Source organism: Copadichromis virginalis, linkage group LG1 (genome assembly GCF_057382275.1).
Source record: "Copadichromis virginalis isolate Kocher_CV1m ecotype Utaka linkage group LG1, C_Virginalis_male_GT1.1, whole genome shotgun sequence".
Classification (NCBI taxonomy): domain Eukaryota; kingdom Metazoa; phylum Chordata; class Actinopteri; order Cichliformes; family Cichlidae; genus Copadichromis; species Copadichromis virginalis.
This window is the reverse complement of record NC_140618.1, coordinates 41,019,617-41,295,594: the sequence shown is the minus strand read 5'-3', so window position 1 is coordinate 41,295,594 and position 275,978 is coordinate 41,019,617. Positions and strand designations below refer to the sequence as shown.

Here is a 275,978-nt window from a genome sequence, read left to right as displayed (position 1 = left end):
TGGTCACAGCTGTTGTGCAGGTGTGTGTGTGTGTGTGTGTCATTTGTAAAATGGAAGTGGTTATAATGAGTTGGTCACTCACACACAGCTGGTCTCAGTGGATATTACATAAGGATTGTGGGCAGCAAATTAAAGATGTGGCATCATTTTCTTAGGCTCTTTGATAACTCATAGAAGGTTGCAGGCAAACATGGCTTACTGTTTGAAATCCGTTTGTAGCCTAACCATAGCATTTAGCTTCAACCGTGAACATCAAGAGTCTTCCTGCTGTTTGTTGCAAAACATTAAACATTTGCTAGTGTCTTAGTATGTGTGTGCACTTATAAAATTCACATTTGTAAACTTTGTAATCACAGTTGTTTCCCTGTAATCTTACACAGTCCTAATATTACTTGTGACATTCTATGTTTCTCAGGAAACTGAATGATCTGTTGAGTCTTTTTTGAAAGAGAAAGTCCAGAATATATAACACTTAGGTCACTAATGGTTTGATGTAACAAAAAAAACCCAACTCATTGACTAAGAAAATGTTTGGTCAGGAGCATCCCTAATGATAACCGTTTAAGCACAGTTAAATCATCCAGCCGTCCAGCGGAGAAGATCGAGTGCAAGCCAACAGGACAGTCTGCTTCTCACACCACACAGGAAACACACACATCTATTTTGGCCCAAACAGTCCTACTTGCCAGATTTGACCTGGAACATGAAAGTCAAATGGTCAGAGTACGACTATCAGGGAGCAATCCAAGTACTAGGAGCTCCTGGAGGTTTGCTGCACAAAGAAAAGAGAACTGTCAGAAATTTTGATTGCACCTGGTACATATCGAAAATTCTCATTGTCGTCTCATATGCAGCAGTCTCACACCATGTGTGCACCTTGGCCTTTAAGCAACACAAAAGGGAAACATCCCAAATAAGAAAACCTACCTCTGTGGAAGAGAGAGCAGCGGGTATCAGAGCTGTGTTAACTGTTGATTGGCTGGTAAGACAGCTGATTCACATGAAAACAAGTCTTGCAAGCTGCCAGGCAGCATAGAGTGGGTTTGCTTGCCGTCTGAAGACACTGAATAGGTTGTTCAAAGTGAACATACATTTACTGGTTTGGGGGTTGTGCTTAATTATCTGTAATTCCTCACTAAGAACAAAGCCTTATGTTTGTATTTCAGTCAGACATTCCTGTGAACTGCAAGAAGCTTGTGGTCTTCAGGGGGACTGACTGCTGCTATTTATCGCAGGAATCGATCACTGTGAAAGCCAGACAGTTTGGGGAATACCAAAATGAGAGCAAGGTACAAAAATCAACTTCAGCCTGACTAGTAATCCTCTGACTCGTGTTCCTGCCTGTAGAATGATAGAAATCAGCCTACAAAGCAGGTGTCTGCTGAACCCTTTGATAATTTTAACTTTCAAAGACAAAACCACAACGAGGAAATGGAATGCTGTGAAAATGACCGACGCATGCAAATGATCACTCCTGGTTTTGGATGTTGCATCAGTTGTATTTGAATAATTTATTTTTTGTTGCCTGCAAGTGGACAAAAAAAATGAAGCTATATGACACTAAGATCAGATTTAAACAAAACAAACTAACACTTTGAAGTAAATGCTGAATCTTTTCAGGATTGTGTTTGGGGAATATTTGCATAGCAACTTGTAATGATGATTTGGTGCACTGCTGTAATTTGTCAGTTGGATATTCGTGTTTTCCGATCATAGCTAATGTTGGACTTTTGAGTAAAAAGTCCTCAATCATCTCCAGTGTATTTCCTTTAGTTTCTCTTCTAAAAGGAAATGAAGATCCTCTTAGGACCCGATTCTTCTTTTGATACTGACATTTTTACACATTTGTCCAATCTAAATGTTGAAAGATTTACACCGTTTCTGAAAATGGTTTGTACAGTAATCCTCTGTAATGGTATACTTCAGTACTCGGTACATATTAGGCCTTTCATAAGGCTGGCTAGTTTTTATTGATTTTATTATGCAAATGAAAGACAGCTAGTAGAATCGTATATTGATCATGGTGTGTAAAACAATGAAATAAGCCTTAAATATGCTGTGAAATGGATACATCATACATGTAGTGGTTGCAAGAAGCAGCACAATGGATGTTTCATTGGTTATAGTGGAATAAAGGACATGTGGAATTGTGTTTCTGATCTTTTCTTTGTCTCACCACCATGTTAGGGTGATGAAATACCAATATTGTAGTAATACAACCATATTTCTGAGTACTTTGGAAACTGTGAACAACGTGACAGAATGTCGTTTTCAGAAGTATTTTGATCCATGCCATGACTTCCATTCCACAATCTGCAGTGAACATAACAGCCATTCAGTAGTGGTTTTCTCTTTTCTACAGAAATTTGTCAAAAGTGTCATTGATAAAATCTCCTAATATTTTGCTTTCCTATTGATAAACTGTATTCATACATTTTAGCTGTATCCCTAGTTGAACTTTTCCTCATCTACAAGAGAGACCTTCTCCCAGTTATTGGGTAATTCTTTTTGTTTGTTTGGTATTTTATTTTTTTCCTGGCATCGCAAAACAATTTCAGCCTTAAATTCCAATATGTCTAATTAACTTTATGCTTTAAATGAGCTATTAATTTTATATTGTTCTAACTTTTTCAGGTTGTAGTCTGTGCCTGTATGTGACAGTACATAAATCAGTAAAACAAAATCTTGTATTGACTTTTGAGTTCATCAGTTTCCGTCTACAGCATGTCTCTCTGTTTTTTGACTCACTCTTCTACTTTCACTTTTCTGAAGGCTTTTAATATATTTAATTTGTGCAACTCTACCTGTGCTTGATAATAGTGTGGTAGAGGGACTGGTCCCTTTGGATCTTTTGGGATAGGCGCTGCCTGGCCTTCCATTAGCCATTCTGGGTATGACTCATCTATTAGTACCTGATTCACAGGTGCTGCCAGATACTCATGCAGTGCAGTTAGCTTCTATAGTCAGTAGATGTGAATCATGTCTGGGCCTCGTGCTGTCCAGGTTTTCATGCTTGAGACCCTTTCTTGGATGTCTGCCACTGTGATGGTTACTGGATCCTATTCAGGGAGGTTGCTGTGGTTTCCTCTTAGATCCACTAGCCACTGAGCATTCTTGTCATGGGTTGTGTCCATGTCCCATACGCTTATCCAATATTGCTTCATCTCCAGCCTTGGTTGGGCTGTTCTCATGTTGTTCCGCTGCCACTGAGAGTACACCTTGGATGGTTAAGTGGAATAGCAGCTGGCCAAAGCTGTGAGTCTTTGCCTGGCAGTTTCCGAGGCCTCAGATATGGACAGCTAAGACATACTGATGGCATTGGTTACAAAAGAATGTAAACTCCCATCCTTTCTGTCTGGCAGCTGTTGCCATTAGAATTATTAACTGAATGGACTGTTGTGCCAAACACATTTTTCTTTTCCCAAATTGGCTCTAATGAAGGGGGGAGAAAATATAACAAGGAAGAGCTCCTAGTCAAACCAGATGACCAAGGAAGGGTGTTAACGACCACACCAGAACATCCAGCTGCATTCCAAGAAGGGGCAGCAGGGAGAGGTAGAGAGAGGAAACCCCTCCCTCCACGATGATGTCCCATGGGAGCCAAGGCTGTGTTAAACATACAACAGTTTAACAATATTTAGACAAGCCTGTGAAATACCAGGAGAATATACAGGGTGGACCATTTATATGGATACACTGTAATAACATGGGAATGGTTGGTGATATTAAAGTCCTGTTTGTGGCACATTAGTATATGTGAGGGGCAAACTCCTCAAGCTGGGTGGTGACCATGGTGGCCATTTAGAAGTCGGCCATCTTGGATAAAACTTTTGTTTTTTCAATAGGAAGAGGGCCATGTGACACATCAAACTTATTGGTAATGTCACAAGAAAAACAATGGTGTGCTTGGTTTCAGAATCAGAATCAGAATGGGTTTTATTGCCAAATGTTGAGCAGGTTTACAACATTAGGAAATTGCTGCGGTGCTTCAGTGCAAACATACTGTCATAAATTGCGCTTAAATAGACATGAAAAAATAAAAGTAAGAATAAGAATTAAAAGTGCTACGTAGAAAGATATATACATGAGTGCAGGTGGTGATCAGTGCCAAACATAGAATGATGCAGTGACACAGCGTAGGGTCATGTGTTAGTGGTGGGAACAGTCATACGGTTATTGTTCATGTGTCCAACAGCAGAGGGGAAGAAACTGTTCTTATGGCGAGAGGTTCTGGTGCGAATGGACCGGAGCCTCCTGCCTGAGGGGAGCAGGTCAAACAGACTGTGTCCAGGGTGAGAAGGGTCAGCTAAGATCCGAGCTGCACGCCGCAATGTCCTGGAGGTGTACAGGTCCTGCAGAGATGGGAGTCTACAGCCAATCACCTTCTCAGCAGAGCGCACAACACGCTGCAGTCTCTGTTTGTCCCTGATAGTGGCTCCAGCGTACCACACGGTGATGGAGGAGGTGAGGATGGACTCGATGATTGCGGTGTAGAACTGCATCATCGTCCGTGTTGGCAGGTTGAATTTCTTCAGCTGCCTCAGGAAGTACATCCTCTGCTGGGCTTTCTTGATGACGGAGGTGATGGTGGGCTCCCACTTCAGGTCCTGGGTGATGGTGGTACCCAGGAAGCGGAATGAGTCCACAGAGGTGATGGGGGTGTCAGTCAGGATGATGGGGGGGAGTGGGGCTGTGTGCTTCCTGAAGTCCACATTAATCTCCACTGTCTTCTGGGCATTCAGCACCAGGTTGTTGTGGCTGCACCAGGACACCAGACGTTCAACCTCCCTCCTGTAGGCAGACTCGTCCCCGTCCGAGATGAGCCCAATAACGGTGGTGTCATCTGCAAACTTGATTAGCTTGACAGACTGGTGGGTGGAGGTGCAGCAGTTGGTGTACAGGGAGAAGAGCAGAGGAGAAAGAACACAGCCCTGAGGGGAGCCGGTGCTGATGGTCCGGGAGTCCGAGACATTCTTTCCCAGCCTCACGTGCTGCTTCCTGTCCGTCAGGAAGTCAGTGATCCACCGGCAGATGGGATCAGGCACATTCATCTGGGAAAGCTTGCCTCGGAGATGGTCTGGAAGGATGGTGTTGAAGGCAGAGCTGAAGTCCACAAACGTAACTTTATTCTCTTTTACCCCCTCACATATACTAATGTGCAACAAACAGGACTTTAACATATCACCAGCCATTTCCATGTTATTATGGTGTATCAATATAAATGGCCCACCCTGTAGAATAGAATAGAATAATCCTTTAATTGTCCCACAAAGGGAAATTTGGCAGCAGCCAGAAAGACATAGAAAGACACACAGACATATAGTCTGGTCAGGTAGGACAAAACTTGAACTCCAAACCGTAATACACAACATGTTTGGAGGTTCAAACTTTGTTGTCTTAGGTTGTTACGCAGTGCCTTTTGAGTTGGAAATATCAAGTTGTGGGCCTGTTCTTGATACATTCTTGATAAAAATTTGCTGCTATCAACCAAAATAATGGTGGTGGACAAACGAGGGTAGACATTCAGGAAGACCATGATTCCAAACACAAGCCAAGAAAACTCAGAAAAGAAAATAAAGCTACTAGAATCGCCCAGCCAATCACCTGAACCGAATCTAATTGAAAATCTGTGGTAAGAAGCAAAGCTGATAGACATTTGAGTTCATAGAAGGGGCCCACAAAACCTTCAGAATTTGAACTGTTTTTATGGAAGAATGTGCCACACCTGAGTAATGCATGATACCAGGTTCTCCATGTAGGAGGTGTCTTGAAGCTGTCATCACCAACAAAGTCTGTTGTAATTAATATGCAAACTGTCATGACCACTGATCAACAACCATTGATCATAGACCACTGATCAATGGCCATAAATACCATTAACAGAGAGTTGGAGAATGGCTCCAATCACAGCATTGGAAGATGGAGAAAGATGTACTCTGAGGCCCCCTCTTCGATTCAGAGATGGTCTTTCCCTATTTACGTAAATGGCCTCCTTGACTCCGCACTCAAGCCAGCGTTCCTCCCTATGGATGTTACATCCTCATCATTGAAAGAGTGTCCACTGGCCTGTAGGTGTGAATAGACTGCAGAGTCCAGGCCTGACGAGGGAGCTCTTCTGTGTTGTGCCATCCACTTCACCAGATGTTGTTTGGTTTCCCCGATGTATAAATCCTGGCAATCCTCCTGGCATTTAACAGTGTACACTTCTGTTTGTGTTGGGGGACCCGATCCTTGGGGTGGACCGGTTTTTGTTGCAGCATATTTTGGGGTTTAATAGCCACAGAGACCCGGTGTTTAGAAAAAAATGCGTCTCAACTGTTCCGAAACGCCTGACAGATATGGGCTCGCTAAGGGTTTTCGCTTAGGCAGCGGTTGTCCTTCTCTCCTGGATCGGCTGGAGCCTTCTTTTGGCGCCTTCCCAGCTTTGACAAAAGTCCTGCTGGGATAACCACATTTACTCAGGGCCTTCTTGAACTGGTGTTTTTCTGCTTCCCTGGCCGCTGTGTCTGTGGGGATGGTGTTCGCTCAATGTTGTAGTGTCCTGATAAAGCTCAGTTTGTGCTCCAGTGGATGATGAGAGTCAAACCTCAAATACTGATCCGTATGCGTAGGTTTACGGTACACATCAGCTTTTAGATGTCCCCCATTACTGATGGAAATCTCACAGTTTAAGAAGTCTGACCTTCCACTTTTCATATCCTCCCTGGTGAATTTGATGTGTTGGTCCACCGAGTTAATGTGATCTGTGAATTGTGGTACGTCCTGAGATTTGATTTTCATCCAGGTGTCATCCACATACCTGAACCAATGACTTGGTGGTCTTCAAGAGGTGGATGACAGAGTCACATAACAGGGCCAAAATGGGTGAAACTGGGGAACCCATGGAGTACCCATGTTTCTGTCTGTAGAACTGACCCTTGTATTTGAAATAGGTGGAACTAAGACAGTTCCAAAAGCAAACACACTTGGTCGATGCTGAGAGTGGTCCTGTTACTGAGGTTGGGGTCATCCTGTAATCTCTTGCGAACTACCTCCAACGCTTCAGTGACTGGAACACAAGTGAAGAGAAGTGTAACATCATACAAGACCATCTAACTGTTTTAGACAATTTATCACTCTCTTCCTGTAACCACTTCCTGGGCTTGTTTCAGAGGCTCATAAGTAGGGATGGGTATCGTTTAGGTTTTATCTGATACCGGTGCCAAATCGGTACTTTTGAAACGGTGCCGGTGCTCAAACGGTGCTCAAACCGGTGCTTAAAGAATGGAGAACACAAAATTGGTCCAAAAACCTCTCATGTTCAGCTGGTTTTTTGTAAAAAGATAACAATGTTAGCCTTTTCTGCAGCTATGGGGCATATATGGTATCACTCTTGGCTGGAAGCAGTGCTTAAACAATGGCAAAAACACAAACTTTGTCCTAAACCTCTCATGTTTAACTGTTTCCCTCTTTTTCTTTGGTCATTTTAGCCTTTTTGGCCAGGGTGAAGGGAGTATCTGCCATCAAACAAGAAGACAGCCGCATGTAGCTATGATGATGTTTGCTAGTTCACCTTACATGCATTAATGTAATAACGTGGTTAGCCTACTCAATGTAAATTACACACGAACAACATTAAGCTACTCATGCAGAGAAGAACGGCTGCTGCTGCCATCAAATACGGCGCATTTCTCGGCTTTTAAAAAAAACCCGCTATGCGTCGCCAGGTGTTTCATCGGATTCGAGGTGTTACCTCCTTTGACAGTATCACAGTATCAGCTTAAAGCACTTGTTGCAGGCTGCTGAGTTTGCATATTTTGCTGTGAAGTACAGCCAGACTTTTGACCGCTTCGCCTTGGGCATTTTTAATCTGTAGCTCTGCATAAAAGAACGTACATACCTGGCCCCGCCTACTATCCTCGGAAACGTAAAATGATCGGCTAGAAGTGTATCACAGCTCAGGAAAAAAAAGCACCGAAATAAAGCACCGAAATGTGCGCTGCTTTTCGGTCTGGTTACTACCGTTTATGTCAGAACCGGTGCCATCATGGCACCGGACACCGGTACCCATCCCTACTCATAAGTGTTTTTGTCACTGAGCAGTCACAAAACAGTGTGACCAGCAAACCACCCCCACATGTAGAGACCATTCATTTACCTTTTCTGCATTGCAAAAAGACACGATAGGTGGAACCACAAAGATCTCAAATTTGGACTCATCAGACTAAAGCACAGATTTCCACTGTTCTAATGTCCATTCCTTGTGTTTCTTGGCTCAAACAAATCTCCTCTGCTTGTTGCTTTTCCTTATTCGTGGTTTCTTAGCAGCTATTTGTGCATAAAAACCTGATTAACGCTATATATATATATATATATATATATATATATATATATATATATATATATATCCGTGGCAGATATCCAAGAAAGGGTCTCCAGTATGAAGAGTCGGACAGCAAGCACCAGGCCCTGACATGGTTCACGCCTACCGGCTGAAGAAGCTGACTGCACTCCACGAGCGCCTGGCAGCACAAATGAACCAGCTAACCGAAGGCCGGACAGTCCTGATCCTCAAGGACCCCCAGAAGGGACCGGTCCCCTCCAACTACCGACCAATAACCTGCCTCAGCACCACGTGGAAGCTCCTGTCAGGTATCATAGCGGCTAAGATGAACAGGCACATGGGTCAATACATGAGCGGGGCACAGAAAGGGATGGGCAAGAATACCAGAGGCGCAAAACACCAGCTACTGGCAGCAGTCAGCCGAGACTGCAGGACCAGACTGACCAACCTGTGCACTGCCTGGGTTGATTACAAGAAGGCCTATGACTCAATGCCCCACAGCTGGATACTGGAATGCCTAGAACTATATAAGATCAACAGGACCCTGAAAGCCTTCATCAGGAACTCAATGGGGATGTGGCAAACAACACTGGAGGCCATCCTCAAGCCCATAGCACAAGTCACCATCAAGTGCGGGATCTACCAAGGAGATGCTCTGTCCCCACTGCTGTTCTGCATAGGCCTGAACCCCCTCAGTGAGATCATTAACAAGACTGGCTACGGATACCGACTACGGAACGGAGCAGTTGTCAGCCACCTCCTGTACATGGATGACATCAAGTTGTATGCCAAGAGTGAACGAGACATCGATTCACTGATCCACACCACCAGGATATACAGCAATGACATTGGAATGTCGTTCAGGCTGGAGAAGTGTAGTCAGATGATAACAAAGAGAGGGAAGGTAGTCAGAACTGAGGGGGTCGAACTACCAGAAGGCAACATTGCAGACATAGCGGACAGTTACAAGTACCTGGGGATCCCGCAGGCAAATGGGAACCATGAAGAGGCCGCTAGAAAAGCTGCAACCACCAAGTACCTGCAGAGGGTCAGGCAAGTCCTGAGGAGTCAGCTGAACGGTAAGAACAAGATCCGGGGCATCAACACGCACGCCCTGCCCGTGATCAGGTACCCTGCTGGGGTAATAGGCTGGCCAAAGGAGGAGATAGAAGCCACTGACATCAAGACAAGAAAGCTCCTTACCATGCATGGAGGGTTTCACCCCAAGTCCAGCACCCTGAGGCTGTACGCTAAGCGGAAGGAAGGGGGCCGGGGACTGGTGAGTGTCAGCACCACAGTCCAGGATGAGACAACGAACATCCAAGAATACATTGGGAAGATGGCCCCAACTGACCGAGTGCTCAGTGAATACCTCAGGCAGCAGAAACCCAAGAAAGAGGAGGGAGACGAGGAACCATCATGGAAGGACAGGCCCCTGCACGGTATGTACCACCGGCAGATAGAGGAGGTGGCTGATATCCAGAAATCCTACCAGTGGCTGGACAAAGCTGGACTGAAAGACAGCACAGAGGCACTAATCATGGCAGCACAAGAACAAGCTCTGAGCACAAGATCCATAGAGGCTGGGGTCTATCACACCAGGCAAGACCCCAGGTGCAGTCTGTGTAAAGATGCCCCAGAGACAATCCAGCACATAACAGCAGGGTGCAAGATGCTAGCAGGCAAGGCATACATGGAACGCCATAACCAAGTGGCCGGCATAGTGTACAGGAACATCTGTGCCGAGTATAACCTGGAAGTCCCGAGGTCAAAATGGGAGATGCCCCCAAGGGTGGTGGAGAATGACCGAGCTAAGATCCTGTGGGACTTCCAGATACAGACGGACAAAATGGTGGTGGCTAACCAACCGGACATAGTGGTGGTAGACAAACAGAAGAAGACGGCCGTAGTGATTGATGTAGCGGTTCCGAATGACAGCAATATCAGGAAGAAGGAACACGAGAAGCTGGAGAAATACCAAGGGCTCAGAGAAGAGCTCGAGAGGATGTGGAGGGTGAAGGTAACGGTGGTCCCCGTGGTAATTGGAGCACTAGGTGCGGTGACTCCCAAGCTAGGCGAGTGGCTCCAGCAGATCCCGGGAATAACATCGGAGATCTCTGTCCAGAAGAGCGCAGTCCTGGGAACAGCTAAGATACTGCGCAGGACCCTCAAGCTCCCAGGCCTCTGGTAGAGGACCCGAGCTTGAAGGATTGACCGCCCACAGGGGTGAGTGGGGAATTTTTTCTATCCATCTATCCATCCATACATACATACATACATACATACATACATACATACATACATACATACATGTGCAACGGATCAAAAGACTCACGGTTCAGATCGGATAAATCTTTGGATCAGCAAAAAAAGAAAAAAGACAAGAAAAATTTAACTTGCCATTTAAGTATTTTTTTCCCATTGAAAAACATTCAACTCAGACTCATTCCACACAATTATATAAAAACAAATTAAGGTGCAATATAGGGCAGTACACGGCTTTGTATCTACCACTCCGCTGTGATATAACGAGCGGTCACGTAGCTTTTCGTTGTCCTGGAGGTCCTCCCATCTGTAGTTAGGGCAACAGAAGATTCCTGGGATAGTTCAGCCATAACTTTAGACCTTTCCTGCTCATACATGCTTGGAGCGATCTTGTCACCGAAGTGGACGTGCAACGGGATGTCATAGCGTGGTTCAAGCACGTCCATCTTATGTTTAAACCCCTTGTTTTGCACAACAGAATATGGCCTCATGTCTGCAGTTATAAACATCTCAATAACTTTTGTAATAGCTTTAGCCCGGTCGGATTGGGCAGCAAAGGGCTGCTTAAATGCCGCTGCTCCTCCACTTGGACCGCTAGCGCTGGCCATGACTATCGCTGGCCATGACTATCGCTGGCCATGACTATCGCTGGCCATGACTATCGCTTGACAGACTCACCATGTGCACCATACACACACTTTTTTCTTTCTCTTTTTCGAATCTTTGGATCACGTGTGTGCCGAACTGTGGTGTGGGATCGGTTCATCGCGGATTAACAGTGATCCATTGCACCACTATGATATAGTTTGCCTTAGTTCTTGGAAATTGCAGCAGCATACCAGAGGATGCAGGAGGGGCTGAGACTTGAGTGAGTAAGGAGTAAAACTGCACTATCATTGACTTCAGCAGGTTCTCCTTTTACAGGTGGAGGTACATACTCTGCTGTGCTATCTTGATGAGGGAGCTGATATTTTGCTCCTACCTTGGGTCCCGGAAAGTGACTGTTTCCAGAAAGTGGAAGGATTTTGTTGCCTCCACTGGCCAGGCATGGAGGAAAGTGGGATCTAGAGGAGCTGGTTTCACCCTGAAGTCCACTGTTTTGGCAGCATTTTTTTTTTTTACTTTTTATTTATCTTCAAACTGTTTTATACAAGCATGTACAGTCGTCCATCCTTGCCCCGTTTCACTTTAAACAGCTTTATTAGCTTTTTTACCCCTTACGATCATCCATTATAATCATTAGTCTTGGTAGTTAAATCGTATGTGGTCATACCTTTTAATTGTCATTCCGGTGTTCTGGAAACTACCAATGAACACAATAACAAAACATCTGGCCAAACTACACTTCCCCAAAATAAACCATAACCATATGATGTAAAAATAATATTGAAATAACTACACACATAAACAGTGAAACAAAAAACAATTACTATATAAAGAATGACTGAGATGGGTGCTGGTTCAGGGATGAGCGGTCCTTTACTGCATGTCTTCCCTTTTCTCTCCCTCCGCTTTCCTGTCACTCTTTACTGCTCTGTCCAATAAAGCTGAAAAAGGCCAAAATCAAAATACAGGGAGTGCAGAATTATTAGGCAAATGAGTATTTTGTCCACATCATCCTCTTCATGCATGTTGTCTTACTCCAAGCTGTATAAGCTCGAAAGCCTACTACCAATTAAGCATATTAGGTGATGTGCATCTCTGTAATGAGAAGGGGTGTGGTCTAATGACATCAACACCCTATATCAGGTGTGCATAATTATTAGGCAACGTCCTTTCCTTTGGCAAAATGGGTCAAAAGAAGGACTTGACAGGCTCAGAAAAGTCAAAAATAGTGAGATATCTTGCAGAGGGATGCAGCCGTCTCAAAATTGCAAAGCTTCTGAAGCGTGATCATCGAACAATCAAGCGTTTCATTCAAAATAGTCAACAGGGTCGCAAGAGGCGTGTGGAAAAACCAAGGCGCAAAATAACTGCCCATGAACTGAGAAAAGTCAAGCGTGCAGCTGCCAAGATGCCACTTGCCACCAGTTTGGCCATATTTCAGAGCTGCAACATCACTGGAGTGCCCAAAAGCACAAGGTGTGCAATACTCAGAGACATGGCCAAGGTAAGAAAGGCTGAAAGACGACCACCACTGAACAAGACACACAAGCTGAAACGTCAAGACTGGGCCAAGAAACATCTCAAGACTGGTTTTTCTAAGGTTTTATGGACTGATGAAATGAGAGTGAGTCTTGATGGGCCAGATGGATGGGCCTGTGGCTGGATTGGTAAAGGGCAGAGAGCTCCAGTCCCACTCAGACGCCAGCAAGGTGGAGGTGGAGTACTGGTTTGGGCTGGTATCATCAAAGATGAGCTTGTGGGGCCTTTTCGGGTTGAGGATGGAGTCAAGCTCAACTCCCAGTCCTACTGCCAGTTTCTGGAACACACCTTCTTCAAGCAGTGGTACAGGAAGAAGTCTGCATCCTTCAAGAAAACATGATTTTCATGCAGGACAATGCTCCATCACACGCGTCCAAGTACTCCACAGCGTGGCTGGCAAGAAAGGCTATAAAAGAAGAAAAACTAATGACATGGCCTCGTTGTTCACCTGATCTGAACCCCATTGAGAACCTGTGGTCCATCATCAAATGTGAGATTTACAAGGAGGGAAAACAGTACACCTCTCTGAACAGTGTCTGGGAGGCTGTGGTTGCTGCTGCACGCAATGTTGATGGTGAACAGATCAAAACACTGACAGAATCCATGGATGGCAGGCTTTTGAGTGTCCTTGCAAAGAAAGGTGGCTATATTGGTCGCTGATTTGTTTTTGTTTTGTTTTTGAATGTCAGAAATGTATATTTGTGAATGTGGAGATGTTATATTGGTTTCACTGGTAAAACCAAATAATTGAAATGGGTATATATTTGTTTTTTGTTAAGTTGCCTAATAATTCTGCACAGTAATAGTCACCTGCACACACAGATATCCCCCTAAAATAGCTAAAACTAAAAACAAACTAAAAACTACTTCCAAAAACATTCAGCTTTGATATTAATGAGTTTTTTGGGTTCATTGAGAACATGGTTGTTGTTCAATAATAAAATTATTCCTCAAAAATACAACTTGCCTAATAATTCTGCACTCCCTGTATAAAAAAAATGACTAAGATAAACACAGGGGAAATAGTAATAAATCTTTTTTTTTTAAAGAATACATAGAGGTGCCATAAATCTTACTATTGGTTCCCATGTTGTTTTTTCCATAATGTAGACCTTTTTAATTCTATCTCATCATTGTGTGATACTGAGAGAATGTGATGCAGATGTAATACATTTCTTCACAATCAGAAGCAGAACTCTCAGTACATATTTACAGTCTTTGTCCACTACATCCCTGGGGACTATTCCCAAAATGTATACGCATGGGTCCAAGTATAAATCAAACCCTAGAATACTTTTTATATCTATTTGCACAGATTTCCAAAACTCAAAAATTCCAGGCCAATCCCAAAATATGTGAATAAAGTCACCTAACTCTCTACAATTCCTCCAACAACACTGAGATGTCTTACCAAATTTTGGTGTGATGAATGGAGTGTTAAAACTCCGTGAATAGCTGCACACAGAGCCAAAGTTTTAGCACCACGCTCACAGCTTTGAGGTATGTGAGGTATTTGTGTAGATATGTGTGGATGAGTGAGTGTATGACCTGTGTGTGTGTAAATGTCTTTGTCAAGAAACATACTTTATAATGAGGGTGAGAAGCCACAACAACGCCCTCCCCCAGGAGCCAGAGGCAGAAAGACAGAGCTGTGCAGTCCACAACCACCCAAGAGTACTGAAGACCTGAGGCTATTCACCTCGATGAAGACTGACTGCCTGCCCCAGCAGATGAAGGAAAGAGGCCAGACTGAACTCTTTCAGCCAAAGGGCAAGAGCCCCAACGAAATGGAGGACCGGGCAGCCTACCCCGCCGGCTAGGCAAGCCAAGCCAACTTTACTGATAAAGCGCTTTAAAACAACAAGTGCTCATCAAAGTGATTAACATTAAAAGAATAAAACAAAAAAAAATCTAATAAATAAATAAAAACAACAACAACAACAATAATGATAATAATAATAATACAGCTGGTGATTGGAAGGTTGGAAGCATTTATACTCATCGGACTATAAATGCATGTAAATGTTAGATCTTAAGCATAGAAGAAAGTTCTATGAATAGGTGAATAAGGCATGTTGTACAAAGTGCTTTGAAACTGTGGGAGAGAAGAAAGGTGCTGTACACTACTGTTCAAATGTTTTAACACGCCTTCTCATCCAGTCTTTTTTCTTTATTTTTACTCATTTCTACATTGTAGATACATACTGAAGACATCAAATATATGATGCAAAATATATGGAATTATGTAACAAAGAAAAAACTGCGCTGCAAACCCGTGGCCTTCTTTTCACAGTGGCTGTGGTTTCATGGTCAGTGTTAGGCTACATCAAGTGTAGCAGAGATGAGTCTGAAGTTAAGCTAATTACGTTAATCAAATTCCAACTCAATATCAACTTTAAAGTGTACTGTCGGTGAAGAGGATGGAAGTCATCCCGGACAATGAATGAAGAAAGAGGAGAAAAAAAAATGAAAAAGAGAAAAAAAATAAAATAAATAAATGACCTCCTCAACATATCTTGAAGTTCTCCAGAGGCCTGGTAATGAATTAATTATTTGATTCAGGTGTGTTGACCCAGGGTGAGATCTAAAACCTTGCAGGACACCGGCCCTCAAGGCCTGGAGTTCGACACCCCTGTTTTAGGGCATGGGGAGGTCAGAATACATAAGACCTGCAATGACAATACCTCAGAGACTCACAGACATGGAAAGTATACACTTGTTTAGACTGCTGCTCCATCAGCCTGGACCCATGCCACATCCTTAGACTAGCATAGTAGCCTTGATTTTGAAAAATGAACAAATGATACTGTTGGCAGCATATTAACCAGACAGAAGCAACTAGACAAAAAGAAGCTAGTTCATGAATATCTGATCAGTGCCTTATCATATCTTTTGACAACATAATTACTGTCCGAGTCACAGTATGTATGACCCTACTGAATGAATGACAGTGTGTGTAGTAATGTGTTTTTGGAGGAAGTTGATCTGTGGAACAACAAACCCCTCCCGGAGTGTGTGGGAGCTGAGTGGAGCACAGTGTGAGTACATAGCAGCAGCTACTCTCAGAGTTTGTCTGCCTCTACACTGACTGCTGCTGCTCTAGGCTGCTTTCTGAGCCTTGCTAGAGGTTGCATACTGTTTCAAATTGCTCACTGCTTCCTCCTGTCAGTAATGGCGTGCAGTGGTGAAAACAGGCAATTCTAAAGCAGCTGCAATGGATGTGCATGATTATGAGCCTATACTTCAGAACTGAGTCGTGATTAATCTTTTGAATTATCCTCAAACCACATTTATGACTGACAAATACAGAATATCAAAATAATACTTAATATATTATAGCGGCATCCAATGTTCTCTCTGAGCTGCGCGCGTGCGCAATTGCGCACTGCTGGCACGTCTCTGCGCACATAAAATCTGCGTTATGCACAAAAAAAATCTAACCTGAATTGAAATTAAAATTAATAAAAAACCAGAGTTATGATCAAAATTAGGGCTGGGCAAAACGATTATTTTCCTAATCGATGAATCTAGCGATTAATTTTTCGATGCATCGATTAATCTAACGAGTCATTTTTCAATCCGATTCGATTTCGATTCGATTAATGATTTTTTCCCCCATTATTTGACTTGTATATCAATTTCACATTTACTAATTTATGTATATAAATGAAAAACACAAATTTATTCATTTGAAGACCTTTTAATAAAAAAAAAAAATGCAAAATAAAGTTGTAGAGGTCGTACAATCAATACAATAGAGATAGCATTTAACAAGAAATGAAATGTGCAAACATATATAAAATTAAGGAAAAGTTAACAAAACATTTCAAATAAATAGCAACAATGGTGTCTTTAAACAAACAAAATGTAACATTCACTTTGCTTTCTGCCAAAAAGTGCTCTTCATTCACAAAACAAAATCCACAATAACATTGTACTACAATCTTCTGTTTTTAAACAAAAAATTAAATGTTTTGCAAAACAAATATAACAAAGGAAATCATAGCAAAAAATTAATAATATACAAACAGCAGCAATGGCGTCTTTGAACAAATAATGAAATGACAAGTTACCCCTAAGTAGGACTCTGTGACCAGACTTGTCCAAGCATCAGTGGTAAGGGAGATTTTGGATGTTTTGGAGGCTTTTTTTTTAGTTCATTCCTTAGTTTCTCCACTGAAGTTTCATACTTTCTCTCCATCATGCTTGTAAAATGACGCTTAGACGGCAGAGTGTAACCTGGTTGGAAAGTGGTCAGCATTTCTTTGAATCCCTCACCCACAGCAAGTGGTCTCTTGTCTTTTAAAATCATAGCTAAGACGCTCTCAGTAAGTACAGCCACCTCCTGGGGGGTGCATGGTGTACTTCTTCTCTGACAGTAGTCCTCCAGACTTTTCTGTTTATTCCTGAAATCATAAATCACACACAGCACACAGATGAATTCGAATAATTACTAAATAATTATATGGAAAGCATAATATCAAAATAATTTGATAAGGATCTGGTTGAGATAGATAGATAGATAGATACACACATACTGTTATGCCATGTGCTTTCATAGCATAACAGTAAGAGGTTAATGATAATCCCCAATGTTGAACATATGATATGCAGTAATCATGATGGCTGGAAAAGATAACGTTTAAACAGCCATAGCTGATGGCACCTTTACTGGTGCACTGCTTTCTAGTCATTAGATGGCATAACTTTGATCTATAAGATCAAGCTGGAGAAGCATTATGTATAAAAACAGCGTTCAAATAGGATGAAACACATTAAATTTGACAAATCAAGAGTTCGTTGTCATTTTGCTTTTGCAAGCACTTTAACAATGTTGTAATAGTGTCCACGACGGCTACGTTTAGCAGGTGGTGCATTATCCTTGTTAACATTTCTCCTGCGGCCAATTCGCTGTCTCACATTTTTGTCTTTCGCCGATTCTGATAATCAGCCTGCGTGCATTCCGACTCATTTTGCCAGCATGGGCCACAAACAAAACAACAACAACAACAACTAAACAGCAGCTGCTGTATGTTACTGCTCAGCAGCTTAAATTAGTTTTGTATTTACGGAGGTTGGGTGTTTATCTCTGTGTCTATGAGTGAGTGTACGTCTACGTGGGGGGGGGGGGGTCTGGATGAATTAACGGGTAAAAACTAGCGTTAGTAAAAAAGTTGAAAACTTACGGTGGTTTGTCCTTTGCAGAAGCTGCTCCTGGATGCAGTCGTTTGAGGTGCTGGTGCATAGCCGTCGTGCTTTTATGATAGGCCATTTCCACCTCACAAAGCCGGCAGACGACTGAATCACTTCCTTTTCTGTTAAAATATCCCCATACTGTAGAGCTGCGTGTTCGGGTGGAGTGATTTAAGTTGACTGCAACTGCCTCACTCATGATTTCGCTACTCGCTGCCGCCATGTCTTTTTTTGAAAGTGACGACGCATCGACGCAGATTTTTTTACGTTGACGTATTTTTTGCGTCAACGTAATCGATTACGTCGACGCGTTGTCCCAGCCCTAATCAAAATATCTGTAATGTTTGGTTTTCTTCCTGAATACTGTCGTTGTTTATATTTACTGCGGGAAGAAACGGTAAAAACTGGGTTTTATAAGGAAAACGCTCGAAAGCCTGTGAGCAAAAACAAAACCAAAACCCCCCCACCCTTTCCTATTGGTGGAAAAATGTACCATGTCGACCAATCAAAAAATGATATGGGAACATGGCATTTAGTTGTTTAGGAAGGAGGAAGTTTTAGGAGTGACGGCGGTGTTTTGCTATCAGACTGCGAGCTTACTTGTGGTTCCTAGGTTACTAGTACTAGAATGGGAGGCGGAGCCTTTAGTTTTCAGGTCCATTTTCTGTAGAAGCAGCTCTAACCTTGGATTCAGGAGACAGACACTCTCTGTACTTTTAAGATTAGGCTTAAACTTTCCTTATTCATTAGGCATATTGTTAGGGATGGGATGTTGAACCTGACTCCTTCCTTGGATATACTACAATACGCCTAGGCTGCTGGGGGCTTCCCATCATTCACTGAGCATTTCTCCTTCATTCACCTCTTTTAACTCTGTGTTTGTTTATACACCAGTTTGCATTTAACTATTAGGTATTATTAATCTCTGGCTCTCTTATAGTGTGTATTTTATACTGTCAATCTCTGCTCTCAGCTGTTGTGGAAGATGTACCGACTTAAATGCACTGACTGAGTCAATGACAAATTAAATAGCTGATGCTATCTAATGGCTGACCACTGCATCCACTGGGATTGTTCTTTCCATTCCTCCACCTTTTTAAACACTTGGGTTCCAGGGGGGCTGGAGCTTCTCCCAGTTGTCAGGTGCATTCTATACAGGGTAGACTCTGTACAGGTTGCCAGTCCATCACAGGGCACAGATAACAACAGATGGTCACTAATTAGCCCAACATGCATGCCTTTGTCTGTGGGAGGAAATGGGAGAGAACCCACACAATCACAGAAAGAAAAATGCAAAGTCCACACAGAAAGGTCCCTGCCCTGACCTGATTTCACAGCCTTAGGCCCAGGGAAGAAATGACAGTGCAACATCATCAAAACACTGTGGGACCACTGTTTCCTCTAAGCTGTGCGCATGCTGACGTGGTCTCTGAACACAGAAAATCTGCACTGCGTTAGCAAGCAAAACGGTGTGGCCGATGTGGAGTGAAGACACGCTAATGACAACGTGTACAACCATTAGAGATGTGAGAAGGACAGACGGAAAAAATAAGGTGAAATTTAAGTTCTCAATCAGCTTTGTGCTTTTTCTAGTGTAATTTATTAGGAATGTTCATCTATAATGGTTAATTAAATGCTGTTACTATGAGTAGTAGAAATGCTAATGAAAACAGTGTAATTATATATTTTACAGCGTCACAGTATCACATGCTTGTGCTACAGTACATATGTAATTGTGCAAAATGTGAAAGTTTTAATGAGAACAAAATGTTATCTCTAATAGGGGCACATGTCTCAAGTCTTCCAGAACAGGAGACCAGAAGGAGGACCTTCACACCCAATGTGTCCTGGTTCTGGGTCGGTGACCCCGTGTTTTTGATTTTTCTACTCTTATTTTTGATATTATGAATTATGAAAGTTTGTGTTTTGGTTTCCCAGTGTTTATTCTGTGCTCCCTCTGTTTTCCGTCGTCTACGCCTGTGTATCCCCTGTAATGTAGTCAGGTCTCTGTGTTAAGCCTGTGTCTCTTAGTCTGCCTTTGTGTTTGCTTCCTGTTTTATTTTGATAGTCCGCGTCTGATCTCAGTGTGTTCAGGTTATGCCTCCTTGTCTCGTCAGTTCTGATTTCCCCCAGCTGTGCTCTCCTTTCGTCTCATGCTGTGTGGATCTCACTGTGAGTTTAGTTTCAGTTTCCAGTCCGCTGATTCACCCAGTGCAAGAATTATGTTTCTAGTCCACCTAGTTTTTGTGTTACACGACGTTTTGTAACTCCAAAAAACGGCGTTTTTCGCCTCTTACCGGGATCTAATTCTGACTGCTCATCACCCTGTTTCCCAGTGCCGCAGTTGGTAATGAAACGGGTCTGAAGCCCAAAGGTCGTGGGTTCAATTCCACCTTGTCTACATGTTTTTTTCACTACAAATTAATACACTATCACAGACAAATAATTCATTACAATTCTGCAAAGTATGGACCTCAGATTCTTGTTAACAGTCCATGGCAGAAATACATACAAGTACACAGGCTGCTGAAACAGACAGAAGCACTACCTCTGTTTGGTTCAGCATTTTCTCCTCTTATCAGCACAAATCTCAGCCTCTTCTGCTGTTTTCATTAGAATTTTAAGCTTTTCCAGAAATTCTTCTGATTCACCTCTTTTCTGCAAAATTTGCAGCCTTTTCTCCTCTTATTAGCACAATTCTCAGCAGCTTCTGCTCATTTCAGCACAATTGTCAGTGTCTCCACCTCTTCTTTCTGAGAATGAGTTTAGCTCAGTGAGTAATTAGCAGCACTTAGACCAGTATGGCCAGATTCGAATCCTACTCAGGGCAGCATTTTTTCGACTTTCAATTTTTTCAGCTTTTTTCAACAGACATCTTCAGCGTTAAGGCATCCCACTGCATTTTCGCAGGAAATGCAAATTTTTCTAGTTTAGTTTGCTTTTGTATGACTTTCCCCTGCCAGCAAATAAAGCTGAGTTCTTTGTGTTTAAACCTCGTGTCTGAGTGCCTGCTACACAGCGATTCATGACACAATGTGAAAGAAGCAGAGGGGGGTTCAGCTGGGACAAAGTGTGCAACCACTGGAGAAGTGAGAAGGACACAGGAAAAATGAGATGAAATTTAAGTTCTCAATTAGAATTCTGCTCATCTACACTGTAAAAAAGAAAAAGTTGAGAAAACGTAAAATTTCAAGGCAACATGATGCAAGAGATTTGAGTTTTCTCAACTTTTGCAACTGTTGTTGACTTAACTAAGATTCACAAGTTCTGCCAACTTGGTTCTTCTTGTTCACCTAATTAGGATAATCCTGGAAGTCTAACGAAGAAATTCTGGTTTCAATGCCATGTTTTTCTGCCTTCACCAAACAAGGATATTCTTGTTGAGTAATCATACAATTCTTACTTCAGTGAGTTGAAAATGTACCTATATAAACAAAGGAAAATGTATGCTGTGATTATACTTGAAAGAACACTCAATAAATAGATATAGAATAAAACAAAGCACAATTCAATGTTATCTAAAAGCTTATTTATTTTGTTCAACAGTGCTTTCAGTACATTTCAGAATGTCATGGGCAGTAGGGTGAATTTCTGTTAAAAAAGAAAGAAAGAAAGAAACAAAAACGTGTTGCCAGTTTCTTTTGGGTGCTTTGAGCAGAGACGTTAAAATTCCAGAGTCCAGAACTAAAAAAGCAAAGTGTCCAGCAACTTAATAATTCACGCACACACCCTGACCGTCTTGTAAAAGCTGAACATAACTATTGCACCTTAAATAGGGTAGTGCCACAAACAAGTGCCTATGTACCCAGACACTGACATTTTACATGGGCTTACTATGATGAACTATGGAAGTTAAAAGTGATTAGAAATGTTACCATCAATGAAGAGGAAACTAACAGGTAAAACACCAGTTCTATGCTTCATATGGAAAACACTATAACAAATCTTTTAAAATACTACAAGACAAATTTTCACCATATATTCTCAACAATACAGATTCATCTGACTAAAATTTACATTTCAAATAATGATTTATCCACTTCACCTTCATAAAGTCCGACCAGGTCAAAATAAGATGGCCTCAATTGCTTTAAAGGTGTAACTCATATGCTTTGGATAATCAATGTTGAGGGCATACAGAAGGCCAAAGAGGTATGCCAAGGCAGTAGAGAGATCTGGAATGTTATGTAGCACGATGTCCCCTTCCAACACAACTGCATGTTCTCGCACAGACGTATCGGCATCGTCATCTTGTAGGATGGTGAGGATGGCAACTGATACACCGTTCAACACTGGTTCCAAAATGTCAGTGTCCTGAAGATAAGTAAAATATGAATTATTGAAAGCTAAGAAAAACTAAAGACCAAACAAATTTCTAAAGATTTTAACTGTAACCTCTATACCATGCTGGTCATTTGACTCATAGAAGTTTTAAGAAGAAAAAGCTTATTTTCCTTAATGCCACCTTGTGAGTTTTGTACAAGAAATATTTTCTGCTATGGAACACCCACTAACAATGCCCAGCTGCTGCTCAGCAGAAAAAAAAGGAGTGAGAGTTATGACAACTGCAATCCCCACTATAAAATTATCTGGACTGCACTGAGGACGTGTACATTTCCATTTTGGATTAACTCATCCTTTAAAAACATCTCATAGCAATTAGTTTTACTTGCATTACTTTTTTGTACTTACTAAGCATTTCAGGAAAACCTCTGTTGCATCCTCTCTGAGGAAAATGGGCTGGCCTCTCAGTGCCGGTGGGACACAATGTCAGATGCCTAAAAAGTATTCAGTGGAAAACAAGAATTTCAATTAGTGTAGTAACATGGTGTACTATACACAATGCAAAATCAGAACTCTCATAGTAATGAAAATAAAGCACAGGTCAGACCCAGCAACACACAAAACTTACAAAAAAAAACCAACAACAACATCATGTTAACAATTTTACTTTCTATTTACAAATTAAATAGAAATACTGCCAAATAAGAACAAAGCAATGACTGATGACATTATTTTTTACTGACATGTCCACTGATGTGTTTTGTTTGAAGCCAACATTTTTTTCAGTTTCTGTTAAGAGAAAAGTATACTCTCTTCTAAAAATGTCAGCTAAAGAAGCACTTTACTCACCTGTTCGTCAAGTTTATCCAGGAGGTCTTCCATCTCCTCACAAAGAGCTCCCTTCTTACGGTGTGTTCACACCGAACGCGATGGACGCGAACAAAACGCCCCAAACGCCCCTAATTTGACGCGTGCACATTCGCGTCTCAACGCGTGTCCAAGAAAAATCCATCGCACGTCAAAATATGATATTTTGACGCGCGTGAACCGGAAATGTGGGAGGAATGTGGGAGGGAGTTGTGCCAGACCGGTATCTTTGCAAGATGGCAGCTGTCGAGCTAGCGCTTGAAGAGAGAGTCTCCCTTCTCTATGTACTGTGGAGAGCAGAGCAGCGGCGTAAAAGACGTCCTCGCCGTACCTGGGTCCATCAGGTCCTCCAGAGGCGTGAGCAGTTTGGTGAGTTTCACCATTTGCTCCAGGAGCTGCGCCTGGATGACAGTCGATTCCAGCGTTATCACCGTCGGCCAGTTTGAGGACCTGCTTTTCCTAGTCGGTCCCAGCATCGCCCACCTAGACACCAACTACAGGCGCTCAATCCCACCTGCAGAGCGCCTGTCCATCTGCCTGAGGTTAGTAAAAGTGTTTAATACGGTAGTCCTTTATTGATATCTGTGCTAATATGCTAATCCATCCATTTATACACTGCTAACATGGATGTGCTATGCTAACAGTGAATGCTGTCGGTGTTTACTGAAAGCAAACTGTGGTACAGAGACGACTCTTTATAATATTTCTAGTGATACTCAGAAGCTCTCATCAAGTCCCGATTTAATTCGATTTATGCTGTTATCAGTGTTTGAATGATAGCATGGCTGTGGTGTCACATCAATGTATGCGCTCGGTGTTTGCTGATATCAAACTGTAACATTAGGACCACTGAGTTAACCTTTGTAGTGATACTCACTCCTTTTTATTTAGACCTGGTTTAATTCTGGGATAGTTGAATATTTGTATATAATCCCTGCAGCTGTCAGACTCTATAGCAGGGGTCACCAGCCTTTATTAAAACAGAGTTAGATAAAACTGTGAACAGTTTGGTTCATCTCTAGTTACATGGTTCTATCTTGATAAGCTGTCTTATCACAGATTAATTTTTCAAAAATATGAATGATTTAAGCAAGGAAAGGGCTACATGTCAACACACAACTCTTTATTTCTATTAATGTTTTACTTCATTCCTACCTGATTGACATGTTTAGGAATTATGAGTGATTGGCTCACTGTAGTTGTGAAAGTTGCTACCAATCAAATTATGATATGTTAAAGTTAAAACAAAACACAACTGTTTTAGATATGATCTAATATACATTTTGTAATTATCCTTATAATTACAAAATGTTTTATGTAAGATTCATGTTTTGTGATTTAAATCTGACATCACCAAAGTATTTTGGAATTTGAATAATGTATTTTGTAACTGCAGTACACATAATACTGATTTTGAACAATTTTGTCCAGGTTCCTTGTCACCGGGGACTCCTTCACAACCAAGCGTTCAGTTTCAGAGTCGGTGTGTCCACGGTGAGCCAGATCACCCCCCAGGCAGCGACGGCCATCTGGGACTGTCTAGTGGACGACTTCATGGCTGTGCCTTCACCTGGAGACTGGCGGTCCATCACAGAGGGATTCCAGGAGCGCTGGAACTTCCCTCTGTGCTGTGCAGCTCTGGATGGGAAGCACGTCCAGACAAAGGCACCCCATATATCATATAGGAGACACACACATTGATATACACTAAATATTCATTTCATTTCTTTTTTGTGGTGCCCAAATTTATGCACCTGCTTGATTTTGTTTAAACAATTATTGCACACTTTCTGTAAATCCAGTAAACTTCTTTTCACTTCTCAAATATCACTGGAAAAGTGTGCAAACATCCACGATCACCAACGGATTTCGAAGGGCTGGACTGCTGCATGATGGAGAGGAGGACACCGCCACGGCCCTTCTGAGGGTGTTCGACTCCGACACTGACAACGAGGATTTCTTTGGTTTTGAAAGTGACAACAAAGGAAAGAAGCGGAGAGTGGATGACGAAGCCACCCTGAGCCTGTTTGTATCCGACACTGGAGGAGAGGACTTTGGTGGTTTCAGTGCGCAGGAAGAAGAGAAAGATGGTGAATGACTGACTTTTCTTCTTGTTAAAGCCGTGTCACTGCACCTGAGCCTAAAAGGTAGTCTGAATTTATTTTTCTGGTGTGCTGTAGGTTACTGTTATGTACTACATTTGTTACTCATTTATGAAGCACAGCACATGTGCAAATATGTACCCATAACTTGATTTTCAAAATATTAATAAAAGTGATGTCTCCAAACAGCCATCTCTTTCCTGACAATTCGCTTTGTGCATATTCTCTTACATATGATAAGTCAATATTGAAACACCTGCGGCTTTTGGTCAGGTGCGGCTAATGTATGTACAAAACAGGATTTTCCCCTGATTTTAGCTTGTGCGGCTAATATTCAGGTGCGCTTTGTAGTCCGGGAAATACGGTATTATGCCGCGTTTTGTCTTCATCTGCCCGCCACTTTCGTGCGCCTTTTTCCCCTCGCGGTGCAGGTGTGTATTTCCGAATGAGGGTCATAGTTATGGGTGTTTTTGTGCTGTTTTTTCTATTGAATGTGATGGTTATCAAAACCAAACATGATAAATTTGGCAAGCGCAGGAGACACGACACGGAGCAGATTTGTCAATCAGGCTGCAGAATGCAATGCTGTACGGTGCAAAAAAAAGAAAAGAAAAAGAAAATCAGCGGAAAAGCGAAGCAGTGACAGCGGGACCACTGTGTGCTGCTTATTAATAAAGAAAATATATTCCTATATGACAACATGGATAAAAGCAGAACGGTATTTGTACGTCAGTGGGAAAATAGCGGTGGCTTGCTAGCTTTTGTGCGGCTTCCCCAGGTCAGTAAAAACTTTCAAAAGAGAAATGAATGAACAGTGTTGGGGAGTAACGGAATACATGTACCGCCGTTACGTATTTAGAATACAAAATACGAGTAACTGTATTCCGTTACAGTTACCGTTTAAAAAGGTGGTATTCAGAATACAGTTACTTTGTTGAAATAAATGGATTACACTGCGGTACTTTCCTGTTTCATTTTGTCGCGGGTCAGGACTGTTTGGGTTTGTTTGACAGCTACGTTCTGTTGTTCCAGGCGGCAGCGTTACGGTTGCCATGGTTACAGGGTGACGCTCTCTCTCTCTGCGACTGTGTGTTTCCTGGGTGAGAGAGCGCCTTTTCGTTGTTGTTGTTGTGCTAAGCTAACAGGCAGAATGCTACAAGCATAGCTCTAAAGAATGTTGCATCATGGGCAGTGTAGTCCGTGCTGCAGGGAGAATGCACTGCCATACACGTTATGTGTCTGTGAGCGCGAGGAGGGAGAAAAAGGCGAGTGGAAGCATGTAAATATAATAATAACCACTGCAGCCAAGAAGAGAGCCTGACGAGCCCAGTTGTAAGTAAGCTATTAAGACTCGACTGTACACCGTGTTCGTGTTTTCCTCCGAAAACAATAAGTTCCGTTGGAGCAGCCTTTCAACGCCTCTCTCTGTCTCTCGCAAGAAAAGTTGACCCAGACAACAAAGTAAAGCTATTTTTCAGCTACGAGCCGACAGGGACCCCGCCGTATTAGCCAGAGGTCCCTTTACTACAGTTCGGAGTCGCGGACCTTCAGTAATAGTAATAAATCACACAGCAATAGTACATTCACGTTGTTGTAAAAAGCATGATAATATATTAAGTAATCCAAAGTATTCAGAATACGTTACTGTCATTGAGTAACGTAACGGAATACGTTACAGAATACATTTTGGGGCATGTATTCTGTATTCTGTAATGGAATACATTTTAAAAGTAACCTTCCCAACACTGTGAATGAACTTACCAGGTTGCCCGATCTCTTCACATATCTTCCTCCAAGCTCGGTCCTTTATATTCCTGTCTCGGTACAGAAAGCAGCTGGTGTCGTACAGCTCCGGGTTGTTTGCTACCGCATTGATTAGCCTTCCCCTCCATTGAAGTATGAAAGGCTTTGGCTGGACCTGCCCCTTTGACCTAGGTCACAGCCACGTCACCAGGCTCCTGATTGGTTGTCGCGGCACGATTTGACGCTGGAGTTCAGATTTTTCCAACTTGAGCGGTAGATGCGAAACGCGCGTATGCACAAAATGCAACACAAAAACTGACGCGCGTGGTTTTATTCGCGCGTCAAATGCACCAGACGCGCTACACTGACGCGCGTTTCACGCGTTTTGGCGACGCAAATCTGCTTCCGAATTTTCGCGGGACCCGCAATCGCGCGTCATCGCGCCTTTCCATTGACTTTACATGTAAACCTGACGCTCTATTCGCATCCATCGCGTTCGGTGTGAACACACCGTTAGACCGGTACAGTTTCAGCAGGCCAGGCACAAATTTGTCAAGGGATGCATTGAAGGTCCCCAGGAGGTCTTTGCTTGTGATCCGATGAAATTTTTCAGATATCTAAACAAGACATTCACCAAAATATTGTCATTTATTCAGCACAGAAAATTCCTGGGTAGCGGTCTTGGACAGTCTGCACCATGCTATATGCCTGACTGTGTTATCAACAGCAAAACCTACTTCAAAAATCTCTCATGAATATGTATTTTGCACAGGAATAGAAATACCCTCCACAAAACCCAGTATCAATATGCAAATACATATTATGTTCTAAGTTGCACCAAAATCTGTGACCTGCCTTAGTATTCTTTCCCTAACCATCTCAGTCTATAGAAGTCCTATTTCTACCACTAAAAGAAAAACAAAACAACAACAAAAAAACCCCAAAACATGCCAAGTCAAACTTATGAGATTGCCTTTCTGTTTCACAATTTCGATTTAGCATGGGGACTCTTTTCTTGAAAGAAATTTCTTTACACATTTTCTGTGTAAAGAAAAGTTCAGGGTAAGGATTTCAATGTAACACTGACAAGGGTCTTGACTGCAATAGTAGCACAATATAATAAAGTTGGCCAATGCATTACCCCAGCAAATACTGCACTACTTCAATATAGTCAATCTAGTATAAATCATGCCCAATTTGAATAATAATTAAATTAGAAATAGATTAGGACAGTCTTACCTCCTCAGAGTAAAACAGCGCAGGTCATCTCTCCTGGACACACACACACACTGGACACCATGGGCTGACACTCCACGACCTCTCTCCACCTGAGAGAAAATGTTTGCAATAATGAAACATTTCAATATAACGTAGAAAAAAAAAAGAGAAAAAAGACGAGTTACGGATCGGACTCCCTGATCCTTACTGCGCATGTGCAAAGTCGGACAGTACAGATCGCGTCTGCCTGTGGAATTGTACATAAAATCAATACTCCACCAACAAAAAGGCTCTCAAAACAATACAATACTTTCCACAGCTTTGAAGGATGGTCAGGTGTATCCTTCGTGGCCCACCCTATGCCAGAATTCATAGTGCGGCCCAGCTGATTCTAGTCTCCAACAATGGTGGAAGCCACTTAGTTTTAATATTACTCTTATTACCCTTTCTGGGTCACAAAGTAAACTTTTAAGATATTTTCAGGCGAGAATGTAGCTGTGTAAATTTCAAATATCTGCTCAGTTTATTAAGACAACACATATTTGCAAACATGCTTCTACGTTTTCGGAGACGTCTGTTACCACCGGCTTCGGTAGCTAGCTGGCATATCATTTTCAACCCCCCCGCGCGGTCCTTTGCTAGCTTAAACATGATATATAAGTCACTTAGATAACTTAAATATGTTATTGTTTGGCTTTTTTTCAGTGTTTTACTCATTCCACCCTCCTGGGTCCTGAGGAGGATGCAGCCTAGGCGCTTGTAGAAAATCCTAATAATAGATCTCGTTAGCTTACCTGCTAGGGCAAATAGTCAGCTTGTCCTGTCCAAAAATGGTCAAAAAATACACTCCAACTTCAGACCAGGTAAAATCCGTAATAGTCGAAAAATTTTAATTTCCATCCAACTTTGGACACGTTTCTTCACATTTTCTTAGCAGGTTTTCAGTCCAGGAAACATTGACAAACCACTATCTATCACACAGCTCAGGTCTGCTCAGGCTCGTTTGGTCTAGTTCAAACTTAGCAAAGACCACGTGTGCCAGTCATCTACGGGGTTTCCCACTGGTTCCCAACTTGACTCAAAAAAATCTACTCAAGAGTTGATAATCTTTGTTATGCTCTCTAGAAAATCTTAGTTAGGACAACAATGGAAGAAATTTGTTGGGCAGACAAGCTTTTTTAGGTTGTAAATGGAAAGTTTTATTTCTAAGTCAGAAAACTTTAATCAAATCAACAATTACTAGTTATCGTTTTTACAGTGTAATGTCATTTATTTACAATTTTTATTGTCCTACTGTGGTCTGGGAGAGTTACAGGACTCTCTCCCAGACCACAGTAGGACAATCTCACCCAGTGCATAGCAGCATAGCTTCACAAACTGACTCATAATACAAGTATCACCTACGACAACTGAGGAAGTTCAGGGTCTCTCCAAAGATCCTCAGGATCTTCTATACAGGCGCTGTGGAGAGCATCCTCACACAGAACATGACATCGTGGTTCGGGAACAGCTGTGTGAAGGACCAAAAAGCTCTCCAGAGAGTGATCCGTACAGCAGAACGCTGCTGCAGGATTGCTCTCCCCCCGCTTCAGGACACCTACACCAGGAGATGCCGGACTAGAGCAGCGCAGATACTGAAGGACCCGTCCCATCCTGGCAACAAACTGTTCCAACTTCTGCAATCTGGTAGAAGGTTCCGCATCTTCCGGGCAAGGACAGAGAGACTCAAGAGGAGCTTCTATCCCCAAGCCATCCATGCTCTAAACACACACACCCGCCCTCTCACATCATCTATAATTGATTGAGACAGGACTCTCCCAGACACTAAACCAAGGCACAATGTACATTTCAATTCCTTTAATTTTAAATATGTTTATATTGTCTATCCTGTAAAATAGTCAGATATCTATTCATATTAATGTACAGAATTCACCTGCTTGCTGCTACTACTGCACATTCACCCAGTGTATATACTATATGTATGTATATAGATATATATAATGTTCTTCCTCTACACCCCCCCCAATTTTTGCACATGTCGAGGAGCGTGTCAGGCTACATTTCACTGTGTGTTATACTTGTATAACTATGCATGTGACAAATAAAGAACCTTGAACCTTGAAGTCAGAGCTTTTTAATAAAAATCCTAATCATGTTTTCAATATTGGAGTTTATAGTCTGCTTGGTTTGGTTAGCAGTTTATGTTTGCCATTGCTAAAAATAAATATTTATACATCCAAATACGTTAACATACTACACAGGCCACAAACAAGACTTTTGTCATTTTCATTGTAATTGGGCTGAACCCTTTAAAAGCATTCTAACAGAAATGTAAATGCTGTAATTTGACTCTTTTAATAAACCATGTAACTTGAATGGATGGTTTGCTGGCGTGACCACAGTGCACACATCTGATGTTGCTCACAGTGGTCCAAGGGACCGCTCAGGGACTTAGTGTGTTTGCACAGTTTGAACCATATACTTTTTGGACTCCCTAATAATAACTGTTGGAGGGAATTGCCACATATTGCAGAGTAGTTGCTCCCTTGCACAAGAACCTCTGAATGGTATACATGTGTACAGTGTTTGGTCTGGAAGTAAGCATGTGTACATTTCTGCATGGATCTTTGACCCGGTGTTTTGTGTTTTGATCCGGTACGTTTAGTTAATGCTTTTAACTAAACGTACAATTTCTTTTGTAATGATCTGATTGAAGTTATTGTTTACTTTTTGTCATCTCTCCAGAGCATTTTGAGTTCTTGGTTTCTGCTTTTACCTTGTCCTTAGCTGAGATTGTTTCCTTTGTATAGTGTTTTGAATTTTGCTTTTTTTTTTTTTAAATAAATTTTTAGATCTCCTTGGTTTTACGCTCAGATCAGTCCGTAGAGTTTTGGCTGTATTTTCAACTGTTTTTTGTATCTCCTTTCTTTGCTAAGCTACTGCCTGTGTTATTTTGATAGTCTTGTCTACTGATTCACTTTACCTGTGACTTTCCCCCCGAGTGTGTTCAGTCTTTCTAATTACCCTTTTTTTAAGTCCTCAGTTTTCCTGTCTTTTATAGCTTCCCAGACTGGGTTTTTCCTGAATAGACTGGTGGTTTTGTCAGTAAAATTTAACAGATTGCCCATTTCAGAGAAAGAAAGTCCAAATGATGCACTGGATAGTTTAGCTGAGAGTGTCAGAAGGTCCTGCTGGCAAATGCCACTGGTCTGGCAATCTTTCCATCAGGGGGAAACTGTAATTCAATTCTAGACAAGGATATAAGCAGGGAAGATAAGGGAGAGGAGAAAAAGTGCGTCCGCCTCCTCCGAGAGCCAAAGAAAAAAAAAAAGTGAACCTGTTCTCATCTGTGAAAACCACAGGATGCCAGTGGTAGACCTACCAATTCTGGTATTCTGTGGTAAATGCCAGTTGGGCTCCATGGTGCTGAACAGTGAGCACAGGGCCCACTAGAGGATGTTAGGCCCTCAGACCACCCTTGGGAAGTCTGTTTCTGATTGTTTGGTCAGAGATATTTACACCACGACCCTGCTGGAGGTCGTTTTGTATGCTCATCTTGTTCCTCCTTGCTACCAGCGGCGACACTGACCCTAGCAAAATGCAAAATGCAAAGACGACAACAACAAAAAATGGTGGAAAAAAACAGCAACAACAACATCAGAAAAGATGTCAGTGGCCTCCACCAGTAAACTTTCCACTCACAAACTAATGCATGCATCAGGTGCAATCAGCATGCAGTTTGAGGGAGTCAGTCATCAAGCCAATGACCCTTCGATTAGTGTGCAACCTGCTCTACCTTCAGAACACAGCCCACTAGCTAACCTTGTGACCTTCCACCTCTGAGTATTTCCAAGAAAAGAGTTGAAGAAATTCTTCACTGATGTTCTGTGTGCCGTGTTCATGATAATAGGACTGATGGAAAGATCAGCAAGTCCAGACCTGTTTGCAATAGCTTCTTTCACTTAATAAATAAAACTTGCCTTAAATTATGTGAAATGCCACAATAGAACTTTTTAAAAGGCGAATTCTAAAGTGAAAAAAAAAGAGATCTTATTATGAAAATGAAGTCAGCAACAAACCCACCTTCTTGTGCCAGTTAATCCTTCTGGTCCTGTTGGTTGCGGGGTAGGGTCTCTGTGCCTCAGCTTGTTCCAGTGCATCATACAGATCCACAGATAGACTAGGATATGGGAAGTCTGGTCAGGTCATCGCCTTGGGCTCTTTGTTGTTTTCTTTTGACTGTTCCTCAGCAGTTTTACCAATGTGGATGGGTGAATTCAGTCCTTATATCATATTATTATATTATTGTTGTATTATGACTTTTATTTTGATACTATGTGAAGTTATTTCAGTCAGCTGCTTTATTTTCTCTCTTTTTCTTTTTACATTTAAAGATCTTTACACAGCTTATTTTTGATGTATTTTCCCAGTAACTTGGAGGAAGTGTTCTGAAGTTTGCAGATAGACCTAATCATGCAAGTCCTCTCTGTGGTGTGAAGCACAGTTATGAACATTTTATTACTTTTTACTGCGGTCTTAAAATCACCTAAACGGACACACAGTATCTCCTGATGATGATTTCTGGCAGTACAGAGAAGGCTTTCAAACAAATTGACATCTTACAACAAATAAATGTACGAGTTCGTGGCCTGTGCGTTTTATTATATATGTTTTCATTTATTTATAGACTTTTTCCTAATACCCTTTTTTCCACATCAGTTTAAAAATCCTGGCAACATCCATGCACAGCGCTTCCAAACAGACAAAAATGTAAACATGGTTCCAAATTTCTTTCTCTTTCTCTCTCTGTCACCCACCCACACGCACAGTGGGCGTGTCGTTCTTCCAGCTGGAGTAAATAGAGGCGGCTCTGCAGCATGCGCTCGGACAGGGACACCGGCTGACACATGAGCGCTCCCTCCATCACTGCTCTGCTCCACCCTGCGCCTTTGCGGACTCTGGGACGAGACACGGATTGTATGAGGTAGGTAGGTGTCTACGGATTCTTTAACCTCTCTCTCTGGGCGTGGGCGAGCTGTACATGGTGAGGTTGTGGTGAGGGGTTATGTATTTGTTGGTCACGGCGATCCACAGGTGTGCAGGGAAAAACATGCGTGTGAATGTGTTTTAAGTGCGCTTATCGCGTGTTACCGAGGAGATCGCAGTTCACCAGGTGGACTCAGCAGCGGGTCCGGGCAGGTTTGCTGAACGCACGTTGCCCGTCCTGCCACGACTTGCGGGCAAAGGTAAGCACTCCCGAACACTTGGTGCTGATTGGACCGCGCAGCATTCGGCACACGCCTGATAACTTGCCCACCAAACAGCCCGCGCCAGCTGCGTGCAGCTGTAAGCCGCAGGCTGAAACTGTGAGAGTACAAATGCTGGCCGTGATGTGGTGAGCACCTTTCTGAACGCAGCCGGGCTTAGAGAGGTCCTCTGTGGCGGCTGCGCCTTCAGATGCTGCCAGGAGCATCTCTTCATTTGTGGGCAGCATCTATAAAATATAACCTGAGCTCAAGAGTGTGACAGTACGTCTGTCTGAGAATGTTACAAGCTCAGCCACAAATAGAGCAAAAAAAAAACCTTTGAGCACGTTTTACTCCCGCGCTGCTGTTCACCACCAGAGGAAGCAAGCGGAGTCTGCTCTGCACTCTGCTCCAACAGGTAGTGACCATCATCCTACATAATCTCCGGGCGGTAGCTGAGTAGTAGTTTAAAGTTTAAACTTCTCAAACACAGCTCCCCAAAGCTTCTGTCTATGCATGCACTCAACAACTGTTTGTAACATTCTCTGTCAGACCACATTAACGGGTGAGACAAAAGAATGTGAAACAAATTGATGGAACGGTTGGATGCAATATTCCGCTACCACCTGCAGGTGGTGGTCATGCACATTTGCTAGCCATCATTGAGAAAACAAAACAAACAAAAAAAGGGAGAAAAAAATTAGAGGAAAAATTTACTGCCATCTCCCAAACTGATGTGTAACACTAAGATTTTCTGCTGCTGGATTAGCAGGAGAAACGTGCAAAAGCCTTTCATGCGTGGAACTCCACAGCCAGCGCTAGCTGTAGTATAACTATAGTGAGCATAGCCAAACAGTTCCGAGTATTAAATTGGGTTTTTGTTTAACATAGAGTGTATTGCATTAAGAAGTTAAATGACTCGGGTAAGTGTTTGATGTCTTGGATATACACAAACACAAATTTAAGACAAATGGGTCATCTAAGCCAGGCGGTGCATCATTTCAGAGTAAGCTCAGATCTCAAAACCTAATGCAAATATCAATATGTAACTGTGTTTTTTATTTGTTCCTAGTTAGCTCACTTTTGTTTAGAGCCTGTAACAAAATGAGATTAAACTAATTTCAGTTTAAAACCATGTTAATGACACCGTACTATTGCACTGTCTTCATGTCAGCATTTTGACATACAAATAATTATTACTTGAGCATGTGTCTGTACTGCCTTCTTTAAATCTTGATAAGTGTTTCTGCTACAAAATGTGCAAGTCATTTGGAACATGTGCTTGGCCTGATGATGCTGCAGAGCTGTCTGTGGCTCACTGCTGTCTTATCGTGGTGCTGTTCAACTTGTCATCACCACGGCATCCTCTCTGGACAACAATTAATTCGATATACATATACAAAACCACAGTTTACATTCATATGTACAATATGTAGCATTCTTGTCAAAATCATTTGGTTCTGAGTGGCCTGCTCTTACAAAAATGGTTATGCAACTAACTGAGACTGACTAAAGTGCTAGCAAAAAGAGACTCAGGCTGGGGTGGTTGTCAGAATATCAGCAGAGAATATGAAGGCGTGTAGAAAATCTTGAACATAAATGAGCTGAGTGGGAGAGATGAGTGCTGGGCTGTGCAGCTGGAGTTAGGAGCACGGGTTACACGAGTGAAGGTGTAAGCCTGTGGAATTTCCTTTCATCTATAGCTGACTTGCAAATGTACAAGCTGTTGCAAGATCTGGTGTTTGTCTGTGTGTGTCTGTGCTGTCAGAGAGCTTCTTCTTATTCTAGACTTGCATCACTTCTGAATCGGCAGCTGCTCTGATGTGTCTGATCCTCAGGGACTGGTCTGGGATCAGCTGCTGCGGCTTGGTCTATCAAAGACTAATATTTCATTGCAGTGACTTTCTGTTGGGAATGAGGAAGAAGTAATTTGGTCTAATCCACTGTTTTGTTTATTCCCACCACCAACTCATTTCTAACAGACACTGTGGTTTTGTACTATCTGACCAGCTTCTTTACTTTTGTTGTAATTACTGTGTTAAACTAGAGGCGTTTGTCACTTACATCAACATGTAATTTAAGCCTCAAAGAACTGATACAGTTGTTCTTTGCTCAAGAAATGCTGCTGCTTCTAGTCAAGCGGACACAGTGTGTGATGTGTTGAACGTAGGAGTATGGTCTGATAGCTGAAGTGTTGCATTGTTTGTACACTGTCATAGGTTAAAAAAGAAACGTTTTCTAAAGGTTGGCTAATGTTGGGGTGGTAAAGGGTGGTATTTACCCCAAACCACAGGTGAAAACATCTATAGGGTGAATCAAAAAGAATCATCTGTTTTCTTAAAGTAATGTACACGTGAAACCTGTGATAAATTTTAAAATACAAAACTTGAAATGTTTACAAGTGCTCAGTGTGTTAGCCTCTGGACACAATTTGTTCCATGTCTCCATCAGTGCTGTTGTTATGCTACCCGCTGCCAACCACTTGAAACTTGCAAATCCCCTCTAACAGTACGTTTCGATCATTACCACTGAATGGCAGTAAAGAGCACATTGAAATCAAATCATTCCTTTTCATACACCCTGTATTTTTTGTGGTTCTTTTTCAGTATCACATAGCCACTGCCAATCAGATACTTGGTGGACTGAAACCTCACACTACTTTTATTGCCATCGATTTTGACAAGACCCCCCACATTGGGTAAAATGTAGCAGTAACTGACCATTTTTTACAGATTGCTGTAGACACTCATTGGACCTCTTTCCTGACCTCCTCTGTACATACTGACAAAGAATTTGAAAATTGAACCAAAAACGTTAAGATTGGATTTATCACTACATCAAACTTTTTGCCCTTTCCGCTGGCACCATTTCTGTTTCAGTCAGGTGTTGTTTCAGGGCTTTGCTGCGTCTTTTTTCCTGCCCTGTTTCTTAAGAAGATGAATTTTGGATGCTGCTCATTTGCTGTAGATACTAGAGCAGGGCGATATGGCCAAAAATATTTATCACGATATATATTTGAAAATTTGCGATAACGATATAACTGACGATATAATTGATGCGAGACAAAATACAACTCCACAACATTACTAGCGCAAAAAGACAACCTTCCATTTATATTCACTTAAACAAGAAGCTGGTTTTTATGTACATTAAAGCTTCATAAAAATGTAACAGTGCAAATGCAAATTCCTTGCTGAAAGTTTAACCAAACGGCATTTCCAGTAGAAATGGGCTGACATGTCCTGAGCATAACCATGTATAATATCCACTGAAGTTAAAAAGAGGTGCTTTGCAACATTAAACTGCAGTGTGCAGTACGCATTTTTCGGACCATAAGGTGCACGGGATTATAAGGCACATTAAGCGAAACAAAGCAGTCAGATAAATCAAACTTTATTAAACTCATTCTTCTTGCTTCCTCCACTTCTGTACCATTGATTCCTTAATGTTGAATTCTCTGGCAGCTGCTCTATTCCCATGTTGTTGCAGTATATTAATGACTAACCTCGTATTGTGGATGGATTATCTCAGTTGTGAAGTTTGGTCCGTTTACAGCATCCTGCCATGCGATTGCATTTGTCTCTAACCATGAAGAACCTTCACGTTAACTTTTATAAGTGGAAAAGTGTTAGTGTTCGTCCTCCAGCTTCACTGTTTATGTTATGCTAACATAGCTGTGTCGCTAGCGATCACGTAGCACATCATTATATACCAGCTAGCCCAACTTCAGTAACCCTACAAACGTCACTGCTGTTTAGTTTCCTGTCTTCATTTATGTTGGAAGTGATAGCAGAGCTGTACGTTTGATTTTTTTCAGAAATCTCTCAGTCAGAACATGCTATATCATGCTTAGGTAACTAGCGAAACTAGCGAGCTAACTTCCGCTAGCTTCCTGCTAACTTCTAACTCCGTTAAATGTAATAACTTTTGTTTTCATGGATGCCTGGAAGTTAAACTTTATAGTTACACCTCGTAAAGCAGCAATGCTGATCGTTTTATTAAAGATGAAAGAATTTAGACAGTTTTTAACTCTAAGTGATGCTGCAGTGTTGTTTGACCTGAAGCATACGGAGTTTAGGACCCAGATTATTCCCAGATTTAAGAGCATCTTAGTCCGACAAATACGACAATAACAACGGCCGCTTGCATGTTCTGCAAAAAAATGTGCTTTGTTGTGTATCTGACGGACAAACACCAAACCAGTTCCACATCACTGAAGTTGCACCATTTTTACAAACCAATTCTGGTTCATCTGTTTCACTCAACAATCGGCCATGTGCGTATGAAAACAAAGGCACTGCGCATGCGCGTTTTACTCCCATTCTATCGCGATATTTCATTTTCCTATCGTTGCCTAACATTATACTGGTATTACCGTGAACGGTATAATATGGCCCAGCCCTAGTAGATACATGCCAACAGTTTGTAGGTAGTAGCTCTTTGGGAATCACCTTCTTGGTGCAGCAGTAAGATTCAAGATTCATAGATTCAAATGAAGAAATGTAAACAAATTATGTTTTTTGTGACAGGCTGCTCGTGACAAAGTGCTTAAAAATACAATTTAAAATTGGTTCTTTGCTAAGTTGTTATGTGTGGACACGACACTGTTTCATTCTTTAGGATGTTAGGAGCCTTTTGTATTCTTCAGTGGTCAGTAATAAGTAGCAAACGAACAACAAAAGACATTCCTCTGAAAATGTTTAGATACAAGGACTGGACTAAATATGAGTGAAGTGGCAGATTATGTTTAGAAAGACCTTCAGAAAGCCTACAGACCTGTTAAAAGTACAAGACATCAGGCTGAAATGAGGGTAGCTTGAGTTCTTTTCCTAAACTAGCATTCGTTTCTCAGTGTTACCTGTATACAGCACACTGCTACAGTGGACACACTCAAATTTCAGATTTGGCTTTGTCAGCTCACAGTTCACCCACCAAAAATATTCTTTCCTACTTTCATTCGCTTCTGCTTTTCTGAGAAAAACAATCTTGTCTTTGAAAAAGTTTGCTTTTCTCTCTTAGTCCATGGCTATTTCACTTGTATTTTTATTTTAATTCCTATTTATTCTATTTATCCCCTTCGTATATTTTATTTATATTTGTCTCTGTATTTATATATGTGTGTGTATGTGTGTGTGTGTATATATATATATATATATATATATATATATATGATATTCTGTAACTGTAACTTCTGTCGGTGCTGTGCTTTTTTGGAAATCGAATTTCCCAGAGGAACCCACCCGAGGGATTAATAAAGTTCTATCTTATCTTATTTCTGACTAAACTCTTGCTTGTGTTCAGAGGGAATTGCAAGCTTGGTGGTATAACTTTATGTTCATTTGATTTATTCATGTATTTCACTTATAATGTATATAATGTAAAATAGAATCTAAAAGCAATACAGCATGTTTTCACCTTGTTCGTGACGATACTTGTAGAAATGCCCTTTAAAAAATGTTCATAGAGCTGTACTTGAACTAGTCTTAAGATCTCAGAATCGCATTTCTCATAGCAAGTGAGTAAGAAAACACACACACACACACACACACACACACACACACACACACACACACACACACACACACACACACACACACACACACACAAATATGTCTGCAATCTCTGGCTTCTCTTGTATTATGTCTACTGTAAGCATTCCATTTCCAAAGTGAGGAACACAACTGTTGGCAGGGGAAAAAAAACATTTACTTTCCACACACACAGTCAACGACGTATAGTCAGTGGGAAGAACTGGCAAAGCGCTACTGCCGTGCATGACTGGGCCGGCAGCCAAAGGCCACAGTTTACTTGAGGAAACCATCAGCTTTTTAGCCTCAACTGAAAGAGGAAAATTTCTCTCCCTTCCAGTCAGGCCTGTCAGCTGTACTTCTCTTTGCTTTCTCCTCTGGTATATTTTTAAGAAGAACGTCGTATTCATAAATGAAGTGACAAAGACAAAAGCTTTTGATCCTTTTTGTCTTTTTTTTTATACCCTTGATGCTTCCATCAGTTTCTTAATTTGATGTGAAATTGTTTAGATTGGCTCCTTTCTTGTCTGGACTTTGTAGTCTGCAACAGAAGCTGGATCACCCTGACTTAAAGCACCTCCACCCAGTCCATGTTCTTAATGACATGCAATGAGAAGCTTGCATGAACAACTGGGTATAAATTGATTCCAGGCATTGCCCTGGCATTGTAACAGACAGCTATTTTGGCTTTGTGTGCAAGCCTGTTATTTTTGTGGATGATGTGATCCAGACAGACAGAATACAGAGAGAGATCCACCTCAACCTGCGTGTGCACGTGCCTCTGCTGCCTAAAATGCACATTCAGCAGCTTAAAAGCTGGTGCTGAAATTAGACACACACACACACACACACACACACACACACACACGTATGCCACACCCTTTTTGTTTGGATCTCAGGAGCCCAATTTAGATCAAAGTACTGAGAAAAGGGTGTAGTGTAGCATACACCCAATGGAATTTTTGTTTATCCACTTTTTGAGTTGCAATATTCAATTTACCTTTGTAGACTAAGAAAGGACTTCCAGAAGTTTCCAGAATATATTGGACACATACATACAGCAGGTTGATAAATGGCTGACGAGCAGATTATTTTGAACAACAAAGACTGTCTTGCTACAAACTAGCACCTGCTCACCAGATGTGCACAGAAATATTATTCTAGCCATTAATTTATTAATGGCCCATTCAAGCTCTTTGTTATCCTTGGTGCTTTGCTATATTGTGGAAATTCAATTTTGCTTTGTAATGAACACCAATTTATTCTGTTGCTCTCATGTAGTTATTGTAATATTTCATTTACAGTCTAAATTCACTGAAGTGAACGAGCTGCAACAGAACAAGGTGAAACATGCAGCAAGTGAGAGAGAAAGAAATGTACTGCCTGCTAGATCAATAATTTATGCTCCCTCACACTGAAGCTTTAAAGATGGTCATTAAAGCTTCAATGATAAAACCTTCAGATCCATCATGTATAAAAAAGAAAGGCCTCGCTCCACCCTGGGTGGTGGTTTGTTTGCCTTCCTCAGACTTTTGCCTTAGGTCTCTGTGCAGATTCTTCACTATATCTGTGCATCTTCCTGATGGCTGCTCGCTCACTCACTAACTCTCACCTTCCTTCTTCCCATTGCTCTCAGAGTTTTGCGTGGAACTGCCCGTGTTGTGATGATTACGGTCTTTTCTTCTTCTGATTTTTCACTGTGGTTGACGTCCTACCATCCTTGTCACGATTCCCCTTAGAGTGTATATAAAAATAAAATGCCTCACTAGACATAAAACTTAGTGGAAAATCGTGATTATGAGTATTCTGCAGAAAAATGTTCTTCATCTGTGGCAAATGGATTAATATAACTGCTGCATGAGATGAGAGTCATTTTAAAAACTTTATATTTCATTCGATGTTCAGCATCATGTTAATAAATCATGTTTGCAGTGGCTTTCCTGTGAGGACCACATGTCTCTAAAAAAGCTGCTTATATGCTCAGAAGTCTGGTATGCACGTTTATATTAAAATATATTAACAAGAAAATCAGCTAAATTAAAAGGCTTGAGGAAAGTGTGATATGGTTCTGTCAGTTTCTTCGGAGGCGTTCAGAATATGAATGAAATTTGAAAGTGGCGTGTTGGTAAAACGGCTGGTTAAAAGTGCTGCATTCAGACATTCTTTTACATGCTAACTTAAACGTACCGCTGAGCCTGAACTTGGTCAACTTTCCTATTTTACGGATGTGGTCAGAAGTGCCGTCCCCTTTCAGAGAGTTCCTTGTTAATGTACCAAAGGAGTTATTAACATGTGTAGAGAAGCAAGATGAAACTTATCTGTTATGATGCTAAATCACTGACGTTTTTGTACTTGCTAATTACTTGATGTGTATGAAGCACAGACCATAACTTTGAACAAGCTGCTGGCCGCTCGGCTCGCCCAGCTTCAGTCATTGTTAATTGGAGGCAGACACACTCGTATAACAGAGAGAGCTACAGTCCTCAATAGGGCTGAACGATTATGGAAAATAATCTAATTGCGATTTTTTGCCCCAATATTGCGATTGCGATGCGATATGCGATTATTTTTTAAGGTCTTTGTCTTCTGTATTATTAAACAAAGACAAGCAATACATCATATAGTATGGCCAATACTATATTACATAAATTTTAAACTGTTCTTTCCTGGAAGACAGACCTCTGTTATGATGACATGAGGTGATGCATGAATTGATGACTGACATTTTTATTTAACTTCTTCAATCACAACAGTATATTTGAACATACACAATAGTTTATTTTTAGCTTACAAACATCTGAGCATAAAGTGCTGACAAGGAACCCTGGTGTAAACATTAAAATGAAAGTCAGTACAATGTGCAGATTGCAGAAATATACATAAAAAAAAATCAGTGGCTTTACCACACTCAGTTTTTCGACATCTGTGAACTACTAGACAGTCATTCAATTAAAAAATAATATTAAATAAATAAAACTAATAAATAAAAAATACACACATCTTACTGATCTCTGCAGTCAGTAACATTACACATAAAGTGCAAACATAATAGCAATTGTATAAACACACACACAAACACGCCTTTAAAGTTTAAAGGCGTGAAATTGGACGGTCTAGTTCTGATTAGCGTCACCGCTGTCTCGGTGGAGTTTAATAAACTCGGCCGTCTGCTTCTTGCTATCTAAAATATAACCAGACACTGGTGTAAATTCTCGACTGTCTCATACTTCTGTTTAATAAGTTTTCTGTTTGACGTTTAGTCAGCTGTGTGAAAACCAAGGAGGAACCCACCCGGGGGATTAATAAAGTTTTATTTTATCTAATCTAATAACTTTAATCTCAGCCAAACCGATTTACTCACGAACAAACAAAACACTGAAAAAAGCCCAACAATAACATTTTTAGGTTGTCTAAGTGACTTATATATTACGTTTAACCCGAGCAGCGAAACTCCGCGGTGATCTGAAAATGATGTGCCGGGAGTTGTGCCGTTCTCGGCCACATCAGTAACCCTCGAGCTCCCGGCTAGCTGTCGAGCTGGTGGGTAGCAGACGCCTCTGAAAACGTTGAAGCACTTTTGCAAATATGGGATATCTTGATAAACCGAGCAGATATTTGATGTTTACACAGCTACTTTCTCACCTGAAAATATGTTAAAAGTTTATTTTGTGACCCAGAAAGATTAGTATGAGTAATTTTAAAACTTAGTAGCGGCCGCCATTGTTGGAAACTGGAGTTTGGCTGGGCCGCGCTATGAATTCTGGGATATGGTAGTAATTTGGACAGCCTTATAATCGCAGTATAATCGCAGCCTTTGCGGTTAGAAAATTGCACTTGATCATGTCGCGATATTATCGCAAATGCGATATATCGTTCAGCCCTAGTCCTCAATGAGCACAAAATAAGCTGAGCTTTCAGTGAAAATAGACAATTGTAGCCACAAAATAGCTATAATGTAAAGGATGAATTCAAATGGGCAAGGAGCTTTATGACAGTTGCTGTCTGAGATTAAAGGAAAGAGAGATCGCTTTACTTTTGTAGGTTTTGATTTATTCCTATTTTTAGATTCCTCCCAACGGCTCACCACTGCCAGATTCACGGATGCATTATGGTCTCTTACATCTTCTGATGTACTTACTCTATCTAAAACAGCTTTGACGTCGACCTGAGAGACTCCTGCATTTTCATATTAGAGGATGCCTCCCTGCACCTGATGATGTGATTGTTTATCAGAAAAGAATATCACCTTCACATCATCACCACCACATAAACACTAATCCTGTTTGTCTTTTCCAGCTGGTCCAGGCTTTAGTTAATTAACTTTAATCTCCTCATATTCACCAGCAGCACCAACAGATTTAACTTCCTATGCTTTGTATTGCAAGAATTGATTTAAAATCTTTGTCTGTTCTCATTTGTTGGTAGATTGTCATGTTAAAGGGACAGTAGGAATGTTTGCAGTATATTTGTGGAAGACTTTGTTGCAACCAATCCGTTATTAAAACTTTAGCCAATAAACAAAAACAGGTTTATTCAGCTCTCCGTCTTTGCCATGACCCAAAGCTGGCTAATCTACACGCGCATGTGTGCATAGCAGTGGACTAGTATGATTGAGGCAGTTGATTTTCACTCAACAATCTTTGTGATATAAAAACAAATGTAATGATTAGTTATTATTAATCTCTGCCTTTTGCCCAGTGGCAGCTGGGATGGGCTCCTGCAAACCTGATTTGGATGGAGAGATGGTTGGATCCATCTGTACCACATATAAGCATGTAATAGCTCATTAGCTACCCTATGTCTTAGACATCCTTAACATCTTATGGACAGTGACAGTGTTGTCTTTTCATAGCTATTAGTAATTTATATTCCCTTATTGACCAAGCAAGGTCTCCGATCTCAAATAAACTTGTGGTAGAGTGAGGACAATATTTACAGCCATTTGTTTGGACATTTGTTTGTGGTTGCTAGTGGAGCTGGCTAACTTGTGTTTATTGATGATGTGACTGCTGACAGAAGTAATAGGATGTAAAGTTTCTGCTCACATTCAGAAGAAATGTGCAGTTGGGGGCCACAAAGACCCCCACACAAGAAGAAACTGAATGTATGGGTAGTAAAAGCCTGAGAGTATTTAATGGGAGAAAATGCAGCATTTATAATGTAATGAATTCCAGACTTCAGGTAGTCATTGGCTTCAAAAGATTTTTATCCAAGTATTATTAACAAAATTCTTTACAATTTAAATTATGCTAGTTTGTCCATTTAATGTTCAATTCAATTCAATTCAATTTTATTTATATAGCGCCAAATCACAACAAAAGTCGCCTCAAGGCGCTTCATAGATACAGAGAAAAACCCAACAATCATATGACCCCCTATGAGCAAGCACTTTGGCGACAGTGGGAAGGAAAAACTCCCTTTTAACAGGAAGAAACCTCCGGCAGAACCAGGCTCAGGGAGGGGCGGCCATCTGCTGCGACCGGTTGGGGTGAGAGAAGGAAGACAGGATAAAAGACATGCTGTGGAAGAGAGACAGAGGTTAATAACAGATATGATTCAATGCAGAGAGGTCTGTTAATACATAGTGAGTGAGAAAGGTGACTGGAAAGGAAAAACTCAATGCATCATGGGAATCCCCCGGCAGCCTAAGTCTATTGCAGCATAACTAAGGGAGGATTCAGGATCACCTGGTCCAGCCCTAACTATATGCTTTAGAAAAAAGGAAAGTTTTAAGCCTAATCTTGAAAGTAGAGATAGTGTCTGTCTCCCGAATCCAAACTGGAAGCTGGTTCCACAGAAGAGGGGCCTGAAAACTGAAGGCTCTCCCTCCCATTCTACTTTTAAATACTCTAGGAACAACAAGTAGGCCTGCAGAGCGAGAGCGAAGTGCTCTAATAGGGTGATATGGTACTACAAGGTCATTAAGATAAGATGGGGCCTGATTATTTAAGACCTTGTATGTGAGGAGCAGGATTTTGAATTCAATTCTGGATTTAACAGGAAGCCAATGAAGGGAAGCCAAAACAGGAGAAATATGCTCTCTCTTTCTAGTCCCTGTCAGGACTCTTGCTGCTTGCTCTTGCTTAATGTTGAGGCTCTATTTGTAAAACTTGCTGTATTGCAAAACAGGTAATTCAGTACTTAAACTTCCTAAACTAAAGCTGAAAGTTTGGTGGTGCATAGAGGCTAAATTACAAAATTACACATGAAATGATAATTTGAGGAATGATACAGAGTTTAGAAATTAAATGTTAAATGAACGATCCAGATTGAAAGTTTTCCAAATGTTGTCACTTGTTATTATATTTGATTGGCAGTGTAGATCTGAATTACTCAACTCAAGTCCTAATATGGGTCAGATGTCAGGTGAGTTGTGCTTTGACCCATATGGAACCTGACTCATGATCTTTGAGCTGTGCCCCGCCCACAACATATTCTAGTGCTGCAACTGTGTTACAGCAATGTTAATTACATTTTTTTGTACTAATGGGATTTTACCAAATTTTATCAAGAAATATATGGGACTATTAAAGGTAATTTGTTCTCTACATTTTTGTGTTTTAAACACTGAAATGTCGATTCTGCAGTTTCAGGAAAAAGGAGATGTTTAGAAACACATTGTATCTCAAAAACTGGGTAAATAGATGCTCAGCGAGGCATATTAGAGATATTTCTGAGGGTACTGAGAGAACCTATTTTCTTTACTGTTGTGTGAATTGTCGGTTCAAACATCCTCTTAGTCACAGCAGTAGTATTTTGTATTCATAAGACCCACCAGACGTTGGAAGACGAACTGAAAATGTTCCTCTATCTACAGGTCGTCCACACAGTATAGATGTACATGAAAAAAACTACTCAAAAATAAATTATGAGCATTTATTAAATAATAATGCTCCATAAATAAAAGAAAACTGTTGTTTTTGTGCATAACAAAGAGCTCACCACTGTGCAGTCAGAATGTAAACTAAAAGACGCTGAGCGTAATAACAAAGATTTCACAGCTGCTCTGTTCCCAACTTGTACTGCGTGACTGACAGCCTGGAGTTTGAAATCCACTTCGTAACCACGTCTCTTAACAGGTGCCATTTATGGTCCTTATACACACACAATACGGTAATATTACGTTGAAGCACAGTACGTATCACTCCGCCAGGCTCAGCCGTAATGCTCCGACAATCCATCAAGCGGTGCAGCTCCGTAGCTGACCAAAGTCGTACTAAAACATTTTTGACAGATTGCTGAGCGCCGTGTTCCACATAAAATCGGTTCACGGCCATCAAGCACAACCAGAATTCATACAAAAGGCGCGCTGTCAACTTTTGAGAGAATGAAAGGATTTTAGGCTGTGCAGCCCCTCTGGGCTGCATGGCGTTAGCGGGGTTAGCTCGTTAGCTTGTTAACATGTTGACGCCGTCCAGCCCCACGCACGGGGCGATGCGCAGTAACTCGTTAACGCAGATTTGCCGTGTCCACCTTGTCGCTGCCTGCAGGTGAAGCCATGGGGGAGGAGGGGGAGTTGTGTTCAGTGAAGGAGAGGCGAGGTCGAGTAACGTTGCGTAAAGACAAAAGTGGACGAAAGAGAGGCAAATTTGCGGCTCCACAAGTATAATTATAACGTAACATAGTCTATATCGATATAAACGATATTGTCACATCTTATATCTCGTATAAAAATATATTGATATTTTTAAAAAACTCGATATATCGCCCAGCTCTAATATATATACAATCTAAAGTGAGGCATAAAAAATTACCTTTACTGTTCTTTATTTAGTCTTCTTGGAAGCACTTCTGACATTATAGGAGGCAAATTTTTGTGCTGTTTTAAAAGAACTTATGATGGTGTAGATGTTATTTAATATTAATTATAATTCAATGTCCAACCTAACAATCCTTAGGTCAGTGGCTTTAATGGCCCATTTATATTTTTATTGGCGTGTGAAATAAGTAGTGCTGTCAGCGTTAACGCATAAACTCGTTGAAACGGGCTAACAAGTTAACGCAGATGAATTGGAAAAATAAAAATAAAAAATTGATTCCACCACACAAGACTAATAATTAAATAAAACCAGATTAGCTATTTGTTAATATTTGCTACACTTTCTGCTACATTAAGCAAGATTTGTGTTCTATACACTTATAACCTTTAGGTTTATATGAGCGTATGTGAGGAGCGGGTGAAATCACTCAAATCCAAAGATTTTAATCACATCTGTTTTGATTGCAAGAATGTTAGATTTTGGAAATCTTGCTACTGGGTAAATTGATAAGTAATTGGGTGATTGGGAAAACCATTTGGGGATCCCAAAGCAAAAAATAACTCTACAGCTCCTTTTGACTCAAGAGCAAATGTGTGTGTTTCTTCACACTTCACACCATCACATGATTTTTCTCTCTTGTTCAGCCTGGTTGCGCTCAGATCTTACATGTTTTTGATGCAACACAGCTCCAGCTGACTGCCTTAACTATCTCACAGACTTCAGTCTATTACTCTCTGTTAGAAAATAGCCAGGTTACAACTTCATTCTTATTGTAAAACTTGCCTTGCTATTTGTCATGGATGTTTTTGGACTTACTATGTCCTTCTGGGCTAATTTGGATTTAATCTCTTATAATAAGAATACTCCCTAAATAACATATTCAGTGTCATATTTACTTAGCCTTTCGCAGTAATTTGTCAAACTACTTGAGGTAGTTGAACCATGGTTCTGTTGCACTCTTGTCTCTCTGTCTCTCACAGATAATTTCTTTCTCTGCTGTCACCTAAGAGTGCAGGGGATTACCAAACCAGACAGTCGATATTTGTAGGCGTGCACAGCTGCACCTCTGTGTGTGTGTATATGTGTGTGTGTGTGTGTGTGTGTGTGCGTGCGTGCGTGTGTGTGTGTGTGTACAATTGCATAACAGTAACCACACAAGTGTCCAGACACTAAATCTCAGGGTGGCTGGAGCTCAGGAGGTAGAGCAGGTTATCCACTGATTGGAAGGTTGGTGGTGAGCCCTGGCTGCTCCAGCATGCCAAAGTATCCTTGGGCAAGATAATGATCCCCAAATTGCTCTCTAATGCAGCCCATTAAATGTGTATAAATGTTATATAGAAGGCACTTTTCACAGTTCGATCTGTGACAGTTATAATGGGCTCTGATGTCGTTCTTTTTGTTGTAATCTGATGCAGTTTATCTGGTTAAATGGTGGAGGAAGATGTTTTAGTTTGTCCATAGGGGGATGGGGGATTGTCTCTGCTTGCCTTTATGTAAAAGTCACCATACAGCACTGAGTTCTAGTAAATGTGTGATGATTATTAAGCCCTTAAAACTGTACACAAATGATGATGAATTGTGGTTTCCCACTCTGACCTGTTTTACACAAACATGCTGACGATGGCTGTTTGAACAGAGGCTGATCTTCACACTGACTGGAATAACTGAACCTGCGATTTGTTCTTTGCCTGGGGAGAAATGCTTCACTTTGAGGACTGCCTGTTATGTGCTCACACATTTATCTTCTGCCTATTGTTTGCTGTACGCTGTCTGTTGTTTGCTCTGTAAATTGTGGCAGGATGCCAGAATACGTCCCAGAAGATGCTGAGTTGTTGCTGCTAGCACCTAAAACCAAGAATCTGTCAGCTGCTTTGCTATAAAAGGAAACTGGTCTGCTATTACTGTGTCATGTGTGGATCTGACCTAGTTGTTGTTATTTTTGTGATTTTTTTGCATCCATTTAAGTTTTATAACATGCACTGAAACAACCAAATGTTGGATTGGGGAATGTGCTCTGTATTTCATTCAGTCTTAAGCAGCGATTATACTTTCCACATCTGCAAGTCTGCTTGGGTCCCAGTGATGTAAATGGTGTCATCAGAAGTAGGGCTGAACGATATATCGCATTTGCGATAATATCGCGACATGATCAAGTGCAATTTTCTAACCGCAAAGGCTGCGATTATACTCTGGACATGTCCAAATTCATGGGCTGCATCCTCCTGAGGCCGCGTTTGTAGACCGATTACGTCACAGCGACGCGCCGAAGGCTGTCCAAATTACTACCATATCCCAGAATTCATAGCGCGGCCCAGCCAAACTCCAGTTTCCAACAATGGCGGCCACTACTAAGTTTTAAAATTACTCATACTAATCTTTCTGGGTCACAAAATAAACTTTTAACATATTTTCAGGCGAGAAAGTAGTTGTGTAAACATCGAATATCTGCTCGGTTTATCAAGATATCCCATATTTGCAAAAGTGCTTCGACGTTTTCAGAGGCGTCTGCTACCCACCAGCTCGACAGCTAGCCGGGAGCTCGAGGGTTACTGATGCGGCCGAGAACGGCACAACTCCCGGCACATCATTTTCAGATCACCGCGGAGTTTCGCTGCTCGGGTTAAATGTAATATATAAGTCACTTAGACAACCTAAAAATGTTATTGTTGGGCTTTTTTCAGTGTTTTGTTTGTTCGTGAGTAAATCGGTTTGGCTGAGATTAAAGTTATTAGATTAGATAAAATAAAACTTTATTAATCCCCCGGGTGGGTTCCTCCTTGGTTTTCACACAGCTGACTAAACGTCAAACAGAAAACTTATTAAACAGAAGTATGAGACAGTCGAGAATTTACACCAGTGTCTGGTTATATTTTAGATAGCAAGAAGCAGACGGCCGAGTTTATTAAACTCCACCGAGACAGCGGCGACGCTAATCTGAACTAGACCGTCCAATTTCACGCCTTTAAATTTTAATGGCGTGTTTGTGTGTGTGTTTATACAATTGCTATTATGTTTGCACTTTATGTGTAATGTTACTGACTGCAGAGATCAGTAAGATGTGTGTATTTTTTATTTATTAGTTTTATTTATTTAATATTATTTTTTAATTGAATGACTGTCTAGTAGTTCACAGATGTCGAAAAACTGAGTGTGGTAAAGCCACTGATTTTTTTTATGTATATTTCTGCAATCTGCACATTGTACTGACTTTCATTTTAATGTTTACACCAGGGTTCCTTGTCAGCACTTTATGCTCAGATGTTTGTAAGCTAAAAATAAACTATTGTGTATGTTCAAATATACTGTTGTGATTGAAGAAGTTAAATAAAAATGTCAGTCATCAGTTCATGCATCACCTCATGTCATCATAACAGAGGTCTGTCTTCCAGGAAAGAACAGTTTAAAATTAATGTAATATAGTATTGGCCATACTATATGATGTATTGCTTGTCTTTGTTTAATAATACAGAAGACAAAGACCTTAAAAAATAATCGCATATCGCATCGCAATCGCAATATTGGGGCAAAAAATCGCAATTAGATTATTTTCCATAATCGTTCAGCCCTAATCAGAAGGTTAGTGCAAGGTTCCAAGTGGATATCCGGATGCCTGCCTGTTTTTTGTGACTGCACAGACTCGTTTTAAAGAATTTATAATGCACCAACTACACTTGCTCCTCATGCAGCAGATGTCAATATAACAGGATTGACTACCTGGCTGTTTGGTCTCCTGGTGTGCGTGTCTGTGTTCACAACAGAGTTTAATGTAGGCTTTACTGATAGTCACATAATTAAAAACACCAAGAGGTCAGTATTAATCACATCAATCATCTTGTAACTTGTCAAGGGAGTGGATACATTAGGCACCAAAGTGGGATTGCATGAAGTCATAGGTCTTCTCGGATGTTTTTGATAGGCTGTGGTTGGTACAACCAAAAGAGTTCAAAGGAAGGAGAACAAAATGGGATCAAAGACCTGGCTCCTTCAGAAGAGCTACCATCGCACAGAATCCACACACAGTGCATCATAGTTTTTTTAATATAGTGGCACTTAGCCTCTCATTAAATAAAGCTGTTACATCCTGTGAGGATGTGGGAGTGTGTGGACGTGGTGTTGTCCTCTCCTCCTCCTTCTTTCTTGCCCCTCCCCTTGTTTCTCTCTGCCCCTGCATTCTCCTTTAGGACACACCATCTGCCCTCGTTTATCACCAATTACCCTCCAGAGGTGATATAAGCTGGAGGAGAGCAGTGTGGGTGTGGGAGAGGCTTCTGGTGGATTTCCACTGTGCTGGTCAGGGTGTGCTTCTGGTCTAGGTGTGGAAAAGGCCTGCTGTGTGTGTGTGACCAGCCCCACCGTGCGTGGCTTGTTGTGAGTAACTCAACTGAGCAGTGGTTTTGCTTAAGTGACGGCGGCCTCCATTACTTGGTTTGGCCTTCCTGGTTATTGCTAATAGCAGCGTTGCTGTCTTTTTCTGTTGAATCCTTATAGTTGTTTTCTTAGCTGAAGCGGTCACCATCTCTTTGGGTTGGCCTGTCTAATTTATCATTAAAGCAGCGTTGCTGTCTCTTTCTGTTGTTACTGCTTATATGATTATTGGGTTAATTAATTATAATAAAGATTTATTTTGTGTTAAACACCTCTGCCTGGCGTCCCTTTCATTTCGACCCGGATCCAACTGTTACTGTCCCCCACCCTCTTCGCCTAGCTTTCATGTGGGGACGTAACAAAGCAGATTGTTGTGCTTTCATGGATCTGTGTAAACTGTATGGGTGCAGCACAGGTAAATTGTGTTTAGTAACTGACTAATAAGAATTTCACTCACCAAAAGAAACTTCTTGGATGGTCAGTGCCACACACAAACCATAGTATTAGATAATCCATTACAAACGCTAAAGGCTCTAATAGTGCACAAACAGTAAATAGGTCACTTTTAATGACTTATAGTAGTAGATGAGGCTTAGCAAATGCTTTTTGGCTACAGATGCCTGTGTTAGGGCACCTGCCAGTTAATGCTGCCATGCACCTAACTTAATTATCCATGTATCATCTGAAACATTGGATTCGCAATATGTGTTCTTTTTATAATTTACGCAGACGGCTGCAGGTCTTTTCAAGAGTGCAGTTTTCTGATGATAGTGCACTGGTGTGTTTCCTTCAGAGTTCAGTCTGATCATGGTGGCGCCTTGTCTTCATTTACCAAATGGGGTGGTGATGCCTTTCTCAACCTTAATTTGGCTAAAACGAAATAATTACTTAGTGACTGATTTATGGTAAGCCAAAAGTCATTATGACACAATGAAAAATTCCTAGGCTTAGTATGGGGGTTGCTGTAGCTCAGGAGGTCATCTACTGATCAGAAGGTTGGTGGATTCAATCCCCATCGGAGCATGAATGTGTATGAAAGCACTTAAAGCATAGAAGAAAGTGCTTGTGTGAATGTGGCATGTTGTCTAAAGTGCTTTGAGTGCTCTGGCAGAGTAGAAAAGCGCTGTGTAAGAATCAGTCCATTTAATTTATGGGAACAGTTTTTGAGTCAGTCAGTGGTTAAACAAGGACAACGAAGAATTTACTTGTTGCACAAGTGAAACTATTTAAGTGTTTCTAAAAAAAAAATACATTTTAAACATTTGTTTATTCAAAGCGTTTACACATTTTCTTTCATATGCTGGTTTAGTGCATTGTCTGAAGGATAGAAACAGTCCTAACAGCAGGTTAAAAGACCTTTTTATTACTTGTCAACCTGAACATGTTCTCTCAAGTGAATTTATTTCATTGCCTTCGGGTCATGTTACCATGCACCCTTTAGAAAAACAAAACACTACTAAATCCTTTCACACCATCTATTAAGGTGTTAAATGTCAGTAGTAGCACTTTGTTCTTATTTTCATTTTGGACTGTCAAACTAAATTGCCTATTGTGGCATAAATAGTTATTTTAATCTAATAAGTGCTCCGTATTAGTAAAGTCCACCCACCTACACCTCTGTGGGATCGAACTAGTACATGTCCAGTTTTAGATTTGCTCTAATCCTTTCAGTTCTATCACAAATTAATACCAAGTCGTATCATAATAAAGATCATTTAAAAACTGCCAAGTTCTAATGGTTTTCATTATCAACAGACCAGTTTGTCAAATTTCAAGGAGATCCTGCCATCCCATTACATGTAAATTATACATGTGTATCAGGTGTACGCATTAACTTGCACCATAACTGGAACCCCATTTGAACGCCACACTGCAACCTTCTACATAACCTGACGTGCAAAAGAAATGTAACTGCATGTCCGGTCGACACATAGCACAACTCCCAAAGTCTAAAGCAAGCTTCAGTGATGTCTCTTTGTTATGTTTGTGTTTGAGTGTTCGGTCTACAAAAGTAAAGAAAATCCGTCCAACTGTGAAAAGAGCAGCGGATTCAGAGCAGGTTGAGGTGATATACCTGTGTGGCTCCTCTCCTGTCCGACTGCAACACTTCATAGTCAAAATCCCCTATGACCACAAAGCAACTTGGCCAGTAACTTTGAACTAGAAGAAGGGACTAATACTAGCAGTTTGTCTAATCTTACTTTTGTACAGGGGCTGCTGATGGTCCTGGGGCATCTTCTCCCGTGATAACCTCCCCAACGTGTGTAACTTTGGCCCAGAACGTATTGAATTTCATCCTTAGCTGGGCTCGTACCTGTGACCAGGATTCACTGTACAGGTTATAGACACTGGTCCAAATGTAATTTGTTTGTCTGTGTTTCTAGTGTGTGAGACATGACCAACATGCCACGTGAAAGAGACACTGACAGACCCTAATCGGTCAGTGTCTCTTTCAAGATACAGACTTGGGAGATGACCTGAAATTGCACCTGTGCCACACCCTATGCAGAAATGGTGTGCACTGGCACTGCTTTGGGATATTGCGTCCATCCACCAGCACTAATGCAAAACGATAGCCCCGTGCCAATGCATTCAAAAGGCACCTCCATTGATCAGCACGATGGGTCGACCATGTCGAGCAGCCTCCCCTGACACTGAGACATGTTTTAGCAGCAAAAGAGAAACCTTTATTCAGAAAGAGTAGTAGTTCAAATAGCAGCAGAAAAAGTCCATAAGTACAAAATACCCAAGGAATGGCAATCAGGAACACCATATGACACCACATCAAACACCACTGAACTCAGGGTTTAAATACATAGAGAGTAATCAGGTAGATGGGACACCTTGGTGATTATTACAGCTGAAAATAATCAAGACAACGAGACAGGCTAATTTAAACTACAGACTACAGAAGTACCTACATATACACAGGTATATGTGGCAACTTAACACAGAAATACTGGTAGCTGGTTAAAGTACCAAACCTAAATAGATTTCCAAAAAGGCAACAAAACCAAAGGCTAAGCACCACCAAAGAATAAACTGGGAATATCATACACCAACTAGGAAACTCTTCCCCAGTGTACTTCTCATGCTGTCTACCTGCCCTCACCCACAGCCTGTTGCAGATTTTCCTTCCCACTGTTACCAAATGCTTGCTCAGTTGTAGTTGGGGGTTTTCCGAGTATTATTGTAGGGTCTTTACCTTACAATATAAAGCAGCTTGAGTTGGGACTACATAAATAAAATTTAGAAGAAACTCAAAACCCTGGAAGGTATTTAAAAGCACCAGTCTAAACTAAAAATAAGCTAGACTTAAATAACTAGGAACACTATTTTAACTCAGCCCAAAATCCACATAAGAACACTGGCCTTAAACCTCAGAGACGAAACCCAGGGGTCATGACACCGAGGGTTTTGTCTCTGGCTGCAGCAATATGTCACAAATGAAGAAACAGCCTTCCTGGGAAAAAAAGCTGGTGTTTTGCTCTGAGACACACTTGGTGGTGTCTGTCAGAGCAGAGTAGGTCTCAAAGTAAGAGTGATGGTAGTAACATCATGTCTTCTTTGTACTGTAATTTAATATAACACAGAATGTTGTGCTCCATTATTTAGTGCTGACAAGCCCTTTGAGAAATGCACACAAAGACGCAGGAACACATACTTTACTGCCAAATTGTTCAACCTTTTTTAATATATATTTTTTTAGCATGCCCCAGCTTGTTCGGATCTAAATTGGGCTCTGAATATTGTTGTTGTGATCATGTTGAAACTCATGTGAGTGCTGCGTGTGTGTGACTGCTTACCAGTACGAGTGTTGACAGGTCAGTGAATTGAGGATTAGGTATGTGAAATGATAACAATGCAGTGGAAGGTATTCAGAACATGAATGTATTCCAGAGCACTGGTGCATGGGGAGACGGTGCATATTAACAAAGCCCGGGATCTGCAGGAACATAATTACCAGTTTGTAAGGGGAAATGGTTATTAAGGAACGTCATATGGAGAACAGCAGGTGTATGCTGCAGAAGCTTATAGAGCTGCGTGATACAGATATTTGTGCTTTCTGCTTTAAAATGTCTGCAGTGATGAGCTGATGTGTTAGCACACAGGCACAGTGCAGTTGGCTCATGAAAGGTAAGAAAGGGAATAAACTGGCTCACCACTCCTACCACATCAAATCAGTGTAATTTAGCTGGATAGCTCTAGGTGGGCATGGAAGTAAGAACAAACACACTGCAGGGCAGCCTTCTGGCTTTCACACTTCATGTTTAATATATATTTAATATAAGTGTTTGATATTTTGAGTCATGCTGATTATCTGTGTCATCAGCATGACTCCGACACTTCATTGACATTCAACTCTTCTGGTCAATAATAAAATAACACAACAATTTGTTTGGTTGGACGTTTTTTTTTGTTGTTGTTTTTTTTGCTTTATCTGCTGTTTTTTAGTAACTTATAAATCTTTCTGATAATTGTGTTTTCAAAAAAGGGTAACAGAACAAAAACACTTTTTTGGGGTGTTTCCAGCATAAAAATGTTTTTTTGACATCACACACTGAACTGCAGAACTACAGATTCAAACAACTTGGTGAGGTCTCCTAAACAAGTGCAGATTCCAAGCTCATCAGTTGAAACAACTGTATGTAAATACAAGTTATTTGGATGTGTCACCACTCTGTTGAGGTCTGGAAGATAATCCAAAATGTATCCCTTAGATGAGGAAATTGGTTAGGATGTTCAGGATGTTATTCAACCAAAATTACAAGACAATGCTTAAAAGCGACGCTCATGCCAGGAAAGAAGCAGATTGGAATGAACTGTCCTAATTCTGCCGAGAACAGTTTCTGACATGCAGCCAGAATTATGCTGGGAGCTTGTTGAAGGGTACCAAAAACCTCTGGTCAATGTGCCAACATTCACATTCACCAGATGTTTAGCCAAATATTACTGGAAGTGTAAATAAGTTTCTTTGAATAGTTTTGACCCTGTGTAGATCAGAGATAATCCCCAAAAAATCAAAATAAATTCAGTTATTCCAAAAAAGGAACAGTTCAGAGACATCAGTAAAATCCAAAATTAGCATGATGTTCATGCATGTAAAGTTATGTTATTGTTTTCAAATCTTTGTTTCGTCCTAAGAAGGTATAAAGGTGTGTGGTAAACACCAATGACTGTGTACCAAATACTATGGCAATTTCCCTACAGTTCAAAATATTAACCATTACCAAAAGAAAATTGGGTCCTTCTGGTTGTCAGCTATGCTAAAAAACAAATGTATAGGGATATCTCTGTGACGGAGACATTTTCAGTTTAACATCTGCATCACACCCCAGACATTACAGTCTAGTATGGAGCAGCTGATTTACTAAAGCAGCAAAACATGCTGCACCGCGTTTAAAGAAGACCACATTTGTGAGTCATAAGTGCAAACCTTTATCATTCAGTATATTGTGTTTAGCTTTGTTAAATGTCGCAGAGAAGACCATCAAATGTGAACATTCTGACCCTCTAACCACAATCACATAATCCAGATGGTAAACATCAAATGTCAGTCACTCTTTGTCATTATTAGAGCAAATTTCTAACAGTTATTTTGAAAGAAAATAAAGTTGCACAAATACATAGCAGTACCATTGTGCTTAACACAGTTATTTAAACAACTATCTAAAACTATTGTCAAGTCATTGCATCGCTATACTATATTGACATAAACATCCAGTCACTTGGCTTAAAGAATCTGTTCTGCAGAAATGGCAAGCTGTACCAAAAGCCTGTATTTAACATTCTAATACCATTTTAGAGGCTGGCATTATGTGGCCAACTGTGACGGCACAGTGTTTTTAATATGGCGTGATTCATTTGTCTTATTGGCTTCTTCTCCATAGCAATTGTGACTGAGGCTTATGGTTGGCGTAGTATTAAAAAACCTTAAGAATAGTGTTTAAAAAACAATTATCTGGATATATGTAAAGCTCATGAGAAGCTTTACATATATCCAGACAGATTATCTTCATGAGAAGATAATCTATGACTTCTATAAATGATCCATGTTCAGTGAGTTCATTTGGGAACACTTAAAATGTTAACATATAATTCTGAAATTCTGTTTAATCTGGAGGACTTTTTTATTGCTCTACCCCATGAAGTTTGTGTGTAGAGAGGACAACATAAAAAGAGTGTGATATATTGAAACAACAAACACATAGTCAGTCCTGAACAAAGTAGATTTTACTCAATTGCTATACTAAACAGATTTCAGGCACTTCCACACTTGACGTTTCAAACTTAGCCTTGTTTTTTGTTTTCAGTTAAGGTTTGAGCTCATGACCAAATCAGACTTGTTTTTAATAGGACTGCAATGCCAAAAAGAAAATACATTATTGGTGAGAATTAATGCACAGCCTTAAATATCTGCAGCATTAAAATGCTGCAGATATTTCGATTCTTGGGGTGTCCTTGAATTCATCCCTCTGTAGGTTGATATTTTTTAATTTTCATCAAACAATGTGGCATCCTTTCATTCCTAATACATTACCCAGTACATATCAGTATAGATATCCAGCATGATTTTTTTCCCCCTATTGATTTGATGTGTTTTTAAAGTGTTCCTTTAATTTTTTAGCCAGTGAATACATTTCAAGAACATACAAAAAATATCACAGGTACGCACATTCACTTACTCGTATATATGTGCATCGTTGTTTACTATTATAGTCTACATAGAACCCACACTGGTTGCTGTTGCTCACCCTTCGGTCTGTTGGGGTATGTGTGTCCAAAGAGAAGTGTCACTGATCCACATAAGATACTGGAAAGAAAAACCTGATTTTAACATGTTCCTTCACCGATCAAAACCTACTTTCATATGAATCATGTGTGCTTGAGTGCTAGGGCTACACCACACAGAAACAAACACACATTTGAAGACCTAAATTTAGAATAACTTATTATCTAATTCATTGCTGTTTCGATTGATATTTATAAAATTTCACCCTGATAGTTTCACACACAATTAAGATTCCTCTTGCTTCTATTGATAACGGGAAAGATAACCATCTTGTTATAGAAAGTGAAAAGAAAGACATGGAGAAAATCCTAATGACTCTTTTCAGGGCAACACTGTCTGAATAACTAACAATATTACAGCGCCAGTTGCTTTTTCAAAAGCCTAAAATGAATAATACTGGGTGCTGGGAGGAGGTTGGATCTATTGGCCAGGTGGCTAATAGTTTGGGCAAGTATGTGCTTGTTACAGTGTGAAGGAACCTGCAAGATGTCTGCTTTTCAAACATTTTCAAAAATTTCTGCCCTTAAAATCCTTGGTTTCTAACAAACCAGGGCAATGATGGCTACTAGAACAGTAACTGTCAGTTTTCTGGGAGAAATTTAATTGTGCTGATCTCTTTCAGAATAATGAGCACCACAAATAAAAATAAATGATTTTTTTACAGTGTTAGGATGGTTACGTTATCCTAGTCTACAAAGAAATTCCGAAAATTTAATATCCCTCTGTAAATCGCTACCTTATCATGGTGGAGGGGTTTGTGAGTCCCAGGGATCCCAGGGGCTATGTTGTCACGGGGCTTTTGCCCCCTGGTAGGATCACCCAGTGCAAATTGGTCATGGGTGAGGGACCAGAGAAAGAGCGATTCAAAAGACCCCTGTGAGTAGAACATCAAGGGAAGAGTTCACCCTTCCCAGGATAGGGTTACTGGGGCCCTGCCCTGGAGCCAGGCTCAAGGAGGGTGCCCAAGGGTGACCGTCTGGAAGCCGGGCCTTAGTCCATGGATCCTGGCCAGGCCCACCTAAAAAAGCGACATGGGCCCATCCTCCTTTGGGCCCACCACCCACATGAGGTGCTGTAGGGGTTGGATCCAATGTGTGTTGGCCCTGGTGACTACTAAAACTAGTGATTGGGACATGGAATAACACCTCTCTGGTGGGGAAGGAGCCTGAGTTAGTGCATGAGGTTGAGAGGTACCAGTAAGATATAGTCAGGCTCACCCCAACACATGGCTTGGGCTCTGGAACCAGTTTCCTGGAGAGGAGCTGGACTGTCTCAGTCTGGAGTTGCCTTTGGTGAGAGGCAGTGGGTTGGTTGGGGTGGGAATCTGAACCCAAGTGGTGTTTTGTTTTTTGACTTCTGTGCAAACCACAGTTTGTCCATAACAAACATCATGTTTGAACATAAGGGTGTCTATAACTGCACGTGGCACCAGGACACCCTAGGCTGCAGGTTGATGCAGGTTGATGATGAATTTTATAATCATACCCCCAGAATTACAGCCAAATGTTCTGGACACTTGGGTGAAGAGAGGGGCTGATCACCACCTGGTGATGAATTGGATCAAATAGTGGGGGAGGATGCTGGACAGACCTGGTGCACCTAAACATATGGTGAGGGTGCACTGAGAATGCCTGGCAGAGGCCCCGGTCCGCAAGATTTCAACTCACACCTCTGGCAGAGATTCAGCAGCATTCTGAGGGAGACTGGGGAGAGTGAGTCCGAATGGGCCATGTTTAGCACCTCCATTGGCGAAGTCGCTGCACTGAGCTGTAGATACAGCGGTGGTGGTTGGTGCCTGTCGTTGTGTGTGTCATTGGTATCTCCGAACCAGATGGTGGACACAAGAGGTGAAGGGAGCCACCGGGCTGAAGAAGAAGTCCTATTGGGCTTGGTTAGCCTTGGGACTTTGGAGGCAGCTGATACGTACCAACTGACCAAGCGGAACATGACTAAGGCAGTGGCTAAAACAAAAACACAGGTGTGGGAGGAGTTCAGAGAGGCCATAGAAAAAGATTCTGGCAAACCATCAGGCGACTCAGGAGGGGAAAGCAGTGCTCTGCCTGAACTGTGTATAGTGCGGGTAGAGCACTACTTCTGCACTGTGGCTGCTGGGCGGCCTAGTCCGGGGCTCTCCTCAGCTCGTTTCTAGGTGGGTGACATGATTGCCCCTGAGGTGGTCCTCCTTGGGCTCTCATGTTCTGGGGGGCCTCTGGATGGCTAGGACCTGGATCTCCTCCATGCCTACTTTATGTTCTGGGTGGCAGGGCTATAGCTCCCCACACCCACTATTATACATTTACATGGAGACCTTATGAACACAAACACAGGTTTGCACACAGGTGTAAATACAGATGTTCACAGAGATGTCTGGACAGGTACTACCAGACACACTCTAGCTTGGTTGGCTGCTGCCAGTGTTCTAGCACTAGGGATGGGTACTGATAAGATTTTCACGATTCCGATTCCATTTTCGATTCTGTTTAACGATTCGATTCTTTATTGATTCTCTTATCGATTCTTTTTAAAAAAGGAGAACACTAAGGTCGATTAGCTTAGAACTTTGTTTTATATCTTCTCTTTGAACAAGATAGAAATTTAGGAGTAACATGGCCTTACAAACCCAGCAGTGAGATCTTAAGAGATCCAGCCTGCGGCTCTTCAATGGGGTGTCACAGGGTCCCCGGGGAAAAATTGTAAATGTAAAATAATAAAATAAATATTCTTCTGTAGCAATAACAAAGTGTAACATAAATTATTCTGTAGCAATTACACAAGAATATCCAGAAATGTCCCTGCCTACAATTAAACATATTCACTTACTGAAAATCATCTGCTGTGGCAAACGGATGCAAACCTTTGACCACAAACTGAGTCACTGCTCGGTGACATTCGTCTATCCTGCCTGAAAGGAGACGCTACCGGCAGACTGCAGCGAGAACTGCCAGCATCTGAGCCAGACTCTGTCTCATCATGGTTATCTAAATGCACAGTAATGGCAGGTTTGTAATAAGGTAGATAGCGCTAACATAATATGCACTGTTGTTGATTATTTACCTGCCGCATTAACGGGAGAGGACGTGCAAACGTTACCGCTGCTGCTGGGTTGAGATTCACGAGTCCGGAGCGGAATTAAAAACACGACATTCCTTTAAGGTCATCGTGTGTTTTGTGAGCAAATGCTTTTGCATATTCGTAGTGTTTCCTCCCTTAAATGAAATATCTACTTTGCAAGTATTGCAAGTTGCCCTGTTGTCATCCGTTCTCGTAAAGTATAACCAAACTTTTGAGCGTTTGAGCCACTTAGGCGCCGTGTTTCCTGCCGGGTAAATGACGCTCCGCAACGTGATGACGTCATTCGGGGCGACTGGAATCGACAGTGGGAACCGGTTCTCAACAAGAACCAGGTTTCGATACCCATCCCTATCTAGCACTGTAGTTATCACTTTTTTGGATACATTTTCGTCATACCAATCATCTCCCCATGTCTGTCTGCTCTCCCTGTTTCCTGTCTCGTTATTTTCTGGTCATCCTGTTTGTTCTGTCAAGCTCATAGGTCTTAGTCCTGGTCTCAGTGTTCGTTACTTCCTGTGCTCATTTTGAGAGTCCTTCGTCTCATGTGCCATGTTAAGCTTTGCTCTGTCAGTTCTGTTCAAGATTTTTCTTACTTTAGCTTTTTAAGTGCATCTTGTCAGCTGATTGGAGTATTTAATGTGATGTCTCTGAGGGTGGTATGTAGTTTACAGCAAGAAATGAATTTTCACTCCAAGTCATGACTTGGCTGTCTTGAACTTATTTTCTGAGGACCCCTGTTGGTGTGTACTTTGAACTTTCATATACAGAAGGGTGAATGAGTCTTTAGAGAGAGAGGGAGAGAGCATTTATCTCAGTGTGGCGTTGTGAGGCTGATATTTTTCACTTAAAAATCAACAAAACACAACAACAACCTAATTGATCACAGTTGTTCGAAAACATTATATGTATTTCCGACTGTGACCTTCACCAAAACAAAAAAGGTGATCTAGACCACGGCGGCAGTGATCACTAAGATTCTTGGCTACAAGATGAACAGCCACAAGGGGCAATACCCTCCATGGAGAAGGAGAATAGAGGCCAAGACCCAGGTAGCACTCAGGGAAGTTAGCCAACTATCAGTTTTTTTTTACCATATATCCTCATGAGTCTATACTGGTGTTTTTAAAAGTTATCTTTGACTTTATGACTTCCTGTGTCGTTTCTGGGATGCTTAGGACTCATATTGCACTGCTGGAAATAGTTTATTTTGATGCATATGCTGTTTTGTTGCAAATTTGCATTATAATATTTATTTTCGTTTTTCCTGCAGTGTATAAAAATTGGTGTATTTCAAAAATAAAACTATGAAGACACTAAAAATAAATTTCCTGTGGTAGGAAACTATTTTGTGCAACTTTTTTGTATTTAAATTTAAATTTAAATACAAATTAAAATTTCTCTAACTAGAAATATATGGCTATCCGGCTTCCTCCCACCGTCCAAAGACATGCAGCTTGTGGGGATAGGTTAATTGGATAATCCAAATTGCCACTATTTGTGAATGTGCGAGTGAATGTGAGTGCGAATGGTTGTCTGTCTCTGTGTGTTGGCCCTGCGACAGACTGGCGACCTGTCCAGGGTGTACCCCGCCTCTCGCACTATGACAGCTGGGATAGGCTCCAGCGCCCCCCGCGACCCTGAAAAGGAGAAGCGGAAGCGAATGGATGGATGGATAGAAATATATGTTAAAAAAGCAAAAATGATTTTCAATTTTTTTGTAGTTTATTGCACTTTTTTGCAATTTATGTGGTTACTATGCACTTAATGCATACATATTATTAAAATCTGGGCTATAATGGTTGTATTGATGTATAGCAACTTGAAATGCTCCCAAAAATGGCGCTACAGCATGTAAAAATATAATATAAGCTCTGGCGGACTTGGTTCTATGGTAGGTCTTAAAGGGTTAAGATTCTCACAGTTGTATCTATTTTATGTGGCTGTTCTTTGAGTGATCATGAGTAACTCGCTAGCAGGCATCCCACAAAGGAAGACGTGGGATTTAAATGGTCCCGACTAGCCATTCATTCTGCTAAACACATGGCCAGGTGCTGCAGGCTCTTTCTTTCTTTACAGTGGATGAATTGCTTAATGCAGATTTATAGAAGAAAATGGAAGGAAAGGGACAATGATTAATATTTCAAAAGAGAGGTGAAGAATCTCTCATGTTTGTTTCTGTGCCCCTTTCATTTTCCTGTGATTGTTTCATTGTCTGCAATATAAAGGAACACTTTAGAAAGACGAACCCATCAATGGAGTCTTTTTTCTCGGTCTCACTAAAGTTCTCCAGCTTCCTTTGCTGTCTCACTTCTCAAGATTCAGAGAAAATGCTAAGTCAGTAAAGTGCAGATATTGAGTTAGTTCTGGCAGCTTTAGCATGCACAGGAAACTCTCTCCAATCCTTGCCTTTGCCCTCTGGCATCCGTGTTCACTGGCATTAGTATTTCACTGCTTCTGCACTTGCAATGATATGCATGCACAGAGTACTGATTCCAAGTATTCTTGCCATGATGTTTATTCCTCCTCTCTGTCTGTAATAAATTAATGTATCTGGGAAATGTTGAAATAACTCAGTCAGTGACTCAGTCAGTCTCACTGACTGAGTCTTTTCACATGTAGGTGGTGCTATAATACTGCAAAGCAGGTCACCTCATTATGCCACCTTTGTTAACCTTTTCGCACCAATCAAAGCCAGTTTAAATATGCAACAGTGCCTCTTCTTTCTGTCTCAGTACCATTCACACAGAAAGATGAGGACTCAAAGCACAATCCTGCACGAGGGCTGCTGTTAAGCAACCACCATAGTGGTACGTTGGTGACCTGAACAGCTTTGTTGACCTAGTGGGTGAATGTGTGTGTGAATGGGTGGATGACTGGATGTGTAAAGTGCTTTGGGGTCCTTAGGGACTAATAAAGCGCTATACAAATACAGGCCATTTACCATTTACATCTAAATGTTTGTATTGTCACAAAGGGGCAGGTTTGCAAATATGTGTAACAGCTAGTATTGTGGGCTACTCTCATTTATGATTGTGCTGTTGCTGGTCCTTTTCCCTGTTGTGGAGCCAACAAACGTCATAACAAGAACTTCTTTGTAGTAAAGTGATGCAGAATGTCGAAAACAGTGTTGTTTTTGCTTCTCATTCATATTCTTTCGAACTGACTTTGCTGTGGGTTATTTTCGTTGTCCAGCCAAAGCACTATGTAAGTAGCAGTCCATTTTAGCCAACTAGAATCTTATCAGAGTAGAGCATTATTGCGACTGGGATGTTCTGTTGGCTTTTTCAAGGAATGCATGCAAGTGCATCTCCATAGTCTCTGCATTGATTAAACTCTCACAATACCTCACTATGCTTAAGCAACAGGGCACCAGCACTGAATGTTATATATCATAAAAATTTAAGAGTGGAACTGTATAAAATGTAGATACTCAGTCTCATGTATAATAATCAAGCCTGATAAAAAAAAATGCTGTTTTAGGTCAGCGTGCTTTGAAAACACAGGAACTGTGACCATGTTTTTAAGGCTGCTTAAATCAATATGGAACCCAAATTCCAACTGAAGAACACATAAAAGACTTTACAGATCGGAATTACTATTTCTTTTTTAAAGAAAGAAAAAACCCCACTCAGCTCTGAGTAGTCTAACACTGCTCCGAAGGTAGTGCACTTTTCTGTGTGGTAATTACCTTTGATCGTCAGAGAGTGCAATGTAGCACATGGAACAATGAACATGTTGACCTTCAAACAGTTTTAAGATAGCAGACTATTACATTTGAAGTGTCTTTTTGGAACATTTTAACAGCCATCCATTTCTGGGTGTCCCTGTAAGAGATTGGATGAGTGTGTTTAAAAAATGTGAAAAGAAAATGCAGGTACAAAAGGTGAGCTGCATATTTCAAGTCTTCCATTTTCAGATAAGGTTCATGTTGTAATATAATGTTTAGCAAATATAAAAATAAGAATTTGCAATAACTGAATGTAGCATAGAATAGAATATAATTTGTTTAATCCCTTGGGGAGGTCCCCTCAGGGAAATTATGAGTCCAGCCAATACCGCATCACATCAAATACAGATAAGAAAAAATGCCAAGCAGGTACAAATAATTAATTAAAAAATATCAGTAGCAGTGAAGATTTAAAAGGTAATAATTAAAGGAAGTCCAGCAATTAAATAATGTGTGAAGCTGATTAAAGAGGCTGATTGAAGCAGATATGTAAACTCTGAAAATGTGATGATTTCCAGTTTTCTTTTTGGAATATTGGAGTTCTGGTAGAATGGCATATATAAGACCTTAGTGACTCCACAACAAAGACTTTGCAGCTGATCAAACACACAAACCCACACATGTGCAATAAGACTAAGTGCAATACTTTTTTTCTGACAAAGGTGTATATAGCATTTGTATTCTATTTTTATCTTATTGTATATAGTATTTTATTTTATTCTATTCTGTTCTGTACAGTTGTGTACAGCATCTTGAGGGGCGATCGTGGCTCAAGAGGGCCCGGTGATGCCAGTGTCCGGCAGCCTCGCCTCTGTCAGTGCGCCCCAGGGCAGCTGTGCCATCACCAGTGTGTGAATGGGTGGATGACAGGATGTGTAAAGCGCTTTGGGGTCCTTAGGGACTAGTAAGGCGCTATACAAATACAGGCCATTTATCATTGTTCTTATTCTATTCCAGTCTTCTCAAATTTTTGCTATATAACTTTGCACTGTCCACTTTCTGCTGTAACAAAACAAATTTCCCACGTGTGGGACTAATAAAGGTTATCTTATCTCATCTCATCTTGGATCGCTCTCTGGTGACACAGTTGTTGGTCAAAACACACACTGTAGTATTTTGCTTGATTTTTCAGTCACTGAGGTTGCAGTTTTGTTAAAGTATTCTTTCCTTTCTGTGTACCTTCTTATCAGGGCATATTCCACACATAGTGACAGACCCAACATTTTGAGGTTATTGTCTTTTTGTGAATTCTGAAGTCTCCTGTGTCTAAAATGTTTTAGTTTTCTATTAGTTTTAAGTTATTCGTTGCTTTGCGTTCATGTTTAGTTATTTTTATTTCCATGTTGTCTAGGCAAGGTGTCTCGTCTTTCCTTCCAGTTTACACGTCTTCTCCCTGGGCTATGTTTCATGTCTTCCCTGTCTGTCATGTGTATCCATATATGTTTCTTCACCCATCGTTGCCTCTTTCTCATGACCCTGTGGTTAAGTTTCCTCTCTCCCTCTGTAGCTCCCTCTCTTGGTCTCTTGTGTCAAGCTTGGGTTCTCAATTTTCAATTCAAGTCCACACGTTCTGCCAGTGCAGACACATAGTCCAGTCAAGATATGCGTGAACTAGTTTTCAGCACCACTCTGAGACAGGATGTTTCTAATTTTAGTGATTTTATAATACAAATAGAAGAAATAGAAGAAACAGTTTTTAATATGTGCACTGAACCCTGTGGAACTCCATAATTAACCTCAGTGTGTGAAGAGGACTCTCCATTTACATGCACAAACTGGAGTCTATTAGATAGATATGATACAAACCACTGCAGCACAGTACCTGTAATACCTACAGCATGTTCTAATCGCTCTAATAGGATATTATGGTCGACAGTATCGAACGCTGCACTGAGGTCTAGCAGGACAAGCACAGAGATGAGTCCACTGTCAGAGGCCATAAGAAGATCATTTGTAACCTTCACTAAAGCTGTTTCTGTGCTGTGATGAGCTCTGAAACCTGACTGAAACTCTTCAAATAAACCTCTGCAGATGATCTGTTAGATGTTTGACAACTACTCTTTCAAGGATGTTTGATATAAAGGAAGGTTGGAGATTGGCCTATAATTAGCTAAGACTGCTGGGTGAAGTGATGTCTTTTCAAGTAATGGTTTAACTCCTGCCAGCTTGAAGGCCTGTGGTACATAGCCAATACATAGAGATAGGTTAATCATATTTAGAACTAAAGCAATAATTACTGGTAGGACTTCTTAGAGCAGTCTATTAGGAATGGGGTCTAAAATACATGTTGATGGTTGGAAGGATATAATTCCTGAAGTTAACTCAAAAGTCTAAATAACTATCAATAATCAGTGAGTCCTGCTGCAGCGGCTAAAACAGCAGGCATATGTGGAGTGGTTAAAGGTTATAACAGACTACAAGGGGAAGGGCTACAGCATGGAGGGGGAGACGGCTTCTCTACCTGAGGAGCTGAACACTTTCTAAGCCTTCTTTGAGAGGCCAAAGCAGCAAGCCAGTGCTTCTGTCAGAGGAGCACAGCTGTCCTTTTCAGATCCCTCAGGCAGACGCCTGTAAGTACTTCTAAAATGTAAACATAGAGAAAGCTCCTGGATTAGACAGGTTGTGCTCTCAGAAATATGCGCTCACGAACTGGCAGATGTTGTCACAGACATTTTCAGCCTCTCCCTGCTTTTGTCTGTTGTCCCCTCATCCTTCAAGAGGACCACCATCATCCCCAAAACAATGACACATAATGTGAATTTCCTCAATGACTGTTGCCCACAGGCACTCACCTCCATTGTTATGAAGTGCTTTGAGAGTATAGTCAAAGCTCACATCACATCTTCACTGCCTGCTACACTTGATCCTTTTCAGTTTGCCTACAGGCCTGCAGATAGCAATATCACTCTGCACACCGCCATCTCCCACCTGGACCATAACAACACATATATGCGGATGCTGTTTGCTGACTGCAGCTCCATTTTTAACACTATGATTCTATCTAGGCTTATCATGAAGTTTTGGGATCTGCCCATGTCTTCATCAGCTGCATAGATGTAGATGAGTTTGCTTACCGAGCAGAGGTGAGAGCCCTGATATCATGGTGTCGGGACAAGAATCTGCTGCTCAACATCAGCAAGACTGAGGAGCTTACTATAGACAAAAAAACAGTATGAATTTAGTCTTATTTAGCTTTATTTCCTTAATTACAGTTTGTCTTGCACTGATTTGCAGGAACCCAAAACTGTGCACATTCTCTGCCTCAGCTTCACTGACATAAATGAGGGTGTATGTTATTGACAGACAATTAACTTCTTTTTACTGTTAGAGAGAGTCGGTGCTTTAGGTTCCTGGGAATTAACATCAATGAGGATCTGAGTTGGTCACATGTATTATTATTATGATTATTTGTTTATTTAAAAAAGGAAAAAACTTTGACATCAAAACCTCTTTTCCAAGAGTATCCTGGTCGAGAAGGACAGCAGTTACAATCATAAGTTGCATAAGTTAATAGAACATACACATACAATTTAGTTCAATGTTATTTATACAGCACCAAATCACAACAGTTGCTTCAAGGTGCTTTATATTGTAAGGTAGATCCTACAGTAATACATACAGAGAGAAACCCAACAATCATAAGACCCCCTATGAGCAGCACTTTGGCAACAGTGGGAAGGAAAAACTCCCTTTTAACAGGAAGAAACCTCCGGCAGAACCAGGCTCAGGGAGGGGCGGGGCCATCTGCTGTGATTGGTTGGGGTGAGAGAAGGAAGACAGGATAAAGACATGCTGTGGAAGAGAGACAGAGGTTAATAACACGTATTATTTAGTCCAGAGAAGTCTATTAACACATAGTGAGTGAGAAAGGTGACTGAAAAGGAAAAACTCAATGCATCATGGGAATCCACCAGCATCCTACACTGAAAAAAATATGTTGTTGGATTTACTTAATTCAATGGTGGACATTTGTTGCACACAGATGTTTTGCTTTGGCAGCAACTTAAACAATTGAGTTAAATTAACACAATTTATTCATGTTCAATAAACTTGTGCAATTTGTGTTGATAAAATGTGACTTAAACATGTTTTGATGAAATAATTTGAGCTCTTGGAATATTTTAATCCTTCACAATTTTCTCACGTTATCCCAACACGATTCAATAACTTTTACCCAATACTACTTGGTCACTTAAATACTACATGTTATCTTCAAATTACATTTTGCTATTATATTCTAGTATCAAATACACAATTTTCAAATGGAGGCCTTATAACAGATTGTATTGTTCTCTTCCAAGATGGTTGCTGGCATCCACCAGTAACCTTTCAAAACAAAATGTCTAATTTCACTGCATTGACAGTAGGTAAAGAATTAAACTGACATTACTCCTCTACTGAATCTATATAAATCAACAGTTAAATAATGTCAGTTCTTCCGTGTTCTCTGGAATCAATCACAGCAAAGAAATTGGACTGTTTCTTTTGAAAAATGTTGGGAAAGAACAATACAAAACATTCTATTTAAGGCCTCTAACGTCAAGATTCAGTTAAACAACAATTATGACTAAACAATTTGAGGTAATGTTAGTTTCCATTAACATTAAATTAGGTTACTGAATTGGCAAACACCTTCCTATTAACACTACCCATTTTACCCCAATAACTAAAGAAATTAGCACTTGCAGGTCAAAACCTTTATTCAAGAGACGCAAAAATAACATTGATACAGTGACTGTCAAAAATTACAGCACTGATCATACTGTGACATCTTGGTTCAAAACAGCACACTTAGAAATATTCAACGTTCTTTACTTCAACTGAATGAAACTGAAAATACCATTTCACACGACCCATATGGGATATTTAGACTGCATAACTGTTCACGCTACATCTCGTCACTAGTAAAAGAAAGAAAAAATACAAAGAGAAATTTAAAAATGCTGCCAAACAGACAAACAGAACTTGTACAGAGCAAAAGGAAAAACAAACAACAACAAAAAACGGCTCGTCCTCATGGCAGTTGCAGAGTATATAAAAATGAACCCTGCGATCCGTTCCTGGAATTGAGCTTCAAAAATGCAGCAGAACAAGTGTGAGATTTAAATGTCCTCTCACCTAGAGCTGGTCACCTCACATGCATAACAGTGAGCTTCGTTGCAGGAGCAGTTTTGTCTTAGTTGTGAGCTTTTCTTGAGAGCTGAGTTGCATCCAACTCCATTACCACCCATTGAATCACCTCAAAAGTGTAGCAGAGTTGTGATGGGTAACTCATGTTGAAGGAATAAAAAAGGTCCAAACAGCATGGCTACTGCAAAGGTCACGTTATCCAGATCTTGAAGAACAACATCAGAAAAGTCATTGCCTGCCGCATCCTCTGGAGACAGATGTTCATTGTGGTTTTCTCAATCTGTGCAGTGGCCTCAGTCAAGTCCTGGTTAAACACAAAACATTTCTTTAAGATTCCTTTTTAAACTCATCTCTTTTGAATCTACCAGTTCTAATGTTAGAGTAATTTAAACCAATGCAAGCAACATAGTAAATAGCTATAGCCAAAGAGTGGCCTGCCATGCTGCCATTCATGGTCTAACAGAGTTTCTAAGAGAGGGTGAAAAACATAATAATTTCAAATGCTTTACATTAGTTTTTGTTAGAAAGACACCGGCCCATCAGAAATCCAGGTTATGTCACTCAGAAGATGTTAGAATTTAGACTTTCAGCCCCACAATTTGGTTAGCTGTTGGTCAGTTGGTCATTTTTTCAAACAAAAGTTAATATAAATATTGGTGGGATTTTCCTTTGTTCATTAGAATGACAAATTTAAAGTTTTTTCACACTGATGTGACCCCTAATACAGGGGTGGGGGTGGGGCCTCAAGGGCCGGCGGCCGAGTTCACTACCAGGCCTCATGTGAACTTCAAATTATTAAAGAGGACTACTGGTCCTAACCAGTCCAATGAGGATCAAGTGGATAACTAAATGCATTTTTAAATGTTGCAAAGCCACAATCTACTCATAAAACACTCACCATGAACTCCTGCACCAAGATGTTGCAATTGTCTTTCACACAGATGCGGAGCACTTTGATGAGGGACTCCGAGCATTAATGTCATCCTTGACTATTATAACAAAGAAAACAGAGATTTGTGAACTTTTCAGTAGCACAGAAGAAAATGATCCCAGACAAAAACTCTTGACTTTTTAAACCAGTCAACATGCAACACCAGCATCTACAAAGCAATATCAAAAGTTCCTGTTTGACATCAACTTTATGGATATATAGTTTCCAGAACATTTATTTTTAAAAAAAGATAATTTTTTCTCAGTGGGCCAGTAAATGCATGACGAAAATTATGGCATCCTTTTAGTGGAATCATTACTCACAGGTAATAGTTGACTGTTTCAATGGATGTAGCATAAAAATCTTTTACTGACCTAATGCAATACATATACACTTTGTAGTTAAAGAATTTTAAAGTTCTTACTGTCATTATGGCAGCTACATCCTTTAGCTTTGTGCCCTGTTCCCCCGATCACTTTGCAAACACTTTCAGCAGACTGTCAGAGAAAAACTCAGCTCCGTCAGAAACCTTGACTGTAAAGGCATGGTTGGGATGCACTGGAATGCTGCATTTTATCTGAAATGACATAAAATTATTTTGAAATAACAGCAGGCACTGTGCTTGGTTAATCAGTAATGTTTTGTTGAATAAAAACTGTGTTTCCAGATCTTATGGGATTAAAAAAAATCCAAAGATGTTTGTTTCTGATTTGCAACCCAACAACCCACAAGTTACAACCTCATTTCAGTTCAAGTGTGCATTAATGCGAGTCCAGTAATCACCTTTCTGGCAATACATACAGGTATAAGTTAAACCTATGGCAGATTTTGGATCTCTCAGTTGTATTAATAGGGTGAGTATGCATGCACCTAATAATTATAAAAAACCTATTATAATTAAGTTACAGAAACGAAAATAGAATATACTTTCTTACCATAACACCTTGAACCCACAATCCATCAGCTGACTCCTGGTGAAATGCAGAATAGAGGTCATCTCTCAATGTGCAGCAAAAAAAACAAAAACAAAAGGACAGCAGGTGAGGGCAGGAGGGGTAGGGATGTAAGCTAGCATAATGCCGCTGATGATATTAGCTAAAGCTGTTCAATGTCCAAAATCTCACTAACACCACGGTGCAGTAAATACACAATGTAACTGAAGAGTCAGTTGACAAATCTATTCACACAGAAAACCAAATTATGTTATGAGTGCCTCGTAATTAGGTTTAATGTGATATTACGGCTCTTGTGCCAAAGACAAATTCAAATGAAAAAGCGCCAATTCTTTGACAACAGATAAAACAGCAAATAAGCTAACGGCTCTTTTTTAGCATGTTACATGGCGACACTCTAGACGTTTAACTACATTTGGCTGAATTATGGTAAAAATGAATTCAAAAAATCAAGACATACCAAAAACGTAGAGTTGGCTGCTCGACTTGACTGAGATGGATGCCTTTTTTAAACCACGATCCAAAGCCCGCGAGATGAAATCACGCGTGGTTTCACGAGATTTAACGTTGCTATCTTATTGACTTACGTCACCTGAACATGATATGAACAATTTAATACACCCTTTCTGCATATCATGTAGTTTTTACACTATATAGTTACATTTAACTTTAAAACATGAGGCAATTGTGTTAAATGCATGCAAGATGCTTACATAAATCCAAGAGATGGTCAGTCCCTTTTTTTCAGTGTACAGATACTGCAGCATAACTAAAGGAGGATTCCTTAGTTATTTCTTAGTTAATCCATAAAAAGAAAAGAGAAAAAAAAAAGATTATATGCTTAAGTATCAATAAAAAATGGATACCTTGGTAAAAGTACTTGTCTAATGCCAGAAATAAAGGAATAATATTCAGACATTTCAGACATTCAAACAGGTGCAGCCTGAATTAGCCGTATTTAAGTCATTTGACATTGCCTTAAAATCTTTTTTTTTTCTTTTTTTTTTTGCCTGTCCCGTTTGGCTCTTTTGCCATCAGAATTATTGTCTAAAGGCAAAGAAAGAAGAAGAAAGAAGAAACATACTTTTCATTTTCCGTGCTGTTAAATAAAGGACCAGGTACTGTAGTTTTTCCCCAGCACTGCGCTGCTTGTTTTTAAGTGAAAGTATAACCTGTAATGTAATGTTCATTACCATGAAAACATCTCTCTTTCATCTTGGCTTTTAGTGCTTACTGGACACATTTCCATGCAGCTGTTCTATTTTTATTTCCACAAAATGATTGCCAGTTTGTCAGCACACAACAATAATAATAATATGGATAATTGTGAGAGGCCAATGTCTCTAAATATCTTGAAAGAACTTAATCAGTTTCAATTAGAATCAGTTGTTACAGTTGCTCCAAGAGAGTAACAACAGTAACAGACTGAACTAAATTAAATAACACAATATATTACAAAGTTATAAAATATAAGAAATAACTCCAATATATACAAAAAGCTCAACTGTAAATATCCCAGAATATTAAGGGGGTGGCACTTGTTCTAGGAGGAATGATTTTCTGTGTCGTTCTGTGGTACATTTGGATAATCTGAGTCTTTCACTGAATGTGGTCCTGTGACTGGGTGGAGGTATTGTCCAGAAATGTCATAGGTTTCCTCGTCCTCCTTAAGTCCTTAATCCATTTTTTGGTCTTGACACGTTGAGCTGATGATCCTGCTCTCACCACGTGACAAAGGAGTCAACCACAGCCTGGTACTCTGTGTCATCACCCTGATGCATCCAACCATGACAGTCATCAGAAAACGTCTGAATATCGCAGGTCTCTGTCCAGTGGCTGAAGTCTGTGGTGTAGAGGGTGAAGAGGCAAGGGGACAAGACCGTCCCTTGTGGTGGCCATGTGTTCCTGATCACGCAAGCATGACAAAAACGCACATATTGTGGTCTTTCTGTCAGGTAATAAACAATTCAGGACACGAGAGGCATCCACTTGAATTGTTGTCAGCTTATTACCCAGGAGGGGTGGCCTGATAGTGTTTAATACACTGGAAAAGTCAACAAACATGACCCTCACAGTGTTCACCAGATGGGCGTAGACAGGATTGAGGATGATCATGATGTCCTCAGCTCCGAGATGGGGCTGGTAAGCAAACTGAAAGGGATCCTGATGTGGCCTGACAATAGGTCGTAGCTGGTCAAGGATGAGTCTTTGCACGGTCTTCATGATGTGGGAGGTCAGTGTCACAGGTCTTTAATCCTGGTGGCCACTGGAACGTGGCGTTTTTGGTACAAGGACGAGGTACGACGTCTTCCATGTAAGGCTGTAGGGGGGTGAGCATTCACTGCAGTGTCGATTTTGTTGAAGAACAAATTCAACTCGTTAGCTCTATCCTCATTGTCCTCAGCTCCTCTATTGTTGGATGGCCTGAATCCAGTGATGGTCTTGCTGCCACTCCACACGTCTATCATGCTGCTGGGCTGGAGTTTCCACTCAATCTTTCTCCTTTAATTGTCCTTAGCCTTAAATAATGCCTGAATCATTTTCACCTCCTCTCTGTTGCCTGCTCCTCATCATTCATTGAGGAGCACTTTGGTGTCCTTAGTCACCCGCATGATAATAATTTAATGTGTTCAATAGTGATATACTGTCTTCCTATACCACTCCAAATAGGTTTGTAACTACCAGAGCACCTAGATTAGAGCTTGTTCTCCAGATTGACTCTGTGTGATCCAGCAGTGCTTTGTTCTCCTTAACGGCCAACTGAAGTTGATCAGATTATGGCCCAGCTTCGCCCTGCATTTAAGGCTAGTGAACTTTATTTAATTTAAACACATTAATAGGACATGAAGGCTAAATGAGATTAAATTCTTCTTCTTCTAAGTATCATTCCCTAAATGGACATTTACATTGATTCTTAGACGGTATTGTGCAAGAAAAGCTGCTAAGTACAGACCAAAAAAGGTAAAAGAACAAGAAATATAGTCATGTCCAGAAAATGATCCTGTTGTTTAAATCACTGTGTTCCTATGTGCTGTCAAGGTTGTCCTTGTGGATTTAGATGTCCCTCTACTGTCAGTTGCACTGATATGTATCTGTAGCTTTGGTATCAGCTTACCTGTAAGGTAAGGTTAGATATAAGCATCAGATGTGATATACATTATGGATGTATGATGCAGTGGGGCAGCCAGCATTAACAGGTAAACATGTCAGGTGGGAGAGATGTAGTCAGATTAATAGGAGAACGTTCCATGTTCTGTCAGCTCAGCTTGATGTTGCAAACATTTTATTTCCCACCGTGCAATGGACTTGCTAATAAAGTCTGGTTTGGCTTTCCGTGTGTGTGTGTGTGTGCGTGTCTGTATGTCTTCCTCTCATCTGACTTTCTGCTGGACCATTTGGCAAGGATCCCATTGAGATGAGATGATCTTATTAAAAACCATCGGTGATGTGTCCAGGGAGGATATCAAAGAAGCTCCGTGCCGTGTCAGGAGTCATTTATCAGGAAATTGAGATTTGCGAGTGGTTTAGTCAAGCCTCTTATCAAGCATGGTTGAAGGAATGTTGCTGATGCGCATGCAGAATGTGAAATGAGTGAAACGGACAAGGAGTGAGTTTGTTAAATACTTTGGTTTAGTTCTGCAACACCTCCACAAAGATCAATAGCCATTTCCTTGCTTCTTTCCACACTCCTTTCGCACCTCTCCAGTGTTTCCCTGCTTCCACACAGCCAATATCACATTGAAGCACATCTTAGTGCTTCTTTCTCTGGCAGTTTCTTTCTCTGGTGGATGTTGAGAAGGCACTGATTAATATGAAGGAGTTCCTTTGCGCCTGGGTTAGACAGTTTTATATCTGTTGCACGCATGTTAGCGTGACTTCTGTATTCAACTCAGCATTTCAGTCAGGCTTTGTTTAATAACCCTGGGGGTTTCATCTGGCCTGATGTCTATAGGTTGAAAGCATTGAGAAGCCCTAACAAACTGACTGCTGGTCTTATGCCGATGGGTAAAAAAGAAATATCAAAAATATACAATAAGTATAAGAACTCCGGTCACTCCATGGTATAGCATGAAGAACAAAGGAAATATACTTTGTCTGAGAGAGAGAAACAAGACTCAAGAATTCATCTCAACAAAACATTCAAGCTTGACTCGCTTGACTGCAACTATCATGGTAAAAGAGCAGAGCAGACAGAAAGTACATACTGATCAAGTGCTGTCTATGTAAAATGAAATGAAATCTGCAGACATCAGTGGTTTTGGTGATGTAGTTGTGGTTGGGCATATAGTTCCAGTATTCAAAACCTCCCTAAAACCTCAAGTCAACACTGAGAACAGTGTCAAACATAAAACATATATTTTATGTGGTACACGGAGCTCAAAAATCTGTCAAAAAATACTCAAAATACTCAATTTTACTCAACAATGGCCTGATATCCACTTACGAGGATATTATACTGCTACTGTTCTATCGAAATTTTAAACGAATATCCTCATATGTGGCTCTCATTTTTCTTAGAAAAAAAAAGGGTAATTCTTTGTTTTTGCATTCATCTGGTCCCAATATGCCCAGATATCAAAGAGAAATTAAAAATGCATGCTGTGGAAGAGTTCAGGTCTTAGGAGGTTAATAAAATGATCAGCGTTGCTGCTTTACCAGGTGTAACAAACCAAGTTTAACATCCAGGCATCCATGAAAATAGAGTTTATTAAATTTAACAGTTAGAAGTTAGCAGGAAGTTAGCTCGCTAGTTTCCACCTAAACATGATATAGCATGTTCTGACTGAGAGATTTCTGAAAGAATTCAAACGTACAGCTCTGCTATCACTTCCAGCATAAATGAAGACAGAAAACTAAACAGCAGTGACGTTTGTAGGGTTACTGAAGTTGGGCTAGCTGCTATATAATGATGTGCTACGTGATCGCTAGCTACACAGGTATGTTAGCATAATATAAACACAGTGAAGCTGGAGGATGAACGCTAACTTTTTTCCACTCGATGAAAGTTAATGTGAGGGTTCCTGATGGTTAGGGACAAATGCCCATGGCAGGATGCTGTAAACGGACCAAACTTCAGTCAGGAGAACAACTGAGATAATCCATCCACAATACCAGGTTAGTCATTAATATACTGCAACAACATGGAACTAGAGCAGCTGTGAGAGAATTCAACATTAATGAATCAATGGTACGGAAGCGGAGGGAGCAAGAAGAACGAGTTGAGTAAAATTTGACTTATCTGACTGTTTTGTTTCGCTTAATGCGCCTTATAATCCGGTGTGCCTTATGTATGAAAACACACCTGTTCATCGACAGTGTGTTTATAATCCGGTGCGCCTTATGGTCTGAAACATACGGTAAAAATATAATTATAAATGTGAAAACAGTGAAAGAATAAATGATCAAAGGAACAGTTTCTCCAGCATCTCCCAGGGTTACTGGTGCTCCACACTGGAACCAGGCCTCAGGACGGAGCTTGTGGCTGGGCCTTCACTCACAAGCCCTGGACAGATGCAGCCCAAACCCTGAGCTACACCCACCCACAGTCTTACATAAATCAGGTTAGGATACCCATTTAGGTAATTGATGGGATAGACTTGTAGCTTTCTGTCAGCTTAAAAGAAAGCTTTGTTATCGTCATATTAACCAGTGTCATATTACGCTGTGTGTGTGCCAGAGTTGAAGGACTGAGATACAGGACTGAACTCAAAATACAGTAGGATTTAAAAATAAGAACTTGAACTAGGAAGGTAAAGAATTTGCTAAACAGAGGAAATGTAAGACGGGGATGTGACCAAGAACAATGGGCGAAACAGACGATATATACACAAGAGGGAATGAGGGTAGAAAGGACATAATCAAACTTGTGACACAGGAGAAGCAAAACTAAACATGATGCTCACGAGATCAGGAAGTTACACATCCATTCTGAGACTCAGACAAGGACACGTGAAATTGACTCTGGGGACTGGGGATAAACAGACATGGAGATGTGACAGACTGGAGACAAAAGGGGAAACAGAATAACATGGAGCAAGACTACACATGGATTATCACGACAAGAGTGGAAACACATACAGCAACTGAGAAAGAACACAGAGAATGACAGACACCTGGAGACAGAGATCTAACAACCAAGGAACTGAACTAAAAACATGGTTAACAAACTCAGAAATAAATAATACTATACTCAGGGATGAAGCCCTACAGAACTAGAATTCCATATCACTTCATAAACAAACAAAACTAAAAAGACTGGGTCGTCAACCAAGGAACCACGATAAGCAGAAATTACACTCTGAAAGAGACAACACTGTAGGCACCTATCCCAAGAAAAGCAGCTACCACGACAGTGTCTAACGAGGGCACTATGCTCAGGAACAAGACTCAACAATATCCAGGTTTCCCTGAGGTGCAGAGCCCTGCAGTGTGTATGGTTTGAGTTATAGTCCGGTTTGCTTTGCTGATTTTTAATGTCAGATCTGCTTTTGGTTTGCATCGATTTACGTCGGGGTAAAGCAGCACTGATATAAGTGTTTGCACTGATGAGCATATGTTCTGCAAATAAAAATTGAGTTATATCATAGACATCGTGACACAATCTTTGTTTCTAAATAAAACATATGTTAGCTGTAAGTCAATCTTGATAGATATGTTTGGTAGTTTTTACTGTCAGTGCTTTGTGTAAAGATGGACTATTCGATTTGTCCAACTTAGTTGAAGGGTGTTTAATTTCATTCCAATAAAGCATAGTGAATTGAAGCAAATAGACCCAGAGAGGATTTGGGGGACATTTATATTATAGCAGGATGAATGCGAATGTGCAGTGAAGGCAAATTCTGGTGGTTTCCAGGTCATTGAAATGGGAATTTGTCATTCCAGCAGAGAGAAATCATTGTGACAGAGGGCAGGGCAGGATGCTCAGCAGTTTGGATAATGACATGTGCTGAGTGAACATGCTGAATTATAGCAACATCTGCCATAGATTCTGTCCTTTCAGCACTGAACTTGTGTGACTATTTTCTGGTGTAATCTTTTCATTTTGATTCAAAGAGAATCCAAATGTATTTGTTATGACTTCCTGGAGCTGATACAGCTCTGCTTTATGATAGTTTTATGATTTGGTACTTGTGGTGATTTAGGATGTGCTTGGGGTAAACAAGGGACCACTGTACCACTATACTACCATATAAATTACTGGAGATGGAAATAATCTTCTTTTGACTATAGTGTTGCCGAATATGGCCAATGTTAAAACTTTTTTTATGTGTGAATGTGTCACTGCTTGAGGCTATTGATTGGCTGCTGTAGTCTGCTCTTTGGGAACTCTGTCGTGGTGAACAAAGTCGTGGACCACTTGTATATCTGTATGACTGCCTGTCTTGGTGCACCACGTCTTCTTTTGAAACCATGAGTAGGAACTCCATCAGTGGTCTCGCACTTCCCCTCTCATGAAGTGAGAGACTTTCTCCTTAATGGCAAAAAGTGATTAAAACAAATCTCTTATATATGTATTTATCGCATCAGCAATGAGCTGCTGGCCACGTGCTATGCCAGCCAGGACTGATAACTGCACCTGCCAGTCTGCTCGCATTGAAGCCATTTCTCAGTCAGTCAAAAGTCATATTAGACTGCTGTCAGCATTAAGTAATGTTTTCAGTTTAGAATGAAACACAATGCTCTGGCCGGAGGTGGCACAGAAACTAAACCTAATCTAATTAGGACAGCCAGAGTAACTGGAAGTAGGGAGGCAGAGCTAAACATAGTGGAGGTTTCAGAAACAAGAAGAAATATTAAGAGCTAAAACTGATTTTCGAGCACTCATGATTTGTGGCTCGACCGTGGCTCAGGGGGTTGGGAAGCGTATCTGTAACCGGAAGGTCGCCGATTCGATCCCCGGGCTCTCTGTCCTGGTCGTTGTGTCCTTGGGCAAGACACTTTACCCTACTTGCCTACTGGTGTTGGCCAGAGGGGCCGATGGCGCGATATGGCAGCCTTGCTTCTGTCAGTCTGCCCCAGGGCAGCTGTGGCTACAACTGTAGCTGCCTCCACCAGTGTGTGAATGTGAGAGTGAATGAATAGTAGCATTGTAAAGCGCTTTGGGTGCCTTGGAAAGCGCTATATAAATCCAATCCATTATTATTATCATGAATGTTTTCAAAGGAAATTAAATCTTTGTTTCTCATGTTGCTGTTTCTGACTTTTCAAAATAAAACAGGGAAATGATGGATAATGCAATAAGACATGCAGATGTAAACACAAAAAGCACGAGGAAGCCCAAGGGTCTCATGGGAAGAAAAGCGAATGCCTGGCAGTATACACCAGTCACTGTACCAGGCTGAAAATACAGGCTCCAAAGTATACAGACAGAAATGATTAGAATTATGCCCTGTGCAACAGAATCAGTTAGCCTCTCACTGCCAAACAAAGTGATTGCTTATCTTATTTCCAGTAAAGAATAAATATTAATATAAAACTACTTGTGAGCACCAGCGGTCTGTCAGCTTTGTATCTGCACTCCACGTAGTAAGGAATTGCCTGAACAAGTAAGTAAGATATCAAGTCTTTGTTGAAAAGTGTGTGAATGTGAGAGTGAATGAATAGTGGAATTGTAAAGCGCTTTGAGGGTCTCGAAAAGCGCTATATAAATGCAATCCATTATTATTATTATTATTATTAAATAATGCTCAGTACTGGTAAGTCACAGCTGGCAGTGTGACACCCATAATTGGAGAAAGATTGCATTTCTCGCAATTTGAAGTCAGAATTTGAACTTTCTAATTTACAGAATTTCTTTTACAGTTGTTTTAAAATCCATGATTTTAGTCTTGAACAGTTTGTTTCGTCTACGGGCTTTTTAAAAAAATTGTGTGCAGGTTACCAAGGATAAGATGTTGAAACTTTTCAGAGGTCTGAAGGACAGGAAAAGGTCTGGTCCTAATGTTATTGGAGGGCAAATCCTTACTAACTGTGCTTATGAGTTAGCAGATTTAATATTTTCTTTTTCGTCACGTGGGTGCTGGTCATGTTGTCACAACAGGGTTCCTTGCATTTGGAGAAAGTGCATTATTGTGCAGTTAACAAACAAAACCCAAAGTCACTCAATGACCACAGCCCTTTGTAATCACTGAGAAGTAATGGCAAATGCCTAAAGATTAAATAAGGGTATTTAGGGTTATGTTGATCTTGGTCTAGGTATGCCAGGATCCCCGTGTGGGGCATCATGTCATGGGCCTTCTTGTAATCAGTCCAGGCAGTGCAGGTTGGTCAGCCTGGTCTTGCAGTCTCGGCTGACTGCTCGGTCTACCAGTAGCTGGTGTTTTGCGCCTCTGGTATTCTTGCCAATTCCTTTCTGTGCTCCTCTCATGTATTGAGAGGAACAGCCAACCCAATCTGAAAAGATGAGCCGAGTTGTCAACTGTGGAAACATCATATGTTGCTAGTTTGCTTTACGATAACAAACATAACCCAAGGATTCCCGTTTGAAACCATCACCAGACTCCCTAATCCTCCTCAATCCGTTTTCCCTCCCATGTCCTCTAATTACTGTAAAAACATTTCTGATTTCTTCACTGGAAAGATAAACAGCATCAGGTCACAGTTCAAGTCTGTACTTCTTCAAGTCTCTCACCCATTTCTGTTGTCCAAGTTCAAACTAAATTCCTCAAAGCTTTTTGACAGTCTCATACATGCACACTTAATCCTGCCCAGTGGACATTATCCCTCCTAAATTCATTAAAGTCATCTCCCCCCGGCTCCTCTCTATTATAAATCACTCCCTTTCATTCAAGATTACCGTAAAGCAGCCAGTGTCTGTCCTCTGCTGAACCCACTGCTCCACCCTTCCCCTGCAGCTGACCACACCCTGCTACACAATGCTTACGCTAACAAGAATGTGTAAGTTCAAGTACTGATTGCACATTATTCTATAGCACTGAATATGTATTAATTAATACTATTTCACATAACGTCATGCAACATTGGCTCATGGGTAAATGTATACAAAAATCATCATATTTATCATATTACTTGTGTTGTGAAGACTAACATTGTAGGCATGGGTATTCCTTATATGGGGAAATAACAAGTTCTTCATTAAATTTTAATGTCTAGACCTTTTAGTATTTAGTGATGATTGGTTTGTGGTGACAGGAAATTACTGTCAGTCAGTGTAAGGTCCTGAAGTTAAGGATTCCTGTGCGTGTTTGTTTGCACTGAACACTTAATGTGCGACTTATTTTCCTGCAAACGAATCCAGTCTGAACTCACTCACACACACACGCATCCATACCTGCTCCACCCCCTCACGCCTGTTAGAATGTGTGTTGAGGCAGGTCTGCTATCAAAACTGGCTGACTGCTGAGTGAATCATATTACCCATTGTCACTGCAGACCTCAGGATGTTGCTAATGATATACATATTTTTAGCACCGAGTTAGGCTCTCCATGTGCCCTAAGCAAAATATGATCCATTCGTCCCCACAAATATGTTAATGTCTGCAGTTTACAGTAACCAGATTTATGGTTTCTCATATGAAACAATAGGTGGAAAAAGCTGACATTTCCTTTTAGATTTTCACTACAGGAAATGCATTTTTACACTATATTACCAAAAGTATTCAATCACCCATCCAGGTCAATGAATTCAGCTGCACCAATTACTTCCACGGTCACTGGTGTATAAAGTCATGCACCTAGGCATGCAGACTGCTTCTACACAGATTAGTGAAAGAATGGATGACTCCCAGAAGCTCAGTGAATTCCAGCATGGTACCATGATAGGATGGCACCTGTGCAACAAGTCTAGTCATTAACTTTCTTTCCTACTGAATATTTCACATTGAACTATTTTTCAACCTTTAGTGGTTTTGTAACAAAGTGGAAGTGATTAGTAAGAGCAGCAATTTAGCCAAAAAGTGGTAGGCCACATTTAATAATGAAATGATGGAACACTGAACTACTGTTTTGCTGGGTATCGATGATTCCATAGTTCCTTCATCCTATTCGTGTAACCCCGCCTGCTGGGGTTACTTGCGTAGTAGCAGTCCAACAGCGCCCTATTTTCATCTCTTCCCACATGTGCCTTCTTGTTCCAGTAGCCCACATATACACCATATAAACACAGTATAACTTCTTCACTGTGTGTCAATCAGGTACATACATTCTTGAATTTGCATTGCGACAAAATGCGTGACAGCATCATTCGCCCAGGCTTGCTATTCTTAGTTAAGATTGTTGTTTTGATTTACCTAATCCTTATTCTGTAGTAACGCAAACACTTACTATCCCAGGTTTGTTTATGTTTTCCACTTTTACAGATTACCTAATATAACATCTCGGTTTAAATTAACTTGGACAAGTTTGTTAAGTTAACATTTTATTTATTTCAACTGTTAGTTTGTCCAGTTTGCTTTGTTAGAGCTCACCTTACTTACCTGTGTTCCAGGAGCAAAGGGAGGAAGTGCTGCCTCACTTCCTGTATTTATAGCTTCCTAGTGCTGATGTCACAGGAAGGGACCGGGTGACGAGGGGGGATGATGATCTCAAGCAAACAAAATCAGTTTTAGGGGTTTGTTTGCTTGAGAGTTATATGTACTGTTGTAAAATGCAATGGCTATACCTTTGAATTGTGTTTTATTGCTGGTACAGCATAGCATCATAAGTGTTTGATTATGATTGTAATGTTTAGTAACACCCATTGAATGGAATATTCCACAGGAGAACATTGTGGTTGGGTAGCTTTGGGTAGAGTATTGAAGCAGAAGAACTCAGGTGTTTGAGAGAGGAGGACCAGGTTTGTGTAGCTGAGTGCATGTGACAGTCATTTTGGTTGGCTTAAGTTCAGTTGTGTTTATTTGTACCAAGTTAACTTTGGAGTTATTAAGCTTTTCTTATTTTTATAAATAATTTTGGTCACAATGATGATAAATAAATCACCTGCTACACTGGACAGCATCTGTCTCCTGCCGTTCTTTGGCCAATTTGTCATGCATGGAAATAAAAACCACAGATTGTTTATAAGGAATCATAAGAATTGCAGAGTGACAGAGCGTCTCCCTGTAACCATGGTTACTCATTCTTGTGAACAAATGTATGCTCACAATTTGAGAAGAGAAAAGGAGAGCAGCTGTTGTTTAAGCTTGACATCACTCTGAGCAGGATGCATGATTTTATGGTTACAATGTGATAGATTTGTGGGTATTTCTCGTTGTCCCCCTGATGGTAATAACTTGTGATGCTATAAGGAAAAATAAAAAGACACTAAAAAAGGTTTACATATATTTTTCATGGAATTTTGAAAACGTTCTCAGCATTCAGGCCTCTTCAGGTTTAATAGTTATCTGCCACTGATCCCTGTTGTGATGCATCTTTTTGCCCTTATTTTGACTCTCCCTTGATGAGCACATGATTAACAACGTTTTGTTAATATTCTGAAGTTATATAACTAGCCGTCTGTCTTCCTTGGAGAGAGGTTGCATGGAAAATATTTGTTTGCTTAAAAACTCTCCAGCATCAGGGCACATTTTCTATTCTTTTGATACACTGTTTAATGACATGCTCTTTTCCCTTGTGGCTTTCCTCCTTTATGTTCATGTCTTTCACGCAAAAGGCTGTAAGTGATGAATGTGTGAATCACTTTCTGTCAGCCAGCACAAAGCAGTGCAACAATAAGGCTTTTGCAAAGGCTGACTGCTGTTTGGAGAGGAATACAACAGCAGGAGCCAGCCCTGGAGAAACAATACCACTGGATTTAAAACCACCTTCATTTTCATCACCTCCATATTGCTGCCTTTCGTTTCCTGCTTTCTTTTCTTTTTGTTCTACAAGTGGTATCGCGATGTGAATCCATTTCCACTTGAGCCTTTATTCTTTTAAAACAAGTTTTGCTCAGCTAGAACATGGATGTCAACTGAATAGGAGGTCAAGTGTAATTACTAACCTTGCTAAAAGCTGAGCAGCGCAATAGCAAATAGCTTTTCCACTTAGCTGTATGTCACAATTCTTGACAATATGCTTTATCCCTTTCACACATAGTGGTCACTACAGTGGACAGCTATTCAAAAGCTGTTTTCTTGTATTCGTGTCAGTGTTGATGGTGTACTTGTACATAAACCACTCCATTGGGCACTGATGTGTCACTCCATACCCTGCCACCCACTTGTCAGCCAGTGGACATGTATAAGTGGACATGTAAAACACTTTTTGAAAAGTACATGTTTAAAAACTGAAGTTCAAAAATCTTTTTTTCATGTCTAAAGATGAATAAAAATACTTGAGAAAAAAAATCCAGATTGAGGTTGTCATAATGCATGCATGAAAGGGTTAATAATGTCACTAAAGCTGAGAACAGGAGAAACAATTATTTATTTTTTATTTATTTTTATTATTAAATATTAGCATTTACTGCCATGGTCTTTTTCCATTCCTGTGCTAAAAACACAAAACAAACCCTCTTCCCCTGCAGTCCCTTGTCAACTGTCCATGAACACATAATAGGGGTGAGTAGGGATGAAGGGTGTGTTGCAGGTACAAGGGAAATGGGGTATAACATTATTTCCTTATTCTTGAGCAGTGGTCCCTCTAAGCTGCACACCTGCGCAATCACGCACTGGCACGGTCTCCGCGCACAGAAAATCTGCTTTGTGCACAAAAAAAATCTAACCTGAATTGAAATTAAAATAAATATGTTAACAATTCATTCTGTTCTGCAGTGTGAGTCAGTAAGTGATCAGTGACTGGCTGCTCCAGACAATGATGCGATTCACATTCGTATATACGCAGCTAATCAACGTCGTTGACAGGCCATGACAGCGTCCTTATGTGCCGACACCGGTGTTTTAGCGAGCAAACGGCGTGGCTGATGTGGAGTGAAGCCACGTTAATGACAACGTGTACAACCACTGGAGATGTGAGCCATCACAGATGGCACAATTCACGGGAAACGTTTGGCACTCTCCGCCTATGAGCAAAAACAAAAACAAAAAAACCCCAGCCTTTCCTATTGGTGGAAAAATGTACCATGTCGACCAATCAAAAAATGGTATGGCAACATGGCATTTAGTTGTTTAGGAAGGGGGAAGTTTTAGGAGTGACGGCGTGTTTTGAGATGTGAGAGATTTAGTTAGTGTGTTGTCTTGTGTAGTTAGTGTGTAGTGTAGTCAGTAGTGTTGTTGTGTGTCAGAACAATGAGGCGCCTGCTGAGTGTTACAGGTGTTACAGGAGTGACACATCTGCTGTTGTCAGGGCTGCAGGTATCAGGCTGTTGTTCTCCTTCATCTCATAGTGCAGAGAAATTATGTTTTGGAGTGGCACAAATAATTTGTGTGGCATCAGATTTGATGCAGAACAGCTGATTGTTCTGTAAATAGTGTTAAATTTTTATTTAAAAAAACACATTGGCTGCATTTTTAGGTAAACAGCTGCAAAAAACTCAGTTACCTTTTTTGAAGAAGTAACTATATAATTAATTGCCAACATTGGTCTTTATATACTGTATTTTGCTGACAGAGAGTTAAAGACTCTCTCCCAGACTACAGATTCATACTCATAATACAACTCGGTGTTTTATTTATGGTACGGGACTGCTCAGGGAGTTTGTGTGTTTGTTCAGACACATGAAAAATTAGAGGGAACATTGTTCCTGAGCAAGTAACTTTAAGGTCTCAGGTGGAAGCAGCAGCAGTTACATGAAAAATTAACTCTCTACAGTATTGTTAATAAGTCTTTCTGTCAGATTTAGTGTATTTTTCAGACCATAAGGTGCACCGGATTATAAGGCGCATTAAGCAAAACTAAACAATCAGATAAGTCAAACTTTACTCAACTCATTCTTCTTGCTTTCTTCACTTCCGCACCATTGATTCATTAATGTTGAATTCGGCTCGGTTGCTCCATCCTCGTATTGTGGATGGATTATCTCAGTTGTTCTCCTGACTGAAGTTTGGTCCATTTACAGCATCCTGCCATGCATTTGTCTCTAACCATCAGGAACCCTCACATTAACTTTCATCAAGTGGAAAAAAGTTAGCGTTCATCCTCCAGCTTCACTGTGTTTATGTTATGCTAACATAGCTGTGTCGCTAGCCACCACGTAGCACATCATTATATAGCAGCTAGCCCAACTTCAGTAACCCTACAAACGTCACTGCTGTTTAGTTTTCTGTCTTCATTTATGTTGGAAGTGATAGCAGAGCTGTACGTTTGAATTCTTTCATAAATCTCTCAGTCAGAACATGCTATATCGTGCTTAGATGGAAACTAGCGAGCTAACTTCCTGTTAACTTCTAACTCCATTAAATTTAATAAATCCTGTTTTCATGGATGCCTGGATGTTAAACTTAATTGTTATACCTGGTAAAGCAGCAACGCTGATCATTTTATTAAAGATGAAAGAATTTAGACAGTTTTTAACTCTCAGTGATGCCGCAGTGTTTGTTTGACTTTGGGACCTGAAGCTGACGGAGTTTTCGACCCAGATTACTCCGAGTCCGCAAGGCTCCTGACTACAGTAACCGTAATGCTCCGACAATCCATCAAGCGGTGGGGCTTCGTAGCTAAATTTAGTGGTAACAAAACAAATTTTTGAGCGCCGTGTGCCACATAAAATTGGTTCGAGGTCACTAAGCACAACCAGAATTCATACCGGATTATGAGGCACACTGTCGATTTTAAGTGCACCTTATAATGCAGAAAATACGGTAATTATTAATTAAATGAAAGTGTCAGAACACTGTTCTAAGTTGTTCTTTGTAGACCCTTTGGTATAAATGACAATAGTGTACAGTGTGTTGTGTACAATATTGTTTGCTAAAAGATGCATACAAATAGAACATACATTACTTAAAAGCTGACAAAAATGCTGTACCTTTGCATCCAAATGGCCATCTGTTATATCAGATGTGCTAGAGTTGCAGCTGAGAAGTTCACTTTTGTCAGTGGTTACTGACCGCTTACTATCATAAGGTTTTCATTTTGATAAAGTGGAGGTAGAAATTTAAAGTTTTCAGAGTTTTTCATATCTCTTGGGCTAGGTAATACAAAGGCAGCTCTATTGTATTTGAAAGCCTCTTATCCATACAGACCACAGCTGTTCATTTTGGCCTTAGCATTGGGCTGGATTTTAATTGGTTCTATTTGATATTTTTGTGAGAATACCGTTAGGTTTAAATGACTGATAATAACTTCTGTAAGATTCCACACCTCATAATTTGAATCAAGTAGCATGTCCTGTACTTAGAAGAGTAGCTTGTAAGGCTCAAGTTAAAGCATGGACTGTATGTAGAAGATTGATTTACATACCTCTTTCTATTTCACCCACCCATCAGGTTCTGTTCTCCACATTTTCAATCCTCACTAACCATTTGGCAGTTACCGTATTGGTTCTTTAAAACCAGAAGTTACAAAATTTGAATGAGATGGGGATTTGCTAAGTAACCCCAATCTAAGTGATCATGGCCCTAACTTTAAGCCTTACTGGTATCCAGAGGGGTGAGTTATGAGAAAAATCAGCTCCCATGGGAAGTTGAAACTGTTTTTGACCTAGGCTGTAAACATGCATATTAACATGAGAGTCTATGGGATTTACTTGTTTTTTTTGTCTTATCATGGTACTGCAGCTTTTTCAGACCCCCCGTTTGATTCTAGAGTACTACTAACAGAAACACATGCACTGAACCTGTTTTCACTGCCAAGTCAGGAGCCTTTTAGTCCTTAGAGAAGACAGCATGTGAACTCACTCATGAGGCACTCACACTCAATGCATCAACGAGAACACAAACTAAAGGGTAATCTGAACAGCTCTGCAAGCTCATTTATATGAACTTCTACACCGTCTTAAGTGTGCATCAGTCCAGCTCCTCGAGGAGTATTTAGATTGCACAGTCACAATAATAAATGCAGTTTAAAAACTGCTGCACATACAGGGTCTCACTTATGCACTAAATCATTATTTTAAACAACTGGTTTTGATTTACTTCTGTAAATCCCCTTATCCACCAAGCAACTTTACTATAATGCATCGCATTGGATTTGACAACTTGCACAATTTATGATGGTATAACACATCTGTTCTTACTTATGATGTTATTATTATTGTTGTTCTTGTGTGGTATTGCACTGCTGATGATAATGTTTCCCAAATATACTATACCCTCAGCTGCAAATGGAAGAATCTTTTGTGCATTCAGATTCAGGTAGTGCTGTCTTTTTAGTGGAATAAAAAAACATTCTGATGTGATTTTTCCATGCTTATCTTTTCAACAAGTGAAAACTTAGATTTGAGTTACGTATGACTTACATTTACAACAAAAGATTTTGAGACGATTCGGTTAATATGGAGACAAGACTTTCATTTCTAAAAATAAAACTGTGCAGTGATGTCACTAGGAAACGAAACAGTCCCGTAGGTTAGACAAACTGACAGCAAATGTATTTCCCAAAGAAAACATTGCATCTGTTCTGGCACGAAGCGGAACCGCTGCTCACAGATCAACACCTCTCTTCTTAACCTAGCTTCAGCAAGTCTTTCCCATAGCATAACAGTAGGGCTCCTCAGTTGTATCCCTTTGTAGCTGATGCAGTTCTGCACATTACCCTTATACTTGAAAATCAGTACCGGTACCTTACCTCTAAAGAGAAAGCCAGCCACCCTTCGGAAAAAGCTCATTTCTGCCACTTGTATCCACAGCAAGATTAGAGGCCAGATTAAATAAACAGTGATTTCCACATGGAAATTTTGTTGTTCAACTATGACATCCACAAACCTCATATTTGCTTAAATGGGCTCCTCGCAAGAAAGAAAAACAATCTTTTATTTTCCTTTTGTTGCAACCGCCTCATCATTAATTATTTGCTGCCAGACAAGATAAACATATTACACTAATACGCAGGGGAGGAAACCTGGGAGAAATGTTTGCTGTGAGCGCACACATGAATACAGCCAAGACGAATGGCAGAGCATTTTCACAATCTTTCATTCATACTGGACACTGATAAAGTATATTTGAAAAAAGGGGAAGGAAATAAGTAGCATTAACAAAATGAAGTCTAGCAAACAGACTGAGTCCATAGTTCATTAAGTTAGCATTGTTGTGAACAGTGATTCAGAGCTCATCGTCGGCCAGTGTACCATAGCTGACTGCACTGAGAAAGTCACACTAACTGTGTCCCCCATAGACAAACAGCAAGCTAATTATAAGATAAAATAAATGATGATTAATTATTATAGCACTCTTTTATGCTCACAGCATCTTGCTGCATTTCCCACATGGCAGCATGAACTAATTAAATCTAATCAAAGCATCAGGATACTGTGTTTTGTCATTAAGTGACTTTTTTTCAAAAACAGAACACACTTTCCATTAATTAATCTGCAGTGAACATTGCACAGATATTAAATAAGTAACTGAAAATGCAAAATGTTGCAGCATATTTTTAGGATGCGGTTGTATCCCTGTGCAGCAGCTGTGGTCAGTAACAACCTCAGTCACTGCTTCCAGCTTGGCTTCTTTATGGATGGGGAGACTGTGGATGCTGGTACCACTTTTAGGACACCTGGGAACGCCACCGTAAATCTGATGGCAAAATGGCAGATCCTCCCACAGTTCACTTGTGCTGTCTGTGTCTGTCCAAACATTTCCTAAGAAAACGAACAGTATTTTTTATTCACAGTGTAGAACCTTTTCTACCAAAGTGTTTGTAAAAATGAGCAAGTGAATGCGCACAGAGCGTCTAGTGTTGAGTTGGGCAACAATGGAAATGCACTGATCAAAGAGAGCTGGATTTAAAGTATAGCATAGTGTGAGACAGTGGCTGCTGCAGTCAGTTATGAAAACTGAAGGAAAAATAGCAGCAACAGTGAATGTGATTTATTTCTACTTTACAAAACTATCCAGTATATCGTTAACAGAGCTATATGAAGTTACATAAGCCTGTAAGACATAGTAAAAAAAAAATCAAATGTTCTGAAATGCTAAATAAAGTGTATGACAAAGCTATCCTGAAATGTGGATAGCATGTGATGTTCCATTACAGGTTTGTTCATTCAATCTTTGTCTATTTGTACATGTCTGACTGATCCCTTTGCATTTCAATGTGATATTGTAGGTGCTTTTGGTGGCCTCCCTCTGTGAACTTGGCACTTGGTACTCTGAAACCACCTCTGAAGCCCACTGGGAGGTCTGCCGCAGCCTTTGAAAGCCTCAGGTGCAAAGTTGGTCAGCGGCAGGCTGAGAGAGATGAAGACGTGCGTCGTGTTCCTGGCAGCTCTGCTGCTCCCGACCATCCACGCAGGTAAGAAAAGCCAATTTACTCTGTGTCTGAGTGTGTGTGTATGTACTTACCCACAGTGGGAAGTGCACGTTTCATGAAACTTATGGTAAATTTGCATAGGCATGTGTTTTTGACTTGAAATGACATTTTTTCTGTGGCACTGACAGGTAATATGAACATTTTGTGTAACGTGGTAATATAAGTGAGCTACACAATAGCATTTCTAAAACATACATTTCATCAGACACCGTCCCTCTTTGGCATACTAATGGATGTAAATACATGCTTAAAGAAAAAATAACAGATGTGCAGAACATAGATAAAATAACAAGTGCTGGCTGTAGTGAAATCAATCAGCAGGAAGCACTGTGATCTATGATGTTCACCTGCAAGAATACTATTATCAACTTGTGGATTTACAGCTAAAGAGGTTTGATGGATGCTAATGTTTTTCATCAGATTGATGTCCCAGACTGGGAGAGAAGGAACGGGGGAGGCAGTGAGAGGAGAGCTGTTGTTTGGCTTGACTGAACTGAGCAGCAAAATTGGATGATTTAGGGACGCTGAATTAAATAACCAAAGATTTCCACCAACCCCTTCCTCACACATAGTAAAATACAGTGCATGCACATGTATGACATATGCATGCGCATACACTCTGCGTACATGCCTGTGGACAGAAAGAAAAGACATTCAATCTCTCTCTCTCACACACATACACACACTCGTTTTCATATCTTAGTGAGGACATCTAATTGACATAATGCTTTCCCCAGCCGCTTACCCTACCCATCAGAACAGAATGCCTAACCCTGACCCTTTGCCTGAACCCTAAACCTGACATTAAAACAACATTTTGAGCCTCAAAAATGTCTTCAAACTCAATGAGACGGGCGTTTTGTCCCCATAAGGGACAGTTGGTCTCCACAAGTATCACAAAGACGTCTAAACACACACACACACACACACACACACACACACACACACTACAGGCTTGTGTTTACCTGGATTTTGTACGAGAAAGTAGAATTCTTTATCTCAAAGGCATTGGGCCAAGCAAGGTCACATCCAATCCTGACCCAACATTGTGTGTGTGTGTGTGTGTGTGTGTGTGTGTGTGTGTGTGTGTGTGTGTGTGTGTGTGCCTAAAGCATTACAAAAATTCTTCCACTTTAAACTTAACACACGTATCTGCATCTTTCTTCATGGCTCTTTTTTCATGCAGCTTTAGTCAGACTGCAAACGGAGAAAATCTTTCTCATCACAACCATAAGAGCTCTCCAATCTGATGCAGATCTACTTTTTATTAGAGGCTTAGTAATGGTGCTGCATATCAATGAGCGGCTCGAACTCTGAGGAATTTGGTGACATCATGATACGTGAGCATAACTGGAAGTAATCTGAATTTTTTTTAGTTTAGTTTAGTTGTTCTTTCTTCTATGAATTAGTGGGCAGGCAAAGAATGACTGATGAAGAATGATTTTAGTCTTATGTCCTGGTTCACCATTTAATGCAGCTGGATTCAACTGCCAATATTGCTGTTTGCAGTCGGTTTTATAACCAGTATGACCTGAAAAATATATGGGAGATGGACTTTAATGATTCAGAATGTGAATGACAATGAGATATCATGTAGTAGAGGACGCTGATGCCAAAGTGGCCTTCTCCCATATAGTACACAACAGGATGTACTTCAGAAGAATTCGCATTACTGGACAGTAGGGCTGTTCGATTTTGCATAAAATGAGAATCACGATTTTTTGGCTTAGAATTGAGATCACGATTCTCTCACGATTTTCTTTTCCAGTATAAATATTTATTGCACTTATTAACTGCACATCAACTTCGTAACAGTTGAGACTGAACATAAAAACAATAAATAAACATAAAAACAACAAATGTCTCACATTTTGTCGTTGTACTGCTTGAGATTCCGTCTCCACCGTTGCTCGACGCTGCGTGTACAGAGCAGGTAGTGCAACAATAGAAAAATAGTTGCGGGACGGCACTGTGCAGCGTTTGTCTAGGGTGTTGATCGTTTTCCTAAATCCCTCGTTTTGCACAGTGTTGATGGAGCCATATCTGTGGTCAGGTGATAAGTGATAGCCTCCGTAATGTCTTTGTGCCTGCGGGAGGTCGACGGGTATAGGGAAGCGCTGTATAAGGTTCCCGTTATTGATGTTTGGGTGGTTGACCGGGACGGATTTTCTCCTGTCACTTTCTCGTCATCGCTGACGTGCTCTCCGTTGTTTTTTCCTGCTAATTTTAGCATCACACGGCACAGCTTCTGTATCACGTGGTATAAGGCTCCGCCCTCGTCATTTGTTGAGCAGGAAGAGTGAGCGCTTGTTTTCATGCAGAGTACGTCCCGGATCAAAATGCGCTACAATCGTCGTCTTTTTTTATTTTATTTTTTTAATCGTTGTCATTTGGAAATGAGATCGCACATAAGTATGAATCGAGATCGCGATTTTCTAACGATTAATCGTGCAGCCCTACTGGACATACTCAGTGTCTGAGCGTCTTTAGAAGAGGGAGCTGCTTGGAAACAATGTGTAGGAGGCCACACGGGCCTAACTTGATCATTGTTACTCTAACATCAATCCCGTGTGGCTGTGTAATAAAACATGAGTAATTTTAATGTCTATATTTCCAGCAATGTTGCTGGGTTTGCAGCCTGTTACAAAAGATTATTTTCATGGCTATGAATAATTTACTCCATAATAACTCCACAGCAGGTAAGGTTTTTCAACTTACCTGGATTTTTTAATGCTTATAGTTAGAGGCCACTTTAAAAGACAGGCTTGTTGAGAAATTGGAAGCTGTACCATATCGTCTTTATTTTTCAGATTTAAAGTGTAACAAATACAATAATAATAACTGCATTCATATTTAAAAATATAAATTAAAAAGTTTTTTTTTTGCAGGCCAATAAAAATGTGCAAGGGCTGTAAGACTGAGGCACTGACCTGGGGCTGTCTCTTAATCCACTTACAGTGGTGTCCTGTTTAATTGCATTTTTAAGAACTTGTCCTAGCTTGGCTCTTTTGGTATAGAACCTTTTCATTCTTTTTTGACTTCCAATGGGTGTTATCACATGGACAGACAAATTTAATTAAGAAAAGCATTGTGAAATATGACAGACACATATTTCTTATGAACAAGAATTTATTTTTGAACACTGAAACAGTGATGGGCAGAAAACCTGATCATTTTAAGTAACTTAAAAAACATGAATGAAAAGGATCAGCTGTTTAAAGTCCTTCTCTTACCATGTGTTGTAAAGCCATATGTGTGCCATGCCTCACTGAAGGTAAAAACACCTAAAAGATACACTTGTGCATTTACAGTTGAAGCTCCACCTGCAGCCCCATCTTTCACTTGGTGAATTTTAGGAGCTGAGACATCCTTCATTTAAGCACCAACATAGAGTAGTGAGTCATAGACAGGAGGATGAAGATTGTGGTAATGTAGTGTAGTTTTTAATACTTTTTTCATGAAATAATCTGCTTTTAGTGACCAACAGTGAAAAAGCGGTTAAAAAGATCACCAACATTCAGTATATAACAGTGTACAATATTTGTCCCTAAACATGGATGTAAAAATGATGCTGAACCAACTGTTCTGAAATCTTTTCATGAGTGAAATGTACACATGTTGATCTCATTGACTGATGAGCTGATCAAAGTTAACGGTGTTTTTTTCTGTGTCATTCAGTATGCCCAGATAAGGAGCCAGGACTGCAACCATGGATGCCAGGACACAGTGAAGACCACCGTGTGACGATCAGTAATAACAGCACGGTCCTTCTCACAACTTCAGCTACTGTCCACTCTATTGAGATTCTCAGCGGAGGTAAACTGGACAAATCTATCATCTCTTTATCTTTCTCTAAACTGAAGTGATATTTCAGGAGACCGGTGAAGAAAAGCTTCAGCATAGGAAGAAAACTAGCAAGAGAAAGGAAGAAGAAAGAGACCATGATTCTTACATGCTTCAGAGATAACAAAAGGTGTCCCATAGTTGCAGTGGTTTGGGATTGTGGTTTGAATTTAGCTGAACCCAACACAGACCCACCAGAGAAAAGTAACATTTGGACTGTGTAATATGAGCAGTAGGTGAGGTGTTTTGGTGAGGAGTAGGGGGGCATAGCTTATCTGTGTTTGAAATGGTCCAGGAAAAGTCTTTCAGTCTAACTAAGGCTGCAGCTACACTGGGATTTACAGTCACTGAACTCGTAGCCCTTACCAGAACCCCCCAAACCTGCAGCTTCAGTCTCAGAGGAGCTCAACAAATTTTGCCACTCTACCAGTTGGTCCAAGCACATTCTCAACCCCCTACTATACACCCTGTACATCGATGACTGCTCACCAGCCCACCTCAACTAACGTCATTGTCAAGTATGCTGATGACAACACCATGGTAGGGCTCATCTCTGATGGAGGTGAGACAGTGTACTGGGCAGAGATGGAAAACATGTCTGGCTGTTGCTCCGAAAATAGCCTGAAGCTGAATATCCTTCAAACAAAAGAACTTATAATGGACTTCAGGAGGCACGGACTGGTCCCCTCCCCTCTCATTATAAATGGGGAACTGGTGGAATCTGTCTCCACCTTCAGATTTCTGGACACCTGATCTCATCTCTGCTGATCTCGTTCACAACACCATTGCCCTGGTAAAGAACAGCAGGATCAACAGCAGCTGCACTTTCTCCATGTCCTGAGGAAGAGTAACTTGAACCAGAAGCTGCTGCTGGCCTTCTACTGCTCCTCAGTGGAAAGCATGCTCTCCTACTGCCTGGGTTTTTGATACGCAGGGGCATCAGCGTAACTTTGTGGGTAAATTCCCAGATGATTAAACATGCGACTATTTTGCTGGTAATACCTGAAATGAGTAAAGAAAATCAACAGCCTATTTATGCAAGATAATTCATAGTTTTATTGGGGGGTTATATTGGTTCGGGGGGTCATAACCCCCCTAACCCCCCTGGAACTTACGCCCCTGTGCAGGGGTCACAAATGAGAAGCCTTACAGGGGCTTGTCCTTCCATGATGCTTCCTCTTCTTGCTCCTTCTCTTGCTTGCGTTTCTGCTACCTGAGATATTCACTAAGCACACTATTAATCTTCCTGATTTACTCATAGATCTTTGTTCTTTTATCTTCGCTAGCAGTTCTGACATCCACTAGTCCTTGGCCACCTTTCTTCTGTTTAGCGTACAGACTCAGGGTGCTGGCTTTGGGGTGAAACCCTCCATGCATAGTAAGGAGCTTCTTTGTCTTGATGTCAGTGGCTTGTTTCTCTTCTTTTGGCCAGCTGATTGTTCCAGCAGGTTATCTGATTACTGGCAGAGTGTAGTTGCTGATTGTCCCTGACTCTGCAGGTATTTGATGGTTGCAGTTTCTTAGCAGCTTCTTCATTTTTCCCAGTTCCCTGTGGGATTGCTTGATGGTCTGAATTTAATTAAAAAGTGAAAAGTATATAGAGTATATTGTGCAAAAGAAATCATTTTAATTAATGACAGAAATGTGGTAAACAAAGGGCTACGGTCATTCTGAGAGAAGTAATACATGCAGGATGTATCACTGAATGCTTATTTACTACTGAGCTGAAATCATTGAACTACAGACAAAGTAAAAGAGATAGCTGTCAAGCTACATCCATGTATGTGTTTGTGTGGAAAGCCTGAATTCAGGGCCATAAATGGTAGGAAGACAGAAGGAGTTTGTGGGCACAGGGGCATGAAAGACCTGCCAGGAGGCTTCATCACTCACCCACCCTCCTCTCTTCCCCACAGGAAAGCTGGTGATTGCTGACACCAACCGGCCTATACTGCTTCGGACAAAACACATTCTGATTGGGAACAAGGGGGAGCTGCACATTGGAAGCCCAGACTGTCCTTATAAAGGCAACCTCACCATCTTGCTATTTGGAAGGTGAGGGTTTATAAAACGTAGCAGAATAAAAACACTATTTGTTAAAAATGAGTTATTAGGTATTTACTGTTAAGAAAAAAAGTAAGTGTAAGATTTTTACCACGTTTACTAATTGGTGGATACACCGTGTTTAAAAAGCAGTGATTATACTTGTTTGGAAGAAGGTAGCAGTGTGAATCACAAGACTAAAAGTAAACTGAGTGGTAAAGAAAGGATTGTGGTTTGGTTAAAATGGAGCGACTTGGTCCTGAGACCCATCCGAGAATTCTTGTGACGCACACATCAGGGGACTGACTGAGGCTCGTGTGACGCCACGTGACTGTGACGGGAAGGTAGAATGAGGCAGCAGAAGAATAAGACCAGTAATGAAACTTTTAACAGAGAACGACCTCAACATACGGTAGTAATAAACAAATATGTTCGATATCCCAATGTGTTGTCTTTTGTTATCAGTGATGATAGCGTATTAAATAGTGAATTTGTTGTTGCACACAAACTAATGACAAACATGATCATATTAGACTACTTGTGATTAGTAAGAAAAATATTTATTATCATTTTGCTGTTAGTAAAAGATCTATTTACTCATTTACTTAATACCTGTTATGGTTATTAAAAAGTATTAATTGATGCCATCTTTGTTGTCTTCATCAGGTTTCATGAATTTGACTGCATAGTTTTCACCTAATCAGACACAAACTCTAACGGAATTTTTTCTAAAAATTAATTTAGATTAATAAAACAGACTAATTTTTAGGTAACGTAATCACGAGTCACAGCCTGTTGTACAGGACTTGTGCTCTCTTGTTATTTGATTCTTCTGTCTCTCCTTAAGACCAACTATCTAACAAAACTGACACACATAAAAGATTTTTGGGTTTTTTAATTCTTGGAAGAGAAAGAAAACAAACTCTTAATAATTATTCTGCAATAATTTGTTTGTATAAACCGACATCAAGGCTAACTAAAGTGCACTCTGTGTCTCAAAGCCACTTGAAAACTGGCATACTGTCCAAACATTTATCATTCTCCATTCTTGTCCATAGACTGGATGACAGCGATGAGGAGCACAGCTACTTTGGGAGGAAGTACATTGGCGTGGGGAGTGGGGGGACACTGGAGATTCACGGAGAAAGGAAGCTGTCCTGGACATTCCTCAACAAGACCCTCCATCCCAGAGAGAGCAGTCAAAACAACTATCTGTTCCAAAGAAGCTGGGGGAATCGAGGCATCATAATCCACGTAATCGACCCCAAGACAGGGGAGGTGCTGCATGATGACAGGTGAAGTTCCTCTTGAACATAAGGGCTGCATCAGAGCTGCAGTAAAATCTGGAGACTTAATTAGAGAAGTAATGATCTGGTAACTGTCAGATCATAAGCTTCTAATGAAGGGTTGTAATGAAGTAGACAAATGTGCTCTTAATAAATCTAACGGTGTTTTACAGACGGATATTACATTTAGAAATCAATGACATGCTTAATATCCTTTCATTAATAATAAAATCTATTCAGCCATCAGGTCAATAGGTCCAGTAAAGTGACATAAATATATTATTGAGCAATATTAGTGTCAGCCCTCTTTCGAAGAGAGATTGTTACCAGTGAATGTCAGTTGTTACTAAAGGGTCATTTATCATGACTCTTTAGTAACATTTATTTCAAAAGTGTCATTTACAACGGACATTTTATGCTAAAACATAACATCAAAAAATTCTCATTTCATGAGTGAAGTCTTACCAACTGCCATTCCTGTCACAGAAATGCACTTTGGCAGTCAGAAAGGCTGAAACAGAGTTTCTTTTTCTATACAGTGACAATGATTTTCATGTTTGGTGGTGACATTGATGAATAAAGACCACAGTTACTGTCCTTGAATTCAATTTGATTCAGTTTTATTTATATAGGTCCAAATCACAACCACAGTCAACCTACAGAGAACAATGAAACAAGTCAAGCACTTGGTGACAGTGGGAAAGAAAAACTGCCTTTTAACAGGATATAACCTCCAGCAGAGTAAGGCTCATGGAGGGGATGTGTGAGTGGTCGAGGGTGAAGTGGGGAAGGCAGGAAAAAGACATGTTGTGAAAGAAAGCCAGAGATGAATCAGAATCAGAATCAGAATCAGAATACTTTATTGATCCCTGGGGGAAATTATTTTTTGTTACAGTGCTCCATTTTAAACCAACATTAAGACAAGACAGACAATACGCTAACTAAGAATAGTACAATATATACATATATATACATACATACATACATACATACATACATACATACATACATAAGTCACTTATAAATAAATATTTGGAAAAGAAACATGTGTAGTTGTAGCAGCAAACAGTGTGTTAAGTGGATGCGTTGTACAGGGAGATGGCCACAGGCAGGAAAGATTTCCTGTGTCGTTCAGTGGTGCTTTTCGGTAATCTCAGTCTCTCACTGAACGAGCTCCTGTGACTGACCAACATGTCATGGAGTGGGTGGGAGGTGCTATCCAACATTGTCTTTATCTTGGACAGCATCCGCCTCTCCGACACCACCTTGAGGGAGTCCAGCTCCATCCCCACAACATTGCTGGCCTTACGGATCAGTTTATTAAGTCTGTTGGCATCTGCGACCCTCAGCCTGCTCCCCCAGCATGCAACAGCATAGAGGATCGCACTGGCCACAACAGACTCATAGAAAATCCTCAGCATTTTCTGGCAGATGTTGAAGGACCTCAGTCGCCTCAAAAAATAGAGACGACTCTGGCCCTTCCTGTAAAGTGCTGTGGTGTTTTTAGCCCAGTCCAGTTTATTGTCAATGTGTACTCCAAGGTATTTATAGTCCTCCACAATGTCAGCACTGACCCCCTGGATTGAAACAGGGGTCAAGTGTTTCCTGGTCTTCCTGAAGTCCACGATCAGTTCCTTGGTCTTTGCCACGTTGAGCTGCAGATGATTCTGCTCACACCACGTGACAAAGGAGTCGACCACAGCCCGGTACTCTGTCTCATCATCCCTGCTGATGCATCCAACCACCGCAGAGTCATCAGAAAACTTCTGAAGATGGAGGTCTCTGTGCAGTGGCTGAAGTCTGTGGTGTAGAGGGTGAAGAGGAAGGGGGAGAGGACAGTCCCCTGTGGTGCCCCTGTGTTGCTGATCACTTTGTCAGACACATACTGTGGGAGACGTACATATTGTGGTCTTCCTGTCAGGTAATCAACAATCCAGGACACCAGAGAAGCATCCACCTGCATCGCTGCTAACTTATCACCCAGGAGGGTCGGCCTGATGGTGTTGAAAGCACTGGAAAAGTCAAAAAACATGACCCTCACAGTGCTCGCCGGCTGGTCCAGATGGGTGTAGACAGAATAAAGAAGAAACCGGGTCCAGGGTTTAAGGTCACTAATCCATCCCTAACCATGGGCTTCATCAAAAACTCTTAAAAGTAGAGAGGATGTCTGTCTTCTGAAACTGGGAGCTGGTTCCACAAACGAGGTGCCAGAAAGCTAAAGTCTCCTAAAGCTAAAACCTGCAGGACGGCGATTTTACTGCAAAATGAGAGCGGCGCTCGGCAGACTTACCTGTACATAGGGGTAGAAATGGTTGCAGCAGCTACTTAAAATCAGTTGTCAAAAGTGAAATGCAGTCGTAACTCTCCTAATTTTATTCTAGTTACAAGGAGAATGCCAATTCAATTTTTACTCAAGCGTGACTGAAACATTATTGGTTAGGTTTTTAAACTTTGTTTTAAACCATTTAATTACAAGTAAAAATGCGTCAGAGATTCATTCAAGCTGTGAACCGCTCTGAAGCAAAAAATGCAAAGTGGCAAGTGTGCAAAATAGCTCGTGTTCGCCATGTCATCTCATGATGGCAGACTGTTTGCAAAATAGCACAGCTTTCAAAAGTCCCCTGAACAGAAGGCGTAAGAATTTGGTGCTTTTCCTCTTTTATCTGTCTCTCTTTTAATCTCTGCATCATTCTCACAGGTTTGACACGTACCGCAGCAAAAACGAGAGTTATCGCCTTGCAAAATATGTCGATGGCATCAAGCCTGGGCTCATACTGGCGATGATGGTCAATGACGAGGGCTCCAACAACTTGGAGGACTCCGCTAAGAAGAGTATATCCAGGCTTGGCAGCAAACACATCGGGAGTCTCGGCTTTCGGTAGGCTATTGAAACACAATTTTAAAATGAAGTCCATCAACCTCTGTAACCGAACCTGTCATTTTGCCAGGTGTGTCACAGGAAGTTGATTCATTTAAATACACTCCCCCAATTCTACCAAAGCATATTCTAAATGATACTAATTCTCTTGTCCCTGACGAGTGTGTGTAAACTTCTGAGCTCAAACCGTGTCAGGAAAGAAAATGTGTTTTTGAGCTCTCAGCACAGTATTGTCCAGAGCATTCATTTCATGGACTGCTTTGATTTAATGAGAAAATGTTAGAACCTCAGGTGAAGCACCTTGAATAGTTGTCCTTTTCTCTAATCAATGCCTGAAGCTTTTGGGGATCTCTTGGTGATTAATGATTTTCTACAAACTATGTCAAGGGTAATATTTGTTAGGCAAACTAACACTGGCCACTTTTCTTTTGCTTGCACAGTGATAAAATAGCAATCTAAAATATAACTTTAAAAAGGTGAGAAGTATTGGAAACAAAGAAAGGACATTTGTTTTCTAAGAGACAACTGCAGTCTGCTGCAGCAACTCCTGATTGGAAGACTTCATCATCATCATCATCGTTTATTTGTATAGCACTTTAAGAACACACCAGGCAGACCAAAGTGCTGAACAACACAGATCAAAACAACAACCAAATTAAAAATACCATAAAATCATTACAAACAATAAAATAAATAAGAAGGTGTCAGTTTCCTACAGAGTTAAAAGCCAGGGAATAAAAATAGGTTTTCAATCTGGACTTAAAGACCTGCACTGATGACGCTTGTCTAATTTGGAGGGGAAGGTTATTCCAGAGCATCGGAGCCGCAATTGAAAAGGCACGGTCTCCTCTGCATTTCAGCCGCGACTTAGCGACCGACAGCAGCAGCTGCTCAGCTGAACGGAGCGAGCGAGGAGGAACATGTGACTTCAGCAAGTCAGTTAAGTACACAGGAGCCAGACCATTTAAAGATTTAAAAACCAATAAAAGGACCTTAAAACGAACCCTAAAATCAATGGGAAGCCAATGCAAGGAAGCCAGAACCGGAGTGATGTGATCGAATTTCCTACTACCGGTTAAAAATCGCGCTGCCGCGTTTTGCACTAACTGCAGGCGTGACAAGGTGCCCGACCCGACCCCTATTAAAAGGGAATTACAATAGTCCAGACGTGAGGTGATAAAAGCATGAATAAGAGTTTCCAAATTGGGTTTGGAAAGGAAAGGCTTAACCTTCGACAGGCGTCTAAGGTGATAAAAAGCTGATTTTACCACCCCACTTACATGACCTTCAAAAGTAAGCGCAGAATCAAGTTTAACACCAAGATTAGTGACTGAACTTTTCAGATGAGAGGTCAAATCACCAAAATCAACATCTGGAGAATCAGTAGAACGATGCGGGCCATATAAAATTGCTTCCGTTTTGCGACCATTAAAATTCAAAAAATTATTTGCCATCCATAATTTAATATCGCTAAGACAGTCAAGCAGTGATTGACATGGGGAGGTATCCAAATGACTAAAAGGTAAGTAAAGCTGACAGTCATCGGCATACAAATGAAATGACACTCCGTGTTTACGAAAAATCGCACCAAGGGGGAGTAAATACAGCGAGAAAAGTAATGGCCCAAGGATAGATCCCTGGGGCACACCCCAAAGCAGAGGGGCCACAGAGGAAGCGGCCAACCCCAGCTTGACACAAAAACTCCTTTCGGAAAGATATGATTTTATCCATGACAATGCCAGATCAGAAATTCCCACACAGTGATGTAAGCGGGAGATCAGCAGGTCGTGGTCCACTGTGTCAAATGCAGCTGTCATATCCAATAAGACAAGCACAGCATATTTACCACGATCAGTAGCAACAAGAATGTCATTCATAACTTTAACAAGAGCTGTCTCCGTACTGTGAAAGGGCTTAAAACCAGATTGGAAAATTTCAGACAATTGCGAGTCGCTCAAATAATCCAACAGTTGGGTATGTACAATCCTCTCCAAGATCTTGCTTAAAAAGGGAAGTTTGGAGATAGGTCTAAAATTTGACATAGTAGAACTATCAAGGCCAGGTTTCTTAAGTAAGGGGTGTATGACTGCATGTTTAAACCCACTAGGAACTTGACCGGTTAACAGGCTAGTATTGATAATTTTCAGGATATAAGGTCCAAGGATGGGAAATACTTTTTGGAGAAAGCGGGGAGTAACAACATCATTTGGGGAGCCACAGGGCTTAGCATGTAGCACCAACTCCTCTAAGTCACGCAGAGAAATCGGTGCAAAAGCAGGGAATAAGCTTGAGCAAGGAGAATGCATGGCCGGATCAACAATAGGTGGAATCAGAGGCCTCAGGCTAGCAATTTGTACTTTTATATCTGGTTATAAAGTCTTCTTGATCATTTAGAGAATAATGTGCCATGGGAGAGCAGACAGTGTTCGTCTTTGTTTCCTACTGAGTTTCCTACCGGTCAAAAGTTTTAGAACACCCCATTTTTTCCAGTTTTTTATTGAAAATTATGCAGTTTAATGTCTCATTGCACTCTTAAATGAAAGCACAGTACAAATAAGCAATTGGAGTTAAAAAAGAAATCATCGAATGTATGCTAAACTTTTGACTCATCAATGTAGACACCTTTGGCAGCTATAACAGCTGAACACACCTGTGGCGTTCTTTCTAAAATAGAAATCAAATATTCTTCAGAACGTTCTTCCCATGTCTGTTGCAGAACTTCCCATAAATGTGGACCTTGTAGCTGCTTTGCTTTCACTCTTCTGTCCACTTCATTGCAAACCAGCTCGATGGGGTTTAAGTCTGGAGACTGTGCTGCCACTCCATGTTTTCAAGCTCACCACCTTGTTCTTTCTTCCTGAGGTAGTTCTGGCATAGCTTGGACTTGTGTTTTGGGTCGTTTTGCTGTAGGCGCACACCAGAGGGTCCTGCACGGTGCTGCAGAATGCTGTCGTAGCTGTTTTGGTTCAGGGTGCCTCTCACTCTGTACAAGTCACCGACCCTGGATCTTGCAAAACAGCCCCGGATGATGGTCTGTCTCTCTTGCATTGTTAATTGCCTTTTTCTCACCATTGTTTTAGCAACACGCTACTTTCTGCAGTACAATACTGTTCAACAGATGCTCACGAGGGTATGATACCACGGTGTGCTCCAAGCCAACACTGCTTTTATGCAGACAGAGGGGCTGTAAGTAATCCAGAAAAGTTGGAACACCTGTAGGAATTAGTAGTACAACAGCTTTCAGAGCTTCATCAACCTCCATTGCTGCAGAGCAGCTTTAAATAGTTAACCCAGGTTTTGTTCCCTGAAAAAGGCCTTTTTTTATAATTCTCAAATGTACATTATATTCAGTTTGGGTTAACCTTAACTTCTTTTTTTCAAAGCTCTGGCAGTTCACCAGTTACCTTTGTACCATTTCAAACTATTCATTGGACTTGAATGACATGAATTGCAATTAAAAAAACTGGAAGAATTGGGGTGTTCTTAAAGCTTCTACTGGTAGTGTATTTTTCCAGATTTACATTAAACTAAACGGCTTTCACATTCACTGTTTCAGGCAGACCATTTTTAGCTGTGTTTCAAGTCTACCTGCTGACAATAGCCAAATATTACGATTTAGATTTGTTCATTATGGTTTATAAGGTTTAATATAAGGTTTAAGTAGCACACAGACAAGTTCAGTTCAGTTTACCACCATTTGAGAAAACGTGCTTTGATTCAAATGTTATGCACTTATCTAAGATCGGTGGCTGTGCCTCAGGTGGTGGAAGGTGAAAGGTTGTTGATTTTAAAAAACTGTACAGTCTGCAATAAACAAAAAACAACACATTTAGAATAAAAGTACCACGAGCGCCTTGTAAGGACCATGCACTATGAGATACTGTAGGAATTTATACACTCATAAAAAATGGAGAAAGTAAAAATGAAGTTGGTTAAAAACAGTAAAAGTAAGACTTGCAGTGTTCAAGAGAGAAGTGCAAATGGCAGTAATAAATCATATGTAGACTATAAACATCAGACATGTTTGGGATCTTCTGCCTGAAAGGTGTGTTCACCTGTGAAAGAATGAAGAGTTGTTATATAGCTTTAACGAGAACGGTAAGAGTGAAGCGGTCTTTATGGTTGGATTAGTCTGAGGAGAAGGACCTGTGCTTATTCAGTAGTGTGGAGTGGAGTGGGTGTGTTGTCCGTGATAGAAAAGGCGTTTGTTCAGTGACCCCTGACCCTCACTGACAAATGCCTGTAAATTCTGACCACTGATGCTTCCAGCCTTGTGGATTAGTTTTTTGATCCTGCGGCATCTCTGGCACTGATGCTGCCCCCCAGCAGACAACAGCAGAGTAAACAGCACTTACTTGGTAGAAGATCTCCAACATGATGCTGGACACATTAAAGGATCTGAGTGTCCTCAGAAAGGCGTGTCTGCTCATCTCCTTCCTGTACACAGCATCACTGTTGTCATTCAGGTAAAGTGGGCTTGACATACCTACTACAAAGACTAAATGTGCATACGTGTGCTGATTAAAAGACACACATTTACATATTATGGAAGCTGTGGAAGCTAAGAGCACTGTGTGAAGTTATGCTGCACTCACTGTGTCAGTGTGTATCATGCATGGGAAATGGAAACTGAATCATGAATCACGACCAAACGACTGCTGAGGTCTCCGATTTTCTAACATTAGTGTTCATACTTGTAAACTGAGACCTTTTTCAAACAACACTACTGTGCTCTTCTGTTTTTGAGAAAAAGAAAAGAAAGGTGACTTTGCATGGTAAAATACAGGCCTGTGCGATTGTGCTTTGCACCGTGTTTGTTAGTTGTAATGTCAGCTGCCTTGTTGTGGGCTGAGAGGAGATGTTGGTTAATGTTGGCAGTGCAGGCCCTGTGGTTAGCCCCTGAGCCGCGCAGCATTATGAAAATGAATGCTGCAGATGAGAGCCGGGAAACACTGAGAGGGTTTTATAAATGACTTGAGGACAGAGACACAAGTTAACATTCCTTTGCCAATTTGCACTTTCTTCCACAGTTGTAGATGCTGTGGAGGACGATCGGAGCAGTGTTGAGGCGACAGAGGGATTCCTGCCTAACGACTCTTGTCGCCAGCTCTCCTTACACTATTGCCAAACAGGCAGACACTGGTGTCATCAGGAGAGAGAGGCTGTGTAATTTGTGGTGCACCCAGAGACATTTTAATAAGCTGGAATTTATGAGACTCTGCAATACATTTTCAGTTATGTCATTTGCATATCTTTACTGCAGCTGTCACAGCAGTACTTGTGGCAGCATGCAGAAATACAGCAACACAATGCTTATTTGCTCCATAAAAATCAATTTAAGTAAATCAGCATGTACAGATGAGCTTTAAGGTGTAGATACCAACCCAATCGTTTTCTTAAAAATGTCCACTTTTAATTTATCCAAAGTAATTTGATATTTTTAAAATAGACTCATTTTATATGTATAAAAACTGCACCAAACAAATGGTTCAACCATACTAACAAATGTCTGTGAAGGTTCTCAGTCAAAGCTCTTTAGACATACTAACAAAGGAACAATAATTACCCAAATGCCCTGCAGAGTTTGTAAGTTTGCTCACTTCCACAGAATGAAACAGGAATTTTCTATTGTAGTTTCATTGAGACAGAATATCAGCAAGAAATCCAGAAAAATGCAAATCAATTCATAACTTTTGTATGTCAGTGGGAAAAATAAATATTTGATCCCCTACAACCCAGCCAAACCTTAGGCTCTCACAGGTTGGCTGCCTATCACAGATTACAGTTAATCAATTACAGATACTCCTGATCTCAACTGTACCACCATCCACAAAATCAGTTTCTTCTATTTCAACCTCTACATCACTATGGGCAAGACCAAAGAGCTGTCAAAGGATGTCAGGGGTGAGACTGTAGATCTGCACAAAGCTGGAATGTGCTAAAAGACCAGCAGCAAAAAGCTTGGTGAGAAGTGCAACGAGCAACTGCTAGTTTGATTATTTGGAAAGTGAAGAAATACAAAAATAAACATCAATTGGCCTCAGCTTGTATGGGGTGAGGTAGGAAGTCATTGTGTTTTTGTTTGTTGGGATTGCCCACAGCAGTTCATCACCATATGATAACTGTTTTTATTATATAAATCATTCTGTTCAAGTCAAGTAGAAGGATCCTGGGAGAAAAAGTACATGATTTCAAATGGTTAAATAAATAAACAGTGTTTACCCAGAATGAGTGACAATGCTATCTTTGCTGCATTAGAGTCCAAACATCTCACTCTCCATGCTAAGACACCCCAGTTTTTGTGGGCTGTTCTTGGTCTGCAGTGGTCAGTATCTATCAAAATTGGTCCTTAATGGAGCAGTGGTGAACCAGCAACAGCGTCATAGATGGAGTGAGGCCAAGAGTGAGGGTCAGTGTAGTCATATCCAACAGATGAGCTATTACAGCTCAAATTGCTGAAAAAGTTCATGCTGGTTCTTGGTGAAAGGTGTCAGAATGCACAGTTTGTTTGATATGGCATTACATAGCTGCAGACGAGACAGAGTGCCCATGCTCACCTCTGTCCACCACTGAAAACACCAACAATTTGCAAGCGAGCATCAGAAGTGGACCGGGTGCATGAGTATCACTTACCTAGGGAACACCCAGCGTCAGGATGCACTATGGATAGAAGGCAAACCAGCGAAGGCAGTGTGGTGCTTTGGACAATCTCCTACTGGGAAACTTTGGGTCCTGCCCCACCTCCCAACTTATAGGACCTCAAGAGTATAAACCATCTAAAAAAGTGTCACCTTCTTATTCATCAATGATTGAAGAAAATAAAGACAACCCTAGATTTCTCTTCAGCATTGTAGCCCCACAAACTGTCGGAGCTCTGTTTACCCAACCATTCTTTTAACGCTCACTAGTAATGACTTCATGATTTTCTTCCCAAATACAATTTTAACTGTTAGAGAAAAAATTGCTCATAACTATCTAACAGATGGAACATTACGTACAGCTGCTTTCAATATTATTGATATTTATTTAGTCTTTTTTCCAATTGATCTTTCTGAGTTAACTTCAATAATTACTTCCTCCAAACCATCAACGTGTCTTTTAGACCCCATTCCTACAAAGCTGCTCAAAGAAGTCCTGCCATTAATTAATTCTTCGATCTTAAATATGATCAACTATCTCTAATAATCGGCTATGTACCACAGGCCTTCAAGCTAGCTGTAGTTAAACCTTTACTCAAAAAGCATCTCTAGACCCAGCAGTCTTAGCTAATTATAGGCCAATCTCCAACCTTCCTTTATATCAAACATCCTTGAAAGAGTAGTTGTCAAACAGCTAACAGATCATCTGCAGAGGTTTATTTGAAGAGTTTCAGTCAGGTTTCAGAGCTCATCACAGCACAGAAACAGCTTTAGTGAAGGTTACAAATGATCTTCTTATGGCCTCTGACAGTGGACTCATCTCTGTGCTTGTCCTGCTAGACCTCAGTGCAGCGTTCGATACTGTCGACCATAATATCCTATTAGAGCGATTAGAACATGCTGTAGGTATTACAGGTACTGCACTGCAGTGGTTTGTATCATATCTATCTAATAGACTCCAGTTTGTGCATGTAAATGGAGAGTCCTCTTCACACACTGAGGTTAATTATGGAGTTCCACAGGGTTCAGTGCTAGGACCAATTCTGTTTACATTATACATGCTTCCCTTAGGCAGCATCATTAGAAGACATAGCATACATTTACACTGCTATGCAGATGATACCCACTTTTATCGATCCATGAAGTCATTAAAACACTAATTAGTTAAACTGCAGGAATGTCTTAAAGACATAAAGCCCTGGATAACCTCTAATTTTCTGCTTCTAAATTCAGATAAAACTGGTTATTGTAGGTTATTATACTCGACTATGAAAATCTTAAAAACATGGTATCTAACCAGATACTTACTCTGGATAGAAAAACCTTGGCCTGCAATGACACCATGAGGGATCTTGGAGTCAGTTTTGACCGGGACATGTCCTTCAATGTGCATATTGAACAAATTCTAAAATCTCTAAAATCCTGTCTCAACATCATATCTTGTGGATTTATTCCAGGCTGGACGACTGTGATTCATTATTATCAGGATGTCCAAAAAACTCCTTCAGCTAATCCAAAATGCTGCAGCAAGAGTCCTGACAGGGACTAGAAAGAGAGAGCAGATTGCTCCTGTTTTGGCTTCCCTTCATTGGCTTCCTGTTAAATCCAGAAACAAATTCAAAATCCTGCTCCTCACATACAAGGTCTTAAATAATAAGGCCCCATCTTATCTTAATGACCTTGTAGTACCATATCACCCCAATAGAGCACTTCGCTCTCGTACTGCAGGCCTACTTGTTGTTTCTAGAGTATTTTAAAATAGGAGGCAGAGCCTCCAGCTTTCAGGCCCCCTTCTGTTAAACCAGCTCTTAACCTTTTTTCACTCACCAACTGTTTATACACCACTCTACATTTAATTATGAGTTATAATTATTTTCTAGCTCTCTTCTACAGCCTGTCTTTTGTCTTGTTTCCATCCCCTCACCCCCAACCAATCACAGCAGATGGCCCCGCCCCTCCCTGAGCCTGGTTCTGCTGGAAGTTTCTTCCTGTTAAAAAGGAGTTTTTCTTTCTCACTGTCACCAAAGTGCTTGCTCATAGGGGGTCATCTGACTGTTGGGGTTTTCTCTGTATGTATTATTGTGGGGTCTTTACCTTACAGTATAAAACTCCTCAAGGCGACTGTTGTTGTGATTTGGTGCTATATAAATACAATTGTATTTAATTCTTCTCAGAAAGAGGTCACTGTGCTTAAGGGAAGCAGACTGGACCATGATTGGGTTCTTTATTAATGTCCTGTAGTTACAAGAGAGGGATCAACATGTTTTAGTTTCAGAAGTCATTCCCTTGCTGTCACTACTTCTGAGAGAACCTCATCCTGTGAATGCAAACGCAGTTGCATTCACAGTTGAGTTGAGCTGTCAGCACAATGACAGCATTATTTTATTGGTCTTGTTGAATCTTGAAACAAGATTTGAAAACTTTGGGTTCTGCAACATGGCACACGCTGAACCTGTGAAAAGAACAATCATTATTGGCAGTTCTTAGTCCAGACAGTTTTGCTTCTGGCTCAGCTTCATTTCTTATTCATTTCATCTCTCGCTTCTGTTCTTTCTGTGCCTTCTGTACATTTTTTCATTCCACTCTCTGCCCTCGTTCTACTGCTTTCATCTGTCTGATTTGCTACCATTTTCTGGCTTCTTTCTTCATATGCTTTTTTTTTGTTATCTACAGGCATCCCTGGACCTTTATAGTGACAAAAGGTGATGTGTCTTCTGTTGTGGAGGACACTGCTGTCTATCAAGGTAGGAATTTTTTTTTTTTTTTTAAAAAACCTAACCCTGCCACTAGCATGATTTTAATGGGATATGACATGATCAAAGCATTTTTCATCCAGGAAACCCAGCAAGTTTTATGTTACGGCACTAACAGCATTTGTTGTAACAGGGACTAAGGCGTCTTCAGAGGCCCGGAGCGCTCAAGTTTTTCAGTCAAGTTTTGGGGAGCATTTCACCGTCACCGCCAGCAGCCAGTGGGTCCAAGGTAACTCTGCGGACACATAGCCACACCAGTGTTTCTTTCTGAAAAGAATGGGAGAGCAGATACACAGACAAAAGTATGCAGCGCCTCAGTGTCTCTCAAGATGTTAAACACCACTTAGTTTTTATCAGGGACACACTGCCATCCAAAATAAATGCAGCAGAAGTCATTTGGATTTAACCACAATGGTACCCAAAGAATAGGGGCAGCCAAAGCAACAGGTTTTACTGGTGCACTAATATGAACAGAGCCTTTTCCCTTATAGAGCCTGTTTCCAGTGCTCTTTACCTTGCTAGTTATACCATATACATATATATCTCCCAAAACTTGCACTAGTGACCACAAACCTTTGTTACAGTCACCCACAAGGGTAGCCCAAACAGTTCCCATTATTACCAACTAAGCATACTAAGCTAACTAAGTAATGAACAATGGTTTGTTTTTTTGTTTTTTTACATACAGTGGCTTGCAAAAGTATTCGGCCCCCTTGAACTTTCCCACATTTTGTCACATTACAGCCACAAACATGAATCAATGTTATTGTAATTGCACGTGAAGGACCAACACAAAGTGGTGCACACGTGAGAAGTGGAACAAAATCATACATGATTCCAAACATTTTTTACAAATAAATAACTGCAAAGTGGGGTGTGCGTAATTATTCAGCCCCCTGAGTCAATACTTTGTAGAACCACCTTTTGCTGCAGTTCCAGCTGCCAGTCTTTTAGGGTCTGTCTCTACCAGCTTTGCACATCTACAGACTGAAATCTTTGCCCATTCTTCTTTGAAACAGCTCCAGCTCAGTCAGATTAGATGCACAGCGTTTGTGAACAGCAGTTTTTAGATCTTGCCACAGATTCTCGATTGGATTTAGATCTGGACTTTGACTGGGCCATTCTAACACATGGATATGTTTTGTTTTAAACCGTCCCATCGTTGCCCTGGCTTCATGTTTAGGGTCGCCCCAGTCTCAAGTCTTTTGCAGACTCCAAGAGGTTTTCTTCCAAGACTGCCCTGTATTTGGCTCCATCCATCTTCCCATCAACTCTGACCAGCTTCCCTGTCCCTGCTGAAGAGAAGCACCCCCCCCCAGAGCATGATGCTGCCACCACCATATCTGACAGTGGGGATGGTGTGTTCAGAGTGATGTGCAGTGTTAGTTTTCCACACATAGCGTTTTGCATTTTGGTCTCATCTGACCAGAGCAGCTTCTTCCACATGTTTGCTGTGTCCCCACATGGCTTGTGGCAAACTGCAAACAGGACTTCTTATGGTTTCCTGTTAACAATGGCTTTCTTCTTGCCACTCTTCCATAAAGGCCAACTTTGTGCAGTGCATGACTAATAGTTGTCCTGTGGACAGATTCCCCCACCTGAGCTGTAGATCTCTGCAGCTCGTCCAGAGTCACCATGGGCCTCTTGGCTGCATTTCTGATCAGCGCTCTCCTTGTTCGGCCTGTGAGTTTAGGTGGACGGCCTTGTCTTGGTAGGTTTACAGTTGTGCCATACTCCTTCCATTTCTGAATGATGGCTTGAACAGTGCTCCGTGCGATGTTTGAGGCTTGGGAAATCTTTTTGTAGCCTAAGCCTGCTTTAAATTTCTCAGTAACTTTATCCCTGACTTGTCTGCTGTGTTCAAGGTTCAAGGTTCTTTATTTGTCACATGCATAGTTATACAAGTATAACACACAGTGAAATGTAGCCTGACACGCTCCTCGACATGTGCAAAAAACATGTGCAAAAACTTCATGGTGTTGTTGCTCCCAATATTCTCTTAGACAACCTCTGAGGCCGTCGCAGAGCAGCTGTATTTGTACTGACATTAGATCACACACAGGTGCACTCTATTTAGTCATTAGCACTCATCAGGCAACGTCTATGTGCAACTGACTGCACTCAGACTAAAGGGGGCTGAATAATTACGAACACCCCACTTTGCAGTTATTTATTTGTAACAAATGTTTGGAGTCATGTATGATTTTGTTCCACTTCTCACGTGTGCACCACTTTGTGTTGGTCTTTCACCTGGAATTCCAATAACATTGATTCATGTTTGTGGCTGTAATGTGACAAAATGTGGGAAAGTTCAAGGGGGCCGAATACTTTTGCAAGTCACTGTATGTAAAAAAACAAAAAAACAAACCATTGTTCATTACTACTTACTAATTGTACGATCGCTAGCTTAGCCTGGTTATGTGTAATTTGAACGTTTAAACAAATTACACATTATAGATTTTGGGAACATAACATAAGCCACGTGGACACTGAAGACATCAGAAACTGCTGTAAAATGGAAGAATTCCCACATGTGACCGAAATGGAAGCATTCACAGAACAGAGCAAGATGTAGAAGTAGCTGAGGTCATGAAGCCAGCAACACGTTACATTTGTTAGCAGTTAAGAGAAGGAAAAACATCACTTTACTACACTCCTGTGATCACCACACTGTCCTCCTGGAAAGTTCTAGTTATCAGCTGTTACATGCCTTGGGGCTGTGCTACATCTTAGCAGTTATCTTGGCTGTAGCCACATGGCTACTCTAGAATGAAAGAAAGTCTCTATGCTCCATGTTTTTTAAAACATAGAAACATTTTCCATCAAACTGTTATATTGTTACAGGCTGCCGGGGTGCAACATAGCTAACACAAGCAAAATCTTCATGCTTTTGTTTCAGGCAGACTGGCTCATGTTATTGACACTGGGTACTATTGTTGCACTGCAGACACACAGAGGTAGTTGTGGCAGCTTCTGACCAGTAAATGTCCTGCACAAGTGTTGCAATGACACATTGTGCTATAATAAAAAACTACTTCATATCTGAAGGACTTCTGTGTTTAAGATTCACACTACAGCTTAGTGCAACGACAAGGCAGAACATGTAACAATATTATTACAGGGAAATATTAAATTCCAAGTAGAACCTGGTGTTCTTTGTAGGTATCTATGCAGTGTGGTGAGATACAATAAACACACCCAGACAAATCCTGGCATCCCCACGATACTCTGAGCATTGCTTGATTGCTGTCCATCTTCCAGGCCAGGCTGTGTTAGCTACTATCAGCTTACAGTCTGGTTGCTTTGCTAATTAGCTGCTCACCTCACCAACAGGCAGTAACATTTTCTGCTGTCAAAAGTATTTTGTAGGGACAAATATACAAATAAACAGCCCATCCCCCCCTGCTTGGAGTATAGACTCAGTATCTCGACTCCAACCTCTGTCGCTGCAACATTGGTGTTACAGAGGAATATAGTCAGTAAACTGTGTTCAATCAAACAAAGTGCAGCAACGTATTGCTGACATAGACTATATTTGCTGTGTCAATAAGCTATGTTAATGCCTCGTCAGTGCTACATCTTTTCAGTGGGAAAACAATGTTTGTGCTACATAATGTCTCTCCAGTCAGATCGTGCAGACAGAGAAAAGGCGTTGGTGAAACAGAGGTGTGCGACATCATCCCGAGGTCTTGCTCAGGAAAAAGCTACATTAAATCTGTGTGGGTAGTACTAAGAAACAGAGAAACAATCGCTTCCCAATATGCAAACACCTACCACTACCCACACAGAGGATATACATCGGCAATATATTGGTGTGCTAAATAGGTAGCGTTAGTAGGTAGTTGAGTGGTAGTCAGCAGAGCTTCAGGGCCGTCCATAGTCCTTCATTTAGCTCTTTCAGCCGTTTATTAAAGTCTTCATCAGGAGTGGCAGAGGAGTTTCTTATAAAAAAAATAAGGGCCAGAGCTCTGCTTCCTCACAAAGATGCACCTCAGAAAGAAGACTTACACCAGATCAGGTTCCCTTCAGTTCACACAAGACCATCAGGGTGTCTGATCTGGAATCAAAGGTCTTTCCTCTGACACAAACTTGCCCAAAGCACTTAATCATTTCAAGAGTCTGTTCAGTTTGGAAATCTCGTTCTTTATGATCACCTTGTTTAATTTTCCCAAGATTTTACGCCTGATGCCCTTCCTGACGCAACCCTCCTCATTTATCTGAGCTGACTCGTGGTTCTCATGGGTGGGTTAAAAAGAGACATGCAGATGGACAGATGGCAGCAATTTTTTCAAAAAGGATAGAAATGGCTTTGTTGAAAACATACTTTAAGAAGAGGGAGGAACATAGGATGACCTATAAGAGTGGCTAACGGTGCATACAGGTGGACAGAAGGTGCAATCTCAAAGAGACAGGAGACTGCAAGCTGCTGTCAGGCAACAATGTAGTTAGTCAGCATCAGATAGTAGTCTGTAGGATAACTCTGGACATGAAGAAGAGAAAGTAAGTGAAGGCTGAGGCAAAGATTAAATGGTGAAAGGTTGTAATGGAGTTCAGCGAGGACACTAGTCAGCACAGCAGCACCTGCAGAATATGGTCATTCTTCAGCTGTTGCCAGAGAAATCCTGGGGATCCCCACAACGCTTTGTGTTGACTTAAAACAGAAAATATTTTTAGCATTCACACACCACTGAATGCACCAGAGAGCAACATGCGGTTAGTATTGTGCCCGAGGATATTTGGTACGCAGAACAGAGCAGCCAGGAATCGAACCACCAACCTCCTGATCAGTAGGTGACCTGTTCTAACACCCGAGCTACACCATTTATTTTCTTAATCATATGAGCTGATCTGATATCAGTCTGGGTGGAGTCCTTTTTTCTCCCCGTCTTTCCTCATATTGTGTATTTCCATTGTTCTACCTCTCCGACCCATCTTCCCTATGTGATGTTTGTGTAATGTATGTATGTTCGGAAGGGTAAGATGGCGCTGGTTGCCAGCAGCCTTAACCCAATTTCCTTCAGGATCAGTAAAGTATTATCAATCAATCAGTATGTCGTTATGTCAGCTCAGCTCTCCAGTATTTCATTTGGGCACCGGGTATTCTGTCCGAGCTGTAATTGATTGGTGATGTCATCCCCACATCATCTTCCCACCAATATAGAAGTGTGTGTTTGTGTTTCTTTGTGTCTACAGAGGCAGAATGGTCAAACTGGTTTGACAGGGATGATGAAAGGGGATCTGGAGACTGGGAGAAATTGTCTGATCTGCATAAAGCCTATCCAGACCGCCTATGTAGCAGCCCGCTGGACATTCAGGTAAAGATATTCTTAGAGAACAACACAACCTAACTTACAATAAGTGACACTTTCATTAGGAGTAAGACAATGCAATTAAGCATCAATACGCTCAAGAAAAAGAGGAATCTAAATGAAATGAGTTTATCTTTCACAGAAAATACTAAGAAATAAATTCAGTGTGTATTTCACGATCCAACGTTGGTTCCTAAAAGTTCAATTTAAAATATTACTACTGTCCCTAATTAAAAGTTCTCACTATTAATGTGTTAATGACTCCATCCTTGCATCTATGCTTGGATGTGTGCGTTAATGTTAACTTGCTGAACTTTACTGCAGTGCATCCAAAAAGTATTCACTCGTTCCACATTTTGTCACGTTACAACCTCCAAAGTGGATGGAATTAATATTTCATGTCAAAATTCTACATATGTGACATAATAAAAAATTGAAATACAACACGTGCATAAGTATTGCGTCCAGCTTCCACTGGTGATCTGTTGCAGCCATCTGATCATCTGTCAGATGTCTGCAAACTGAGTGGAGTCCACCTGTGGTCAGCTCAGTGGGTTGGCCATGATTCAGAAAGGCACTCACAAAAGCTGAACTTTTTGGAAGGTTTGATTCCTTCGAGTCACTGAACAAACTGCTCCACACTTCTAAAGCATACCAGCTCCTTCAACCGTGCTGCCGTAGAGAATCCATCTGGAAATCATTCCTACCGTTGATATAAAGCCGTATAATAACTCTCTATTCTGTGACAGGTGAACACACCTGTCAGGCAGAAGATCCCAAACATATTTTTGTATTATACCCTCACGCAGCTGTTTTTCTTACATTTATTGTGTAGATATTATTTATGAATGCAAATTTCACTTCAGCAAGAAATATAACCCCCAGCTGTGCACCAGTCACACCAATCATATTAAGGCATATTATGTGGTTAGTATTGTAAATCACTGGTCTGACTTCACATGCATACTTGAGTAACATCCTAGTCTTAACCCATAGAGTTAACCATTATATCTGCACATTAATCTTTAATAGCTTCAACTCTTCTGCGAGGCTTTCCACAAGGTCTGTGAGTGTTGGAGAATTTTCGATCATTCTTCCAAAAGTGCATTTGTGAGGTCAGACTGACGTTGGCCTGGCTCACAGTCACCGTTCTAATTCATCCCAAAGGTCTTGATTCATGCTCATCAGGTAAACATATCCTCAAATCAGATTCTGTTCATCTGGATGTGGTGTTGTTTTAATGGCCACGTGAAGACAATCAACTTTCTGGGCTGAGGTCAGAACTTTGTGCAGGCCAGTCACGTTCTTCCACACCAAACTCACTCATCCATGGACCTTGCTTTGTGCACTGGTGTCCGGTCATGTTGGAACAGGAAGAGGCCATCCCTAAAGCTGTTCCCACAAATTTGGGAGAAAAAAAACTGTCCAAAATGTCTTGTTACGCTAAATCGTTTAGAGTTTCTTTCATTGGATCTACGTTTGGATGTCTGTAGGGACTGACTCTGCAGAAAGTTGGTGACCTCTGTGCACCATGCACCTCAGCATCCGCTGACTCCACTCTGTGAGTTTATGGGTCCTACCACTTTGTTTCTGAGTTGCTGTTCTTCCTTTAATTTAATTGAATGTGCTTAGATTTTTAATATTAATGTATGTTTGCCCATTGTGATCACGAGTATTGTTAAAAAAACAACTGTTAATCATAGTGGTGAGTGGTGTAAATCACCATAAAACCATAAAACAAACAGGAGGCTGAGCTATCACAAAGCAGCTTTTATTTAGTTGTCTGGTAATAGTTTGTGATTTGTTTAGCCTTTTAGTTTGAACTAGGGATGGTCTTTAATTGCATTGCTCATGGCTCTAAAATCGGAGCAAAGAGCTGGCCCCAGGAAACAAAATGAAACAAAGAAATGTGCTGTCCTATTCTGCAGTTTCTGAATTCCCTAAGAAGTGTAGAAATCTCTGTGCGACCTTCATACATTTTATACAGTCAGCTTGCTGTTGATATAATTCACCAATAATACTAGATCATCACTGACTGAAAAGGCATTTTATGCATCTCTTTGTAACCATCTTCCTCTTTCACGTTTACAAGGTCACAAGCTTAGATCTGTCACTGAACAGTCAATTTTCTTCAATAGAAGTAATTCTGCTTATATACAGGTTCACTGTCAGCTTGTACTACGCTTTAGATGATTTACAGTAACCCTGACATTATCTTGTACCATATCTTGATCTTCTTTTAGCTTCTCCCTTTAGGCGACACCACAGCATACCATCTGCCTCTGTCTTATCCAATCGCTGGCATTCTCCTCTGTCATGCCGACCCTCTTCATCTCCTCCTTCACTACATCGATTAAACTTCTCGGAAGTGTTCCTCTTTTCTCGCTGCCTGGCAGCTCCATCATCAGTGTCCTTTGCCCATTATATCCACTGTCCCACTGCACAAGTCCAAACCATCACAGTCGTGTCTCTAACTTTGTCTCCAAACCGCTCAATTTGAGCTGCTGCTTTTAATCTTGTCGATCCTGGTCACTCTCAAAGGAATTGTTTGCAAATTCAAGTCTGCCACCACCAGCTCAGCCTCCAGTCTTTTTGTCAGTACTACTGTCTCCAAACCAGACATCATAGCAAGGATACCATCTTTCACTCTTGCTGCTATCCCTCTGTCACAAATCACCCCTGACACTCATCTCGACCCACTCCACCTTTTGGATGGCATGTATTTAAACTCATCTACCTTCGCTACCTCTTACCCCTTGCTTTTCCACTGTTACACCTCACTCTCATTCACACGCATGTATCTGTCTCGCTTCGGCTGAGTTTCATTCCTCTTCTCCCTACAGCATATCTCAACCTCTCCACTTGCTCCCTAGTCTCATTACACATCACAATATCATCTGCAAACACCGCAACCTACGGAGACTCCAGCCTGACCTCATCTGTCAGCCTCTCCATCAGTATTGCAAACAGGAAGGAGATCGCAGCTGATTCCTGATATGATCCCCTCCTCACCTTGAAGTCATCTGTCACTTCTTTTGCACGCCTTAAAAGTGTCTCACTGTCCTGCACCACCCTCACATACTTTTGTGCCACTTCTGACTCCCTTATGCAGTACAAAAGTTTCTCTCTGAGCACAATACCATATGCTTTCTCTCGATCCACAAGACACAGTGCAACTGCTTTAACTCCTTCTGACCTTCTCTACACTTCTGCATCAGCACTCTCAAAGTAAACATCTAGTAGTAGTAGTAGTGGCCTGGAGCCATACTGCTGCTTGCTGATCTTTTCATGTATCCTTAACCTGCATGTCATGTGACTTTTCCATGTTATGTAATGTGATGTTTGTGTATTGCATGTACGGTCTAGGTATCTATCTTAATTTCCCCTTGGGGATAAATAAAGTCTCTCTGACTCTGACCTACATCATTAGCCCCCCAAGCCCAGGGGTTTTCTTTTTAAGGTTTAAGTCTTTATTGTCCAAAGAAAACTTTGGACTCTATGGATAAAACAAGGGAAATTTAAAATAAAATCTTTCTCTAATACTAGATCAAAGTAAGACATAAAAATAACTCTGTTACACTTAAAACACTGCAAAAGGAAATCAACCTCCTCACTGGATGTGCCACAAACTGTAACCTTTCAAATATAATGGCAAGTTTCATTTCAATAACAGATGAAGCCTGATTTTGTGACTAAAATAAAACCATGCTAGTAAATTGCCCCCTGGAGGATAGCCCAAAAACCTTGTAGCAATGCTAAAGTCAGGTTAAAAGTGTCTCAGTGAAGAGTCACTACACTGGGGTCAGCTGAGGCTGCTCCTGTGAGCAGTTGTCTTTGGCCAGTTGGACGAACAGATCTGTCCTCAGTCAAACATGGCTGCAACATGAGTGTACTGCTGGGACATGTCACAGCCAGCTGTTAGCTTTCCATGTGATGCCAGGCCTGCAGTTCTGGCATGCTGATTCCAACAACCATACTACCAGTTCCCTTATGTCTCTTTTGTTCCTTTGCTGAACTGAACTTAAAAAAAAAAAAATTAGTTTTAGGTTTTCTGGCTTTCTTTCTTATGAGGGGCTTTAAATGATGAAGATTTAGAGAGCCCGCGTGCCTCTGAACAGGTTCACGGAAAAAATGACAACGTCTGTGTCATGGTCGGCTGTGTGGCAGGCAGGACTGGTGGACCCAAAATGCAGGACTCTTAGGAAACGAGGTTTCAACTGAAAATGCAGCTTTATTGCTGGAACAAAACTTCAACATAAAATAAAACTCACAAAAGCAAACAAAACTCTAAACTGAGATGCAGGACTGGAAATCAACACACAGCAAGTGAGGGTGAACAGCCGTTAACGACACAACGCTGACACAAAGACACACTGGGCTTAAATACACTGAGGGAGTCATCAAGGAATTAGAGACAGAAGGGGGACACAGCTGGGAGAAATAAGACCTAACGAGACAGGGAGAGCAAAGCCGGAACACTGACATCAGACAGGAACAAGAACCTTCAAAGTAAAACAGGAAACAAAACACACTTTACTAAGACACGGACTAGACAGAGAGAGACAGACTTGACACTGACCAAAGTCTACTAAATAATCATCATAATCAAAACAGTATCACTGATAAATCAAATCATAAATCATAATCTAGAAAAACACCAAAGCATGAAAAACAGAAAGCTGGGTCAACATGACCCAGAACCGTGACAGTCTGTTTTCCTAAGTTTGCCGTTCTCATTCTAAAACAGCAGGATCTCTAGTTCTAGCAGCCAAGTGGTGTTCTTCCAGTATGTTGTGTAATTTGGGTCAAATTTGTTTTGGATTATCTGACACATCCTGAAGGTATGTGAAGAGGCTCAGTGCCAGATGCTAAATGTCTATACTTTCCTCTCGCTTTAGTGGTCACAGCACAGTTTGCTGAGTTTAAGAGGTCACAGTTTTATTATTGCCCCTGTTGGAAAGTTTAATCAGAAGCAGGGATTTACAGCAATTGAAACGGTCAAGCAAAGGTTACCACATAAATTTATAGATTATCATTAAATAACTGAAACCGCATATGAAAACAAGGAGAGTTGGCAGTTTGTGCTACGCTGGCCTTTCCGCTGTGTTGTTCCATGCTGCTGCACCACTTTCCCCAGCATTGCTGTTGGGCCCCAGTACCTTATCAGTAGGCTAAAATAATTAAGTAAGGTGCATGCTATTCTTTCTGTGACAGCTGTTTGAAAATGAATGAGGTTAGAGTTCCAAAAATGAAATTCCTGCTGTTTGCCAATAACATAAGCCAGCCAGCAGACAAATTTCAGATGTAGTTTATGAAAACAAACACGTTTAGAAGCCACCCAATAAAAGAAAATGTCCTATTGCCAAGTCACCAGACATTTCTCTGTCTTTTTCTCTCAAGCTGTGAGCAAGCATGTTGCCCAACATTTTGAGACGGTCCTCTTGAGGACAGTTGACAGCTGGAATAAAACCAACAGTGTGTCGCAAAATGTAAAAATAGCACTTTTTATCCACGTGTCTCTCATGTTTCCACTGTCCAGGCTGAAACCCATGACGGCATTCCATCCAACCAGACGGGAGATGTGATCCACAAGAAACACAAGGACTATGGCTTTGTCTGTCTCAACAAAGACCAGACTCATGGCCTGTGTCACAACTACAGGGTCCGCTTCCTCTGTGGAAAACTAGGTATAATCATTTGACTGTGTATATTGTGTTTATACCTTTAAGCGTAGCACGAGTATATATTTTCCACTCGTAGACTTCTTCTCACAGTACACCATACCCCTGCATTTTTGCCCTGTTTCCCTTCCTTAAGAATGGCTTCTTGACAGCCACTGACATCATTTCTGACGAGGCTTTGATAAACTGATGGTCCAGACATAGCTCGCAGGTCCTGCATCAGGTCTTTTCTTATTTCTTAAGAACACGAATTTCAGGTATTGATCATCTGTAGGTAGTTTTCGGCCTGCTTTGTCTTTTGTTTTTCATTTTCCTTCATTTTAAGGATGCACTGCAGACCAGGCTGAGATATGCCACTTTTTGGGGTAATAGCTCTTTGGAATCACGTCGTTGGTATAGAAATACTTTATTCCTGCCAGACTACATTGCCTTTGCATCTTTTGTAGATTCAACAAAATAGATTTGAACAAACTATATATTTTTGTGACACACTTCTAGCTACAAAGATACAGTTTAAAATTGTTTATGTTCAAGAAACCAGTTTCAGGTGATTTAAGTTGTGTGACAGGACACATCATCATTCTGGAAGCAGCAATCAGAAGATGGGTATACTGTTGTTGTAAGGGGAGGGTGAGAAACAATACCCAGGTAGGCTTTGGCACTGATGATGGTCACTTGGTACTAAGGGGTCCAAAGTGTGCCAAGAAAATATTCCCTATACCATTACACCACCATCAGCTCTATGAATTTGTAATAAGCCTGCTTTCATGTGGATTATGCTACGTTCAGAGCATGCCTTCTGAATATGGCAGCAGAAATTTAAACTCACAATGTTATGTTGTTCAATTTTGCTACCCATGCAAGCTGTAGCCCCGGTTCCCCCTTTTTGTTTACAGGGGTAGCACCGAGTGCGGTCAGTAAAGAGAACATCAACATATTATGTTTAGAGCCCTTGTGCATACCTTGGTTGTAACAAGTGGTCATTTGAGCTAAAGTTCTGTTGCTAACAGCTCGAATCATTCTGGCCGTTCCGCTCATGCGATGTCTCATTTCACTAAAACAACTGTGGCTAACTGCATATTCTTATTGTTTTAGACCATTCTTTATCAACAAGAGAACTCGCTGTGCAGGAAAATCCCAGCAGATCAACAGATTCTGAAAGCCAGCCCATCTGGCACCAACAAACAAGCCACATTTAAAGTCATCATCACCTTTCATCCCCAGTCTGATGGTCTATTTGAACTTCAACGGGGCTGCTGACCACGTCTACATGTCACATTGAGTTGCAGTCGTGTGATTGGCTCATCACATCTTTGTGTTAATGAGCAGCTGAATACAGTGGCCACTGAGTCTATATAGACATACAATCTTGTTGTGCTTCAGAGAACATGTTCTGTGGGGGCGGGCTGCTATGACTGGAATGCATGGAGCTCCATCTGTGCAGAGATTTACAGTCCTTTGTCTGGACTTGTCCCTATATTTTTGTTATATAGAGATGGGCTTTCGAGTGTTGTCTTTTGTCAAGGTTGACAGTGGCTACAAGCACTCTATACACTCTGTGATTTACCCCGCAAACACGCTCCCACAACGCATTAAACTACAGTTGTAGGCTAGCTGTCATTCTACGAAAGCGTCTGCTTGGCTTTTCTCTGAGCTGAGGATGTGATCTCAGGAAAAGATTTATTCTGGTTAATAAGTGCTTTCATAACTTTAAAGACTCAGTTGTTTCTCAGCTAAAAATCACAATATTAGAACCAGTCCATTTACGGCGGCGTGTGGTTTGTGGCTCAGCTGCAGGGAAGGGGTGGAGCAGTATGTTCATGGGGGCAGTGCCAGAGGAGGCCGACTGGCACAGCTGTCAGCCATCACACCAACCACTCCTTCCCTGTTTAGGTAGCAGCCGGGTCCTGGTGGAGAGAGCTGTGCGGTGTGTGTGAAGAGGGCAGCGGAAAAGCTGCGTGTGAATCAAAACACTGTTCTCCTGAGTGCCGGGTCCTTCTTACCACAGCCTCACTTCCATCAACATTTTAAGTTATTTGACAAAAGATTACTGCTGAATTTACACTTTCTACCATCAGTTTGACCTTGTCTGTAAAACCATATCATCAGCCTTCAGGGACATTTATAAGGTGTCTATACAGGGTCCATGTGTGACCATAAGTGTCAGAATCAGAAAGAGTTTTATTGCCAAATGTTGAGCAGGTTTACAACATTAGGAAATTGCTTCGGTACTTAGTGCGAAACATACTGTTAAACAAACACTTAAATAAACATAAAATGTAATTTAAAAGTGCTAAGCAGATAGATATATACATGTTAGTGGTGGGAACAGTCATACGGTTATTGTTCATGTGTCCAACATGAGGGGAAGAAACTGTTCTTATGGCGAGAGGTTCTGGTGCGAATGGACCGGAGCCTCCTGCCTGAGGGGAGCAGGTCAAACAGACTGTGTCCAGGGTGAGAAGGGCCAGCTGAGATCTGAGCTGCACGCCCCAGTGTCCTGGAGGTGTACAGGTCCTGCAGAGATGGGAGTCTGCAGCCAATCACCTTCTCAGCAGAGCGCACAACGCGCTGCAGTCTCTAGTTAGTTTGTTCATCAGGAAATAGGCCCTGACTCTGTGTAGAGAGTAATTTGTTACTCTGCTCATGGCATTGTGTTACTCGTTGAGGTCCCCTCAGATGTATTGTGAATTCATTGCCAGGTGACAATATAATGTGAAATCTTTAATTGGTTCTGATAACCAATCCCTTTCCTAACAGGAGCCCAGCTGTAGAGCTCCAGTGTGAGAACACTTCATTGTCAAAGTGTGAGGACAGGGAATGATGATTAACTTGGTAGTGGTAGAAGTATTTCTGAGGCATTTCAGAATTCAAGCAGTTACATAAGAGCCTCAGCTTCACCTTCACATATACAGTTTTTAGCAGTTAAAGGCGATGGGGTTTTGTCATCATCCTGCTGAGCGGGCAGAGGCGGTGTGGATGCCAAGGTTTGTGAATGCGATAACTCGAGAACGGAGCACCACAGGACTTTGAAACTGATGCCACAGGTGTATCTGCTAGAAACCTCAGCTTAGTTCTAATCTCAGCGACTGTGAGATCATTCCTGCGCGTGGCCTTCTACCTGCACATCTCCTCCATCTAACACACTGTAAACACTGCAGTAGTTGCACCCTTTCTGCACACGCGCTTTTCTACTCAGTAATATTCCCGTCAATACTATAATCACCTCTGTCAGTCCTTGATATTTATTATTGAGTGATTTGTATATATTGTGTTATTTCTTAAATTTGTAGATCTGTAACATATTGTATTGCTAAATAGTCTGTTTCTGTTACTGCGTTGGAGCAACTGTAACCCACATGATTTCCTCAGGGATTTATAAAGTATGCTGATTCTGAAGGTCAGAGTTCAAGTTCTATGAAATTCTTTTGAATGCGGTAACTCCATAAGGAATCAATCTCAGTAACCTCGACCTCAAGGCTAGAGGTCAGAGGTCAAGTTGTCTGAAAGTTTTCTCTTTTTTCCTGATTGCTGTGATGAAACTTGGCTAACACAATTGTTGTGAGGACTATATTTATTGCATAACATTATGGGTGTGTCAGCGTTGCTGCATGTTTTCGCCTAACTCTTTCCATCTCACCCTGTAGTTCGTCCACAGGCCTCTGTTTCCATCGACATGATGTCAAACAGCAGCATCCTGGAGCTGGCTGACCACCCTGCGGGCTGGGGGCCTGGGGATCGGGTGGTGGTGGCCAGTACAGACTACTCAATGCACCAGGCTGAAGAGTTTACACTGTTGCCCTGTCCGACCTGCGCATCCAACCAGTTGAAGGTCAGAGGTAAGAGTGCAGCAGCTGACAGTGTGCTGCAGTTCTAGGCTGCAAGGACGGGAATTTATGCTGCTGGTAATTCTGCACCACAGTCAAATGTCAGCTTTCACTCAGAGTTGTGGCACATAGTGTCCTAGACAGGTCTTTGAAAAAGAGTTGTAGCTGTGGTCTGCCATCACCAGTGTGTGAATGGGTGAATGACTGAATGTAGTGTGAAGCGCTTTGGGGTCCTTAGGGACTAGAAAAGCGCTATACAAATGCAGGCCATTTACCATTTACTGACTAAAAAGTACGTCATGACTCGAGTCCCACTGCCTTGAAACGAGTGAAACTAATTTAAAAATGTAAGCTGTCATTACCTCTGAAGAAACTGGAATGCCATTCTTTGATTGTATCCAGAGTCAGATTAGTTTAGTGGTGAACACTGAATATTTTTCATTTTTCTGAATGACAACTCTGCTTCAGTTTCATTAAACGATTAACTAAAAGTGTATTAGAACAGACGCCTGTATTAATGGAGTATGTGTCCAAGGCGTTTTATGATTATACTGTTGCCTTCACATGATCTAAAAATCCTTCTAGAAGCATCTACATGAAATTTAATCTTAAGAGCTTGTAAGAAGGCAGCTGGACTTCTTTAAATTATCTGAATCTCTTTCACCTCTCATCCAAGAGACATTTTCAGTTCTAAAACCAAATGCTGAGTCCCAGGTATTTTAACTAGTGGGGCTTGTCCCTTAGTAAGTGGCCACTGACCCACTAAGATTAAGACTGAGACTCACACAAAAACATTTTAATCATTCAGATTTGATTGAATTAGACATAAAAACATTAACACATAACAAGACAGTTTAAAGACACTGACATAGAGTGCAAGGAAATTTGACCCAATACTAAGTTACTGGGTAATATTCATCTGTCAGATATCCAGTATACACTATCTGGTTCACATGAAGTTATGTTTCCACTTTGTCTTTGGATATGAAGTCACAGATTCTTCCATGGTCACAGTCAGTGACCACTAAACCAACCATCAGTTCTCCCATTACATACTTTTAGACTGTTTCCAAGGAGGCGCAGTCTTGATGACCTGGGCAAATCATTCTTTAGCCATTGGCTCATATAATCCAAAACATCTCTCCAGAAAAGAAAAACTTTGGAAGACTCCCATAATGCATGCACATAGGTGCCTCTTTCTATCTTAAATTTGCAACATTAAGCATCATTAATTAAACCCATTTTGTGTAATTTAGATGGGAAACCGCCTGGAAGTTGTACTTTGAACAATTCAGACATTCACCTGAAATGTCTGAATTCAGGAACTGTAATGTGTTAAAGGAGAATCCCTGGGCACTGATGCTGAGGTGCTCCTGATGTGTTTATCAGAGTGTGGATGCTCGATAGAAAGCACCTACGCTGAGAAAAATGTGTTTGTGTGAATGGCTGAAAGAGGTTTGTACCAAGTAAACATTCAACATTAGTCATAAACACACATCTTCTTTTTATTTGACAGAACTGATTCTACATTGAAAAATAAAACCAAGTGTGTTGCTAACTCTCCAAAGGTTGATTCTGTTCATCTGGACGTAGCGTTTTCAGATGAACAGAATCAACCTTTGGAGATTTACTTACCTGGATTGATTGAGAATGCGTCAAGACAAGTGTGTTGCTAAGTTACTAAGTTTACTTTTATGGCACTAAAAGACTTAAAAAGCTGCCAAATGTACCACAAGGTGAAAAGTGAGAGCTGTAGCCACAAGAAAGAAGCTAAGCTAATGAAAAAAGGCTGAGCCCAGTGGAAACTTATCACTGAAGGATAAGGTGAGGGACCCTCAATCAATTTCTTGTAACTGCAAGGCAGTCTGGTCAGCTTTAACACACTGAGGCAGCTTCTTTCACCCTTTAGATACACACACACTTTTGTGTCTGCTGTGTGCATTAATGCAGGTTTATCTCAAAGCAAAAGCAATCGGAGTGTGCAATGTGAACATTTTGAACATTTGAAGGTGTTTCTTTTGAAGTGACTTAGCACAACTGATTCAGGTGTGGTCTGAGAACAACATGGCATTATGGCAGGTGTGATCCTGTGGCATCATTTTATCAACTAATAATTATTGTTGGTGCTCTAATGTGTTTGCCTTACAATATAAAGCTTTTAGGAACCGTTGTTGTCACTTGTCACATTTAACTGGTGGCGCAACAACAGCACGAGCAAGAGTGACCCTCAGACCAGTTTGTACACTACACACCCTGAGCTGGCAACGAATGCTTTCAGACTGCCAAGTGCACAGCCAGTTTACTGTTCCCACTGAACCATAATTTAGCATAATTCATGTCACACCTAGTCATTAGGTAAGCTGCAGTCAGCATTCTGTTTCTATTTTTTCCTCCACTGGCCACAAAAACAAAATGAAAATGATAAGATGTGCACGAGTCTGTCCTGCACTATTGTTCTTCACTTGCAACAATAATGTTGACTTGCACACAAGATTCTTGCACTGTAGCTAAGTTACAGCTAGCTGGCTAATTTATCTCCATATTGACGATTATTGTAGAGGTAAGTTATTATCATGAAGTCATATTAGACTTTAGCATTTGGTAGCAGTAACACTAACAGTCAATCTAGGATTAGCCAACTAACTGTTACTGTTAAAATGTCTCGATACATGTAAGGAAATTAAGGAAATTCCAAAAAGCTAATTCTGTTCATCTGGACTTCTTCACAAAGTCACTCGGATGATGTAATTGTTAGGTATAACTCTATGTGGTTATATACTGTGAATCTTCTGATGGCCAGCCAAGTTACAAGATCATCATGCAGCGTATAGACAACGTAGCCAGCCTAGATACATTAGCTGGCCTGTGATCCATCAGGCTAACGTTAGCCAAAAGAAGTTTGCTTCACCAATTAAATGTCCTGTCTCGCTGATGCACATCACAATAGTTTTAACCTAATGCACAAATGTCCATTTGGTCACACAGGCTTCACTTTCTCTGATGTTCACTTACCTGCAAGCACAGATCAACTGTTTTTTACCCACAGCATGTAAAGACATTTTATTGAGGCACTGAAGTTGCTATTTATTGTTTAGTTTTTTTATTGTATGTATTTATTTATCTAGAACTCCTGTCATGACAATTGTGTATTTGCCACATTGTGAGGACTTGCCTCCCTTATAGAGGACAGTTCCATGTTGCTTAAATCATTAAACCAAGACTTGCCAGAGTAAGGATAGTTCATCACTAGGGAACTAGAGCTAGAAAAAGATATCAGGAAATGAATGTAAGCTGAGTGAAAGGATGGTAACACATCCTCTGTGGGTATGTGTATTTCTAAATATGCAGTGTGATAGAGGCCAGGTGGAGACAGCCTATAGCAGTGTGTGGGAGTTGGTGGAAGGTGTTTGGTCTGACTCAGGGCCAAGGAAAAGTCTTAGCCTGTATCCTGGAGGACTGTATGTTCTTGACTGAGCCCATTCATGTTGGCACACACACACTTGGATACCATCACGCATACTGATATGAAAACATTCACTTCCAGACTATTTTTCTTTCTGTCTCGCTGCATTCACATGCTATAGCTCTTCGGAAAAGCCCCTGGTGCTTGCAGAAGCTAAAACTGGCATGGCATCTTCTTTCCTACCTGTCAATTCCTGACACTAATTCACACACCAAAAAGATAAGTTTGCATTTCAGTATTAACAGATTTATTTTCAAGTCTCCACTGAAGCTGCTGGAATTTCTTTTCTGCATGGCTGCATAAAAATATCAGACCTAGTAGCGCTCTCTTTTTTCCTTAGGTCTCTGACATCACTTGTTATTTTGCTAAGTGAAAGCCCTGCTTTTACCAGCCCGAGGCTTTTCCTCAGAGCTCTTGTCACTCTCAGCACGACTATAATCTGTTACATTAATTCCTGCTCACGTGCCACTTTGCAGCACTATTTTTGAACACACGCTGATAATCGAGTTTGTCCTCCACCCTTGAGGTTATACACAAACAGGAAGAGTGTTGTTTTTGTTGTCCCAGCAGAGAGCTGGGAGATAGATGAGAAAGAGAGCGAGACAGCCTGAGGCTATTTATCAGTATGACTTCAATCATCTGAACATTTGACAGTTCTAACAGGCATATTGGTTATGCCTCCTTGAGTCATGGTGGTTTGTGTGTCCCAGTGATCCCAGGAGATATGTTGTAGGGGGCTTTTGCCCCTGGTAGCTTCAGTTGAGTCCATGACCACACTATAGTGCCCAGGACAAGATTAACAGGGCCCCACCATGGAGCCAGTTCTGAGCTCACAGGCCTAAGTCTATGAGGTGCAGCCCTCTCATTGGCTCATCACCTGGAGGAGGTGTTGTAGGAGTCAGGTGCAGTGTGCAGTCAGAGGTCAAATCTACAACTTCCTCACAACTCATCGCTCTGGTGACGTAAGAGCCCCAGTTGGTGTCTGATGTTGGACGATACGAGTTAACCTTGTGCTCACTTCAGTGGATCTCTTGGACTCAAAAACCAGTCTCCTGGAGAAGGGCTGGACTTTTACCAGCATGGAATTGCCTCGGTGAGAGATGGGGCGATTGACCTGTACGCTGAGGTTTCTCCCAGTGGGGTAAGAGGCTTGTTTTCCTTCAGGGGAACAGTTCCTGACTGTCCTAACTGCAAACGATTAATTGTGAGCAGTCACTGAATGCTGCTGGCGGTGACCCCTATCAATCACCAGTCACTAGGCTAAAGTGTGCAAAGTGCTATCTGCGAGTCAACAGCGTCAAAGGGATCGCAAAGACGTATACGGTACTGCTGCAGGTAACCAACTTAAAACAATGTATTGCTTTTTACTGAGCAAATACAAGTGAAACCTCTTTAGCGCATCCCTTTGTAATGCAGAAGAAATTGCAGCATTCAGTAACTCTTCTTTTGTTTGCATTGTAAAGAACAGGGATCTAAAACCTTTAAGTCTGGGCTGTTGATGCTTTAAATCAGAATGAAAATGTTCTTTTGTACTTTTTAAGCTCTGGCTGCTCTGGTGGAGGGAGTAGGTGGAGAAAAGAGATTAAGCATGTGTGGGTGTATGATTTCACACTTGAATATTTCTTTGACAGTTTTTTCCTGGCTTGGCTTCAGTTTTTCTAATCAGCACGTTTGTGTTGTTGAGGATATGTATGTGGAGGAGGGCGGACGAGAACTGTTATCGTTTCTAAGAGCCGTGTTCCACTTACTCTGATCTTGTTGTCCTTTCTACTTCTCACTGCTTTTCATGGGATCATTTTTGCTTTTCCTTCACTGCTTTTTTACTGAGGTATAAATGGTCCTTCCAAGGCTTTATTTTAATTACAAAAAACATAATACTGTAGCTTGCCTATGAGGCCCAGTGTGACTGTAGGTGTGGGGGACGCTTTGGGTTTTTTGCTCGCTACAGAGTTTTAGAACGATTGCAGAATTCAGAAACACTTTGTTGTTGTTTTGTACCTGCTGTTGGTACCTTTGGAGCATTTTTCATGAAAGTATCTGACAAATAATATTACAGTGATTACATGTCAGAGCATGTAAATAAATTTTGACTCAAAAACACTATCATGGTGGCATTGATCAAAAATGCCCCAAACTCATAGATGATGGCACAGTGACTGAGTCCATCTTGGATAAACAGAATGGTCTCCTGCCTTTTCCCCCAAAGAATCAGTCAGCGTAGTGACTTGTGCTGGTATTCCCAAAGCCATAATCAGAGAATTTTCTTCTTGAATGTTGGGGAACTGGTCAAGGTGTAACCTGTCTTTTTGGGGCGATCGTGGCTCAACAGTTGGCAGTTCATCTTGTAATCGGAAGGTTGCCGGTTCGAGCCCCGGCTCTGACAGTCTCGGTCGTTGTGTCCGTGGGCGAGACACTTCACCCGTTGCCTACTGGTGGTGGTCAGAGGGCCCAGCCTCGCCTCTGTCAGTGTATCTGTGGCTGCAATGTAGCTGCCATCACCAGTGTGTGTGAATGACTGAATGTAGTGTAAAGCGCTATACGAATACAGGCCATTTAGCATTTTTAACCTTGTTGCTGAACAAAATTGAGAGAAAGGCCATCAAAGCAAACACCTGGGTTTGTGCCTGTGTGGTTGGAAGACTTACCTGTAAAAGGTCTTTTATTTTATCCTGCCTTTAACTTATAAGAACTACTGCAGCCACAGGATTAACTAATTGCCGTTTTTCTACATTCTAGTCTTTTTAAATGTTTTAACACTTTGTTGATGCTGTTATTGTTATTTTGAATTCCAAAAAAAACCCACTGTGAACTTAAGGATGATTCTTATTTAATGCTTTCTTTCTTTCTTTCTTTCTTTTTTACATCTGTAGATATTATGATGCTATTGATTTCTTTTGGTGGCTTTGTAGGAAAGAACTGATACTGTAATGGATTGGAATTGCACTGGCTCTATCCCTTTTCCAACTCCCTGATTCTCCTGCATTAAATTGTTACATTTGATGTTTGCACAAATTGTTTTGTGCTTTTTGACTTGATTAAGCACCTGCGTCTGTGTTATGGGATCTGCACTGGGCATCAAAAAGCGATGGGCAACGTCAGACTAAAAGAAAGGAAAATACCACATTGATGAAGTAGTTGCATTTCCACAGGAATAGGCCCTTAAACCTTGCAACTGCTCAAGGAGTAAAAGGGCACGCTGCCTTTTGGTTGCAGCAGGCTGAGGAAAGTCGTCCTCACTGGCCAACAAGGTTATCAGCAGGTGCAGCGTGGATGTTAATAAGTTCAGTCTGAGTGTGGGTAAGGCAGAGGTAAAGAAGTGCTCCTGTGCTTGACTCAGAGTTGAACTCGTCTTCTTTGTCTCTGACGCTGATGTGTTGTAGGTCAGTGTGTTTTCACAACAACGGTTCTTTTTTACTGTGCATGTGTTCTGTGTATGCAGGTAAAGCCAAGTTTATCCACATGGGAGAGGAGGTGGATGGGGTAGACATGAGGGCCGAGGTCGGCCTGCTGAGTCGTAATATCCTGCTTCGTGGTGAGATGGAGCCCAGCTGCTATGGCAATGAGGCCTGCAAGTTCTTCAACTTTGACACTTTCGGAGGACATTTGAAGGTAAACTCTTCTGTTAGCTGTCGTTTGCAGAATAGGCAACACCGTGTGAACAGGCTTGAAAAGGAGGAAAAACGATCCCTTTAAAGAGAACCTGTCGTAGCCATTTATTCCCAGCTTCATACTTTAATTCTTGGGCTATACTATAGAATAGTGTTCTGCCATCTGCTTAATGATGATAATGATAATCCTTTTATAAGATTGTAAAAGCAGATATGCAGGGCTTCTGCCTCAGCTGTCTGAGGTGAAGTTAGGGATATGGACCCAAGAGTAGAAAAAAAACCTGTTAAAAAGAAGGTTATGACCTGTGATTCAAGCAACAAAAAACGTTTTATTCCAGACCAATGACAGCTACTTTTCTCAGGAACTGCAGAGCTCCACAGAGTGGGAGTGATTACTGCACACATACACAGGAAAACGGTATAAAGCTGCCAAGCTTCGGTGCATTCTTGCTCGCGTGCTCTGCCAAAACTCCTCGTCCTGCGCCCTCATAGCTACTACACAGAGAAATTAGTAAATGCACTCCAGGTGTGCCACACCCTCAGCCATTCTGCCGTCCCATTCCCTCCTACAACCAATCCACAGGCGATACCCTGCCATCACATCCACCCACTGCCTAACTTAGGCCTGGGATCTATCCAGCCTGATCTACTCCTCGCCATAGGAAATCAGCCACCAGATTGCCAAACACTCTTTTACCATGTATCATGCTTTAGCGAATTTCAGGTTCCCACTGGTGTAAAGAACTGGATGGTCAATCCCACGTATGTGTATCCCATGTATCCCGGTGCTTTGGGGTGTGAAGCAGATACTTCACATAGAGGGCAGCACCTGAGTGTGCCTGCCCACATCTGTTCCAAAGTCTTTGCCTTCTGCGCTGGCTGTGACCCGACGGTTCGCTGTTACTGAGGTACGTTGGAACCAGTGAAGCATGTTTGCCTCAGTAACCCCAGAGATGGAGTGATTAGTGCACACGCCCAGGCCAGTGCTTTACAGCTGCCCAGCTTTAAAGTGTTTCTGCTCAGCCATACTGTCCCACCTCTACCTCCACAAACCATACCAAACACCACAGCTGTGTGTTTGACCAGGACTCTAGCCAATCGCAGCATTTTTCATCATTTACTCTGGAACTTTATAAGGAAACCTGATTATTTAGTAACACAAGCTTTAATAAAATACATTTTTCATTGACGATAACAGATATATTACCTTTTGTCAACATTTGAAAAACTGTCAGGTGGTTGGACAAGCCTTGGTCCCATCTGTAGATCCTACAGCTAGATGAACATAGGGTCCCAATTTGAATTTGAAAACATAAAAGACATTACTCAGACTGTATACCAACAAGTCCAGTACTCTTCCTCAGAGACACAGAGGAAGAATATTTGTCCTTTCATGCTCACAGATGGAATCGTGCTCCATAATTACTGACTTGCACACATTTGCTGGACACTGTATTGTGACACCTAGTGTGTCTTTATCCATCTGAGTACCTGGACCAGACTAAGTTGGATAACACTGAACGAATTTCAGGTTCCCTACTGCTCCTCCAAACTCTTACTTGGGGGAGGAGCTCCATCATACTGTTTTTGAGCCCTTTCTGTTCTCAGTACACATATGACTGTTGATCATCTCATAACAGCTTCATTACATTTAAAGAAAACACAGGACGGATCATCTAATGGAGATAAGTGTGCATACAGACAAGAGGTTATTTTATCTTCTATGTTCAGAGTCATAATAATCTGGCTCTGAACACCAACAATGTGGAGAGTCTCTTGTTTCAGGTTTCTGGGTACACACATCACAGAAGACCTCACATGGACACTGTGTCCCTCTAAAACAGTCTGCACTTCCTGTGCACCCTGAGTGGCTTAAAGCCTTCTGGTGTTTTTGTACTGCTGCACCATTCAAAGCATCCTCACTCACGACATGCTGACATGATATGGAAACAACTCCGCAGCAGATAAGAACACTGCAGAGTCATAAACCTTCACAAAAGATAAACAACACACAGCTGCCTGCCCTTGAAGACATGTGCATATTACACTGCCTGCAGAAAGTACACTGCATCCTAAAGGACTCGTCTCACCAGCTGTTTGAACATCTGCACTCAAGCAAATGTTACAGGTGCATCAGAGCATGCATCTGCGTAATTAAGAACCAGTCTTAATCCTAGATCCATCTTCCCAAGGGCAGAAGGTAGTGCAGGTCATCTATGAATTAGAAGGTTGGTGGTTCAATCCCCATCTGGTCCATTCTGCATGCCAAACATCCTTGGGCAAGACACTAACCCCAAGTTGCTCTCCGATGCATCCATGAATGTGTGTGAATGGTAGCTAGAAAGAGCTTAAGCATAGAAGAAGTGGCTGTATGAATGGCTTTAAAAAGGCATGTTGTATGAAGCACTGTGAAAAGCCTACAGAAGAATCAGTCCATTTACCATTCACTAATGAGCTCTGCTCAGGAACCGCACAGTGATAATCAGTGATGATCATTTTCTACACAAGTGCAGAATCTGGTAATTGTCACTGTTTGTAACCTGCACTGTTTTTGAGCTCTTTTAAATGCGTCAAATAAATTGGGAGAAAAGTGAAAAGGACACAGCAGCAGCTCTTTTGGACGCTGACTTTTCAAAAGTCGTGCTCCTGCTCTGTCATTTTTTCTGCGTAGCCTTCACAGCCGACACTTTTTCTCTCTGCCAGAAATCACAACTAAATGCAGCTCGGTGGCACTCAAAGTATGTTTTTACACTAAAACTCTGGGTCATTAGAAATAGCAGCTCTGAATTGCACCCAGAGTGCTTTGCACATTATAGGTGTAATATGTATTATACATTTAAAATATTTTAAACAATAGAAATGTTGCTGCTTTGGTAGGAATGTGTGTTTAGAGCATATTAAAGGCAATAAGTTAAAAAGATCCTTTAAAAAAACACATTTTTGAGCATCGTTGTTATACTGAAGCTAGTCTTTTGTTTCTTCTGACTTCCTCCACGTTAATGCACCACTACAGCAAATAATCCACATTAACATCTAAAATCTTAATTTAGTTTAAGGCTCATTAAGACTCTCGGGCCTCTGTATGTGTTCATCACTGAAACGTCCTTCTTTCTGTCAGCCTCGTGCACCCTATCATCAGAAAGAGGCAACAGAGACACTGACGCAGGAAGGAGAGGGGGGAGTGTGTGGTTGTCTTCCTGCTGCCTCAATGCCTCCCTTTCCCCAGGGCAAGCTATCATATTCCATTATAAATTTCCATCTCAGCCTCATGTCACATATTTCTCATGCATGGGTGTGTGTAGAGCATGAAATAGCATAACACACACATGAGCACACACACACAGAGGGTGAGAAACACTAAATGCCTCAGGACAAGTCCTGTCGTGTGAAAACCTCCCATCTCCAGAATTATTAGCTGGTCGCAAGCTGAATGTCGCTGACTGTGATCCGGGTGATATTTCTTTCATTTTTTAGCCTTTTCACAAACACTATGATGTAATGAAAACCAGTGTGACTACAAGAAGTGTTGGTTCTCATGATTCTCTGGGTTTTTTGGGACATAGCTGCATGGCGTCACAGTCTCCTGGCATCTGCCATCCTGCTTCGTTCTCCACATCAACCCATACCTGTCTGTAACTTCATCTTTTATTTGTCCAAATTTCAGTGTTTTCATTATTTTAACGTCCTGTTCTGTTCCTCTCTCGTAGTATTGTTGCTGCTTTAATACCAAGTTATGTCATTGATCATATAACTCCTTTAAAAATACTTCAGTGAAGTGGAAACAAATGTGGTGACTCGAAGTAGCAGAGGTGAGGCCTAGCAGACACTGATGTCAACCTGCCAAATTTCAGGACTTATCAGGATCCAAAAGTGTGACTAATTATTACAAACATGTTACCTGGAAGAAAACGATGCATGGTGTCGACTTGTGGTTTGTTCGTTTGTGTTTTGTTATCTACCAGGCTGTGAAGATGCTCGCAGACATGCGTATTTCAACGCGGGAGTCGGGGATTTGTCTTGTTCCAGCTTTGTTACATTGATTTAAAGTTTTCACTGAACAATGGCTGTTGTAATAGTGATTACAAGTGTTGGGGTCATTACTCAGGAAGAGTCACGTATTACACATCACTCGTTACTTTAAAAAGTAATTCAGTATCTCCCACTTTACCGTCTCACTCTTGTCCTTCTCTGCACTTGAAAAAAAGTCATGTCTATACCCGCTACTCAAAATCTGCATCTCTGTACCACTTTCTACCTCCCACACATGCACGGAAATCAGCTGATTGTAGCCGCGAGAGTGTCCAGGAAATAAAAAACATGTTTCTTTCTGTTCGCCCGGCTGGCAGAGAACTGAAGAATGACATCATTGTAACCGTGATGTAATTATTGAGTTTAGTACTGCAATGAGTTACATTACACTACATTACAAGACATACTTGATTCAGTTCAATTTTATTTATATAGCACCAGCACCAGTTACCTCGAGGTGCTTTCTATTATAAGATAAAGATCCTACATTAATAGAGAGAGAGCTAGATACTAATAATAATTAATGGTTAAATGCAGAGAGGTGTATAAATACATAGTGAGTGAAAAACAAACACTCAATGGCTAAAGGGCAACGTAGGCTTATTGCAGCATAACTAGGGGCCTGAAAACTGAAGGCTCTCCCTAACATTCTACTTTTAAATACTCTAGGAACAACAAGTAGGCCTGCAGAGCGAGAGCGAAGTGCTCTAATAGGGTGATATGGTACTACAAGGTCATTAAGATAAGATGGGGCCTGATTATTTAAGACCTTGTATGTGAGGAGCAGGATTTTGAATTTAACAGGGAGCCAATGAAGGGAAGCCGACACAGGAGAAATCTGCTCTCTCTTTCTAGTCCCTGTCAGGACTCTTGCTGCAGCATTTTGGATCAGCTGAAGGCTTTTCAGGGAGTTTCAGTGAGTGTGCAAATGGAAGAACGCAGTCTTACATATTTGTTTAATATGTGCATTGAAGGACATGTCCTGGTCAAAAATGACTCCAAGGTTCCTCACAGTGTTACTGGAGGCCAAGGTAATGCCATCCAGAGTAAGAATCTGCTTAGATACCATATTTCTAAGATTTTCAGGGCCGAGTACAATAACCTCAGTTTGATCTGAATTAAGAAGCAGAAAGTTAGCGGCCATCCAGGTCTTTATGTCTTTAAGACATTCCTGCAGTTTAACTCATTGGTGTGTGTTATCTGGCTTCATGGACAGATAGAGCTGGGTGTCATCAGCATAGCAGTGTAAATGTATGCTATGTCTTCTGATGATGCTGCCTAAGGGAAGCATGTATAATGTAAACAGAATTGGTCCTAGCACTGAACCCTGTGGAACTCCATAATTAAACTGTGACGAGGACTCTCCATCAGAGGTCTCAAACTAAAATGAGCTGTGGGCCCCTGCTGCCACTGTCATCTCATGTGAGAGCCACTGTAGTGTTCAAGTAATGCAAAAAACTAACATGAAAACACTGAGAAATATTTCCTAAAATGTAGCATTTTGTTTTTGTTTTTTTAATTTCAAATATTGTATAACAAGACAAAACCGCAAACGTGAACATTTTTTTTCCCTCACTCTTAACTGAAGCCTTACATTGAACTACCAAATAAACACATCGGTCCTCTCTTTGTGGCCAGACACGTGGCAGCACTTCTGCTATCGTTTTGTTTGTATTTAACAAAATCAAAATGAAGACCTAAGTGTTCACTTTAGTTTTTGACTCGCTCACTGAACTCAGCCTCAACATGTTTGTGCGCTCTGCTCATATCGCCGTCATGTTAAATAATTTTTTGCTTTTTAAAGAACTTATCCTAACATTACACTCAACAACAAACAACAAAAAAGTCACTTCAAGGGACAAATTGCACTATATTTCTCAACATTAATATGTTAATGCAAGTGGCCCCTGGGCCGCAAGTTTAAGAGCCCTGATTCACATGACCAAACTGGAGTCCCATTATTGCGTTAATCAACAATGTCATGTGATCACAGTAAAAAAGTACAAAGAAATAAATTACACCCAACACTGGTAGCTACGTCCATCTTTTATTTACAGTCTATGTGCAAAACAAAGAAATTGAACATTAGAATAAAAAAACATAAAATAATGATTTAAAAATCTAAATCTGACTCTAGTGTTGCTAGTCCTGCTTTTCATGTACTTTTGTTTTTTTGCTCGTGTCTGATTGATGCAGTAACTGGAGCTCTCTGACTGCAATGTGTCCACTGTCATCACCAGGTGGAGCATGGTTTTAGGGCAGTCCACATATCTGGGATGGAGCTGCAGCACATGGGCCAGCAGACCATGGGACACTATCCTGTCCATTTTCACATGAATGGAGATGTGGATGAGAGGGGAGGCTATGACCCTCCAACGTCTGTCAGCGATTTATCCATTCACCACTCGTTCTCCCGCTGCGTCACTATCCACGGCTCCAATGGACTGATGGTCAGTTAGGAAGTTGTATAATTTATTTCTGTATTTTTTGTATGTATTAATGCATATATAAGAACGCATACATAAAAATGTGTAATTTATTGTTAAGAGTCATTATTGCAGCTCTTAACCTTCACTGGCTCAGAAGCAACCTGGTAATGTTAGGGACAGTGTTTTTGTATTCGTATAGCGCCGTACTTATTGGTGTTGGTGACTCTTACTAAGGCAGATACGATGACCTCATTTAAAGGGTTTTATATTCTTTTTAGTCTCCAGTAATGTCTCATAAAATCATTATTATAGTGACAGGCATATAATTTTAAATCTCTGAAAGAAACAGTTTGTATGAAGATGTATATGAAATATATGAATTAAAACACAGGAGATTGGGCACTGTGTGACATGGATAATAGGGGGATTCAAGCTATTAAAGACAAGTGCACGACTATAAGTATCTTGGGGTCTTGTTCATGAGCCAAAGAAGAGTGGAGCGGGAGATTAGATCTGTTGTGGTGAAGAGAGCTGAGTATTAAATTGAAGCGGTTAATTAATGTTCTTACTGTCACCTATGGTCACAGGGTCTGGGTAGACCACTGACATCTCTGAAGGGTGTCTAGGCTCTGGCTTAGTGATAGGCTGAGGAGTCATTCATGTTGGACTCAGAGTGGCTACTCCTCCAAATTGAAAGGGTCCAGCTGAGTCAGTTTTCAGGTTCATATCAAGCAGGTTGCTTCTTTGGTCATCATATTCCAAGATTCCCTGCTGTCGCTTGTGTAGCATTAGTGCTACTCTGTCCTGCACCGGCTGCCCATGTGTGTTTCTGTCTGGCTACATTTGTTCAGCCTTTCACAGACTTTAAACTGATGTATCCTAAATTTGGCCGAAAAGGGAAAGCGAATAACAAGCACAAATTCAACCTAACTTCATCCACTTATCAGTTTGCATTTATCCACTAAACCAGAGCTTCCCAAAGTGTGGGGCCCGCCCCACTAGGGGGCTGCAGAGCCATTGCAGGGGGGGCTCGGTATAAAAAGGGGAAAAAACAGAAAGCTTGGACACTGCTAGCACGGTGCGCCCACACAAACGCAAAGCAGGAGATGAAACGTCGCTGAATATGTTTCCAAACCAACTTCATTCTAAAACAAAGACTAGAAAATCTGCTGAAGCAAATCTGCCCTTTGGCTTCACCTGCACAGGTGCCGAGGTAGGTCTCCCTGCAGGGTTGGTTTTCGCCAGGCTGTTTAAATCACAGACAAACAGGATCCCACATTCTTGATTTTTAGTTCAAACACTTCTTGTAATGACTAACTGCTCCTGACATGTTGGAGATGTTTGCTCTGTATACAGTAAAGTTACAGCAGGATACAAATAACATCAGGCTGATCCTGCCACGATTTGTTCCCCCGGTTCAAGTCACAGACAAACAGGATCCCACAGCTGTTTATGTTTTTGAACCCATGTTGCACAGAGAGGCATTTTTTGAAAAATGTATTGATGCAATGTTGAACATTATTACACAGGAAAAAAACAACAACACATAAAATAATGACACCGTGACGCCTCTGCCTTTGTAAACAGAGGGACAGTAACTGTGTGTAAAACCTGCAGACAGTCAGATTAACAGTATTTTGTCATCATTCTGCAATTCATCTCACGTAAACATGAAAAAGTTTGGGAACCACTGCACTAAACCATTTTCGTTGACTAGAATTCAAAGCTGAAGTTGGGTTAAATTTGGTGCAAGAATTTGCTTCCTAAGCCACAAAAGAAACGCATTTGATAAATAATGGAGCTTCTGATGAGCAATTACACTTTAGAAAGTTCACACTTTTGTTATAGACATTTTTTTCTACAGTTAGATTTGAAATGGACCCCATGCACTATGGTGACCTACTCTACAATCAGTAATGTACTGTGTTGCCTCCCAGGTAAAGGATGTGGTGGGATATGACACACTGGGCCACTGTTTCTTCACGGAGGATGGTCCAGAAGAAAGGAATACATTTGAGCACTGTTTGGGTCTGATGGTTCGAGCAGGGACCCTGCTGCCTTCAGACAGAGATAGCAAAATGTGTCGTGACATCACTGATGGAGCATATCCAGGATATGTGCCCAATCCACGTCAAGATTGCAGGTACACAAAGAAAGTTTGATTGTACATAAACGACATGTTTTAAATAGATTTTTTTAGACTCTCTTGTTTAGTTGTAACTGTGTACTTACAGTGCCTACACTGTCTTCTTTTTTTAAAAGGTCATTGTTCATGATACCTGTTCTAAAAAGAAGTTTCAGTATTTAGTTTTTTAACAAGTGTGCCACCATCTTGTCCAAGTATGACTTGTGATGTAATTCATTTGGTTGGTTGGTTGGTTGGTTGCAGTTACTAGCTGCATCTTGTGTTGGCTGAGTAACGACTGAACCAACTGAAACTAAAACTGAAGAGCAGTCCAAGGGGCTCATTGTTAGATGTGACGTGTTTGTACAAAAACGAGGACAGATGCTCCACTGCTGCACTGGAGAATCCAGAATCACTTATTTTGTAAAGCACTTTAGATTTGATACCACATTTACAGGTAACAACTGTGCTGGTGCCACAGTGCTGAGCTGGTTTGTGTGTGTCAAACAATGACGCATAAACCTCCAGAGATGATAAATATTAAGTAGCAGCTATCCATCCATCCATTATTAGGTATTTTAGTAAAATTATGACCAGATGTTGGACTATAAAAATGCAAGCAGCATGTCTTCACATCACTTCATTTCCATTATGAACAAAACAGAGACATTACGGTTTTTGAATGTAGACTGTTGAGAACTACATGCTCATCCTATCATCAATTCAACGCAATTGTATTTATACAGCGCCAAATCATAACAAGGTGCTTTGTATTGTAAGGTAGACCCACTCAGAATACATAGCAGCTTAGTCCAGGTCACATGACTTTCTATCTCACCACTGTCTCTGCATGACGGGGATGAAAACAGTTACTTAAAACAGTCATTTAGGGCTCAAGTGCTTTCACTGTTTTTGAGCATGTGTGTTTTTATGTGCATGAGTGTGAGTATGCATCGGGCAAAATCATTCATCCAAATCATGCTCTTCAGATTAAACAGTAAGACATGGCACTTGGTTATATAAGCATCAGTGAAGATGCTTCAAGCTTCCTTTTTTGGTTTTTTGATTTTTTAATTCCCAGCAGACCTGTTTTAGCATCAACACACATGAGTGAATGAAAAGCAATTACATTTTTCTACTAAGGTATTTATTTCTACCTCTACATTGTATGGATATGTTTCAGTGTTCTACTGCTGACTCCCACACAGTGACTATTTTTATTTGCTTAGTTTTGATACGAGACCTTCATCAGTTAATAGTTAAGGATAAAACAGGCAGCAACCTTAACACGGTGCAAATGCTGAATTTCAAGAAATTCAAGAAAGTAACAACACAAAAAAATGATCTGAGTTATTAGATATACGTCGAGTCCTGCATGTGTCTTTTGCCTTTCTGTCTTATCTTGTCATCTTCTGTTGATATTCATATTTAACAGTCCTGCCATGTAAATACTGAGATGCTTTGACGTGGCTTTAAAGAGGCCGTTCATGCTGAAAAACCCTTTCAGTTGGAGCAATTCTGCATATAAGTGAAGTGAAAGACTCAGTTATTGAAACTGCTTGATTATTTCAACGATAACGATGGCACAATAAGTTATTAGGTTGAGGGAATAATTGGTTTTCATAGAGGGGTAGGTTTGGATTTTTCCCTTTGTTACGTCGCTATTTAAAAATTGCATTTTGTTTATACTTCAGTTATTTGATGTATGATTAATGGGTAAATTATTTTAAAAAACAACTTGTGTATATATTGTATATAAAACTTAACAAAACATTCTTTGCAAGTAGTAAGATATTGTTTAACAATGCACTGACAGGCAGTGAGTCACTTACAGTCTTGACAGAGGCGAGTTGAAATCCACTTCCCTCTTTGAAGTAAGAGTGTGGCCAAAAATGAAACTCTGAACTGAAAGCTTAATTCTACAATAAAAAGATAAACATATATTATAGTGGGGCTATTAGACAGAAACAGGAGTGTGCAAGCTGATGAATAAGCTACTATTGTGTGATGACTCAGTCACTGGGTAACAGCCAGTGTTGTGGGCTTTCAGATGGTTCCAGTGGATATCCATAGAGCTGACACGACTGAATAGTAAAGCCACTATTGCATGTTAGTAACTTTTGCCTGTTCTCACATGTAGTTTTTCCTCATTTTATGGTCATGGTCTTTCTATGCTTCACTTTTTCTCCTGCAGATATATTTACTCTTTCCTTTTGTTTAGAATAGCTTCAACATAGAGTTTGAAGAAAAGTAGCTCCACTAATGTTTGTGGATAAGGCTGAAATTCACACTCATTGAGAAAGTGGTTGCTTTGCACCAAGTCAGGAACATGATGACATGCTAGAAAGTTGGTTTGGTGTCCTGTTAAAGTAACTTTAGGTCTGCCTGAGCCAATAGAGTGCTCCACTAAATGCACACTTTAATGTCTCATTCATTTGTTTATTACTATTTTCAGCGTGACTGAGGTGACTTTCTTCTTAACTCTGCTCTATGGTAAAATAAGCACCAGCACTAGTATTCCCACTAGTGGGAAGTGATAATGTTTTTCAGTAATTTGGTGATGTTATTAATGCACTGTCAATGTGTGTTATTAATTATAACCATAATAATTTGAAAAAAATCCCAGTTTTGCCATTAAACCTGGACATGATTTCCCTTGATAGAAGCTAACTTGGTTGAGGAATATAGTTTGCTCTCCCTTGAATCATGTTACCATGCCTACAGTAAAAGTGTTTTGGGTTATTTGCAGACTTCTTATGTAAATGATTCTTTTGCATTGCACTGTTGTTGTATTCATCCTTTTAAGATTTTAAGACTAACTACAAATTCCTATAATGGAGCTGTGCAAGTCACATCATTGTCACACAATTGAGCATGGTGACGTTTAGCTCAGCTCTCAGACCTTCCTCCCTCCCATCACTTGTGACAGAAATCACATCAAGCAGGCTGGAGGGGGGCTAAGCCTTGATTGGGACTGGTTGAGACGTTGATTACATTGAGCTAATATCGTTCTCACCTCAATTGAGCTGCAGCAGGGGGTGATGAGTTGACAAGCGTAAATCATTGTTAAGGCTGCATAATGGAGAGGAGATGTTAACAGATAGGTCAAGTTGAGAACTGTGAAAGAAAGCAAACACACTCTGTTCTTCTGCAAAAGGCAAAAGCAGAGGTGGTCTGTGATCAGTACAATTTGTACATCATGAAACTTGGTGGAAAGGTAGAGCACGGATAATGAGAGAGCTTTCAAATATTCTCATGATATTCCAACCCTGTGACTCCATGATAACTGAACCAGTAGCTCCGTTCATTGATAAAGACGGTGGTTAAAAGCTCTGTGATCATGATATGAGGTGGTGACACAATCTCTGTCCCAATCATTACATGCACCTGCTGGGTGTGTATTGGGTACTTCATGAGGATCATTTTTTGCTAAATAAAGATGAATGACAAGCAAAACTTTCTAGCATGGATATTGAACTACTGGACAAAAGGAGAACCCTGTAAATGTAATGTATGTTTAATGCATCTATTATTCCTCCTTCACCTACTTCATGCTGATGCTGTTCTGGAGCCATTTCCATCTTATGAGAGTTGTGGGTTCGAATCCCAACTGGGGCATCTGCATCCAGTAAGGGTCCCTAGGACCCACCATACTAACAATGAGCGAGAGAAATAGAGGACAGGAGAATAAATCAGCTGTTCTCGACAGAACCATCCAAGGTCTACTCTTAGTGGAACAGCACCACCAAGGCTAGGCTAACTCCATCTCAAGCCTACAACAGGAAGAGCATATGGCAGAAGGATGCAACACATAACGCCAACGCTCAGTGGCTGGTGGACCTTAGAGCAGACCACTGAAATGTCCCTGAACAGGAATTAGTATGAATACCATAGGAGCAAAACACCAGCTACTGGTAGACAGAACAGTCATCTAAGACTGTAAGACCAGGCCCACCAGACTGTGCACTGTCTGGACTCATAACTTGCCCCTCACCTAGATCCTGGAATGCCTAGAACTATACAAGATCAACAGGACCCTAAGAGCCTTCTTCAGGAACTCAGTGTGGATAGGGTGTACAACACTAGAGGCCAACTTCAAGCCCATAGCACAAGTCACCATCAAATGCGGGATCTACCAAGGAAGTCCTCTGCCCCCACTACTATTATGCATAGGCCTGAACCCCCTCAGTGAGATCACTGACAAGACTGGCTGCAGATACTGACTACAGAATGGAGCACTAATGAAGCACATGTATGATATCAAGTTGTATGTCAGGCATGAACGATACATCGATTCACGGATCCACACCACCAGGATCTGCAGCAAGGACATCGGAATGTTGTTCAGATCGAAGAAGTGTAGTCAGATGGTAACAAAGAGAGGGAGGGTAGTCAGAACTGAGCACATCGAACTACCAGAAGGCAACATTGCAGACATCAAGCACAGCTAGAAGTACCCCAACCACTCCACCATTTGACCTTCGATCTGAAGAAGCTTCTCGGATGAGAGGTGAAACGTCTTCAAGCAACCTAAAGAAGTCCAGATGCTTTTCTTTCCAAGTTCATTAGAAAATGTGTACTGTAGTTGTCAGGTTTCAGTTAACGGACTCAGGCGCAGACCGGGACTCCTTACAGGATTTACAGATTTTATTTACACAACGACACCAGGTGATGCTATTTACAAAGTGCTGGAGGGAGGGGAGGGGGGTCCAGGGCTCCGGGGTGTGTGAGGGAAAAGACGGGAATCTGACGTCCTCCAAAGGCTCTCTCTCTCTTCACTCCCCACACTGGGGAAACACCATCCACTCACTCGTCCACGGGATGACAGGCAGGCAGGGAAAGGTCCGGGATAGATCTGTACACAGAGATTATAGTTAGAGGCGAACAGACGGAACGAACTCACAGATCCTTATTTACAATCTACTGAGCGACTGACGCTGATAACTCAACGATCCAGCGACGAGTGACACAGTGCTGCTGTCTTAAATCGGCCTTGTGATCATCCCGATAGGCAGCAGGTGCGTGGGCCAGGGGCGGGAGCCCATAATGAGCATCGCCCCGGCAGGGGGGAGAGAGAGAGCACATGTTGCCTAATACAGAATCAGCTGGTGAGGCACAGGGACCATGACAGTAGTGACATTTGGACAGTTTCCCTCATTTTGGGAACAGAACATACGTCCTTACTCGTGTAGAGTTTCCTTCTTGTTCTAGCACCCTGCAGGACTGATTTCAGATCCAGACATAGACGTAAATTTTGTCCATTTTTGCACATACAACACTCTGACAATTTAGAAGCTATTTTCTCTCCTTCTTCTCCTCTGCATTACTGATTTAAACTATTTATGTGAAATCCAACATTTTTTTTCTTTTACAACAATCTTCTTCTATAGTGCAACTTCCACGTTCTGGATTGCCAACCCTAATAACAACCTCATCAACTGTGCGGCTGCAGGCTCGGAGGTGAGTTGTCACTTTCTCATCTCTCAACCCTTCCCCACCCCTCCTATATCCCCTGTTTCTCCAGGTGGAGCTCTTTCTCATTACCACATTGCCAGGTCAGATTAATGGCTGTATACTTCTATCACCGTCTGGAACAAGCAGACAACAGACGCCCTGCCATACTTTCACTATGATAGAGTGCCAATTATGATCTTACTTTGAGGATTTCACCAGGATCCATTGGGAGGAAGTGTCAATTATCCTCACCAGTATAAGAACTTTTCTCATTTACACACTTGTAAAGAACAATAGCAAAACAGAGGCTGACATGCAAAGTGCAAAACTGATTCTGTGGTTATGTTTATGTATAGGAGTCTGCACATGTTTGTGTATGAACAGAAATACAGATAGTTTTTGTTTTACAGATAAAGTAGTTACTCTAAACTAAAACATTTTATCCTAATAGCTCTGTTTGTAACTACATGTCTATTTGTGTGTAAACCCTCAGGAAACAGGCTTCTGGTTCCTTTTCCACCATATGGCGACAGGCCCCTCAAATGGGTCATACTCGCCTGGATATACAGAGCACACACCTATGGGCCAGTTCACCAACAACAGAGCCCATTCCAACTTCAGGGTGAGTCTGAGGATGAACTGCTGTGGGGAGATAAAGAAAGCTGTGATAGGGAATTTGACTAAAAAATGAATAAAAAGTTGGAATTTGTCTCTACTTGTTCAACACATTAAGTAATCAGTTATTTACTGTTGGAAAGAGCAAGCAGGAAGTGAGCTAACGAAAAGAAGTTCAGTCTTCTGCTTGGAGATAAGGTTGAAGTTACTGGGTACTGGCAAAGTCTTTTCTTTCCATGACCATGTAAACTGTGCCTCTATCACAACAACTTCCACAAATCTGGGAAAGGATAAAATCTATAAAAGGATTCTTAAAGACGTAAGTGTTCATCAGTCTACAATAAGATTATAACCAATATTAAAAAAGGGGAAAGTAGAAACCAACTGTGTGTCACGGCTGGGGCAGCAGTCGTGTGGTGTTGTGAAGGAGGACCAAAGTATCAGACAACGGCGGTGATGCGAGTGAGTTTATTTACAGTGAGTGACAATGAACAGAAGTGAGGACAAAATTAAGCGATAACCTAAACTGAGGAAAACTAGAGAACAAACCTGAAATCATACAAACACGGGAAAACGGCACGGAGAATGTCAGGAAAAGAGACACGGAAATACACAGTTACACAGACAGACCGACACCAACTATATACACACACACAAGGTAATCAGGTAATGACACACAGGAGGGAAGCACAGCTGATCCTAATTCACAAGACGACAGGAAGACACAAGCTGACACAGTGATAACAGACACAGACCTTTAAAGACAAAGTCAGGGACACGAACAAAGCACCAGGAGAACGACACAGGAAATAAACCCAGAACTGGAAACCCTGAGAATGAAACCTACATACTAATAAAGATAACCATGAAGAAATTAAACATCAGCTGAGCTAATAATAATAAACATAATGCCAAACACAAAACACTGGGTCAACGACCCAGCACCATGACACTGATTTCAGGTGATCTGATTGCTTGGATGATTATTTTGTTTACTCCCACTATTATGTATTTAAATGGTTCACTTCACAATCCAAATACACAGTTTTGCAAAACCTATGGCCTCACCCATCCAGATAATTGAAATGAGGTGTTCTTCATTTGACTCATTTGGTGTTTGATTATCAAAGCAGAGCCAATAGCTCTCATTGGTTTCGCAATGACAATCAATAGAGAATTAAACGAATAAGTGATATCGATATTGGAATCAATTCGCATCCCTTATCATACAAAACCCTGTCCCCCCAAAATTTGTAGCAACATGGATTTTGTTTTTGCCCGACAAGTATACTGAAAGTTGAATCTAGCAAACAACACATCAGCTTTTTTGTTAGACCTCTCTCAGTAATTTACACTAAGTGTGAAAACACTGTTGTTCATTCGTTTGTTCCGAATTGTTCAGGGTAGCTAATTATGGTCAAACATACAGCAGGTCATCAGAAAGTTGGCAGTTTGATCCCCAGCTGCTTTAGTCTGCATGCCAAATATCTTTGGGCAAGATACTAACCCCACGGTGTGATCGTGGCTCACGAGTTGGGAGTTCACCTTGTAATCGGAAGGTTGCCGGTTCGAGCCCCGGCTTGGACAGTCTCAGTTGTTGTGTCCTTGGGCAAGACACGTCACCCGTTGCCTACTGGTGGTGGTCAGAGGGCCCGGTGGCGCCAGTGTCCGGCAGCCTCGCCTCTGTCAGTGCGCCCCAGGGTGGCTGTGGCTACAATGTAGCTGCCATCACCAGTGTGTGAATGACTGGGTGGATGACTGGTTGGGGTCCTTAGGGACTAGAAAAGCGCTATATAAATACAGGCCAGGCCATGTTACTCTCCAATGCATCAATCAGACTACAAATGTGTGTAAATGTTAGATAGTAAGCATAGAAGAAAGCTTGTTTGTATGAATGGGAAGTGCTTTGAGTGCTCCAGTAGAGTAGAAAACCACTATATAAGAACCAATCCATTTATGAAAAATGTTTTCTTACTTAAGACTCCACCATGGTAAAAAAAACAAACAATGACAAACTCCCACTCACCTCTGAATCAAACCTGTGACACATGCACAGGCTTATTTTATTTGGTGTTTCAAAGTAAGAGTGGAGAAGAGCTTTGGGCTTAGGACTTATACCTACCCTAGCTTTAACAGTGTTTTGTGGGCCTACTTGATGTAACGTTTTATGTGGTGAATAATAAAGAACATCAGACTAAAGAAAGAAAATTGCTGATCCTATACAAATGTCAGCTTCATTTGTTTCTACTCCTCCATCCTCCTGCCTGTGACCCAGAAAGCAGTCTTAGTAAGCCAGTTCTTTCAGGACAGACCAGAGTTCCAGAGTTTTAATTGTCATATAGTATATAGTTAACTTACTTTGCAATATTTTCTTTCACTTGTCATTTACAAGTGCGTGTAGAACATTTCAAAGAATACAGTCCCTAAGAATATCACAGATAATGCTAAATTCACAGCTCACCAAACATGAACACTTAATGTTAAAAGTGCCGTCATCATCAGTGCTGATGGCCTGTCCTCCCTTAAATGGTGGAATTGGATTGGATCCATTTTTCCACAAAGCCAGCAAAGATACTGATGGTTATACAGTGGTCCCCACTTCAATTCAGTTTTATTTACACAGCATCAAATCACAACATCAGTCGCCTCGAGGCGCTTTATATTGTAAGGTAGACCGTACAATAATACATACAGAGAAAACCCCACAATCATATGACCCCCTATGAGCAAGCACTCTGGCAACAGTGGGAAGGAAAAACTCCCTTTTAACAGGAAGAAACCTCCAGCAGAACCAGGCTCAGAGAGGGGCGGGGCCATCTGCAGCGACCGGTAACTTAGTCACAGTGATAGTGTGAACACACTTTTGTGCAAGAACTGAGAAATGGTCAAACTGTTAGAAAAAAAGAGAGATAGTTGGAAAAAGTCAAGATAACAGAAACGGAGGAAAGCAAGCCAGATGAGTGGAATGAGATTGGTGGTGAGATAGGACCGAGTTTGGAGTTACCTGTGGCTCCTAACACAGCACAGCTGGAGCAGAGAGAGATTTATGAGGCACCACTGAAAGGGAACCGCTGTTGTTATTGCCTTACTTTCTCAAGCCCTACAGTGATTTCTTTCCTGTTCCATCTCACTCTCTCGTTCCCTTCTGCACTTTTAATTTGGATCATCCTAACAGGAGCATAAATCATGTGAGGTTGGTGTGAGAGAAAAGGTTGTTTCAGGGCTGCTGGTTGAGTGTTCAACAGCAACACAATGGCAGTGTCTTTGTTTAGAAGCAGCACACTGCCATTAGGATACTTTTATTGTTGTGATACTTTTTATTTTATTTAAGAAAATGCTACAGAAGGCTGGATTAGAAATTGGGAAGCATGTAGGGTTATTCTTTGCTTGATTTAGGAAAGTTTCAATAAATGTTTCTTATCAGATGATTGGATTTAAAGCTTCGTTAAGTGAGATACGGGAACATTTCATGCAGTGTATTTATCCTTTATTTAAATGTTTCCCAGTTCTCTGTAACTGTATTTTTTCATAGTTTTACTTGCCTCCTAAATCTATGGTGATTGATTTGAAAATCTGCAGCTCTTTTCAGGCTTTAGGGGCATGACTGTGATGATGACTGGTCTTATATCAGCAGAGACAGATGCATGCCAACCAAAAGCAAGTCTCAACAGTGTTAACAGTGTAATGTTACTTCAGCAAAGCAAACAGGAATCAGTCAGCTGAGGCTTCACCTTGAAACTTGATAAACTAGTGTTATAAAACAGAAGGAATTATAAATAACACCTCACTTCACCTAAAGGCCTGTCACCTTTTTCAGTCCAACAGAAACCTTTGTCACTGTTTGAGATAATATGACACTCAAAGCCCGGCTCTCACTCTATAGTCTTCATCCCTATTTTCTTCCTGTATGTAATGTCTAAAACAATTTATAAAGTAAAATTGATTTCATTTATTTATTGATTGATTTTTATCTCTGTGCCCCTCACATGTATATCCCCAATTTGCTGCTGCTCACTAAATTTACATGATGTCATGGTAAGGTTAGCAGAATTTATGAAGAGCAGTCCAGTGACACTGGTGACACTGGTATACAAGTGGCTTGATTAACAGGAAGAGATGTTTTATTATATTTTAATGGGGCGATCATGGCTCAAGAGTTGGGCGTTCGCCTTGTAATCGGAAGGTTGCCGGTTCGAGCCCCGGCTTGGACAGTCTCGGTCGTTGTGTCCTTGGGCAAGACACTTCACCCGTTGCCTACTGGTGGTGGTCAGAGGGCCCGGTGGCGCCAGTGTCCGGCAGCCTCCCCTCGCCTCTGTCAGTGCGCCCCAGGGTGGCTGTGGCTACAATGTAGCTGCCATCACCAGTGTGTGGATGGGTGGATGACTGGATGTGTAAAGCACTTTGGGGTCCTTAGGGACTAGTAAAGCGTTATACAAATACAGGCCATTTACCATTTTAGACACGTTGGAGTGTATAAAAAATATGGATGTAGTCAGTGGCATGTTGAGGAGCTAAGACTTATCATCCTGATGCTAACAAACCTGTATAACTAAGAAGTAAGCTAAGAAAGGAGTTAATAATGAAAACTGTTCCAAAAGGAAACAAGTACACAAACGTGGGCAGACCCAGCACACAGCTGCAGGCTACAGCTGCCTGTCAGCCACAGCAGGCACACTTCTAAGTTAAGACTGATTACAACCCAGAGTTGTCACTTACTATGCAGTTGCTATCCTCAAGCACGACCTCAACAAGTTTGAGGTCTTCCACTGTTTGCATCAGGTTATCAGAGTGTCCCTCCTCGACCATCTTACCAACAGCACAAAACGTAGTCAATGTCACCAGCAACCCTCGATGGAAGAGCTTATCCAGAAGAAACGACTGCAATCTGGTTTGGACACGTCTGTTGCATGAGCAACCATCGCCTCCGATATCGACTTCTGCTGCATCACCTCTCCGCCCGCTGAAGAATCAAGCATGACGCACCCAAGAAGACTTGGATCAAGCAAATTGATGACGATCTTAAAAAACGACATCTAACCCTGGAGCAAGCAAAGGTCAAGGCCAAAGATCGCAAGGCCGGGAAGTGGATCGCTGACCAAGATGGAAACCCTACGGCACCCACGGCAACGTATTCGCTTCGTTGACGACCTCCCCTGTCGACTGTCAGCTAGGAACAAACGAAGACAAGAAAAGATGTTGAAATGAAAGACTAAAGTGTTTTTTGTAGCATGCTATAAAATATTTTAACTCTACTATAAAGTCGAGCGTTTTAACGAAAACACAAATGTTCCAGAACCTGCAGTTCCTTAAGGTTAGAAAGGGAATCCCTATAGACTCCCTTTTAGATCCAACACAGGTTTTTGGAACATTTGGGTTTTCACTGCCACCTGACATCTACAATTATTAAATGCCACGGAAAGTAATGCAGGTCAAGTTAATGGTCAGCTTTTTAAAAAACCTATGAAATATGTTGGGGCCAAAAGAGTTAACAGAGTTTTTACTAAAAGGGATTATACGAGCTAGCAGCTGTTGCTGGTTTACTGCGAATTACGACCTGATGCTGGGCTGCTCAACGTGTGTCTGGAAAAGGGTGCAAAGAAGAAGTCTTCTGCTACTGAGCCTGATTTATTGCTTGAAGAAGCCAATAAAAATGTTTCATAACATTCATGCATTTCTCCTGCAGCTAAGGGAGGGAAACAGGACGAAGGTAGTGGTTTCAACTCAAAATTCATTTGCTGAATAAAAATTGTACCTTCAGTTGGAAACTTGTTGACAGTATATATATTTTTATTTATTATACTTTTGACATTTTTCCAAATAATGACAAGAGTTACATGCAAAATTAACCACAAACCATTTGTTAAATCAGCGCTAAACCAATTAATTTACCCAGGGGGCCTGTCAATTCTTCTCAATATTAATTTGATCTCTTTATAAACTGCTACTGGTAAGAGTTGATATTACAATTATGGAAAATGTGAAATAGGTGTAGTACCAGCATTTTATCACTGTTTAATCAATATTTCTAAAACTGTTTTTGCAATATTTTAAAGATGTAGAACTGTTATACTAAGTGCTGTTGCTTTTTTACTTATCTGCAGTTTTTAAGTTCTTTTTTCTTTTTCACTGAGAGAAATCTGGTCTGTTTTGGGCTTGAACAAGCAGATTAAAGTCACGTTCATCTGAGGCGGAAATGCATGAGACAGTGGACATCGTCACTGACACAGAATCTGCACCTGGATTTGTTAAACTTCACCCCTGAGAATGCTTGTTCGCTTATAAAGGTAGCTCCAAAGAGAGCCAACATCTTCACATGTCTGCTCATGTGTGGAAACTTCTCCCCTTTGAGAGACAAATAAAAATCCAACTGTAACATCGACTTAAAGTTCTGCTGGTACCTCTTTTGTATAAAGATGAGTAACCATGCTGCTCTGGTCCTTGACTAAGTAGGAAAACATGAAAACTGTCCTCTTTGTTTTTAAACTGAAGCTCCAGATTTCCCATAATGCCCACAGTCCATCTTGGTTTACCTGGAGAGGGGCGTTTTCAAATCCTTCATTTTTTTCAAGGCGTGTTAGAGCACCACCAAATACTCTTTGATAAACTCTAAATCAGTCAAAGGCTTATTGGTTTTTGTAATGTTGTGGGAAATCACAAAGTTGGTCTTGACTGCTCTGTCCCTGGATGTGTAAACTTTGTGAAAAAGCCCTTTTGCTAGTCTCAAGTCTATTCCTGCTCTGCATCAGTCGGGTTCTTGGATTCCTTCATGTGTTTCGTCTCATAATGGTGATAATCTTTGAATAATCCTTGAACACAGCGATCTGCTCTCCAAGCACACGGCTTTACCTCTCGCATAAATAAATAAAGTCCATGTCTTTTTAAAAATTCTACATACAGGGCAAACAAACTCACAATTTCTGTTGTCTTTTTATTTTAGGCTGGAATGATCCTTGATAATGGAGTTAAGACGACCCAGGCAAACAACAAGGACAAGAGACCCTTCCTGTCTCTGATAGGAGCCAGGTCAGACCCTGTAACAAACACCCTGCATGAGAAATCACATCCCACCCAGTGTGATTCAGTGTGATGAGTTTACTCTGTAATGATGACATTTCCTGTTAATGTTTTCGTGAGCACTGGGTGTGCTCTTTTTCATATTGTCAGTGCACAGGCCAATTAAATGGGCAGAAAAACTTTTTACTGGAGAAAGAAAGTGTAGATCTGTCAGTGCAATGAAGGTTTTTGTGTTATTAATCATTAATAAGATAAAGATGCTGTCAAGTAATAAAAGATACTAGTCGCACACATATGGCTATCTGGTAAAAATAAATAAATAAAATTAAAAATTATTAATTTACTCAAAGACTGGTTTGATCCCAGTCTGCTCCAGTCTGCATGCCAAATGCCTTGGGCAAGATACTAACCCCATGTTGCTCTCCGATGAATGCATGTGATTATTGGACAGGAAGCACTTAGAAAAAAGTGCTTGTGCAAATGGGTGAATGTACAAGTTGTGTAAAGTGCTTTGAGTGCTCAGATAGAAAAGCACTGTATAAGAACCAGTCCGTTTACTACTTACCATCCCGTTTGTTGAACTGCTCTTTTACTCTTGTGGATTAAAATTATGTGCCAAATGATAGTTTAAATTACCCAGCATTCTTGGAGTCCATAGGTGGGGTTCTCGAGGTTGCTCCACCTGGAGACTCATGTGGGATGACTCATCCATCACTGGGGGTGAGATCTGTCACATAGAGATCTTGGACAGTGCCTCTGGATTGGCAGACTGGGGTGGTTGTTTCCATGTTGAAGAAGTAGGACCGGAGAGTGTGCTCCAACTGTAAGATGATCACACTCCTCATCCTCCCCGGCAAAGTCTTCACCAAGGTGCTAGAAATAAGACTCTTACCATTAGTCGAAGCTTGGATGCAGGAGGAACAATACACTTTTCATCCTGGTCATGAAACACTGGACCAGCTCTTTATCTTCTCAAGAATATTTGATGGTGGGTGGGAGTAGGCCTAACTGGTCTACATGTGATTTGTGGACTTGGATATTTGACCACATCCCTCTGGGTATTCTGTGTGAGGTGCTTTGGGAGTATGGGGCTGCTATGAGCGTTCAGTCCTTGAACAAGCACTGCGAGAGCTTGGTCCACATCGACGGCAATAAGGCTGACTAATTCCCAGTGGGTGTTGACCATGCCGGGACTGCCCTTTGTCAGCGATTCTGAGCATAATTTTTAGAATTTTTTTCGATTCAGTGATGACAGAGGGTGTAGTCAAGTGGCAGAAGGCTTCCACTTTGGTGGTCTCAGACTGTTGTCTCAGCTTTTTGCAGATGATGTGGTTCTTCTGGTTTCACCAGGTGGAGGCCTCCTGCTCACATTAGAGTGGTTCGCATCTGAGTGTAAAGCAATGGTAATGAGAATTAACACTTCCAAGACTGAAGCCATGTTCCTTAGCCGGAAACGGCTGGAGCGCCCAGGTCAGGAACAAGTTGCTGCCCCAAGTGGAGGAGTTTAAGTGTCTCAGTGTCTTGTTCACAAGTGCGGAGACAGGGGAGCGGACGGACGGATTGTTGCTGCAACTGCAGTGATGCGGGCGCTGCACTGGTCTGTCATGGTGAAGAGAGAGCTGAGTATTTAAATGAAGCTCTCGATTTACCAGATCGATGTCCCTACCCTCACCTATGGTCACGAGCTACTCCTCCACATAGATGCATCTTGGGCGCCTCCTGAGTTCGGTCTTCTGGGCATGTCCCACCAGGAGGAGGCCCCAGGGCAGACGCAGGACACGTTGGAGAAACTGTATTTCTCAACTGGCCTGGGAATACCTCAGTGTTCCCCCAGATAAGATGTTGGAGGTGGCTAGGGAGAGGGACGTCTGGGCTTCAATGCTGTGGCTGCTGCCCAAGCAACCTGGCCCCAGATAAGCAAAAGAAAATGGATGGATGAATGACCATTTAAAAAGCTACAACATTACAGTTTATATAAATTGCTCCTTTGCAGCCTTGAAAAATATTGTTAAATATTAGCACTGTATGTCCTTCTGTTGTTTAGGTATGGCCCCCATCAGGATTCTGACCCGTTCAAACCTAGAGTCCCAGCTCTCATCCATCACTTCACTGCCTATAAGAACCAGTACCATGGAGCTTGGCTGAGAGGAGGGGATGTGTGGTTAGATGACTGCCAGTGAGTGATACACACACTGAGTGATTTTACTTGTTTATTTTACTTGTCACCCAAGTAAAATAAACAAGTGAATAAGTAAAGTTGATCAACTTCTAGTGCAAGTGAATGTCACTGAAAGTGATGCATGTCGAACACAGCAAGTGTTTTTTCTGCACGTTCATTCCCATCTAACAATAACTTGCTATCTGCTTTAGTCTCTTAGTGTGTGTGTGTGTGTGTGTGTGTGTGTGTGTGTGTGTGTGTGTGTGTGTGTGTGTGTGTGTGTGTGTATCCATGGGAACATCACATTGTTCCTGTGTTTCTGTGCTTCTAATGATAATATTCCTTTTTTCGGTAGATTTGCTGATAATGGCATTGGCCTCACTTTAGCAAGGTAAGACTCCCCCTTTATTAAATCATGTTAGAAATAAAAGGGCTGTTGTATGCGTTTATTGTTCTCCTGCTCACTTTCTCTCTCTCTCTCTGCCTAATTGGAAAATGCCTTATATGGAGTCTCCTCAGGATCCTGTTAGAAAAGGCGTGCTCTGATGCAGAGTGAGAAGTAGCTTAGGAGTGTGATGGCAAGAATTGACAAAACGTTTTCTCCTGACAGGAGACATTATCAATACTAACCTAATACCTAAATTTGCAAATACCTAAGGCTCAGCCTTCTATCCATACTAAATCAGTGTTTGTGCCCCCCCCCCCCCCCCACACACACACACACAGACACAAAGGACAAAAACTTTTTTTTTGAGCATGCAATTTATTGAAAACAACTTAAGATGTGAAAACCACCACCTTAGTACCACTCACAGAGATTTGGGGAATGGTTGCAATCACAGCATTGTATGATGGTGAAAGATGTGTCGTTAGGCCCCCTCCTCAGACTTTTCACATAAATTGACCATTGACCAAGCCTGCAGTCAGCTGAAAGTGAAGAAGCGACTCGGCTGAGTGATGAAACGTTTCTCCCACTGAAAACACTACGTCCAGATGAACAGAATCAGCTTTTTAGGGAGACTTAAATATAACCTAAAAAGAAACTCCATGTTTAATACAGAAACATTTTGATGCACATGCTGCTTTTTTGCAAATTTGCACTATTATATTTATTTTCGTTTTTCCTGCAGTGTTTAAAAATTGGTGTATTTCAAAAATAAAACTATGAAGACACTCAAAATAAATTTCCTGTGGTAGGAAACTATTTTGTGCAACTTTTTTGTATTTACAGTTTTGAGGGATAAACCTCTTAAATTTCTCTAACTAGAAATATATGTTAAAAAAAACAAAAATGATTTTAAATTTTGTTATAGTTTATTGCACTTTTTTGCAATTTATGTAACTGCTATGCACTTAATGCAGACATATTATTAAAATCTGGGCTATAACAGTTGTATTGATGGCAACTTGAAATGCTCCCAAAAATGGCACTACAGCATGTAAAAATATAATATAAGCTCTGGTGGACTTGGTAGGTCTTAAAGGGTTAATGGATACCAGAATTTCCTGTTGTTATATAACTCACAGCTGTGGTAAGAAGTTTACATGCACGCATCATGGGCATGAATGTCAGGGTAATTTTAGGCTTTTAATTATGTCTCTGAACTTTTCTATTTCAAGGGTGTAGCATACATTAATGACTTAAAAACAACACCAAGAATTGGGTGCATAAGTTTGAATTGAATTTTGATGTTCCCAAATCCACACAGTCGTGTGTGGATTTGGGAACTAACAAGTCGTGCTGAAGTTCTACAATGTCTTTTAAGTTTACAAGGCTTATTAACTCCTGGTTAGTGAATATGATTGACAACAGCTGGTAGTTTCTCTTCCCAGGACAATAGGAAAGTCTAAGAGCTCAACAGAAGTTTGATTGAAAAGTTCTCTTGGAGCCATTTCTAAGCAACTGCAGATTCTGAGATCATCAGTTCAAATAACTGCACACGAGTACAGTTGTGTCAATGTGTCAAAACTTTGCCTGGCTCTGTAAGAAGACCCAAACTGTCACCCAGAGACGAGAGGAAATCGGTTTGGATGTTCAGGAACAACCCAGGAACCAAAAGGGCTCAAGCTCGCAATGAGCTGGAAACTGCAGGAACACTATCGTCACTGTCTACAGTGAAGCACGTTTACATTGCCATGGACTGAGAGGGTGCTGACCAAGAGAGATGCTTCTGCTCCAAATTCAGCATTTTTAAGCTCAACAGGAAAGTGATTTTAAATATACATCAAAACTGGTTTTGGAGTGGATAAAGCAGGCTAACATTAAGGCCTTCCCAAATCCCCAACATCAGCCATGTTGGAAATTTGTGGACTATACTTAGAATCCAGCTCTATGATCATTCAACCCTTGAAAAGGAACAATTCAAACCAGAAATCCTAAAACGACCCTGACATGAGTGTAAACTTCTGACCACAACTACAGGCAGATGTTAGATAGGCAGGTGCCCTTGAGAGACGCTGCTTGCAAATGATATCTTCTGTTTCTGGTGAACATATTGCTACATGTTACCTTGGTTGCCGGTTAGCTTGTATATAGCAGCTAAGCTAAAATGTTTGGAAAAGCACACACTGTTACATTTTAATTTGTTATAAATAACAACTATTCTTTTTATCTTTTGTGAACCAACTCATATATTCTTACTGTGCTGCACAAGGATTGCTTAATAACCGATGCATAAACTCTGCAATTATAATAGCAGAGTGTAACCAAGATGTTAGTGTGTAGCTTCTGACACGCATTTAAATCACAGTGATGTGCTTTTCCATTGTTTTTTAGCTTTGGCATGTTGTATTGTATATTTTCAGGGCCTTGGATGTTTAAGCTTTACATAATCAACAACAGAAAACAGATTTTAACTACATGACTTTACTCACAATGTCTGTGTGCAGTGGAGGCACATTTCCAGAAGATGACGGCTCTCATCAGCAGGTGAAGAATTCACTTTTTGTGGGTGAAAGTGACAATCGTGGTATGCCTTTCCCAGACAAGAGGATTTGGGGCCCTGGGGGTCCTGACCTTACTGACAGGACCCTGCCACGTGGCATGTAAGTGGTGATTACAGCTAATTTTATTTTTGTTTTTAAGCTCACAAACTCTCTTCTCAATAGTGGTGTTTCAGAAGTTTTATTTTTAGTTTTTTTTACTCTTAGCAACTGATAAAAAAAAACCTCTGTTTGAAAAGCAAAATGTACATTTAATAATTGCTTTAAAAACACAGATATTGTGGTTTTTTATGTTTACACTGTCACTATGTCGTGGTAAGGTTGATTTACTTCACTATGCTTATAATATTCTGTTCACATCAGTTTTATTTATTACAAGGTCACAACTGTATTTTTTACAATGTTTTTCAAATTGTATTATGACACCATTTATGAAGCACTTGGTGACAGTGGGGAGGAAGAACTCCCTTTTAACAAGAAGAGAGTGCAGAAGCAGGTCCAGGCAGCCTTCTGCTATGACTGGGCGGAGGGGAAGGGAAAAGACGAGACAAAAGAAGGAGTAAAGACAAATGAGGAAAAACACAAACTATGGGAGAGAGAAAACTTGAGTCTGTCGGTCTTCTGAACCCAAAAGGAGCTATTTCCTCGTGAGCAAGTCCTGATAGCCTCCCGTGTTTACTTTGAGGACTTCAGCCTTCACCCACAGAGCATAATGCTGTATTAAGATAAGATAAGATAAGATAAGATAACTCTTTATTGTCATTGCACAGTCATACATAGTACAGTAGTACAATGAAATTGGAAAAACTGTCCTACGTCGGCACTACATATAACACAACACGACACGATATGACACATCACAACGTAACAAACAACACAACACAGTATATTAACTTAGTATAAAAAAGAAGAATAAGTGTATGTGTATTGCACACTGTTATTATTGCACATTAATTATTATTGCACCTTGTTATAAATATAAATATTATTGTTATCGTTTTAAACATTGTTACCTCCCCCTAAAAAGTCCAGGGAGGTATCCAGTCAGGTCAGCTATTTACATTGATCAGGGCTATTGCCCTGTTGTAAAAGCTGTCCTTGAGTCTATTTGTTCGGGACCTCAGCAGCCTGAACCTCCTGCCAGACGGCAGCAGCTTAAACACCCGGTGTCCTGGGTGTGTGCAGTCCCGTAGGATGCTGCGTGCCCTCTTGAGACAGCGAGTGCTGTACAGGTCCTTCAGGGAGGGAAGAGGATGTCCAATGATTTTTTGGGCCATGTTGATGACCCTCTGGAGTGCCTTTCTGTGTGCTGTGGTGCAGCTGGAGAACCACACACCGATGCAATATGGCAGCACACTTTCAATGGAGCAGCGGTAGAAGACGGTCAGCAGCTCCTTCTTCAGGTCCATTTTTCTGAGGATTCTCAGAAAGTGGAGACGCTGTTGGGCCTTCTTTAAGACCGCAGAGGTGTTAGAGCTCCATTGGAGGTCTGTGTCTATGTGCACACCCAGAAACTTGAAACTGGAGACCCTTTCCACGCACTCCCCGTTGATGCTGACAGGCTGAAGCTCGGACTTCCTCCTTCTGAAGTCAACTACCAGTTCTTTTGTTTTGGTGGTATTGAGGTCCAGGTTGTTATCTGCACACCAATCTGACAGCCTCTGAACTTCAGCTCTGTATGCAGTCTCATCTCCCCCTGAGATGAGCCCCACCACAGTGGTATCATCTGCAAACTTGATGACTGTGTTGTCTGGGTGGGAACTAACACAGTCATGTGTGTACAGAGTGTACAGTAGGGGACTCAGTACACAGCCTTGTGGAGAGCCGGTGTTGAGGCTGAGGGCTGAGGAAAGATGAGGCCCCACTCTAACTCTCTATACACGGTCTGAGAGGAAGTCTCTGATCCAGCGGCAGGTGGTGGAAGGAAGTCCAATTTCCAGCAGTTTATCTATTAGTCTGTCCGGGAGTATCGTATTGAAAGCAGAGCTAAAGTCGACAAAGAGCAGCCTGGCGTAACGGCCCTGCACTTCCAGGTGAGAGATGGTGGTGTGGAGCGTTGTAGCAATGGCATCTTCAGTTGATCTGTTAGCTCTGTATGCAAACTGGAGCGGGTCGAGTGTGGGTGGCAGGCAGGACATGATGTGACGTCGGACCAGTTTCTCAAAGCACTTCATTATAACAGGTGTTAGAGCAACTGGTCGGTAGTCGTTGAGGCTGCTAATGTTAGTACGCTTTGGCAGTGGGACAATTGTGGCTGACTTTAGGCACGGCGGGATGCAGGACTGGGACAGTGAAGTGTTGAAGATCTTAGTGAAGACCCCAGCCAGCTGGTCTGCACACTCTTTTAGGACCTTTGCGGTTACCCCATCTGGTCCGGTGGCCTTCCTGGGGTTCACTGCCCTCAGTGTGCGCCTCACCTCATATTCCTGCACTATGAGGCTTGGGCTGCTGCTGTCCGATGTTTTTGCTGCTGCTGCCTCTGGTCCCTTCACCTCAAAGCGTGCGAAGAAGTGGTTCAGCTCCTCTGCAAGCTCCGCGTTACCCTCAGTCAACGTGGTATTGCCAGGTTTGTAGTTGGTTAAGTGCTGAACTCCCTGCCATACCTGTCGTGAGTTGTTGGTGGTGAAGTGGTCTTCGATCCTTCTCTTGTACGCTGCCTTGGCCTCTCTGATGCCTCTTTTCAACTGAGATCTGGCTGCACTGTACTGCATACCATCACTGGATCTAAAAGCGGCGTCACGTTGCTTCAGCAGGACCTGGACCTCTTTAGTCATCCAGGGTTTCTGGTTGGAATACACCCGGAGACGTTTGTCCACAGTGACACTGTTGACACAGAAGTTAATATATGAGAGCACTGATGTTGTGTGCTCTTCAAGGTCCTGATGTTCGAACACGCTCCAGTCCGTGTTTTCAAAACAGTCCTGCAGCTGATGTGATGCACCTTCTGGCCAGGTTTTCACAGTTTTTGTGACTGGGGGGGCTCTTCTCCTAATGGGAGTGTATGCAGGGATCAACAGCATGGACATGTGGTCTGACAAACCTAGATGTGGTAGAGGGGTTGCTCTGTAGCCTTTTTGGATGTTGCTGTAGGCTTTATCCAATGTGTTTTTCCCCCTCGTTGCACATTTAATATGCTGTTCAAATCTGGGGAATACTGACCTTAAATCAGCATGGTTGAAGTCCCCAGCTATAATGTGCACTGCGTTTGGATGGGAGTTCTGCTGGTTGCTTATTGTCTTGTGCAGCTCCTCCATGGCAGAGTTAGCATTAGCATCGGGTGGTACATACACGGCCGTTACCATGACAACAGTAAACTCGCGAGGTATGTAGACGGGTCTGCACTTCACAGTCAAGTATTAAAATCATACTAACATATGAGGTCTTCAAGATGGAACCGTGTCATTTAAGACTTTATTTCTGAAAAGTATTTTAATTCCATGTTTCTATTTAACAGGGAACCAATCACAAGAAACTAATGTGGGAGAAAGTGGTCTCTCTTTGTAATTCTAGTCAGTACCATTGCAGCAGCATTTGAATGCTTTCCAGGTAGCTTTTAACTGCATGATAATTATAGGGATCATAAAAATTTGCAGTAGTCCAGACTCAAAGTAACAAATGCATGGACTAGTTTTTCTGCGTCAGTAATGACTCTGGAACTACCCGGTTCATAAGAACCTGTTTTGCAAAAACAAAGTATGTGTGGCCATTGCAGTTAACACCTTATTTGACTGCACTTTTTTAGTCTGTGTCAAATAACAGTTTGATCGAGGCTGGCATGTGTGAGAGCCAGATTTGTATGCTCAGAAATCAGTCCCGTGCTCTGGCCACCTGGGCAGTGTACAAAAAGAACGTCTCACCAGTGGTATTATTAGAGATCCCTTTATTGGAAAAATGAATATAATTGAAACCACTTCTGCCTTAATCTGCAGTTCAGACTAACATTCTCTGACACTATTGCGCTCTCATGTTCTGCATTGCTGACCACTTCTTGAGAGCTGCTGTAAAGAAAAGCTTTTTAGTGACACCCACAGCGGGGAGTCATTTGTGGACATTTTTTTTCATCAAAATGTGTACTTGATGCATCCTTTTTAAATGCAAGTTAATAACAGAACGTCCTCAAAAAATCTACACAACAAGAATTAGTATAACAAAAGAGTACGTTCTGATTAAAGTTCTCCCACAGAGCCAGTTAATAACATGTTTCACCAAAGACTTGCTGACATGCTGGTTACTCTTTATTTTTGTGTAGTACTTTCTCTTGTAGTTAGCTAACACACAACATCTTTGATGATGTTGACTACATGTGTCATACAGCCATGCATTTTGCTGCACATGAAAATAAAACTAGCCTTTATAGCTCCTTGAAGGCTTGTCTCAAAGAAACACATTGTGCTGTAGTTGCGCGTCTCTTTTCAGTTCAGTGACTTTCTGAAGCTTCTGTTCCCGTGTATGTAGAGCCAAACATCAATGACGACGTTTGTGCATCTGTGTTTGAGCAGTGATTTTCCAATCCGAGGCATGCAGATCTACGATGGGCCGATCAATGTACAGAACTGTACATTTAGGAAATACACGGCACTAAACGGAAGGCACACCAGCGCCTTTGGCTTCAGGCTCAACAACTCGTGGCAGAGCTGCCCCAACAATAATGTCACCAACATCACCTTTGACCATGTACCTGTGAGTCCACTTCTGTGTGAAATACACAAAACCAGAGACACTGGTTTAACACGTTTTTACAAACTTGAATCTTTGCTTCATTTGGAAGAAAAACCGACAACTGTAGCTTTACACAAAAGCATTTTAAAATACTCTTGTTATTTGAAAACTGTATTCCAGTTCCATTGTCCTGTATGTTCCACTTTTGTAGATTATCAGATCGACTGAATAATTCTGGATATTTCTCAGCTAAATGTCAAATATATTCAAATATAGAGCCATGTTTTAAATGTTGAAAATAAAGAAACACTGAACACATTTGGAATATTGAATGTGAATGATGCGTAGCACCACAGAAAGCCACAGTAAATGGCTCTAGACTAATGCATCCCTCTCTTATAGATTACATCTCGGGTATTTTTTGGGGAGCCGGGTCCCTGGTTCAGTAAAATGCAGATGGACGGGGACAAGACGACCATCTTCCATGATATTGATGGATCGGTCAGTGAGTATCCCGGAGCTTTCCTGGTTAAAGAAGACAACTGGCTGCTTCGTCACCCTGACTGCATTGATGTGCCTGACTGGAAGGGTGCTATCTGCAGTGGGCACTATGCACAGGTGGGTCAGCAGGTGTCACACCCGATTCCTCATTCATTCATCTTCATATATCAGTCTTCACAAACACAAATGTCATTTCTGCTTGATTGTGTGCATTTTCATTTATATCAGCCCGTGAAACTTGTTTGTTGGGGTATCTGAAAACTCTTGAAAAAAAAGAGTCAGAAGGGATAAGAATAAAGTGCTGTTTCAAGTCCTTCTTAACACCAGTTATTTTCTGATGTTCTGAATATGTTTTGGGAAATGTCTGCTTCTTTGTGCAATAAAGCCAACAAATACACAATGGATTTTGCATTCCCTCACAATGAGCCTCGATCACAAACAGTCTTTGTGTGCAAAGCTGTATTTGTTTATACTCCACAACACAAATAGTCAGGTGTTGACTTCTCATAATTATAATTAATTATAATTAAATGCTAGCTGAAAAAGAGTGAAGGGCACAAGTTGACCTCACTTGTCATTCAGCCTCCTCAGCGATTCCATCACCTCCCGCTTTGTATGCACAGGCAGAACATCTGGGATCCTGGAGCATGTTGGAGGCCAAAAGGTGTTCCAAACAGGGCCCACTAGCATGCATATACTTCCTGGTTCACACCAATGCCCCAAATGTAAAGGAGTTCAATAACCTTCTGGCTAGAAAAAGGACAGTCCAATGTAAAATGTTTTCTTTAGCCTAGGTGGGAGGTCATGTTAGGCAGGCCACCTAGGTTAAAGGAAACATAGTACTTAAACTGACAAACCTCCCAAACTGCACATGGGTTGGACATAACGCCAGCAACCTCATTGTGTAAAAAAAGAAGCCAAGCCACAGAAAGCTTTACCCTTACATTAAACTGGGCCCAGAAGGGAATGTACACCAGCCACCAGCCCGGACCAACGAGGAGCAGGAGCTTCGACAGCTGGACAGTTGACTGGTGGCAGTCAAACCCAGTGGGACACAAAATCACAAGGACAGACCTTCTTACACTAAAATGCACCATGACCACACTCTAGCACCTTTCTCCCTTTTTAGTGACTAATGACAACCTGTTTTAGAAAGGTTGTCATTAGTCACTAAACCAGAGGCACTTCAGTTCTTAGCCAGGATTCAAATACATGTATTACTTCAGTGGGTGTGTGCCTGATGTCTTGGTGTGGTATCTTTCCTGGGGGGCTCATCATAGCAACAACAACTAGTGACTCATGCCACTGCACACCACCAAGGTCAACTTCATCTCCTTCATATTAAATCGAACCAACCAGCTGCACAAGCGTCAACCTCACGCTTCTGGGCATTTTAAGTAAATGTGATTCAATTAGCTGACACCTATATTGCAGTAGCACAAGCAAAGTGAACCAATGCATCCATAGTCATGACTTCCCATCTTTCAAAGTGAATTAGAGGCTAGTGTTGAATCTGGATCCATATCTGTGTGCATCATGTACAGGTATTCAGTGTATGAACAAACATAGTGACCTGTACCAATTCACAACAGTCACCTCACAGCACTTTATATTGTAAAGTAGAGACGCCACAATGAGGGTGTCGGGTTTACAATACAGAGCACCGAACATGTATAGAGTGAACAAAGTGGTTGGAAGAGAAAGGATTGTCACAGAGTGAAGTCAGAGTGGCTATACTAATTGAATAACTAAAACGTGATACTTCTACTAAATCAGGTACTTCTATGATTTTATATATTATTATATGCAATGCATTCTTTTCTTTTTTTTTCAGATCTATGTTCAAACACGAAACCCTGCCAACCTTAACATGCAGATAGTGAGGGATGAATACCCTGATCGACCCCTAACACTTGAAGGCGCCCTGGACAAGCGGAAAGTTTACCAGCAGTTCCAGCCAGTGGTCACCCTGGCCAAAGGCTACACCATCCACTGGGACCAGGCGGCACCTGCTGAGGTCACCATCTGGCTCATCAACTTCAACAAGTCAGTGAATAAACTTAGAAACATTTTTTTACTCAAAGCACGTTAACAGCACCAGTGTCTGTACTGTTGGACCATTGTACCACACACACTGTGTGAGGTTGGTCATTAAACACTTTGTATATAAATAGAAAGATTTGAAATTCTATCCTGGGAGCCAATTAAGAGAAGCTAACATGGTTCTTCAGTGTTTTCAATTTCCTTTGAATACTTACCCTTGTGCTATTGGGTGTCCTGGTCTGATGGAAGTATAATGGTAGGTTATTTTTTCACAGACTTTTCATAAATTTGGTTCCTCATAATAGCAGTAGAGCTCAACATAGCGCCATCCTGACAAAGTTTAAGTGTGTCTAATCCAGTAACTTTAGTCTTAGTTTAGAAGTATAAAAGGACTGGATGTTACAGTCCCCGATGATGCATTGCTTCAAATGGAGAAAGTCTCGAGGGACGGCTGCTGTGAGAAAGCAGCCCAGAAGCTTTACCATCGGAACACATCATCAGTTGTGTGCCTCGACTTCACAGGGTATTTCAGCCTCTACGGTGCATAACGTCACATGATGTTTTGGTATCTGCTATGTATTATTATTATTTTCACTGGTTAGTTCTGAGTTCATTCTTATTACTTGTGATCAGTTCAGTTATTTGTTTTTTATGTTCCCCTTGTGTCTTTGTCCTCTGTGCCCCTCTGTGCGTTTGATCCTCATGTCTGAGTTTTCCAACATTTAGTTCCCATGTTCCCCTCCTCGTGACTATTCCAGGCCCCCCCTGTCTGTCATGTTTGCATTTGGGTCCTCACGTAAAAAGAATCCAAACAATCTGCCTCCGCATATCGTGGCACAAGTCACAACTAAACGTTAAATAAAGATAAATTGATCAAATCTTTGGCTGAAGCTGGAGGAAATAGTTGAGAGAACTATGTAAGACTGCAGTTCTGCGTCTGTTTCCATGCCTAAGAATTTTTATGTAGCTTATCCGTCCAGCTACACTTTCTGAAGCAGCATGGACGTCCTCTCTAATAAGACCAGGATTTCATGGTTTTCTGGACACCACTGTGAGAGACAGCAAGGACTGCATGTGCCATCAGTTCTTCTGCACATTGTACAGCTCAGCCGTTCCACACAGAGTTCAGGTTTATATGGTTGAATAGTTTGTAATAATGCAGCTCTCCTCTAGATAAACCCTGAGCTCCACCTGACTCCTAATCCTCAGAACCCTCTGCACCGGTGCTTAGTGATTTCTATCATAAGAGATATTTCTTATATTAAAAGTATATTGATTGATTTATTTTCCCTCGCTGTTTTTAGAGTGTGAAACTTGAGCTCACACTGGATTTTTGAGCCACTGAATCTCAGCAGAATGCTGGTTTTTACTGAAGTGAACCAGCTGCCTCGTTGTATATAAATCACAGTGCATTGTTAGATCATCCTGCAATTGTGACATGAAAATAAATTTCCTCACTTAGTAAATCTGTCCCATAGCATATAAATTAGATCCATCTTGTTTTCTTGTATTTTACTGTTGTTGATCAAAAGTAGTTCCTCCTCCCTGACTGCCGTAAAATTCCCTCAGTCCGTCACTTATCCCAGCTGACCTCAAGTAAGAATGAATCTTAAAAACAAGGACATTGCTGGTGAAAGCTGAATATACGGAACATTAACATTAATGTAGATCATAATCTTGAGCTCACATGGTGTTCTTCAGCTCTTATTACAACAAGTTCAGCTGTGAGTTTAACAAACTGTTGTTAAATCTATCAGGACGTTTTGGATGAACGTGCAGTTACAGTGAACATTTCCATCATCTGCTTTGTTTATTATGTCGATTGTTTTCATAATTGGTTGGATGGTCCATCACGATGACTTATTAGACGGGATGTTTTTTCCTCCCAGTGGACCCAGGATGGTCCAGTGTATCCTATGATAAGGAAGCAATAAAGGAAGCACTGAAGCCCCCTTTCCTTTCCTGTTTCCAGTTTAAAGGGGGTTTATTGTCATTTCCTGTTCCAGTTCTTCAAATCTTCAAACAAATTTGGAGAATTGGAAGAGCTTTGATTATGGCCACCACACAGATAATTCCAGGTCTGTCAGTTAGGAAACTTCCTAAGCAAAATGGACTGTTGGAATGTAGGTAGGTGTCAGGCTACTGTGGTGAGTCGACCCTTGACCTTAGCACAGAAAGATGAAACAGTTTTAAAGTAATTGGGAACATGATGGGAGTTTATTGAACACATGGATTCTGCTTTGAAACTAGAGTCTATATTTAGAGGATTTCTGTTATTAATTTGAATGAAATGGAGCCCATCAGCCCCTTCACCTCTCAACATTCTTTCCAACGATTCGCTGCAAAAATAGGAAAAGTTTCTTTTTGAGCTTTGGCCTCTCTTCAGCTGGCTTTCATGGTGCAGCCCTGAGCTATTTAAACTGCATGAAGTCTGTTTGTTATTTCAAGCTTGTCAGTTAATCCCTGATGGCCTGAATCAAAACGTGACAGAACTAATACGAATCATTTTCACTGATTGTGCAAAGAACAATGGCTCCATCTACAGCTCATTGTGGTGTTTAGCAAGTGAGGCAAACTTCTGTAAAAAGAAGCGAACCACATCTTGTTCCTGTTTTGAGATTAAACTGACGAGTTTAATTATGTTTTTGTCTGACTTTCATATAATGACACAGTTTTCGTTTGTTTGTTTTAAAAAATATTGACAAAAAATCTTGTAGAAGATTCATTTTGAAGAAGCTTTTGAGTTAAAGAGATCTGATTTGAGTCAGTTTATATGGCAGGTTTTATTTCACGTAATATTTGACCTTATTTAGTGTTTTTTCATGTATTTAGTCTTTAAGTAGAGCTGGCACCTTTCAGCAGACCACTAAGGGGAACTGATGATTGATAAACAGCATGCGTGGCTTTGTGAAGTCAGATCCTGAATAGTTAAGCTGAGCAGCTGACAGAAGAGTCATTAAGGTAATCAGAACGTTTTGCAATGTAAATGCAAATAACATGCATTCTGTATGCTGCACACAAATGACTGAGAATCAGCCCCATGCCACAGTGTATAAATTAAACACTTTGATTTTTGAATACTAATGCATATCTGTGATAGACTGGTGAGTCTTTAAATGGTGCGCCCTGCATCTTACCCTCTAACAATCCCAAAAGGTTGAGTCTGCTCATCTGGACGTTTTCAGTGGGAGAAACGTTTCGTCACTCATCCAGGTGACTTCTTCAGTCTCAGCCGACTGCAGGTTTCCCCACCGTGACAGTTTGTAACGGTACATTTGGTCTTTGATCAGTGATCAGTGGGCTTTGATTAGTTGTTGTTAATTAATGGTCACGACGATTTGCACATTAATGATCAAGGAACTGACCTCACAGCCCAGTGGTGCTAGTTTCAGTCATTATGCAACTGGCAACTTTTAATGCTCACTCCCTACATTTGAACAGCAATACATCTACGTTCCACTCCTTACATTTTCAAAGCAGGCTTGTTACTTTGCACTTAGTTCATCTGAAGCCACTTGTTCACATCACTGCTTTTCTTTTCAGTGTTAAACCAATTTTAAATTAAGAGGAAGGTCAGAGAAATGTCAGGTGCTCAGTGACATCTGATAAACAGTCAATATAAGGACTGCATTTAAATCATTTTAGAGTTTTTAAATCAGATATTGCATCAGTATAAGATGTGAATGGTTTTTCATATAATGAAATATGTTTGACAGCAAGTTGAACTCTGCATTATTTGAAGGTTGCATGAATATACTTGGCAGTTCATGCACTCTAAACAGCATTCTGTTTATGGTAATGCATTTTGTTGGACAGGTTGGTAAGCTGTGGTGGTTGCAGTTTTAGGTTACATCAAGGTACCAGTCAATTAGAATTTAAGCTGATATTAAAGGTAATACTCATTAGTCGCTCGCTGAATTCCACCTTTCAACCTGCCTCGTAGTGTCTGCAGGCTAGAAATCAGCCACAGTAGCTCGTTTAACATCAGCTTATATCATGTTGACTTTAAGTCTGTACATGTGTTGTTGTGTAAATCATAAGGTTCAGTTTCATTTACACAAAAATACCTGATAGTGATGTCCCCATGTTTTTGCTTTTGAAATTAAATCAGATCATATTGGATTTGGATTGGATTGGTGTTTCCCTTGTGTTTCAGGAATGACTGGATCAATGTGGGCCTCTGCTATCCGCAAGGTACCACCTTCACAATCCTGTCAGACATCCACAATCGGCTGACCAAACAAACCCGCAAGACTGGCGTCTTCGTGAGGACGACTCACAAGGAGAAGATCAACCACTTGCACTTGGCCAGAGGATATTTCTACTGGGAAGAAGACACTGGGTCCGACACATGCACAGACCACTACATTACACTCATTACCAGAAGTAGGACAACTAGGAAAAATATACAGGGATTAGACACACAGAAAAGATCACTCTTACAGTAAAATAAGAGCTACATCAGCCCAAAGTGAAATGTGGCATTCCTACAATAAAAGATGCAAAGGTGTGACCTTTGTGACTAAGCACACATAAAGCTGGGCATACCCTGGATATATACTGATATACTGTTAAGAGGATGGATGGATGGCACTGTAAGATTTCACAAAAAAGTGTACCTGTAGGTATTACTGATCACCTGACTGCTCAGGGTTAGATGACATGAGTGTACTGTGAAACCTCTGTGCATTGCAATGTCAGATGTCAGGAATACCTTTAACAGTGTGATTTGTTTTTGGTTGCTAAGTGTCAGGGAAAGCATATGATGCCTGTCATTCATTGTGTGTCTCGCAGCCTCCTCTTCCTGAAGGTGAAAGCCCACAATCACAGAGAGACGTTTGCCTTCTGCTCTGTGAAGGGTTGTGAGAGGGTGAAGATCACAGCAATCGTACCAAAAGGCAGTCCACCCAGCAACTGCTTGGCTAAGGCGTACCCCAAACATGCTGAGCTGCCCATTGTCGATGTTCCAATGCCCAGAAAAATTCCCACTGCCAGGCTGGTGAGCAATGAAATTAAAATGATTCCAACTCCCCACTATTTTCCTGTGGAATTGGCATTATTCATGTCATTAGAAGTATAGAAAGAATATATGTCCTGGCTAGATGGAAGATTAAAAGAAATGCTTATTTTCTTCTCTTGGTGTTAAAATCCACTCTGAAACACCGTAAAGAGAGAGGGAGAGTGGAGAGATTCAGTAGAGGTGCAATATACAGTAACCAGGTATAGTACTGTGACAATCATACCACTTGATCCCTGGTATAATTCTCAAACACGCACCTTAAAGCACATAACTCGTAAGCTGGAGAGAAAATGACATATCACAAATTTAGAAGATCATCATTTAGCCTGGAGAAATAGTTTCCTGCTTTATAAGAAAGCTAGAACATCTTACTATTCATCACTGATTGAAGAAAAGGTTTCTCTCTTCCTCCAAACCATCAGCGTGTCTGTCAGACCCCATTCCTACAAGACTGCTCAAAGAAGTCCTGCCATTAATTAATGCTTCGATCTTAAATATGATCAACCTAAGAGTAGTTGTCAAACAGCTAACAGATCATCTGCAGAGGTTTATTTGAAGAGTTTCAGTCAGGTTTCAGAGCTCATCACAGCACAGAAACAGCTTTAGTGAAGGTTACAAATGATCTTCTTATGGCCTCTGACAGTGGACTCATCTCTGTGCTTGTCCTGCTAGACCTCAGTGCAGCGTTCGATACTGTCGACCATAATATCCTATTAGAGCGATTAGAACATGCTGTAGGTATTACAGGTACTGCGCTGCAGTGGTTTGTATCATATCTATCTAATAGACTCCAGTTTGTGCATGTAAATGGAGAGTCCTCTTCACACACTGAGGTTAATTATGGAGTTCCACAGGGTTCAGTGCTAGGACCAATTCTGTTTACATTATACATGCTTCCCTTAGGCAGCATCATTAGAAGACATAGCATACATTTACACTGCTATGCAGATGACACCCAACTCTATCTGTCCATGAAGCCAGATAACACACACCAATGAGTTAAACTGCAGGAATGTCTTAAAGACATAAAGACCTGGATGGCCGCTAACTTTCTGCTTCTTCATTCAGATCAAACTGAGGTTATTGTACTCGGCCCTGAAAAGCTTAGAAATATGGTATCTAAGCAGATTCTTCCTCTGGATGGCATTACCTTGGTCTCCAGTAATGCTGTGAGGAACCTTGGAGTCATTTTTGACCAGGACATGTCCTTCAACGCACATATTAAACAAATATGTAAGACTGCGTTCTTCCATTTGTGCAACATCTCTAAAGTTAGAAATATCCTGTCTCAGAGTGACGCTGAAAAACTAGTTCATGCTTTTATTACTTCCAGGCTGGACGACTGTAATTCATTATTATCAGGATGTCCAAAAAACTCCCTGAAAAGCCTTCAGCTGATCCAAAATGCTGCAGCAAGAGTCCTGACAGGGACTAGAAAGAGAGCAGATTTCTCCTGTTTTGGCTTCCATTCACTGGCTTCCTGTTAAATCCAGAATCCAAAATCCTGCTCCTCACATACAAGGTCTTAAATATTCAGGCCCCATCTTATCTTAATGACCTTGTAGTACCATATCACCCTACTAGAGCACTTCGCTCTCGCTCTGCAGGCCTACTTGTTGTTCCTAGAGTATTTAAAAGTAGAATGGGAGGCAGAGCCTTCAGTTTTCAGGCCCCTCTTCTGTGGAACCAGCTTCCAGTTTGGATTCAGGAGACAGACACTATCTCTACTTTCAAGATTAGGCTTCAAACTTTCCTTTTTGCTAAAGCATATAGTTAGGGCTGGACCAGGTGACCCTGAATCCTCCCTTAGTTATGCTGCAATAGGTGTAGGCTGCCGGGGGATTCCCATGATGCATTGAGTTTTTCCTTCTTCAGTCACCTTTCTCACTCACTATGTGTGAATAGACCTCTCTGCACTGAATCATACGTACAGCATGTCTTTATCCTGTCTTCCTTCTCTCACCCCAACCGGTCGCAGCAGATGGCCCCGCCCCTCCCTGAGCCTGGTTGGCGCTGTATAAATAAAATTTAATTTAATTTTATTGACCACCTGCCTAATATTGTCTTGGTCCCCCTTTTGCTTCCAATGTAACAGATCCTGTAAGTCCTGTGAGTTGCGAGGTTGAGCCTTCATGGATCAGACTCTAGCATATCCCACAGATGCCTGATTTGACTGAGATTTGGGGAATATGGAGGTCAAACCCTCAAATGCATTGTTGTGCTCCTCAAACCATTGCTCTGTGGCTGGGTGAATGATCCTGCCTAAAGACACCACAGCCATCAGGGAGCACCATTTCCATGAAAGGGTGTACATGGTCTGCAACAAGACTTAGACAGGTGGAACGTGTCAAAGTAACATCCAGATTGATGAATTACCCGAAGTTTTGCAGCAGAACATTGTCTAAAGCGTCACACTGCTAGCTCGTCTTTTTCCCATGGTGCATCCAGTCAGGTGTTCCCCAGGAAATGACGCGCAGTATCAAATTTATACAATATCAAATATTGCCTACATAAATTCCAACCCTGGCCATCCACGTGATGTAAAAGAAAATGTGACTCATCATATTAGCCTACCTTCTTCCATCGCTCCAATTCTGACGCTCATGTGTCCATTGCTGGTGTTTTCAGTGGTGCACAGAGGTCAGCATGAGCATCCTGACTGGTCTGCAGCCACATGTGCAACACACTGTGATACGCTGTGTATTCTGACATCTTTCTGTCAGAACCAGAATCAACTTTTTTCAGCAATTTGACTGATAGTATCTCATCTGTTGAGTCAGACCACAAGGGCCAGTCTTCACTGCCCACGAGCATCAGTGAGCCTTGGCCATCAATGATCTTTGGACTACTTGAACACTGCATACACAGCTTGAGTTGTCTCAAGCCGCTTCATAATGTAAGGTAAAGACGTACAGTATAACAGAGAGATTTAGTTGTCCACTCTGAAAAAAGACTCTTTTAACAGGAAATGGCAGAATCAGGCTCAGCAAGCGACAGCCATCTACTGCTGCTGGGTTTGAGGCAAGAAAATACAAACAAACAACAAGCGGGACAAAAAACGAACTACAGAACAAATACATGAGTGAAAAGAGAGGCATGCAGACAAATACACACCAACTTCATCTAGATTTGGACATATTACACAGTTTGTACATTATTGGTGGAAATCCAGAGGATTTGCTGCTGTCTGACACATATTTCTTCACTTATATTAGTTTCATAGTGAGCGTATTGATATTGTTTGTTTTTCAGAAGCAGACCATCTACTCATGTTTTTGCTGCTTGCTGTGTGATTGATATTTTAAATTCTGTGGTTGTATTTCAAAGATATATATTCCAAGCACCATCTGATACACACTGTTTTCCTCTTATTTTCCCTGCCGCTGGTTTCCCCTGAACAGTCATTCACGATGTCATATTTTCCCCATGTTAAATGTGTTTTTGCTGCTGTGAATATACTATCATCACTGTTTCTTTGTGGACTTGCTCCTAGCACTCCTCAGAGCACTTCCTGGAGATCAAACTGGAGTCCTACAACACCCGCCACTTCCACATCAAGAAGGACGTTGCCTTTACTGAGGTAACCTCTCTCTCAGACACACCTGAAGAATGGCTCTAATGATCTAGTTACCGAGAGTTTGATTGAACCTGTATCTACTTTTGTTAAACCTCATCACTCAGAATGTTTTTATTTAAAGATACAAATAAGGACAACAAACATCTTCTGAGCTTTTGTGTGGAAAGTTCCAGCAGTGTTGCTGACTTGAAGTGCCGCATGTAGTGAGTCAGACTGCAGGTCAAGGAGTTCAAGCCGAACATCACTGGATTATTTATCTACACTGCAAGTAAAGGGAGATTAAACCATGTGCTTTTCACTTCGAATGTTTGAAGGCAAATCACCTTGAAACTCATCTTGCAGGGAGTGGATGAGCAGGAGCTGAGACGATCAGCTGATGAGACAGAGTGAGAAAGTTGCTCTCTTTCTCATGAAAGCCTTCAGGCTGTATGTTTCATGTGCAAATAGGCCCTTGCATTGCAGTTTGGTTTTAAGTTCATTTGTTAGTACAGCAAGCACGATCAGCCTCCCGTTCTGCACCTGAGAGCTTCGTCTGGAGTGTCTTTCTTTTCACAAAACTCTTGAACTCCTGCGCTCAGGTCCCAGACTCCCAGACTCCCAGGGGGCGATCGTGGCTCAAGAGTTAGGAGTTCGCCCTGTAATCGGAAGGTTGGCGGTTCGAGCCCCGGCTCCGACAGTCTCGGTCGTTGTGTCCTTGGGCAAGACACTTCACCTGTTGCCTACTGGTGGTGGTCAGAGGGCCCGGTGGCGCCAGTGTCCGGCAGCCTCGCCTCTGTCAGTGCGCCCCAGGGTGGCTGTGGTTACAATGTAGCTTGCCACCACCAGTGTGCGAATGTGTGTGTGAATGGGTGGATGACTGGATATGTAAAGCGCTTTGGGGTCCTTAGGGACTAGTAAAGCGCTATATAAATACAGGCCATTTACCAGACTCTTTTCAGTACTCTGCCTCAGCCACCTGACAGCTGTGTGCTAGACTGTCACCGTGTTCAGCCTCATGCTCCTCCAAAGTGCAACAAACTGAGATTCAGAGCACATGGCCTGATGAAGTAACTAATTAAATTCATATCTAATTGAAGTAGAATTACACACAGACAGAGTGAAGAAGATGTGGGTCCACATCAGGTGATTAGGCGTTAATAATGTGATTGGATGTCCCTGTGTGTGGTTAGATGTCAGAAGATGTGACATCCAGTGTGAGAGTGGGCAGAAAGGGTGAGCAGGTACAAAAGGATATGAGCTTTTTCCCTTTTGTCTTCTGTGAGATGAGCAGTTCTAAAGGTTGGATCTAAAGTGTTCACGGCTGTACAAAAGAGTGAACGCTTTCCTGCAAGCCCAGCTGCACACGAGCTTAGACAAAGTCAAGTATTTATTTATTGTCATTGTCAAAGAACAATGAAATTGCGTTTGGGGCTTCCGTGCAACCCGTAAAAAAAAAAAAACCCTTAAAACCCAAGTGTAAATATTTAACCCAGTGTGACTTCAGTGCAATGAGACAATCCTTAGCAACAACATGAGAACAAGACAGGTAATGTTCATAGGACATTCAGACAAAGACCTGAGAAACATGACAAAATGCAACAATGCAACCCGTTCAATATTATTGTACTGTGAGATATGATGGTTGTCTATTTAAGAAAGGGGGGGGGGAGAGAATAAAGATATAATGCACCAATGCAAACCAGTTCAGTGCTATCAAGAAGTTGGATATGGTTATTGTCCGTGAGAAATCAATCAAATCAAACCCATTTTGATTTCCACCTGGCTTCTTCAGGTACATATTACCTAGGGGTGCAACGATACACAAAATTCACGGTTCGGTTCGGTTCGATACTTTGGTGTCACGGTTCGATATTTTTTCGATACAAAAAAATGTTCATGCCTTTTTAATTTGTCATTTATTAAAATTATAAATATATATTTTAACTCAAAAGTACAGTTTTTAAATTTAACCCTAACCCTTGTGCGTGTTTTTTATTTTGACAGCGAATGCGCACCTGCGGACCACTTATGTGCAGCCCTGGTTATTTAGCTCGTCATATTGCAGCCACAGAAATTCTTTTGTCCATGAAACCATAAAGCTGCACTTTCTTTTTGCCTTATAGTCTGATTTGTCATAACTTCTCCGTTTTGTGGTAAGCTTTTCTTTGGCTGTCACTTCTTCACCCTGACCTGTCTTATTTGGCTCAGCAGAACTGAAATGCTTTTACACACTCACTCACATAAGCTCAGCGATTCTCTGCACGATCAACCTCTCACATGTTTAAGCTTGCTGCGGGAGATTTCACTTGTCATGTTTGCATAGTAAGCTAACAATTAATAAGACGATGTCAGAGGAATTGGTGCACAAATTATCATCACTCACAGATCAGTGCTGTCGCTCTCTATACACAGTTCTCACATATTGACAGTGGCTCACCGATGCCAATGACATAATTACCCAGCTACATTTCTGAAAGAATGCAAAAGCATTGACATATATTTTTCCTACAATAGCCCGACGGGCAGGGCAGAGAAAGATTTTGGTAGCCCGACTGAAAAAATCGCTAGCTCCAGGACGTCGGGCTAGCGATATTGCAAGCCCTGTATCTGATTGAGGAATCACTCATCTTTGGAAAAGAGAGTTTATTACAGAGAAATGGCTCTTTCCAAAATAAAAGCTATACTATCCGCTTCTTCTGGGCTATATTCTCAGCAGCATAAGGAGAATCATGTGCTAACAGCTGTCTAAATGACTCGGCTAAAGTTAGTAGCATGCTTGTTGTTTTTGTCTTTGCACTAGGATGATATAAATGTGCAGTCATATTCGTTGTGTTCCCACTAGTGCTTTCAGGTTAATCTCGTTGAAATGACCTTAACGCCACAACACGGCAAATCTCCGTTAACGAGCTACCGCCGATCGCTCCGTGCATGGGGCTAGACGGCCAACACGTTAACGAGCTAACTGCGCTAACACACTAGTTCACACCAATGTAATTGAGCATTGCGTGGCACATCCAACATACTGTTTTACTTTAGTCCATGACTCGCTTACCTTCAGGGTCATACGTCACATGAAAACCAAAATAATTCCAAACGCCAGATCTGAATGACGTTCAATTTGCCTGTTGCAAGGAGAGCTTAACTTCTGTCTTGCTAGCTTGCCCTGCGCTCTTCCTTCTGACTATGCTGTCTGTGTTGAGCGCTCAGTGGATCTGCGCTCGACAGTGCAGCCTAGGCGGAGTAGTCGAACGCAGATTCACTGAGCGCTCAACACAGACAGCATCGTCAGAAGGAAAGTTGATAAAATAAATTACAAATGTCGTATTGTTCGATACATATGCGTACCGAACCGAAAGCACTGTATCGAACGGTTCAATATCGATACGAATATCGTTGCACCCCTAATATTACCACTTCATTTAAAGCTGCAGATGGTAATCCTTTGCTAAACTATGTAAGGTTGGCTTTCAAAGGTGGGCAAACCTTCCTCTATCTCTTCTTGGTAGGAAATGAATAATCTACCCATATTTCTCTGTGGTTTTCAGTGCATCCCTCTGTTTTTACCTAAATCCTTTTTCAAATCTGTGAATCGAATGATTTCATCATTTATTTGGGCAAACAAAACCCCCAGGATTAGTATGACCTCACTACAACAGGGTAGGCTCAGTGGTGGTCTCGCTCTTCAAAAGTTTACTTACTGGCTGAATGATCTTCAGGCTACTTGGTGTTGCCCTGAGGCTTAATCGTGTCTCTCTACCTCACCTTCTTACACCTTCAGCACTATTATTTTCATCCCTCCCTGTTTCCCTGTTACAGTTTACAGACAACCCTGTTCTAATTGCCTCTCTAAAAATATGGTATTAATTCTGGCATCACTTCAGTTCAGCCTCTGCTCTGGCCCCAATCTGTAACAACCACCTCCTCCCCCCTCCCTGGTGGACTCGTCCTTCTGTAAATGGGCAAGAAACGGTATTAAATGTTTTTTTAAAGATAACACTTTCCTCAGCTTTAGTGACCTGACTTCTTTGTACGATTTGCCCTCGTGTCAGTTGTTCCGCTATTTTCAAAGACATGTGCATCTTCTATCTGGCCCGAGTTTCCAAGTCATGCCCCCAATCATTGGTAGGAAGACTTATTTGAGCTAAAGCCTCACCATAAGGCTCTTATATCACAAATATATACTTTCATTACGGCATCGGGCAATTATTCAACCCAAAAAATTGCTTCCAGTTGGGAACAGGATTTGGGTCTTAAGTTTGTGGAAGATTACTGGGACAAAGTCACTGACATAATTCATACCTCATCCTCGTGTGCAAGACTCTCCCTTATTCAGTTTACGACGGTATACAGATTACACTTCTCAAGATGTAGACTAGATCTAAAATATATCCCGGTATTCCTGACCTGTGCAACAGATGCAACACCTCCCCCTGTGGTTTAACTCGTTTTTACCTGCCCAACACTTCAGTTATACTGCACTTTTTATTTTAAAGTGCTCTCTCATGTTTCTGAAGATTCCACCCTAAACCTTCATCGTTAGCAGCTGGATGTCATCGCTTTCCCTTTATTGCTGGCACGGCGTGGAATTTTGCTGGCTTGGAAAACTCCTCACCCTCCTGCCCGATCACGTTGGCTGGAACATGTTATGTTCTGATATGTCAAATTACATGTAAAAAGTCTATAAATAAAGAGGGAAACAAATGTTCACAGCTCCTTTCCAGCAGGGACGCCAGAGGAATCATTTATTTACGTTTCTGTAAAAAAGCAGCATAGATTGTGCAACTCCGCTCTGTAAGAGTTTTATTTCCTTTTACTTATTCTGATAGGCTGTACAACTCTGGTGCTCTGTGATGTCACATCCTTAAAGTGATCATTTGAATACAGTCACCTCAATGTGTTTTATATTGTAAGGTAAACCATACAGTAGAAACCCCAACAATCAGCCCCCTCATGGGGGAGCAGATCCAGGCTCAGGGAGGGACAGTCATGTTCTGCGATAGTTTGGGGGTTCGGGGGAAAAAGAGCAGAGAGACAAAGAGAGACACATATTAAAGACTAATAATGTAATGTACGGAGCGGTATATGCTTATGGAGTCAAAAGAGAAAGGTGAAAAAGAAATTATTGGCTTAACACATCTCGGAGCTGCAGTGTGATTGGCTGCCTCTGTTGTGACAGGTAAATGGCAAGACGTTGCACCAACCTGAAGATGGAGTGCACCTGACAGTAATTGATGGGCATGATGGGAAGGTGGTGGACACGAAAGGCTTCAGGAATTCCATCCTCCAGGGAATTCCTGCAGAGATAGACAACTACATCAGTGGACTGCGAGACAAGTAAGAAACTCTCTCCACCTACACTGACAAACACCCTGAGGTACATTGCTGTTTCATGTTCTGATAGACTGTGTCCTTTGGGGACATAAAAGGACCTCCAAAAATTGATTTACATTGACATTGTGTGTTAAACTCATCTAAATGCTTTTCAGATCAAAAAATGTATTTTGCTGCATTAAAATATCAATCAATGTGTCTCTCCCTCTTTCACTAGTTCAATTGTCCTCATGACATCCAAGGGTCGCCTGGTTACCAGAGGATCCTGGACCAAAGTCCTGGGGAAACTTGGCGCAGAGAAAAGCGTCCGTTTGAAAGGTAGCTGTTATGTGCTTATTCTATTATCTTGTCTTTTTACTCTGTAAAGGCTGATGGAGTATTGCCATCACCCTGCTGAGTGGGCGGGTGGTGTGGACACCCAATAACTTGAGAACGAGCCAACGTAGGAGTTTCAAATTGATACTGAAAGTGCCTCGACTATCTCAGTGACCTTGACATCAAGGTCAGAGTAAGTGTTCCAAAAGTCTCGTGAATGTGATAACTTGAGATGTAGGATTTTGAATGTGATACTGTAGGTGGGTCTGCTCAGAGGCTGAGGGGTAGCACTGGTTTCTCCTGCCAACTTTTAAAATTGGTAAAAATTTTATTTATATATACCAGGGGTAGGCAACTCCAGACCTCGAGGGCCGGTGTCCTGCAGGTTTTAGATGTGTCCTTGATCCAACACAGCTGATTCAAATGGCTAAATGACCTCAACATGTCTTGAAGTTGGTAATGAACTAATCATTTGATTCAGGTGTGAGATCTAAAACCTGCAGGACACCAGCCCTCGAGACCTGGAGTTGCCTACCCCTGGTATAGACTGTTCTTTCTTGGAGCATGGCTGCCTAATCGATCTTATCTATCGTTAATGCCACAAATAAAAATAACAGGATGGAAAACTTCTATTACATGGCATGAGTAGTTAATTGTTTCCTTACCCATCAGGCACAGTAACTTTTAATCAACTAGTCTCTCTAATATTGACTAATGTTCATGGCTGCATAGAGAAAGCTCTGCTATTCAAAAACAAAAAGATCACATCGGGCCAAAAAGGCTTCTTTGTTTACAGATGGGCAGTGTTGGTCAAGTTACTTGAAAAAAGTAATCAGTACTTCCCCCAAAAGTAATCCCGTTACTTTACTGATTACTTATTTTCAAAAGTAATTAATTACTTAGTTACTTAGTTACTTTTTAAAAACACGATTTACAACCTGAATAGGAGATAAAGCATGTAGCTTGTCATTGTCAGTGTGTGAATGGGTGAATGTAGTGTGAAGCGCTTTGGGGTCCTTAGGGACTAGAAAAGCGCTATACAAATGCAGGCCATTTACCATTTACCATAAAGTGATAGATCTCTCAGCCCAATTCTACTTTTTCTACATAATCATCATACAAAATGTAATCAAATGGAAAAGTCTCTTTTTAAAACTTGTTTTATCAGTTTTAATCTTTTAACTTTATGCATGAAGCAAAAATTTAATTATCTGCAACATTCTCTGACTGGAAGAAATTAGTTTAACATTTAAACCTATTTTCTGCACATCCCAGCACATAAAATAAAATATTTTTTGTGTTTACACTCAGTCTTTCAAATAGATGCAAGTAAAACACAGCAGAAAATAAATAAAGTCAAAGACTCAGTGGTCCTGTTGCTCTATTTTCACCTGTAAAGCAGGAGTGGGGTAGGCGGAGGTTTACCCTGGTGCAGGTGTGCAGCGGTCAGTGGAAGAATCCGCGAGTTTCTCTGTGAGTTTCCCATTACGTCGTAGCTACTCGGTGCTTGTTGGAAGTTTAGGGTTTTTTTCGCTGTAAAAAGAAGTTTTCTTCCCACGCACAGCGGACACTAATGTTTTTGTCACTTTTTATGGAATCAAACTCAAAGTAAGGTCAGTACTTCCACGCTTTAAACGCTGCACGCTCATACTCTCTCTGCACTCGATATGTGATCCATTGTTGATCTGCACACAGCTGTTGTCACCAACGTCGCACTCGCTTACGTCACTGTCATGAGACATTCTCGCAAAAAATCACGGTTTTAGTAACGCAGTAACGCAGCGTTCCTACGGGAAAGTAACGGTAATCTAATTACCGTTTTTGCAATAGTAATCCCTTACTTTACTCGTTACTCGAAAAAAGTAATCAGATTACAGTAACGCGTTACTTGTAACGCGTTACTGCCCATCTCTGCAGATGAGACCAACATAGAACTTCTTTGTTTGAATGAGACGTCTTCTTTAGAGAAAACACTTCAATTTAGCATCAGAACTCTTTGTGAAACATGGAAGTGGGAGTGTAAGAATTTTACCGGATCCACTGCATCCAATCCAGGACAGCACTCCATCACAGACTTAACAGTGAATACTGAATTATGCCAGAAGTTGTTCTATCAAAGAAGCATAAAATCTGTCCTTTTCAATGAAGGAGAGCATGAAGTGAGCAGTTGTAGGGCAAATGTATAAGCACCTGCTACAAGTTTAACTTTTTCTTTGAGGAATGAGGAAATACTACTGATTTTAAAAAAATACTCTAGATGGTTAAGTTAATGAAAGCAGAAAGTGTAAAACTATAGGAATTGTTAGAAACAGTAATCAGCTTTAGGACATCCTGTGGAATCCCACTTGTACTCCACTTATGTCTCTTTTATTGGTGTCATCTGGCTTTTCTGCAGATAAGCTGGCATTTGTGGGCTTTAAGGGCTCCTTCCACCCTGACTGGGTCTATCTGGAGGCGGACAGCGAACAAGCCAAGATCCATCAAGTTTTGCCCGTCCCTGTGATCCACAAGATGAAGCTATGAGTGGCAGTCAGAGTGGGGAGGATCAGCCAAGTGACCATTTGGGCCTGGATACTGAAACACAACACCCCCACAAAATCAAATCAAATCAAATCAAATCAAATCAAATCAAATCACTTTTATTGTCACATCACATGTGCAGGTACATGTGAGTGAAATTCTTGTGTGCGAGCTTCACAAGGAACAGAGTTGTGCAAAATACAATAACGTAAACAAGCAAAATATAAGAATGGCTAAATCTGAAACTAACAAATATATGTACAATATATATAAATGCATACAGTATATGCATTTCTGGATGTGTATACTAAATATGTTTTTCTGCGTGTGTGTGTGTGTGTGTGTGTGTGTGTGTGTGTGTGTGTGTGTGTGTGTGTGTGTGTGTGTGTGTACACATATTTTACAAATTAAATAGAGTAAACAATAAAATAAAATATATAAAATATACAGAGTTGAATATGTGCAAAACAAGTGGCATTTATATACAGTGTGGAGTGCATAATGTTAAAGTTCCAGTAGTGAAGCTGAGGTGTCTATGACGTGTTCAGCAGTCTGATGGCCTGATGGAAGAAGCTGTCTCTCAGTCTGCTGGTACGGGACCGGATGCTGCAGAACCTCCTTCCTGATGGAAGCAGTCTGAACAGTTTATGGCTGGGGTGACTGGAGTCCTTGATGATCCTCCCCGCTTTCCTCAGGCACCGCTTCCTGTAGATGTCTTGGAGGGAGGGAAGCTCACCTCCAATTATCCGTTCAGAGCACCGCACTACTCGCTGGAGAGCTTTGCGGTTGTAGGCGGTGCTGTTGCCATACCAGGTGGTGATGCATCCAGTGAGGATGCTCTCAATGGCACAGTGATAGAAGGTCCTGAGGATGCGGGGGCTCATGCCGAATCTTTTCAGTCTCCTGAGAAAGAAGAGGCGCTGCTGCGCCTTCTTCACTGTTTTGTTTGTGTGTACTGACCACGTAAGATCCTCAGCCAGATGTACTCCAAGGAACTGGAAGCTGCTCACTCTCTCCACAGCAGCGCCGTTGATGGTGATGGGGGTGTGTACTTCTCTGCACCTCCGGAAGTCCACTATCAACTCCTTAATATAAATGCACAGTCACACACACATGCACACTACAGTCAGTTGCTCCGAGCCACTGATCCAGGATCATGTGGTGCTTATTCTGTGTTTGGTTATGAGAAAGGATGATGTGAAAGTATGTAAAAGGTGGAGGCACCCCTCACAGAGCTAGCACTGCCTGGGATGAACTGTCAGGTGATAACACCCTCTCTGGCAGCCATGTTAGCGGTCAGCTCATGGCAGCAGTAGCTCAGAACAGCCAATGGTGTCTACGCAAGTGTCTCTAGAAAAATATTAATAGGTGATGATAGATGATGATGGTCACTGTTGAATCTTTTTTTCTGACAGAACACTGCCAACAACATTGATTTGTTTACATAATGCTAGCTTGCTGGCTAAAGTCACCATTGGATTTTGCAAACCTGGTAGATGTTAAGAGAGCAACTGCAGTTAACCTCTAACATTCACGCCTTTTTTAGGATGTTTTCCTGTACAAGAGGAAAAGCTTGTAACAGAGGCATTGTGAGGCCAAAATGCATCTATAAGATTTGATTGGGACAGCAACAGCTAACCATTTCTGAAAACGTGCTTGTTCCATACGGCTAAAGCACAACCAGACTCCAACTTTAATCCTGAACAGGTTTTTGGCACTTACCAATTTTAGGACTAACAATCAGTGTTTTGACACGTTTGTTCCCAGCAGCTGGGATTGGCTCCCTTTACTAAAGGTCATCAGGTCTCTGACACAACCAAAAATCTTAATTAAATCTTTCACAGATTTGAGCTTTAGCACAGAAATCAGTCTTCAACCTGTAGTGAAAAAAAACTGTCTTATTATTTGCACTTGATATTGAAATGTTTGTTTTAAAAACAGCACAAATTGTAGATCGCTGCTAAAACTAGCCACACCTGTAAGCGTTATTTGGGGATTGTGCTCATGTACCTCATCACCCAGCTAAAATCTTTAAATCTGACCCATATGGGTCATCCAAAGAGTACAGAAAGTAAATGAAAACACGCACTTGAAGGTGGAAGTCATTGATAAGTGTAAAATGGGAAACTTTGACTCATCATTAGGTCAGTCTCTTCTTGAAGGCTTTGTCTTGACCTGTTTGTACACTCAAAAAACATTAATTGTATAGTGATGAGGACTTTTTTTGCAGCTGTTGAAATGAAAGTTAGAGCTCTGTCCCCAGATGGGCTTTAAAATAACTGCATGACGAAGACAGCTGTGAGCTGCTACAGTTGCAGTTCTAGGAGTCGTTTGGAACACAAAAACTAAGAACAAGTTCTTCTTTCACCAAATGATTGTTTCCCATTTCAAAGACAGGATGACACAGGATACTAGTTTAAATCCCAACAGCAGCCACACTGACAGCACATTGTCATCAGACTAACAGACAAGCCAGTTTTTGATCTGCACATTTGGTGTAGCAGCTGAACAGCATGTTCCCTCCGAGGTTCATGACTGCTTGCAAAATAACTGGAACTCATTTCATACTTGTTTGCATGTGTCACTGGGACAGTTAATGGTTGGATAAGGAGAGCAGTATAAAATTAACTGGTTACAAAGTTTTTCACAGAGCACTGAGACAGCACTCTGATATATACAGGGAGTGCAGAATTATTAGGCAAATGAGTATTTTGTCCACATCATCCTCTTCATGCATGTTGTCTTACTCCAAGCTGTATAGGCTCGAAAGCCTACTACCAATTAAGCATATTAGGTGATGTGCATCTCTGTAATGAGAAGGGGTGTGGTCTAATGACACCAACACCCTATATCAGGTGTGCATAATTATTAGGCAACGTCCTTTCCTTTGGCAAAATGGGTCAAAAGAAGGACTTGACAGGCTCAGAAAAGTCAAAAATAGTGAGATATCTTGCAGAGGGATGCAGCAGTCTCAAAATTGCAAAGCTTCTGAAGCGTGATCATCGAACAATCAAGCGCTTCATTCAAAATAGTCAACAGGGTCGCAAGAAGCGTGTGGAAAAACCAAGGCACAAAATAACTGCCCATGAACTGAGAAAAGTCAAGCGTGCAGCTGCCAAGATGCCACTTGCCACCAGTTTGGCCATATTTCAGAGCTGCAACATCACTGGAGTGCCCAAAAGCACAAGGTGTGCAATACTCAGAGACATGGCCAAGGTAAGAAAGGCTGAAAGACGACCACCACTGAACAAGACACACAAGCTGAAACGTCAAGACTGGGCCAAGAAATATCTCAAGACTGGTTTTTCTAAGGTTTTATGGACTGATGAAATGAGAGTGAGTCTTGATGGGCCAGATGGATGGGCCCGTGGCTGGATTGGTAAAGGGCAGAGAGCTCCAGTCCCACTCAGACGCCAGCAAGGTGGAGGTGGAGTACTGGTTTGGGCTGGTATCATCAAAGATGAGCTTGTGGGGCCTTTTCGGGTTGAGGATGGAGTCAAGCTCAACTCCCAGTCCTACTGCCAGTTTCTGGAAGACACCTTCTTCAAGCAGTGGTACAGGAAGAAGTCTGCATCCTTCAAGAAAAACATGATTTTCATGCAGGACAATGCTCCATCACACGCGTCCAAGTACTCCACAGCGTGGCTGCAAGAAAGGGTATAAAAGAAGAAAAACTAATGACATGGCCTCCTTGTTCACCTGATCTGAACCCCATTGAGAACCTGTGGTCCATCATCAAATGTGAGATTTACAAGGAGGGAAAACAGTACACCTCTCTGAACAGTGTCTGGGAGGCTGTGGTTGCTGCTGCACGCAATGTTGATGGTGAACAGATCAAAACACTGACAGAATCCATGGATGGCAGGCTTTTGAGTGTCCTTGCAAAGAAAGGTGGCTATATTGGTCGCTGATTTGTTTTTGTTTTGTTTTTGAATGTCAGAAATGTATATTTGTGAATGTGGAGATGTTATATTGGTTTCACTGGTAAAAATAAATAATTGAAATGGGTATATATTTGTTTTTTGTTAAGTTGCCTAATAATTATGCACAGTAATAGTCACCTGCACACACAGATATCCCCCTAAAATAGCTCAAACTAAAAACAAACTAAAAACTACTTCCAAAAACATTCAGCTTTGATATTAATGAGTTTTTTGGGTTCATTGAGAACATGGTTGTTGTTCAATAATAACATTATTCCTCAAAGATACAACTTGCCTAATAATTACGCACTCCCTGTATATGGGCCGATATGGAAGTCTGTAATTGAGCTATACATAAATCTGAATGAATTGCATCTATTTTGTGTTATCAGGTGAGGTGCCATTCAGATTAAGCTGATGCTTTTCAGTTAGATCATTTCTTAATATATGCACATGGCAACTAAAGCCAGATTACAAACAACACAACTGTCCTTCTATTAACAGGACAGGAGGTACTTGGATACAGTCCGGTACTTTGTAGCCTGGTTGATATGTGTACATTATGAACTGCTGGACAATTCTCCAGCAGACCTTCATGTCAGCCACGGTTACTAGGCAGTTTCTGGAGCAAATACTAAGTTTCAGTTGTCTTTTCAAGCACATGTGTGATGCATGTGCATAATTAATCATCCTGTGATGTGTAACAGTTAAGTGAGTCTAATGTTCTGCTCCGTTTAAACAACAGAAGAGAAGAAACAAAAACATTCCTGGTTTGCATCCCAGCTGGTGGTTAACTTGCTTTGTTGCATTCCGAGCACTCGCTCACTTGATATTGTGATGTAGTCTTCTGCTGATGGTTTGGGTTCTTTTGTTTTCGTCAGTGTTTGCGATCCATCTGCCTGTCAGTTGGAATGAACCAGCAAGAAGCCCATAAAGATATAAAAGATGAAATTGAGCAGTCCACTGAATGTTTAATCAGGTTGTTTTTAAATGTGTCGCTCCCCCCTCTTCAAAATGATTCCAATGTGACCAGAAAAAACGATTCTTCTCCCTTTACCGAAATAGCTGGTCTTTTTTCGGAGGTTGTAGCAGTAATTTAGCGTTTTGTATGCGTGTATGTGTTTTTAAAGATCCACAGGTTGCTAAGAGATATATTTTATACTTATTTATTGTACAGACACTCTTGATGTAAATCTACGAGGGACTTGTTTTGAGTTGTAATGTTATTACTGTCCTGTATGTATACTGGATGTAGGAAACAAAAACCATCATAGGTCCACTTATTGCATACATGCCTATGACTCCTGGTATAGTTGCCTTGTTTTAACTGTATACCAAATGGATGTGTTGTATAAGTGGCTAAGGTGATGAAACTCCATGACTCTGAATTTCTTTGAGGATTTTTGCACATAAATAAAGACAGTTTGTCTGCACATCTCTGTGTCCCTGATTAAACCAACACAGTGGACCCCAGCGTGACTAGCAACCACAGCAGTGGACGTTAACTGGGATACAATACTGGGATGAACAAAATATAATTTTACTGCTTAAAAAACACAAAATCAGAGTGACTGCACATTTTAAGATCAAGACCACAATAATTCTACTGAAGAGTAATATGTAATAGCTGAGTTGCAGCTGCACCATCCATGTGACATCCCTACACTTCTGCTAATTTTAGCCTGTTTTGTGAATAAAGTCTGTACAGATATGTACACAACCTGCCTCTCACCCAGTGACAGCTTGATGCCTTTTAGGATCCACTGCATCTATACCTACACAAAAAGCTTGTGTGCCCCCTGTTGGCCAAAGCTTTAATTACAATGTACTGTCAGTAGCTTTACTAAAACTTGGGTTTCAAGTTCAGCTGCGTTTGTTTATGCTGGTATCAGCAGCAGCATCACGTGGCTGTACTGAACATCAGCGGTCCTCAACCTTTTTTGTGCCACGGACCGGTTTACTGTCAGACAATATTTTCACAGGTGTGAAAAAGGTGTCGCGGATAAAAACAAAATAAAATGATACAACCAAGACAGACTCTGGGATTTTGTAAACATAATAATGAACACAATGTGTAATTGTGTTACTTTGTTAGCAGCATCCTCCTGAAATGCGCCCACAACATTGAGTGTAACATCCTTCTCTCTGCCCCTTAATGCTTTCTGGTTGCCATGGCAATGCATAAATATTTCTTTCAAAATAAGACACAACTACAACACAGGAAAAGACCCAGGGAATATCCGACCCAAACGACTCGGTCCGAGGCCCGGGGATTGGGGACCGCTGCTGTATATATCTGCACGCATGCCTCTCAATCGAAAGCAAGTCTGCACTTGTTACTGAATGCAATGTTTTCACAGTGGAAGTCAAAGATATCAAAAGTTTATTTTCTCATCAAATCAAATAGAAAATGTGGATGCTACAAACACACGAGGACAGGACGGTGAGATCTGTGCCTCCATGCCTGCACCACACAAAAATTATTCCACAACCAATCATGGATACAAAGGATTAAATGTTTGACAGTGCTCATGTGGAGTACCTTGTTAACAATAAATGCATGTGCTCCTTTTGATCTGGTGATGACTTAACAGAAATCAATATGGCTTCCATTGAAAATGATCTGAAAGAGTGACGATTCCAGCTGAGCAGTGAAGGTGACGTTACCCATCAGAATTCATTAGTTCACTCATCCCTCCACATCTCCAGGTGGTCCAGTGGGCCCTCACCAGTTCACTGCTCACAGAGTGGATGTGGGAAGCATCATTTATGAGACCACAAGGTTAATTACTAACTCACAAACTCATCAGAGCTCCTGTTTCAGAGAGTTTGCACGGTTTCCCTCCAAATCAGGCTTCTTGCTCTCCGTTTTCTTCTTGCTCTTTCTCTTAGTGTCGACCTCATTCTGCTGCTTGTATTTGGCATCATCCTTGTTGGCAGCCTTCCCTGGAAACACCTGTCCCTCTACAGTAACATCTACGCAGCGCTCTTGAGCCACAAGGAAGTCTTTCACCTCCCAGGCAAAACTACCATCTCGCAGCATGAAGATCACCCTGTTGGAACCCACCACGAACCTACAAGAGGAAACATTCAGTTTTATTAATAAAGCACCAAATAACAACAGCAGTTGCCTCAAGGCCCTTTGTATTGTAAGGTAGACCCTACAATAATGCAAAGACCCCAACTATTAGACGCCCCGCTCTGAGCAAGAGCTTTGGCGACAGTGGGAAGGAAAAATAATTAACCTCAGTGTGTGAAGAGGACTCTCCATTTACATGCACAAACTGGAGTCTATTAGATAGATATGATACAAACCACTGCAGCACAGTACCTGTAATACCTACAGCATGTTCTAATCGCTCTAATAGGATATTATGGTCGACAGTATCGAACGCTGCACTGAGGTCTAGCAGGACAAGCACAGAGATGAGTCCACTGTCAGAGGCCATAAGAAGATCATTTGTAACCTTCACTAAAGCTGTTTCTGTGCTGTGATGAGCTCTGAAACCTGACTGAAACTCTTCAAATAAACCTCTGCAGATGATCTGTTAGCTGTTTGACAACTACTCTTTCAAGGATGTTTGATATAAAGGAAGGTTGGAGATTGGCCTATAATTAGCTAAGACTGCTGGGTCTAGAGATGCTTTTTGAGTAAAGGTTTAACTACAGCCAGCTTGAAGGCCTGTGGTACATAGCTGATTATTAGAGATAGGTTGATCATATTTAAGATCGAAGAATTAATTAATGGCAGGACTTCTTTGAGCAGTTTTGTAGGAATGGGGTCTAAAAGACACGTTGATGGTTTGGAGGAAGTAATTATTGAAGTTAACTCAGAAAGATCAATTGGAGAAAAAGAGTCTAACTTAACATCAATGGTACTAAGAGTAGCTGTAGATAATATTACATCTGTGGGATGAATTGGGCAGAGTGATGATAATTCTGGAATAAAAAATAAATAAATGCATGCTTCAGTATTGATCAGTATCACAGAATGGGCTCTTAAACTGTTCTGAAAATGACTGTCAGTGAACACAGTTTGTTTGTTACTGCTCTACAAATAGAAATCACTCCCACGCAAACGACAACAAGAAACAAAAAACGAAACAAGGTCAGAAAGGAAATACCTCTGAATATCAAAGTTGGCATTGAAAAGGCTGCCCTGCCACAGGCCTGTGATCTCCTCTGTCTCTTTCTCTGTAGGATCTCCTGAAACTGTGGCAAAAACCATCAGAGTCCGACCTTTTTTGGACATCTTAAGCAGCTCCTCTGGTTTGGAGGGGTTCACCTTAGAGAAGTCGATGGGAGGAGGAGACCTTTTGTGCTCTGGAAGGTCACCTTCCTCGATGTCATCGTCTGCCTATTAAACCACATGGAGAGAAAAAAACAAAACACATGACAACAGTTTAAGATGAAACAGCAGCTAATACTGCGTCTCACTCGTTTGAATCTATTTTATACTTTCCACTCTTACACTATAGCATGTGTGGACGAAACTCCAGGCCTCAAGGGCCGATGTGTCCTTGATCCAACACAGCTGATTTAAATGGCTAAATTAACTCCTCAACATGCCATGAAGCTCTCCAGAGGCCTGGTAATGAACTAATCATTTGATTCAGTGTGTTGAACCAGGGTGAGATCTAAACCCTGCAGGGCACCTTGAGGCCTGGACTTCCCCCACCCCTGCACTCTAGACACAAATATTTAGATGATGTTGAGTTTTGTTTTTTATTTTAAACAAATGGCACTCTTGTTTTTTTAATTCATGTTTTTTATCCCTAAAATAACTGGTTTAAAAGAGACCGAACGGAATATTCGGAAATAGGATGACTCATTGTATCATTTAGTGATCATTTCAGACTGAAAGTAGGAGGTACCTCCTTCTGAAAAGTAGGACTGACAATAAAATCAAGCTAAGCAAAAGAGACAATCATATACTTAAGCTAACCTATATCTATACACTCAGTCTTTACAATGTGGATAACTTCATATCACTCAACAGAGCACTTTGCTATCAGACTGCTGGCTTACTTTGAATTCAGTTTGACTTATTTAACACCAAAGCACAACAGCAGTCGACTCAAGGTGCTTAATACAGTAAGGTAAAGGTACAATAACGGACAACCCCAACAATCAAATGATGAGCAAGCACTTGGCTACAGTGAAAAGGAAAAACTGCTTTTGAAAAATAAATAAACATTTTAAAAGGATCACCGGAACCAAAAAAACTGTATGTATTGATTAACCAGTGAAATTATAATAACCTCTTGTGGAGTTTAAACTAAAACAACTTCCTCTGGAAAGAATACCCCGCATCTCTCCCACTGTGGAATGTGTGCCACGTCTCTCTCTTATAATGACTGTGGTGTTTAGTCTTTCTGTAGCGACGAAAGAGTCCGGCATCTAATAGTAACCCCTAGCACTTCCACCAATATATCAGTTAAACACTCAGACTTAGCTGGGCTAATGATCTCTCACGACACCTAGCCAGCGGCTAACAGCTGCTAACATCTGAAGGCTGTGGACGGGAAAACTTGCCTCCCACTGTTCCAGGAGCCGTGCCATGTCAGCATCATTGTAGTCTCGGATGTCCTTCTTTTTCTTGGCCTTTGCTTTAGTCTCGGTCTCTACAGCACAAAGCATGTGTGTGCAGAGCACAAGCACCGCGCATCTCCACAGAAAGCCAGACGCCATGTTTCCAGATGGTACCCTGTGATTGGCTGTGAAGTCTGCCGGTCACAAGACGAGAGGGGCGTGTCAAAAGAGTCCGGCCGGCATTGCAGACCGGTGGAGAATTTCAAAGTAAAGCCGGGAGGACCCACCGGGGGGACCCACCGGGAGGACTACTACAGTCTACTATTATTACCGAGCACTGCTCCCTTAATCGTTATTATTGTTATTGTTTTTCAGGCAAATTAATCGACTTTCCGGGGCCTTAACGTGCTCAAATACACAGATACGTTATTGTTTGGGACATTTGAAAATGGCTCTAGAGCGCCACCTATGCAGACTATAATGAAGTACTACGGACGGACACGTAGTTTCAGCTACATGAATGAAAAATGTACACATATAACAAGCTAAGAGGGACAAAAAGCCTCTGGGCTCCTTGATCAAACCAAACAGGAAGTCCAATATTTTGAATTGAAGATAAAACTGGTGCCGATTTTACTATTTTCAAAGTGTTCATTCAATAAACGTTATAATTATATTATAATTATACTATACTATATTTGCACACTTTGCATCTTGCACATGTCTTTGTCTCGTCTATAATATCCTGACAATAACTTGAACATGGTATGCAATTACACTGCACAACCCACTTTGTATTGTCTCTGTCCTGCCTTTGTTTATCGTACAGGCAGTATTGTATAGTTATCATTATAGTATTGTATAGTATTGTATAGTTAGTAATTGATATATTTTTATCCCTTAATTTTACCGAAACTTAGCCTATTATTTATTTGTAATTCCTAGTTGTATATCTCTTGGAGATATATCTTTTATATACTCATAAATGCACCATAGGGGGCTTGGGGTGAAACAGCATTTGATTATACTTTGTATACTGCTGTATTGACAATAAAGCTTTTGAATCTTGAATAATTGTTCAGTGTACACTACAGACCTGGGCTATAGGGTGCATCTGTGGCGCCACAGCAAATTTCAATCATTTGCCATGACATTTTTATTATAATACCGTGTCCAATCTGGCTCAATCTTCTCAATTGTGATAAGGGTGTGCCCCTGAACACATTTTTTATTTGGAGTGTTTAACAATCATCACATCTCCACTTAGTACGGACAGAAAATATCATGTTTTACACTTTGAGGTATAGCTTCAAGGTGGTTACACTTGAGCAACTTGAACTTTGGACATGAAAAGCCTTAAGGAGCTGGTCTTAGTGTACCGTATGTTTAGTTTATGTACATCAGGTTTTAATGATGCTTTGACATGAAATTTGTTTTTATTTAATGGTGCACCCTGGTGACATGATAATCGAGGGGTTTGGAAAGCTTAAAAGGTCGTGAGATTTAGCACGCACCTTGAATGTGATGTGAACTTTTCAGGTTAACTCTTTTCATTGGATGTTACAAATTGGCCCAACAGTGCCACCCACAAAATCTGAAAAAGGCTTGAGTGTCCACACCACCCACCCCTCTAATAGCTGGACATTTATTAAGGAGCAGTTCTGGGACTTGTGTTAAACACCTGTTGGTGATGGGAGTGTGATGCATGTGCAGTGCACAACTATTACTGTAGAATAAGTGATCTTGGATTTGTAATCTAGTTGACTGGTTTTTGTATAAAGTGCTTTTACTCTACCTGTAGAGTAAAAGCACTTTATACAACTTCCCTCATTTACCCATTCATGCAAGCACTTCTATATGGAAGTGCTTTTGGATGCATCAGAGGGGAACTTGGGTTCCGTATATTGTCAAAAGATATTTGGCATGCAGACTGGAGCAGCCAAGGATCGAACCAATTCAATTCAGTTTTATTTACACAGCACCAAATCACAAGAACAGTGAGCTACAGGTGCTTAATACTGTAAGGTAAAAACCCAACAATACAGATAACCCCGTATGAGAAAGCATTGGGCGACAGTGGGAAGGAAAAACTCCCTTTTAAGAATTGGCTGGAGGTGAGAGATAAGACAACACTATAGAAGAGAGCCAAAGATAATAAGTAATGACTCAATGCAGAGAGGTGTGTCAACACAGTCTTGCATGAATGGGGTCTAAAAGACAAGGTTATGTTTTGGAGGAAGTAACTACTTAAGTTAACTCACTGTTCATTCACTGAACAGGGTTTAGTGATCTAAAACTATTGCACTCCTCTTCGTCTTTCCGCTTTTCTTTAGAGTTGGTCACATCTGCCTTCATCTCATGCCACGCCAAACCTCTGCATGTCCTCCTTCAATCTTCTCTGTGGTCTTCTTGTTTGTACTGGAGTGACCCAAAAGTCAGATATTTAAACAAAAACTTTCACAAAAACGTCTGAACCTTTTATTCAAGAGGTGAAGATGTTAGATGCTCTACAGAAACAGTAATATACAATTTTCTTAGCATCATTACCCAAGCAGATACATGCACATAACTCCTGCGGGTGTTTCGCTCTGAGTCAACCCTGCTGTGCACAGCCAGCACTCAGAATTTGGCTAAAACCTCGACACATACAGACAACTAGAGTTGCCACACTAAGTGTTAGTAGCAGAGCTCCCTGTATCTTCTACAGCTTTGATGGTGCCGTGTTTACTGCTGATGTGCAGGGTCATTTCCTTGCGGTTGGTTACTACATGGCCACACTGTACACATGTATAGCGCCCCCTGGTGTGCTCCCAAAGGATGCGTCTGCTGCAGGCCAAACCTAATGCACAAAACAAATAACTGTGAGTGTTTGATTTGCTCACTGATTAAACTTACACAAAAGCAGTCAAAAGCATGCTAACGTCACAGGATACATTTAAGGCTTTGCAAAAGGTGACGGGTTTCATCTGCGACCATTTTTAATCATCCTTTCAAAAACAATGATCAACCAGGAAACTACTTTATTTAACTACTGCTGCACTTGCGCTGGGCTGAGTAACTGTTCCCATGGTGCTAGTCTGCAGTGAACCCGAACTCACCTGGACTCTTCTTCCAGATAGCCGATGACCCAGGAGGAGAATGAGGTGCTGATCCTGGAGCAGGAGGGATGGGCTCAGGTGACCTGGTCTGTGGCTGGTGCTGAACCTGGAACTCAGGAGGGTCAGCGCTTGCTTTTGGACCATCCATCTTTAGACATGGGGGCATGTTAGGGGCTTTTTCCTTAGGCAAAGTACGAGCTTCATTAATGTTTTGAAGAGGGGAGGTTTCTTGGAGATGCAAGATAGGGGAACTGAGCAGAGGTGGGGCTGAGGAGTGTGCCTGAGGATCAGCAGGGCGGATGGCTCCATCTGGGTTTGGGATTTGAGGCGGCAGTTGCTGGGGTGCAGACACCGACTCCAGCCGTGGGAGGTGCTGCTCTGTGGGTTTTGGGTTGGTAACAGCAGCAAGCTGAGGGGGTGTCTGTTCAACAGGCTTCGTTTTACTCCGTGTGACTTTAGAACAGGTGTGCAGGTGAGTCAGCAGGCCACGGTATGAGCGCAACTTAGTGCGACAGCTTTCACACCTGCAGAAAGAGAAGCCAGACGATTGTAAACATGTCTACAGCTCACTGACAGCACATCAGCACATCCGGAGAACACAGGCCAACTCACTGGAAGAAAATGTTGGGTTTGTGATGATGCCTCATGTGCTCCATCAGTTTCTGCATGTTGGAGAAAGAACCACCGCAGCCGACAGTAGAGCACAGCAGCACTTTACCTAAGGAGATCAAAAATAGTGTTTGTCATCTGATACAACCTTTGTTGTCCACAGGAACATGCAGAAACTGTAAGGCAAGATTTTTGGGGTTCAGCTATAATCTGACATTTAGAATATACTATTAGGGTACTGGGTGAAAAGCCCTCCCCTCTGCCCGACACATGTGCAGAACCATAAGTCAGCAGGTTATCTGATGGGTTCCTAGCTTACTTCTCTTCTAACATCACGGTTGTTAGTTTCTGCTTATTTCCTACGCTCTTTTTATCACTATGGTTCAAATAACATTTGAGTATCTATCATTTATTAGAGGAATAACTTTGGACGACAGTGGTGTACTTCTGAACAGGAAAAACATCGTCACACACTTGAACATCATTTGAGTGTTTTCAGGATTCGGTTACACTTTATTCTAAAGCAACATAACAAATAGACTAAAAACACGGAGACGGTGCGAAAAGTCTCACTGAACAAAACCACAGCCGTGAATAACAGCAAAACTCAGACTGTTAACCATTAATGATGACCAGTTACTTTAAGAGTCCCAGTGCAGTACAGCAGACAACAGCACGTCCACAGCACAGCCATCACTGCCACATGTGTTACAGCAAACAACGCAGTCACACTGTCTAAAGAAATTATACCAAGTTTCATACCATGAACACAAAAACATGTTTTGATGGAAAGCACTGTTCAGGACTGGAGACTGATAGAAATAAACCATGTTTGCTTTTATTATGCGCTTCAATACTGGTTTATTTCCAGCCGCAACCTTATTTGTTTATGTCCACAGTTGGAGTGCAGGACCTCACCAGGTAGAGACTGAGCCGGGATATCATGATCTTTGATGTGGCTCTCCAGAGCACTTGTGTCGCGGTACACTCTCTTACAGGCGTGCAACGGACACGGTATCCTCTTGTTTCCTGAAATGGACAAAGACGACTTTAAAAGCTGACACAAACACAACTATTCATGGAACCCAACATCATGTAAATCACATCAAGAATTTAGTAACTTGTCTGGAGCAGCTTAGCTAGCCGGGCTAATGTTAGTGAACACAGACGTGGTTTTGCCATCTTGCTCGTGACTATGGCTTGTGAGGCATTCCTATAAAGTATAAAATGCCAGACTTTGACACTACCGTTGATGTTTGAATGAAAGAAGCAGGTCTAAGTTTCACAGGAGAGAAGCTCAATGTTTTTCCAGCCTTACAAACATGTTTGATTAAGTAATCCTTCTCTAAAACTGCTGCAGGGACGATGCTGCCTGTCTCCATCACTGACCAGGACACCAGACTGACACTGAACTCTCCAAATTTCATTAACTTCTGAGCAACGTTAAGTTAGTATTTTCACACATGTAACTACAAAACTGACTTTTTATTTAGGCCTTTTCGCAAGAGTCCGATTAAAAAACCCCAACAAGTCGGTCAGTGTCTTAAACCCGCAGAGAGAGAGGATTTGGGTCAGAGGGTGTGAAAGCAGCTGGACACTGCAGGGAAAGTAAAGCTCAATTTGAAATCTACTTCCTAATTTCTAATTGTATTTCCTGGAAAGCCCATTGTTTACTACACTGCAACCTTCCACGCCATTCAAGTTGTTGTTTGCTGCTTCGACCCAATATGTAGTTACACTGAGTGCTGCATTTTAATAGTCCAGCCTGGGCTTCCCTCCCCCAGCTGACTGGACCGTTCCCGTAACCCTCTTACGACTCTGAATGCTCTCAGCGTTTAATAACATCATAGCTAATACTAAGTCATGATATAGTGAGGGGTCAGCATCACCTTAGACCGCTGAGCTGTCACACAGGCGTCTTTACAGTTCAGTCACGTGTAACAACAGCTGTGTTATCACAGCAACCCAAACAGCAGCAGCACAAAGTCAATGGAAACTGGAAGCAGCCTGGTTCTTGTGTAACGCCTTTAACAGCCTGCCTCAATCAGCCATTCACGCTTTCAGTTGAACAACCAGGGCAAAGCTGCCAGTCTGTATCTTTCTGCGCATTAATGGTGCGCAGCACAGCCAGACAGCAGATGATCGGTCCGCATGTGTCGGTCAAACACGGACAAGACAACAGAGCAAAGCAAACCACACGAAACGCTTAGAAATCGCTGGATTTTGGAACTTGTGACGGTTTCCTCTGTATACAGACCGCTGCCCCCCCCCCGCCCCGCAATATGGCGACCACTTTGAGAAACAGCAGAGGAAATACGTCACATACGTGCGTACAGATATCATTAAAAAACGGAACCAAACCGAAACTATAGGTATCTTTCAGAATGACTTCATTACTAACCTCCGTTTGCATATTCAGACGTCTGTGCGGGGACACTGTCTGCAGACATGCTGCTCCTGCTCCTTCTTCTTCGCGTTTATTGGTGTTTGGCAAGAAACCACACAGTGGATTACCGCCACCGTGTGGTGTGGACTGTGAACCAATCAACAGTTACAAAGAAGCGCTGAAGAAGTGACTTTCTCCCAATCAGCTTTCTGGGATTTACAGGGATTAATTTGGATGACGAGCATGCGTCAAGAAAGTTTCTCATGACCACCGATTAGCGCTGTTCACAGAGAGCTGGGAATGTCTGCAATCACAACACTGCAAAGATGTAGCCTTAGCCTTAGATTACAGCTTTCACCATCTTTCAGTGGCAATTATAACAAACCAAGTTAGTAGTTTGAGCATTCACAGATTGTAACTATAGTTTTTATAAACTGTCATGCCAATAAAGCACCATTTAAATCTGTTTTTGAGAGTGATATCCATAGTTGGTATCAGCTGGGATGTCTGTGATGCAGTTTGTTTAAAAGCAAAGTACCAGTCTTTGTTTGTTTCTGTACCACAGAGTGGATCAGGAAGCAGTACTGGGAGGAGCTGCTGTGCAGAGGAAGAGGGACTACTCGTTGGCTGTTCCCTTGTTGCCAAAAGGGGAACAAATGAACAGGGAAGTGACCCTTTGGAACTAAACTATTGAACAGACCTGCTGTTTACAGCATTACATAGGATTATTTCCCCTTAATTGTATTTGTTGTTGTTGATAAAAAATAAAAATGTGACTTTTTAAATCAGATTTCCTAGGCTCTCTTTAATTGAGGGGGTGTTGGGAACTTCAAATTCGAAGGCTGTCACAGTATCAGTATCTGTAGTTAATCTGTTTCCCTCCCCAAGCATATTTCTCCTATCTTGGCTTCCCTTCACTGGCTCCCTGTTGAATACAGAATTGAATTCAATATCCTGCTCCTTAAGTAAAATATCTTTGGTAATCAGGCCCCATCTTATCTTAACAACGTTATAGAACTGTATCACCCCAATAGAGCCTTTACTCTCAGACTGGGGGCCTACTTGAAGGGTTTGTAAAAGCAGAATGGGAGGCAAAGCATTGAGCTTTCAGGCCCCTCTTCTGTGGAACCAGCATAGGGCTTTAGTTAGTGCTGGATCAGGAACTGAGTGCTTCTTCTCCTCTCACCTTTTTACTCACTCTGTGTTTGTGCACCATTCTGCACTTACGCATTAGTTATTATTAATCTCTGCCTCTCTTATGAAAGGTAAAATATTCTTCATCACCTTTACATTATCAACGATCTAGTCACTCGTCACTCGTAGTTTTTAACCACAAATTAATTACATTCCACGATAATCCATCTAAAAAATGCTGTGTCTGTGTCCATATCAAGGAGAATGAAAACCTCAACACTGAAGGAAGCCCACACACACAGACCACACACAGGGAAAGAAAAGGAACACAGACATGTTATCCCAACTGGGCCTTCATCAAATCAGCGAAGATGCACAGTAAAGGTCAGACACCAACGAGGGAGCATCAGACTGACAAACGGAACAACACTGTCATGCCTTACATAGCAGGTTTATCAGAGAAACTTCTCCAAGAACGACATCCGAGCCACACACTCACACACAAACTGGTTCATTCCAAGGACAAAACTCCCAAACACAAGCTAAACAACACAGCATACGCTGTGCAGTGAAAATCTGACTGTAGCAAATGGAATAATAGGGTCCAAGGAGGAAGAGCCGCAGCTTTCCTCTCTTTCAATGGAAGTGATGACTGTTTACAAAAATATGAATCGATACATATGAAGGTCAACTTCCAAGCTTGCTCTCTGCTGTGTCCCCCATCTGGATCCATGGCTGTAGTGGTGCTTGATCAGACTGGTAGCCCAGTACTTGCTCCAGCAACTTGCAGTTCACTTCACTTCTATTCAAGTTTTTGTTTTTTAAAAGTTTTCCCCAGTTCATCATTGCACCATCGTAAGTGGTACAGTGAAACTTTCTCTCATCATGTGTCCTGACACCCTGACAAATAGTTGCCACTAACCTTTGGAGGAGTTGGAAATTCCCTTAACGACTGAGTGTGTGGCACCTGAATTTTCAAGATAGGACATAACTAATGTGAACAAAGGCTGTATGCTACCGGGTATGTGAGCTGCAAGTGTGTACCTTCAACCTTGGGTGTGAGTTCCTCTGGCCATGAGCATCATCAGCAGTGTTGTCTAGGGCTGGGCCATATTATACCGTTCACGGTAATACCGGTATAATGTTAGGCAATGATAGGAAAATGAAATATCGCGATAGAATGGGAGTAAAACGCGCATGCGCAGTGCCTTTGTTTTCATACGCACATGGCCGATTGTTGAGGAACCAGAATTGGTTTGTAAAAATGGTGCAACTTCCGTGATGTGGAACTGGTTTGGTGTTTGTCCGTCAGATACACAATAAAACACATTTTTTTGCAGAACATGCAAGCGGCCGTTGTTATTGTCATATTTGTCGGACTAAGATGCTCTTAAATCTGGGAGTAATCTGGTTCCCAAACTCCGTATATTTGACTTCAGGTCAAACAACACTGCAGCATCTCTGAGAGTTAAAAACTGTCTAAATTCTTTCATCTTTAATAAAACGATCAGCATTGCTGCTTTACCAGGTGTAACTATGAAGTTTAATTTCCAGGCATCCATGAAAACAGAATTTATTACATTTAACGGAGTTAGAAGTTAGCAGGAAGCTAGCGGAAGTTAGCTCGCTAGTTTCGCTAGTTACCTAAGCATGATATAGCATGTTCTGACTGAGAGATTTCTGAAAAAATTCAAACGTACAGCTCTGCTATCACTTCCAACATAAATGAAGACAGGAAACTAAACAGCAGTGACGTTTGTAGGGTTACTGAAGTTGGGCTAGCTGGTAAATAATGATGTGCTACGTGATCGCTAGCGACACAGCTATGTTAGCATAACATAAACAGTGAAGCTGGAGGACGAACACTAACACTTTTCCACTTATAAAAGTTAACGTGAAGGTTCTTCATGGTTAGAGACAAATGCAATCGCATGGCAGGATGCTGTAAACGGACCAAACTTCAGTCAGGAGAACAACTGAGATAATCCATCCACAATACGAGGTTAGTCATTAATATACTGCAACAACATGGGAATAGAGCAGCTACCAGAGAATTCAACATTAATGAATCAATGGTACAGAAGTGGAGGAAGCAAGAAGAATGAGTTTAATAAAGTTTGATTTATCTGACTGCTTTGTTTCGCTTAATGTGCCTTATAATCCCGTGCACCTTATGGTCCGAAAAATGCGTACTGCACACTGCAGTTTAATGTTGCAAAGCACCTCTTTTTAACTTCAGTGGATATTATACATGGTTATGCTCAGGATATGTCAGCCCATTTCTACTGGAAATGCCTTTTGGTTAAACTTTCAGCAAGGAATTTGCATTTGCACTGTTACATTTTTATAAAGCTTTAATGTACATAAAAACTGTTGTGATATTTTGATACCATGGTAGCATTTACAGGATATTGTTTTGTAGTGATATTATACAGGAAAACTTACTCAATAAGGCCCATTTACTAGTTGTTTTTCTCTTTCTCTGTGACCCAAGAATTAATGTGTAAGAATCACAGGATGGTACCTCAAGGTTGAAAACACCACAGAGATCACTTCCTTATTCCCATCCTCCCTTCTTTATCTCCTAGAAAAGGCTTGTTAAAGGCCAGGTGGTTTGTTTCAGAATTCACTAATGAAAGAGCTCTGTATTCTATGTCTAGGAGTGTATTTCGCTGGGATGATCATAAATTGTAGCTGAACTGATAAACTATACAAAGGATACTTCTTTGCTCAGAGGGCAGGAAGACGCTTCCTTATTTGGTCTGTACCGGTTTGAACTGAGAATCTGCTGACACACGAACCTTTTTCCTCTATATAAACTGTTGTCTGATGAATAAACCTTTGAGTTGATTTTGGGAAAGCAACCTGAAGCAGTCTGTGTTTCCTTGTTCTCCCAAGCTACTCCCGACGTCGTAACTAACCTGCTGAACGGCATACCTGAGTGTTACTTTGAATAATTTTGAATCTTATAGGATAAAGACAAAACTCTGCTTATAGGTGCCCACGCCTCGGAGGAAACCCGATCCACGGATGACCCGGGACGGAGATTTCTTTCAAAAACCAGCTTCTTGTTTAAGTGAAAATAAATGGAAGGTTGTCTTTTTGCGCTAGTAATGTTGTGGAGTTGTATTTTGTCTCGCATCAATTATATCGTCGGTTATATCGTTATCGCAAATTTTCAAATATATATCGTGATAAATATTTTTGGCCATATCGCCCTGCTCTAGTGTTGTCCTTGTTGTGGCAGTCTTTAGCTCACATTATGCTGTTTCTGGAGCTTCCTCTTCTTCTACCTGTGGGATTGCCAGACTCTTTAAACATGGTTAGGGTTGCCTTGTAGAGCTCGTTGCCAATCTTCTTCTCTCGCCCCACACTCTAGAAGAAATAAAAATATATCCACTCTCTTTCACTTATCCTTATCAGCCTTTCCCAGCTACCATGGGGCAAGAGGAAGTGTACACGCTGTGCAGGTCTCAACAGTCTGTTGCAGGGCTAACACATTTCTATCAGAGTGACTCATATGCATTTTTATACCAGTTCTTTTTACTGACCTGTTGCCAATTCACTATGATTGACTGACTTTTCTTTTCCCTGTCTTTGGAATTACACACCTTTTCCAAGGATGTAGCTGGCATCAAAACTTTTTTTTTTACCACACTGGCCTCATTTGAGGTATTGCTCCCTGAAAACTCTTAAAATGTCTTTTAAAATAAATATAACTAAATAAATGACTAAATCCTTTGCTTTCTTTATATTTTGTTGGGGTGATACGCCGTCTATTTTCATTCTATTTCAGAATTTGTGCGACCACTTCGATTGCGGATTAGAAAGATGCGTGCTACAGATTTCAAACATAACCTCACAAACCAACAGGAACAGCCACACCTACCAGGAAGTGCTGAGTGAATGAAGTAGTGACTATAGCGAACATGCTAGGTCACAGCACTGTGATGTTAGTTATTATGTACAACGACTTTGAAAAGAAAGTAAACAAACAAACAACAAACCCCTCCCCCTCCCGCTGTCTGCCAAGCAGTGGAAAAGTTTCCTGCGGTTTCATCCACGGAGTGATGGCCGAGCTGTGAGTCTGCTTGTCAAAGGATGCTGGAGCTGCAGCTGCGGGTCTTGTTGGTCCGCTGCAGACGCAGACGCGGGGCCGCAGACGCAGATGTCCACTTTAACGCAAGCGTGCTGCGAGGATGCGTGGCTGCTGCACGCGCACACACTGCTCGCGTTGCTCCTCCTTGCAGATTTTTCAGTTCAAGAGTGTAAAGGGACTTTAACCGGAAACTACTTTTTTTTTCTTCGAACTTTTTCTGTCAGAAAAAAAGGAAAACGGGCCGACCCTCCTTGTCATAAACTGACTATTTCCTTATTTTTGCTCATTAACGTGTGCGCTGGAAATGTGTCAGCTGCCGGCCCGCAGGCGACAACTCAAGCGTTTTTGGTGAGAAAGGGCGACGTCGAGTGATTCTGGGCTAGTCAGCAGCCACATAACGGAGCCCAGTCTTTATCATGGAAGATGTGAGTAGTCCCTTGAGTCTTACTGCGTGTGCTGCCTGCCCTTGTTGTGCTTTTGTTTTGTGACAGTTTCACCACTTTTGACAGAAGCGTTGAATCAAAGCACCCCGTGACGTTAGAATAATGTACTTTGCAAAGGCGCGATCAGCTTCTGAGGCCCAAAGAGTGCTGGCAGTGTGAAGCTGGAGCACTTTTCATGGGAGAGTCATGCGAAGCAACAAGTTGTTAGGTGACGTTTCCAGCAGACGGGCTTGCCTGCTTCAGTCAACTGCAGTGAAAACGTTCTGGGGCTGGAAACACCTGTTCACCTGTCTCCACGTCACCGATCCACGGAATCTGCTCCTTCCAGCACAGAGTCAGGGTGGAAGGACCACAGCCAGGGCAGGGCGGCTAATTCCACCCACAAACTGACCGCGTTAATGAAAGAGCGCAGAGAGAAAATGTGGAGCCTTTCAGAGAGAAACTCTGGTAAACGCGATTAGCGGTTCATCACTGGCTGCCTGGTTGGTTCTGGCAGGACAGCAGCAGGACATGCCGAGCCTCGCACGGCTACACAAACAGGATAAAAAGGCAGAATAGAATCAAACGGAAGAAAGTAGCTGAAGTGTACGTTCGGCAGTTGTTCTCTGAGTTTTAAGGCTGGGTTAGTGAGGGCCTCTCTTATCTTAGTACGTTATGATTTATGACAACCTGCGGCCGCAGTCTCAGGATCAGATAGTCTGGTCATCTGCTGAAAACTTGACGCTTTTCATTCAAAAACATCACAGTTACCCAAGTCACAGTATTCTATATATGACCTGCATACCTCAGTTACATTTGGGCATTTTGAGGAAGCCAGTTTACCAGAATAGGGAAGTCAGAAAGACACATACTATGTCAACTACTGTATGTAAGGAACTTGTTGTGCACACTTAATGCATGTGGTGCCACGCCCTTTGAGTGGGATTCATCAAAAGTATGCTGTTTGTTAGCTGCTCTCTACCTTCAGTCTACAGTGTCACGATTAAAGCAGCAGCCTCTCTTTTGCAATCTGTTCAGTCTGGAATTTGCAGTGCTGATGGTGAAATCAGTTAATGCATTTGAAAACATCAGTGTGACTCTGTGGCGATCGTCACATCCAGCTTGGCTCGGGTTCACTGAGGAAGACGCCATAGAAACTGCCTGAAGTAGAACTGCTGGAAGATTTAAGAATGTGTCAGAGATCAGTAAGATTTGAGTCCTACATTTTCACTGTGTGGGCTAGCTTCACTAAAGGTTGTCTCTAGCTCATCAGCGGGTCACTCTGTGATCTGCATGTAAAGCAGAACTGAAACGAGTACATGGGCATGTTTATGCCTGGAGAGTCCCACCATGTGACTGTGTTTCTGTATTTTTAATTTGCACTTCCCTGCTCACCTATTTTCTTAAACTTGCACCCAGAAAGCGTCACAGCCCTTCTGTGATGACCAATCGCCTTGGCTCTGAGTCATCTACACTCTCCATTCCTCTCTGACCTCGTCAGAGAAAAGAAAAGAAACTCACATTGTTGTCGGGCAGAAAACAGCTCTCTCTCATCATCACAGTCAAGCTTTCTTCCCTACAATGGATGAATGTCTGCACACCATCATACTTTGGGTCCACCTTTCATAGTAAGCAATGGACAATATGCTGTTTCCATATCAAGAAGGGCATAAACCTCTTTTAAAACACCAGCACAAAACATACCAGGACATCAAGGATCTCATATTGTGTAAGTTTAATTGTAATAAAATGTAAGGAATATTTAATACTACGAGTGGCAGCTAGCCGACACTGATGCATACAAAAAAGAGGCCCGATTCATAACTATGAGTCTCAATGATATGTAAGTCATTAACAGTCATAAACACAGCCAGTGTACTGGCAGATAAATGCTATAACAGGAGGTGTTGGACTGGTGCTTTTGGTTGCGCTAATCTTTGTTTGGAGAACAGTGAGTCCAGAGTGCATTACAGTAGTTTTCATCCCCTGTATTCAATATGAAAAATACATTTGTAATGCTAATGAGAAGCAGTACATTTTTTTTTTTACTATTTACATTTGGGAATTCATAATGAAGAACTGTGTGCACTAATATAGCATGACACTTTATTATAAACACAAGACTGTGGGTGTTAATGTGCTATGTGTCACGGCTGCAAGAGTGTTCTAAAAAAGGTGTTGTCCCCATCATCTTTTACTTCTTTGGCCTACAGAATATCAGCTGTTCTGCAGAGTTTTGTGGCTCTTTACCATAGAAAGTTGACTCAGTTTTCACTAGAAATAAAGAGAGATGCTGCTTTGCAAACACTGACTAAAGAGTAAGGACCACAAAGTGGAAATTTTTGTTAGGTCAGTTGCTATCAAAATTTTAGGACACCACTGTGGTCTGTGGTGTTATATGTACACATATATATATATGTTATATATATATATATGTAGGCCTATAAATTAGGTTTAAATCTAGAATGGACTGCAATTTTATACAATAAGTTGACTTATTGAATAATAGTGCTACACTGATTTCTGATAACACTGATAGTGTTATTCACTCTACAGTTGTGTGTGGAACCTACTAAGGCTTAAACAGTGAAGCTGCACCTTTTTAAACTTCAGACATGTGGTAGGTACTCGTACTGACTGGCTAATTGACTTGCTAACAATATGTTCTGACCCCCCCCCCCCCCCCTCTCTCCAAAAAAAAACCCAAACAAAAAACCCCCCCCCCCCACTTAACCCTGCTGTCTTCTTCCAGCCTGTCGGGGGTTAAAGTGTGAGTTGCGCTGAGACTTAAACTGGGAATGAATGCCAGATACACCCTAAACTTAAAGTACCACTTCCACAAAAGCACCTACTCTGTTTTCTAATCCTCTTCTAAGACCCAACTTGCATGAGATACCTTTGCTTAGTATCTTGTCACTTTGTAACTGTACTATAATTTATCCCTGCATGTTTTTTTAACAGAGCGATGGTAGGTAGGTGTTGATCCATTTTTGCAGCAACCACAACACCACAGATAGGAGAGGTAATAGATCACAAGCATGTGTGGGCAGTTTTAGGTAAAACATTGTTTCGCGTCTGACTTCCTGTCTAAGTCCAAAATTGGAACTTTGTAACTTACCATCTGATATCATAGTGCAGAGCTGCAGCAGTCGGCTCAGGCTTGAGTAATGGAAACCTTTCTGTGTTCCAAGGGTTTGATCAGCCCTACACAGTAATTCCATCCAGGAGCACCAATGACTATTCTAGTTGTGCTATCACTTTATTTTGAAAGCTAGCTTTTCAGTTTTGCCCTTTTACCCTTCATTTGCTGCTGCGGTGCTCTTCACTAAGATAAGAGATACTCTGAGTTACAGTAAAAGTGCTTAAGAGTGCTCCCACTTAGCCTAACCCATAATAAGAAATCTTAGATTATTTGCAGTTGGAAGAGGATCACGGTTTAAACTGACCAAACATTTCCATGAACAAAATGTTGCTCAGCAGTATTTAACCTTCCTGCCTTCTTGGGACCTTTTTGTGCCACTGCTATGTGTTAAATGGCTGCCATTTCCACTGTGTTCAGTGGAATATAACCAAACTTGCCACAGGATAGTTTTTACCTGTCAATGTTAATATTCCAGTGTGAATTCCTTAAATCAGCCTAAAATGGCTGAGCAGCAGAAATCCCCACACCCATCACCCTGGGGACCATTTTCTGCCCATTGACTTCCATTATAAACGCTATTTTTCAACCCCAAATTATCATCATATGATTTTATTTTTTCTTCTTTTCTTGGATGTCAATGAAGACTCAGGGCCTTGAAGTTTTAATTTTTAAATTGCAAAAAAAATGCAAAAAAAATAATGGCAGGTCAAAATGTATGTTGGTGCCAATCTTTGGTCCATCTAAAGGCCTACTTATAATGACAATCACATATTACTTCAACTGGTTTTTTGTGGAAATATTTAGTTTCGTTTTTTGGTTTTTGGGGCTTATAACACAGGGCGCTCATGTAATAACACTGGGATTTGAAGGGTTAAAACAACGAAAATATAATTAAAACTTTACATGAATATTTCAGGGAGAAGTAGTTTTACAAGGTTGGCTAATTTAAAGTGGAATAAGATATGGATATATGGTCTTTTTATGGCGTGGCTGAGAATGGTCCCTAGGGTGATGGGTGTGAGTTTTTTAAAGGATGGCAGGAGGGTTAAACATTATTGCTCAAAGTTTAAACATTGAATGTCATCTACCTGCACTCTACATTCAGAAGCACCTTAAAAATTGGCTTAAAAACTAGGATCAGATTTATCACAAGGCTCCACATTCAAAAATATTGGCATTTTCAACATGGGATTGAATAGGAATGGATAGGTTGGATATCATTTCCGACTTAGAAAGCTGCACGGTGTGCCAGACCACAGCTGATCCACTGAATTCTGTGCCGTGTTGCTGTGTAATACCCAAAGCATGAGCAACAGCACACAGGTTTTTAAAGCCAGAAAAAACCATGCACAGAGGAAGTTAACAGCAAAGTGACAGCAGCGTTGAGGTATTTCACCTTACATACACCAGCAGGTTTTATTTTTGAGTTTGCAGTAGTTGCTAATTTCACCACAGTCTGTGGTCAAATCAGCCATCTACTTATCTACAACTCAACCAATCTATGTCTAAGTTGAGTCTGACTTTGACTTAAATATCACATAATGACCCATAGTTTCTTCCTCACACTGGAGATTACACAGTTTTTAGCGCTAGTATTGTCTCAGCAGTCTGTATAGGAAGACACCTGACAGCAGATGTTAAAGGTCTGCACGTCTGCAAGCAGTCTCACTTGAAACCAAAGGTTTGTTCTTAAGAACTGTCCAGTACACAGTGAAACGAGACAACATTCCTCCAAGAGCTTGGTGCTACAAATGACATATAACAGACAAACAACACGCAAAGTGCAATGTGCAAAAGTTGCAAAAAACCAAAACAAAGACAGTGCAACAGCCAACAGAACAGAATGATACAGACACAAGACAGTGCAGGCACAGCAGTGCAATAGAAATGTGCAAAAGACTGAGCATTGTGCAAAAAGTCACTTTGTGTATAAAGGTGTGTGTGTGTCAGTCCAGTCACCGAGTGTTCAGGAGTCTGACGGCTTGGGAAAGAAACTGTTTCGCAGTCTGACAGTGAGGTTTTGTGGATGCAGCGGGTGCTCCAGGTGTCTGTGGTGGGGGGAAGAGAGGCTCCAATGATCTTCTCAGCTGCTCTCACAATCTGTTATACATCTGTATCAACTTGAGAGAAAGGCAGATGTGAAATGTAAAAGTGAGGTCAGAGGTCAAATATGATATTGGATGCAAACTATAATGTGATATTTAGATTCCCATTTTCCAGTGTCATTTCCCAAATGTCCATACAAACACATTTTTTATATAGCTCTATATAACATTATTATCAGGAGAGGTCAAAGCGATCCTGTTAACATTCAGAATGACATACAAATGCTACCAAAAACAAAACCTCCTTGGTGAGGGTGATATCCTCAGTGGTATGACTCAGTTGCCTGGAATAATCCAAATTCGGTGCACTGCACACTGTTGTTTGACGACTCTTGTGCCTCTAATAATGACTGGAGTGTCCTTTGTGACGTCACTTGTAGGAGCCCATCCAGAAAGCTGCCGCAGTATTCTCCTGGATGGTAGTTGTTGCCACTCAGACGATGTCACCACATAGGTGCTGATATATGAGGAGAGCCCTGCTCTCAAAAACCGACATAGATGTAAAAGTTGGATTTAAGAAATAAGTACATAAAGTTTTAAAAACATGTTTAGAGCCATCTTCTGTCATTGAACGTGACGCCATGTGATTGGTTGGTTGCAGCTGATAGACATATTAGTTTATGTTTACTAACTAGTGACAGAATCGACGACGCAGAGGAAAATGAGGACTCTACAAAACTCCAGGAAAAACAGCACTTTTATCACATTGACACATCCAGGCTTCAGTATCTTGACAGTTTCTGTGGGCTGTGGGTGACAAATGACAGTAACACTACTTGATATAACCTTTAATATGTGCTCATGCTAATAAATCACTTTAGTTGCTCATAAATTTGGATTCCACGTTGGTGAAAATGTGCAGAAGAGAATCAACACCTCTGTTCTTTTCCTGTACAGGTATATTGTACGACCGTCATTTAGAGCAGTGATAAAATGAAAGTGAATATAATTGTCTGCATCCTGCAAGTATGCTGGTGTGTACTGAGTGTGACTTCCTTCCTCTGTATCAATACAGGGTGCAAAAGAGGACCCAGCCCTCCAGAAAGAGCCTAAGTTCCTGAGTAAGGCTGGCTGGTTGAAGAAGGGCTATGGCAGACTGCTGGCAAGCTATAAAGACCGCTACATCCAGGTGGAGAAGACAGAGATTGTGGTGTATGAAAATGAGGTATATAAAGTTTCAATACATCGGGTGTGAGAATATGAACTTATATCAATATTGCCATTTAATTCTTGTAGTCTTGCAGCTGTTAACTTTTATTTAACATCAGATAATCAAGTAGATGGTCTAATTTCTCTCTTGCTTGTTGATAAGATAATAAGCTAAAATGATGTTGGCTTTATCCTTAAATTATACACACAAATTTTCAAATATCAGTCATTTGTGTTGCAGGACCTACAGAACTGCTTGGAGAGGCTTGACCTGGAAAACTATGACAAATGTCATGAATTAAAGAGCCCCTTCACGAAGAAGCAAAGACTTATACTCATACGATCGGCAAAGTCCACAAATAAGGTGAGAGAAGAGTCTGTCTCTCTATCTCTTTCTGTCCCTGTCACAAACATGTGTCCTGCCTGCACAAAGAACACGTTGTAGATCGTGGTGCAGGTAAGCAGCAGGCTCAGATTAGTGGTGCTGGTTGCAGTGATGCTGGTGAGCAATCCGGTTGTTCAGTGATGACGTGACGAATCCTACTTCTGGGTCTAAAGTAGTCTGCGTTTAATATGGCTTTTGTGTTGTTAACATGTTTAATGTTTTGTATTTTCTTCTATTTAATCTCAAAAAGCTCCTAAAACAGTCAGTGATCACTGTTGACCTCCCTCGGCTTTTATTACCACTAATCATTTATTTAAGCTCAGTTTTTAAAACCTTAGGATGTAGCTACAGCCCAGCCCATGCAGCAGTATATGAACGACTAACCTCGTATTGTGGATGGATTATCTCAGTTGTTCTCCTGGCTGAAGTTTGGTCCTTTTACAGCATCCTGCCATGCGATTACATTTGTTCCTGACCACCGAGAACACTCACATTAACTTTTATCAGTGGAAAAAAAGTTAGCTTGTTTATATTATGCTAACATAGCTGTGTCGCTAGCGGTCACGTAGCACATCATTATATACCAGCTAGCCCAACTTCAGTAACCCTACAAACGTCACTGCTGTTTAGTTTTCTGTCTTCATTTATGCTGGAAGTGATAACAGAGCTGTACGTTTTAATTTGTTTCCAAAACCCCGCAGTCAGGACATGCTATATTGTATTTAGATAGAAGCTAGCGAGCTAACTCCCTGCTAACTTCTAACTCCGTTAAATGTCATAAATTCCGTTTTCATGGATGCCTGGATGTTAAACTCAATTGTTACACCTGGTAGAGCAGAACGCTGATCATTTTATTAAAGATGAAAGACTTCAGACAGTTTTTCAACTCTCAGTAATGCCATAGTGATCGTTTGATATATGGACCTGCAGCGGAGTTTAGACCCAGACACGGCTAGTGACGTCAGACTGAATGACCGGATAGCCTGCAGCCAGTGATGCGAATGAACAGCGGGTCACGGTTACCAGTGCTGTCACAAATGGCTCAGAATGATATGGTGGAAGCTGCATCCAGTTCTCCAAAGGCTGATTTGATAAATGATGAAGGAATATGACAGGAAAATGATATCAAGGACTGCTTAGACGCTGGCAAATGTGATAAGTGGCTGAAAATCAAGGTAGCCGGCAGACGAGAGGAATGACAGTTGAGGCTGCAGGTAGTTTTTGGTGTTTCACAGTTCTCAGACATAGTGTCACAGGACGAGCATCAACAGTCATACTCCCTACAGGAAATTTCCTATTTTCTAATAAAACCTTTGGGAGTTAGAGAAGTTAGAGTTCTTTTCCTGATCTGCACATGTTTATTAAACCTACCGTATTTTTCGGATGACAAGGCGCACCGGATTATAAGGCGCATTAAGCGAAACAGATAAATTGATAAGTCAAACTTTACTCAGTCATTCTTCTTGCTTCCTCCACTTCTGTACCATTGATTCATTAATGTTGAATTCTCTGGCAGCTGCTCTATTCCCATGTTGTTGCAGTATATTAATGACTAACCTCGTATTGTGGATGGATTATCTCAGTTGTTCTCCTGACTGAAGTTTGGTCCGTTTACAGCATCCTGCCATGCGATTGCATTTGTCCCTGACCACCAGAATCCCTCACGTTAACTTTTATCGAGTGGAAAAAAAGTTAGTGTTCGTCCTCCAGCTTCACTGTGTTTATGTTATGCTAACATAGCTGTGTCGCTAGCGGTCACGTAGCACATCATTATATACCAGCTAGCCCAACTTCAGTAACCCTACAAACGTCACTGCTGTTTAGTTTTCTGTCTTCATTTATGTTGGAAGTGATAGCAGAGCTGTACGTTTGATTTTTTTCAGAAATCTCTCAGTCAGAACGTGCTATATCATGCTTAGGTGGAAACTAGCGAGCTAACTCCCTGCTAACTTCTAACTCCATTAAATTTAATAAATTCTGTTTTCATGGATGCCTGGATGTTAAACTTAATAGTTACACCTGGTAAAGCAGCAACGCTGATCATTTTATTAAAGATGAAAGAATTCAGTTTTTAGACAGAAGCTGACGGAGTTTTGGACCCAGATGCCTCCGTGAGGCTCCTGACGTAATGCTCCAACAATCCATCAAGCAGTGCGGCTTCGTAGCTTAGCAAAGTCGTACTAAAACATTTTTTGACAGATTTTTGAGCGCCATGTACCACATAAAATCGGTTCATGGTCAGTAAGCACAACCAGAATTCCTACGTAAGGGCCTGTGGCCTAAATAGATTATTTCTTATTCTTAAAAAAAACACAATAATGAGCACAGTTTTTAAAAATAGAAGAAAAAACTGTCAATACTCCTGTTATTGTGTCGCAGATCTTCTGTTCGATTATCTACCTTAGTTTGAGTTGACTATTGTCTGCTTCATTCATTCACAGGTCCATGATGTTAAATTCCAGGCTCAGACAGTGGAGGACAAGGAGGCTTGGATTAAAGCCCTCAGTGATGGCATTAATCGAGCAAAGAATAAAATTTTTGATGAGGTAAACATGCGATAGAGCCATAAATTTATCTTAAATCTTGTCTTTGTCTCGGTTTTAATAAGCATGTAGTTTTAAAACTCAAATTATTTCTTATTTTCACAGGTGAAGATTGATCAAAGCAGCAACTTAGAGCACGTTACTCGAACAAGACCCAAAGGGAACCGCAACCGGCGTCCACCGACCAGGATACACATGAAAGAGGTGCGTGTCAAATTGAAATAGTGCTTGTAGTATTGTTGTAACGTGTCTTTTGTTTTAATTTGCTCTTAATACAAACTTTGCTTCCGTGGTTACCTGGGTCTTTGATTGATTTGTATTAACTGACATGAAACCCACATCGTAACTAATCAACGTAACTACATTACTAAGGTTGTGTTGTGTTAAGATGCAGAGCCAGAATGAATGTGATTAGTAACGCCAGGATTTACCTGTTATTTAAAATCAAAAATGTCCATGCTGTATGCCACTGGATGCTATATTCTAATAGAAAGGCTATTTGTTTGGGCCCAGTACATTAAAAATAAGCTGCCAACCGCAGTGAGTTAGAATAGTGAGTCACTGTGGTTTTAGATAGATTTATATTATTTAAATTTGATATCATATTGACCATTTATGGTAGTAAGGGGCTTTGACTGCAGCTGTGCCATATAATAATGCCTGTGATAATATTGTTATAAATTTTTCACAATATCAATTTTACTTATATTGTCACAATGTCATTGCTTGTGCAACAATAACACAAGCCCAGCCATGTCTGAGAGTAAGAGCAACGTATCACCCTCTGATAATAATTTAGTACCTAAAAAGGAGCGACTCCAACAAGGCACAGTACTTATGCAAGAAAGGAAATGACTCTACCGAATGTCACTGAAGAACTGGCAGGTTGCATTGCATATCACAGGAAGCGCAGATAGTGGATGGAAATTACTGAGGCTTACATGGTGGGGTAGAAAAGCAGGCTCCTGTTTCTGTAAGCATGTTCTGAGTTAATTAACTCTGACATTGGCAAAACACCGAGTTTCCTGTTCCAAAACAGCCAATCAGAGCAAGTTCAATTAGCTCCGAGGATGTTAAGCATGAGTTAGGTGTGATTATCATTCACCATGGCAACATGTAAACAAAAAGTGAGTTTTAAGGTCATGTGATCTAAGGAATATGAACAAGTTTCAGTGCTTACCACGATATAAAAAGAGTCATTTTAATCAGCTTGGGCAACTTTGTCATCATCACAGACAGAATGAGTCTGACATAATACGTATCATTTTATTATATCCACGATCATCATGCAGCCAGCTTGAACTTTCATTAGATGAAGCTGAATCCTAATTTTACATTCATTTTGAATGTATTTATTCAAAATGTACATAATGTATATAAGAGAAAAGGTGTGAAGGAACAGATTAGACAGTTTGCTGATGGACCTGTGAGAGCAACAGACAAGAGGTGGATCCACCCTCTGCTCAGATTTATTCAATAAAAGGTTTTTCTGCACTTATTTATGAACATTTCATTTTTTCTATAATTCCAATAATAAAGAATTCAATTGTTTCTGCCATTATTAAATTAAATGTTTGAGATCAGAAAAACTTTAATGTTCCCAGTGTGAGTATTGATGATTTGATCTGATGTCAGTCTTCACTGATAGTTGCTGTTTCACATTTAACTAAAAAAAAGTTTTTTGAATGTAAGGTTTCCTCAGAAAAAGGCAAATATGTCACAAGTGCCTTGGCTTTTATAGAGCTGTTTGTAAACTGATCATCTAGATTTGACATATTTCAGGACAGTTTTGGAAGGATGACGTTTTTTAACAGATCATCCCAGAACAAAATAAGCCACTATAAACGGATCCAGGCCCATAACCCATAATCCTCTCCATTTCCTGGTTCTGGGTTGAATCTCGATCTGTGAACTAAAAAAGTGAAAATAAATAAATAAGGTCAGTTTGTTGGCCTACAATTTTGTTACTTGACTGGCATTGATGACGTATTGATGAATTTGTTTCCTGAAACTCTGGATGTCTACAAGACTGAGTCAAAAAATAATTAGTGTACTGCTTTTCCTAAAGCTTGCCTCTGATTTATGCCCTCATTACAATAATAATTAAAAAGGCTAAGACATTTTTTACCACAATGAATTTTAAGTGAAAGAAATACAATTGAAGTTCAGACTTCCAACTTTAACTCAGCAGGTTAAACAAAAAGATTGCATCAAAATGTGAAGAACTAAAGCATTTTTAAGACAACCTATTCATTTCAGGGGCTCAAAGGTAATTGGAAAAATTAGCTAACTGAAAATAAAATGTTCATTTCTCATACTTGGCTGAAAACCCTTTGCTGGCAATGACAGCCTGAAGTCTTAAACTCGTGGACATCACCAGATGCTGGTTTCCTCCTTTTTAATGCTCTGCAGGCCTTTACTGCAGCATTCAGTTGTTGTTTGTTTGTGGGCTTTTCTACTTTTTTCTATTCTATTCTACATGAAAGTAAGGTCTCTGCATCATGAAGATGATTGCATCATCAACTCACAGTGTTGGTCTGCATATCTCATCAACAGCTGTTTTTGTTTGTTTGTTTGTTTTGTTTTAATAATGAGGTTGACGCAGCATGGTTTTGGTGCAGCTGTGCTGACTTCTGTTTATTATTGTGTAGTGGAGACCATTCTGACAAGAAGGCACAACAAAGAGTGCTGAAATCTGCCCCCAAAATGATTAAAGTTAGACACAAATCACTGTACACATTTGTAAATCTTAGTTTATGTATGTGGATGATATCGTACGATACGGCAAATAGTTCTCAAATTGAGCAACATTCTGCAGTACAGCTTCCTCCATGAGGTGAATGTTATCTGAAACACTGGTATATTCTCCTGTTTGACACTCAGGTTCTAAACGTGTTGGCTAGCAGTACAGGTCCCTAGAATACCGCTGTGTCAGCTATCACGATCAAGCAGGGACTGTTTATCAGATAAGGGGGTGGAGTCTAATTCACAGAGTTCACATGGGGTGAAAGGAGAATAGCAAACCCAGTGAGGGTAGTGATGGTCTGTGAAGGCAAGGGTGTGTGATGGAGGAGGCAGCAGAGGCTTGTAAACAGATTATCATAAGGAAACTTTTAGCTTATTTGCCCACTGCTTGTCTCTCACCTTGAACCTACTGATTTAATTTGCACTACTCCACAAATCCTTGGTATTCTAGTTTGGCCTTGATCTTGTTCCCGTAGGTTCCTTAAATTTCCTGAGCTTCACCCTTAGGTGAACTCTACTCAGTTCTTTCCTGTCCGTGTGCTCTGTGTCATTTAATCGTATATTTTTCTTCTAGGTAGCTGATGTGTCATCTGATGGAATCCTGCGCTTGGATCTTGATCTTGAAGATGCCGTAATGCCTAATGGAGCACATTATGCCAATGTTGATGGCAGTGAGACCTCCAAAGAGAAACAGTTGGTGTCAATTACCGAGGAGGAAGCTCAGCCAGATCCAGACGTCAGTCCCCAAAAAAAGGTCATCAAACCTCCAATGCCGCCTATCAAGGAGGCTAAACCCAGCACAGCACATGAAGATGAACCTCAAAAGAATGATGGTTCAGAGAAAAAGGTATGTCAAATTTTTCTAAAAATTGTAATTGTGAAATGTTGTAACATTTGTGCATGTCTTTGTGTTTGGATATCATGGCCTTGCTATAATTGCTATATTATTTGAAGGTACCAATGCCCCCATTGAAAGAAGCAAAACCCTCTACTTCACCTGTTGAAGAAACTACAGAAGAGGCAAAACATGAGAAGATTTCTGAAACAAGTTCTGATGCCAGTAAAAAGGCAGCTCCACCACCAATGCCTCCCAGTAAACCCAGCTCTGTGAGTAATGTTGATGCTTTACAGTCCAAGCCACACTCTCACCCTCCTATGCCTCCATCCAAGGAGAAGAAGCCCTCCCATTCTGGCTCTGAGACAGACCAGCAGGTTGAAGGGATTAGTAATGAGGATAATGAGAAGGAAGATGAAAGTAGGAAGGAGACTATAGAAACAGCCGTGGAAACAGATGAGGCAGTGCAGCTGATTGCTAAAGAAACGTCACCTGATGTGAAAGATGATAAACACGAGAGTCACTGCACAGAAGAAACAGTTAGCAGCAACACAAAGATGGTATCTGACTGTGGGGAACAAATACCCACAGAGTCACTGAGAAAGAGTCCAAGTTCCCATCCAAAATTCAACAAAAAGCCTGATGAATGTGCCGAGCCTGACATACAGCGGATAGAGAGCACCTCGGCTAAGAGTAATCCTAAAGAGGGACCCGACAATACTGCCTCACTCAATTCTGTCGATTCAAAAGACGCACTGGCCGAGAGTGAAGTCCCCTCTTTGAATGACTCAACCACTGAGACCCTTACCCTGAGTCCACTGCTTTATCACTTGTCCGGGGAGAAAAAAAAGCAAGATGAGAAATCTGTAGACAGTGGTCAGCACTCAGATGATGAGAGTGAAGGCTCTGGAAGTCAAGACACATTGGTAGCTGCGACAGCTGCACTCAGGGGAAGCCATTCTGCTTTGGATGTGGTGGATGCTAGTGAGGACAGCATTCAGGTATCTGTTATTTTAAGACCAGCACAGGTCACAACAGTGCCTCAGGTTAGCTCTAAGAACATAAAACCCATCCCTCCTCTCAAGCCCTCAGCCAAGGGCAGGTCAGCCTCAATTGGAAATTTGCTGTCTGAATCTGATGTCTGTAATCAGATGAAAGAGTCTAGCAGAGGTGGAGCTGTGAGTGCTGGGGGTTCTAGTGATGATGTCATTAAACTTGAGACTGAAGTGGCTCTAGAGATGGAAAAGACAAGCAAGCTCTTGCGCAAAGTGTCCCAGGACCATGGAAGTGAAGAGGAGGATGTACCGGGGGATTTGCTGGCTGAGGCCATGGAGAAGCTGAAGAAGGCAGACCACGTCCTCAGGGAGGTCAAGAAACTGAAATTTGCAACAAACGGAAGCAAAAGGAAGAGTTGGTGAACGTCACACACTGACTGAAATTGACCAACTGATAAACCCTTTACCTAGACAGTGATAGTGCAGTCACATCATGGAAAATGTAAAAAGACCCCACTAAATACAATTTGCCTAAAAGTGAAGGGCCAGTGGTATTCTGTATCATCACAGATGGTCGTTTATGATGAGCTTATTCACTCTGTATGATCATGGTGTGCAGGCCTGACCTGGACACTGTACTGGATTCAATTCAGTTCAACTTTATTTACAGTACTGTGCAAAGGTTTTAGGCAGGTGAGGAAAAAATGCTATAAACAAAGAATGCTTTGAAAAATGGAAGTGTTTATCATTTATTTTCACCAATCAACAAAATGAAGTGAAGGAACAAAAGAGAAATCTAAATCTAGTCAGTATTTGGTGTGACCACCCTTTGCCTTCAAAACAGCATCAATTCTTCTAGGTACACTTGCAGAGTTTTTGAAGGAACTCGGCTGGTCGGTTGTTAACCACAGATCTGTGGATGCAGGCTTCCTCACATCCTTCTGTCTCTTCATGTAATCCCAGACACACTCAATGATGCTGGGATCAGGGCTCTGTGGGGGCCAGAGCATCACTTCCAGTACTTGTTCTTAATGACTGTGGCTGCGTGTTTGGGGTTGTTGTCCTGCTGCAGAATACATTTGGGTTCAATAAACAAGCATTTATATTTCTGAAAACGTTCTTTATAACAGTTTTTCACACCTGCCTAACACTTTTGCACAGTACTGTATATAGAAAATCACAACAACAGTCACCTCAAAGTGCTTTTAAGGTTTTTGAGCGTTATGCTTTTTAAATGCGCTGTGGTGTGCAACAGTATTAAAGAGGGTTTGAATGAATGGCTGGAATAGTCTGATGGACAAAACTGTGTTATTGTCGATGGTTTTGCTGCACTTGGAACTTTTTGTGGAATTATTTCTAATGGATGTTTTTCTGCAGCGGAAAGTAATGTGTTACTGTATTTTTTTTACTACTGTGTTTTCTTTTGTAGATACAAAATAATGGCCCTCATTACTAATATGTGCGTGGGAACAGCCTTACCCTATGCAACAAATGCACTGGCTGATTTTGTTCTTGCACGTGTTTGATAAATGATTTACTTTTGGTAGTCAATCAGACTCTAAATCAGCACGCTCATGCTTGCCGTGTGCAATATGCATAAAACATACAGCCACTCCTCCATTTCCCTGTATAAATAAATTAGTTTACCTGGAGGTGAAGTGGAAAATGCAGTAATGTCATGAGACAGCAGCCTGCACCGCTAAGGCAGAGACACACTCACTGTGACTCAAGTAAAAAAAGTTTGAAACTGATGTAAAAAGACCCGACAGAGTATAAGCAGCTGGAAAGTCTGTCGGCTCCACATGACAAAACTGACTGTATGAACGAACAAAAAAATTAGACCGCAAGTGATAGAAGTCTTTTTTTTTAAAATGAACAATAAGATAATTTTAGGGAGGATAAACTGATAAAAGACAAAAAAAGATCAAAGAAATACTGGAATATGTTGCAATTAAAAATGTTTCAATTTAGTATTTTGTTTTCTTTGCATACGATTTACTTTTTTATTTAATTGTAACTGAGCATGTTGTGTTTTGTAAAACTGTTAATATTACATGAAAGCAACAACAACAATAATAATAACAATAATAATGATAACAATTCTTAATACTATTAATAGTAGCTTTAGTTATAGTAGTATTCATTTCATTAAATGTCCTTCGGCAGCCATTTGTGTTTGTTTGTACACATGGTACTTCTTCATTTGTTTCTACAGTGCAAACAAATTCAGGTACGAAAATATTGATAAATCATGGATTTGTGTGTGAACTCTTGCTACGCACAGATTTGTCTGTGTGCCTTAACACCTTTAATGTTTCTTAAGGTAATTTTCTTGCTATCCAAAGGGATTTATGTAAAAAAAAAAACTGGAAGCATAGCATCTGGCTTTAGTCATCTCTTATGTTGTGAGCTCTTCTAGACGGATCAATGTTTCAAATCCAGGAGAAGTGTTGGTACACAGCAGGTCTTTGAAGGTTCTGTTCACCTGAGCTGTGAGGACTAACAAAGTATCGATGAATCAATGCTTTAGCCTCCTAAGACCCGAACTCTTTCATGGCAGCATTTTTAATTTCTCTTTGCTATTTGGGTTCATTGGGACCTGATGAATGTAAAAACAAAGAATTACCTGATTTCTTTTTTTACCTGATCCACATATGAGGACATCCGTTTTAAATTTCGATAGAACAGTGGGAGGATGACGTCCTCGTGAGTGGATATCAGGCCCTTGTAGAGCAAAATTTAGTATTTTGGTCTAGACAACCCAAAATGTGATGACCACATATGTGGACGCCAGGTCCTAAGAGGTTAAATATATAATATATAAATATAGGTTAAATATATACAGCTACAAATAAGCACTTCTGTTAATGCCTAAAAGCATTTCTAATCATTTGTGAACCTCAGAAGCTTTTTTCTCTCCTTTTCATTGGGAAGTTTTTGCTGACAAGTTGCTATTAGAGAAATTATACTTTAATCACCGCCTTCATGGTGTTTGTCACTGGTGAAGGTGAAGATGTACGGTGTAGGTAAGGATCTGTTCAGACTCTTAACATTGATAAAGCAAATAAAGGAATATTTTTACTTTACAGGGTTTTTTTTATCATTAGTAATATCATTTCATTAATGTACTGTATATTGCACAGAAACGCACTTAGAGCAGCTCTCACTAATGCCTATTACTATTCTCTAATACTTGTCTTTTGTATGGGGGGTATGTGCATCATTCTCCCCTGTCTGAATGTTGAACTGATTATTAATGAAGAATCTTCCGGGTTTTTCTAGTGGTAGAAATGTAATTTTTATGTCCTCCAGAATATGTAAGCATATTTTCATAACAGTAGATCGACTGAAGTTTTGTACTCTTTGATAAAGTTTGCTATTGCTTAAATAAAGATAAATGATTTACTTTTGTTGTTATGTCTTCAGTCTTACAAACCATTTGAAGCATTTATCAACAGTGTTACACATGCTGCACTGTAGCTTCCTTCTGTTATACTGTAGCCTGATATAATCATCCTGCTGAGGTGAGGGTTGAAATTTCTTCGATTGTTTTTTGCACCTTTGTTAAAATTTGTTAACATCCCAACAGCGATTTTTAAAAACCCTTTTTAGAAATAAACACTGGCTAATGTGGTGTGATGGTCAACCAATGCAAAATGAAAGTATATTTGATCATTAAAAAATGTAATGAAACAATAAGTGTTTCAATAAAATTACATCACTTGCTGCTTGCAGCTTCAAATTTACAGTTTTTATGTGATTAGCGGGTTACTTGGACTGTTGTGACTGTAGTGTGAAGTTTGTCATTTTATATTAATAACAGTTTCACAATAGAAATTAAAATGACAACAGCGCTGGGTTAAATTGTTCCTCAAGGAGAGATCTTCTACTTGGGCCAGTGATGAGGAATGGTTGCAGTACCTTTTAGCTGTTTTTAGTGGATTAAAGACACACAAGATCATTAGCTTCATTAATTTGTTCAGATTCAAATTCATTATTGGTCATTTTGTGGGATAGCCATTCAGACAGCACACCAGATATTCAGATAGAGATTCAACAAACACGTTACAGAATCAATATGACTGGCCAGTTACCAGCTGCCTTTTTGCTCCAAAACCATGCCAGGAAGAAGAGAGGTGGAGATGGTTTTATAAACTCCAAAGTAAGCAGGAGACATGAGAAACAGGAAGAAACAGAGAGGAAACAGCCCCATTATGACTCGGACACGCTTTAAAAATTGCAATATTCATTTCAGTTCAGTTTTATTTATGTAGCTCTAAGTTTACACCAGAGCAATAATACTGAGAGACCCAACAATCAGACGACGCTCCTCTGAGCGTGCACTTGGAGTCAGTGGGAAGGAAAAACCTTCTAAAAGGAAGAAACTTGTAGCTGAACAATGTTCAGGGAGGGGCAGCCATCGGCATTACTGAATGGGTGAGGAGGGGGAGAGAGGATAAAGACACTCTGGTAAAGAGCCAGAGATTAATAATGACTAATAACTGAGTACAGAGAGGTGAGTGAAGAAGAAACACAGAATCCCCACACCTGCTGCAGCTTAACTAAGGGAGGATTCAAGGTCACCTGGTCCAGCCCTAACTATATGCTTCATCAAAAAGAAAAGTTTTAACCCTGATCTCAAAAGTAGAGATAGTGTCTGTCTCCAGAATCCAAATTGGGAGCTGGTCCCAAGTGAAATCTATCAGGCCAAAAGTCTATTTTAGATAGATCTATCTGTTTATTAAATATGTGGTTTATGGTGAGTTGAGTCCATAGATCACAGCAGTTGGTGACGGGAATGTCACGCTTCGCTGTCTGCCAGAAAAAGACCGAGAAGCGTCGTTTCTGCTTTGAAGACGTGCTCGCTTTATTTTGAAGGTATAGACCGGATATGGTGGTTCTTTGGTTTTGACATGTGTAGCTTGACAAATGTACTGACGTTAGCACGCAGGATAAACTTGTGCTGGAGAAGGATAACGGGCTCGAGTGATGGAAGAGGAGCCGGGCCGGTAGAAGCGGCTCTGAGGAGCAGCAGTCATGGGCGATGAGCTGCTGTCGGAGGACGACTTCTGTAAGTATTTCTGTCCTCGCTCAGCGCAGGATGTCCGTCTGTGGCGCAGGGAAGCCCACCCTCACGCTCAGCCAACAGCCTAGAGGCACAGTTTATGTATTAGCAGTTTGGGTAATCTTATCTGTACAGTGGCTGTTATCTTAGCCTATCACATTTTATTTGTCCCCATTAAAGCCCCTGTGATGGTTGTGTTGCTGCTCAAGTTTGACAAAAGAGTGACTGGAGTATCCTGATCATTTGCTCTCCACACTGCAATTAACAGGAAACAGGAATTAAAAGTGCAATTTCACAGATTTCTTTGTGTGACTGAGTAAACTGTTGAGGAGTTTAAATTCCTGTCATCAACATTTAAAGTCAATATGATTTCTGAGATTTCTTTTTTGTTCTATTTTTTTGTATCTATCCATTTAATTGTTTAGATTTTGCACTGAAAAAGCCTGTTGATACTTTGTAGGATAATAAGAAACCATTCATAGCTCAGGATACATTTGGAACAGGAGATGTAACTATACTCAGTATAAAAGATGGATGTAGATAATCACCCACAGTTTTATACTGTCTATTTTAGAAACATTTACTGCCGTTGAGGGTCTTTTGAATGAAAAGAAATAAACAAGCAATCTTGAGGACACTGCTGCCTTTCTCTACCTGAAACAGGTGTTGCATGCATTGATTCAAAACCAAAATCTTCTTTATTTGGCCACGTTTGTGCACACAAACAAGGAATTTGACTCAGGTTCGCTTTACTCTCTGCATGTAAAAAATAAACATTTTTAAATAAGCAAATAAGTCATATATACAGAAGGAGAACATAAATACGAGGTTAGAAAGTTAGAAAAGTGCAAGTTGTGGAAGGTCTTAAGAAACTATACAAACTATGACAAGTTGCAGCTGGGCATGAATGATAGATATAAATAGGCTGAACATAGAGCAACCTGGATGAACCTTAAGTATTAATTTTGAATAGTGCAGATTGTGCAGTACAATATGCATATGACCTGAGTCATGGCTGAGTGGTGGCTGGTTTTTGTAAAAATAGAACAGTTTATGTCCAGGATCTGCAGAGATGTTTTCTGCTTGAGGATCCTCTCTGATGCAGTCTGGCCCTGTCCTGCTTCGTGGCTAAGCCAAACCAGACAATGATTGATGTACACAGGACAGACTGGATGACTGCAGTGTAGAAGATGACCATCAGCTCCTGTGGCAGGTGGAACTTCCTGAATTGCTGCAGGGAATACAACCTCTGCTGGGCCTTGTTCCAGACAGACTGATGTGAGGACCACTTCAAATCCGTGATCCACATCGGATACTTTATTGTTCAGGATGGTGAGAGGGACGAAGGCGTGGGGGGGTCTCCGACAATCCAATATCGCCACAATCTTGAGCAGGTTCAGCTCCAGGTGGTTCTGACTGCTATTTCCTGTCTGTATGCAGACTCGTCACTCGTCATTGTTCTAGACCAGACCAATGAGCACCAGACCAGTGTGCCACCCTCCACAAAATTTGTAGCAGAGTACAGCCAATGATTTTTCTGGGCAGTGTCATTACCCTCTGCGTAGCCTTGCTTTTCTCAGTAGTGGTCTGTGTACCAAACACCCAGTTTGGGGTCCGAGTTGGACTGATTGAGGCCGGTTTGTGAGGAAGTCTTTGATCCAGGAGCAGTTGGTAGGGGGGGATATGAAGATGGTCCAGTTTGATGATGAGGATGTCTGGCTTTATAGTGTTGAATGCTGAGCTTTAGTCCACAGAGAGCAAACTGAGCAGTCCACCTCAACCTAAGCAAAGAAGGTGTTGAGCTCCTTTCGCGAGTTTGAGGGTGATTTTGGGGCTTGGGGGGGCTCTATCCTTTGTAGTTAGTGAGGGCTTGGATACCGCTGTACAGGGAACTGTCCCTCACAGCCTGTACTCGTCATCTAAGGTTTTCGGTTAGAAAAATGTGGATGATTTTAGTCAATGTCATGTTCTCATGTCATGTTGAGAAGTTAGAACACAGTCTTTGTGTTACCAGGTCTCAATTGTTATAACCTGGTGCATCAGGCTTTTCCTGATCCAGCTGGGTTGAAGACACAAGTGTGCTTTGTAACGGTTTTTCCTACCATTTCAGTGATATTTCAAATACAGGAGCTTAGAGACATACAGGTACACAGAGTGAGATGTTGGAACAATAGTCCTACAGGTACAAGTGACTGTGAGATGATGTTGTGGCAGGCATACTGGGACCTTAATTTAAACATTGCATTAGATTAAGTTAGCCCTCTGGGCTTCATGCTGGCCATTTGTGTCTGCCCCCCCCCCCTTGACCATTTTTGCTGAATTGCGGAATTGAAAACCATGAAAACTAAATTTTTTCCCCCTTCAGCTGTAAAAAGCTGATAAGAGATAAGATAAGAGATAAGATAGAACTTTATTAATCCCTCGGGTGGGTTCCTCTGGGAAATTCGACTTCCAAAAAAAGCACAGCAACGACTGAAGTTACAGTTACAGAACTGTTATATATATACACACACACACACACACACACACACACACACACACACACACACACACACACACACACACACACACATATATATATAAATACAGAAACAAATATAAATAAAATATACAAAGGGGATAAATAGAATAAATAGGAATAAAAATAAAAATACAAGTGAATTGCACATTTCAAGTATTGAGTCTATTGCACCGTTGACTATTTACAAAAGTATTGCACAAAAGGTATTGTACAGTGAGGTGAAGAGGCACTACAGCTTAGTTGTTCCCCCCTCCTTTGTCCTCCTGTTTCCCCTCCCTCTCCCCTCCAGAGAGGAGTTAAACAGTCTGATGGCGTGTGGGACAAAGGAGTTTTTAAGTCTGTTAGTTCTTGTCTTTGGGAGAAGCAACCTGTCACTGAACAGACTCTTCTGGTTGTTAATGGCCGTGTGCAGAGGATGCCCAGCATTGTTCATAATGTCCATCAGTTTCTTTAATGTCCTTTTCTCTGCCACTGTCACCAGAGTGTCCAGCTTCATGCCGACCACAGAGCTAGCCCTCCTGATCAGTTTCTCCAGCCTGGATGAGTCCTTCTTTGCTGTGCTGCTCCCCCAGCACACCACAGCATAGAAAAGTACTCCAGCAACCACTGACTGGTAAAACATCCTCAGGAGCTTCCTGCAGATGTTAAAAGACCTCAGCCTCCTGAGGAAGTACAGTCGGCTTTGGGCTTTTTTATACAGGTGCTCTGTGTTGCATGACCAGTCCAGTTTATTGTCCACCCACAGCCCGAGGTACTTGTACTTGTTGACCACCTCCTCCCCCTCTATCTGAACCGGCAGTGGACCTTCTCTGGACCTCCCGAAGTCCACAACCAGTTCCTTAGTCTTTGAGGTGTTGCAGGTGGTTTGTGTGACTCCATGCGACAAAGTTCCTCACCAGACTTCTGTACTCCTCTTCCTGATCATCCCAGATACACCCCATGATGGCTGTGTCGTCTGCAAACTTCTGAATGTGGCATAATTCAGAGTTGTAGCAGAAGTCAGAGGTGTACAGGGTTATATGATGGGTTATAGTTGCCCACCAGATAGGCGAGCAGTACGGACATACAAATTTGTGATTGTGATAACTCCATAATGAGGATTTTGAAATCGATACCATGGGTGTATCTATTACAAATCTTGGAGAACTTCAAATCTCGGTGACATCGACCTCATGGTCAAGGTTAGAGGTCAATTTTTTTTAAAACTTGTGAATGAAATAACTTGAACAAGGTTATGTAGGATTTTTGAAGTTGTTACCATAGGTGTATCTACTAGGAGGCTGAGCAGTGGATGGTGAGTGGATGTCTCGTGATGGTGTGTCTAGTTAGGAGGTAGACTGGGTCGCCTACTGATAGGAAGGTTTGTGGTTCCCTGGCTGCGACAGTCTGCATGCCAAATATCCTCTAGCAAGACACTAATCCCAAGCTGCTCTATGATGCAACCACTGGAGTATGAATATGTGTGAATGTTAGATGGAAAGCAATTAAGCATTGAAAAAAACCCTTGTATGAATGGGTGGATGAGGCATGTTGTATAAAGTGCTTTGAGTGCTCTAGAATAGTTAGTGGTTTCCCACTAATGCAGAGAGCATGCACTGCAAACCACTAGTAACTGGTTTCACACCAGGACACATACTCTATGCAATTGCTCACATCAGCAGCATGAAGTCTGACTTGCATGGGACGCAAAGGTGCGAGGATTGGATGGACGTAGATGAAGTGAAGATAAGAGCCTACATTTAATTCCAGTTCTAGCTGCCATCTACTGCTCAAGACATTTATTGGCAACAAGAAAGGATGGGTCACATTTAATGCTATGATCCCCTCTATTGCTATTATCACGCGCTAATGTCCATTTAATGACAGGTTCACCTGCTCGGGACGCTTCAGGGACAATAAGCTGACTGCATTTTGCATCCTGTGGGAAAAAGGAGTTGCTCGTCTCCCCCTGTTGTTCTATCCAGTACAGGGGGGGGGGGGGGGGGGGGCAACTTGTTTTTATTTATTGTTGCTCACTCTGTACTGGGCCCTTCATAAGCGGAGACACGCAATAGACCTTATTCTTTCATATAGTCTCCCTGTGACTAACCTGTCTGTACCTCTGTACTCTCAGATGTGTGTTTTATTTAATGTGGGTTTTACATGTACTGCAGCTCGCCCTCCTGTTCAGCAATGTTGGGCTATTATCTCTCCCATTGCCTCTCAGTTTTTTGCTGATTTTAATCAGCTTTGTGGCCCTTCCTGTTCCTGGTTTTATTCTTCCTGTCAAACCATCCTTGGAGGAAAGGACAAGCTGTTGAAGAGAGCGGGAGATTAATAACAAATAGTTCATCTCTGGCTAGTAACGTCAGGCAGCCTAATTCTAAACCTGAACCTTGGTTTAATGACAGAGCTCATGCTATCAGGAGGGAATGTCACAGAGCAGAGCACAGATGGAAAAGCTGTCATTTCAAATTGTAAGACTGCCAGTGTCACTACCAGAATACTGTTAAAGAGGCAAAAAAGGAATATTTTACAGATTTCATTTCTTAAAACAGCCATAGGCCACGTTATTTAACACCTTTGCCTCTGTTTCTGTTTAGACGCTTCTCCTGATATATGCAATGGTTTTCTGTGTGTTTTCTTTTAAAGGTTGCTACCACAAGGGCTGTTATCACAGCTGCTGACTCGCCTCTCTGCCTCTGTCCCTTCTTCTGTTTTTACTCAGTTTGAGCCGGTGACCCTCTCACTCTTAGAGGATGTGGTTCGCTATATTAAGGCCTCAGCTCTTCTTTTTTTTTGACTGCTATAGGGCAGGCAGTCTGTTCTTGCTATTATAAACAGCAGTCTGTCCTCTGGTCTAGTTCCTGTAAATTTTAAATGTGCAGTAATGCAGCCATTGCTTAGGAAACCTGTTCTTGAGCACACTGAACTGGCTAAATATAGGCCTCAGTCCAAGCTGCCTTTTCGCGGGGGCAGCAGCTTAAGCAAAGAGGCCCAGACCTCCCTCTCCCCAGCCACCTCCTCCAGCTTATCCAGGGGAATACCAAGGCGTTCCCAGGCCAGCCGAGAGATATAATCTCTCCAGCGTGTCCTGGGTCTGCCCCGGGGCCTCCTCCCGGTGGGACATGCCTGGAACACCTCACCTCAGGAGGCGCCCAGGAGGCATCCTTGTCAGATGCCCGAACCACCTCAGCTGGCTCCTTTCGATGTGGAGCAGCAGCTGCTCTACTCTGAGCCCCTCCCGGATGGCCGAACTTCTCACCCTATCTCTAAGGGAGAGGCCAGCCACCCTTCGGAGGAAGCTCATTTCTGCCGCTTGTATCCGCGATCTCGTTCTTTCGGTCACTACCCACAGCTCGTGGCCATAGGTGAGGGTAGGGATGTAGATCGACCGGTAAATTGAGAGCTTCGCTTTTACACTCAGCTCCCTCTTCACCACGACGGACCGGTGCAGCGTCCGCATTACTGCAGCCGCAGCACCAATCCGTCTGTCGATCTCCTGCTCCCTTCTCCCATCACTCGCGAACAAGACCCCGAGATACTTGAACTCCTCCACTTGGGGCAGGAACTCATCCCTGACCCGGAGTGGGCACTCCACCCAGAACCATGGCCTCAGATTTGGAGGTGCTGATCCTCATTCCCGCTGCTTCACACTCGGCTGCGAACCGTTCCAGTGCGAGCTGGAGGCCTTCACCCGATGAAGCCAACAGAACCACATCATCTGCAAAAAGCAGAGATGAGATTCTGAGGCCACCAAAGCGAAAGCCCTCCGCCACTTGGCTGCGCCTAGAAATCCTGTCCATAAAATTTATGAACAGAACCGGAGACGAAGGGCAGCCCTGGCGGAGCCCATCACCCACCGGGAACAAGTCCGACTTATTGCCGGCAATGCGAACCAAGCTCTTGCAACGGTCGTATAGGGATCGAATGGCCCGTAGCAATGGGCCAGACACCCCATACTCCCGCAACACCTCCCACAGGACACCCCGAGGGACACAGTCGAATGCCTTCTCCAAGTCCACAAAACACATGTAGACTGGTTGGGCAAACTCATATGCACCCTCAAGTATCCTGGAGAGGATAAAGAGCTGGTCCAGTGTTCCGCGACCAGGACGAAAACCGCATTGTTCCTCCTGTATCCGAGGTTCGACTAGCGGACGAACTCTCCTTTCCAGCACCCTGGCATAGACTTTCCCAGGGAGGCTGGGTAAAACTCTTTATAGCACATAATCTGTATTATTAAGGGTGTTTAACAACATCCTTATCACATGTGACTGGTAAACTTGTTGTTCTGGTTTTGTTTGACTTAACTGCTGCCTCTGACACAATAGACCACAACATTTTTAATATCTTTGCTACATCATTGCATTGCACTGTGCTTAAATGGTTTAGGTCTTATCTGGCAGATAGATCTTTGTCTGTAAACCTTTGCAGTTCTGAAGCATCTAATGCTTATGTCATGTGGCACTCCACAGGGCTCAATTTTCAAATTCAAATTTTATTTATCATACACAATCATACACAGTACAACATGCAGTGAAATGCTTATTGCTGTGCAATTCTCAACCATTAAAAATACAAGAACACACTGAAATTAAAAATTAAAATAAAAAGGTGTGCAAATCAGCCGTGTGCAGATTGACAGTCTTGGATCAAACAGTCAAAACTGACGATTATTGTTGTTGTTAAGTGCATGTACAGTGATGTGTAGAGATTGCAGTCCTACACCTGGTTCAGGGCCTGAATAGCCTGGGGGAAGAAGCTCCTCCTCATTCTCCCTGTTTTGGCCTTAAAGGAGCAGAAGCGCTTCCCTGACCTCAACAGTGAGAAGAGTCCATTGTGGGGATGGAAGAGGTCCTTCATAATCTTCCTGGTTGTGGTACTGCACAACTTGGTGTAAACAGACTGCAGGTCAGGAAGCTCTGAGGGAATGATGTGTTCGGCAGAGCAAAGCACTCTTTGGAGAGCTCGTCCTGCTTGGTGCTTTACCCATACCAGGTGCAGGTATTTCCCGTCAGGATGGTGTAGGAGTAGAAGTTCTTGAGCACCTTCAGAGGCAGATGGAAGTCTTTAAGTCTTTTGAGGAAGAAGAGACACTGCCGAGATTTAGGCCAGTGCTGTAGGCCAGTGTTGTTGCTAAGGATTGTCTCATTGCACTGAAGTCACACTGGGTTAAATATTTACACTTGGGTTTTAAGGGGTATTTGTTTTTTTTTACGGGTTGTACGGAAGCCCCAAACGCAATTTCATTGTTCTTTGACAATGACAATAAATAAATACTTGACTACTACTACTACTACTCTCGATTTACTGCCTCTGGGTTCCTCTAGGGCCCACAGAGGCAAAAGCTCTGTCTGCCTTAGTTCTAAGCCTCGTATGCTGTATAATAAGTAGGCCCTGATCACATGACCTCAGGGACCTGCTAGGGACATAGGGCTGTAGAAGTTCAATAATGTAAACTGCTGCTTGTCCATGGAGAGCTCTAAAAGTCAGAATCAGAATCTTAAAGTGGAATGTGAATTCAATGGGGAGCCAATGCCAAGATGGCGTCACATGTGAGTACTTGAAGATTTGGTCAGAAGCCTTGCTGCAGCGTTTTGAACAACCTGCAGGAATTCCAGGGAGTTTTTTCTTACACATATAAACAGTGAAATACAGTTGTCCAAACGTAATGAAATGAATGTATGAATAACAATCTACAGTTAAGTGCGTGATACAATACGGCTTAATAACTTAGGGCTAACTTAGTTTAGCCTTTGTTCTTTTTTCATCAGTTAATTTTTTCCAGTACTAAAAAACTGTTTTCAGCATAAATCATCACTGGGTGTTGCTGATGTCTGAATCTGAGTTAGGGCTGCCACGATTTGTCGACTAGTCACGATTACGTCGACTATCAAAATCGTCGACGACAAATTTAATAGTCGACACGTCGTTTGAAGGTTTGTAAGATCGCAAAACACGCAGGAATAAAGTAGCAGGATTTAAGAGTGTAATAACGGACTGAAACAGAAGATGGCAGCACTGCATGTACAAGGATGCCAGCTGCCGTTAAACCCCGAAGAAGAAGAAGAAGAAGAGAAGCAGCTGTGTCCCAGAATTCATAGCGCGGCCCAGCTCAGTTTCCAACAATGGCGGTAGCTAGTTAGTTTTAATGTTACTCTTATTATTCTTTCTGGGTCACAAAATAAACGTTTAACATATTTTCAGGCGAGAATGTAGCTGTGTAAACCTCAAATATCTGCTCAGTTTATCAGGACACCACATATTTTCAAAAGCGCTCCGACGTTTTCGGAGACGTCTGTTACCCACTAGCTCGATAGCGAGCCGGGGGCTAGGTCACTAGCGCCGTGAGAGCACCGGACTCCCGGCAAATCGTTTTCAAACCCACCGCCGTCTTTCGCTAGTCAGGTTAAATATATATGAGTCACTTAGATAACTTAAAATGTTGTTGTTTGGCTTTTTTTTTTTTAGTATTTTATTTGTTCCTGAGTAAATCGGTTTGTCTGAGATTAAAGTTATAGTTTTTACACAGCTGAATAAACGTCAAGCAGACAGCTGATCATCAGAAGTGTGAGATGCTCCAGAATATACTCCAGTGTCCTGTTATATTTTAGATAGCAAGGAGTTTATTAAACTTCACCGAAACAATCTGCAAATTTCATTAAAATTGAATAAACTATCATCTTGTCTTTATTTTTAGTTAGCACCTTAAAAGCTTAAAGCTGTAAGCTAATGATAGTTATATAAGAGCAGATGCTGCTGGTGCAATAAGCTGTAGTTTTACGTCCAATGGATGATGATCTGATTAGTCGACTAATCGCATAAATAATCGGTGACTAGTCGACTATCAAAATAATCGTTTGTGGCAGCCCTAATCTGAGTGCAGCTCCTGTAATCAGAGAGAAGAATCAGTGTCAGATGTGAAGTTTATCCCTCAAAGCTCGAATAAAGTCTCATTCTCACCTGTCCTTACAGATGTGGAGAGAGAGAAATATGCTGCTGTTTGAACACATTTAGTATTCAGCTGTTACTCTTACAGTCTAACACTCATAATAAAAGTACAGTAATGTTAGTTAGTGACTGAGCAGCCCAGTGGCTTTTCTGTTTCTCATATAAACCATTTCTAAACTTCTGTTTGTTATTTATGTTTCATTAATCCGAGGTTATAACCTGTGAATTCGACTACTAAAAAGTAATTTCTGCATTGTTTTGACTACGAGAAACAATTGTCACAGATTACATTGGGTCAAAGTTACCAGGAACAGGTTTTTTTTTTTAACCATTTACAATATTTTTACAGTCAAACAGAGTAACACCTGTTGTGTCAAAAGTGACTGGGAATACTTTATATTTCATATGTTGCCCATTTCTTTATGCTGTATTTAGAATGCTTGCTTGGCACATACTGTTTAAAAGGGCAGTGTCCCCTAAAAGCCAGCAGATGCTCCTTCACTGTGACGTTTGGACTTGAAATATAGTGGCTGGCACTCCACACACTTGCCCCAGACCTCTCCGATCACCGCCAGTTTGTCTTCGTGATGACAACCTGGTCCTGTATCGTGGCTGTCAAAGAGAATCACCCGAAAAAACATGTAAGATTATTGGAGTGACATGGTGGCCTGAAACATTGACTGACCAGACGCTGCATCCCATAAACTGCTGGTTGAATATTTCTGGATCTGAATTCATTACTCAACATCCAAAGATTCATCTGTGCTTTGATCTGTTTCTGGGTTACTTCCTTCCAACTGTCTTTGTAACTCTGTTTTTGTTTCCCCTTCAAAGTTTGCCGCTATGGTTTAGATCAACACAGTCAGTAACTGTTCGAAGCAGGATTTGATGTCATCATCCAGGATACAGCAAATTTTGCAGGTTCTAATGAAATTTTCAGCAGAAAACCTAACGTGATTGTCAGGTGGGGATAAGTTCCTGAAGTTCTTGAATGTGACAGCAGCGTCATCTTCATCACTGAATTCCTCCTCATCTTATCTTGGTCTGGATTGCACAAATCTTGGTCTGGATTGCACAAATTATATTCAGTGCTGTCTTTAGCTTCTGACACTTCCTCCTCTATTTCATCCTCATTGTCAGTTTCATTCTCTCACTTGTCCTCACCAGTGTAGTGATCAACTGTGTAATCAAGAGCCTCACTTAGGGTATATCAACCTGCCCTGGTGTTGCCACATAGTTGCCTCTATGCTTTTTTGGGGGGGCTTTGCTTCCAAAAAAGTATTATAAACCAAATTTATGAAACAAGTTTGATGCCTTTGAAACAATGTTTCAACTGTTTGTGAGAACTGCCAACACAGTTGGAGTTGTTCCGTGGAAGAGAGGCTCTACTAGGGAAAATGTTTCTGTAGTGGTTGCCAGGGAACCCAAGGAGTGTGTTTTGCGTTTGAGTGTGTGGACTCTTTTGTGGACAAAGTCATGGAATGTTCAGGTCAGTCTGATGAAACTTTTTTCAAAGCTAAATGTTTTAAATCAGTCAAATTTGACCAGAACACAACATGAGGGTGAAAGAAAGTACAGCTAACAACCATACTAAATTCATTTCCTTTGCAGCCATACGTGTCTCCACAGTTACAAATGGTAGCACAGGTCATGAATGCCAATAGAGATCAAAGACTTAGTTTTAGCTTCAAGCAGAGTGGTGCTGGAACTTGAATGTCATGCTAAAGTCCCTTTATGTCAAAAGAAACTGTGGCAGAAGTGAATTGTTGTGCCACTTGGTGCCACTTGGCTCAGGCCATTTACCTGTGGCCTGAGCATCACTCAGGCTCACACATTCATGTAGCTTATTTCACTCTTTCTGCACCCCCGTCTTCCTCTTGTAAACTTTTTCTTGGATTATTAACTTTTATGCAATGAGTGGGGTTAGGTTCAAAGGTGGCAAATGACATTTCAACTCCAGCACAGATTTGACGCTTAAGGTTTTTTCTTTGTCTGATTTCAGTGTTGTGGTCTGAAAAGGATTTTCACGATGCTGCCAAAAGAAATGACACATGGAAAATGCAAGAACTCATCAAGAAGGGTGTGGACGTCAATGCCAAAAACAAAGTAAGCATGCTGAAGCACAGACTTTTCTGGATGTCAGCAGTTGATGGCTTTGAAAATCCAAGCCTTGGGTCTTATTTACTCCTCTAAATTCTCATTTTCTTTTCTTGCCTAGTCTCATTCTGGCTTACTCTGTTATGTGGCCCTGGCCATGTTTTGAATCGGTGTGTCAGTATGTCTGGTCTGTTGTGTATGAGTGTTCTGCACCTTTAAGAGTCTGCAGGTCCTGCTTCTGATTGGGGGAGCTGCATCCCAAACAATATGTCTGGCAGTTGTGGCTGAAATTTTAGTTGGTCTACTTGACTGTGGTTTGGTTTCAGCAGAACCCCCATTTTTCACTTCTTAACTGGAGTTTGACACTGCTGATATTTTCTTATTTCCTTGTCCTGTTTTATAGAAGTCAACTACCTTTTCCCGCAGTTGTTTGACAATAAATGGCATCAGCCAACCACTAACCATGAGTGAAAGAAATGTTTTTCTTTTATCATCTATATGCATATACCAGAGTATGTAAACTTGGGCGATCGTGGCTCAAGAGTTGGGAGTTCGCCTTGTAATTGGAAGGTTGCCGGTTCGAGCCCCGGCTTGGACAGTCTCGGTCGTTGTGTCCTTGGGCGAGACGCTTCACCCGTTGCCTACTGGTGGTGGTCAGAGGGCCCGGTGGCGCCAGTGTCCGGCAGCCTCGCCTCTGTCAGTGCGCCCCAGGGTGGCTGTGGCTACAATGTAGCTGCCATCACCAGTGTGTGAATGTGTGTGTGAATGGGTGGATGACTGGATATGTAAAGCGCTTTGGGGTCCTTAGGGACTAGTAAAGCGCTATATAAATACAGGCCATTTACCATTTATGAACACAACTGTATACTAACGTCCTGTCCCAGGATAAACACAGGCTCTGATAAATATCTGTCCTCTGTTGTCTAGAGTCGGTCACTATCTTTCTGGTTTTATTCACGATCTGGAACAGATTTCTCATTGACTGCTACTGCTCTCAGTTCCTTGTCCTGCTCATCAGTATTTTGTAACTGGTGTGATACACAGTTGTACTGAAAGTCTGAAGTGAACAAAGGGAACCCTTGACCAATATTCAATTCCAAACTAACAGGAGACCATATTATCATTTTATTGTCGTCTCGATGGACCAAAGTTACTTCGAAGACTCCTGGGTTATTTATGTATGATGAAGTTAATTGTAGGGCTGGGCCATATCATACCGTTCACGGTAATACCGGTATAATGTTGGGCAACGATAAGAAAATGAAATATCGCGATAGAGTATGGGTGAAACGCGCATGCGCAGTGCCTTTGTTTTCATACGCACATGGTGGAAAAAGCATGGCAGCGATGGAGAATGAGAAGGGCGAGAGCGGATCGTTGAATGAAACGGATGAACCAGAACTGGTTCGTAAAAATGCTGCAGCTTCAGTGATGTGGAACTGGTTTAGCTTTCGTCCGTCAGATACACAACAAAGCACATTTTTGATAGAGCATGTTAGCGGGCCGTCGGCACTTAAAATTTGTAAATTTGTCTTAGAATAACTAAGCTGTCCTGGACTTTGGTCCACCTATATGCATTGATGGATAATATTTTATAACATAATATATTATATGCTATACTAAAGTCCTTTTTGAGATAATGCCCTGGTTATTGTCTTGCTTTGTCACGGGTTGCTTAGAGGATCCACTCGCAGGACTCCTGAGTAGCGTTTAAACAGAGACTGTTTATTTACAGATCTTCACCAAGTGTATGTACAGACAGTGCGGGATTAGTGCTATATACAAGACGTGAGGGGCATGGGTCCAGGACTCCAGGGAAAACGGGGAAATCACACATGCGCTCAGTTCAATCCGGGTCCGGGGAATCTAGGAACAAAGAAACACTCGTTAAGTCTCTGAGACAGAGGCACAGGAAACTTGAGCTAGACGTGTACTGACTAGAGCCTTCACAACAATCCAGCGTTGAACAGCTGATCTCCTCCCTCTAATATACCAGCTGGTCTGATGAGGCCCAGGTGTTCACAATCCAGGAAGGCGTGGACCGAGGGCGTGAACCCGCCACAGGGCTCGCAAAATCGCTAGCCCGACGTCCCGGAGCTAGCGATATCTCCGGTCGGGCGACCAAAATCTATCTCAGCCCCGCCCGTCGGGCTATATGATAACCCAACAGGCGGGGCTGAGCCATGAGTTCCGCCCTGGCAAAACAGGGGAGAGAAGGAGAGAGGGGGAGAGAGAGGGAAAAAGAGAAGAGAGGAGGGCTAGGAGTGGAGAGATTCTGATCAGCACCTGGCTGATCCTGCAGGTCGTGACATGCTTGGTACAGACTCATGGTACATGGTAAATGGCCTGCATTTGTATAGCGCTTTTCTAGTCCCTAAGGACCCCAAAGCGCTTCACACTACATTCAGTCATTCACCCATTCACACACACATTCACACACTGGCGATGGCAAGCTACATTGTAGCCAGATTATGTACGGAAATTAAAGAAGACCTTATTAGCATGTTTGTCAAAATGTGGACTATGTAGTGTTGTTGTTGTTGTTGTTTTTATGTAATTACTTATCAAATTTAATTACCAGTTATCCCTAAACATTTGAACCAGTGATAATCAGAGACGGTGATCAAAGATCATCAAAGATGGTGTGTCCACTGTGAGCGACCATCTTTGAACAGAGGCGGGGTTTACGACACCAACTCTCTGCCATCTATAATCCAGTTTTGAGATCCCTCCCAGACGCCTTAACACCCACTCACATCCTGGACCATCTGATCTCAGGAATTCACATGATAAGGTGGGGCCAGGTTTCACAATGAACACACCCGAAACCCTGGCTGATTGGGACCCACACCCAGTTTCACACCTTGGCTCAGGCGATTAGAGGATCATCAGGGGTCCTTTTGTCCCTCTGTGGGGGGAAACTCCCACTGGGTTTATATCTGGGACTCTCCACCATTTGACCTTAGAACTGAAGAAGCTTCTCGGATGAGAGGTGAAACGTCTTCAAGCAACTTAAAGAAGTCCAGACGCTTTTCTTTGCAAGCTCCTTTGACTTGTACAAAATGTTTCTGCACCATGTTTTTTGAAATGTATATTTGTTATTTACAACCGGTTCGATCCTGGTCGTTGTGTCCTTGGGCAAGACACTTTACCCTACCGCCTACTGGTGTTGGCCAGAGGGGCCGATGGTGCGATATGACAGCCTCGCTTCTGTCAGTCTGTCCCAGGGCAGCTGTGGCTACAACTGTAGCTGCCTCCACCAGTGAATGTGAGAGTGAATGAATAGTGGAATTGAAAAGGACTTTGAGGGTCTCAAAAAGCGCTATATAAATGCAATCCATTATTATTATTATTATTATTATTATTATTATTATTATTATTATTATTATTATTAAGCAGAGAAGCCCAGACCTCCTTCTCCCCAGACACTTTCTCCAGCGTGTCCTGGGTCTGCCCTGGGACCTCCACCCAGTGGGACATGCCCGGAATACCTCACCCAGGAGGCACCCAGGAGGCATCCTTGTCAGATGCCCGAACCACCTTAACTGGCTCATTTTGATGTGGAAGCATAGCGGCTCTACTTTGAACCCCTCCCGGATGGCTGACCGCAATCTTGTTCTTTCACTACCCAAAGCTCATGTCCTTAGGTGAAGGTGGGGATGTAGATCGGCCGGTAAATTGAGAGCTTGGCTTTTACACTCAGCTCTCTCTTCAGCACAACAGACCGGTACAGCGTCCGCATCACTGCAGCCAATCCATCTGTCGATCTCCCCTCACTTGTGAACAAGACCCGAGATACTTAAACTCCTCCACTTGGGGCAGTAACTTGTCCGTTACCCAGAATGGGCACTCTACCCTTTCCCAGCTAAGGACCACGGCCTCAGACTTGGGTGTCCTGATTCTCATTCCTGCCGCATCGCACTCAGCTGCCACAAGAACGAATGAATGAGCTCAAAGGAATTATTATGGACAAGTGATTTTAATCCAAAATGTCAGCACTAACAAACAAGAAATACGCTGTGCTGTTATTGTCTTTTGTGTGTGTGTGTGTGTGTGTGTGTGTAGGTAGGCCGAAAAGCACTGCACTGGGCAGCAGGAGCTGGGAATGAACAGGCTTTGCGTCTCCTACTGGAGCATGATATGGACATTAATGAGACTGACAGTGTAAGTAAACTTGAACTGATACAAGAACAATTTCTCACTTCCTTAGTTACAAAATTCCTTTGTAAGTTCAAGGGGGAAGCTGAAAGGGGATTGTATTCTGTTACAGATGTGGATAAAGACAGCGGCACACACCTGTTCCTGTTACAGTTTGGTTCGGTGCATTCATAGTTGGAACATTGTGGGGTTGTCGGCATAGGCTAGTCTGTGCATGCATGCAGATGTTGCGCTCCTTCCCTACTAGTCTCGCAAACGTGGTAACGATAACACGCCCATAACACCATTCCTTGATATGGGGAATAACTCACTGTGGATTTGTATTGTTGCTGAAGTTATTTTACCCTGGGTTTTGCTGTCAGTCTGATACATCTACCACACTAATTAACACTAATTAAATTGATATTTAGTTCACAATGGGTAGTGACATTTTTAGAATAGTTAGAATTATAGCTAGTAGCTTTGTCTGTGAATAGCCCTACAGCCATATCCTGCTTGTAAGCCCATGTGTACAATAAGAATTCAGTAATCTAACAGTTAGCTAAAAAACATGCCTTCAGTTGAAATGGTTGAGGGTAGTTCCCATACTCACCTGACATGCTCGAATCCACTGTGTCTTCCAATGAGCAGCCACACCAATGTTTGCCAAAGTTGTTCAACTGGTAGTCATACATCAGTATTCCCCTGCATTGGTTCTGGTTTTCAGGGGGTACCATCAGTTGTCAGACACTGGGGGTCATTTGGCTGTCTGTTTTCTCTGTATTATTGTAGGGTCTTTACCTTTAAATATAAAGTGACTTGCAGCAACTGGTTATGTGATTTGGCACTATATGAATAAAACTGAATTGAAAATAGAATTGCTATACCTTGTGAAAACCATCATTTAACATAATCTTAGAGAAATTTGACAATGATGGGTTTGTTATGCTGTCTGTGCATGCAAAGAGCCAAAGTTGTGTTAGCAACATAATGCAGTTGTTTCTGTCCTGGATGCAGTTTCCATCTTACTGTCACGGTCTTGTCCTTTTTGTGCAATAAGAATAATAGCAATGTACATATACAAACTGTGGACTGTGCCACTATTTTCGTCCTCCAGCACACAATAAATTCAGCTGATTGTAGCGCAAGTGCAACTGGAATCGATAGGCAGGCAGACTAAATTCCAAGGAATTAAACTACTGGGAACCAGTCTTCTAATAGAACCGGTTTTTGATTCCCATTCCTATGTCAGACATTTTTCTCTGTGTTCTGATTCATTAGTTTGTAAATATCGTCCACAGTTTGGGATGAATGCTCTGCTTCTGGCATCCTGGTTTGGTCACCTAAACATCCTACAGATCCTGGTGTCCTGTGGAGCCAAGCTCAACTCTGAAAACAAAGTAAGAGCTGCCATATTTCATTGAACTGTTAAAAAATCTGAATTTAACAGGGTTTCTTTTTTTTTTATTGGGTTGCAATGCAACTTATTTATAACAAGGTTATTGTCTTGACCTGATATCCTTTTCATCTTAGGACGGTCTGAATATGCTGCACTGTGCTGCTCAGCGAGGACACATCAGAGTATTGGAGTTCATCTTGGCGCACCTAGAAGGCATCAGTCTAGATGGAGTTGAAAAGGTGACGGACTACTAGCTTTACAGAGCAATTTTGTACTAACTGAGTCATAAAAAGAACAAACACTTCCTTTCTTTTCTCATCTCCTAGCAAAAAATTATTTGCGCAAAATACACTGCCCCCCAAAAAGGAACATTTTCAAAACATAAAATCATGTTGGATATCTATACTGATATGGACTAAGTAATGTGCTAGGAATAAAGGATGCCACGTCACTTAATGGAGTGGAAGTGAAAGTCAAAATATAAAAAATGATGCCCTCACATATTATTTTTTCAGTGGTGTAAAACTTGTTCAGAAAGTTTTAGCAGTTAAATATAATTCTACTGTGGTGGACCACTGGAGGCTCGACTCACACCCAGTTCTGAGGAAGTGTTGTTGCTGTGTTTTGGAGGGAAAAGTATTCAGTTGTGTGGTAATGAGTAATACATGAGGAGTGTTAGTCAAGAGCCCTCGTGTCGCCTGTGTTTACCTCCACCCCTGACTCAAGCATGCTGCAGCCTGATGGTGGCACCGGCTCCGCTCTGGATGCATCAGCGGCTGCCAGACCTCTGCCTCCTGCTGCAGCTGCCTTTGCTGTGGCGCTTGAGCTGCCGGACTTTTGGCTTCACGATCCCCCGTCGTGGTTCGTGCACATGGAGGCTTAGTTCGCTCTTCGTGGCATCTTGGCTGACGACGACACGAAATATCACCATGTGGTGGCCTTGCTCGACCCGCTAGCCACCCGTCGTGCATTGACTCTCCTCTGGGACCCAAGGGAAATACACCGCCCTTAAGGACCTGCTTCTTCGGCGCTATGCCCTTTTTGACGCAGAGCGAGCCGAAAAGCTCCTCTCCCTCTCAGGCCTGGGTGGCGGTACGGCTCTGGAACTGATGGAGCACATGCTATCCTTGCTTGGACTGGACAACAGGGGATTCCTCTTCGCTCTTCGCCCACATCTTCTTCCGACAGCTGCCGGTAGCTGTGAGAGCCAGCCTCGCCAACTCTCCGCTCCTGGGTGCGAAGGATTATCGCTCCCTGGCTGAGGTAGCGGATCGTATTCTCCTGCCTCGCCGGCGGCACCTTCCACTTCCCCGCCGACCTGCCCCGGAGCATCCCACCCTTTGCTTATGGCAGAGATCGTGGCGCAGCGGCGCCGTGGACAGGACCTCTGTTTCTACCATCAGCGTTTTGGCGCCAGAGCGGGCCGCTGCCTGCTGCCTCATGCTTTTCCGTCCCCGGAACACGGGCCCCGCCAGCACACAGTAGCGGCCGCGACCGCTGGTGACAAAGAAAAACGGCTCTTCATAGAAGACTCGCGGTCCAGGAGATGTTTCCTGGTCAATTAGCTCTAGATTCCCTTCCAAATTCGACCCCTTCCAGTTTGCCTACTGGCAAACTCACTCCATTGAGGATGCCATCTCCTTGGCTCTGTACCGGAACCTTGCACACCTGGAGAAGAATACCATCATCCCACAGCATCTGGTAGGCAAACTGGGAGACCTAAGCTTTAGCCCATCACTATTGAATCCGGTACAAAGCGCTTTGAGTGCTTTACTACTTAGCTGACCAGATCAACATCCCAGAAATTTTATTTAGTTGATGCTATACTCAGATTAAGTGTTTCCTTAAATGTTTGAGCAGTGTATAAGCAGTATATCAATAAATCAAGCTGAAAATGAATGGAATTTTTATTATATGGATATTAATGGAATTATTATATCTTGTTTGTAATAATAATAATACTAATGCATACTTTATTGATCCCTGTGGGGAAATCCTGCTCTGCATTTAACCCATTCACTCAGTGAAGCACTCAGTGAAGCACTCAGTGAAGCACTATTGTATACACTATATGTAACATATGTGTATGTCTTTCTGCTCAGTCAGGGAAGACAGCTCTACACCTAGCTGCTGAACATGGACAGCTTGAAGCAGTTGAATTTCTGATTGGAATGGGTTACATGCCTGGTTTGAAGGACAAGGTACACACACACACACACACACACACACACACACACACACACACACACACACACACACACACAACCCCGTTCAGCTATCTTAGTGAGGACCTTCATTGACATAATGCTTTCCCTAGCCCCTTACCCTAACCATTAAATATGAATGCCTAACCCTAACCCTTACCCTATACCTAAACATAACCTAATTGTAACCCTGACACTAAAACCACATTTTGAGCCTCAAAAATGCCTTGAAATGCCTTCAAATTTGTGAGGACCAGGTTGTGTGTCCTCACAAGTGACTGTTGGTTCTCACAAGTATAGCAGAATGCAGATTTCGGTCCTCACAAAGATAGCTAGACATGGACACACATACACACACTTTGAATCAGCAGATGTGTTTAGCCATACAAGCAGAAGCTGTGCAAAAAAGCTTTGTTAGGCTCTCCCATACTTCTGCCAAGGTAATTTGTGCTGAGCAGCAGCCAGCATTTCAGAGTTTTGAAACTGACTTGAAAAGATGTGTTGAAATGTTTATAAAAACAAGGCCAAGTGAGAACCATGACTATTTACATTGTAGATTCTCAATGAAGGCATCAGAACTATGAATGAACACACATGGAATTATGAAGTAAACGAAAAAGTGAGAAATAACTCAAAACATTTTTTATATTGTATATTTTCATTCAGATCAAAACAGCCACCCTTTGCTTTAATTACTGCTTTGCACACTGTTGGCATTCTCTGGACGAGCTTCATGTGGTCATTACCTGAAATGGTTTTCCAACAGCCTTGAAGGAGTTCCCAGAGATGCTGAGCACTTGTTGGTCCTTTTGCCTTCACTCTGCGCTCCATCTCATCCCAAACCATCTCCACTAAGTTTAGGTCAGGTGACTGTAGAGGCCAGGCCATTTGGTGCAGCGCACCATCACTGTCCTTCTTGGTCAGATAGCCCTTACACAGCCTGGAGGTGTGTGAAAAATAAATGATGGTCTAACTAAACGCAAACTGGATGTGATTTGTGTATATATATATATATATGTATATATATATATATATATATATTAGTTATTATATATTGTTATGTCTGGATTACAGAAAGAAAACACGCCTATGCACCTAGCAGCAAGCAAAGGGCACGCAGAGATCCTACAGAAGATCCTAGAGACTGGTGTCAGTGTGGATAAAAGGAATATAGTAAGTATGATGATGAGCCTGTACACTTAAAGGGGTATGTTCAGAAACATTTACGAATCCTTCTCTTTTGTACATGTTTATTCATTTTAAGCGGTATAAATTACATTTTCTATCAGCCCACAGTGAAAAACCCATAATGACGATGTTAAAACGTGTCTTAGTAAATCTAGAATATTTCTTAAAAAACACAAACCAACATTTTTTAAAAACATGTCAGAAATACTACTCTCACTAGATGCGGAGAAGGCCTTTGACAGGTCGAGTAGGTTTCCTCTTCTCGACCCTGTCAAAGTTTGGCATAGGCCCTAATTATATTTCCCTTGCTAAGCTGCTTTACACAAAACCTCGGTTAACACAAATAATATAACTTCTAGTCCTTTCCTCCTCCACCGCTCTACAAGACAAGGGTGCCTTCTGTCCCCATTGCTATTTTCACTTGTCATAGAACCTCTCGCCATTCAATTACGCTCTACAAAGGATTATAAAGGAATAAGGAGATTTGGTGTAGAACATAAGGTGTCTCTCTGTGCAGATGATTTGTTACTATATATCACCGACCCTACTAAATCATTGCCAAAAATTCTGACAGTTTTAACTGAATTTGGGAAAATTTCTGGATACAAAATCAACCTAACAAAAAGCATATTGTTTCCTGTTAGTTCTTTAGAAAAGTTAGATAGCGCTACATTGACTTTGTTTCCTTTTACCGTCTCAAATACTTTCAAATATCTTGGAATAACTGTAACCCGTGAATTCTCTGGCCTTTTCAAACTTAATTTTATTAATTTATACCATCAAACTGAACAGAACTTGGAAAGACTGTCTAAACTGCCCATCTCGCTTGCTGGACGAGTAAATATCATTAGGATGAGCACTTTACCCAAATTTTTATTTTTGTTTCAATGTATCCCAATATTGATCACAAAAACTTTTTTCAAGAAAATAGACCAGTTAATCTCTCAGTTTATCTGGAACAAGAAGACACCCAGAATAAAAAAGACATTTCTCCAAAGACCCAAGATTACAGGAGGAATGGGGTTGCCTTGCTTTCAGCTCTGTTATTGGGCCTGTAACATACGTTGTATGTCATTCTGGGGCGGGGAACATAGACCTGATTGGGAACGGATGGAAAGTTTGACTTTTTTCTCTAATACTCTTAAATCTTTGGTTCATTCAAACTCAGATCTGGGTGAGCATAAATGTAAAAATCCGGTAGTGTCTGACTCACTAAAAGTTTGGTCTCAAATTAGAAAGCATTTTCATTGGCGTCAATGTTCAATCTTTACACCATTAATTCATAATCAAGCATACACATTGTTCTCAGGATCCACATTCCAGTTATGGACTTCCAAAGGGATACACACAATCAAGGATCTGTTTATTGATAATCTCTTTCCTTCGTTTCAACAACTTCAGCAAAAAATTTTCCATAGAAAAAGATTTTTTCAAGTATTTACAAATACGTCATTTTATTAAAGAAACGTTTCCATCCTTTCCCAATGAACCACAAAAGCTAGTTTCAGATGATCTGTTCCCGATGAACCCGCTAAAGAAAGGAGCTATTTCCAGGATCTACAACCAACTTTCGCAAATAGACATTACAACTACATTTGATCACTTGAGAAACAGTTGGAGTGAGGAACTGGGTACTAACATCACTGAAGATCAATGGACCAAAGCACAAGAACTGGTTCACTCCACTTCTGTCTGCTGCAGGCACGGACTGCTACAATTTAAGGTCCTGCATAGGCTCCATCTGTCAAAACTGAAGGTTTCAAGGATGTTTCCAGGGGCTGACTCAAGATGTGATCGATGTGGCCAGAATTCTGCCTCACTGTGTTTGGACATGTCCCAGCATCGCCACCTACTGGTCTAAAATATTTAAAACATTGTCTGATATTTTTAAAAAAACAGCTCCCCCCAGACCCAGTAATGGCACTTTTTGGTGTAGCTACAGTTAAAAACTTAAATAACAAACAAATTCATGTTTTGAGCGTTAAAACATTGCTTGCAAGACGCCTTATACTTCTGAATTGGAAAAATAAAGCCCCCCCAACTCACTCTGCTTTGTTAAGAGACACAATGTATCATTTACAGTTGGAGAAAATTAAGTTTTCATTGAGAGATCATGTTAAACGGTTTTACGTAATTTGGCAGCCCTTTATAGATTACTTTAATAAGTAAGCTGGGAGGGATGGCCTCCTCCCATATCTGCTCCAAGTTTATATATATTGGTCTGGGCAGGTGTATTGTTCTTTTTTTCCCCTCTCTCTCTTTCTCCTTTTTTGGGTTTTTTTTTGTTTTGTTTTTTTGTATATATATACTCATTTAGGTATATAAATATGTATGTATAGACATAGATGTGTGATTGTTTATATAATGGTAATTATATTTTATGTATGTTTCACGCTAATAAGAAAAATAATAAAAAGATTAAAAAAAACCATGTCAGAAATCTTTACATATGTTCTATTGATAAGTCTAATTTCCAACCTTATGAATGTATCCTGAAATAACGGCAGCATTGCTAGGAATTGCTTCTGCTGATTGTAGTTTCTTAAGGTAAACTATCCTTCAGCCTCATCCCACACACATGCTGGTTCAGTTTTCCACAAGAAATTCTGTTTGTTCTTTAGTTACTTCTGTTATTTTTACTAGTTAGTCAACAGACATATTACAAGGTTTACAATTATTGTAAGAAGTAGAAAATATACCCTATGCTTCTGTTAGACTCATTCCCATACACTCCCATGGAAACTCCCACACAGTTTCTAATATAAAATGTCTTAATGCATGCTCAAGCATCCAGGTAAGGAAATTTCAAAAAGTTGATTCTGTTCATCTGGATGTAGTGTTTTCAGTGGAAGAAATGTTTTGTCACTCATCCAAGGCACCTAAAAAAAAAAGCTCCAGCCGATCCAGGAAAGAAGGTGAAACTGCCGTCTAAGCAAAAACCCTTAGTGATCCCGTATGTATCAGGAGTATCAGAACAATTGGGGTGATCGTGGCTCAACAGTTGGGAGTTCGCCTTGTAATCAGAAGGTTGCCGGTTCGAGCCCCGGCTTGGACAGTCTCGGTCGTTGTGTCCTTGGGCAAGACACTTCACCCGTTGCCTACTGGTGATGGTCAGAGGGCCTGGTGGCGCCAGTGTCCGGCAGCCTCGCCTCTGTCAGTGCGCCCCAGGGTGGCTGTGGCTACAATGTAGCTGCCATCACCAGTGTGTGAATGTGTGTGTGACAGGATATGTAAAGCGCTTTGGGGTCCTTAGGGACTAGTAAAGCGCTATAAATACAGGCCAGGCCATAATTGAGACACATTTTTTTCTAAACACAGAGTTACTATGGCTTTTAAACCCCAAAACACACTGTGCCAAAAATTGGTTCCACCAACACAAATAGAATAATATAGTGTTCGCTGTTAAGTGCCAGGAGGTTTGCCATGATTTGTACATCTGGGAAACCAAACAAGGTTGCATGGCAATTATCTTGGGGCAAGATAGTAACCCCAAGTTTCTCTCAGATGCATCCAGCGCGCGAAGAATGTGTGTGAACATTAGATAAAAAGGACTTACATAGAAAGCGCTATACAAATACAGGCCATTTACCATTTACCAAAGAGCATGTGCGAATGGGTGTGAGTCCATTTACCATTTACCGTTACCATGATAGTTTACTTGTTATGCACCCCTAAGAGTACCGAAGAAAGAGCCCATACATCTCTATGACAACCGTGTGCCCACCCCTGAAGCCACCCATTCTGCCATCCCAAACCAATCCCACCATCAAGAACAGCGTCCCACAGGGAGCAAGGCTTTGCAAGCCATAGACCCAGATGAACGGATGCCCCCCAGATCCAGCACCTCTGGACAGGGTGCAGGAAACAGGGTTGTTATAAAGGGTTTAACAGAAGTGTTGCATTAATTGTTTAGGAATTATAGAAATTTTTATACTCTTTTAAACCTTTGAGGCTCAAAAGCATTTGGATACATGGCTGCCAAGCAGTTTTGTGGCCATTTAAGACTTTTCCCATAATTATTCTATCAGTAATTAAGCAGAGATATAGAGATAAGTGTTGAACTTACATTTAGTAGATGTCCAGTGAAACCCTTTGTATGAGGTCCAAAGAGATGCTGACACAAGCGAAGGCTAAGATTGAACAAATTACAGAAATTGTAATTGCCAAAACACTTGTGTACCTAACTGTGTGTTGTGTTGCAGACCAGAGCAGCCTTATGATGTCCAGAACCTTAAAGAAGGGTGAATCCTATCAATCAGTGGGTCCTGCCACTGAAGCATTTTTCTTGTTTTCTTTTTAGCCATCCACTCACCCATTCAGGGTCATTGATGGGCTGGAGCCTATCTCACCTCCATGGGGAGAGATGCAGGGTATACCTTGAACAGTCTGCCAATCTGTTACAGTGCTAACACAGAGAGGCAGACAACCATTTACACTTGGCATTGGGTAGCTGTTTACTGGAACACTTAATATGAGTTTTAAGGAGATGTTGATGAAGCAACAGAAGCCATCATTAAATGAAAAACTAAATAAACATATCAGAGAGAGATTAAAAAGTTTTATGAGGAGCCAAAATAACATTTGGGACATTTTCAACCAGAAGGAATATACTAGCCAGCTCAGACAGTTTACAACAAGGTGTACACCACTGGTTACGCTCAAGAACAGGAAGACCAGATTTGAATTTGCCAAAAAATAAAAGAACTTTCACAGCATGGGGAAAAACTATTAGTAATGTTAGTTTATGTGGTTTCCTCAGTAAACTGGGTGAGGTAGCTGACTCCTAATCACAGCGATTTCTCTAGTTTCAAGTAGCCTGGCCCTTTGACCCAGGACCTGTTGGCCTTGCAAGACCCTTCTAAGCAAAAATGATTCCTACTCACCAAACTCTTGGGATCACTCAAGCATTTTGAACCTGAAAAAACACATTTCTTCATGCTTGTGAATAATAAGCTTTAAACTGTAAAAACCTTTGACCTTGATTGTACCTGTTGTATTGTGTTGTTGTAGGATGATCTCACACCATTGCACACGGCAGCTGACGGAGGTCACTATGAATGCGTTAGACTTCTGCTGGATTCTGGCTGTAATGTCAATGCACAAACTAATGTATGCTTGTTTACTTAAATATGCAATTCAAGAGTGGGTTGGCAGTGTTATTTTCATGAATTAATATTTATCTTCTGTCTGTAGAGAAAAATGAATGCTCTCCATTATGTGGCACAGCATGGTCATGACAGAGAGGCCAGCTTGCTGCTGAAGGCAGGAATCAATGTAGATGCTATAAACAATGTAAGCACTGTTAGCTATCTCCGGAAAAAAATAATTATGATAATTCTTTTAAAGTACCCATATGCAAAAGAAATAGAAGAAATTTATAAAAGACTTGCATAAGATTTGGCTTACTTCATATAAGGCTTATATGATTTACTCATGAAAGTGGCCACTTTCTCATTACTTTCATATATTGTTTTAGTAAGTATCCAAAACAAGTTTCATTTATATAATTTATCAAAGGATCTTATATCTGTTTTCACTCTTGTATGCTTTTCACACAAGTTTCACATAACACAAAGCTTTATAAGATTTATATATATCTTTTCCATATGGGTATTCTTACACAGTGGTTTTAGCATGTTAGCATTTTGGTGCATAAAATGAAGAAGAAATCTAAAATTAGGCAGTAAACACTTGTAAACGTTTTAAAAGTTAATATCATAGAGAGCAGCTTTTTAATACCTGTTTCTCTTTGAAACAGCAACACTGCACACCACTCCACCTGGCTGTTTTCAACAATCACACAAAAGTTGTACGATTGCTTATCGATGCTGGCAGCAACCTGAATGCCACTGACATTGTAAGTACAAAGTTCCACAGCCACATGAACACAATGCATAATAAAATGTCCTATAATACAGTAATTTTACTTAATGGTTGTCTGTCATGTGGGCGACAGAGGCAGCAGACCGCACTACACATTGCCTCAGAACATGGCTGGCATGACCTGGCTGAGATGATGCTGATTTCTAGAGTTAGTCTCAGTCTAACTGATAAGGTACCACACACAGCTTCACACAGAATATTATGTACACTGCTCAAAACAATAAATGGAGTACTAAAGTCACACATCAGACCTTAAAAAATATTCATGTTACTTTGACGTACGTTTTGAAATTCATTGAAAACAAGAAGGGGTCAGGGGTCACAAAGGTCAGTGAAAACCATAATCATCAGCCTTTTGAAGGCTGGATGAGATGGTGGATGGTGGTGGGGGGATCTCCTCCCAGATTTGGATGAGGGATTCAGGTGTGTGAAACATGAGGGCCAGGCAGTGACATCAGTGTCTTCATCATTATATAATTGCCAGGTCACTGGGTATTGCCCTGCAACACAAACCCAGGACCGAGTGCATTAAGACAAGCTCTGAGGATTTCATCCCAGCAGTACAGGGTACTGTTGGCTAGCATGGTTAATGATAAAGGAGCTTTACACAACATAATTTACCAATTCAAACCTGCATACACACAATTCTATCTAGCATTCACACTGCGATGAACTTTCAGCTCTGGCCTGTCTCCTACTATCTGCTCCTCACTCTTCAGACTGTGCTGGGAAACACAGGCTACGTCCACACTAAAATTTGAAAATGGCGTTTTTGTCTGAAAACGCTCCGCGTCCACACTATCGTTTTCAGTCGTTTTCACAGAGTTGTGCGTCCACATTGAAACAGCCGAAAACGCTTCCGTTCCAGTCCTGCGCATGCGTGAAACGCAAGAAGATTCGACCTGCCTCATTTCCGTCTGCCATTTATTTACTTTTCCGGCTCTTTGAAACGTCGCGGCAAATGTTGAGGAAAAGCACCGAGTTTTTTAAATGGACTAACAATGAGCTGGAGTTGTTGCTGCGAGTAACACAAAAGTACAAAGTTGCAAAAGCGAGTGAGAGTTAAAGAATTTGAAGAAAAGCTCTGGAGCACGTACAGACTGATATTAATCTTTAATAGCGCTGTCAAAACTGAGAGCAAACAAAACAAACGCTGTATAATGCCCTCCGCTATCTTAGTTTGATTGGTCACATGACTGCATCACATCACTAAAATGTGTCATCGTTTTTGAAAAGGCTCGGGATTCGCTGTCCACACTGCAACACGAAAACGGCTTTGGATAGCGTTTTCAAAACGCTGCGTTTTCCTTCACCGAAAACGGCGTCTCAGTGTGGACATGGCCACAGTGTAACCTGGATGTGCTGCAGGTACTCTCTCATCAAACCAGTACTGACGAGGATATCAAAAAGCAATTCTAGGAGAGAATAATGGTCTGTCCCATCACCTGCAGAATCATTTACTTTATGGAGATTGTCTTGGAACTGTAAGAGCAGTTTGGCGAGGAAGAACAGCTAGCAGGTCCAGCGAGCATGTGGTGTGGAGGTTAGCTGGATAACTCAAAGTCAGTCAGTTAAATCGAACAACACATTTATTTGATGTTAGCAACATAAGACCATACAAGCCAAGTCTCCACGGCTCTACTCTGTCTGTACGTACATGTGCGGAGATGGGTAGTCACCGGCGCCAGCCCGTTACAAAGGTATGGTTTCTCTCAGAACAGACACACAAGCATGTAATGGCTGCCACACTATACTCACACACCCACTACGAGACTCCCCCAACTACTACAGTTGTTAAAAGTCCGCTTGTTCATTGTAACTGTTTATACTACGTTACCCATGATGCACCTCGGTATCTGTACTTCCGGTTGGGAACGTGTTCAGCGCAGTTCTGCACAGATGAGAGGTGTGTCGGAGGATAACGTATTTACTTGCATTCCTGTATGACCACACACACCCATATACACACTCACACCCCCTTTACCTGCATGTGAATACTGTAATGCCTCCCTACCAACGCTGTACATCCTGTTGATGTCATCTGCCACCTCCTTAGTAAAGTAGGGCAACCCCCTCTAGTGGTGCTATAACACAGTAAGGTTTGTCTTGGAACGTCTTCAGTACACCTGTTTGATTTGCACCAAAAAAAGGTGAAATGAATTGATTCACTTACACTTCCGAAGACGACAGCTTGATATCCGTAAAGTTTAACTTGTGGTTGATGATCAAGTGTTCCTTTACTTTTTTGAGCTGTGTATTTCACATTGTACACTAACAAATAAAAACAGTTTTCAGTTGGTGCATTGATCCTTCTATATCATATTAATTAAGATCTTTGTTACGCTAGTCTTAAGTAGAATATTTATCTTTTTTCACACCATTTGAAACCTTGATGCGTAGTTCACTTTTTCTTTGTCCGGACAAAGTTAATCTTGTAGCACAGCATCATGATAACTGTTTTAGTATAGATTCAGATCTATGACACTCATAGCTGTGTCTTCTAACAAAGCAATGCTTTTCTGGCCATCTAATGTACACAGCAGGGAAAAACATGTCTGGAAGTGGCAGCAAGAGGAAACCATGTCGTCCTGGTGGACATGATAATTAAAGCTGACCGTTTTTCTAAATGGGAGAAGGTAAGTGTTGCTAACGCTATATTAATACTAAATACACTCTCCTTATATGAAATCTGTGCTCATATTCGATAAATACATTTTCACTCTTTTCCAGCGTATCAGCACCCATGTCCTGTTGAGTTTTTCACATTATATACATATTAATTGTTTTGGATTTTGTAATAAAAAAAAAATCCTGGCATACAGGCATAGTTATAAAGAACGAGAACAACTCAGAGCATACACTATGACTAGGTCTCCAAGATGCTTAAAACATAAGAAATCAGGAAGGGGCATGTATAGGAATTTCTTTTACTTATGTATTAATCACATTATTTTATTGTATGATGCCTTGGTGCCACTGGATTTTAACATGTCTCACACTCATACAGTAAGACAAATGGTGGGGGTGTAGTAAGGAAGTTGGGGGAAGCAGACGACTCCACAGGAAGAGTCTTTTGTGTCTTTGAGGACTCTGGGAGGCAGCAAGGGAGTGTGAAACAGCTGTGTACTGCCTTTTGTTCCTGGAGATATTTAACTGAGAGCCATGCTGGGCTCAGACTCTGCTGACCGTCTGTCCCGCGGTCATGCAGGGACTTCATCAAGCTTGGTTGTCTGTTCTTTGTGTGTTTGATTAAAGAATGTTAGCTACCGCTCACCGCTCGTCTGCAGGCTTTATTTAAATGGAAAACTTCCACAACAGCCAACAAAAAGCTTTTTGCTAAAAAAAAGATTCAGAGCAGAAGTTTTTTGCACTGCATTTTAAAATGAAAACATATTGCATTTATTTACAATTAAAGACACAGAGCAGAAAGTGTGTTACTGTTTTACATCCACAGACACACAAGAAAAGAAGCAGGCAACATGAGGTCAAGTTATGGCAATTTTATTTGTGTGTTTCAGTTTTTAAAAAACAAGCAAACGTCCCAAGAAGAAGGATGGGCTGAAAGAAAGGTGGAGATTTTAACATTAGGAGGAAGAAACTATTGATGCTGCTGAGTCAGTTCTTTCTCAGCAGTCTGCTCCAGAATCCCCTCCTGTCCTCAGCTTGCTTTTCTTTTTCTTTTGCCTTCAGTTCGTTTAAGGTCTTGTTGAGCTGCTCCTCGGCATGTTTAAATTTTTCTTTCAGCTGCTGTTTGGCCAGTTTCCCTTTGTGTTTGAGGAGCTCTTTAGCTTCCTTTTTGTGCTTTCGCATTTCTTTCAGTGCGTCTTTGCAGTCTTTCTTGGTCACCGTCATTTCTTTCTTGAATACCTTCACCTCAATTTTCTCTTCTGCAAGTTCTTCTTGCACTTTCATCAGTTCCTTCTTCATGTTTTCATTGTGACTCTTTGTATCTTCCATTTCTTTCTTTGCTTCCTGTATTTTAATTTTCTCTTCCTCCAACACTTTTTGAGCTTCCAACAATTCTTTCTTCAAATTTTCAATCTCATTTTCTGCCTCATCTTTACGTCTTTTCTCCTCTTCAAGTTGTTGCTTTACATGCAGTAATTCCTTCCTTAGTGTTTCAGCTTCAGCTGTTACATTTGCAGCTTCTTGAGTTGCCAACTGCATTTTCCTTTTTCCCTCTCCAAAAGCTTCCTGCACCTCCTGTAATTCCTGCATCACATTTCCTGCCTCCTTCTTTGCAGTTTGATATTTATTGTTGGCTTCTTGTGCTGTGCTTTTCTCTTCCTCCAATGCTTTTTGAGCTTCCAACAGTTCTTTCTTCATCTTTTCATTCTCCTTTTCTGCCTGTTGTTTTCCCATTTTCTCTCCTTTAAGTTTGAGACCCACATGCAGTAATTCCTGCAATACTACATCAGTTTCAAACTGTGAATCTTTAGCTTCTCCTCTTGATTTTTCTGCCTCTTCTTTTAATTTGATATTTTCAGCCTGTATCATTTGAAGTTCTTCTTGCAGGTTAATCAGCTGTACTGAATTGTGAGGTGAAGCACTCGCTGATCCTCTTCTTGTTCTCCCTCGATTCATTTTGGCCTTTTAAACAAAGGAGCCAACGTTTTGTAGAGGAGTGAAGTGAAGTTTTCGATGTTTCTTCGTCAACTGTCGTTTGTCCTGCACAGAGATGCTGCTGTAGATGTGTCTCTAGCTGTGTCTGGATACAATGAAACATGCTGGAACTAAGTGCTTGTGTTGCACAGTTCTACTGAACATTCCATTTCATGCATGCTCCGCCCACATGGTCAGGAATGTCAGGTGCTGCATCGCCAAAGGCTGCTCCCGTTGCCTAGCAATAACAGCTGTTTACTTTTGGGGTCTGGTTCATTATTTAATAAAGAAAACATGTCCAAGTATTGGGTGCTGAGGCTCAGCGCATATTCTAGCCTGCTGTGTGGGTGGGCAGCTAGAAATCACTGGTGGGCAACATGAGTGAGGAGAAAACTGGAGCAGCCAAGCAGGGAGCTGCAGGTTGCTGGTTTGAGTCTCTGTTCAGATGCTGCTGTCTCCTCTCTCTGAGATGTCTGCAAACAGTCCCAGATAAAACAATAAGGATAATAAACAAACACGTGACTAAAATAACAGTTATGACTCTGATGTGTTTCATGTGTAGCAGGATGGCCTCTATACAGCAGTCGCTGCAAGCATCCACATCGCCACACTCACTTTTCTTTAAGCAGGCGTGCTGGGCTCCTCCTAAGGAAAGTTTGAAACTTCATTTCCTTCATGCTGGTGAACTTTTTACCAAATATTTTCATCAAAGCTTCTCCATCACTGACAGGGATTGTTTGGATCTTCACACTCATCTCCACCAACCCTAAAAAATGAGTCTCACTTTGCTCATATAATGCCAGGAGTGTCTCCATATTCCACAAAAGTCTGTGCAAACATGTAACAGTATCCCATATTCATATGAATATTATTGATATTATAACAAAAGCTGTCACCAACACAATTGTCCCAAGTGCTTTTTTTATTAGTTATTGCAAATGCTTGATTGCAGTTCTTGCTAGATGACAAAACCACGTATTAGGTTTAGAAGGAAATGACTTTTGGAGGTAGCAAGGGAGTGTGAAGCTTAAGGTGTAAAACAGCTGTGTACTGCCTTTTGTTCCTGGAGAAGGTATTTAACAAACCAGCTAAGTATCTTGTAAATTCTTTGTGCTAGTTTTAAAAGCAAGAGGTACTGAGAGTTTGTTTTCTTTGTACATCATATGCATAAAACGTGATAACATCCTTTTAACTTCGAACGACTCACAAAACTTTCTCCCTGTTGAATTCAGGATCACGGGGGATGTGAGCAGGTAAGAAGACCTCTGAGCTTCAAACAGGACCATCAGCCAGAGACACAGCACTTCCGTTCTGTCTTATGGACCCTCGCCACAAAGCATCTGTGTTATGGGGAGTGGAAGATTCTCGCTCAGCATTGGGACTTTAGTGAAGCACATATACAAGCTATAGAACAACAGTGGACAGGTGAGCAGTGCTGAGTTCCTAAAAAAATTATTGACAGTTTTATTGCTATTTTTATTACCTTTTTTGTACTTGTTGGGTTTTTTCATATATATATATATATATAAATCTTTACACAGGAAATCATACAAGTTTGAAAAACTGTAATATAAGGCCTGTAATGTCCAGAACCATAGAAGCACTGTTTCATGGGTCCAGTGATTTTATTGAAAATAAATTCTCAAATTTGGCACTGACTGATTCACTCTACAGCATTCTGAGTACCTGAGGTGATTAACTCTGGTCTAGGTCAATTTTAACCCAGATCAAGAATTCTTTCTACAATTCTACTACAACAAATGAACTACAGATCTATTTAGAATATATGGATAGTCTGACATGAGTAAATGGATGCTTAATCCTTAATATTTCAGAGAGCAGATGGTGTTGTTTTTCTTTTGGTTTTTTTACAACATCACTTTTTTGTAGAAAAACGTCTATTATCATACAATATCTTGTCTTATAATGATGACCTGAAGCACAACTACAACTGCCTATACCTGATACCTGAATCTTGGTTAACCAGAGAGATAAAAGCCAGGAGAATAAACCAGATGTTCTCCACTGAACTACCCAAAGTATAGTCTGAATGGCAGCAGAACAAAATGAGAACAGCCCCGCCAACGCTGGAGACAGAGCAATACTGAAGAGTATATGTAAGAAGGATGCAACACATAACAGAAATGCTCAGTGCCTAGTGGATCTAAGAGCAGACTGCAACAACCTCCCTGAAAGGATCCAGTAACCATCACAGTGGCAGACATGTCAAGCAGAGGGATTGGACAGCACCATTCCCTGCCATGTTTAACACCTACTGGATAGGGAAGCTAACAAGCTAACTCCATTAGCATCCTGCAGCACAAATGAACCAGGTGCTAATGGTTGAGACCCACCCGGAATGTCTAACCGAAGGCTGTCCTGATCCCCAAGGATCCCAAGAAGGGGCCGGTCCCATCCAACTACTGGCCAATAACTTGGCTAAACTGCCCACCAGATTGCCCTCCTCCTGAATGGTAGATACTGTACCTCCGTCCATCCAAACCCACACTTGTCCTTGTTGGACATAGTTGGATATAATTGCTAATCTTTCTCTTTGGGTAGATTGGTCCTCCAACCAAGAGCAGTCTCTCCAAGATGACAGCAGTTTGCAACATGGATTGTAATAAGTTTTTCAGCTTTTGTACACTGTTGCAAGAGTTACATTCTGGGCACAGCTTTTTTCTTTAATTCCAAATGCCAGATCTTTGACACCTTGCTTTTAAACTCTATTTGACTTTTAACCTGTTGAACCTTTTTTTTAATTTAAAGTTGAACTTTAAATAAAATATTAAATTATATAAAATAAAATATTGTTTCATTTTGTTGGAGCACTTAAAATGTAAGATATCAGGATGTCATTCAGCTTTGCTTACTGGCCAAGTACCTCGCTTGCTTAACGCTGGTCTGTGGTTACAATACAGACCCAGTGGACTATATGAACTAGTTAGTTACTGTGATTCTATAAATGTTCTGATGGTATAAGAACTGTCTACAGTGACTGTGTTTAACTAAAAGTTCAGATGGATAATGCTTGATATAAATCTAAATTGAAGGTAAGAAAAGCTTCAAAGATCATGGTCACCGGATGCTGTTAATCTGGCTTCATGGAGTGCTCGTAGCTGGAGAAAACCCTACCAAAGGCCTCTATGAGGGGTTGGTGGAAATCTCCCGGACAGATTTGGCAGGTGAGCTAATCAGGGAGGTCACTTCCTTTCACTGGTCAGACTATTTGTCAGTTTTAACAGTCATACAATATTAGTTAACAATATTTCTCCACAGAAAGACCAATAATGCCGTAAGACTGTTTTTCTGTTTGTTCACTGGAATGTGTCTACTTTTTTTTCTTTTCTCTGTTTTCCTCTTCTGGTTTGTTATCCAGAGTTCATCCGACAGAAGGCAAACTCCCAGACCAGCTCTCCTAAAATGTGCTGCGTAATGTGACGGCAACAAGTTTATGCTTATCATCGAGCTATTGTGTTAGCTTTGTTAAAACTTTCTTTATTTAAAGAAATAAAAATGTTATTTTCTATAAATAAAATTACATGATTTGAATTGTGAGTCACATAATGGTTTACATTTTTTAATGAAAGATAGGTGTGTAGCAGCCAGGGGAAAGTTGCTCTCTATTTATTTCTTTTTTTTTTGCCGTGCAATTTTGTCAGGTTTTCTCTACTGCAGCACTTGAACTGTGTTTACCTAGAAGGGCTGTAACAACAGCCTTGCACTGCTGCAGATTTCCATGTGCTGCATCCCATGCCAGTTATCCACACACAAAGAAAGGACAAGACAAGCTGCCCCTAACCTACCCAAAATGCCCCACGCCTGCTGCTTAGGTGTGGGATTTTGCTTCCCCCAAAGGTCCTTGAGGTTCCTGAGATTCCCTAAAGCGCAGATCGTACCTCCCAACATGGGCCAGCTCGCTCCACATGATAGTGCATCCGAGGAGGCGTGGACCCCCCCTGCGCATGGAGAGACCAAACCATGAAACTGGCGACTCCGGGCACTGGTGCTCCATACTCCTTGCAGGCCCCCTGCATCCCAGACCCCAAACCCCAAGACCCTCACACCAACACTAGTTCACTGGATCTAAGACAGAGCCCAGCTCCTAACAAAAAGCGCCCCTCACAATGATGCTTTACAACACTGCATCTGATGTTTTGTGTTGCACTTGATGTTGTAAGGCTTGGATGCAGCTGCTTGGCCATATAAACCCATTCCATGAAGCCCTCTATGCACTGTTGTCGAGCTAATCTGTAGGCCACATGAAGTTAATATTTGCCTCTCTGCCCTTTGTCCTCCCCTCAAACTGGCTGTCACTCCCTAAGCCGTGGTCTGCTGGAGGTTTCTTCCTGTTAAAATGGAGTTCTTCCTCCACACCGACTCCAGGTGCTTGTTAACAGGGGCTCATCTTACTGTTGGGGTTTATTGTAGGGTCTTTATCTTAAACATAAAGCACCATGAGGCGACTGTTGTTTGGATTTGGTACTGTATAAACAAAATTAAAGTGACAGTCCAAAATAAAGTCATTTTAATGAAATTCTTATTTACTCATTGTGAATAAAGTACAGCAGTACATAACACATTTGATTGATGATTGGTGGTTGATTTATTTAAACTAATATAATCATCCTGCTGCAACCAGGTTTCTGTAAGTCAGAGTAAATCAATTTGTTGATCAATTATTAATTCTTGTACTAACAGAGAGAGCAAACCCCAAGTTAGCAGTTCAGTCAACAGTAAAGCAACATGGAGCGAAGGCGGTGTGCATTTCACTTACTCTTTTGACTGGCCTTACTCTTACTTTGAGGAGAGTAATACTGGGAAAATAATATTGTTTTTCTCACTGAAAGCCATTTCCACTCTGTTTGACTGTTACTTAAGTAGATTAACCTTTGGTTTTATATCTTTTTGTCAGGAAAATACTAGTACAAGACTGAGTTCATATCTTTACTTGTTAAATGTGTATTTTTGACCTGTAGACTTGTAGGATTTGTGGAATAAAGAAACAAACTTACTAGAAATGAAAATGAATGTTTATTTTTGTTCATTTTTTAGTATTTCATACAGCTGACTAGCAATTACACAAGCGTGATTGGGATTAAGTCAACGGACAGGTGAAAAGTATAGACAATGATACATTTTCATTTCTCATTTTAAACAAAGCTATTTCAGGCAAATTTGAAAAGCATAAAATTCAAGCTGCATCAATCTCTCCCATCTCTTGGTTGTCTGTGGAAACAGAAAGAAGATGTTACACATATGTAGTATCTGCACAAAAAAATCACAAACACAGGCTGTAAATTGAGGAGATGTGTTCGTCTGGTGTTCTGGTTTATATGCCTTTCACTCATCCCAGCTACATGCTTCTGACCCTGATCAATTAAAATATATGACATTTCATTGTTTTTTGTTTTAAACCAAATGTTTCCACTAAAGTTATCCTGACAAAGCTTTAATTGGTAAAATAAATGTATAGGAACATGATTTTCTATTATAATGAAGTAAACAAAATTCGAAAACATCCGAGCTTATTTACTTACTTTTTCTAGAACAACTTGTTCCTTTGCACAGGTATGGGCACATTTGAGCCTGTCAAACAACAAACAGAGAGAAATCTTTAAACGCTGCTGCATTTCTTTAAGACACCACATGAACATCTGAGTTTGATGAACAGTTTGATGTACTATATCTATGTTGGTGTTTACTAGTCTCCATGATTGTTCTGTGAAACTAGTGGAGGTAGAAAAGTAAGCCGGGGGCTGAGCAGATAGGTTGAAAGAATTTAAGGTCTTCAGCACACAAAGCAGATAATTAAATAAGCATGCTCTCATGGTTATGATATTCTGAAGCATATTATTATCTATAGACAATAATACCAAACAGAAATTGCTTCCTCTTCCCTCCATTTTGCATCACCCAATGTCAGTTTTGTGTACATATTTGATCTTCAAACACGTTTTACCCCAGTGACGTTGGTTTTTCTGCTTGTTTGTTAACAGGATTCCAGGTTTTTGTGCTTGTCCCAACTTTTTCTATTTATATAATTATTATTTGAGGAGGAGACAGCTTCATAGTACAGTTACATTTTGTTTGAATTTTGAAAACCTCTCAACCTTTAAGCACAAATGGGTGCAGTAGTAGGTTTGGAAACTAAAGGTGGTGCAGAAAAACGGCAAGTAGACTGGCACTTATACAGTGTTTTTGTGCTCTAATTGAGCACTCAAAATTCTTATTAGCCAGTCGCACAAACATTCATGTAAATGCTCTTTCTTATACTTAAGTACCAGACACACATTTGCACAAATTTATCAATAGCGACTCAGAGTTCAGTATCTTGCTCAAGGTCATTTCAAAATACTTCTTGGTGTTGTCTCAGTCTGGAGTATCACTTCCTGTTCTATCTTACAGTGGTATTTTTGCATTGCTTATCTGTGTAGCCAATTTAATTAAAAACTTATAGATAACGTCTTATTTCATAGTGTAATCTTCCTGCGCTTTATCCAAAGCACACTCTGTTGAATCACCCACTAATTATATTTACAGTGTTCAGTCACTGTGTCTTTAGGGATTCGCTAGCTTAGCATTAGCTCTTCACCTGTCTCTCCTACTCTTTCCTGCTCAGATGTTTAGTTACCCCTTGGCCTACTTTACTAATAACTATACTTGTTATAAATGTAGCTTGTTTGTAGCTCCGGAGGCCCCGTCAGTTCTCTTCCATCGGATTTTCCCGAGCAGTTGGGAAAACATGATTGCTGAGTGATGGTGAGGAGGAAGCGTAGTCCTAAATAGAAGCCCCCGGTACACTACCAACCCAACCATGTGTTGAAGCATTTTTCCCCACATGGCGACACACCTGGAACATCTATACATCCATCCATTTTCTTCAGATTCTCTGGGGCCGGGTAGCAACCTAAGCAGAAAAGCCCAGACCTCCCTCTCCCTAGCTCAGGGGTGGGCAACTCCAGGCTTCGAGGGCCGGTGTCCCTGCAGGTTTTAGATGTGTCCTCGAACCAACACAGCTGATTTAAACGGCTAAATTAGCTCCTCAACCTGTCCTGAAGTTCTTCAGAGGCCTGGTAACGAACTAATCATGTGATTCAGGTGTGTTGACCCAAGGTGAGATCTAAAACCTGCAGGGACACCGGCCCTCGTGGACTGAGAATGCCCACCCCTGCCCTAGCTGCCTCCTCCAGCTTGTCCAGGGGAACACCAAGGAGTTCCCATACCACCCAAGAGATATTATCTAGAGTTGGATGTCTCGAGACTGGTCTTGGTCTCGAGACCACTTTTACGTGGTCTTGGTCTCGACTGACTTTGGTCTCGGTCTTGGTCTCGCTGTTTCGGTCTTGCATTCTCAAATCGACATAGTGTTCGGGAGATTTGGAGTCAACCATCAGCGGAGCGGGGGGGTGGCTTACTGGGCTTAAGCCCGGGTCATTTTTTCAGAAGCATGGGGTCTTTTGGAGTGTAATTTGTTAGTTAGATGCCTGACTGACAACTGTATAAAACAAAAACAACACACGAAGCTAGAGATGGACCGATCCGATATCACGTATCGGTATCGGTCCGATACTGACCTAAATTACTGGATCGGATATCGGAGAAAAATAAAAAATGTAATCCGATCCATTAAATATCACGAAAGCACCTCGCAAAACTTGCAACACGCCGTAACTCACCTCAGAACGTTAGCACTCGGAGCAGTATGCATCACGTGATAGAGCGGCTGTGGCATGCCGGACCTGTCGGTGGTCTGGATAGCATGTGGAGCTTCGCTAGCAACCTGGCATTTCATCTCCGACAAAGTTATCCCCGAGAGAAGTAAAGCAAGTGTGTAAGTCCATCTCTGAATGTTTGTAAAGCATTCCCACGTTAAGCTTAACAAGCGACTGCCTCTCGCTCTCCGGCTGCTACTTCAATCATGAAACTGCTTAAATGATCAGCTGATCGGCTTTTCTGTCGCGAGTCCGTCTCTCTTGTTTGTTTTTGGCCCACTTTGCACCAGAAAGAGGAAACCAGCGGCTGAACAACAGCAGCACGTTTAAGCTTGATAAGCTGTTGTTAGAATGTATTTAATATTACTTTCTACTCGAGGATCTTTTTCTATGTAGCTGACGGCTGGTAACTGTGCAGGGGCGGAGCTAGCAAAGTTTAGCCAGGGGGGCCGATAGGGCATTAACAGGGAAAAGGGGGCACAAAGACATACTTTTCTTTCTTATTCTCATTTAAAATGTCGAGCTTTTAATAAATAATTATCTGACACCCAAAGTTTTAATTTGATGTAAAATGAATAGAAGTCAATTACTGTATATAGTAACTATTAAGTCTAATATATACCCTAGTAAGCTATAGTACTTTTTACTTTGGGAAGGTACCATCTGTGCAGTCTGCAATTTTGTTGAAGAAAGATGTTGAATCTATTTAATATTTCTTGAAAAATAATTGATTTCTGTGCATTTTTTTTCACACTGCATCAAATTAAGGTTGATTACGTCGATTAAGCATCATGAGGTGGAGCGTGAGGGGTGGTTCCCTATTTTTTATTTATTTATTTTTGTTGTTGCTGGGAGTTGGAACCCTATTAGTTAGGTTGCTTAATATTTATGCTAAGTACTCTTTAAAATACCAGAATAGGGAGGATGGTGTAGGTCTAAGTTTATTAGATTGATCAGTATTGCTGAACTATGAAATATTTTTTTTGCATACAGGTATAACAGAATAGCTTTAGTGTAGTTGTTGTTTTAAACTTGAGTATGAACTTATACAAAATGCAGCAAGATATTTTAAAAAACAGTTTTGTTGATTAAAAAACACTATATCGGATTCATATCGGTATCAGCAGATATCCAAATTTATGATATCGGTATCGGTATCGGACATAAAAAAGTGGTATCGTGCCATCTCTACACGAAGCACAGAGCGCACCGTCGTAAATTCCCCCTAATTTTGATATGATCCGAGCTCAGGCACTAGGCGACTGAGCACAGCACACATATGAGCGAGAAGCTGCTGCCTGCGAGTTTGCTGCAGACAGAGGAGAGCTTAAGTTTGACCAGGTACCAAAGCAAATCATTCATACTGAACTAATAATGTAAATATGACGGTGTATCACAAAAGATTGATATCAAACTGATCACTTGGTTGCGTTACTTGCTCTTCGAGTGAATCAACAAATAGACAAATAAAAAGCCGAACAGCAACGCTGATTTTTTAGAGTCTTAGCTTTCATTTCATATTTTCAGTTGTTTCCCTCCACGGCTAAACAAACCCTCTCAATCGGTTTCAGTTGTGTACTGATGAACACAACAATGGACATAAGGAGCTTCTTTCAAAGAAAAAACTCTGGTAGATGTTATTTTATATATTATGCTTTGGATGTTGTTCAGTATATCTATGCAAAACAAGAGGGATTTCAATACACAGCAGGATATTCACAGTTGAAACCAGATGTTTACACTTTATGGAAAAAACATAAAAACTTTTTTTTACTGTTAAACATCAGTTTAGAGTAAACTTCTGTTTTAGATAAATAAATATTGAAATATCTTTCGAATTAGTTAAATGTCAGAATAAAGAGAGACAGAGCTTCTATTTTTATCATTTTCATCAAATGTAGGAGTACATATACACTAAGTTTATTGTTAATTAATAAGAAAACTGCAGACGATTCCATTCTGAGCTGAAGAAGCTTCTGATTGGTTCGTAGAGTCCATGTGAGTAAACTGGTGGCACAGCTGTGGATGCATATAAGGCAAAACACAGAGCCTGTTTCTGTGACATGGGAACATCAGGAGATGTCAACCAAAACACCAGGAACAGAATTGTGGAGCTCCATAAGTGTGGCTCAGTTTGAATACAATTTGGTGCCATTTGCAATTAAGAAATACAGACAGTTTGATGCAGCCCCGACTTTGTTCTGCCTGGCTGCTTAATTAAAAAAATAGTTTAAGGTGTCCTGCATATGTGATTTTTTTTTCCTATATGAAGTCATTCTTTTTTGAACAAAACTCAAAATAGAGCCTGATAATCTTTCAGTCATTTCTACCCTCACCTAATTTCCTTAAATTCCTGTGTGAGAGCTGCTCGGCTCTCACACAGGGGCTCAGCTATGCTCCAATCCCTCCATACTGCGGCCAATCACATGCGAGGATATAGGATAATATCATTATGTGAAAAACAGAGAGGGTGAGAGACGCGACAGTCACGTGGAGCGTGCGTCTGTCCTCTCAGTGAGTAAGATAGTGGACAGCGGTGAGGAGGGCTGTGTGAAAGCAAAAACACATAAATATGCCTGACACCCGTAAACGAAACAGCATCTGGCTGCAGTTTAAAGACTTTTTTTGTCTCGGTCTTTGTCTCATCTTAACTTGGTTATTTCTTGGTCTCGGATTAGGCGGTCTTGACTACAAGTGTAATATTATCTCACCAGTGGGTCTACTCCAGGGCTTGTCCCAGTGGGACATGCCCAGAACACCTCACCCAGGAGGCATCCTTGTCAGATGCCCGAACAACCTCAACTGGCTTCGTCCGATGTGGAGGAGCAGCGGCTCTACTCTGAACCCCTCCCGGATGGCTGAAATCCTCACCCTATCTCTAGGGTAGAGGGCAGCCACCCTTTGGAGGAAGCTCATTTCTGACGCTTGTATCCACAATCTCATTCTTTCGGTCACTACCCAAAGCTCGTGACCATAGGTGAGAGCAGGGACATAAATCCACCAGTAAATCGAGAGCCTCAGACTTGGATGTTCTGACTTCCTGTCTGTTCACACTCTGGTGCTAACCACTCCAAACAAAATCAAACAAAATTGGTGTCAATCAATTGTGCTACATTTCTGCTGGTTTGTGCTACAAAAATTTTCGTTTGTGCCGCTATCATTTTAAAGATATTATCTAAAGTTTTTAGAGAACTCACACATGCACTGATAAACACAGTCCCACCCACATTCCAAGGATTCCCTCTATAAACCACCACTGTGCAATAACTATTTATATGTAAATACTGTCCAATACTGTCCAAGTGCTGCAGAAACTAAAACTCACTTCCTGCAACCTCCATCCGGTCGAAGCAGATGGCTGCCATGACCTCTGTTTACTTGTTTATAAGACAGGAGGGAGGTCTTTACCTTACAATATAAAGTGCTTTGAGGCAACTGTTGTTGTGATTTGATGCTATAAAAATAAAATTGAATTAAACTAATTGAATTTAGAGTGGAGTAGCCAAGAACTGAACCACTGACCTTCCAACTGTTAATCCAGCTTCCTTTTTTCTTTATAAAAAAGGAAAGAAAAAGAAACGAAAAGAAACGAGGTACATACTGCAGGTATAAAGGCGATTCACTCGAAGGATGTCATTGGCACTCATCTCTGTAGCTCTGCCAATGGCTACATTCTCATCGGGTATGGGAACGATGGTTGGCTCCCTGTCTCTTGAGAAGGCAAACCTGGGGTGCAAACACACAGTAGTAAGGCAAATTGTGATTGTAGTCTCAAACAAGTGTCATTATAACAACTACAAAGAGAAGGCTAAAAACATGAAATTATAATATGGGCTTCAGCTTGAGCAATGCAGCAGGGAAAGGTCAGTCAAGAGGATTATCTACCTAATTATTACCTAATTGACTCTGCCAAACAGAGTCCTTATTGCCATTTCAGACATTTAACAGAATGGGATATAAATGTTTCAAGGTTTATCATCTGCCCAAAAAGAGCCCAAAGGCAAAGTCCTGCACGCCATTATTGTCCATCATGTAGCATTTGCTCGTTAGGCAGCAAGCTAGCACTCTGTGACGAGCTAATGTGGCTTTTGTCTATAAATGTGTGCGTTGTAGGCAGCTGCAATATTATTACTGATAATAAAATTATCATCATTATTATTGTTATTATTATTATTGTTATAGCACTCAATGTGTAAACTGTTTCATTGGTTACCACAGCTTTATACTGGTTTGAATTACTGGTTTTCTCAATGGCCAGTGTGGTAAGAGAAGTTGATTACAACACACATGTACACAGGATGTAGAAAATTAAAATCTTGAAAATGAAAGGACTGAAAACAGATAAAACTGTGTCAAATAAAACTGTGTTATTATGACATAATTTTTAAATAAATATACATTTGAAGCATGTTCAGGGAGTGAACTGATATCTTACCTTCCATAGTGCATAACAGAGTTGTAGTCATAGGGAGTATCAAGGTTCCTTGTGTTGATTTTCCTAAAGTTATGCTCCATCCCTGTGGGGGTTCAAACAACTCAGTCAATGTTTGTCTCTTACTCCAGGCTGAGCATTAAAATGTCACAAAAGTTCAGTTCACCCTACAGCTGTGTGAGAGCACCTGGGTAACTTTTTTCCTTTGCACAAAAACAAAGAAATCTATTGATTTGTGTCCATGGACACAAGAGCTTTCCAGCTTTAAAGAGAGAGCTCTCCATATGGACATGGGAGGGCTGGGACAGTTGTAAGTCATTTCACCTTGCGCTTCCACATAGTGACTTGTGCATTTATTTTGATGCTACTTTTACACTTAAGAGGTGTGACTTCTTTTGCTGCTGACTTCCATTTTGAATAATGTTTGCCTATGTTAACCCTTTCACGCATGGTGGTTGCTACAGTTTACAGCTATTTAAAGGCTGTGTTCTTGTATTTGTGTCACTGCTGATGGTATACTTGCAAAATAAACCATTACACACTGATGTGTCACACCCACTGGTCGTTTAATGTTACAATAGATGTATGAAATGTTTCATTGTAATTTTATTATTTAACCCTGTCATGCATGAATTATGACAAACTCAATCAGGATTTATTTGTGTTCATCTTTTCATGCCTAAAGATGAATACAAATACTTAAGAAAATAAATCCTGATTGAGTTTGTCATAATTCATGCATGACAGGGTTAATATACAAAAACTACTCAGGTTTGGACAATAAAATTACTTGGTTAACTTTAATACTTTTTGTTAATATTCAATTCAATTTTATTTATACAGCACCAAAGCATAACAAGGCACTTTATATTGAAAGGTAGACCCTCCAATAATACATACAGAGAAAAACCCAACAATCATATGACCCCCTTTGAGCAAGCACTCTGGCGACAGTGGCTCAGGGAGGGGCGCCATCCGCCGTGACAGGTTGGGGTGAGTGAAGGAATGCAGGTCAAAAGACTAATATACAACACATATCCATCCATCCATTCGCGTCCACTTATCCTTTTCAGGGTCGCGGGGGGCGCTGGAGCCTATCCCAGCTGTCATAGGGCGAGAGGCGGGGTACACCCTGGACAGGTCGCCAGTCTGTCGCAGGGCCAACACACAGGGACAGACAACCATTCGCACTCACATTCACACCTATGGGCAATTTGGATTATCCAATTAACCTATCCCCACAAGCTGCATGTCTTTGGACGGTGGGAGGAAGCCGGAGTACCCGGAGAACCCACGCAAACACGGGGAGAACATGCAAACTCCACACAGAAAGACCCCGGCCTGATGGTGGAATTGAACTCAGGACCTTCTTGCTGTGCGGCAGCAGTGCTAACCATCGTGCCACCGTGCTGCACACACATATACATACATCTTTTTTTCAAAAGCACAGAGGAACAAAACATTCTTCCAATTCAAATAGATTAGTCTCAAACTTATAAATAAATTTAATAAATAAATAAAAGAATTCCACAGACAGATTTGATTATTGTGAATGTTTCACATTTTGCCCTACATTGTTTGTACTTTGGGTTGTTTGAAATATCCTAAAAAAACATGATTATTGCTCTACTGTTGGTAAATGAACTGTCATTTATGTAGAAGTTTTTTTTGTCATCCTGACCACTTAAAGATTTTTTCTGACTGTTGTTTCTGGCTGTTGTTTGTCATGTGACCCACCTGGGATGACGTTCTCTAGCAAGATGCGTACATGTTGGTCTCTGTCTGAACGCGTCTGTTCATGGTCGAAGCCCAGGGCATGGAGCACCTCGTGTTGGACTATCTGGTGGAAAACACAGCCCTGGCGACTCAGTGACACTATCTGGCCACCCCCACGACGCCCAACAAAAGAGTAACACCTGAAAAAGAGCGGTAAATAAAAATTTTATGACAAACCAGTAAAACAGCTTCCTCACTCAGAACATCCTGCGTTAGATGAAAAGTTTGCCTGTAGAATTCAAGTATAAATGCCTACTTTGTGTTGGACTTACCCATCACGAGACTGAATGTCCAGAAAGTCTCTTTCTCCGCTCTGGGGCCTAAAGCTGACGCACGTGGCTGCTTCAAATGACCTCAGACCTTGCTCGATGACGTCACGTTCCCTGCGGGCTTCACAGAAAAACATGTATTGTGGTTCTAGTTTGTTGTGGCATTATATTCAACTAAGACTGAGCACAATGCTGCTACTCCTGAGTAACTGCTTACTACTTACACTGGCCTATAAATCAATCAAATCTATGTTACTGCCTCAAAATCAGCTGATGTTTTTGTACAACTTTAATGAATTTATAGAAAGCATAAAATATTCTTCATTATGTTGGCTTGAAGCTTGTAAAGATTGGTCATAACATTGAACTGCTCCCCCCCAGTATCTTTGATGTGGCATAGCTAACAGAAATTTTCAGGGTAAAATACATCTGTCCCATTTTATCTACATATCTTAACTATAACTAACTTTGAGTGTTATTATATTGGGATATATCATAGGTTCAATAACAAGACACCCCCAGTGTAATGTCTGTGGCACTCTGGATGCTTTGTCAGGTAATTCCCTGGAGAAAACTTGTCAAACTTGCCAAAAAAAATAAATAAATTTTTTTTGATTGTGACACTGGAAGAAGGTGTAAATTTTATTTGTAGTTTCCTCTAACTAGTTCCTGCACTTTTGAATTAAAGAGCGCCTCTTGGGTTGGATTGAGCCAAAAGCACAATGGAAGGAAAAAGGCATTAGAACCGAGAAAACAGCAATTTTATCTGCAACATTAAGGTCTTCAAAATTGCGACTGAATATCTTGTATCAGTCTCCATGCTAAGCTTTGGCAAAGCTTTATATATAATTTTATATTACATCTATCTGATACAGATTGATGTATATTTAGGTTGTTTTTTTTTATATATCGGAGGAAATTTATGTGTAACTGACTAATTCCTTTTTTAATAAACTGTCCTTTTCAGTTTCCTTGGTAGTATTTTTAAACTCTTTGTATTCTCTGTACACAAAAACCTTTCTGTATGTCATTAAAATACTTGTTTAGTGTTTAGTCTTTTGACCAAACAGCTGTATTTGAAGCCCTGAGATGAGAACCCGTTGATTTCTCTTTGTATTTAGAGGACACTAAAATGTGGAATCTCAGAGGGAAAAGGTTTGGGAAGCAGCTTTGCCCACTAATGGAAAAAAAAACAAACCCCAAAACAAACCCTACAGACGGAGAAAATCATTCTAATAGTTTTCAGTTAAACCTGAAAAATTAGCAGAAAGCTCAATAAAAAGGAATGTTTCCATGTATCTAGACTTACAGTACTGGTCGGAGATTACATAAGGTACAACAACTCTGCCATTGTTTTTAGGCCACAAACAGCCTCGAGCCGTACACGGATCAGCGTTCTGTAGACCTGTTGGCACTGCTATGTCTCCAAATATGACCAGAGGTTCATCCAAGTTCTTTCCTGTAAAGTATGGAAAGAAAAACGTATTTTCCGTGTACTTTCGATGGTTTCATTAACACATCAACTCAGTTTTTAAGGTTAGCCCCTGGATGTTGTTACTAAAGCTGTATATTTACTACTGATGAATAGGAACTGAAGTGAAGTTGAACATACCAAGATTAGCATTAGCCTTCTCCAGCAGTGTCGAGATACTGAAATCATCACCCTCAGTGTTGTTTCCTGTTCAATATGAAGCACATATGTTTGACTGTTCTATAAGGACAAGGTCACATGTTACAACATCACAAAGACATGTCAAGGAGTCAGGCAAATCCAATATGGACCAATTATAATAAATAAATAAATGAATACAAATCAACATGAATAAGAGCATATCTCATAGTGTGATGACATACAAGTGCTAAATGTAAAAAATAGCAAAGTCTTACCGGAGTTTTCAACACTTTTTTTAAAAGGTGCCTGTAATAAGATAAAAGGGTTTATAAGGACTAGTATTTGATTTGTTTGCAAGTTCAAAAATGCTTGAAGATTAAAATTGCAAATTCCAATTTATACAATAAATTAATAAAATGAAAAACAGAAGTATTCTCTTTGTGTTCTTATGTTTTGTTTTGAAGAAAGCTTGTATTCCATTTTAACAAAATAAAACATCTTGGTCAAATCAGAGAGGAAATCTACGTCTGCATACTTAACTACAACGCTTACCTCTATAACAAAAGTGTGGGCGAAGCACAAGAACACGCTGAGCACAGCCGCCTGGAGGATCATGGCTGGTTACTGAAGAAGAGCAGCCGACTGAGAAAATACCTGCTGAAAACACAAGTGTTCGGCTTATATAGTTAGAAAGGCCAGCTGAATTCTGTCCTAATATGGCATGCTGTTCAACCAGTACTCATTACTCAACTGAAAATGACAGTTGTTACTTAAACACGTCTGTTTCAACATATTATGAAATTAGACAAAAAGGCTGTTGCTGTCTTTATATTATGTCACAGTCCAAATATTATAGTTACCATCAATGTATTTAAATCTGTCAAACATGGTGGAGGAGTGTTATGGCACAGGCATGTATGTGCGGCTGTTAGTGGCACGGGGTCAGTGTTCACTGAAGATGTGGTTGCTGATAGAAGTTATAGGGTGAATTCTTAAGTTTACAGCCTTATACTCTGCTAACATTTAGCCAACTGCTTCAAAACTCTCCTAGTGACTAACCAGAGCATGCTGTTCATTTTCTGAAGATGAAATTGGAACAGCCTGAAGACAATCTCAGGACAAAAACCAACCTCCCAGGCTGCAGGAGACTTGGGGTGGGTGAATGACCTAAATAAATATTTTAATAGGTTTGATCAAACGCCCACCACAGCATCGTCCCCCCTGCTGCAATCTCCTTCATCTTCAGGGACCGCCTGTCCTTCATCTCAGGACTTCACACCTCTCAGCTCCCAGCCATCACACCCACCCCAGGCTTCTGTGGACTCCAACATACACACCCCTCCCCCAAAATCCACTCTTTCTATCTCAGCACTTCAAGTGAGGAATGAGCTTCGCAAGATCAAGGTGCAGAAGGCTGCAGGTCCAGATGGCGTCAGCTCCAGGCTCCTGAGATGCTGTGCAGATGAACTGTGTGGCATCCTAGGATATCTGTTCAACCTGAGCCTGTCACTGGGGAAAGTACCACAGCTGTGGAAGACCTCCTGTGGTACCGCTACCAAAGACCTCCCGTCCCAAGGACCTCAGCAGCTACAGGCCGGTAGCCCTGACATCGCATCTGATGAAGACCCTCGAGAGGTTGGTTCTAAACCATCTGCGCTCCCTGGTGAGGTCTTCATTGGATCCGCTGCAGTTTGCTTACCAGCCTGGCATCGGGGTGGAGGACGCCATCATCTACCTCCTGCACCGAGCTCTGACTCACCTGGAGAAGCCTGGAAGCTCTGTGAGGATCATGTTCTTTGATTTCTCCAGTGCTTTCAACACCATCCAGCCACGACTTCTGAGAGACAGGCTGGAGCTATTGGGAGTGGACCACCACATGTCCCAGTGGATACTGGACTACCTCACAGGACGTCCACAGTATGTGAACATCCAGGGAGTGGACATTGAGATAGTGGACTCTTATAGGTACCTGGGTGTTCACCTGAGTAATAAACTGGACTGGAGTCACAACACTGATGCTCTTTACAGGAAGGGTCAGAGCAGACGCTACCTGCTGAGGCGGCTGAGGTCATTTGGAGTCCAGGGAGCGCTTTTAAAGACCTTCTATGACTCTGTGGTGGCATCTGTCATTTTTTACAGTGTGGTTTGTTGGAGCAGCAGTTTATCTGCAGCTGAGAGGAAGAGGTTGGATAAACTCATGAGGAAGGCCAGCTGTGTTCTGGGATGCACCCTGGACCCAGTGCAGGTGGTGGGAGACAGAAGGACTGTGGCCAAAATAGCATCTCTGATGGACAGAGTCTCCCACCCCATGCATGTAGATGTTGCTGCAGAGCTGCTTCAGTGACAGACTGCTGCATCCTCGATGCATGAAGGAGCGTTTCTGCAGCTCCTTCCTCCCTGCAGCTGTCAGACTGTACAATCAGAACTGCTCCCAACAAACACAGATGTTCACATCTGCGCTGTAACTGCAATAAGTTAGTTAACCGATTCGCAGTACAACCTGGTTTGCCTCTTATCTGTAGTTATTTTTATTTTATTTAATAACTGTACAGTACTCTCTGTATATAGTAACCACTGTCCTTAATGTAAATATGTAAGAAAAATTGTGTATGTTTCTGTCCTGTGTCCTGTTTGTTTGTATATGTGTCTTTTTGGCCGCTGTTACAACCAAATTTCCCCTTGTGGGACAATTAAAGGATTATTCTATTCTGTTCTATTCTAAATTGGAGGTGTCTGCAATAAAGGCACTGACATTTTCATTGGAGTAATGAAAAAAATCAGATTTTTCCTGTTGCTTTTGAGTCTCTGCTCATTTCAGAGACTGCCATTCCTAAACAGTCAACGCAAATGTTTTGTTAAACCCCTTAAATTAAAGTCTTTGCTTCAGTCACATCTTGATTGTTTAATTTAAACTACAAAGTGGTGATGTACTGAGGTATAAGTACAAAAACTGCCCACTGATGAAATTCTTCTGAGGGCAAAACTTGCAAAAGCCAATTTTGTGTTTATATACTTCTCCAAATTGTGGGCACAATTGCATTGTGTCCTGTTTACACATAGTTTTGCAAAAGCAGAAGCAGTGAATATGAGAAAACAGCCATTGCATGCACTACGAATCAGTACACTAAAAAAAAAAAAGATCCTTTGAATTAATTAAATTTTATCCTGCCACCATATTTCCATCTAAAATTTTAAGTTTGCTGCAGGTGTCTCGATTAGTTCAATGAACATGGCATTAACATGGCACGCTCACCAGTTAAATTTCATTTGGTTATGTAGCTTTAATTTATTAACCTTTCATTGAGTCCAAATATTTGGTTTTAGAAAATCTGTCAAGATTTGTGTTAATTTACTGAGCATCAGTGAAAAATACATCAAAGCGAAAACTATATCAACTATTATGTACTTTGTGTCAGTGTCAGTCTTATTAAATGAATTATTAAACAGAAAACATGATGAATATCAATGTTGTTTCGATTATATTCCTTTACTTAGATATCAAAGTTTACCAAAGATAAAGTGCATTATTAATACATCCAAAGAAAAGTAACATTTCTTCTGCAATTGTCCAACATTGTTGTTCGAACTAGTTCTTCCTCTTTCAACCCATTTCTTCAGTTGCTGGTACACCCCACAAACCACAGAATTAACTAAGAGTCATTTTGTGCTGAGGATGTTCAGCACTGTCTTAGATTTGTATCGTTGTATGCTGGTAAAGCAACACTCCTGGCTGTTTCCATTACTGCTGTCTGTGGAGGGGTGAATTTAAGTGCTAAAAGGGGTGAATCAGGATTTGTTAACATGAATATTTCACAGTTCATGAGCACACAAAAACTAGAAAAATGTTGCGTTAGTAAAAGTCACCACATGTAGTATTTTACTCTCCGTTTGGAAAACTTTGTTGAAGCAACCAGTTAAAATCAATATTTGACTCAGTGTCCCACTAAATCTGTTTTAAGCAACACGTAAACGCTAATTTTATTTTTCCTTAACGTCTGCATCATTGCTATACTTTTTTGAATGTTATAAAAATCCCAAGTTAGCCACTTTTATACATAAGCATTTCACGCAGTACTGAAAAATGAAATACATTCATTTTTTACAGCCAATTAAAAAATACAGTTTAAAAATAACTGATGTTTTTATATTTTTTATAACATATTTAATATACCCCAGGCCCAGATGGGCTGCCGACAGAAATTTATAGGGTATTTAAAACTAAACTGCTGTCCCCTCTTTTTGACATGTTTTCGGATTCATTTGAAAAGGGAATCCTTCCGGTCTCATTAAGAGGAGCCCTGATAACTTTACTGCCCAAACCTGGTAAACCGTGCAATAAATGTGGTAACCTAAGACCGATAAGTCTCCTTAATGTGGATCTAAAGATACTTTGCAAAATTTTGGCTCGAAGACTGGAGAGATTTTTACCTGATCTAATTACCTGTGATCAGAATGGGTTTATTGCGGGTATACAGGGATTTCATAATGTGAGGAGAGTGTTGGATATTCTTCATAGTCAGGAGGGAAAACCGGACACTGCTCTACTATCATTAGATGCCGAAAAGGCCTTTGATAGAGTTGAGTGGCCCTATTTATTTGAAATATTAAAAAGATTTGGCTGTGGGGATCATTTCTGTCGGTGGATTAGACTTTTATATAATGAGCCATATGCTGAAATACTGACAAATGGAATTATATCTAAACCATTTGAAATCAAACGGGGCTGTAGACAAGGGTGCCCTTTGTCCCCTTTATTATTTATTTTAGCAATCGAACCGTTTGCCATTGTGGTGCGGTCCCATAAGAGCATAACTGGTCTATCAGTAAACCAACAGGAACACAGAATTGCTTTGTTTGCAGATGCTGTTATTCTTTTCTTGGAAAAGCTGAAGGAGTCTATCCCAGCCTTGTTGGATCTACTACACATATTTGGACGGATATCAGGATATAAAGTGAACAAAGAAAAATCTTCATTAATGATACTTAACTCAGAAGAGAGAGAGGGTGCTGGAAATTCTTTCCAATTCAAAATGGTAGACTGTTTTACCTATCTGGGGATTAAGATAGTGCCATGTTTGAGAGACATTGTTGGAGCTAACTACACCCCTATGGTAGACTCAATCACCTCATCCCTAGATAGATGGAAGCCCTTGCCCTTGTCACTTATAGCGAGAATTAATGTTCTTAAGTTAAACATAATGCCCAAACTTTTGTACCTGTTCCAGAACATCCCATTGTCACCCCCTGCTAACTTATTTTCACACCTGAAGACAATTTTTGTACGTTTTTTGTGGAATGATGGACGACCAAGGCTTCGTTTATCACTCTTGTACTTACCGTATGAAAGAGGAGGCCTCAAATGTCCCAATCCACTTTGGTACTATTGGGCAGCCCAATTGAGGACTATGATGTATTATTTTACAGATAAATCCCCCCCGCCTTGGACAAATATGGAAAACAGTTCAGTACCTCTTCCCCTTCCCCAGTACCTATACTCAGCAAAAGTCAAAATGTTGAAAAAAAAGACAAAAAATCCTATAGTCAGAAATATGATTATGATCTGGTATCAGGTTAAAAAATACCTGGGTGAACCCACCTCTTTCGCACGCTTTAGCCCAATATGGGGTAATCAATTTTTCCCTCCAGGCAGAGCAGACCCTGGTTTTGGGAAGTGGGCTGACAAAGGCTTAAAGACAATAGGGGATCTCGTGGGATCAGAGGGTGAGATTTTGATGTCATTTGAGGAGTTGATTTCCAAGTATGATATCCCATGCAAACACCGATTTAAATATCTACAAGTGAGAAACTTTATTAGATCATCTCAAAATCAGTGTTTGTCAATCCCTCCGCTTTCCACTTTGGAAACAGAAATGAAAAGAGATTGCTTTGGAAAGGGAATAATCTCCAAATTATATAATATGTTAGTAGAGGGTTCCCCTGAATCTTCTTTAGGAAAACTTAATGCCTGGAGGGAAGATTTACAGGAGGACTTATCCTCCGAAGACTGGGAGGAGGCATGTGCTGAAGCACAAACACAAACTACCAATACTCG

The 275,978-nt window shown here is 41.3% G+C and overlaps 7 protein-coding genes and 1 long non-coding RNA gene across 12 annotated transcripts in view; 4 read left to right on the top strand and 4 right to left on the bottom strand.

The window, feature by feature from the left end:
* abhd17c (abhydrolase domain containing 17C, depalmitoylase) overlaps nt 1-2,152 on the top strand; it is a 33,330-nt gene extending 31,178 nt beyond the window's left edge. For both annotated transcript variants that reach the window (XM_085463393.1, XM_085463385.1), the window contains one exon: nt 1-2,152. This exon is cut by the window's left edge and continues 1,163 nt beyond it. The gene's annotated coding sequence lies outside the window, so the exon portion shown is untranslated.
* Nucleotides 2,153-33,042: 30,890 nt separating this feature from the next.
* Nucleotides 33,043-186,042, top strand: cemip (cell migration inducing hyaluronidase 1). Its single transcript, XM_085463370.1, has 29 exons — nt 33,043-33,124; nt 90,750-90,935; nt 94,632-94,769; nt 96,710-96,848; nt 97,895-98,131; nt 100,821-101,000; nt 110,312-110,382; nt 110,525-110,620; nt 115,585-115,706; nt 121,240-121,387; nt 125,029-125,220; nt 132,111-132,280; nt 138,549-138,758; nt 140,675-140,880; nt 146,253-146,322; nt 146,810-146,938; nt 153,869-153,954; nt 155,990-156,121; nt 156,459-156,494; nt 158,993-159,148; nt 163,546-163,726; nt 164,108-164,323; nt 166,041-166,252; nt 170,406-170,591; nt 171,044-171,248; nt 174,763-174,849; nt 180,002-180,159; nt 180,374-180,474; nt 182,867-186,042. Exons 2-29 carry the CDS (start codon nt 90,881-90,883, stop codon nt 182,992-182,994), a joined length of 4,047 nt encoding a protein of 1,348 aa, XP_085319496.1. The 5' UTR covers nt 33,043-33,124; nt 90,750-90,880; the 3' UTR covers nt 182,995-186,042.
* LOC146719318 (uncharacterized) lies at nt 69,314-72,388 on the bottom strand. Of its 3 annotated transcripts, none has more exons than XR_014921386.1 (5): nt 72,106-72,388; nt 71,628-71,691; nt 71,117-71,269; nt 70,660-70,750; nt 69,314-70,065 (listed from the first exon to the last, which is right to left on the bottom strand). It is a non-coding gene; the product is annotated as an uncharacterized LOC146719318 (long non-coding RNA). The 3 variants fall into 3 exon arrangements; XR_014921388.1 differs by having other exon boundaries at nt 71,628-71,663; XR_014921385.1 differs by having other exon boundaries at nt 71,628-72,387.
* A 3,238-nt stretch (nt 186,043-189,280) lies between the features above and the next one.
* On the bottom strand, nt 189,281-192,648 carry mesd (mesoderm development LRP chaperone). Its single transcript, XM_085463343.1, has 3 exons — nt 192,446-192,648; nt 191,039-191,267; nt 189,281-189,988 (listed from the first exon to the last, which is right to left on the bottom strand). Exons 1-3 carry the CDS (start codon nt 192,603-192,605, stop codon nt 189,721-189,723), a joined length of 657 nt encoding a protein of 218 aa, XP_085319469.1. The 5' UTR covers nt 192,606-192,648; the 3' UTR covers nt 189,281-189,720.
* Nucleotides 192,649-194,911: 2,263 nt separating this feature from the next.
* Nucleotides 194,912-198,926, bottom strand: znf414 (zinc finger protein 414). The gene is made up of 5 exons (XM_085463329.1): nt 198,555-198,926; nt 197,072-197,182; nt 196,157-196,262; nt 195,545-196,068; nt 194,912-195,285 (listed from the first exon to the last, which is right to left on the bottom strand). The coding sequence occupies exons 1-5, from the start codon at nt 198,601-198,603 to the stop codon at nt 195,116-195,118; spliced, it is 960 nt and encodes a 319-aa protein (XP_085319455.1). The 5' UTR covers nt 198,604-198,926; the 3' UTR covers nt 194,912-195,115.
* Nucleotides 198,927-203,763: 4,837 nt separating this feature from the next.
* plekho2 (pleckstrin homology domain containing O2) lies at nt 203,764-221,498 on the top strand. The gene is made up of 7 exons (XM_085463319.1): nt 203,764-204,197; nt 210,457-210,606; nt 210,832-210,954; nt 213,417-213,521; nt 213,624-213,722; nt 216,838-217,110; nt 217,218-221,498. The coding sequence occupies exons 1-7, from the start codon at nt 204,189-204,191 to the stop codon at nt 218,514-218,516; spliced, it is 2,058 nt and encodes a 685-aa protein (XP_085319445.1). The 5' UTR covers nt 203,764-204,188; the 3' UTR covers nt 218,517-221,498.
* Nucleotides 221,499-223,015: 1,517 nt separating this feature from the next.
* Nucleotides 223,016-258,707, top strand: ankdd1a (ankyrin repeat and death domain containing 1A). Of its 2 annotated transcripts, XM_085463287.1 has the most exons (15): nt 223,016-223,164; nt 234,615-234,718; nt 238,775-238,873; nt 240,148-240,246; nt 240,380-240,484; nt 242,348-242,446; nt 243,524-243,622; nt 248,648-248,746; nt 248,831-248,929; nt 249,396-249,494; nt 249,594-249,692; nt 252,061-252,156; nt 255,355-255,547; nt 257,176-257,307; nt 257,502-258,707. In XM_085463287.1, the coding sequence occupies exons 1-15, from the start codon at nt 223,131-223,133 to the stop codon at nt 257,561-257,563; spliced, it is 1,518 nt and encodes a 505-aa protein (XP_085319413.1). In that variant the 5' UTR covers nt 223,016-223,130; the 3' UTR covers nt 257,564-258,707. The 2 variants fall into 2 exon arrangements, with proteins under 2 accessions (XP_085319413.1, XP_085319419.1); XM_085463293.1 differs by lacking the exons at nt 223,016-223,164; nt 234,615-234,718; nt 238,775-238,873 and adding an exon at nt 239,033-239,127.
* Nucleotides 258,708-259,137: 430 nt separating this feature from the next.
* On the bottom strand, nt 259,138-270,594 carry LOC146719312 (hatching enzyme 1.2-like). The gene is made up of 10 exons (XM_085463306.1): nt 270,479-270,594; nt 270,202-270,232; nt 269,927-269,992; nt 269,624-269,773; nt 268,318-268,435; nt 268,007-268,185; nt 266,273-266,354; nt 265,439-265,563; nt 259,663-259,711; nt 259,138-259,351 (listed from the first exon to the last, which is right to left on the bottom strand). The coding sequence occupies exons 1-9, from the start codon at nt 270,539-270,541 to the stop codon at nt 259,668-259,670; spliced, it is 858 nt and encodes a 285-aa protein (XP_085319432.1). The 5' UTR covers nt 270,542-270,594; the 3' UTR covers nt 259,138-259,351; nt 259,663-259,667.
* Between the last annotated feature and the right edge of the window lie 5,384 nt (nt 270,595-275,978).

Coding starts and splice junctions, on each gene's coding strand:
- plekho2 (XM_085463319.1), top strand. Junction 213,522..213,623: donor AGAATAAAATTTTTGATGAG/GTAAACATGCGA, acceptor TTATTTTCACAG/GTGAAGATTGATCAAAGCAG. Junction 213,723..216,837: donor CCAGGATACACATGAAAGAG/GTGCGTGTCAAA, acceptor TTTTTCTTCTAG/GTAGCTGATGTGTCATCTGA.
- mesd (XM_085463343.1), bottom strand. CDS start 192,605: ATGGCGTCTGGCTTTCTGTGGAGATGCGCGGTGCTTGTGCTCTGCACA. Junction 191,268..192,445: donor CCTGGAACAGTGGGAGGCAA/GTTTTCCCGTCC, acceptor TTTAATAGGCAG/ACGATGACATCGAGGAAGGT. Junction 189,989..191,038: donor GCCAACTTTGATATTCAGAG/GTATTTCCTTTC, acceptor TTCCTCTTGTAG/GTTCGTGGTGGGTTCCAACA.
- LOC146719312 (XM_085463306.1), bottom strand. CDS start 270,541: ATGATCCTCCAGGCGGCTGTGCTCAGCGTGTTCTTGTGCTTCGCCCAC. Junction 269,993..270,201: donor AAAAAGTGTTGAAAACTCCG/GTAAGACTTTGC, acceptor CATATTGAACAG/GAAACAACACTGAGGGTGAT. Junction 259,712..265,438: donor GAATCGCCTTTATACCTGCA/GTATGTACCTCG, acceptor GTTGTTTGACAG/GCTCAAATGTGCCCATACCT.
- cemip (XM_085463370.1), top strand. CDS start 90,881: ATGAAGACGTGCGTCGTGTTCCTGGCAGCTCTGCTGCTCCCGACCATC. Junction 138,759..140,674: donor ACGGCTCCAATGGACTGATG/GTCAGTTAGGAA, acceptor GTTGCCTCCCAG/GTAAAGGATGTGGTGGGATA. Junction 170,592..171,043: donor TACTGGGAAGAAGACACTGG/GTCCGACACATG, acceptor TGTGTCTCGCAG/CCTCCTCTTCCTGAAGGTGA.
- znf414 (XM_085463329.1), bottom strand. CDS start 198,603: ATGTCTGCAGACAGTGTCCCCGCACAGACGTCTGAATATGCAAACGGA. Junction 197,183..198,554: donor GTCTGAATATGCAAACGGAG/GTTAGTAATGAA, acceptor TGTCCATTTCAG/GAAACAAGAGGATACCGTGT. Junction 195,286..195,544: donor TATCTGGAAGAAGAGTCCAG/GTGAGTTCGGGT, acceptor TTTGTGCATTAG/GTTTGGCCTGCAGCAGACGC.
- ankdd1a (XM_085463287.1), top strand. CDS start 223,131: ATGGGCGATGAGCTGCTGTCGGAGGACGACTTCT. Junction 248,747..248,830: donor ATGTCAATGCACAAACTAAT/GTATGCTTGTTT, acceptor TTCTGTCTGTAG/AGAAAAATGAATGCTCTCCA. Junction 252,157..255,354: donor GTTTTTCTAAATGGGAGAAG/GTAAGTGTTGCT, acceptor TGTTGAATTCAG/GATCACGGGGGATGTGAGCA.